The sequence below is a fragment of the Dama dama genome, chromosome 1 (genome assembly GCF_033118175.1).
Source record: "Dama dama isolate Ldn47 chromosome 1, ASM3311817v1, whole genome shotgun sequence".
In the NCBI taxonomy this organism is placed as follows: Eukaryota; Metazoa; Chordata; class Mammalia; order Artiodactyla; family Cervidae; genus Dama; species Dama dama.
Window position 1 is genome coordinate 50259925 of NC_083681.1, and position 248951 is coordinate 50508875.

The 248951-nt window shown below is 42.0% G+C and overlaps 3 protein-coding genes and 1 pseudogene across 4 annotated transcripts; 1 reads left to right on the plus strand and 3 right to left on the minus strand.

Annotated features, from left to right (window-relative positions):
- The first annotated feature begins 1302 nt into the window (after window positions 1–1302).
- On the plus strand, window positions 1303–2322 carry LOC133059774 (olfactory receptor 52E8-like). The gene has a single exon (XM_061147389.1). The coding sequence runs from the start codon at window positions 1303–1305 to the stop codon at window positions 2320–2322; it is 1020 nt and encodes a 339-aa protein (XP_061003372.1).
- A 4059-nt stretch (window positions 2323–6381) lies between these two features.
- Window positions 6382–45281, minus strand: RRM1 (ribonucleotide reductase catalytic subunit M1). Its single transcript, XM_061148930.1, has 19 exons — window positions 45034–45281; window positions 38731–38819; window positions 35255–35432; window positions 34025–34125; window positions 32229–32288; window positions 31328–31367; window positions 30919–31081; window positions 26068–26209; window positions 24216–24299; window positions 22948–23109; window positions 22505–22584; window positions 19715–19916; window positions 16968–17117; window positions 16537–16758; window positions 13417–13493; window positions 10745–10880; window positions 9785–9880; window positions 8531–8719; window positions 6382–7003 (listed from the first exon to the last, which is right to left on the minus strand). Exons 1-19 carry the CDS (start codon window positions 45050–45052, stop codon window positions 6818–6820), a joined length of 2376 nt encoding a protein of 791 aa, XP_061004913.1. The 5' UTR covers window positions 45053–45281; the 3' UTR covers window positions 6382–6817.
- Window positions 19924–22492, minus strand: LOC133060944 (transcriptional enhancer factor TEF-4-like; annotated as a pseudogene).
- Window positions 45282–47387: 2106 nt separating the features above from the next.
- Window positions 47388–238781, minus strand: STIM1 (stromal interaction molecule 1). Of its 2 annotated transcripts, XM_061148953.1 has the most exons (13): window positions 238034–238781; window positions 127845–127975; window positions 101417–101531; window positions 83534–83645; window positions 80134–80249; window positions 66787–66964; window positions 62324–62501; window positions 57989–58156; window positions 57382–57482; window positions 56833–57068; window positions 55557–55649; window positions 53696–53762; window positions 47388–49319 (listed from the first exon to the last, which is right to left on the minus strand). In XM_061148953.1, exons 1-13 carry the CDS (start codon window positions 238164–238166, stop codon window positions 48803–48805), a joined length of 2145 nt encoding a protein of 714 aa, XP_061004936.1. In that variant the 5' UTR covers window positions 238167–238781; the 3' UTR covers window positions 47388–48802. The 2 variants fall into 2 exon arrangements, with proteins under 2 accessions (XP_061004936.1, XP_061004946.1); XM_061148963.1 differs by lacking the exon at window positions 55557–55649 and having other exon boundaries at window positions 238034–238780.
- Between the last annotated feature and the right edge of the window lie 10170 nt (window positions 238782–248951).

Genomic DNA, 248951 nt, shown 5'->3' on the forward strand with positions numbered 1-248951 from the left:
AAAAACCAGGCCAAAGCTTTGAAATTGCTGCTCTTCAGAGCCCAGCTGACTAGCTTCCTACCACCTTCTCCCTTTTCCTCATTCACCTACTCAACAAGCAATTTCCTAACACCTCCTCTGTGCCTGTGGTGGTTCTGTGCTTAGAGCTCCAGAGAACACAACAGAAGTGTGTTCACTCTCCTTCTGGACTACAACCTGCTCTCCCAGGACTCACATTCTGAAAGGAAAGCAAGCATTACCCACTGGGGGCAAGCCCAGGCAAGAGGCCCCTCAGCCAGTCGAGAGGGTCTTAGGAAGAGATAAGTCTCTGTGGCCTGTGTTTTGTGTCCAAGAAGACAGAAGTTCTGCTCAGCAGCTTCCTCTATCCTTGACACAGAGTGTACCCCAGGCATAAAAGTGAGACCATCATTCCTCACTGGTTCTTCACTCCAATAAACCCCTACATGGTCATTCCCAGGTTTCTTAGACCAAACGTGGAGGCTTCCCAGGTGGTGCTGGTGGTAAAGAACCCGCTTGCCAATGCAGGAGATGTTAAGGATGTGGGTTTGATCCCTGGGTTGGGAAGGTCCCCTGGAGAAGGGCATGGCCACCCACTCCAGTATTCTTGCCTAGAGAATCCCATGGATAGATGAGCCTGGTAGTTTCCTCACTCCCAAGAACCCCTACTTGGTCCTTTCCAGATTTCTTAGACCAAAGATTCCTCATATACTTTTCTTCCTCCTAATCAAGGATCTTCTTCATCCTTTTTAGTGCCTCTGGGCCATCACTCCTTTTTCTTCTCTCCTACACCATACTTACTTTCCTCTGAACCTTTTTACTCAGCAATCGAATATCAGGAATATCACAGAAAGAATATCTTTTTTAAAAATTTATTTTCTTAAAAAAGAATAATTTATTTTCTTTGGCTGTACTAAGTCTTAGTTGTGGTATATGGGATCTAGTTTCCAGACCAGGGATCAAACATGGGCCCCCTGCATTGGAAGCTCAGAGTCTTAGCCACTGGACCACCAGGGAAGTCCTGACAAACAGTATCTTGTAAGTTTACACCTCACGTACATAAGCTAAGAGCTCCCTGAAGACAAAGAATGTCTTCATCTTTGTAGCTCCCATTACACCTGACACAATACCTGTCTATTCCCCCAGAGTGGCCATAGATATGGCCATAGATACATGAAGAGGTGGATCTTCATCACAAACCCCTCAGGCCCCAAAATAGCAATAGAAATCATTTTTCTTCCACTGACTGTTTTGTTCTAACAGTCTCTGATCCCTACTTCTGGGGCCAGCCCAGGGTCAAAGCCAATGGGTGAGGATGGAAATACCAGCACCTTTAACTCTTCCTACACCAACTTCTTCCTGGTGGGCTTTCCTGGATTGTCGGAACGGAGGCCCTTCTTGGTCCTACCTCTTACTTTCCTCTATGTGACCATCATCTCTGCCAATGCCCTGGTCATCCACACAGTGGCAGCCCAGCAGAGGCTGCATCAGCCCATGTACGTGCTCATTGCCCTGCTCCTGGCTGTTAACATCTGTGCTGCTACAGCAGTGATGCCCAAAATGCTGGAAGGCTTTGTGCATTATGCTAACCCCATATCACTGCATGGCTGCCTGGCCCAGATGTTCTTCATCTACTTCACTCTCCTTCTGGACTACAACCTCCTGCTGGCCATGGCCCTAGACCGCTATGTGGCCATCTGCCACCCACTCCGCTACAGTGACCTGATGACCTCCCGTTTGCTGGGTGTGCTGGCCTTTTTTGCCCTGACACGGAGCCTAGGAGTGGCGGTGCCCTTGGTGGTGCTAACCTCACGAGCTCGATTTTGCCGGACAGCGGTGATCCGACATTTCACCTGCGAGTACATTGCACTGCTGAGTATAGCTTGTGGAGACTTGACCTTCAACAACCATTTGGGACTGGCCATGCGGTTGGCCACTGTGAGCTTTGATCTAGCTTTGCTGGGGACCTCCTACACCCGCATCGTCTATGCTGCCTTCCGGATATCTTCTGGGGGAGCCCGAGCCAAGGCCTTGCACACGTGCGGCTCCCACTTACTGGTCATCCTCACCATCTACCTCTCTGGTCTCTCCACTTCAATTGTTTTCCGAGTAGCCAAGACTGTGTCTCAGGATGTCCAGAACCTCCTCAGTGCCATCTATTTGCTGCTCCCAGGAACCTTGAATCCAGTCATTTATGGGGTGAGGACCAGAGAGATCCGACAGCATATAGAAAAGACGTTCTGTGGAAAGGAACTAGCCCGGGAAGTTAGGGAGAAGCCAGAGAGGCAGCAGAATATGAGAGTGAAAGGGAAACTGCCAGGGTGAACTTCCTCAATATGGGAGATTGGGGCTGTGACCCCTGGGAACAAGAGATAAACAGGCAGTACTGAGGGACACGCTGAAATTTCCTGAGATTACAGGCTCAACAGCGGGTTCACTGTTGGTAAACTAATCCTTTTTGAATCCTGAGAATGCTGTTTTTCAGCCCAATAATAAAATTGTTTTTCCCTCTTTATCCCTGTTAGTTTCATTTCTCTGTCCTCTTCTCCCTGACTCCTGAGAAAGTCCCCAATAAATACCTGGATATATGGAGCTCTACTGGAATTATATAAAGTCATGCAGATGATCATTTGCCCTGAACACAGTTTGAAACAAGTAATACAGGACAGACCCTTCCCTGGTGCCCAATCTGTCCCAAATATGGCCTAAGACTAGACATGAAGCCCAGTCTGACCAAATGTCCAGGTCAGTCTTGATGCCTAGGTTCAGTCTAATGCAAGCACACAGGCTGGATTCCAGAGTTCCAGCAGTTCCAAACACAGGTGAGGCTCTGCCTGATCTCCCCATGACAGGCACACAGGTGAGGCGACCCCAGGTGTCCAGCCAGGGGGCCCAGCAGTCTGAGAGACACCCAAACCAGGTCTTCCCTTGGGACCCAATTTCATCCAAAGGCCAGACTAGGCCTTTATCTGTACTTGAGCTTGACCGAAACCCATTGGTCAGGACACTCTTCCCATAGTAGCCAGTGTGATTTATCTGTCACCCCTACTTGAAAGATCTCCATAACTGTCATCTATGGAATGGAGTGTCCTTCAGGGATGTCCTCAAAAGAGGTGTCCTGTACAGTGCAGAACCATCTGTAAACCACCCAAGTTTTCTCTTCCTCTGTCAACTGATTATATGGAATGTCCCATGAGGCCATGGGTGCAGGCTGGGAGAGAAGCAGGAGTGAGAACCATGGGCATTTGGGCCACTTCTTCAGGAGATTACTTGTGCATCCAGGGCCTGCTTGAGCCCAGGCTTGTATATACTACTTCCGTTTGATGATGCTACTATGGAATGCTACTATTCATGTCAACTTTAGGTTTAGTGGGCAGATAATACCCAGTTCATGACAGCAGTTCAGGTTGCATAGGAACTTGATGGTCTTCGGTTAAGCAGTCTCAAGGCACAGTAAGTAGCAACCAAAAGCTCTCTCTCTCATGGGATCGAAAGAGGATGGTCAGATAGTTGAGTAGGTTGCATGACAGGCTGGACATTTGCAGAGCCTCCTTTGTTCTGGGCCCCACTCAAAACTAGCAGCTTTTAGGGTCATATGGTAAATGGGTCAAAACAACACACTCAAATGAGGAGTATGTTACCATTTTGCCTCCAAAATCCAAAGAGGACCACTAGGCTTTATGACTCTCTTTTGGTTGTAAGAGGAGTCAGAACAATTTACCCCTCACCATAGAAGGAATATCTCAACATGCCTCATACCACTGACCCCTAGAAATTTCACTGATAGAAGTGCCTTAATTTTTGTCAGACTTATTTCTTACTCTCTGATACACAAACGTCATACTGGTAAGTCTACTGTAGTTGCTTCTTTTCGCTCACTAGGTCCAACCTATACCTCAATGTAATGGAGCAGTGTGATATACTGTGGAAAGGAAAAGTGATCAAGATGAACTATAAACTATGATACTGGGCTGGAGAGCAGATATATCCCCGAGGCAAAACACATACATGGTAACTCAGACCCTTGCCTCTTATATTTGATTAGGAATATCCAGTGATGGTATTCTGCATGTCTCTATTGCCACATCATCCCATGGGCTATCAGAGCTCTCTTCACTACTGAAAAGTCATGCTTAAATCTCATCAAATTAGACAACCAATTTGAGAAATTCATCCTTAGGATTCCATTCCAATAGACCCATTTTCAGTACCAAAACCTTTATTAGTAAGGGTTCTCATTCTCCAGAGAAAATAAGGTATGTGTGTATATATATACACAAATATACACACACATGCTATCTTATCTATATATCCCCTTGACTCTTGAACAATGCAAGGATTGGTTCTAGGACACACTAAGAATATGAAAATCCATGGATGTTCAAGTGCCATGATACATCCATGGTTCCACATCCAGATTCAACCAATCACAGATTGTATCGTACTGTCATATTTACTGAAGAAATCAAAATATAAGTGGGCTCATGCACTTAAAACTCATGCTGTTCAATGGTCAACCATCTCTCTCCCCCCTCTCTCTATATACACATATATAAAACTGTGGAACTGGGAAATCCAAAATAGGCAGAGTAAGCCACCAGGATGGGGACCCAGAGAAGAGCAGATATTGCAGATCAGTCCAATGGCAGTTTGGAGGCAGAAGTCTTTCTTTCTCAGGAGACCACATTCTTCTTCCTCTTAAGGACTTTAACTGATTGGATGAGACCACCCACATTTTGGAGGATGATCTGATTTACTCAATGAATTTAAATGCTAATTTCATCTAAAGAAATACCTTCATAGTTCCATTTAGTGTTTGATCAAATATCTAGATACTATGGCCTAGCCAGCTGACACATAAAATCAACCATCACATTGCTTAGGCTCAGAGCAAGCCTAGAGAAGTATGAGAGTGTCCTAGCACAGAGCCAATCTGCAAAGACCTAGGAAAGCTGTCAGAACATTAATTGAACATACTCTGAAGAGCAGACTTCACTGCAAAAACATTTTGGAAACGTCTCAGAATGTTTCAACAACAAAAATCACAAGCATTATAAAGGAACAGGAAAACATTCAAAGGAACAAGATAAACTGACAAAAACCACTCCAGAGAAAACTCAGCCATCAGACTTTCTAGACAGACATTAAAACAACTGTCTTAAACATAACCGAAGAGCTAAAGGAAAACAATGTAGTAACAAAATCAGACTATCAACAAAGACGTAGAAATAATTAAAAGGAATCAGACATTCTAGAGCTGGAAAGAGCAATAAGTGAAATGAAAATTTCACTAGAGGGGCTCAACAGCAAAGTTGAAGAAGAAGAAAGAATAAATGAACTGGAAGATAAGACAACTGAGACTAGAGGAAAAAATAGAATGAAGAAAAGTGAATAAAGCCTAGAGGACCTGTTGAGACACTAATAAAGTGGACTGATAAATGCAACATAGAAGTCCCAGAAGGAAAAGAGGGAAAGGGGCAAAATCATTATCTGAATTAATAATGGCTGAAAACTTCCCCAATTTAACAAAAGATGTGAATCGATTATACCAAGCAGCTCAATAAAACCCTAGTTAGGATAAATTCAGGGACCCAGACTAAGACAAATTATAATCAAACTGTCAAAAGTCATTAGTACAGTTAAACAGAAGATTACCATATATTCCAATCACTGAACTTCTCGTACATATCCAAAAGAACTGAAAACAGGAATTCAAACAGACACTTGTGCATCAATCTTAACAGCAGCATTATTCACAATAGCCAAAAGGTGGAAACAACCCAAATGTCCATTAAGAGATGAATGGATAAACAAAATGGGATATATATATATATATATATATATACACATACACAATGGGGTATTACTCAGCCTTAAAAAGATATGAAATTCTGATATATAAAACATAAATGAACCTTGAAAACATTATGCTAAGTGCAATAAGCCAGATAGAAAAGGACACATATTAAGATCCCTTCTACTTGAGATACCTAGAATAAGCAAATTTGGAGATAGAAAGTAGAACAGAAGTTACGAGGCAATGATAGGAGAAGGGGATCGGGAATTCACTGTTTTATATGTAAACTTTCTGTCTGGGATGATGAAAAAGTTCTGGAAATAGATAGTGGTGATGGCTGTACTTTGTATACGTACTTAATATCACTAAATTGTATACTTTAAAATGGGTAAAATGGTAACATTTATTTATGCTTATTTTACCATAGCTTTCTAAAAAGAAGAAAAAGGCACATATTAAAATCAGAATTCTATATGGTGTCTAAGTAATTTGTCTTAAAATTTCTTCCCTGAACTCCCAAAGAATAAAAAATGCTTTTACAAATTTGACCTTTGAAAGAAAATAAGTGACAAAATTAGTCGCACACAGTCATTTAGAAACGTTTATTATCTTTATTTCAGAATGACCTATTAAGACCTTACCCAGATAAAGGCCCCATCAGCACTTCTCACAGGTTATGACTCATTTTGCTTCTATGCACACACCAAAGTTTCCTTACCAAAACTGAAGTCACCAGAAAAGGGGTGCCAGATGGGTGATAAAAACCCTACTTAATCACGCCCTATTTGCAAAATGACTTCTTTTGCATTCCTAAAACATCTACTTTGATTCCCAATATATCAATTTTAAAAAATCATTACTTTCACACTTATATAGAAACAGTACTTTAAACCAATTGATCTTTTTGCCGCAAAAAGGTCCAACAAAGCCTTACCACTTCAAGCAAACCTACTGCACCTATCTATGCTCAAGAAGTAGTTTGGCTACTGAAGAAGTGCTGGTTGGTCTCTTCTAAGCCGTTCCTCAGGACCCACACATCAGACATTCATCTCTGTTCTCCAAAGAGCACACCATGGCTGCTGTGTTCCTCTCCTTCTCTTCTTCTTTTGATACCTTTTCCTTATCTTTCAGCTTTTCTTTATTTAGAGTGAACTGGATTGGATTAGCGGCTGGTCTTGTCCTTAAATAATACATCCCAGTTTTCAAACCCTAAAAGGGAAGTAAAATTAGGAGAAGCTGTGAGAACATTAAACATTCAAGACCAATGTTTAAAATACATTTCCATAGACCAGGTCAAACTGCTTTCTAAATCTGGAATTCTATCTCCTCTAGAAAGCCCCAGCTGTTTTTTTATTTGGGCTTCCCTGGTGGCTCAGATGGTAAAGAATCCGCCTGCAATGCAGGATACCTGGGTTCGATCCCTGGGTTGGGAAGATCCCCTGGAGAAGGGAAAGGCTACCCACTCCAGTGTTCTTGCCTGGAGAAGTCCATGGACAAAGGAGGCTGCTTGGCTGCAGTCTATGGGGTCACAAAGAGTCGGACACGACTGAGTGACTAGGCATAGCACACACACAGCACAGGAAGCCCTCAAAAACGCTTAAAGAGAGAGAAGGAAATAGACAGCACACGCTATCCTTTTCACCACTAAAACAAAGCCTATCTCTTTCAAAATGTCAAATATTTTTTTGTTCTCTAGTCTTTTTTTGTTTGTTTACATGTACGACTTCCAAGCGTACCTAAGAAAACATGGCTGTTTTAGATTATAACTATTTAGAGGTCTAGATCGTTTCTCTGTAATAAGAACAGATTACGACTATTTCATGGATAAGAACTGTCACCTTCTATTCAATACCCCTAGTCCTGGAACAAGTTCAATTAAAAGTTTGTTAAATAAAAGGATAAAATTATAATCCTATATAAATACCTAGAATATTGTTAGGGAATAAGAATACATTATAGGGACTTCCCTGATGGTTCAGTGGTTAAGAATCTGCCTCACAATGCAGGAAACATGGGTCTGACCCCTGGTTCAGGAACTAAGACCCTTCACACTGTGGAGCAACTAAGCCACAAGTACTGAGCCCGCACACTGCAGAGTCCGAGCACCACAACTAGGGGGTCTGCGTATCCCCACAAAAAAGATCCTGCATGCTCCAACTATGACCCGATACAAGTCAAATAAATACTCTTCTTTTAAAAAAAGAATACATTATAGACTCACAGGTCTTTACAGTTGGCAGTGACTAGCTAAATGATTGGCTTTTATCCTGTTTTAAAGCTGGGAAACAATGGATATTTTTGAATAGTGGGTTGATGTATAGTTTTATTTTAGGAATGGTATTAGGACACAAGCTGGCCTAGAGTAGAGATACCAGAAGCAAAGAGATCAGTTAAGAACTGAAGAATAAAGGTGAAGGTGGCGATGGAAGAGAAAGAGAGGCATTCAAGAAATAGTACAAAGAAACAACCAACAGCACATGGTGAATAACTATATGGGAAGTAAAGGAAGGATCACAGATAATGCCTAAGAGGTCTCAAGCTTCAAATAAAATAATCCCACCCAAAATAAGAAAATTCAAAGTGATAACTTAATCTAGTATAAGCCCATGCACTTGTTTTAACATATTGGACTTAAAGTGAAAGAACTTCCAGGTGGCAATATTTAATAGGTAGCTAGAATATAAAACTCTGTTCCAATTCTAAAATATTCCAAGTTGGTTGACTTCCTCCACCAACCTGTTTCCAGCCGTAGAAGTGCATACTAGTGAGTTTGCCATAGTTAGGCTCAGCAATATGTATATTCAAAGACTGGCTTTGATCAATGAAAGCGCCTCTCTCGGCTGCCATCTTGAGTACGGTTTTCTGAGAGATTTCCCACACAGTCTTATAAAGCTGCTTCAGGTCATCAGGAATTTCTGGTATGCTCTGAAGAAGGTAAAGCAGATGCTATTGTACTCTGGTTGAAGAAAGCAGTATGATTAATAGAACAATGACCCCCAGGTCTAGCTGTGATTCTACTTCCAGTCAGATCTGATCCTAGCCATTCCATTTAATACAGTATGACGCTTATCAAGTTTCCTAAGAATACTCCCTTCCCGCCTCTCAAGTCCAATAAAACCCCATATAACCAACAAAATATCAATCTGGTGGTAGCTATGTAAGATTCATCTTTAATTGGTTAACGGTCAAAACATTCACTGTTTTAGAGGCACTTAATAAAGGAAGGACAGAGCAAAGCTAAGCAATAAATGACCCTTGAGTTTTGCAGAAAATACAAAAACTCAGGGCTGTAACTAACAGAAACATGACCCAAAGAAGCAATGAGACAAAAACCCTTTAAATATGGTTGGACTCCACAAACTCAACTTGAAGTCAATAGAAATATGGCTTTCTTATTTCTTAGGTTGAGGGTTAGCAGGCATCAAAACACAGACTGGCTAATGCTACAGTTTCCATCAGCAAATACAGAAATGTTACAGGAATCTTTATCTATGTTGCTGAGCAGACCAATATCTAACAAATGGCCTCTATCTACAAATAAATGCTTCTGATTTTTGCAAATATTTTATTGTTAAACACTATTTGTGGCTCTGTCTTTTGACCTATCAGTCTTCAATCTCCATCAAACTTTTTAATTAAGTTTGACTCTAATTTCAGGCTTTACATCACCAGTCTCCAAACTCTGATGCACTTTGGAATTATCTAGACAGTCTTTAAAAAATACTGATGCCTGAATTCTCATTCCCAGACATTTAATTGGTATGGGTACAACCTAAGTTTCAGCTTTAATAGCTCTTTAATGTATTCTAATGTGCAGAGAAGTTGGGAACCATTGCTTTACACTGCTGCACAAACAAAAAGGTAAGGCCTAGATATATGACCAGAGTGAACAGCCATTCTTTCTCTGTATTGCCTAGGATAAGCGAGAAGGTACCAATGTTCAACTCAGCTCCTAAAGAGCACACTTTCTTTTTTTCGGTCATTCTGTACCTGGATGGAGCCATTGCATGCAATAATCTGATTTTTCATCTCTTCGTTCCACAAGCCCCGCTCAGTAAGATCTTTCAGTAAGTGGGGATTTACAATCTGAAAGGAAAAGGAGAAAAAATGTGAAGGAATAAACAACAGCAGGCCTGAAGAGGATTACAGACTTGGAGTTTAACATTAGATTGCTTGGTAAATTCTATTTTTTATGAAACTGAGAGACATATCCCATCACATGAAAGCTATATTCCTCTAAAATCCTGATACCTGTTATTCAAAACATAACATACGGTACTTGCAAAAGTGAAAGGAGCTAACTGCCTAAGCTGGGTATGTAGAATGATTCTTTTCTTGTTTGAAGTACTGACACAATAAACACTTGAGAAAATTATAAATATACCCAACCCAAACTTTACAGAAATTTACTTCAGAATATTTGTAAATTCACAAATAAATATCTTTTAAATTAGTGGTTCTCAACCTGCACATGAGAATTACTTGGGAACCTCAGAAAAAAAAAAAAAAAACACTGGTCCTTCCCATCAGAAATTCTAATTTGTAAGCAAGGCTGAGAATCACTACTTTAAAAGATACTTCTATTCATCTTGAGTATCATCAACTTGAGCATTTGAGGCTATAGTATATGTGTTACAGTTTAGCACACATAGTATAGCATAGTATATGACATACACTACATGATTAAAGAATGGTTACACATTACATGAACTCTAACATCAACAAATTGCTTTCATACTCAACCCTCAATCCTTCATTCTTTTGACAGATATTTATAAAATGTCTATTATATGCTGAAATAACATAAATAATATTAGAGATGGCAGCTCACTTTATCAAAACTTTGCCCCATTCTAAGATAGAGGAGCATCCTAAATCTGAGTAGCATTTACTCCTCTAACATCAGGCTTCTAAAAGACTTTTCAGTAGGTCTGGTTGTAATCTTCTCACCTGAAATTCTCCTGACAAGACTCTACGAGTGTAGATGTTACTGGTATAAGGTTCAATTGACTCATTATTTCCCAATATCTGAGCAGTTGAAGCAGTAGGCATCGGGGCAATAAGTAAACTGTTTCTTACACCATACCTGAAGAAAAGAAGATTATTAGGTGCTGGTCCTTATGCTACTATCTGTCAGGAAGACAGCTACTTTAATCATTGTAGTAAAGCAGTTGCTGTAATACCATACACGCACTATACTCACATGCTGACGTTTGCATTTAACCCCTACAGGGATGCAACTCTACATTATGCCCCTCTCCTAAATGAATGACTGATTCCTAAACAGAATTAGCACAATTTTTACTGCTGACAATCTTTACCATGCCATGACTTACACCACTTAAGAATCACAGCACTTGATATACCATCTTGCCCAAGGAAACACTCAAATGGCTGTTGGAGAGTCCCCACCTGTTTCAGGTACACTCATATAACCCTCACTCTTTTCTAAGAGACTATGTGATCACTGTGCTAGGCTCTTTAAGGAAACTTAATGATGTGAAAGTGGTAAGAACCAAACATCTATCACCATAATTCTTCATTATACTGAATAGAATAATGAATAGAGAAAATGACACTCAAAATATAATATTCCTGACTTCCTCTATCACCTAATTAATTCAAGTTTCCAGAAGAATGCCAACACCTTTGACTCTATTCAGTGCCAAAGAGAGTGCTTAAAAATGTAGTACCTGAGCTCTGAAAAATCTTCAAACTGTGCTAAGCACATCTTTCAAAGCTCAGCCTAGGGACTTCCCTGGTGGTCCAGTGGTCAAGAATCTGCCTTCCAATGCAGGAGATGTGGGTCTGATCTCTGGTTGAGAAACTAAGATCCTACATGCCTCGGGGCAACTAAGCCCACCTGCCTCAATGAAGAACCAGCACAGCCAAAATAAATCAAAAATAACAGTAGTAATAAAATAGTAATAATAAAAACCTCAGCTGAAGAAATACCTACGCTAAAACATCTTTCCTGACCAGGCAGACAACACTAAGAAAAACTGTCAAATACAAGTATTTGCATTGCAAATATTTTTTATGACCTGTGCTTTTACGTATATTTTACTTGTGTACATGTCTTACCTTACTCAGTTTCTGAAGCACAAAGAGCTCGCCTTTGCTACATTCCATACCTCTAGATTCATACAGTACTTAGCATAGAGCCTCATAACCTAATGGAGTGTGTACAACTGAAATTTCAACTTCTCTCTGTCACTTTCTAGTTGTGAGGCATCAAGTAAGCCACCAACTAGCTCCATGTCTTTACTTCCTCAGTAAAGTGGACAGTGGTTTCCTGTCCACAGATAGGAAAATGTTTTGAAAAGTCACATACATCCAAACTATGGAATCATCTGTAATCACTAAGAACATTAGGCAGATTTGCATGTACTAAAAGAGAAAGATCTCCAAAATAAATCACTAAATAAAAAGTCTCAGAATGTGTCAAGTTTGATCACATCTGCAAACAAACTGAAAAAGGTCTAGAAAACTATATACCATTCATGCTGGTGATCTCTGAGAAAAGAAGTAAGTTGGCTTTTTGTTTGTTTTATAGGACAAGTGGTTGGCAGAAGAGGTATAAAAAAGGGCTTTTACTTTCTATTTTATTTCCATACTTGAACTTTATTAACAATGAATGTGTATTTATGTTGAAATTTTAATTGTGAAACTTTAAAAAGTTATACATAAAAACATTTAAACTACAGTATTTGGAGAAAAAAATAAAGTAAAAAATAGAGTTCGGGACATTTTTGTAAAAATTGAATTTGCATGTAAATACACATATATATACAAACCCAGAAGAAGATCTGAGGATGACAGACAAAAAAATACAAACAGGTTTTTTAGGGGGATGTGGTACAGGGATAATTTTCATTTTACTCCCTTTTCACTTGTATGTTTTTCTAAATTGTCTAACATATATTATTTGAGCAATGAAACAATTTGAAGGTAAATGGCTATTTTTAAAGAGCATTTTAAAGCTACTGCTTCCTTCTGCAAACATTAAACACTATGTATATTCATTAACCTGGACATGTCAGACAGTCATGATAGAAAGCAAAAGCAACTTGTTTCATTATTGACTCAGCAAAACATTCTGCCTGCACTCAAATTTCTTATGTTTATTAATTGAAAAGGCCTACAAAGACTCAATTTTTACATTTTTCTTTTCAACAGTTTAACATATTAAACCCTCCAAAAGCTCTTTAAATTCTCTAATGTAGTCCTATGATAATCAATTCAGTGAAAACCATTAATGTGCCCAATGTAATTAAGCAATAAATAAAAGTGGAAAACATTTAAAAAGCAAACACACTTGGAAATATGAATGCTTAATGAGAAAAATAATTACCTGTTCTTGCTAGTTAAGCCCCTAAAACAAGATCAACTAATAATACCTACCAGGTATTAAAATGCTTTCATTGCAGGCTACTGTACATATACTGTCCTAGGAAGTATTTTCACAATAACAGTTCTATAGACAGGTCCTTTTTGTCCCATTTAAAAGAGAAAAAGATGAATTTCAGAAGCTAAAATAACATACCTAAGTTCGAAAGAGCCAGGATGAAAACCCGAGCCCTCCTCACTTCAAAGCTACTTTACTTTACATCTCTACTTACTTTGCAATCTTCTCCTTGAGAAGGTTCCAGTCCCAAAGGTCTGTAGGAGTAACATTCCACATATCATACTGAAGGATCTAAGGAACAAACAACCCAAATTGATGATAAATCATTCAATGACCATCTGAAACTATAACAAAAACCAAGCAAATGACTAACTGCCATGTCCCCACATCCCAACAAATGCTGTCTTGTAAGGAGTATAAGGCCCAGAGATTTTCCTAGACTAATTGCTATGTAGTCATATTGATTCAAAGCAGGCTGATTAAGGCTTACCTCTTCCCCATATCCCTGCTGAGTCCTCTCAGAAGACCCATATCATCTCTACAAGCCAGGAAATTTTAACAAATGAAAGCATGTTGCTGAAATGTATTCTCTTTTTATACAATGAAAGAATTACTCTACCCTCTACCTTCATCTTTCTTTACAGCTTTGATTTACCCTATCTCTAAATATTATCTACTTAGCTAATTAACAGCTATTTTCAAACAATGTAGAGTTCCTAAATATCAGCAGGAACTGTGAGAACTAAATCTAACCTCTTATTTTACAGGGAAGAGAATCATCCTACTGGGGATAAAGGCAACATGACGGCAGAATGCTAGGACAGCACTCAGATTCCCACCTCCTGCGGTATATAGGCCCTCATACTCTCCTCCTCTTCAGTATATACAAGACCTGGAAACACGATGGATGTCACTCACACAATTGTGACAAATGTGAAGGGTTTCTGTAGATGCAATTAAGGTTGAGAATCAGTTTAATTTCTTAGCAAAAAGGGAGATTATCCTGGGTGGCCCTGACCTGACAAATGAAAATGCCCAAAATGGTGACTGGACTGGGCTCTTCTTGAAATGAGGGACTCTCCCTCCTACTGGCTTTGAAGAAGCAAGATGCCATGAGCTCTAGAACTGCAAGGAAATGAACAACCAGGTGAGCTTGGAGAAGGACTGAGCCTGAGATGAGACCACAGCCTCTACTGACATTTTGACTGTAGCTTTGAGAGACCCAGAGATTAAGCTAACCCAAGTCTGCACTCCTGACCCATGGAAATTGATACTGAATTTATGTTGTTTTAATCTGCTAAGTTTAGTTATAGAAAACTAATACCCAAACTACCACACAATTGCACTCATCTCACACGCAAGTAAAGTAATGCTCAAAATTTTCCAAGCCAGACTCCAGCAATATGTGATCCGTGAACTTCCAGATGTTCAAGCTGGTTTTAGAAAAGGCAGAGGAACCAGAGATCAAATTGCCAACATCTGCTGGATCATTGAAAAAGCAAGAGAGTTCCAGAAAAACATCTATTTCTGCTTTATTGACTATGTCAAAGCCTTTGACTGTGTGGATCACAATAAACTGTGGAAAATTCTGAAAGAGATGGGAATACCAGACCACCTGACCTGCCTCTTGAGAAACCTGTATACAGGTCAGGAAGCAAGTTAGAACTGGACATGGAACAACAGACTGGTTTGTTTTCCAAATAGGAAAAGGAATAGTCAAGGCTGTATATTGTCACCATGTTTATTCAACTTGTATGCAGAGTACATCATGAGAAATGCTGGGCTGGAAGAAGCACAAGCTGGAATCAAGATTACCAGGAGAAATATCAATCACCTCAGATATGCAGATGACACCACCCTTATGGCAGAAAATGAAGAAGAACTAAAGAGCCTTTTGATGAAAGTAAAAGAGGAGAGTGAAAAAGTTGGCTTAAAGCTCAACATTCAGAAAAGTAAGATCATGGTATCTGATCCCATCACTTCATGGCAAATAGATGGGGAAACAGTGCAAACAGTGGCTGACTTTATTTTGGGGGGCTCCAAAATCCCTGCAGATGGTGATTGCAGCCATGAAATTAAAAGACGCTTACTCCTTGGAAGGAAAGTTATGACCAACCTAGACAGCATATTAAAAAGCAGAGACATTACTTTGTCAACAAAGGTCTGTCTAGTTAAGGCTATGGTTTTCCCAGTAGTCATGTATGGATGTGACAGTTGGACTATAAAGAAAGCTGAGTGCCGAAGAATTGATGCTTTTGAACTGTGGTGTTGGAGAAGACTCTTGAGAGTCCCTTGGACTGCAAGGAGATCCAACTAGTCCATCCTAAAGGAGATCAGTCCTGGGTGTTTTCACTGGAAGGACTGATGTTGAAGCTGAAACTCCAATACTTTGGCCACCTCATGTGAAGAGCTGACTGATTTGAAAAGACCCAGATGCTGGGAAAGATTGAGGGCAGGAGGAGAAGGGGACGACAGAGGATCAGATGGTTAGATGGCATCACTGACTCAATGGACATGAGTTTGGGTGGACTCTGGGAGTTGGTGATGGACAGGGAGGCCTGGCGTGCTGCAGCTCATGGGGTCGCAAAGAGTTAGACACAATCTAGCAACTGAACTGAACTGAACGAATACCTGGGAGTTCCCTGGTGATCTAGTAGTTAGCATTCAGTGTTTTTACTACTGTGGGCTCAGGATCCCTGGTCAGGGAACTAAGATCCTGCAAGCCATGCATGGCACCGCTCCCTTCCCCACCCATCCAAAAAGAAAAAAAAAAACTAACTCAGCATTTTTCCCACATCTTTTAGCAACAATTAGTTTAAAATAAAACAGAATAAAATAGAATATACTTTTTACTCCAGAAGAAAAAAGGACCATATGAGTGTCAGATGTCTGGTGTAACAAATTACAATTTTAGTGGCTTAAAATAACAAAAATTTATTCTCTTGTGGTCTTGGAGGCTGGAAGCCCAAACTCAGTATATTGGGAAGGCACCCTCCCTCCCCAGGCTCTAGAGGAGATGCTGTTCTTTGCCCCTCCCAGCTTCTAGTGGCTTCAGTTCTCCTGGGCTGTGGCTACATCTCTCCAACCTCTGCCTCTATGGTCCTGTTGCTGCTGCTTCTCTGTGTCTCTTATAAGGACAACCGTCATTGAATTTAGGGCCCGACCAGATAATCCAGGATAATCTCCTCAATTACATCTACAAAGACCCTTTTTAAACCAAATAATTTAACAGTCAGACGTTCCAGACATTAGGATATGAACATCTTTTTGAAGGCTACCATTAAGCCTACTACAGGAACTCACAGGCAAAGAGAAATTTCATCCGTATACTTACTCCTTTGCTGACTGGAGAGCCCTCATAGGTTTCATATGGGCCATACTCCTTGGCCAGGTCACAGCTGGCTTCCAAGGCTCCATAATAAATGGTTTCAAAGATCTGCTTATTCAATAACTGGGCCTCTGGACTCTCAAAAGGGTACCTCATCAGAATAAAAGCATCTGCCAGACCTTGTACCCCAATTCCAATGGGGCGATGGCGTTTATTCGATAAGCTTGCCTTTGTGCCAACAGATTTAGAAAAGAAAGAGATGATATTAATCAACAGTAAAAGCAACATTCTGTACCAAATGACACACACTCTCTCTCTATCTCAGTTTTCTCACACCATTCCAATGATAACCATTTACATGATGATTAGAAGACTATGATAAACTCGTTCCACCTTGGATTTCAATTATTACCATAAGCAGAGAAATCTATTCATACCTCTGGGACAGGGTAGTAGTTAATATCAATAATTTTATTCAAGTTTCGGACAATGACTTTGGTGACGTCAGCCAACTTTGTAAAGTCATATGTGTGTTCTGATGTGACATACATATTCAGGGCCAGGGAAGCCAAGTTACAGACTGCAACCTAGAATTTGAAGAAAAGGGGTCAAGAATCACTCAATTTTTATTTCAATGACACTACCCTGTAAACCTCTAACACTTGTTGACATTAAAGTTTTCGTTTCTATCTTTGACTGGTTTCTCTTCACCATTCACCAGTTCATTTCTAAATCCCAGGACCTATTCACATGTGTGAACTGTTACATGCACCAATGAAACAGGTTAAGATGGGGGAAGAACCATATGCTCCATAGTACAAGGCTCTATTACCAGACATATGTCACACTGTGCTATAATTTTTTATGTATGTCAGTAGATATGCACTAATACAACAGCCACTAAATAAAAACATGAAATTTAAAATTCACTTTCTTAATTGCACTAGTTATATTTCAAGTGCTCAGTAGCCACCCAATACAGAACATGTCTATCACTGTAAAAAGCTCTTCCTAAATTACATGTCTACCTCATCCTCATTGAGACTCCAAAAGCCCATAACAAAGGATCCAAGTATCAATTTTAAAAAAGCTCTTTAGGTGATTCTTACTACACTAAGTGGTGAACTTTTTCAGGTTAGGGATCATATCTTTTTTATCCTTACATTTTCAGGACTAGCACCACCACACCTGGCATATAGCAAATGCTTAATAATACTGAATGAATATACTTCCTTCGCCATTTTGATTACGACTATCCCAATCCAAACTCTCAACTCCTCTCACTTAAACTCCCTCATGCCCTTCATACCTAATCAATTCTACACATGGTGACAAAGTACCCATTTTTAAAACACAGCTTGAATCACATAAGCCTGATAAAAGCAAGGGAGAAAAATAAGGCAGGAAATTGGGGCTAAGGATGGAAGGAGTGCCATTTTTCAATAGAGTCATCAAGGGAGACACCACTGAGAATGTGACATATGAAGAAAGAACTGAAGAAGTCAGAAAGCAAGTCACATGGCTCTCTGGGGAAAAGAGCATTTCACCACTCAAAACTCCTGCAGCAGGAGTATGCTTGATATGTTTGAGAAATGGTAATGAAATTAGTAGGGTTGGAGTACAGTAAGCAAGGGGAAAAATAAGAACAGGTGAGGTGGGATACTCAGTTAAGGACAGAAATGAGGTAATGATATATACTACAGCATGGACAACGGACACAAAAGGCCCAATATTACATGATTCCATTCATATGGAATGCCCATAACAGACAAATCCAGAGACATAACATAGATTAGTGTTGCCAGGGGCTGGGTGAAGTGGGGAACAGAAAGTGAATGCTAACAAGTACAAGGTTTCTTTCTGGAGTGATGACAATGTTCTAGAATTAGTTATCAGTGATAGTTGTACAACCTTGTGAATATACTAATAAAAAATCATGAAGGGCGAAATTTATGGTATGTGACTTATATCTCAATTTTTAAAAAATGAACAAACTCTGGATGGGTGGGAAAGTCAAAGATAAGTATTGTGCAGAGAATGGTATGATCTGATTTTTTGTTTTTAAAAAAGGTCATTTTATTCTCTGTAATACAGTCTATCTTATGTAACAATATAAGTATATGTCAATTTCCTCCAACTGAATTGTAAGTTTCTAGAGGGCAGGGACTAAGCCACATTCATTTATATTTCAGAGCACCTCGTCCAGCGTCTTACACATGCTTGGTGGTCAGTAAACTTTGTTAAATCAAACTGCAAGCTCAGCAGTATGTTCAGCTCACTTACCATTTTCTTTGACTTTTCATCTGTCATGTTTTTAGGTCCTAGAATTCAGGATCTCTTCCTTCCTCCTCATTTTCATAGCTTACATGCAATATCCACACAGTCTGTCATCTGACTAATGCAACAATCTCCATAAAGTAACCTACAACTGCTTCTCACACTAAGCCATTCTATAACTAGAATGAAGAGGTATCCTTCCCATCCTAGCAATGCTATTTTCCTTTCAGAAATCTACAAGGGCTTTCATATGTCTGAGATATGCCAGCTTTCACGTACTTTCTCTCTTCCCTCAACCACAGCCATCCCTCCATACGTCAAAAACCTTAATGTATCTGCTCCATCACAATAAACTTACTTTCCACTCCCTGCACAAAACCTATCCTTGTCTGACCTGTCATACTGGTGGTTCTTCCCAAATAGAAACCCTTTTCATAAACTTCTTTTTAAAATAACCAAATCTACATCTCATTTCCTGTCTTGCCTCTTCTGTGAGTGGCCTTAAAGATTTGAGATGAGAATTTTGTCTCACATTCACTGAAAGGACTCTCATGCTTACATACTTTAAACTGAATGTGCACTCTAACACGTTACCGTGTTTGTCCTCACTCTAACCTAAATAATTATGTATTGCTATTTTTCTCAAGAAAAGATTATTACAACAATGTGTGTGTAAGAAAAAGTCGACAATCTTTTCTATATAGCTTAGACTAAAAGATTTTTAAGGGCACATATCACACCTCTTCCTTCCTTTATAATCTGTCTATTTCAGTGCCCTTCTGCTTACAGTAAGCTATGAACACTCCCTTCACTCAACTCAAGGGAAACCAAGCTAGAGATTCACAAACAATTCACAAACTCCTAAGATTCTTCTCTCAGTACCCAAGACAGAAGTTTTTCGACCTACCTCATCTTTGCTGGTATACTCCACTATTTCTGTGCACAGGTTGCTGCATTTAATGGTTCCCAAGTTCTGCTGGTTGCTCTTCCGATTACAGGAATCTTTGTAGAGCATGTATGGGGTACCTGTCTCTGTCTGAGACTCAATGATGGCATACCAAAGCTGCTGAGCTTTTATAACTTTGCGGACACGACCTTCTTTCTCATACCTGGAAGGCAAAGCTAGTATTATTTTAATATTCCCTATGAAAATCTTTATTGCAGACAACATGAAGAGAAACACCAAAATATAAAATGTTGAAAGCTCTTAAATTTTTACTAAGTTTTGCTAAGGGAAAAAAATTAGGAATATGATACACGTTTTACTATGGCTAAAGCCAGACCCACTAAATCAATAATACCTTTCATAATAAAAAGGAACAAAGACTGAAATAGTTAAATAGTGCCAGCTACAGCAGTACTCTGGTGCTATTACTTAACGAACTACTGACACCTGCATCCCAGTTGCTCTCAATTCCTGTGTACAATACAAAGGCATGACTTGCTTCATCAAATGTACTTTATAACAAAGCACATCAATAACCCTGCTAAATAACTCTGCAATAATTTTTTAGAGGATCTATTAAAAACATGATTTAACTTGAACACCTATTTACATGTCCAAAACATTTTTGTTCTGTTTTTAAATAATTATCTTTTGTTATATTAAAAAAGAAATATTTCCAGGGCCCAGCTGGTCTGCTACTGCACAGAAAGGGTTAACTTTCAACATTCGATCATCAGGGTACCAGGATGCGGGTGGTACGGGATGCGGGTGGTACGGAGGCAGCCTGGGAAGAGGAAGGGCGCTGACCAACAGAGGGACAAGCCAATGTGTAACTGGGGCCCTCCAAAACATCCAAAACAGAAAAGTGGGAGGGTGCCTGTCAGAGACAGAACCAGTGCTGTTCCCCCTGTGTCTAATGCTCTGGAGTATTCTTTCATTTCAGACACCTCTGTGAGGTTCCAACGTCAGGATCCATCCTTTCCTCACAGTCCCAGCACATTCAATTCACAACCCAGCTTTTAAGGAGCAGCCCCTCCCCAAGTAAGAGGAAAGCTGGAGGTCCTTCCTGAGAGGAGGGTATTCTGGGGAGGAGCCACTTCTGGGGTCCCCCTTCAGTCCCTAACCAGGCGGTAAATGTGGTGCTGGGCACCCCGCTCACTGGTGAAAACCTCGAAGATGTAGGTGGTGCAAAGCAGCAGTTCCTAGGTGTCTCTGGTTGTCACCACCTGGAGGATGGTGAAGTTCTCCAGGATGCTGTTCATCACATGGCGCTCCAGCAGCTGCCACAGCTAGTGCAGAAAATTCACCAGGTGCTTGCACATGGGAGAGTGCAACATGTGGTACACAAACCTCCCATCCTCCAGCAGGGCATGTTCCATCTCCACCTTCTCCACCACCTGCTTGCCAAAGGAGTAGACCTTGAAGGAACAGGCGAGAGTCATGTGCTCCAGGCTCTCATACAGGCTGCTCTCTCCACAGAAGCCACTGCTGCCGCCGGCGGCCCCACCTCCTCACCACTTGGGGCCCTAGGTCAGGTCCACTCAGAACCTGACCAGGAAGAAAGTGTGGGTGGCCCCACGGTCATACAGCTCCTATAGCCCCTCTTTTTTCAGGGAATTTGTCATAGATCTGTCAGATGTCCACACTCTCAAGGCAGGGCACTCCAGGGTTGGGGCAGAGTGCAGGCTGATGTGTACAAATAGGTGCTGTGACCGAGCAGTGCCCAGAGCCCAAGCCTACCAGGCTGGGGGTGATGTGGCAGGTGGGGGCAAAGCAAGGGGTGAGAGGGCTTGGGAAGCTCATACCCTGGCAGAGCAGTAGATGGAGGAGTCAGTGACAAGGAGAACAGTGTCTTTGAGAAAGGCTTCACATCTGGAACATTCCAGGAGGGCCCAGAAGCCCCGACCAAAACTGGAAAGGTTCTGGGGCCTGAGGACTGGTGGGACCCAGTCTAGCCTGCAGGGAAGGTGCTGAGATGAGCTGGGCAAAGGACACAGTAGTCATTGTCTGGAAAGCCTTGTCCTTGGAAACCTGGTCCACATTCAGCGCCTTGAGCATCAACTGGATTTCCCCAGATTTCCCTTGGGCCAAAGCCTGGACATGACTAGAGACTGTTTATGAGTTTAGGTCTTCCACGTTCTCAGTTTGATGTCGCAGGCAATCAGTTTATCACAACCATACAACTTGCCTCCATTGAGCAGGATTTTCCGCTAGCCACAGGGTAGGTAAGTGGCCATGGCCTCCTGGAAGCTCTGCTCGATGTCTGTACTCCAGAAACCTTCTGCGTCTGTCAGGGCCCTCATCACCCCCCACCCCCTCACTGCCCTCCTCGCTTCCTTCCGTAGTTCCTGTCCAGCCACTGCCATTGGGGGTGTTCCCCTACCTGGGCATCCTGGCCAGGGGGCTCGGGGTAGGTTTGTCATGAGTAATGTTTTTGGCCACGCCACGCAGCATGCTGGATCTTAGTTCCCCAGTCAGGGATCAAACCTGTGGCCCCTGCAGTGGTAGAGTGGAGTCTTAACCACTGGACAGCCAGGGAAGTCCCTCCAAAGTTTTAAGAAAGACAAACCAAACTTTTGGTGAAGATTCAGGAAGAAAACACACTACAACAAAATTACTAGTCACATTCTCTTCTAGATGCTTCTGAAGAATCCTAGAAACTGGCTAATGATTGACATAGTTTTGAAATTTACATCCTGTAAATAAAAGAAACAAGGTTAAAACATTATTACTTTTGTATTTTTCCCATACCTTTCATATAGCTTCTCAAATTCTTCTCCCCAGACCTCATCCAGACCAGGACACTCATTTGGACACATCAAAGACCAGTCCTGCAAAGGGAAGAAGAGTACCAACTATAAGAAACTGCAAATAACCAATCACACATGGTCCATTAGGAATACTGCAAGGGAAAGGGTGGCCTCCATAGACTGTCTTAAAATTCTGCTTCAGAAATAATATTTAGGCTCAAGTCCAAACATCTAGTTCTGCCTATTTGTTCATGACTTCTCAAGCATTTAGAGCATCTGCTTTAGAGAATAAAAATCCAAGAAGGCGAGAATGGCATTTCTTGCTCAACATGCCTTGCTGTTGCATAACATATAGGTAGATTCTTCCTAAGCATGATTTAAGATGACTGAGGAGAAAACTCATATGAATCAAGTTGTTATTACTAACAAGTACCTATCTCTCACCTGATTAGTCTCCACTCGCTTCATGAAGAGATCTGGAATCCAAAGGGCAAAGAAAAGGTCCCTGGCACGCTGCTCTTCCTTTCCTGTGTTCTTCTTTAAATCAAGGAACTCAAAGATGTCTAAATGCCAAGGTTCCAGGTAAATAGCAAATGCCCCAGGTCGCTAACGGTAAATAAATCATCATTCTTTTCAGAATCAGAATGAAATAAAGGAACTTCATATTTTCCAAAGCACTTCAATAATATCTTCTTGGATCTTCACTACAATTAATGAATTACATGATATAATACAAATAAAAGTACTATAAAAATATAAAGTAGTAGTATTTTTCTTACGATCCTAAGAAAAGGCCCTGTGTAAAAAAGAACAATTAACACAAAGAAAATGTAGAACAAGAAAGAATAAATAATTTATCCAACGTGAAACAGTAAACAAGAGATGGAGCTTCCTCTTCAGCTGTCATGCAACTCACTTTACACTCTGTGACATGTATGTAAAGCCCAAAAAATTGCTTTAACTTTGACAATAAGTTGTGCTTTTACTAAAGATCACAAAAAGGTGGTATGTCTTATCAAGGTCCTCACAGATTCCATTAGATGGGCTAGATGGCTGCAAAGTATCCTGCTGATAACATTGGAAAAATGGCCCAATACTCTCTATTTTCCCTCTAAAAAACAGGTCAAGTTTTGCTTTTTGTCTTTCTTTTTTTTTTTAAATAAAAACCTAGAAAACATATTACAACCCCTTTTCAAGGTTGGGTATCAATATGTGCTTAATCGCTCAGATATGTCCAACTCTTTACGACCCCATGGACTATAGCCTGCCAGGCTCCTATGTCTATGGGGATTCTCCAGGCAAGAATGCTGGAGTGGGTTGCCATGCCCTCCTCCAAGGTATCAATATGAGTCACTACTTTAGAGATTCTTTGCAAATAAACTGTCTTGTAAGAAAGCTAACCAGATCACTGGCTGCCTGGAGCCAAGGATAAAGTATGTATGTGTAGGAGTGATGGATGATTAATTCAAAGGAAACACATTGGTGTGGCAATGTTCTATGGCTTGACTGGTGTGATTACACAAGTATATAATCATCAAACTATACTTCAAGTGTCTATACTTTAAAATAAGTAAAAATTATACACATTATATTGATCATAAAAGTGGAAAAAAACAGTTGTTAGAAACATACACAGTGAGCTATCTTATTATAACTATGAGATTTTCAGTTCTGATCTCCAGGACTCTAGGACTTTCAATCACAAAGCATACCTTGTTTCCACCTTGATCCACATATCGAGCTGTGTTGTTATATACTCTCAGCATTGGTACAAGACCATTGGAATTGCCATTAGTCTGAAAAAGAAAACAGGATAAAGGCATCTGGAGGAGCAAGAGGGGGTCAGCAATGAAAAGAAGAAAATGGGTCAACAGCAGGAAAATTACTCTCTCCCAGTCTAGCTTCATCTGCTCCCCATCTCTACCTCTGCTTTGAAAACATAATGCCCAACATAAAATAAAACTGTGGAATAAATTACAAATGTGTACAACATTATTTCATGGCATCTCTAGCTTACGATAAGAAATAACAACTATAAGTCAAATGAATCCAAAATCAGGATAGCTGAATTTAAACCCCCATACTTTCAAAAGGTCATCATATAATGAAATACTTTGGGTAGAGTAAAAACCCTACTACAGTATATTTTTCCCAAAAGAATTCAAGGTGATATAAATCACCTTGATTTATATGCAGTGGATAAATTAAGACAATAAGGCAAATGGAGATTCTCCAATAAATAAATTCTAGAATGAAGATGAGATACCTATCAAATTTTTAAAATAATCATTCTAACCCAAGGCAAGCCTTTAAGCAGCCTAGAAAGATAATGAAAACCACATAACAGAATGGTTTTCTTTTGGACTCTCTTTCTATAGAGTGAGATATTTTCTTCACCTTATAGAGGAGACAAACTCAGAGAAGTAAAATAACTTGCACTAGGCCACACTACTAGTAATTAGTAGAGACAGGATTTAAATCCAGGTCTTACTCAAAATCATTACTTTTTTTTCTTTTGTTTTTTAAATTGAAGTATGGTTGATTTACAATATTGTTATTAGTTTCAGGTATACAGCATAATGATTCAGTATTTTATACTGAATGTGATTTCAGCATATTATAGTCCATTATACATTATTACAATATAATGGGTATAATTCCCTATTTTATACAGTATATCCTTGCTGCTTAAATATTTTATATATAGTAGTTTATATATTAGTTAATGCCATTTTATACTGAATGGGATTTCAGCATATTATAGTCTATTATACATTATTACAATATAATGGGTATAATTCCCTATTTTATACAGTATATCCTTGCTGCTTAAATATTTTATATATAGTAGTTTATATATTAGTTAATGCCATATCCCTAATTTGTCACTCCCTGCTTCCCTGACCGTTTGATAACCACAAGTTTGTCTTCTTTATCTATGAGTCTGTTTCTGTCATGCATACACATCCATTTGCATTATTTTTAAGATTCCACCCAAAACCATGATCTTGACTCTCAGTCAACAGTGAGCTAAAAGAGCTGAAATTTACTTCATAAAGTATTAATGATTAAGCTTGAATCCTGGCTCTATCACATATTAAATGACTAATCTATGGAAGAAATTTAACTTTGTAAGCTTCAGCTTCCTCACTTGTAAAATGAAGACAACAGTGACCATACTCACAAAGTTACTGTAAGGAGTAAAGTTTATTGTGTTTGTAATATCTATCTATCTCATAAGGTTGTAGTAATTCACATAAAACTTTTATAACATTTAGCATATAGTAAGCAATGAATAATAAAAGCTGTTAATATTATTGTTATTGCTAAAGTAAATCAGAATTCCAAAATCCGAGCTAAAAAAGACCGTAGAGCCCATCTAATCAACCTCTAATAAGATAGAAGTAGTGAAATCACTCATTCTAAGTTGCACAGCCAGCTAGTAATTAACAGAGATCCAGTTTTCCCACGCTCCCGCAAATGCCCTCTCAACCACAACCCTGGTTGTTTATGGACTTGAATCCCTCTAGCCCACATATTTTTAGTGACACAACAGCAGCTTACCCCAGCAATGTAGCTGCCAGTAGCTCGAATACAACTCACAGCAACACCAATTCCGCCAGCGGACTTGGAAATCAATGCACACTGCTTTAGAGTGTCATAAATGCCTTCAATGCTATCATCTTTCATACTCAGAAGGAAACAGCTACAGGGGGAAAAAGTCACAACTCAGCAAGGAAATGAAGGAGAGTCAAAAAACAACTATATAATTCAAAGAGAGTAAGTTAGGCAAATAAATGATCTCAAACTTACAATTTTTTTAGAAGAAAAAAAAATTTTTTTTAATGTTTTTAGAAGGAAAAAGAACCAAAACCTTCACTGGATATGACACAATAAAACATATCAATATACATTGTTTTAAAATCATCTTGCCGTCTACCCTAGATGCTGAGCCTACATAAAAGTCTTAGGGATAGGTAAAAATATTAGCTTACCTATTCACCAGATTACAAATGTGCCATTATAACATTTTCTGATGTAAATTCCTAAGCATACTTAACATCTTTTCAAGCCAAGAAAAGTTCAGTTCAGTTCAGTTCAGTCGCTCAGTCATGTCTGACTCTTTGCGACCCCATGAATCGCAGCACGCCAGGCCTCCCTGTCCATTACCAACTCCTGGAGATTACTCAAACTCATGTCCATCAAGTTGGTGATGCCATCCAGCCATCTCATCCTCTGTTGTCCCCTTCTCCTCCTGCCCCCAATCCCTCCCAGCATCAGGGTCTTTTCCAATGAGTCAACTCTTCGCATGAGGTGGCCAAAGTATTGGAGTTTCAGCTTCAGCATCAGTCCTTCCAATGAACACCCAGGACTGATTTCCTTTAGGATGGACTGATTGGATCTCCTTGCAGTCCAAGGGACTCTCAAGAGTCTTCTCCAACACCACAGTTCAAAAGCATCATGAAATAAATAACCACCAAACCAATAATGAGCCAAATTTGATATGTCCATCAAAATTTAGCTCCCTTACAGTCTTTTTTGAAGACAATCCATCTACCTGTGATTTGGATCTCATCCTCCAACTCCAGGACCCTTATTCTACCAATGATCCCTTTTACCAACTTTAATATTCATCCAAACAAATAGACTTTATCTTTTGACTTTTTCTATTGAATATTCAGACATTCAGAAATAATAGAGAATTTATAACATATACTTTGTACTTACCATCTGCCCCAAGAAATTTGATGCTACAAATATAACCTAATATATAATATATATATATATATAACAAATATATGCTGTTTCCATGCTTTCTACGTTCCTTTAGCATTTACATATGTTCCACATTTTAAAAAAATTTCTGGTTTCATACTATCTTTCTGCAACCCGCTTTTATTTAACTCAGTATTGTTTGAGAGTCATTCCTACTGATACATATAGGAATAGTTTGCTGTAAGGTATTCCATTGTATGAATATACCAATATCCATTTGCCTGCTGGGGGACATTTAGATTATTTCCAACTTGTTTGCTATTCTAAACAATGCTCTTGTGGAAGTTTTTAAACATATCTCCTTGTGTTTATATCTAAGGACTGTCTATAGGGTGTAAACTTAGGAAAGGAATTTGAGTCAAAAGATATGCATGTGTTCCACTTTACTAAAGATTCTCCAAGTGAATGGGTAAGTATACTCTATCAATCAATGCATGAGCATGCCCACATGCTAACCAATACTTAGTTCATCAGCCTTTTAACTTGTATCAATCTGTTGGGTATGAAATATCTCATTATGATGTTAACTTTCACTTTCTTAATTAAAAGCAAAGTTTATCATCATCTCATCTGTTTATCGACTAATCAGTTTCTTCTACAAATTAGCCCATGTTTCTACTTGGTTTTGTGTCTTTTTCTTATAATCTCTCAACAGTTAACATACATTGCAAGTTTCCTCTCACCGTCTGAAACCTTTTTCACTGTATTTGGTTTGCCGAAGTTTAAAGTTTTAATATAGTCAATTTTTCCTTTATGTTGTCTGCTTATTATATCTATTTTAAGAAACTCCTCTGAGGTCATATATATACTATCAAGATATAGGTTGATAGTTATGACATCTGAAACTCACTGTCAAATGACTTAGCCAAAAATATTTTTAATTTTCAAGACAAAAATAAAAAATACATGTATATGACAAAATATCAGTAATTTTTAAAATCTAGGCATAAATGGGTATATGAGTGAAGTTCACTCCTTTTCTTCAAATTTTTCTGAATGTTTGAAATTCATATTAAAAAGCTGGGGAGGAAAATATTTATTTTCTCTACATGTTCTTCTAAAAGATTTTACTTTCATATTTAAATTTTTCTCTTGAATTTATTTCTGTATATGACATGAAGAAAGGAAATCTAATTATACATTTCCCTATAGGATAACCAATTTTCCTAGCACTGTTTCCCCAATGAAATACAATGATATCTATTATTCATCAAATTCTCATATAATCCACAAAGTAGGGTATTTACTCTAGGATAGATAAACATAGCTTTATAGTAGTCTTGAATCTAGCAGGACTTTTTCTTCAAAACTATCTTGCTATTTATATTAATTTCTTGTGGCTGCCCTAACAAATGCCACTAACTTGGTGGCTTAAAATAGAAATTAATTTTCTCACAGCTTAGGAGGTAAGAAGCTCAGCATCAGTTTCACTGGGCCAAAATCCTTCAGAGGCTCTAGTGGAGAACATTCCTAAAGGAGCCAGCTTCTGGCCTCCTTTGCTTATAGCTACCTCACTCCAATTTGTCTCTATCTACACACTGCCTTCTTTTCTTCTGTATGTCTTGTATTTCCCTTAGCCTCTGTCTTATAAGGATATTTTTTATTAGATTCAGGACCCACCTGAATAATTTGGGATAATCTCCCTATGTCAAGATCTTTCTTGGAAGGGGAAAATGACAACCTACTCCAATATTCTTGCCTGGAAAATACCATGGACAGAGAAGCTTGGTGGGCCACAGTCCATGGATTTGCAAAAGTGTCAGAAACAACTATCTGACTAAATAACAACATGGATTTGTCAGTTTCTGTTATGTGGATACTCTAAGCTAAATAATTAAAAGCATTATTTGAAAATTAGATCTTTCTTAATCATACCTGAAAGACTGTTTTTCCTTATAAGGTAACATTTGTAAATTTCAGGGATTAGGTCTGGTGTATTTGAGCATTAGATTATTCTTAGCCATTTGCTCCTCCACATAAATTTTGGAATCTGCATGTTAAAATTCTGACTGGAATTACACTGAATCTGTAGATTAACTTGGGAAAAACTGACATTGTTATTAAATCCATTTATAAACATATGATCACTCTTGATTTGTTTTATAACATCCTTCAATTACGTTTTAGAATTTTTTCCTTAAAAGCCTTACACACCTTTCAATAGATTTATTCCTGAGTACCTTCCAGTATTATACATTTTAAAATTTAAATCTTCTTTTTTTGGTTTTGTTTTTTAGTTGCTGTGTCCAACTCTTTTGCAACCCCATGGACTGTAGCCCACCAGGCTCCTCTGTCCATGGGATTTCACAGGCAAGAACAGTAGAATGGGTTGCCATATCCTTCTTCAGATCTTCCCAACACAGGGATTGAACACACGTCCTCTGTATTGGCAGGCGAATTCTTTACCACTGAGTCACCAGAGAAGCTCCTTAAATTTTCTAGCAGCTAAAGTACAAAAATTCAATAAATTAATTTTTGTTGAATTTATATCCAGATATTCTACTGAAGGGCTTCCCTGGTGTCTCAGATGGTAAAGAATCTGCCTGCAATGCGGGAGACCCAGGTTTGATCCCTGGGTCAGGACGATCCCCTGGAAAAGGGAATGGCTACCCACTCTAGTATTTTTGCCTGGAGAATTCCATGGACAGAAGAGCCTAGCAGGCTATAGTACACGGGGCTGCAAACAGTCGGACACAACTGAACAATTCACACACACACACATTCTGCTGAAATCCTTTTACCTCTAATAACTTGTCTGTAGATGCTCTTAAGGAATCATTAGTTTCATTCCCTCATTTCCAACCATTTTTTTTCTTATCTTACAATTACAATGCTGGCTCAGGCCTCCACTACAAAGCTAAAAACAGGTCCAACAGATCTAAGTTTTTAGTGGATATCTTTTACCAAAGAAAGGAAGTTATTTTCTACATCTATTTTCCTATTTTTTTAATGAAAGTACTAAATAACATAAAATGTTAGGGCAGTGAATTTCATTAATACAGTTTTTGATGTTAGCATATCCTTGAATTCCTGAGATAACCCAACTTGCTTAGGGTGTATTAGCTTTTTTCTTTTTTAATAAACTACTGGACTCTGTTCCACTGTTTCCTTTCTCAGAAAATGACACCATAATAAATCTGTTACTTTACCCATAACTCAGGAACCACTCTTGACTCATATTCAAATCACCAATTCTATCAATTTTACCTCCCAAATCTCTTGAATCAGTCTACTTCTCTCAATCTCTACTTTCACTTCCCTAACCCAAAATACCATACTCTCTCATACAGACTACTATTAGAATCCTCTAATTATTATCAGAAAATACTTTATTGAGATATAATTCACATACCATACAATTTCCCATTTAAAGTGTACAGCTGATGGGTTTTAGTATATTTACAGAGTTGTATAACCATCACCAGAAACAAGCTTAAAATTTCACTACTGGCATTTGTCTCTCATCAATTTGTTTACACAATGCAATAAGAGTTTTCCAGAAAGTAGATCTCATTTAATGATTAAATGTTTATCAAATTAATTTTTATGTGATGAACTATCTAGTTTCTTCAGGTCAAGGTTTATTTCCCTAGTCAAAAGCGTTTTAGAATGTTAAAAGTGACTATAGATGACACATACCTAGAAAGCTGTGGGCGGTTGGTACCAGCATTGAACAGAGTGGGAGAGGCATGGGTAAACCACTTCTCAGAAAGAAGGTTGTATGTTTCAATAGCAGCATCAATATCTTCTTTGTGAATCCCCACAGATACCCTCATCAACATGTGCTGTGGTCTTTCAGCCACTAAAAACAAGAGAAATTTTTCACATGAAAACTAGGCTGAGATATGTACTTGAGCCTAAAAAAAGGAACAGCAAAAGACAATTTAAAAATTTTTATACCAATAAGCAGCAAAATTATTCATAAACTAAACCTAAAGTTTAAAGTGTTAGTTAGAGTTTAAATAGAAATGTTAAGACAAACAGCTTAAAGTTCTATTTTCAATATAATGAACAAAAAATATAACACACAAACACATTCATGTCTCACCCTTCCCATTGATCTTCAACAAATAGGATCGCTCCAGTGTCTAGAAAAAGCAAAACAACTGAAAAGCTTCCAGAGCATAGTTTTTAAAGACATAGTAGATATATCATTCACAATATGCAACTATTTAAATCTACTCAGTTTTTAAAATAATCTTAAATGACAAGAATCATATTTAGATTTACTAGTTTTAGCTTAGAACATTATCAATTGACTATTTTTTTGGAAAAGAATGCCTAAAAATTTCTGGAAAAAGCCAACTCTACATTAATATGTATAATGTTCATAGCAGAAGTTGTGGTATTCATTATATCATAATGGTTCATATCATTAACATTTATAAAATGCTTATAACAGGCTAGGTACTGACCAAAGCAACATATACACACTCACTTAAACTTCAAGAGCATTTGATATTGAAATTTTATTATTATCCCCATTCTAAAGATGAGAAAACTGAAGGACAAAGGGATTAAGTACCTTGCTAATAAGAAATGAAGCGATGATTTGAACCTAGGTGGTCTGACATCAGCATTCACATTCTCAATCACTACATAACACTGTTTATCAACACAAAAGTACCTAGAAAACCACTTGGCACATAGTAGGAATTCAATAAATAGTTGTTGCATAAACAGAATAATATTGAATCATTCTGGCAAATCACCTGCATAACTCCACAGGTATCCAGAAATACTATTTGGAAAATTTGAAAACTGCAAATGAATAAGCTATCTTTCGTTAATTCAAACAATCACCACTATCCTAACCCCACTAATCCCTCAGGACCATCCCAACTCCCAACAAATTACTACCTTTATAATTATATCACTAAAACATAAACAAAAACCTGTATTTCCTAATTGAAGAAGGAATTCCCACTTATTTGAAACCCATTATTTACCTTAAAGCCAAAGTAATTATAAGAGAAATCTCGGTCATAGATAATTGCAGAATTCAGGCGCTGATGAAGGTTTAAAAAAAAAAAAACAAAAACCCATAATTAAGATAATTACACTTATTTTCACAAAATTTGTTACCTTTCAGCCCTGATTTCAGAACTAAAATTGTTACAGGATACAAGAGATAACACTAAGTATTTTTGTTGTAGAATAGAAATCCATGCCTAATGTTAAGGAAAAAAATTATATAAATTGAGTATCCTAACTAGGTTTAAAAACACATACATTAAAAGACTAGACGAAAACATATAAGTTGTACATAAGTAAAAACATAAATGTGACTTTCCAAACTTTCCCTATTGTGTTTACAGTATCTATAAAAAGGGAAAGAATATGAGTATAAAAGGGACTATATTATCATCCTAAAACATGTTTTTAGATTAGCTATTAATCCAAAAGTATTGGAGCCATATAAATACTAATACATATCTTTATTTTCCATTTTAAACTGTACATACTTTATGATAAACAATTACATTAATTCTAAGGCTAATCAAATCCATAGTCCTTTAACAGATTTTAAACAAAATATTACTGTGACAGTGATGTTTTAAAGCAGAACTGGCCATTGCTACAGAGCTTATGTAGGCTATAAAGCCATTTAAAGGAAAACAAAGCAATTAGGTACAAAGAAGCATTTTGGATAGAAGAACATAGAGCCAATTTTTCAAAATACTATCAGTGTTTCCATATAAGGATCCATGTCCAAGGACCAGAAAAATCTATACAAAATTCCTCTCTTTCTCTTAAAACTTTTAAGGGCATCTTTGTTGCCAAGGCAGGCAGGGGCTTTGCATGACTAATGGAGAACTGAGAAACTCGATTATCAAAATTTATATTTTAGATACAGGTTTTTTATATCATTTATTTTTGTTTCTCACCTGTCTTCAAGATTATACACACAAATACACAAACAACTCACTCAGTTTTCTCTCAGTCTCTTTAATATCAGAAACATATTTAGAGATAGCCAACTAATCACTCTATTACCTACAGTTAAACTGATTTCTAATCTGTGCAGATATGCATGGTAAATAAATTCTGTGTGCAAAAGGGCTGGCTGGATCTACCCATCTTTCCCCCTGTCCTTTGGGATGTAGGAACACAAATGGATAATCTTTAAGTTGCTGAGCAAGAAGATCTTCCAAAATTTAACCTGAGCAATCTTTTTGGAAGTCAGTTTGGCAATGTCTACCAAAATTTTGAATGCACATACTTTTTAGTTCAGCAATTCCACTTAAGAGATTTACCTCACCAATATACTCATCTATGAGCAACGTACTACCATATGAGAATACTGACTGCAGCGATAAATGGAAAACAAATATTCATCACTGAAGCAATTCTTACATATATATATAATGATGATATGGCTATAGGATAGAATGCTATGCAGGTGTTAGAAAGAATAAGGTAAATTCATAAATGCTAATAAAGAACTATCTCTAAGATATACCTGTAAGTGAAAAAATATTAGAAAGAATAGTATGCACAGTACATTACCACTAAAAGGGAAAATAAATGCACACACACCATGTGTTACAGAACAATTCTGGGAAAAATACATTTTAAAATGACAAAGTGCTATTCTTTCTAGACAAGAAAACCATGATTCAGAGAAGGAGAATTACTTTTTACCTCTATCTCTTATCATAGTGTTTAAATTTTTAAAAATGTGTTCATTGCCTTAAAAAAACAACCTATAAAAAATTTTTCACCATGAAAGTATTATACATACATCTTTATTTGCCAAAACAATATCCAATGTTGACCTGGCCACCATGGGAGAGTGTTTGCCATTGTGTGGGTTTATATAGTTGAAGAGGTCTTCCATTACATCTAAAAACAAAACAACAGAAAATTAAAATACCAAAATCACTTAACAGCAAATTCAATCTTCAGGTTAACAATTTAAAACACTGGTTCTCAACTGTCTTTCATCCGAACTCACCTTAGTACCTGGCAAAGAGAGTGCTCAATGGACAAAAACATGTTATATAAATATACACAGAAACTTACATAAGTAAAATAAGGAAACCCTTAAAGAAACTTTCTAGAAACTTTCTAGAAACTTTCTAGAAACTTTCTAGAGTTGGAGTAAGCATATGCTCTTACAGTCTGAAAAAGACTGCCAGATGATTCTCACACCTTACCCCATTAAGGACTTTTTAGGTGAAAATAAAGAAAAGCATAAATTATAATCTCAAGTTTTCTTTTACCCTAACAAAACAGAAACTCAACCTAAAATTCAAAATCTATCATCTCAAGGATTTTACTTCTACAAATGCACATTGAGTAATAAGCTCTCTCTCTTTCAGACATCATAGCAGATATTTGGTCCTCTGTGTTTATATATAATACAGACACATACAAAGCTGGCATTCTGACACTGACTTGAATCCATAGATCAATTTTGGAAGATCTGATAGCTTTACTCTTACAAATCTACTGAAGAGGGAGATATAATGTTTAAAGTCCCACATAAAAGATCTGGAATTGAGAGCCAAAAGATTTCTACTCTCAGTCTACCAGCTGACTTCTTACATATCCCTTTTTATATACTTAACAAATTATTTAACCTTCTTTTGCCCACATTCTCTGAACTGTAAAATGGGAGTGATAACTAATGGTGACAAAAGACTGACTGTAACATTTTGTTTAACCTAGGAATTATCAATAAATATTATTTTTTTCCAACCACGCCACCACCAAGCATCTAAAGAGGGGCTTCAAAAAACAAAAAAATAGAGAGAGAACAAAAAGATAAAGAAAAGTTTTCATTGACCTTTCCACGCAGCAGATGAGCCGCATGAAGAAACAGGAAGTTCTAGTCTCCCTCTGCCACCAACTTGCACAGTTCCCTTTTTCAAACAAGATGTAACTTTTCTTTCGATACTCAAAGTTTCATTCTAGTTCACTTTTACATTTTCTGAAAATACTAAATTCTTTCTTTTTCTTCTAGACTCACCACTGAATACTTTCTTGGTTTCTTTGTGCAAGTTAGAGACGGCAATCCTTGCTGCCAGGATGGCATAGTCAGGGTGCTTGGTAGTCAAGGTTGCAGCTGTCTCAGCAGCCAAAGTATCCAGTTCCACAGTAGTGACCCCACTGTATAAGCCTTGGATTACTTTCATGGTGATCTGAGCCTATAAAAGTAAAGCTAAGAATTACTTGTGTTTTTCCAGGAACCAACATCTTCCTTAAAAGAGCAATGAAGAAAACAATCAAATTTATATCAAAATAAAAGACAATTTCCTTTTATGAAAAATCATCTTTCAGAATTGTACACTGTGGAAAATTTAGTAACGAGACTTCATAAGTGAATAGAGCTGCCAGAAAATGCATACTACATATACAATGAAGCGTCCAAAGAAAGAAGGAAAGAGGGAGGGAGCGGGGAGGGAGAGAAGAGAGGGGAGAAAGGCAGGGAGTGGGCAAGGGAGCAAGGAGTGAAAAAAAGAAGGAAGTTAGTTTTAAAATCTAAGTAGAGCTTCACAAAGATTAACAGACACATAGGGAAACAGCTGAAAACAGACAAATTTTTCTGTAAGTATTTTCCCATCTTTCATTCAAATTTTCTGTATGTAATCATGGTTCAGGCCATATACTTACCTATTTTCCCCCAATTATTCCTAAGGACAAGTACAGGAAAGCAAACAAATCTAATTAACTGATCTAAATAACTGATTAAAACTTTAATCAGTGTAGTGAAAGGAAATGAAACTGTAAGTTAGAATTGGGACTGAGCCGTTAGATAATTTAATGGCTACTCTTTAACACCTCCCTGGTGTGAATGGCTTCCCTGGTAGCTCAGACAGTAAAGAATCTGCCTGCAATGCAGGCTCCATCCCTGGCTCAGGAAGATCCCCTGGAGAAAGGCATGGCAACCCACTCCAGTATTCTTGCCTGGAGAATTCCGTGGACAGAGGAGCCTCGTGGGCTACAGTCTGTGGTGTCACAAAGAGTCGGACATGACTGAACGCCTTTCACTTCACTTCACTTAACACTTCACAAAATATCTCAACTTTCATAAGCTTCTCTGACATTTCACAATTACCTGTGAGATGGGTATTATAATTATCACCACTTTACATGAGGAACCAGGTTACTGGGACTTGCCCAAGGTTTTTAATGTCTAAGTCTTCTGGCTCCATATCCCATTCAACCTCACTACATTTCACTGTTTTCAAGACCATACTGTAAGAGGCACCCCTTTTTAAAATATACAATGCCCAAGTCAAGAAAGACAAATTCTAAGTTGTGTGTTACTGCTGTTCAGTCACCCAGTTGTGTCCGGCTCTTTGCAACCCCATGAACTGCAGCACACCAATCTAAGTTGTATATATGTATGTATTTACTGAGTCTTAAAAAAAAAAAAAAAAGAACAGATTAGAGAATTCCTTGAATGTCCAGTGGTTGGGACTCTGAGCTTCCACTGCAGGGGTTCAATCCCTGATGGGAACTAAGGTTGCACAAGCTGTGTGGCCGCAAAGGTAAAAAAAATTAATCCAACAGAAAATGAATGCCATTTCCCAGTTGACCAAAGCATGCCCCTCTCAAAAAAACAAAAAAAAAGTGTAATTACTAGTTTAAAATTTATCCCAATTACATGTTAGACCTAAACTCAAGTTTCTTCTGATCACTTTCTTCTCAGCAGGTAAGTCATGTTCAGTAAAAGAGTAGTGAAGTCTTCTATACACTTTCTGGTGCTACAAGGCAAGTAATCAGAACTCAGAATAAAACAACATCCGTGTGCTAATAACCACTCCAGATTTAAAGCATCCAGATTTATTCATCTACCCTAGAACGCTCATGTTGGCTCCAGCACCCTTGCACTCTGAAATGTATGCAAGTGGCAACAGAACACCTAGGAGTCAAGATACCTGTCAAGATACCAATATTCTTCTTCCTACACTCCACTCATTTGTACAATCACCCCCCCCCCTTCTCTTTGAACCTTTCTTACCTATAAAACAAGGGAGATAAAATAAGATGATCTCTCAGGTTTGTCCCAACTCTAATATTTTAGTATTCTAATTATTGTGTAGTATTCTAAATGTAAAAGGGAAATGATAATAAATATATCTTAAAGCTGTATAAAATTATTTCAACTATTTGGTCAATTCAATATTTATCAAGCATCTAATTATGTATGTGTTAAGCATTGTGGATATCACAAGAACAAGATACAGACCTCCCCAACAATTCTAGGGAGGATAGGAACATATAAATTCTATACTAGGTGATTAAAGCTATGAGGCCAGTGCAAGTGCTACAGTAATACAGATGTTGTTGTTGTTCAGTCGCTAAGTCATATCCGACTCTTTGCGACCCCATGAACTGCAGCGTGCCAGACGTCCCTGTCCTTCACCATCTCCCAGAGTTTGCTCAAACTCATGTTCATTGAGCCAGTGACACCATCCAACAATCTCATCATTTGTTACCCCCTTCTCCTCCTGCCCTCAATCTTTCCCAGAATCAGGGTCTTTTCCAATGAGTCAGCTCTTAGAATCAAGTGGTCAGAGTATTGGAGCTTCAGTGTCAGCATCACTCCTTTCAATGACTATTCAGGGTAGTAATATAGATAAAATATCTAAATAAGGATGGGGCAATATGGGTTTTAAGAAAAAAGATTATTAGAGACTCTATTTAGTAAGATCATTTTGAAAGTCATGTGGAATCCGGATTGGAAGATGGCAAGGTGAGGAAGACCTGGAGGACACTTTAGAGACCACTACGGACAGCAGTCTAGATAAGAGATGCTGAAGATCTAGAGTAGAGGAGTTACAGAAGCTGAGGAGAAAAGCAGAGCAACTTGCTTATGGCTCTCCTGAATTTAAAGGTTGGCTGTGAACTCTATATTACTTTAATGTATCCCTTCTGTATGGATAACAAAAAAGCAAATTTCAAACCAACTTCTACCCAAATGACCACAATTTCAAACAAGTTTTATGATAGATTTTTCCCTAATAAAATAAAATAAAAATAAAATAAATTTTTCCCTAACAAAGAAGCCCCTAACTGAAATGTTAATATCAAGTTTTCCTCTTTTCTCAGCTTTATAGTTCTCTAAGAAGTCAGAACTCACAGCACAGACCAAAATTTAGGGGAAAAAGTGAGTTTCTTGTTTGCTTGTTGTCTTTTTGTTTTGCTTTTTTGCCATGCCACATGGCTTGTGGGATCTTAGTTCCCTAAGTTCCCTAACTAGGAACTGAACCCAGGCCACAGCAGTGAAAGCCCAGAGTCCTAATCACTGGATCGTCAGGGAATTCCCAGAATAAAAAAAGTTTTAAACAATAAATTCACATTTTACATCCAAGGCTGTAAGAGAATACCAAACCAGAATATGTATATATAACAAGAGAGTGAAGGGGAAAAGATAAGAGACAAGTAAATGGAATCACATGAAACAAGCAACCCAAGATATAAATCCTATTTACTTACAGGATCAACAAAGTCCATATTGAGTCCATAACAAAGCTTCTGGATTCGGGATGTAATTTTGTCGAACATAACTCGCTCTTGGCGGCCATCTAAAGAATCAAACCATACAATTCGTATTAGCACTTACTAACACAGCAATGCCACAGAATCAAACATAATCAGCATGTGAACTTTTTAAACTGGCCAAAATGAAATGCTATTTTGCAGATAAAAGACTCAGACCCCAAAGAGATTCATTGAGAGATTATATTTTCATCTTCAAAAAGGAGAGACTCTATACTGAGTCTTCCCTTACATTACATATCAGATGGATTCTTGCAATAAATTTCCCAAATGATCTGTTCCCCCCCAACCCTTGTCCCAAATGACAGGCATAATTATTCTTTAAAACTTATGTCAAAACTATGTCATTACTCCCCTCCCAAGAGTGGTTTATAATCTGTTTCAGAATCAAAGTTAAAATCATTATAATAGTCCACAGAATCCTATATAACCTGCCCTGGGAGCCCCCTCCCCCACGTCACCTCCTACTCTCCCACCTGACCCTGGCAACCCTGACTGCTTACTATGTATACCTCTATTAGATCTTTGCTCAATGTCAACTTCTCAATAAGGTTTTCCCCAATCACTCTATTTTAAATTGCAATGCCCCAAACACAGCCTTGCCCCTCTTACCCTCCTTCTATGCTTTATTTTTCTCCAGAGCACTTCTGATCATCTGACATGCTCTATAGTTCACCTAGGTGTTTGTTTATTGTATGACTCTTTCACTCATTCACTAGAATATAATTTCCAAAAGGAAAAAGATTTTGTCATGATTTATTTATCAATGTATTTATTCCCCAGTGCCCAGACCAAAGCTCAAGGCCTAGCACATAGCAGGTACTCAAAAATTATTGAATGTTAAATGATTTCTAAACCTGTCTCCATCCTAACACCTTCATGATAAATACGGCTTACGTACTTTCCTAGAGTAATTAATGACTTGAATTTACTTCATACCATGTAAAGAAGTACTTCTTTCTACTTGTAACTCAAAACAATCTTCCAGGGGCAACCTCTCATTTTTTATTTTGGGGATATGGAAGCACATACATATGGACCTTATATAGTTAGTCCTTTCATGATTTGGACTTATATCCTATAGCTCTTTCTTCTTCCTAACAAAGTCCGGCTGGTCCAGGGACTTTCTCAAAAGTTTGATAAAGAATAATGAACAATAAGATACTGCTAGTAACCCATCATCAATAAAAGAAGTTAGTTTTTCTTAAATACTAATACATTAACTAAGATAGCCCTTCTCTTTCTGATTACCATTGTGATCTCCTTTTCTAACAGACTCACATATGCATTGTTTAACTCTGGAATAGAGTAAATTAGCTGGCACACACCAGGAATGAGCCCTTAATGCTCTACTAACTGGGTAGGCAGATAGGTGACCACAAGGCAGTATTAGCAAACTGAAAATCTGCAGCTGTCAAATTAATCAGGAACTGACAGAAAGTACAAAAGCAACTCTCTAAATTCACACTGGGAAGGGAAGGAACACTAAAGGGCTAAAGGATCAGTGATCCACTGTTCTCTAGCCTATCATTTCACTTTATTTTTTTTCAACACATAAACTGATTTCATCATATCACTAATCCCTGCTTACTAATCCCTCCTCTTCTATCAAACAAGGCCTTCCTTAATTTGGTTCCACATCTCTTCTACTGATCCTTGTGAAATATCCTACATCCCAATAAGGCATCCCATTCCCACATCCATATAACTGCTTATACCTTACTCTGCCCCAAAGTCCTTCTTTTGCCTTTCCATACATCTAACTCCTATTCACTCTCCAACTCTCACCACATCCATGAAACCTGCCCTAAACACTGTAACTCACATTGCCCTCTTCCTCCTGTGAAATCCTCTAGAACACTAACTGTCTGATTTCCTCCTGGGTATAAGCTGTCTTTTTAAATTCCTCTCTTCAGGGAGACTTTGCTAATACTGTAAGACCAAGTATATGCCTCTTTGCAAGATACGAACTTCCTATTCCCTCTACCTACAAAGTTCAGCTCACATATCTTCACACAGCTGGCTCTTAGTATTATTCAGAGCTCCACTGAAATGTCACCTCCTTACCTGAGGACCCAATCCAAGGTTATCTTCTCATTCATCTTTATCACATTACCCTGTTTTACCACCACCATTTCACAAACACTATCTGGAATTAACTCATTCTTGTCACTCACACCAGAATGTGAACTCCAATGAGAAAAGGAATTTAGCTTGTTTTGTTCACTGCTGAATCCATAGTACCTAACACAGCATAAGAGATGCTGAATATAGTCAGTCCTCTGAATCCACATCCATAAACAGTATATGATCTGTAGTTGGCTGAAGCCCTGGATGCTGAACTGGAATTTGCACATGAAGAATCCACAGAGACTGAGGGATGACCATGAGACTTGAGCATACATGGATTTTGGTATCCACAGCAGGTCCTGGAACCAAATGCCCCATGGATACTGAGGAACGACTGTAAATACTTTCTGAATAATTGAACGAATGGGCTGCTATAGCCTGTATTTTACATGTTAGAATTCTGATCATATTATGTTAATGTTTTCGTCTATTTTTCTCAATTGATTGTAAGATCTTTGAAAGCCAGAACTATTTCTGTCTACTCACCACTGTAACCTCAGTGCCGAGCACAGTAGCCACACAGATCGTAAAATAACACAGTGGGCTGTAAAGGGAATTAGGAAGGATGGGAAGGAAGAGGGAGAGGAAGGGTGGTGCGGGAGAGAGAGGATCTGGAATAGAGGAGATTATCAGAGTGCAAATAGGTGCTTTAGAAAGTACTATTTTGCAAAGTTTGGTTCCGTTTTACGTAAATACCTACATATACATGTGTGTACTCAGTCATAATGGAAAATAATTTTTACTGTGGGTTACAACCCAAAGTTTTGAAAACACTATACTGAATTCCGAAGCACACTTTACAGCTTGGCTACATTGCCTTTATTCCAATGGTTCTCAACTTTTAATCTTAACTTCCTTGAGCAATATGATGCTGTCCCACCAAGAAGAACAAGATAGCAGATAAGAAAAATCCATCTACTATTCCCTTCTGTTATCTAACACTTTTCATATAGATTACTCCTATATCCCTAAGAGCCCTAAGATCATGGAAGATGGAGATGCCTTCTCTCTCTGCTATTAACCTCATGGTGCTTGGCAAGACATTGGTACATTCAGTTAAGTATTTTAAGTTTACTGCAGTTGCCCTCCTGAATAATTACACTACGATTAGAAAAAACTGCATGTGTTAGTCTGCTTCTATACTATCATTCCAAAAATAAGGGGAGGAGAGAATACCCTAAACAAATTAAAGATCAAAAATAAAATAAATCTACGTACAACTTTGTATATGAACAAGACTTGCTGAATGTTACTGGCAGTCTAGCAGCAAACCATCTGGATCAAATTATGTTCTCTGAAGGAATGAGAAACAAAATAAGACCTGCCTTTTATTGTAGATAGTACTTTTTAAACCACAGTATTTGAAAGTGGACCCAAAAGGTTAAAAATGCAACACAGAGGTGCTACCCACTCCAGAGATATATGATCACAAGTTTATGATTCATCTGTTACAGATGTATCTTAAGAGCTTCTCATCTTTCCAGATCTTTTTCTAAAGGTCTAAAAAAACTGAATTGTCCCCTCTCACTTAAAGGAATCAACCAACAAAAGTGCACTATGTGTTTCGGTCTTTGGTCTCAACAGCTAAAATGGGAGACTAGAGAAATGTAGACAATGATGTTTCAAAGATACTAATGACAAGAAGGGCCATAACCCTATCTCTAGGCTGTAAACCACCTAGTTACAACCAAATCAACTACCTTCCTACTTACAACACTCATCATGTTCTATACCTTAAAGTATTAGGTTGGTACAAAAGTAACTGCAGTTTCGGACTGTACATTTTAAATCATTAAAACTAGGCTCAAACACATCTTTATTAATCAAAATAGGAACCATTACAATCAACACATTTTTGGTAATGAGAAATAAGTTCCTTTATTCCTGTAGTGGAAAAGTCTGTGCTTTGGGATTCAACGAAGTCTTGGAAAGCATTTTCTGCCTCCTCAGGTTGTGGAAGCGTTCTGCCTGAAAAAAGTTGTCAAGATGCTTTAAGAAGTGGTAGTCAGTTGGCGAGGGGTCAGGTAAAAATGGTGGATGAGGCAAAGCCTCATAGACCAATTCATTCAACTTTTGAAGTGTTGGTTGTGTGACGTGCAGTCAGGCATTATAGTGAAGAAGAATTGGGCTCACTCTGTTGACCAATGCCAGCTGCAGGTGTTGCAGTTTTGGGGGCATCTCATTCATTTGCTGAGCATACTTCTCAGATGTAATGGTTTCACCAAGATTCAGAAAGCTATAGTGCACCAGATCAGCAGCAGATCACCGAATAGTGCCCATCACCATTTTCTGGTGCAAGTTTGGCTTTGGAGCGTCTTCTCTGTTCAACCACTGAGCTGGTCATCACCAACTGCCGTAAAAAATCCACTTTTCATCACATTTCACAGTCCGATCGAGAAATGGTCATTGTTGTGTAGAATAAGAGAAGATGACACTTCAGAATGATTTTTTTTTTAATTTTCGGTCAGCTCATGAGGCATCCACTTATCAAGATTTTACACTTTTTCAATTTGCTTCAAATGCCAAACGACAACAGAATGGCCGACTTTGAGTTCTTCAGCAACTTCTTGAGTGGTTGTCTAAGAGGATCAGCTTCGATGACGGCTCTCAATTGTCATCAACTTCCAATGGCTGACCACTACACTCATCTTCAAAGTTCTCTTTGCAAAACTTCTTTAACCACCACTGCACTGTACATTCATTAGCAGTTCCTGGGCCAAATGCGTTGTTGATTTTGCAAGCTGTCTTTGCTGCTTTACAACCCATTTTGAACTAAGAAAAATCGCTCAAATTTACTTTTTGTCTAACATCATTTCTATAGTTTAAAATAAAAATAAAAAACAGCAAATAATCCTCAGCAAAAAAAGCACAAAGTGAGAAATATGCATTAAAATGATGTATAACATAACCACATTTATTTAAGAATGTATTCCAATACTAAAACAGCAAAGTTCAAAAATGTAAAACTGCAATTACCTCTGCACCAACCTAATAATTATCTCATCCACTTTTGGAGCATCTATTCACTGGCAGGTTCAGTACTAAGTTTGGGCATAGTGTCCCCATCTTTGAAACACTCACAACCTAGTCGACAAAAGAGTCAGTCAACCAGTATTTACTAAGTGCCTACAATTTTGAAATAACTTTTAATGCTGTAACAGAGGCATATTCAGTAGACTCAAAACTTGTTCCTATCTGTCCCACATGGTTCTCTGTTAAAGGTATGCTTTGCTCTTGTTTTTCCAACCTGATTATAAACTTTTTTCTTCCTGAGGCAAGTCTGTCTCCTCTTAACATTAATTTCACAGAATCAAGCAAAGGACTGACACAAAGGAAGTCCTCAGCAAGTCTAACGGAAGATGTGTCGAGGAAGAACACAAGGCTCTTCCCGGTCCCCACCCTGTCAGAAGATGTCTCGGCCACCCTACTCTAATTCCCTATCTCTTCCTATCAAAGGTAAAGCCAACTAGTCCCGATCCCAAACTCCTCTGGGACTACTCTTCCCAACAACGGAAACACGCAGCGACAACTCTGTGGAGATGTCTGTGTCTGAGACTGACTTTTTCACCCCACAAAAAGAGATCAGGAAGCTGGTAGGTGCCCGTGTAGAATGCAGAGCCCCTGATTACCTAGCTTCTCCCGGGCCTAGGCTAGGACAGGTGACCAAGCTTTTTTTATTGTTGTGACCAACAACAATAAAACTGTTGTTGGCTACGGGTTCGAAGTCCGGCATCACCAGCATCTAACTGGGTGACCGTACAGTCCCGAAGCCTCTCTCTGCGCGAAACGCAGCTAATAACCCTTACCTCAGGGGCTCGCGGAGAGGAATAAAGTGCCGCCTGCAAAGTGCTGGGCGCACACAGTTACAACTCACTAAGGGAAAGGTGTTACTACTCTTTAGAAAAGCGGCTGGATGACAGAGCCGAGCGGTGCAGATTAACGCTCGGAGGGGAGTTGAGTCAGACTGACCAAAGGGCAGGAGGACAAGCAGCTGACAGGGCGGGAAACCGCTGCAGGTAGCGCGGGAAGCGCCAGAGGCGGGCGGGCGCGGCTAACTGCTGGGCGCGGCAGCCCGCGTCCCTCACCCGCCGCCCCTCCCCGGCCTCTCACCTCGCTTGATCACATGCATCGCAGCTAGTAACTGAGGCTGTAAAAGATGCGACACGAGACTGCAGCTCTGAGGCTCCGGTGCGATCGAGAAGGTGGCCAAGCACGGAGGGTCAGGCTCGAAGGTTTGCTCGGGTGCAGGGCCTGGAATTAGGACCAGAGAGCACTTTCCTCCACAGAGCAGAGGAAGGCAATCCGAATCCCCTTCCCGCTCCCGCCAGCCGCGACGCAAAAGCAGCGCGACCAAGCTCGAGTGACGTCACGCGACGCAGCCAGCGCCGCGGCCGGTGAGCAGGGCTAGCGTAGCAGAGTCGGCCTGGCCCCACAACCGCCATGTTGAGTGTGGGCAGGGCCGGGGAAATGGCGCCTCTCCTACGGCACCGTTGGGAGTGAACGTGCCTGGCGGGAACGCAGACATCCCGCCGCCATGTTGGATGTGGGCACAGCGGAATCCGGGGCCCAGACCTCCAGGTCTTGCCCGGCCCGGTCTTGCCCCGCCCTTCTTGCCGGCAGTTCCCGCAGGGGTCGAGAAGGTTTTAGTGCATTGGAAATAGCAAAACTCTAACCATCAACTTTTTCTTGTCTTGATGGTTGTTATATTATGATAACCCAAAACTGCCGTCTGAGGTGGGCTCTAGCCAGAGATACGTAGACGGAGGCTGGGAGCTCCAGACCCTTCTTAGGTGGGCCTGAGTCCGGTTGGGAGAGAGACTTGCTATGCCAAGAAAGGGCCTTTGAATTTTATCCTGATAGAAATGGGAGCAAGCGTTCGCAGAGTTTGAGTGGGCAAGGCTATGATCCGTTTGCTTTTAGAATTATCAAGTGGGTGGTGGCAGAGATAGGGTCAGCAGTAAGGCCTTGGAGAGGTAGAATGGACAGGACTTGGTGACCAAACGTGGGGAGTAAGCATAGGTGAGACATGACACACATGTCTGATGTAGAACCTTCAGCTTTGGGCTAGGCAAACTAATTTTTATGAAATCTCATGTGGCATTCTCCACTGTAAAACCTTTCATTGGTTCCTTATTGCCATCAAGGTGATCCCAAGGTTCCCGTGAGGCATAGCAATACCTCAAAGATATTGGTGATTTGGTTCTCATAGGGACAGAGTAAAGGGACAAAATAGGTCATTAGTTAATCCCACTAGGGGATTGTAAGTAGAATAATTATGGGAGACCCCTATAAGTTAATGATTACTCAAGAAAGCAGACTTGCTTAGCAACAAAACCATGCAACACAAGCATGAGACATGTCCCCAAACAATAAAACAATGATGGCATGAGCCCCACATCCTGCCCCATGAGCTCAGTAAGTTAATGATCCGTAGGACATGCTCTCTGCACACATTAAAAAAAAAAAAAAATTATGGACCTAGCTTGACTGTGTTAGAAAACACTCCCCTGCTCAACTTGGAGGAGGAGCTAATGATGTCTACTCAAGAAAGACAAAGAAGTTCTTCTCCTCCCCGCTTTTCCTTTGATTATAACTGTAGCCCAGTAAATTCTTGGGGCATGGCACCCCCCTCACCAGCTTGTAAGCCTCACAAGCATCCTATTCTAATAAATCACCTCTTATATATCACTTTGCCTCTTGCTGAGTTCTTTCTGCACTGAGACATAAAGCACCAGGAGTTCTAAAGAGCCCCCTGAAATGACACCAAATGGTTTCAGTTCCAGACCACTGCAATATAGCAAATATCATGATAAAGCAAGTCACAAAATTTTTGGTTTCCCAGTGCATATAAAAGTTATGTTTACACTATACTGTAGTCTTTTATGTGTGCAATAGCATTGTCTAAAAAAAGTGCACAGCTTAATAAAAAAAAATACATTTCTGCTAAAAAACATTAACCACCATCTAAGCCATCAGCAGTGGTAATATTTTTGCAGGTGGAAGGTTTGAACTACTACAAGAATTACCAAATGTGACACAGAAACAGGAAGTGAGTAAATGCTGTTAGGAAAAAAATAAGACTCCCTTGCCACAAATCTTCAATTTGTAAAAAGTGCAATACTTGCAAAGTGCAATAAAATGAGATATGCCTATAATTCTAAAAGTCATAGGTGATCAGTGAAGCTATATGATAGGATCAAATAGCCTAGAGGTAGGGTTGCCAGGTTAAGCTAACAAAAATTTATCCCCAACATTTCATAGGACATAATTATATTTTTAAAAAGTTATTTGTCTAATATTCACATGTAACTGAGTATCCTGTATTTCATCTGGTAACCCCACCAGAGGGTTTTGGGTAAGGTATTAGAGTTTCATTTTCCCTTGGCAGAAGAGAAACGTCCCTTCATCCTATCTGCTATGCCACAGAGCACAGGGAACACAATGAGAGTCAAAGCCAGCAGAGGTTAAAATCTCCTACATGCTTTATTGGACTTCAGAGAGCCTTATGAAATAACACAGAAAAACCCATGTGAGGCTGTCCAGGGGGTACAAGGCAGTCTGCAGCCTAGAACCTCCTAAGACCAGCCCCAGGTGCCCCCACCCCAGGCCCAAAATAGGATCCCAGAGTAAAGATGGCAGGGAGTGGGGCAGAGGGAAAATACCTTTACAGCCATAGCAAAAACAGGTAAGGGAGAGAGTTGTCTAGAGGGTGGGAAGGGTGAGGGGGAAGCGGTCACACAGCCACCTTGACCTACACCAGCTTCCTCAGCCACCCTGTCCCTAAACCGGCTGTGTCCTTGAGCCTCTGGCCCAGGCTATGCAGTAACATAAACACGGGTCTGACAGGGGAAGTATGTGGTGCAGGCACTTGGGAAATTCAGGAGATTTCATTTTTCAATTTTAAAATGTCTTTTGGTTCAAATGTGACAACACTCTGCCCAACAGCTTCGGGGCCCCATTAGAGCCCTCTATCATAGCTGAGGCTCCTATGGTTGGGGAGCCGACTGTCCTGAGCCTTAGGAGTAATGATGCTTGGGGAGCATTTGGGCAGCATCTCTTACAGACAAACCCTCCTGCAGTGTGGGGCAGTGGGGATAAGAGAGAAGCAGGTGTGGGTGAGAGAAGAGAGAAAAGGTGACTGCCTTGTAGCCCACATCTCTGGCTCCTACTCATCCTCAGACTAGAAGCTGCTTCCAATCTATCCCTGAGCCTAGCCTCTCTTCAAAACCCTAGTGACTTGCTCTCTGGGAATTGGTTTTACTCCCCCATGGACCCCTGGAGTCCTAGTAAGCTCCAACCCGAGGTTACCTCTGGCCCACCACACTTCCAGAGAACAAACCTCAAATATTAGGTCCTAGGCCCCAGTCTGGGGCAAAGAGAACCATCGTCAGTGGCCGGGGGGGGGGGGGCGGGGTGCAGAGGGTGGAAGAGATCTGAGGCACAGGTGTCAGAAGTTACTCCCCCTTTCTCCCCTGCTAGCTGCTAGGGGAAGGTGGGGAGTGGTGGGAGGGAGAAGCCTGAAAGCAGGAGATAGAGAGTAACAAGAAACCAAACCTCAAAACTGGGACAGCAGAGGCACAGAAGCTGAACCCCAGAGGTGGAGCTGGGAGCTGAGGGGACAGCAACTAAGACATGCACTGAAGTGGAGAGGGAGTGCAGCAGCAGCCCATGGTTGGGAAGGAGGCAGGCCATGGTGGTCAGTTAATAAATAATGCTGAAGGACCCAAGGACGTGGGGGGCAGGTATGTACAGTGCCCAGGCCCCGGAGCCAGCCCCTCCCAGGCCCTGTGCTGGGAGCCAGGTATCTTGGAAGGGAGGGGAGGGGAAGCAGAAGACCAGGGAAGGACAAGTTGTCCCACCACTGCCACCCTCTTCCTGCCTATTTCTTAAGAGGCTTCTTAAAGATTTTGAGGGGAAACTTCTTCCGGCCTGGGCTGGAGTCTGTCTCCTCGCCAATGGAGCCATTATCCTCCTCAGCCGCAGCCTTCTTGCCAGCCAGGTGGGGGATACGTGTATTTCGGCTAGCCTGGAGGGCTCGGCTGTCCCCAGCTGGAGATGGCGTGTCTGGGTCTGGGGGACTTGGGCTGTGAGAACGGGAAGAATCCAAATGTGGAGAACCACTAGGTAGGGCCGGGGAACTCAGCTCCATCAGGCTGTGGGCCTTGTCCAGCCCGTGGTTCAGCGCCAGCAGTGCTTTCTTGGCCAGGGCAGGGCTGTCAGGCAGTTTGTCCACCAGAGAGCCGGGGTGTGCCCCCTCAATCAGCCGGTGGCTGCCGTTGGAGGTCATGGCACTGAGAGCCTCATCTGCAGCACGGATCATCTGAGGAGGCTTGGGGGCCAGACGCTGGCGGTCACTCATGTGGAGGGAGGACTCCGAATCGGAATGGGTCAAATCCCTGCAAGACAGGTCAGAGAGGAAGAAAGAGACACAGAGAGGGTGGGGGGCAGGGGGGAATTTGAAGAGGAGAGAGGGACCATGTAAGAAGACAAGAGCAGGGTAGGAAAATGGGGATGGAGAGAGGGGCAGGAGAGAGAAAATAGGGTGACCAGCAGGTGGGAAAGAGGGAAGAATGGGAAACAGAGGCAAGTTGACACGCACAGAGAGGAGGCAGGAATAGGGAATAGGATAGATTGGAGAAGAGATAAGGAGAAAAGAGTAATATGGGCGGGGGGGGAACATGGGGAGCAAAAGGAGAAGCAGGTAGAAATACAGAGGACCAAGGGAGAGAAAAGAGGGAAAAGTGATGGAGAGAAGAGATAAGAAGCAAAAACAAACGTCATTATACCATTAACTCTCTGGCTAAGGGCTTTCTAAGGTCTGGCTCCCACCCCTGATGAATAGCCAGGCCTTAAACCGATGCAGCCATAGGCTTCAGTGCTACAGGCATCCTCCTCAGCAAAATCTCTGCTTCCAGAGCTGGTTAGACTTCTCAGGACTCAACCCTAAGCTAACATACATAACTCCTGTCCCACCCGGGGACACATCCAGTCTGGGCCAGGCCCCGAGGAACAGGGAAACATGCAGTCAATGGGCCTGACCCAGACTGGGGAGAAAAAGACTAGAACAGCCTTGCAAACAATCCTTCACCCCCCTGAAAGGCCAAGATGCTGCCTCTTCCAACCTTCTCTCAGGATTCAAAGAAGATCACAGAGAAGTGTTTTGGAGTTCAAAGTTGGCTGGCAGTAGGAAGACTGGGGTCTTTTTCAGAGCTCTGCTGACAGGGAGAATGTATGGAGGTGCAGAAAGACAGGATGTTGGCCTTTGAGGAGCAGTGGTTCAGAAGAGCTGCCCACTGGAAGTCCTAAGGTCTATTTCAATTTCCATCTCTGCCTGAGACTTGCTGTGTGACCTTGGACAAGTCATATGACCTTGCTGGTCCTCAATTTTGGCCAAATGAAGATAACATCAATTCAGTTATTTTGCAAGACTGTTTAGAGGCCCAAGTATGTTAGCAAAGCACTTGAAAATGTAGAAACAATTGTGGGAATGAAGATGATGAGGCCAGTCAAGCAGGAAGACCCTTCCATGGGCCACTCACAAGAGGCTTCTTTGCAAGGCTGAGCTATGGGGACATGGCACTGCACACTGGACATGCACACAGAGGTGGTCCAGCATTGATGAGACCCTGTAAAGGGCTGGCTATTCCTAAGAAGACCATGAACTAATTCTGGATGCCACCCCTCCTGCCTTACAGACAAAAAGGTAGATACAGGAGTCCCCTGCCAATCCTTTAATCCTTCCACTTTCCCAGAGGCCCTAGACCCCATGGCAGAGGCAGAGGAGAGGGCAGAGGGAAATGTTTAAATATCCATGTCAGAAAACTAAAGGGAAAGGGTCATGAGTGGGAGGGGAGAGGACAGCACAGCAGGACCTAGACAGGAGAAGGCTGTGGGTAAAAAATTAGGGAGGGGACCAGGCTCCAAAAACAGGCAGAAGCAGGAGGCTGGCTAATAGTTATTATAGTTTAATTCTCAGTAGGAAACAATTAACCAAGCAGCCACTCTGTGGGCCAGTACCTTCCTGGAGACATGGAACAGCAGAGAACAATCTTAGCTCCAACTTCCATTCCAAACACTGTTCCAGCCACCTACTCTAGTATTTTATCAAGTGTCTCCCACTTGCTTTCATATTTCTGATGGTGCCTTCTCTTCTGTCTAAATATGTCCTTGTTTCTCTAAGTCCCAAGATGATCCTCTCCACACCCTGCCTTTTCCACACACATATCAACCGCTAAGCAAGGAGCCAAGGAAATTCTGGGGAGCAGTCACACTGGGACAAGGGGTCTTCTAGACTGAGGAGGTGAGGATTCTAGGAGACTGCCTTTTCAATGCCAAGGAAGGAAGAGAGGTCAAGAGGTTGGGGTCCACTCAGACTCACTCCTCCTGGCCTACTGCCCCATTTGGTCATGATTCCCAGCCCTCCATGCCTCCATCATCAACAAAAGCTGAGGCTTCCAAAGCAAGAAAAGAACCTAGGCGGAAGCCTGGGTGGACATGTGAGGGAAAGGGCCCACTGAGCAAGCTCACTTTCCCTCCCTGAATCTCTGAGACAATTCAGGGCAGGGGTGTCCCTCCCCAAAGGCTGGGCTGCCTTGGGCTCCCGTCCCAAGCTACTAACCTTACTAGAGAGCCTGTTTGCCTTTAGAGATGATCCTCTGATGCATGGTGCGAAAGAAAATTCAGTAGTGAACAGGCCAGGCGGACGCAGGTACTCCTCCCCTTCCCCCCGCCCACTTTGGGCCTTTGAGCATGAGATTCACAGCGTCCTCTAGTTCCCCCAAACCACTTTGATCCTGTCCATCTGTACTGGGAAGGGCAGTCTCCCTGCCTAGGCTTCTTGATGAAAATGAGGATGAGGATGAAAATGAGCAACTCTGCTGAGTGATAACACTAGGAAAGGCTGTCCTTTTGTGAAAGAGAAAGGAACAGACTTCAAGGATAACCATCCAGAGTCCGAGGGGCAGAGCTAGAAAGACTGGTATCCAGAGTGACGCAGAACCAAAAGGAAGCAACAGGGTAAGCTGCAGTTCAGAGGCCAGGACTAAACCGTGGTCACAACTTCAGAGATGAGAGGTGCTTTCTGAAGGTCTTTCTGAGGGTCCTCTAAGCTTGTTCAGGCAGGGTCAAGGCTACTATCTCTTACCATAACCTGTCACCTTGAGGTGTGAGCAGGGCAAGTCCCTGAAGCTGTGGGAGAAAGCCTGTCATCAGTCCTTACACAGTTCACTTACTGAGACCTTGTGGAAGCCCAAACATAACTAACAGCATCCTGGAATGGAAAGCCAAGTCCTAGTCTGTGTTCTGCTCCTCATTAGCTTTGGGACCTGGGGAAAATTACTTAACATGCACAATCTTAACTCCTTCTCTGAACAGGAGTGTTTTCATGCCTGCCTGACATAAACCTAGCTTGTCCAAAATCCTTAAATCTGTTTCCTCCTCCCTTCTGAAGAGTAATTTTACGAAAGGTACTACGTTTTCCTGTCACCCAAGCTAGAAACCTGGGCATCATCCTAGATGCCTCCTTCTCCTCCACCCCTCAAAGTCAGTTACCAAATTAATACTCTTGTTTTTACCCCCAAACCTCATTACCTCCCCCTGGTGGCCTACTACAGTGACTTCCAAGTTCCTCTAGTATCCCCATTCTTTCCTTTATACAGGCTATAAAGTTTTATTTCTAAAATGCAAATATGACCAATTCACTTCCTTCTAAAAGCCCCTTGGAAGTTCTCTGTCTCTTAAAGGGTAATAGCCAAAGCTCCTAGCCTTTCAGAGCCCTGCATCATTCTAGCCTCCTTTGCTACTCTGTCCCATCAACATATAGCCAATGTTCTAACCACACATAGATCAGATTCTCATGAACTTCCAAGCCTATATATGTGTTCCCTCTGCCTAGAATACCCAATCTCCTTTTCCTGCACACAGGTTGTTGGCACAAATGTCATCTCTTTTGTGAAGTGTTCCACCCAGGTTCACACTGTTAGTCATTCCCTCTTCAACACCCCCATAGCACTTATCAACTGTTCCAGAATCATTTATGTACCTCTCCCAGACCAGACCATAATTCTTGATGGCTGAGATTGTATCTTATCATCTACGAATCCCCATGCCTAGCAGTCTGGCAGAGAGTAGGTATCCATAAATGTTTGCTGAGGGGATAAAGAAGTGAGGACTCCACTGAGATAACGGATGTGAAAGTTTAGGCCAAAGTGCTATAGGACCGTGAGGGAGGGAGTCTGTTACTCATTTTAGAGTCAGCAAACCCCAAGGAGAGAAGGAAAGAAAGGTGTAGGGCATTAGGCTGACCTCAAGGAGGGGTCCCAGGCTGGGAAAAGACAGGACAAGGAGAAGGTATCCCATTGCACAGCCCCCACAGCCCACCAAGCAGCAGCCAGCAGGCAAAGGCCAAGGTAAAGGCAGCAGAGAGGCACGGACGGGAAGAAGGGGAGAGAAGAGAGACAGCTGATACCCCAAGCTCTCTGAGTGCCAAGGCATCACAGCGGTGCTGTCAGAAGGGGGTGGGTCAGGGTAGGGCTCCATCTGGAGGAAATAGGAAGTGCTGTGGTGGTAATAGACAGGGTGGACATGGACGGTGGTGATGGAGGTGGTGGTGGTGGTAGTGGTGGTGGCAGAGGAGCAGGAAGAAGAAGCAGAGGCAGGTGGAGCGCTGGTCCCGAGGCCTTCAGAACTGAAAGACTGTCCAGATGAAAGGCTGCGCATTCGCCGCAGAGAGACCCGGCTTGTCAAGAAGTGGCCAGCCTCGCCCTCTACCAACCTCTGAGACCCCAGGCCATGCTGCGGCTCCGTCAGGCGCTGCCGGACACTGGTCTGCAGGCTGGGAGCTGCAAGGAGAGAGAAGAGAGTGTGAGGAAGGGCCACCTGCTCTGGGTTGGCCGGGAAGCAAGTTTGCCTGTGGAGAGATGCTTGCTGGAGACCACTATGGGCCTTCGGTCCCCAGTGGGGCATCTCCTCCCAAGAACCTCCCACCAGGGATCCTAAAGGAGGGACCAGTTGAAAATGAGGTGCCCAGGTCAATTTCAATGGCAATTCCAATGGAAGAAGACCTAGGGCCAACATTGCTAGGAAGGGAGATGGTAAGGCAGTTAGTGGGAGGACACAGGCAGGATTGGGTAGGACAGGGGTTTGGGACAAGGTCCGGGAGGGCACAAAGAACCAGCCTTTTTAGAAAGCCAAAGTTGGGAAATATTCACAATTCAGAAAAGGATTTATACATAAATATGTTCATCATACCTTTTTCATAATCATATGAAAGCAAAAATAAAGGTGGAACAACAGGAAAATGATAACACATCCAGTTACTGGAAGGTTATACAGCTATTAAAAATGTTACTTATGACAATTCCCTGGTGGTCCAGTGGTTAGGACTTGACACTTTCACTGCCAGGACTCAGCTTCAACCCCTGGGAAACTAAGATCCCGTAAGACTTGCAGTGCAACCAAAAAAAAGTGCTGCTTGAGAAGACTTTTGAAACACAGAAAAAGGCCTATTAAAATGCTCAGGGGAAACAAAAGGATACAGATTTTCATGTACAAGGAATACCTTGAGCAATAGAATACAAAAGACAAGAGTTTGAAACCAGGTCTTTCTATTTCTAGCTGTGACTTTGAGTAACTTACTTCCCTATTTTAATTCCTAATTTATAAAATCCTGCAGAGATGTTGTGAGGCTTCAAGATAATATTTTTAAAGTACCTGACACAGTTCATGGCACTCAGTAAATGACAGTGGTTATCATTATCTTGACTACATAAAAAATTACTTAAAAATTCACAAACAAAAGACTGCTCAAATATGGTGGGAACTACAGGTGCCTTTTAAAGCCCATATTTACTCTTTTTACTTTCCAAACTTCCTCTAATAAGCATTTACACAACAAAGAACCAGCTCTTGGATCAATGCTGCAAATCAGGCTCTTAGAAGATGGTGGCCACCATGCCCAGAGAAGGGGTATATGGGTACCAGGTAACTTAGAGACGTGCTAGAGCATCCCTCTTGGGCTCACTGCCAGCTCCAGCTGAAAATGGAATTCACACCTTTGTTTTTTCCTCCTCTGCCCTGATAGATGGGCCTCTCTGCCTTCTCCCTAAAGATGGGAGAAAGGGCCAAGTTACACGGATGGCAGAAGCCTGGAAGGGCCACCAGGAAGACAGCACAGTTCCACGGTGATGGAGAGCTAGCGAGGTAGGGCCTCTAAATGGCTGGTGGCTTTCAAGACATGAAAGGGCAGCTTAAGGGGAAGAGGAAACGTGAAACAGGGATGGAGAAAGAGAGACAGCAGGGGAAGCAGAGAAAGAGAAAGGAGGAGGAGGCTCTCTCGTTCCTTCTTTCCATCTCAGCCCAGCCAAATGAAGGGCCACTGGGACATCAGTGGAGGTGGGCTGAAAGGAGAAGCCGAAGCCTTCCATCACCACGGCTGTTCCCTCTCCAGGCCTCAGCTGAGCAGGCTGATTCTCCTCACCCCCGAACCCTTCCCTGAAGTTAGTAGGGACTGCAGTGAGGGAAGAGAGGGAACAGGCATGGGAGTGATACAGGCAGGACAAGGGGCCCGTGGGGTGGGAGTGCTGGTTTAGTCCCCAAAGTAGGAAAAACAAAAGCCCCAAAGGGGGTCCTCAAACCCGGGTATTTCCAGAGGGACTGATCGTCTGAGCCGGCGGATGCTGAGCAGAGAGAGCGGTCACTGAACCTACGCCCCATCAGCCAGGCAGCATCTAGGGTCCAACAACCAGGCCGAAAGGAGAAGAGAATCGGATTCACCGAGGGCTTCACCCTGCCCCCGTGGGGTAAGGGAAGGGCCGGGGGCAAGGAGGGAGTGACTCAGGGCTCATGAAGGTCCCTCCCAACCCAGAGAACACAGGAGTCTTTAGAGTAATACGTCAAAATCAAGTTCTACCTGCTAGTGACCTTAACCTTGTTGGGCCTTTGATGAAAGCCTTGCAAGGCATCAGTCCACAGAAAAGAGGCTTGGCCAGAGGCAAACTATGGCTGGAGAAACTTACAAAAACATCCAGCCTGATTAATCCAGCCCGATTAAAGATCTGGCTATCTCAAAGTCAGCCCCTAACCCAGCCCAGCTTTCTGCCATCCCCCCTGCACGCATGGGATATGGGCCCAGGACAAGAGCTTTTCCATAAAAGTCTATTCTGTTTATCTAAAAGAGACTCTGATCCAGAGAAAAATTCAGCGGGTCAGTAGGGGGTGTGTCCCTTCCTTCACTGAAGAATTCCCAGAATGCTGTCTCCCTCGACTCTGCTCTACTCAGCTCTCACCACTCGTAAGAAGAACGGGGAAAGGGAAGACCCAGGACAGAGGTGGGGGGGCGGGGATGGCCGAGTTCAGGTGGAAAGCCCGACATGCTTATGCAGGAGATCCCTCCTGGACAAGAATGTCTTTCTGGCTTGGAGGATTTGGGGCTTTATCACCATAAGGGACTATTGCTTCTGGGGACCTCAGGTGAAAAAACAGAAAGAGACATCGTTTATCTACTTAGCAATTAAAAATAAGGAATATAAAATTAAAACAAGTAAAAGCAACAGTCAAAATGAATGCCATTTTTATGTTATGAATCACTAAAGGAGATTATTTTTATAAAGGTAGATAGGAACGGAAGGGAGGGAAGGAGAATAAAAGAATTAAAAAAACACAAAGAGTGAGGGAGACACACTTAACACAATAGACCCATAGGGCAGATGGAGCATATAGCAAGGGAAAACCACTAACAGGACAACTGTAAAGGAATACCTTGATGCAGGTTGTGCTTTATGAACTAAGGTAATGAGTTAAACCATCTTGGCCTCTGCCCCATATCTGGCTTAAGCACGGCAGAGACCAGCAGACTTCTCAATCTGCACATCAAAGCCCCCTTCCCTCATCCCTATCCAAGAGGTCACCTACACTGCATGGACAAGGGTGACACAATCTCCTCATCCATGTCATCCACGTCGTCGGTCATGATGAAGTGGGCAGGGTTGGGGCGCGTACTACCCATCCAGCTGGGGTCTATGTTGAGGGCAGCCACCAGGGAATGGATGCCAGGGTTATTGACAATCTGGAAGCCACAGAGGATCTCAATCTGTTGCCAGCGGTGCAGACGCTCCCTCAGTGCTGCTGTCACCTCGCTCAGAGCTTGCCTGAAGAGAGAAGAAAGAAAATGGAAGGCATGGGCTGGGCCTAAGCCCCAGGAGAAAGGAGTCATTTTCTCAGAGGAACAAGTTGCAGGGGCAGGGTCGGAGGAGGGGGGCGGTGGGGCGGTATGTGTATGTAAGAAGCACACTTAAATCATAGACTTAAGAGCAGTGTGGGAGGTAGTTAAGGGCTGAGGCAGGAGACCAGAGCTGTACCTCTTCCAGTGAAGAAACAGAATCGGGACTGGAGGCCCTGGACACCCTCCAGCTCTGAGGATGGGATGGACATCGCCAGAGCTGGGCAGCAGGTGTGACTTACTTAGCTGTTAAGATTTTGTGATCCACATCATCCAGGGAAGAGCTGTGGGCCACGTGGAAGGTGCCAAAGAGTGTGTTTCTCTTCTTTTTTATCTTCTCAGCCTGCAAAGATGAGGCCCTCAGCTTAAAAAGAGCAGGGAGTAGAGGTTGGAAAAATGAAAAACATTATTTTGTGGCTGGCTCCCCCTCCTGCTAGCACAGTTTAGGTGGCATGAGAAAAACAGAATATGGGAAAGAAAAATGGAAGCCAACGGGAGAGGAAAGAGTAGGGAAAGAAAGAAAACAGAAGCAATGAGAGGAGCCGAGGGATCCTGACTCCAGGAGCAGTCTGTCCCTGTGTCAGTCTGGGCTGGCAGAGACTTCCCTCTACCTGCCTCCACTTCATCTTTCCCAGAAGGCAGATGGGAGTAGCCCTGCACCCTAGTTCCCTTCTCCAGAAGCTTGAGGACATTATTAGAAACTGCGCATCAGGAAAAGAAACAAAACCCAACACCAGGATGTCTCTTTGTCCAACAGAGGGATATAGAGAGGCAGAGAAGAGGAAAAAGGGCAAGTGAAGGGGGTGAGGCAAGGAGGAGAGAAGAGTGCAGCAAGAGGGCACGTCTCACCCCCTCCTTGGCCACCAGCAGCTGCTTCTCGGCATTTTGCTTCTTGATGTTGTAGTACTGCACCTCCACCTCATGGGTCAGCTGCAGCCACTTCTGAAGGGCCTCTGGAGCATACCATGAGCTATGCGATTCCAGCTCCTTCTCTGCTTTCCTCAAGGCCTCCCGTACCTGTGAGCCAAGAGGATATGAGTCCTTACTATTAGCAAGGCCTTCTCCAATGCCTCCATATGATACATCAGCCTTCTTTTCTTCCATCTCATCTGAGCTTCACCACTCTCACAAGAGGGAGAAAGGGCAAGGATTATTTTCTGTATTTTATACATAAGAAACCAAGCTTGGAGAAGGAAAGTAACCTACTCAAGGTCAATATATTTAGTAGTGTCAACCAGAAGTCAAATGGAGACTTTTTTCCTTTCTTTTATTTACTTATTTATTTTTTGCTGCCAGACTAGAGGATTCTTTTCTCACATATTAGTCACTTCTCCTGCTCATACAGCCAATCTCAGCAATCTCCCCTGCTCTCATGAGGTACAGGTTATCTCAGTGAATCCTCTTCTTTCTGAGAGCTGGGGTCTATTCTTGGGCCCAAGCCCTCACAATGTGGCAAGAAAAGCACTTGGGTGGGAGTCTGGAAATCTGACCTGGTCCCTGGTCTGTCACTCAACTGGCTGTGTGACCATGTGCTTCCTAAAGCAGATCTCGCTTGGTGTAAGGCCTTGTCCCAGGCAAATCCAAACTGTAAGCAAAGTGATGATCTCAGGAGGGAGTGAGCTCCCTATCCTGAGAGGTATGGAAAGAGCTCATGTCAGAAAGATCTTCAAAATGATTGCTACTCCAGGGGGCAACTGGCCTGAATACTCTCCAAAGGCTCTTCTAGCCCAGAGACTTTGTGATTCCCTCATTGATCAGGGTGGGTAGGCTGTAATGGGCACTCTCTACAAGGCAAGAAAACAACAAGCAAGCTTACACCTAACATGGGTATTGCCGACAGAGGCCAAGAAAGGACCAATGTATAAGCAGACATCTCCTCACTGACTTCTAAGCAAGGAGCATAAAATGAAGCAGATGGCCACAAAGCACTTAAATATGAAAGGTCTGGAAAGTACTGTACATACAGAACCCATTATATATGCTAAATTCCTTCTATCTCACCCAGGCTACCAGTATAAACAATCCCCAGCTCCCCCATCTGAACACTGACTTTTCACTGCTCAGAATTCCAGAGAAAGGGGATTGAGAGCAGTCTAATGTCCAACTTTAGCCCATGGGGAAGCATCCCACAGCAAGTCTGGGGTCCTCCCCTGAGCCTAATATAGACCAGGAGGGCCTTAGCTAAGGACAAAACACCTTCATTCCTCTGAGAGCCCGTGAGAGGACCAAGCTTCACTGGATTTTTGTTCCTTGAAAAGGAAACTAGAAAACAGCCCACTCCTGGCTTTACAGATTTAAAATGAGGAACAGACACCTTAGCGACTAACACACTGAGCCTGGAAATGTAGGATCAAGTTCCACATTAAAAGCAGTTGAAGGATTGGGATCAGCTAAGGGGAGAATGGAGAGAGAAGAGAGAGCAAGCAGAAGGAAGTAAGACAGTTGTGGAGGCACATGGAAGGGCTGGTCAAACAGGCTCAAAAACTGTGTAATGAGAGAAACAATTACAAAACAGGGAACAGGGGGATCCCAGGTAAAGAGAGAGAGACAGACACATCCATTTTCTTTATTGAGCATTTACTGCACTCTGGGGCTGTGCAAGAGAATAGGCCAAAGAGTGGAATAAAATCTCCGATAATGTCACAATGCTTAGGAGACAAGGCATTGCAAGAAAGAAGGGATCTGCCTCAAGCACACAGTCAGTCTTCTCCTCAAGAGAGCTGCAAAACTTTGAAGTTATGAGGAGTAGGAGGCCAAAGAGCTAACTTAAAAATGTCCAAGGGGCAGAAATGAATCTCATAGTCATTCAGGACTAGGGAGAAATAAATTCACCAGATCTCAATAAAAAGTCAGGAAGCGGAATGCTGAGAAACAGGGACAAATGAGGCTTGGACCAACTCTTACTAAACTATAACCCAGTTCTGACACATTTCAGTCTCTCATTGGCTTGAGATGACCAGATCCTCACCCAGCATACCTAACTAAACCCTATATCTGATAGAAGATGAAAATCATCTGTGGCCTCTATTATTCTTTGTGCACACTATCCAGCATTTACTAAATTACTAGACATGAAGAAAGGCAGGCAAATAGAAGTAATAATCAAGAAGAAAAACAAGCAGTCCCACAAATGATCCAGATGTTAAGAGTTACCTGTCAAGGACTTTAAGACAACCATGACTAAAATGTTAAAGAAAAATATGGGAAAATTCTGGACAGGGAACAGAATCAATAAAAGAATAAAATGGGCATTCTAGAAAAATACATTATCTGAGAGTAGGATTCCACTGTATGAGCTAAATACCACAATGTTCTTAGCAAAATATAGGATTAGGGAAATCAAAGACAGATTAATATAAAATAACCAAACCAAAGCACAGAGGGAGGAAAAAAAGAACAGAACTAAGCATAAGAGACACGTGGAATAGAGTTAAAAGGTCCAACATAAATACTGGATACCCAGAGGGAGAGGTGAGACTGGAGCAGAAGCAACACGCAAACACCACAGTGAATGTGTCTTCTGCGGTTGTTGGGTAAATGCTCCGTATAGAGCAATGAGGTCACACTGATCAATCATGTTTAAATTTTTATATCCTTACTGATACTTTTGGCTGCTTATTTTTGGGAGAGGGGTGCTAAAAATCTCTAACTTTGATTATGAATTTGTCTATTATCCTTTTAGTTTTTTTAAACTTTTGCTTTATACACACACACACACACACACACACACACACATACACACACATATATTTTAAACTATATTATTAGGTGTATCCAAATTAAAGGTTGTTATATATTACTGTTTAATTCACACATTTATCTTATATGAAATGTTCATTTTTGTCTCTAGTAATACTTTTTTCTCTAAGTCTATTTTGTCTGACATTAACATAGCTACCCCTGCTTCATTTTCCTTAGTGTTTATCATATATTAATATCTTTTCTCATCTTTTTACTTTTAACCATTTTGTATCCTTATTTCTAAAGCATGTCTGTTGTAAACAGCATATAGTTGGGTTTTGTTTTTTTATCCAGTCTGACATTCTTTGCCTTTTAGTTGTTTTCTGTAGTCTGCTTACATCATCCAAGTTTCAACATATTTGAAAGGACTAGAACCTGTGGTCAAAGCACATGTTCTTTGAACACAGCAAAGTTAAACTGGAAATCAATGAGAAAGATAAACAGAAAAGTCCCCAAGTGTTTGACAATTAGGCAACACACTTTTAAATAACCATGGGTCAAAAAGAAATCACAGTGGAAGTTAGGAAATGTTTTTAACTGAATCCCAATTTTTTCAAATTAGAAGATTCCCAAATAAAGTCATCAATAAATTTATGAAAAGGTATTCAATATTATTGGTCAATAGGAAAATTAAAATTAAAATCACAATAAGATACCATTACATCCATATCATAATGTATAAAATGAAAATGCCTATAAAATACTGAGGCTGTAGCTCAACTAGAACTCTCACACTATCACTAGTGGCAGTACAGATTGGTACAATCATTTTGGAAAATCGCCAATTTCTTAAAACTAAATATATGAATCCCTGTTACATATCCAAAAGAAATAAGTGATGCCCACAAAGAAGTTTAAAAAAAAAACAAAACTTGCAAACAACCCAAAGGTCTATCAATAGGAGAATGGATAAATAATTTATAGTCTATCCATACAATGGATTAACACTCAGCAATAGAAATAAACTCATTATCACTACATGCAATAACATGGTTGCCTCTCACAGGCATAATGTTCAATGAAAGAAACCAAACACAAAAGAATACATACTGTATAATGCCATTTACATGATGTTAAAAACCAGGTGAAACTAATCTGGTCTAGAGGTTACGACTGTAGCTGCCTCGCAGGTGGAGTATTGATGGGGAGAAAGGGGAAGCAGAAGTGAGCCCTCTGAGTGCTTACGAGATCCTGTACCTTGATGCGGATGGCGGTTACACAGGTACCTGCATATGTACAGCATGCCAGCTGTATGCTTACGATCTGTACATGTTCATACCTCAACTAGAAAGGGACAGAATAACTGATCACCTGTTATTCACTGTGCTTTCACAACCGCGGTGATCATTTTTGCAACTTTTCCACTACTCTTAGCCAGACCTTTGGCTCCTGTCCTTTGACCCCAGCCCCTCAGGATGTCCAGGAATTTGTAGACCCTCCTACCTGCTCCAACTCCTCCTCGGCGTATTTCTGACGGCTCCGCTCATTCTCCGTTCCCTCCCGCAGCTCCTTCAGCCTCTGGGCTTCCTGCTTAGCAAGGTTGATCTCGTCGCGCAGCTTCTTCTCCAGGTGCACCTTTTCCACCTCCACCGTGCGGTGCTCCTCCTGGGCTTTGTGCAGCCTGCAGACAATGCGGGGAGCTGGAGAAGGCCAGGCAAGGCAGTGCCAGCCAACTTGCCCTGAGGCACAGCATTCAAGAGGAAGATGGAGCCTCCAGCACTCAGAATATGTTCTCCCTACTCTGCCGCCTGCCTGGCCCTGATGAGGCAGCTCAGGACCAACAGAAACCATGTCATTACCCTACTTACTTGGACCATCATTCTGCTTCCAGTAACAAAGGCTGTGAAGCCAAGGTTCCGGGGTATCTGAATCCTTCCTTCTAAGGTGTCGGGGAGACAGTGAAGGACAAGAGAGTCTGGTGTTGCTGCATTCCATGGGGTCGCAAAGAGTCAGACACGACTTACTGATTGAACAACAAGAAGATGTCTTACATACTCAGATCATAACAACTACTAGTTTACAAGGTCTTCCACATTCGTCCTCCCTGCAGATAATGATATATTGTACAATTATCAGCCTGGGACAGGTATGGACACAAAGGCTTAGGAAAGGGAACAAATGGCAGACAGAATTGAGACCAGAATTCTAATCTTTATGTGTTCAAATTGCATAGTTACTACCTTTATACCAAGGTATCTGGAAGGTGCAATCAATGTAGAATACCCTGCAACCTAGACCAAAGACCCAGGGAAAGCCTGATGGTGAAATATGCTGGGGGTGATGGTCATGGGGAGATTTAAGGCAGATGAGAAGGGAACTATTGAGCTGTACCTCTCGGACTCCTGAATACCTAAATCCCAAAAACACAGAAACACGAAATTCACGCCAAAAGGGTTGGGCAGGATTTGGGGGAGCCCCTCATGCCCAACCTTAAGTTCCCTTCCTAAGCACACTCCTTCTCAAGGGCATCACTTATAATGAAAATATGCCCTTGGACCCACCCACACATTCCCTCTGTTTACTGACAAAATCCTCCATCCACCCAGCTAAGCTTCCTTCCTTCCCTTTCTTTGCACTACATATCTATGTTTATTCATTCATTCATTTACCTATTCCTTCACCTAGTACTTTAAGGTGTCTACTAAATGCCAAGCCCTGTGTGACTCCTAGATATATGGAGATGAGTGAGAAGACTGTCCCTGCCACTGAGGTGCTCATGGCCTAGTCCAATATAGACAAGTAAACAGATAGGTGCACACAGTGTGATAAGTTCTATAATAGAGAAATAAAGTGTTGGGTAGGCCCAAAGGATGGGGGTGATCAACTCTGCCTGAAAGAAGTAGGGGAAGGTGAGGCCTGGGTTAGACCCAGAAGAAAGAATAAGCATTAGCTGATCCCTCTGGAGGAGGGAAAGGACTTAGCTACTGTCCGGTCTTCCTCCCTTAGTAGGAAGCACTATGTTATAGGATAAGAGGGGAAAGGAAGAGGAAGGAAACATGTGATATATGGCTTAGACTTGAGGTACAGAAGGGGGAGGACAGGCTGCAGAACACATAGGGACCACAGAAAAGAGCACTGACCACTGAGTTAATTAAGCAGGTAAATGAAGAGGCAGAAACAGAACTGAACCTCTAAAAAAAATCCCAAGTCCAGATTTTTCAATGACTAAAGCCTCAAAAGATGTGGTGACAAGTAAGGAGGAGAGGGAAAATGCCTAAGCTGCAAGCTTTCTGCTGACAAATTGCAGCCTTCTGTGTACTTTCTCCCTGGAGTGAAAAGGAATTGAACCTCAAGGCACTCAGCAGGTGGCGCTATGTGCACAGCTAAAATCAAGTCGGGGCGCCATTTCCAGCACAATCTCCTTGCCCTGAGTATCCTCCTTTATTGCACTCTCCCATGACTCAACTGCTTGAAATTAGGGATTCAGTTCTTCACTGAAACATTATCCTCTCTGAAAGCATCCTCTTCTGAAAAGTCTACGATATGCCTGTCTTCTTCATACAATAGAGAGTTCTTTTAAAGTAGAATCAAAACTGATACACTTTGGATGTAATAGAGATGAAGATCGATAAATACTACTGGGTGAAGAAATGAGCTAATAAATGTACAATCAAGCCTGGGCCCACCCCATCTCCTTCACAGAAGATTGAGCATCTTGAAGGCGGCAATCAGTTACCATCACAAGTAAGAAAAGCAGGCAGTCTGACCACAGCTCAGCTCTACGCAGCTGTGTGACTGTGGACAAGTCTGTTCCCTGAACCAGGCCTGTTTCTTCCTTTTTAAGTGGGACTCAAAATTCCTGCCTGCCTTAAAGAATTATCTTGAAACCCAGTGAAATCCTAACTGGAATGCACATGTAGCATTACATTTATTCACCAAAAGCATCAGGAACTCTGGAAAAAGCTCTTTGGTGACTGGCAGTGAGGTCTGCCAAAGTAAGGAGGCACAAAGAGGCACGTGGGCCCTTGTGTCAGAGCAGGATATGTGTGTGCACAGGTATGAGCCTGTCTCGGGTTGGGAGGGGTGTGCATTCGTTTCTCAAAGTGCCACAGTGGCCAGTTAGCTCTGGAGGCCTTGGGGAGCAGGGAGAGCTGGGAGTTTAGTTTTATCCCCAAACTTGGAATGCCTCCTGCGTAGATTCTTTGCCTTTGGAATGAAAACAGTACATGTTTTTCAGACAAATGAAGAATGGGGACTGCCCACATAGCAGCATTTAGCCCCCAGTTGGAAAAGGGCCCAGGAACAAGGGGCCCAGCAAAGTAGCCAGGAATCAGCTCAAAGATAAAACTCCTCTTGCCTCCTAAAAGCCCATGGAAACGAATCTGCTAGGGCTGCCTTTACTGAGGCAGCACCCTGTGGTTAAAGAAATTCCTAACTTACTACTTACTGACACTCACCCTCTCTGAGGCTTCACTTCTTCAACTCTAAAATTGGGATAATAATACCTACCTAAGAGGGTTGTGGTGATTACAAACAATAATGCTTAAATGTACTTAACAATATCGAGTTCTTAAGAAACCACTTCCCCATCCCTCCAAAGAAAATAGTATCTATCATTAAAAAAAACAGAAAAGAGACAGACTTCACTTCCTTTTACATGGATTCCTGCAAAGACTTCCCAACAGGAGTCCCTAGGCTGTCGGAATCATTTTCTGACAAACACTCTTGAAGCCGGCCTCTCCTTTTCTCAAAACCAAAACAAAGCAAAAAAGTCAAATACCCACATTGATTCTCTATTGCCTTTTGCATCCTACTAACTTTTCCATGTGAGTCCGAAGGTACCAGGGATCTGGCCTCACTCTATACACTCAACGACGACTATCAGGTTAATCTTTCCTACCCATCTTTCAAGGCCACCTCCTCAGACTCCACATCCACTCGTCTCCTGCCTCTGTGCTGTTCCAGTCCTTGGAGCTCTCTTGCCACAGGCTGGCACTGAGTTACTGCTCCTTCTTAAGTGTGTGCTCTGTGGCCCAGGAGCAGTGACTTCCTTCCAATTCCCCACACAGACCTGGTTCCTAGAAGTCAGGAAGTACTTAGATCAGCTGGCTGACTGTCACCTTCCCTTCACAGCTAGATCTTCTATAATAGTTTCTAAGCCATGCTTTATTCAAACAGAACCTCAGACTATCAGCGCTAAAATGTCCTGGTCTGCTCCTAGTTCAACTCCTTTACATTACTAATGAGGAAATATGTTCCAGAAAGGAGAGGGATTTACCCAGTCATACAACAGTGGGTGCTTCCCAGGTGGTGCTAGTGGTAAAGAATCCGCCTGCCAACACAGGAGATGCAAGAGACATGGGTTCAATCCCTGGGTTGGGAAGATCCCCTGGAGTAGAAAATGGCACCCCATTCCAGAATTCTTGCCTGGAAGATTCCATGGGCAGAGGAGTCTGGCAGGTTACAGTCCATGGGCTGCGAAGAGTCAGACTGAGCACAGCACACATACAACAAGTGAGGACTCATGAAATTCAGATGCCATACAAGACAGCATGAAAGGTATTAAGAAGACAGGTTTGTGAGGTTTCTTTGGGAAACAGGGAAGGACAGTTAATTATGTCTACTTCTATGGAAAGGGAAGTAGTCAAGAGGTGGGATGGAGGATGGAATGACCCCACACAAGCCATCCAACCAGGGAAGCTCAAGACCTTCCAGCAGCTCCACACTTCTCCCTCTGAAGCTCTGGGGAGAAAGGATAGAAATAAGCTTCTGCTCTGGGGAGGAATACTTGCCTGTGTGACTGGAATGGCAGGAACCTAGGCTCCGATGCAGGTTTGGGAGGATGACACAGCCTGGACCACCATGTCAGCAGGGTCTTGGGAGCCAGACAGCCCACCTCTCAGGTGGAAACTGGAGGCTCCCAAGAGCTAGCAGCACCAGGGTCAGGGGAAGGGACAGGGCCTTACCTTTCCTGAAGGTCATGCAGACTCTGCTCGGCTCGGTGTAAGCCCTCCAGGTCCTTCATCATCTTCTTCATGTGCTCCTTGGAGTAACGGTTCTGGATATAGGCAAACCAGCAGCCACCCACACCAATAACGATAGACACCACCAGCATGAAGTCCTTGAGGTGGTTATGGCGGGTCACTGCCAGAGAGGAAGGGCACAGTGAGTCAGGGTGCCCACTGCCTGCTCAGCATCACACACCCTGTGTGCCCCCTCCTCCATAAAGCCTTCCCACTCAGGAGGAATTGGCTTCTCTTCTTAGACACACATTCGCCACACTCTGCTTATTTCTCTGCTAAGTCAAGGCCTAGTTTGGAAAGGATGAGAGGACTTAGAGCAATACAGGAAGCTCACTGGATCACACTTCCCTAACGTGCAGTGAAGAGAACTAGTGCCTTCGCAGTACATCCCAGCCATTCTGCGCTGCGGTGGGCCCATGTGCCCAGATGCAGTGGCTTCTACTCTACAGGGTAAGAAACACTAGAATACTACAGTAGGCAGAAGGCGGGTGGCGGGTAAGGGTACAAGCAAAGTCACTAGAGCCTGAGAATTGGCTGTGGGCCTGAGGTTACTGCAGGAGCTGGGTCTCCCAGACCATGAGGCTATTCTAGGTGCAAGGTACAAAGACTAGATCATATAGAGGTCTGTAAGTCTCATCTACAGAGAGCATTTCTGTCTAGGCTGTGGTTCAACCAGAGACCAGGTAGAACAGGAGTAGCATCAGGATGTCCAGGAACAGAGAGACAGGTCTACCTCCAGAGAACACCTGGCAGCTATTGGTGAAGTGCCACGGCCCTGTCCACCAGCTGGGGTTCAAAGCAATGCTTTGCTCTGGAGAGAGCAAAACTGAAAAGCTAAACAAGGAATAACATCAGAAGATAAGAACAAACGCCATGTCCCAAGAACTGAGCTGACCAGAAGAGGGGTAGTCCTGGAGCCTGAGACTGGTCCCCAGTGTGCCAGACCTAGGCTCTGGGCCACCGCACAGAAGACTGAAAGAGATACCAGGAGGGAAAGAGTCTGCTATTGTATGCCCTGCCTGCATTGTACTCCACTAGAAATAGAGCAGCAATGGCTAAGGAAAGCCCCAGACAAGGGGAAAGAGGTAATGACCTCCTGTGCACAGTGGGTCTCCTGGTGTTGCGGAAGGGGTTGGGGGACTGACAGGATCTCACTGCCCAGTAAGGGGCTGAGGGGGACCCAAAAGGACCCAGTGGAGCCACCAAGTTGGGGCAGGGTCTAGACAGACAGCAGGAAAAGACACACATGGCTGAAATTCCACCTCATGAAGCTGACGCCCACTTTGACAAAAAGGGTTATATTCACAGCTCCTCACTGAAAGGCTGAGCAATAGGACACGGGGATGGTGTGAAATCAAGGACAGATTAGCACATGCTATTTCCATCCACGGGAGGGGAGTTACTAGGTCCAGGGTATAGCCATGTCCTTCACATATCTATGCCAGACTATACAGAGGAACTGGTGGCTTCCTTGGTGGCTCAGATGGTAAAGAATCTGCCTGCAATGCAGGAGACCAGGTTTGATCCCTGGGTCAAGAAGATTCCCTGCAGAAGGGAATGACAACCCACTCTAGGATTCTTGCCGGGAGAATCCCATGGACAGAGGAGACTGGTGGGCTACAGTCCAAGAGGTCGCGAAGAGTCGGACATGACTGAGCGACTAACACCTTCACAGAGCAACTGAGGACCCTCCAGCAGCCACCCTCCAGCTTCCTGGCAGGTCTACACTTGCAGCCATGCTCACATCTCTACTCCCCTGTCCTTAGATCACAAGAAGCAATATCTCTGCAGTATAGTGAGTTGCCTTCCTTTCTGGAACACACCTACCTCCTATCCAGCCTCCACCACAGGCTAGGGTACTCTTTGTCTCCCCTGTTTATTAAGGACTTTTCATCTTGGATTCCCAGGGTTTCTCACCTCCAACATCCCTAACATTCCTATCCAAAGTCAAAGGTACTACATTCCAACAATTCTTCATCGGACTAGCACCCTCCCCCTATTGCCTCCAACACTTCAAAGCCCTTGAGGTGGGCATACAGATCAGGCACCAATCAATTCTACTCAGTTCCTTATTCTACCTTGTCCAGACCAATTTGAAACAAGATCCTATTTTTTCCAGCTTCATAGTCTCATCCAGCTCATGAATAAAAATATTGAATTACCAGGGACAAGGATAGGATCTATCCATCACCCCCTCTTCTAAGGTAACACTGTTCCACCTATCAGTACCCTCGGGATCTCTTCAGTGAGTTTTGACTCCACTTAAAATACATAAGCATTCATCCCCTATATCCTTCTGCCTTGTCAGTTGCATAGCTGAAACTCAGACATGCTGCCTGTCAACAGCCTGTGGGCTACTAAGCTTAGTGGGAAGAAAATGAGTCTAATCTGGTTGATTTATTCTCTGGCCCCTACCGATCATCACTTCTCTGTAGGCCAGTGCCAACCACAGCACTGACCACACATAGAAGTCACTCAATAAATATTTGTGGGGTTGAATCTTCACTGAAAAAGCCTTAAGTGTGATATTTCCCTCTCTTTAATCCACATAAGAAGGAATTTTCTTTCATTTTAAAAAAGAAGGGAATCAGGTGGAGAGGGAGGTGGGAGGGGGGATCGGGATGGGGAATACATGTAAATCCATGGCTGATTCATGTCAATGTATGGCAAAAACCAATTAAAAAAAAAAAGAAGAAGGGAACTAGAGAAAACATAAAATGTATCAGGTATTTACATTAACATTTCAAATTCTCACAACTAATCTATACAGTAGAGTATTCCCATGTTGTAGACCAGAAAAGTGAGGTTCCATAGAGGCACTGACTTGTCAGAGTCCATGAAAAGTGACAGAGCTGGAATTCAAATCCAGATTTGTTTGACTGCATGGTCTTTCTACTACACCCCATTTTCTCATACTCATGCAGCAGGTATTGTTTCTGCTTTATTACATGCAAACATGTCTCACCAGGGGATGCCTATATCCCCTGATCTACCCCGAGTGCAACTATAAGAATTCCACGGCCTAAGGTTCCCCCCTCAACCCACTGGGAACTGACTGTGGCACTGCCATCAGAGAGTGAAGATCCAAAGGCTGAATGGCCAGGCCTTTGAGGTTAAACATAAGGCCTCCCTCATGTAGAGAAATTCTTATTTCAACAAAGGAAGCATCTTGCATGAAGTATTAGGAAGCTTGAGTTCTATCCTTGCCTTTGCCCCAATTTGTTATGAAATTCACTTCCCCCATCTCGGTCTCAGCTTCCTCAGCTGTAAAATGCATTGTCACAGAATTGCTAAAAGATTAAATGCCTAGTTGTAAATGAAAGTTCTTTGAGGTGTTCAGAGAAATAGATGTGAGAATTGTCAGTTCCCTTCAGTTGGGTCCACAGTCCTAGTTCAGTTCAGTTCAGTCATTCAGTCATGTCCAATTCTTTGTGACCCCATGGACTGCAGCACACCAGGCCTCCCTGTCCATCGCCAACTCCCAGAGTTTACTCAAACTCATGTCCATTGAGTCGGTGATGCCATCCAACCATCTCATCCTCAGTCGTCCCCTTCTCCTCCTGCCATCAATCTTTCCCAATATCAGGGTCTTTTCAAATGAGTCAGTTCTTCACATCAGGTAGCCAAAGTATTGGAGCTTCAGCATCAGTCCTTCCAATGAATATTCAGGACTGACTTCCTTTAGGATGGACTCGTTGGATCTCCTTGCAGTCCAAGGGACTCTCAAGAGTCTTCTCCAATACCACAGTTCAAAAGCATCAATTCTTTGGCGCTCAGCTTTCTTTACAGTCCAACTCTCACATCCATATATGACTACTGGAAAAACCACAGCTTTGACTAGATGGACCTTTGATGGCAAAGTAATATCTCTGCTTTTTAATATGCTATCTAGGTTGGTCATAACTTTTCTTCCAAGGAGCAAGCATCTTTTAATTTCATGGCTAGTCACCATCTGCAGTGACTTTGGAGCCCCCCAAAATAAAGTCTCTCACTGCTTCCACTATTTCCCCATCTATTTGCCATGAAGTGATGGGACCAGATGCCATGATCTTGGTTTTCTGAATGTTGAGTTTTAAGCCAACTTTTTCACTCTCCTCTTTCACTTTCTTCAAGAGGCTCTTTAGCTCTTCTTCACTTTCTGCCATAAGGGTGATGTCATCTGCACATCTGAGGTGATTGATATTTCTCCTGGCAAATCTTGATTCTAGCTTGTGCTTCTTCCAGCTCAGCGTTTCTCATGATGTACTCTGCATAGAAGTTAAATAAGCAGGGTGACAATATACAGCCTTGACGTACTCCTTTCCTGATTTGGAACCAGTCTGTTGTTCCATGTCCACTTCTAACTGTTGCTTCCTGATCTGCATACAGATTTCTCAAGAGGCAGGTCAGGTGGTCTGGTATTCCCATCTCTTTAAGAATTTTCCAGAGTTTGTTGTAGTCCACACAGTCAAAGGCTTTGGTATAGTCAATAAAGCAAAAGTAGATATTTTTCTGGAACTCTCTCACTTTTTTGATGATCCAACAAATGTTGGCAATTTGATCTCTGGTTCCTCTGCCTTTCCTAAATCCAGCTTGAACATCTGGAAGTTCACGGTTCACATACTGTTGAAGCCTGGTTTGGAGAATTTTGAGTTCTAATGGTTAACTCTATGTGTCACCTTGACTGGGCTAAGGGGTGTCTGGATAGATGGTAAAGAATTATTTCTGGGTGTGTCTTTGGGATTGTCTTCATATGAGATTAATATTTGAATCAGTAGACTCAGTTAAGAAGGTCATCTTCATTAATGAGACTGGGCATCAACCAATTGTCTACATGCACTAAGGGTCTGAACAGAACCAAAAGGCAGAGGAAGGACAAATATGCTCTCCAGCTTGAGTTTACATATCCCTTTTCCTCTGCCCATCTACATCAGCACTCTCAGCTCTTGGTCTTCAGACTCACAGGGATTCACACCATCAGCTTCCCTGGTCCTCAGCTTGCAGACTCAGACTGAATTACAACCCCCACCTTTCCTGGGTTCCAGCTTATATATGGAAGACTGTGGGACTTCTTGGCCTCCAAGATAGCTTGAATCTATTTTCATAATAAATCTCCTCATATATATATCTATATACATATCCTATTGGTTCTGTTTCTCTGGAGAACCCTGACTAATACAAAAGTCTATAAACTATTATGTCAGGAAAAAAGAAGAAGAAATAGGTAAACTAAGAATCTAGTATGTGCCTTATTCATGATGTTCTTCTTCCTATCATAACCCAAGGCCCATCCTTCGATTCCTACCATCTTCCCAGCCCACCACAGTTTACAGAGACCTGCCCATTCCTTCTCCTCTGGACTAGGATTCCCTGACCAACCCACTCACTGGACAGCTAAAAACATGTATTTTCTCAAGGATTGCCCTGTGTGCTTTTCAGCTTTCATGTCAGTCACTGTAGGTTCCTCAGGACCAGGGCACAAGACTTACTTACCTCTGTAGCCTCACACTTAGCATAGAGCCTGACCAGAGCAGGCACTTAGCAAAGGTGGAAAGGAGGCAAAAAGGAAGAAGAAAGGGAGGTTCTAGCAGGAAAGGGGAGGTATAATATAAAGTGCATACAGAAGGCAAATACCAGCTCCTGCGAACAAGAAGAGTCTGGCAAAGTGGGAGTTTGATGTGTGATGCAGAAAGCCCGGAGCCGGTGCTCTGTGACAACCTGGAGGGATGGGGTGGGGAAGGAGGTGGGAGGGCGTTCAGGAGGAGGGGACACTTGTATGCCTAGGGCTGATTCAGATGATGTACAGCAAAAACATCACAACATTGTAAAGTAATTATCCCCAATTAAAGTAAATTAATTAAAGAAAAGAAGAGGAGTCTGGCAAGCTGTCCTCACAGCCTCTACCGGAACTCAGTTCTCAGACTCCCCCTGTCACCAGTGAACACAGCACAGAGAAACCACAGAGGTTGCATGAGAGCAGACATGGCTGGCAAGATGAACAGAACTAACCCAGGGAAGCTGGTTAGGGCCTGGGGAGCCAGAGGGTGGCAAAATTCCCAGCCTGAGTGCTACAAATAGATTTTAGCAAAATGAGGTCAACTGTTAACACAATCAGGCTTGAGGCAAGGGAGGAGGGTGTAAACAAATGAGATGCTGACATGTGAACAGAGTGCGGAGTGATAGAATTTTCAGGGTGCCAGTTTTCAGGGTGAGAATGTGAGGCTCCAATAATTATCACTTTCTGGAATCCCCTCTCCCCATGTATTCTGTCTGCTTCTCTACTGCCCACAGTCCTCTGTGCCTGACAGATACAGATACTCACCCCTCACTGCCACAGTACGTGCTAGGAATTTCTTTCGCCATTTACACAGCCTTCTAGGCTGAGGTGTCTGTTTAACCTGTAAAAACTATTTCTGGGCCCTCCTTTCTTCTGGTTATAGCCCCCAAAAAGTACCTTAGCTGCCCCACCTGTGCACAGACACTACACAGGGAGCAGTTCTCCCCACAGTTAAACTGAGCCAGACTCTTCCCCTACCTCCTCCAAGCCTGTAGCTCTGGAGGGGCCCAGCTTCCTTCTGTGTAACTTCCAGCATTCATCTCCTGGCACCTCCTCCTTGCTAGGCCTTAACGCTGAGTCTGAGTGGCGATGACAGATGAACAAAGCTGTGTCTACCCTCAAGGAGTTTCCAGTTTAAAGAGCAACAGGAAAACAGATTGTTATACAGAAAGCAGATACAATTACTTTTCTGTGCCCCTGAAACTAACACAATATTGTACTAGTATAACCAATTATACTTTCAATAAAAGAGAGGGCAATCTGAAATAACAAACAAACAAAAAAGCAGGTACAAAGGGCTGTGGATCCCCAGAGGAAATTGGAAAGTAAGAGGGAAGGGTTAGCATGCCCAGGAAGAGGCTGGAAAGGCATCCTAGAGAAGGATCATAACAAGCAGAAAGCGGGTACCAACAGAGTAGGCTGGGCCAGACAGGCAGCCCCTCCTGCTCACTGATGACTTCCCCTATTACCTGAGCCGCTGTGGAAGGAAGACAAGGTGCAGTCTTCGTCTTTTCCTCTTCACAAGTCCCCCAAGCCCCATGATTACTATGCAGCCTCTTTCTGCACCTTTCTCAGTACTCCTAACAGCACAAAGGGCACCCAGCCCTGAGCCCAAGACAGTGACACACACTAACAGCAGCAGCTACCACTTAGGGGAAACTGGGACACAGAGAACTTAGGAATGTGCCCAAGGTCACCAAGTGACTGGGTGATAGAGCCAGTCTGCTTGATTTCAGGGCTGGGAATCTTACATCTTGTCTCCTCTAACAGAAGTGGAGGGTGGGATAATATAGTAGAAAAGAGAGCTGAAATATAAGCTAAAAACCTAGGTTTGAGTCATGGCTCTGCTGTTTAAAACTCGCCTCATTTGAGCCTCAATTTCTCCCTCAGTGATTCATTTGCTACCATAATGAGAGATCAGCTGAGACCCCAAACTGAACACTGTCTTTGGGCCTCTGTGTCTCAGAGCACACCTGACACCTGGCCACCGGCACTGTCAGGAGAGCCCCAGCTGGGCCAGCCTAGAGCCAGCTCTGCTGGCGGGAAAGACGGGAAACACCTGCGCTGCTCTGTGGCCCACGCAGGGAGGGCCGAGCTGTCTTCCACGGTCAGGCCTCCAGGCTGAGCCGGTCTGATCCTCCTTCTCTCTTCCCAAGCTCTGAGGCTGCTGCGGGCAGATGGATCCACTCACTCAGCAGACCCCCCAGCTACTGTAAACAAAATTGTGATTTGCAATTTCTCAAGCCTCAGACCGGCGGTGGGATTTCATTAAGACTGGGCAAGGTAGCCACAACTGGCAACTGAAGCCAGCCCAGGTGCTCAGGGGGTGTTCACTGCAAGCCAATGGGGAGGCCTGAGACCACAGCCTTAACAGCCCACCCTGGATGCAGAACCCAGGTCCAAGCTAGCACAGGCCATCACTCGAAATCCTGCATGCGTGCTGGTTAGGGAAGAGCACTGACTAGGGTTTTTAGTCCATGTGCAAATGGGAAAACAGAACCTAGGGGACAAAGGTCAAGGGATTCTCTGCAGGCACCCACCAGGGGCGGCCCACTCTTGCAGAAGTCTCCTGGCAAAGAGCTTCCTAGTATCTTCCTTAGGGTCCAGCTGGCAATTTTATAAGTTTTTCTTTGAGAAGCATCAGCAGGAAAGTATAAAAAACAATCTCTGCCATCAGGACACCTGCTGGATTCATCTTAGCTCCCAGGAGGACACCAATTCTATCTGAGTTCTTGAATGAGAGAGCCAGTAAGAGCCTTAATAACCAAGACCATTTCACAGATGAGGGAAGCCAAGTCTAGGCAGGAGAAGTGAACTGTCAAAGGTCACATGATAAGACAAGGGCTGAACACAGAAGTCCTAAAAGTACAGGATACAGGCAGTAGGGGGAAAGAACAGGCCTCCTATCTTTTACACAGAATCCTTATCAACCAAAGGGTTTCTCCCCAAAATCATGGAATGTCACAGCTGAAAGGAGTCATAAGGATTCTTCAGTTCAGTCGTTTCATGATACAAATCAGCAAATATATACTGAGAAAAACAACCTACACAAGGTCACACAGTGAGTGGCAATTTTGAAAAGAGACCAAGGTGCTTCCCTAGGTTTATAAGAAGTTCTCTAAATGGAAGTCTAAAGGTTATAAAAAATCAAGTTGTAATAATGATGATGATGACGATGGGAGATATAATCCACATACTCTAAAATTTTCTTTTAAATGAAACAATTCAGTGATTTTAGTGTATTCACAAGGTTGTGCAACCATCAGCACAATTAATTTTAGGACCTTAATCATTACCCCAAAAGAAATCCCATACCCATTACCAGCCACTTCCCATTTCCCACTCACTCTAGCCCCTGCCAGCCACCAATCTTAATTTGATCCCTATGGATTTATCTATTCTGAATATTGCATATAAATGGAATCATGCATGTTCTTGTAGCATGTAATCAAAACTTCACTTCTTTTTATGGTTGAGTTATATATTTCATTGCGTTTATACACTAGGACTATTTATCCATTCATCCATCAATGTATACATGGATTGCTTCCACCTTAGCTATTATGAATAGTGCTGTCATGTACATGTACTTGTTTCAGTACCTGTTTTCAATTTTGGGGTACATTCCTAGATATGGAATCACTGAGTTATATGGTAACTATGTTTAACTTTTTGAGGAATAATGAGACTATTTTCTAAAGTAGCTGAACCTTTCTCATTATCAGTAGAAATGTACAAGTGTTCTAATTTCTCCACATCTCTGCCAACACTTACTTTCTGTTCTTCCCTCTTTTCACTTTTATTGTAGCTATTTTAGTGGGTGTGAAGTATCTTCTTAACTCTAGTACCTCTGCTCTGCCTACCTCAGAAACAGTTTTCTGCTGACCTCTGACCTCCCTTAGATTAGGTCACAGGCAACCTAGAGGCTAAATGAATCTAGAAGATACTCCTGTCCTGGTATCAGCCTAACCCAATTCACTGGGGTTCCCCTTGCTGGCTCTGACCTCCAGGACCCAGTACCATGTACCTAGGATTCTGATTCTCATGCTCTCTAGACCTAGCTGATTTTTCCATTTGCAATTCTTACTTACTTTAACCTGTTTTTAACACACCCTTTCAGATATGGTAAATACTATTTCGATACAGACCATGTGTGTGCTAAGTTGCTTCAGTCGTGTCTGACTCTTTGCAACCCTATGGACTGTAGCCCCCCGGGCTCCTCTGTCCATGGGATTCTCCAGGCAAGAATACTGGAGTGGGTTGCCATTTCCTTTTCCAGGGGGTCTTCCTGACCCAGGGATCAAACCCACATCTCTTACATTTTACATCTCCTGTGCTGGCGGGTGGGTTCTTTACTGCTAGCACTAGCTGTGTTAACAGTCTATTAGTATATCTCAGGAGACTAAAGAAGATTTCAGGCTGCCAAAGGCCTCCCCTAACTGCAGGGTGACATAGGAGAGCCTCTGAAAAAATTACCTAGCTTTCACTGTTGGGTTTGATTCTTCTGGTATAAACATTTTTGCTGGTGTATATAAAGAGAGGGGGGCAGGCTGTTAATAAAGAAACTTTAATAAGGCCACTTCCCATTTTTCAAGAGTCAGCTCAAGAGTGATCCTCTCCATAAAACTTCTTGGTCTCCAACTGAAAACTCCTCCCTACTTTGTACTCCCATCTGAACTATGGAATGACTTACACGACTGTTCTACCACTATATCTGTTGACCATTTACTGAATTTGTTGACACGCCAATCTTCATTTAGATGGAACTTCTTGAGAGAAGAGACTCTGTCATTTAGTGGTGCACAGTAGGTGCTTTAAAAATGCTGGTGGATGAATAAAAAACCATTGCTCAGTACAGAGGGTGGGCCTCACATTAAGAGTAGAACCTTCATTGTGTCATTTATTCAAAACTTATAAATGAATGATGATAAGAAAAAATGTGTTCTAGGACCAAAAAGGCTTCCCTGGTGGCTTACACGGTATAGAATCTGCCTGCGATGCAGGAGAGCTGGGTTCGATCCCTGGGTCGGAAAGATTCCCTGCATGAGGGCATGGCAACCCACTCCAGTATTCTTGCCTGGAGAATCCTCATAGACAGAGAGGCCTGGCGGGCTACAGTCCATGGGGTCGCAAAGAGTTGGAGATGACTGAGTGACTAAGCACATAAAACAGGACCAAAAAAGGCAACAAAGCAGATGAAAATGGTCTTCTCCCATGTTGCTCTGTTTCACACTTACAAAAGGTATAAACCTTCTGAAGAAGACAAAACTATGGAGAGGTAGTTAACTAAACAGACATTTCTCCAAAGAAGACATACAGATGGCTAACAAACACATGAAAAGATGCTCAACATCACTCATTATCAGAGAAATGCAAATCAAAACCACAGTGAGGTCCCATTACACGCCAGTCAGGATGGCTGCTATCCAAAAGTCTACAAGCAATAAATGCTGGAGAGGGTGTGGAGAAAAGGGAACCCTCTTACACTGTTGGTGGGAATGCAAACTAGTACAGCCACTATGGAGAACAGTGTGGAGATTTCTTAAAAAACTGGAAATAGAACTGCCATATGACCCAGCAATCCCACTTCTGGGCATACACACTGAGGAAACCAGATCTGAAAGAGACACGTGCACCCCAATGTTCATCGCAGCACTGTTTATAATAGCCAGGACATGGAAGCAACCTAGATGCCCATCAGCAGACGAATGGATAAGGAAGCTGTGGTACATATACACCATGGAATATTACTCAGCCGTTAAAAAGAATTCATTTGAATCAGTTCTAATGAGATGGATAAAACTGGAGCCCATTATACAGAGTGAAGTAAGCCAGAAAGATAAAGAACATTACAGCATACTAACACATATATATGGAATTTAGAAAGATGGTAATGATAACCCTATATGCAAAACAGAAAAAGAGACACAGATGTACAGAACAGACTTTGGGACTCTGTGGGAGAAGGCGAGGGTGGGATGTTTCGAAAGAACAGCATGTATATTATCTATAGTGAAACAGATCACCAGCCCAGGTGGGATGCATGAGACAAGTGCTCGGGCCTGGTGCACTGGGAAGACCCAGAGGAATTGGGTGGAGAGGGAGGTGGGAGGGGGGATCGGGATGGGGAATACATGTAACTCCATGGCTGATTCATGTCAGTGTATGACAAAACCCACTGCAATGTTGTGAAGTAATTAGTCTCCAGCTAATAAAAATAAATGGAAAAATAAATAAATAAATATAAATAAATACATAAATGAAGCCCCCCCCAAAAAAAAAGAAAACTATGGAGAGGTAAAAAAAAAACAAAATCAGTGATTGCAGGTGGACCACCGAGGATCTTTAGGGCAGTGAAAAACCATTCTGTCTGACACCACACAGGTGGATACAAGTCATTTTACATTTGTCCAAACCCACAGACTACACAACACCAAGAGTGAATCTTAATGTAAACTATGGACTCTGGGGGATAATGCTGTGTCAGTGTAGGTTCAGCAGTTGTTACAAATGTACCACTGTGGTTTTTAATGGGGAAGGCTATGCATGTATGGGGCAAAAGTATATGGAAAATCTCTGTACCTTCCACTCAATTTTGGTGTGAACCTAAATCTACTCAAAAAAATAGTCTAGGGACTTCCCCAGCAGTCCAATGGTTAAGACTCTGTGCTTCCACTGCAGTGGCATGGGTTCAACCCCAGGTAAGGGAACTAGGATCCCACATGCCATGGCTAAAAGAGAAAAAAAATTTTTTTTTAATGTTTTAAATTAAAAAATTAAAATAAGGAATTTCTTGGTGGTTAGGACTCGGGCTTTCACTGCCGTGGGCCTGAGTTTGATCCCTGGTTGGGGAACTAAGATCCCACAAGCCCTGTGGCCAAAAACTAAAATAAATAAATCTTAAAAAATAATAAAAATAAAGTCTATTTAAGCTTTTTTAAACCAAAAAAGTATGCACCTATCCACCTCTATTGAGACATCAGCTTGGGCACTTGTCAAGCCAAATGGAGAGACAGGGAAATGTCACATTGCCGCTGACCCTGCCTGCCGGCAGCTTCTCTGGACTGGTGTTGGGCTTCACAGTATCCTGCTGCTGGCATCCTCCGCTGGGGTCAGGCTGGTGCCAACAGCTCCCAAAGGACACAGAATAGGCCCTAAGAGCCTTCTGGTCAAGGCGAATTTTCTAAGAAATCTTACTACTCTGTGTTGAGTTCACTTAGAATAAAAAAGGATGGCAAGGTTGATCATTCCCACCTCACAGATGTTCAGGAGCTGAAGCACCTAATCCCCTCAACTGACCCTGGGCTGAAGAGACCAACCTGCTCTAGTCTAAGTGTATCTCTGTTGCTTCAGTGAAAGCCTGCTTAGCCCTGTTTGGTTGTTCAAGGACATGAAATGTTCAGCAATCAGCCCATGGCCTCTGCACATCCACAGTGACAGCAGGAACAGCTAGACGGCACTCAGCCCCCTTCAGGTTGTTATCCCCGAGCATACCATTCATATTTAGTGTCTGTATTCTCACTCAGGTTGTTTTCTCCACCTAGACTGCGGTCTCCTGCCTCCTCCATGGAATAAAGCCCTACTTGTCTTTAAAGGCAGAGGTCACATGCCACCTCTTTTATAGAATGCCTTCTTTAACCTTCCAATGTACCTCTCTAGAACATTCATCTTATCCCTTTGGGGCAGACCCAGGACCTCAACCCAGCTTTGGGGTCCATGGCACATCAGCAGCCTTCCCTCTCCCCAGGACTCACAGAGAGGAGGCCCAAAGAGCACCGTGTCCAGGGCCTTCAGCTGCAGCTTCTGCCGATGGCTCCGGTCTGTCATCTTCAACACAGTCCCTGTCATGGTGGTATTGGTTACAGCGAGCCTGCAGGGGCAAAGAGTAGGGGCTCAGTTCCCTGCTGGCAAAGCAGGAACGACCCTGGTAGGATTACCCACCTCCTCCAGGAACACTTCCAAGACTTCTCGCTCCTGGTGCTTGCTCCCCTCTGCACTCTAGCATCTGGAGTCTACACCAGTGGATCTCAACAAGCAGTAAAGAGAGCACATAACATTCACCAAGAATTTGTTCACCTTTCTCCCCATGTCCATCATCTCCTGAATATCATATTTTCTAAGGATTAACTATCTGTGACCATTCCCATACTCAACTGTAAATTTCCTGTTGTGCTTCATCTCCCAGGGATTATCCACCAAACACCTGTCTCCACACTCCCACCATCTGTAAATGCATTCTCCTGTCCAGCCCAGGTCAAAATGTTACGCCACATGACCCAGTGATTCTGAGGGCCTCTGAATTTACCTGATCCTAACTGTCATTAAATACAAATCTGCTGACAAAGAGCATTGCATTAGCCTTGTCATCGTGTATTTGAGTAATAGTAATTGACTCCCAATCACATTACTGTATTTTTTATGTTCTTCAACCATACTGTTAATAATAACTGAATAAGAGAGGGCCTGTAAACAAGGAAATGGTATAGGAAAAACTGGACTTTGTTTCTCTTCTGCCCGAATTTAGTGGGTATAGAGGGGAGAGGAGTATAAGACATGAAAGGCTGAAAAACTACTGGTCTGGGCCCCACAGGTGAGCATGATCTACTATACTACGGTTTGCGCTCTTTTCTGATTCAGAGCTTTGCTTCCCTAGATAGAGAGAAGCTTCTGACATCAGTGTGTCATTCACACTCCTGCCTGGGCATGCAGGCTCAGTTACTTCTTTCTCCAGTCCTGGGAAGCAACCAAGCCCATCTATAAAACAGGCAGTGAGATACCCTGCTGTGGGTGAGGGTGGGGTAGGGGTGGGGATGGTCAGGAGATCCAGCTTCTGGCCCCAGCTCCATCAATGACTCACTTGTCTGACATATGCTGCTTAATCTCTTCCCTGGGGCCTCAGTTTCCTTCTGTGTAAACTTAAGTAAATCAGATGCTTCCTACAAACTTGGGAGTTCTTGGTGTTCTCTTTAGAGCACTTCTAACAAGTGTACTGGCTTTCATCTAACTGATCAAAGTAAGTATCACCTTTTCTACACTCTATTTGTCAAAGAAACCTATGAATTTCTAAGCAATAAGAAATGAGAAAGGAACTAACATTTATTAAGCAGCTGTATATCTCATACTATTCTGAGACTTTACATACAATACCTCATTTAGTCCCCACACTTTAGGAACCCAGTTCTTTTATTAGCTCCACTTTACAGATAAGAAAACTGAGACTTAATGATAAGTAATTTGCCCAAAGTCACAAAGCAAGTAAGTGGCAAAGACAGGATTCAACCCAGATTTGCTAGATTCATCCCATTATACCATGCTGCCTAGTGACAGGCCTAGAAAAACACCCCCACTCCACCCCACATTCCCTGCTCTGAGGGTTCTATACTTTCTACTGTCACTGAGGTACCACAGTTTGGCTGCCTCTACCCCTGTGCCCAGCCTGGCTGGGTCTGGTCTCAGATCTAATCCTAGTCACAGAATGGCCAAGTGAGCTCACTACCTGAGAAATGATTCCTCATCTATTTTTTCCAGTTTAATCCAAGCCATTGCCATTCTTCAGAATGGCATGGGTCAGGGATCCACAAGGTAATACTGCTATTTCCATGAGAAAGAACCTAAATCCTGGAGCTTCATGGTTAATCATCTGTTTAACTGTCTGTCTCTTCCACTAAACATGGAGTTCCTCAAGGCAAATGTGGGGTCTGATGTGTTTCTTTGTCCTCAGGGCCCAGGAGAGAGCATATCACAAGGTATGCTCGGTAAAATGTTGTTAAATAGAACTAAACTGAGTATTTCCAGGATGCCTATTTTCAACTACATGGGGCAAGAAGAAGATGCAGTGAAAAAAGCAGGGCATTTAGAACCAGGCAGACCTAAGTTCAAATCCCAGCTCTGCAACTTATAGGTTTTGATAAATCATAAAATATTTGAAATTCAGTTTGCTTGCCCAAAGGTTGGGATAATAATTCCTTCCTCCCAGAATAGTGGGAATCAACTGAAATAACAGGTAGGAAAGAAACTCTATAAAGGGTTGTACAAATATTAAGATTATTACTCTCTCCAGAGTAGGGAGAAGCCGTGAAGAAGAGGCTGCGGGCAGCAGAGGAGGGACCAGGCCAGCTCAGCTAAGCCTGGACAGCAGTGCCTGGTAGTTCTATGGCTGGAGGCTGCAATGTGTGGACATTCCAACAGCTTCACCTTCCCCTTTTCCCTTTGCTGAAGCTCATAACCAGATGCACCTACATAATAAGATGACAGATTATACATAATGAGCACTTACCAGACAGTAAGCCCTTTGAGGGCAAGGGCAACTTGTTGCCATCTTTATTCCCAGCACCCAGCACAAGTGCTTGGCACAGAGCAGGTACCCAATAAATATCGCTTGAATAACTAAGTAAATGGATTAATCACTGGATGACATATGGCACTAGTTGACATAACAAGAAGTCCAAGCAGTACTCTAGCCCCTCCCCACACCACCTCAAGTCCTAGTATACTTTATCTGTAAGAGAGGCAGAGTTAGGATACAACAGTTGTTGGAACAGTCATTTCAGAGAGGAGGCTGGGGCCAGTGCTAGTTGGCCCCCATCTCTGCACCATTTTTTGAGTAGATAAACTGTATATGGGTAATTCAGGGGAAGTTAAAGGAGCCCCGAGGCACAATGAAAGAGACAGCTGCTGGTGGGGGGGTGGGGGGTGGTGCCAGCAGAAGAAAAGAGAAGCAGCACAGGCTTTGAAGTCTACCCAGATCTAGGTTCAAATCACAGTTTTGCCTCTAACTAGCCATGTGACCTTGGAAAAGTTACTTAGCCAGGTTTATCACCTAGACACAATAATACCTACCTTACAGGACTGATGTAAGCATTAAATGATACTGTATATAAAGTGTTGAGTACGGTGCCTGGCATGTACTAAGTACTCAATAAATGGTAGCCATTAGTACTCTTCCCAGGATTGATAGAAATATTAAATAAGAGAATAGATGTGAAGTGCCCTTTATGCTTTATAGCAAGTGCACAGTAAAGGTGACAAGAGAAGTCTACAGATTCTGCCCTGAAAGGAGTGAAACTTCATTTAACACAAGAGAACAACCTGAAGGCAGGCCAACCCCAGCCCATTCCCTGTACCCCAAGTGAAAAAACCCACTCCCTTCCTGACCTTGGCATGGCATGGCCACTGAGCTGCAGCTTCCGGAAGGTCTCCTCATACTGAGGCAGCTCCACATATGTGATCAGCCACTGCACCACCTCATCCACGGTCCAGTTGTATACTGCAGGAAGAGATAAGTAAAGCCATGATTCCGGAATGCAAGCAATGCTTGCAACTTACTGTCATAGTCACAGTGACCTTAACAGTCACCACGTCTGTGTTTTCTCCCATAAAATCCTAACTACGAAAGGAATACATACAGTACTTTTTGTTTCCTTGGGCTTCAAAATCTCTGCTGATGGTCACTGCGGCCATGAAATTAAAAGACGCTTGCTCCTTGGAAGAAAAGCTATGACCAATGACTAATCTAGACAGTATATTAAAAAGCAGAAACATTACTTTGCCAACAAAGATCTGTCTAGTAAAAGCTATAGTTTTTCCAGTTATCATGCATGGATGTGAGAGTTGGGACTACAAAGAAAGCTGAGTGCCAAAGAATTGATGCTTTTGAACTGTGGTGTTGGAGAAGACTCTTGAGAGTCCCTTGGACTGCAAGGAGATCAAATCAGTCAATCCTAAAGGAAATCCACCCTGAATATTCACTGGAAGGACCGATGCTAAAGCTGAAGCTCCAATACTTTGGCCACCTGATGCAAAGAACTGACTCCTTGGAAAAGACCCTGATGTTGGGAAAGACTGAAGGCTGGAGGAGAAGGGGACGACAGAGGATGAGATGGTTGGATGGCATCACCAACTCAATGCACATGAGTTTGAGCAAGCTCCAGGAGTTGGTGATGGACAGGGAAGCCTGGCATGCTGCAGTCAATGGGGTCACAAAGAGTCGAACACGACTGAGCAACTGAACTGAACTGAACTGATAGGGAATGGATTTTTTTCTTGTACTATCCTGGTGTATATGGGATAAAATAATTCTGAATTACTATATCATATCATATATTTTTATAATAATAATAAAATGATACTAATAGAATCCATCATTTACATAGCACTTACTTTATAACAGGTACTGTGCTAAGCACTTCACATGTATTAGCTCACTAATCTTTTCAACAACTATGTGAAGGATATATACCACTTTATCCCTATTTTATAGATGAAGAAACTGAGGCACAAAAAGGTTACGTAACTTTCCCAAAATTATCCAGCCAGGAACTGGTAAAGCCAATATTGAACTCAAGCAGTCTGGCTTCATGACTTGCCCTGGCCATTATGTCATAAACATCATATGTATATAACATTCTTTAATGTATATAAGAATATATATGGAGGATACACACACACACACACACACACACACACACACACACACACATATATTCTCCCTGACACTGCAGGAAAGCTTCATACAAATCTGAGCCAAGAGATGGATCCATATGACACCACTTGAGCTCTAAATGAGATCGTACCTATAGATAGCCCTATTCGTATATTTTTCAGTTCTGTGCAAAAAATAAATTTCCGCTTTTGCTTATATCAGGTTGAAAAGATTTTCTGTCACAACAGGAGTCAATTCTAACTGAAACAATTACTGAGTGATCATTCATAATATGGCAAATCACATCATCACCATATGTTTATCCCACTGTACTTAATCATTTCCTCAATATTATAAGACTGTGATTTTTTTTAAATGGAAAGCCATAAAAATAATAGTTTAAAAATATTTTTAATAGTTGTGTGGTATTCAGCCACAGAGATAACAAATTTATCTCCATGTTTTGTCAAGAATCAACAATAAAGGAATAGAAGGGGACTTAATGCACAAAGAATATGTTCAAGTCAAGGTCAAATGAAATCATGATGCATTATATAAAACAAAGTTTCATAGGAGCTTGAATAGAGAAAAATAGTGGGAGGACTGAGTCACCATATAGTACCCAGTAAAACAGCCATGCTGAACTTAAAGAACCTTGGGTGGGAGCAGTTGGGTTTCGGCAAAAATGTGTCATTTTATTGGATTTGAAATGTGCTTTCATTTAAAGTATCAGTGTGTTTTTGTTTGATTATATTTGTACACAAATTTTATATAGCAACTTAAACTTTATTTTATGTTTGTACATATTTGAATGCTATTAAATAAAACCAGCTTTGCGGGCCCAAGATAAATTATTTCCCTTAAAAGGAATTTGTACATTCCTCAAGTTTGAAAACTACTGCTGTGAGCAGCAAGAAGCCAAAAAAGTTTTGAAGCAGAATGAAATGGTGAGATTTATTACCATCCTCTTTTAAGATCTGTATCTTCCCCCAAAACTGTCCTGCATGAGAATGCTTTCTAATTTCCCCTTAATGGTCAGGAGAAATTGAAGGCAGGGACCATGTCCTCTTCATTTTTGCTTACCCCCTTTGTCTCTAAAATAGTGCTTTTCATACAGTGGCATCAATGAGAATTTACTCAAAGAATAACTATCCTAAATGAGGCATTCCAGAAATGTTCTGAATGTGTGCCACCAAACAGCAACAACAATCTTCCCAGACAAATATACAGCTCAAGTGGAGGTTCACTTCTGAAACGCTTGAATGCTGATTGTTGTTCAGTCACTCAGTCATGTCCGACTCTTTGTGATCCCATGGATTGCAGCACTCCAGGCTTCCCGGTCCTTCACTGTCTCCGAGAGTTTGCTCAAACTCATGTCTACTGAGTCAGTGATGCTACTGGTATTCCTCTGGTAGGCACACCTCAGATCTTAGGTTGCTTCTGCCACTCTATATAAACAGAGAAGTTACAAGTCTGGACCCTGTCCCTTTATCCTTCTCCTCCCCTACAGTGGAGCCTAGCACATGGTATAAAGCAGACACTCAGAAAGAACAAAACAGTGGAAGACAAAAATACTCTAATCTCTCCATGTCCCCAAAAAACCGCTCGGGCTCAGGAGAAAAGTTCTAAAGCCAAGAGACTTTGGAGGTAGCTTAGACCATTCACAGAGGCACAGGAAAGGTTCTGCGAGAGGAAATGAGGCAGATCTAGTGCACTCAACTGCATCTTAGAAAACAAGGTCCTGGGGGCTCAGGTGGAGACTGCTTAGTCATTGCCTAGTTGAATTTCTGATTTCCAGACTAGAATACATTGGAGGGAAGAGAGATTAATTTCCAAGAGATATGCTCAAATCATAGGGCTTAGGAAAGGAAGGATGACAGAACAGGCACTAAAGATGTATTGAGGAAAGTACAATGGATTGGTCTTTTATTCCTGAAAATGAATATATCTCCACATACAGTGTAAACATGATCACTTGCTATCATCCAGAGTGTTAGGTAATGAAGACCTAGCAGAGTGGCACAAGATGTGAGGTGGACAGACAAGTGCCAACCTGCAAAGTGCAGGGAACACACTCCTGCCTGTATTGTCAAAGGAGCTTGGCCTCACCCAGCATGACGTATGGAGTAGAAAGGCCACGTCATGTCTTGTTGCTTGAAAGGTCCAAGGCCAGCAGCACCACAAGAGTCTTTTGTCTACAGGGAAGACACCCTGATACAGGCCTGAGCATAGACCCTTGGCAGGCAGGAACTCCTCTGCTTGTGCCCTACACTGCAGTCTGGGCCCGGGTTTCTTGGTCTCTGCAGCACTGACCTTTTGGACAGGTTAATTCTTTGTTGCAGGGGGCTGCCCTATGCACTGTACGACATTTAACAATCCTGGCATCTACCCACCAGATACCAGTAGCATGCTGCCAATCATAACAATCAAAACTGTCTCCAGATACTGCCAACTGTACCCTGGGGAACGAAACTGCCCCCAGCTGAGAACTACTGCTCTAAACACATAGCAGAAAGTCTCTAAGGAGACATCCAATGAGGATAGTCAGTCTCTACAGAGCTAAGCTTTGTGGAAAAGGACAAAGACTCCAACATGTTAGGACAAACCTCAAGGCAGTTGTTTTTTGGGCTTGGCGCCCACATATTATTGTTACCTGGCAGATGCCCTACCTAGGTAAAGCTTGGCAGTACGGTGTTGCCCACTCAGAATCACTACAGTCTGAACAAAGTAAGCCAGAGTGAGCTGTGTCCTTGTCAGACAGCAGCCCTGTGTCCCAGCATGATATCCCACCACCCAGTCAAGGCGGGGTGTCAGGACCTTGTTCCTAAGGTTCAAGTGCCTAAAAGCCAAAAATCTTGTCCTGCTTTCTCATTCCAAAAGAGAAAATGGGAAGAATCCCTGGCCCAAAGTGAGGAAGAAGGCAACACCAAGTCCAGAGAGCTGTGGCTGTCAGTAAGAGGAGACAGAATTTGGCCAGGAGGGCTTAGTACCGAGAGAGAGATGCCAAGTGATTCACATGACCAAATCCCAGGAGGACATGCAAGCGAGAGACAGTCTTCTAAAGTCATGATTCTCTCATCCCCTTAAGCCTGTCCATTTTGCTCCTAAAGACATCAAAGACTACATCTCTGGGCAAAATGACAGACAATATTACACAGAATCAGAGAAGGCCAACCCCTGGAGTTTTCAGCAACACATAGTCCTTCATAAAAGAGATGCACAAGGTGACTAACTTAGTAGTCTCCAACATTTTAAATGACATAATGTGCATGTAAAAAAATTCAAACACACATTACGATATATGAATATATATTTATAAATTAGATATATATACTGACATTAGGTATATTGTAAAAACATATAAAACTTAAAAGAATGAGATAAAAACAAATGCAATAGAAATACACACTATTATATTCTCCTGTTGACCACAGTTGATTGTCTTGTGCAGTTGGAAACCACTGGTCTTTGAGCCATGTAGATGCTTGAGGGAAGGGCATTTCAGGCAGATGGAAGAGTAAGTATTACTCCCTAGCACGTGAGCTATAGCCATACCTCCAGAGATATGCCAGAACAGATCTCTGGCCTTGGCCAATCCTTTTTCTTGTCAGAGGAAGAATAAGCAGTAAGAAATGAGCTCCTGAATCATAATGTTTTTCCCCTGATGGACCAGTGGTGTCTCCAGATAGAGCCCTCACTTACCTTTGTAGTTTCAAACTCACAATCCAGATGAACTATGTCTGGCAGAGGGGTTACCAGTACCTTCTCTGCCTCTTTTTCACACAACTGTTAGTCACTTACTTAGTTACTCAGTCAGCCTTTGGTCAATCTTTGGTCAACCTTTTGGTCACCTCGAGCATCATGGTCAAGGATTTGGACTCTGGAACCAAGTGATTTGGGTTGAATTTGAGATCTGCTACTGACTAGATGTAAGGTCATGGACAAGTTACTAAACTTTTCTCAACCTCATTCTGTCACCGATAAGATGGTGAGAATCAGAGTTCCTACATCATAAGAGTGTAGTGAAGATATGAGAAGTTCCTAGCAAACAGTAAGTGCTAAAAAAAAATATTAGCTATTATTACCACCATTCATTCATTTACTAAGCTTTCACTGGCTTCTACTCTAATAGATCCCTGGTTGGTTACAAGATACAGAGCTCAGTCTGAATGATCTCCATCATCAAGGGCTCTTCTCTAGAGAAGGAGACATATATGAAATTAAATGAATATAATACAGCATGACAAGTGCTAGGTAAGAGCAATGTATGGGATGAGGTGGGAGCACAGAGGAAGGAGTGACTGATGCCAGAGTGAGTCAGAAAAGATATCTCAAAGCCTAGATTCTTATCTGGCTACTCAGGAGACAGTATTCCAAGACACCTACAGAATCTCACCAATGGGGCCCTCCCTAAAGACAGTTTGTAGCCTAGACTTGTGATTTTTCTCTAAGTCGTTTCCTTCTGGCTCTCACTAGCAGTTTGCCATTTGAGCCTATAATGAGGCAGATACCATGTTAGTTTTCTTACATGGTATCAATATCAAGCCTTAAACCATTATTGCAAAAAGAACCTGGCCCTTTCACCTAGGACTCATGTGATACACCCACTAGGCTACCTGGCAAAAATCAGCTCTGCCAGTGTCCAAAAGAACATACAAGTGAACACCATCCAAAAAGAAGCTACTTGGCTAGCAGAGACCAGATTAGAGAAAGACTGGCAGCGTGGCTACAGAATATTAAGGGAACCTAAAGTTTGGAATGTTGAATGAGTCAAATAACTTATATAAGATCACACAAAGGCAGACTCCTGTCTTCTACATCCCTGCTCTGGGCCAGCTCCTGTGCTGTGTGTTAAGATATGGAATCATATCTTTAGGAAATGGAATCATAGAGGGACTTCCCTTGTGGTCCAATGGTTAACAATCTGCTTTGGAATGCAGGGCATTCAGGTTCCATCCCTGGTCGGGGAAGTAAGATCCCACATGCCACAGAACAACTAAGCCTGCACACCGCAACTACTGAGTCACAACTAGAGAGTCTGTTAGCCACAACTAAACACCTCGCAAGGCACAACGAACTCCCATGTGTCATGACTAAGACCCAACTAAGACCAACGCAAAAAATACATATATTTTTCTAAAAAATATGAAATCATGTAAGATAATGTCCTCAAGCATTCTGGTGGGGAAATAAAAAGGCAGGTACCAAGAACTTCCAGATGTACAAGTTGGATTTAGAAAAGGCAGAGGAACCAGAGATCAAATTGCCAACATCCATTGGATCATAGAAAAGCAAGACAATTCCAGAAAAATATCTACTTTTGTGCTTCATTGACTACACTAAAATCTTTGACTGTGTGAATCATAACAAACTGTGGGAAATTTTTAAAGAGATGGGAATACCAGACCACCTCACCTTCCTCCTGAGAAACCTGTATGCAGGTCAAGAAGCAACAGTTAGAACTAGACATGGATCAACAGATAGGTTTCAAACTGGGAAAGGAGCATGTCAAGGCTGTATATTGTCACCCTGTTTATTTAACTTATATGCAGAGTACATTATGTGAAATGCGAGGCTGGATGAAGCTCAAGCTGGAGTCAAGCCTTCCAGGAGAAATATCAATAACCTCAGATATGCAGATGACACCACTCTAATGGCAGAAAGTGAAGAGGAACTAAAGAGCTTCTTGATAAAGATGAAAGAGGAGAGTGAAAAAACTAGTTTAAAACTCAACATTCAAAAAACTAAGATTATTGCATCTGGTCCCATCACTTCATGGCAAATAGATAGGGAAAAAATAGAAACCAAGTGACAGACTTTATTTTCTTGGGCTCCAAAATCACTGTGGACAGTGACTGCAGCCATGAAATTAAAAGACTCTTGCTCCTTGGAAGAAAAGCTATGACAAACCTAGACAGTGTATTAAAAAGCAAAGACATCACTTTGCTGACAAAGGTCTGTATAGCCAAAGCTACAGTTTTTCCATTAATTGTGTACAGATATGAAAGTCAAACTATAAAGAAGCTGAGCACTATAGAATTGACGCTTTCGAACTGTGGTGCTGGAGAAGACTCTTGAGAGTCCCTTGGACTGCAAGGAGATCCAACCAGTTAGTTCTAAAGGAAATCAGTCCTGAATATCCACTGGAAGGACTGATGCTGAAGCTGAAGCTCCATCACAATACTTTGGCCACCTGATGCAAAGAGCTGACTCATTGGAAAAGACCCTGGTGCTGGGAAAGATTGAGGGCAGAAGGAGAGGGGTGCAACAGAGGATGAGAAGGATGGATGGTATCATCGAGTCAATGGACATGAGTCTGAGCAAACTCCAGAAGTTAGTGATGAACAGGGAAGCCTGATGTGCCACAGTCCATGGGACTGCAAAGAACTGGACATGACTGAGTGACTGAACAACAAATGAAAGAAATTGATACTGTAGTTTAAAGAAGAAAACAGAAAACCCCATAAGGAAAACAACAGGCTCAAACTGCTTTACTGGTGAATTCTACCAAATATTCAAGGAAAAATACACCAATTCCACATGAAGTCTTCTGAAAATTGACAAATACTTCCCAACTCATTTTATGAGGCCAGCATTATCCTGATATCAAAGATAAAACGAGAAAAGAAAATGACAAACCAATATCCCTAAACCCCTAACAAAGGTCCACAAGTTTGAAACAAAGTTTTAGCAAATATGAAATATTAGCTTTTAATGGAGACAATCTGTAACAAAAAAATACAAAATTGCTATGCTGTATGCCTGAAACTAACAAAAATACTGTAAATCAACTATATCTCAATTTAAACATTTTAATAGAAAAATAAAAATAATAAATTTTTAACAAGTAAAATCCAACCATATATTTAGACAACGACCAAGTGGGGTTTATCCCAAGAATACAACTAGTTTAACATGGAAAAATCAGTCAGTATAATTTATCATATTAGCAAACAAAAGCAGAAACACCAGGCAATCAACTCTGAAAACTCACTGGATAAAATCCAACATCCAGGACTTCCTTGGTGGCTCAGTGGTAAAGAATTTGCCTGCCAATGTAGGAGACGTGGGTTCCACCCCTGATCCAGGAAGATTTCACATGCTGCGGAGCAACTAAGTCCATGTGCCATAACTACTGAGCCTGTGCTCTAGAGCCTGGGAGCCACAACTACTGAAGCCCTTGAGCCCTAGAGCCGTGCTCCTCAGCAAGAGAATCCATCGATGAGAAGCCCACAAACCATAACTAGACAGTAGCGCCCACTCACCGCAGCTAGAGAAAAGCCTATTCAGCAACCAAGACCCAGAACAACCAAAAATAAAATAAAGAAAACTCAAAAAGAAAACCCAACATCCATTCCTGATCAAAGTTCTCAGCAAACTAGGAATAGAAGGTAGCTTCCTTGATCTGACGAAAGGTTTTTATAGAAAACAAACAAACAAAAAGAACAACAGCTAATGTTATATTTGAGAGCTTCCCTTGTAGTTCAGTTGGTAAAATATCTGCCTGCAATGCAGGAGACCCAGGTTCGATTCTTGGGTCAGGAAGATCCCCTGGAAAAGGAAATGGCAACCCACTCCAGTATTCTTGCTTGGAGAATCCCACGGACAGAGGAGCCTGGCAGACTACAGTCCATGGGGTCGCAAGAGTCAGACACAACTTAGCATTATATTTAATGGTAAAAGACTAAATGATTTCCCTTTAATATGAGAAACAAGATGAAGATGTCTGCTCTTACTGCTTCTCTTCAACACAGTACTGGAGATACTAACCAGGGCCATCAGATAAGAAAAATATTTTTAAAAGGCATCCAGGTTGGAAAAGAAAAAAATTAAACTTTCTTTACTAGCAGACACAACTGTCTAATTTGAAAATCTGATGGTATTCTACTAGTAAGTGAGTTTAGCAAGATTGCAGAGTACAAGATCAATATATAAAATCAATTATGTTTTTCTTATAAAGCAACAATCAAAAATTAAATTTTTAACATCACTTAATAGTAAAATTTGGGGTGGCCAAGTGGCACAGTGGTAAAGAATCCACCTGCCAGTGAAGGAGACACAAGAGACAGGGGTTTGATCCCTGGGTTGGGAAGATCCCCTGGAGCAGGAAATGACAACCCACTCCAGTATTCTTGCCTGGAAAATTTCATGGACAGAGAAGCCTTGGGAGGCTTATAGTCTAAGTGGTTGCAAAGAGTCAGACATGACTGAGTGACTGAGCATACACACACACAATAGTAAAATTTATGTTATGTATATTTTACCACAATTTAAAAAATACTACTCACAAAAAAGCCTGTGAAATACATAGAAATAAATCCAACAAAAGATATGAAAGATTTCTATCCTGAAAACTGATCCTGAGAGGGACTTCCCTGGTGATCTAGTGGCTAAGATTCCGAGCTCCCAATATAGGGGGCCTGGATTCAATTTTTGGTCAGGGAACTAGATCCCACATGCCACAACTAAGACCCAGCACAACCAAAGAAACTAATTAATTAATTTTAAAAAACATACTGAGAGAAAATGTACCTCCTAAACAAATGTAATGATATACTCTGTCCATAGGTCAGAAAACTAAATGTTGTTAAGATGTCAGCTCTCACAAACTAATCTACAGATAAAATCCCGTAGGGATTTTTTTTTGTAGAAATTGACAAGCTGAATTGAGGACAAACAGCCAAAACAATTTTGAAAAAGAAAAACAAAGTAGGAGAGCTAACACTATCTGACTGAAAGAATTGCTATAAGACTATTGTAATCAAAATGCCATGGTACTGACAAAGAGACAAATAGATCAGTAGACAGAACAGAGACCATAAGTAAACCCACACTTCTTTTTTCTTTTTTTTTATTAGTTGGAGGCTAATTACTTCACAACATTGCAGTGGGTTTTGTCATACATTGATATGAATCAGCCATAGAGTTACGCGTATTCCCCATCTCGATCCCCCCTCCCACCTCCCTCTCCACCTGATTCCTCTGGGTCTTCCCAGTGCACCAGGCCCGAGCACTTGTCTCATGCATCCCACCTGGGCTGGTGATCTGTTTCACCATAGATAATATACATGCTGTTCTTTCGAAACATCCCACCCTCACCTTCTCCCACAGAGTTCAAAAGTCTGTTCTGTACTTCTGTGTCTTTTTCTGTTTTGCATATAGGGTTATTGTTACCATCCTTCTAAATTCCATATATATGTGTTAGTATGCTGTAATGTTCTTTATCTTTCTGGCTTACTTCACTCTGTATAATGGGCTCCAGTTTCATCTATCTTATTAGAACTGATTCAAATGAATTCTTTTTAACGGCTGAGTAATATTCCATGATGTGTATGTACCACAGCTTCCTTATCCATTCATCTGCTGATGTAAACCCACACTTCTATGGACAACTGAGTTTTCACAAAAAGTGCAAGGCAATGCAGTGGAGAAAAGACAGAATTTTCAACAAATGGTTCTAGAACAACTGGGACATCCATAAGCACAAAAGTAACTAAAATCCATACTTGACACCATATACAAAAATTAATGCAAAACAGATCATAAGTCTAAATGTAAAACCTAAAACTATAAAACTTCTAGAAAGAAGTATAGTAGAAAATGCTTGCATAAGTGTGGATTAAGCAAAAATTTCTTACAAATGACACCAAAAGCATGATCCATAAAAGAACTAACTGATAAACTGAACTTCATAAAAAGTAAAACTTTCTGTTCTTTAAAAGATACTGTTAAGAGGATGATAAGACAAACCATAGACTGGAGAAAATCTTTACAAAGCATACATCTTATAAAGGATTTTTTTTTTCATAAAGGATTTATATCCAGAATATACAAAGGATTCTTAAAACTCAACAATAAAAAAACAAACCCACAAGCCAATTAAAATATAGACATACAGTTTGGACAGATAATCCACCAAAGAAGATATGTGAGTGGCAACTTTAGCACATGAAAAGATGCCCAATATCATTAATCATCAGGAAAATGCAAAATAAAATCACTCTGAGACAACACTACACTGTTAGAATAGCTAAAATTTAAAAGACTGACCAGGGACTTCCCTGGTGGTCCAGAGGCTAAGACTCCAAGCTCTTATGATAGGGGGCCCAGGGTTCGATCCCTGGTCAAGGAACTAGATCCCACATGCCACAACTAAGAGTTTACATGCTACAACTAAAGGTCCCATGTGCCGCAACTAAGACCCAGCACAGCCAAATAAATAAATACTTAAAAAAAAAAAAGAAAGAAAGACTGATCATACCAAGTGCTAGCAAGGATGTGGAAGAACTGCAAGTCATACACTACTGGTGGGAATGTATAATGATACAACTACTTTGAAGACAATCTGACAGTTTTTCAAAAATATATACCTACCAAATGATCTGGCCATTTCACTCCTAGATACTTACCTAAGAGAAAAGAAAATATATGTCCATAGAAAAACTTGTATGTGAATGTTCATAGAAGCTTTATTTATAAGAACCAAAAACTGGATATAACTCAAATGTCTATCAGTAGGTGAATGGATAAATAAATTGCGGTATATTTAGACAATGGATTGTTATACTATTTCGCAATAAAAATAAAATATTTACATATGCAACAACATGAATGAATCTCAAAACAACTACACTAAGTGAAAGAAGTACATATTTAAAGTACCTATTATATGCCTCCATGTATGGAAAATTCTATAAATTGCAAACAAGCCTATAGTGACTGAAAGAAGATCAGTAGTTGTCTGAGAGGTAGGAAGGGAGAGATCACAAAGGACTGTGAGAAAAATTGTAGGGGTGATGAGTATATTCACTGTCTTGATTGTGGTGATGGTTTCATCATTGTATACATGTGTCCAAACTTTTAAAACTGTACACTTTAACTATACCTTATTTTATTGTCAATTACAACTCAATAAATCTCCTTCAGAAGAAGTAGTTGAGTGAAAACAGTATCATAGGAGATGCACATAAAATATATTAAAGAGGTAGAAACCTCTGGACTTGGGAACAGAAAGAGGTGAGAGATGCTCAGTTTCCTTTATTAAATGGGGATATAAGTAGGACATTTTTACCCTCCAGTGGCTATTAATATAAATAGAAAATGACTGTGGTTTGTTCATCTTTTTTAGATAACAAAATACAACCAGCATTGATACAGTGATACTTATCACAGTCATTTTATATTTACACCTGAAAGAATGTAAGAGAAAGAAAAAGCCAAGTGTATCTTTTTTCCCCAAAAAATGCAGCAACAAACAACTAATGGTTGAGGAAATTAACTAAATGACTTGAAGATTCACTTAGCAAAGTAACTTATAAATAGCTAAAAGAACAGAATAAATAGATCTCTCTCAAGTTTATGTAAAAGCAAAAAGGGGATGTCTGCTCTTTTATATTGATCTGACTTCTGAAATGGTTTATGCTAAATTCCAAAGCCACCTGGTCCCCTGTGTTATGTCAATAGTGAGGCCAGTTCTGCTGAGTTTTCTTCCTGAAACCCTTCTGGTTCTCCAATATTGCTCTACTGCTCCTGTAAAAAATCCTGTCCTACAACAAACAGCACAGATAGAACAGGAGGACAGACAGCTTATTTTCTTATTTCCAAAAGCCTAGTAGAAAACAAACATCCTCTCAAGACAAAGTCCTGAGTGATACTAGAATACCAAGTTCTTTTGCTTTTATCCGGAATCATATTCCTTAGTTAGAATCAAACAATAGTTAAGGTGCTTTTGATTCATAAAAATGGGTAAAGAAATTATTACGAAATATGCTTTGTTCAGCAGACAACATCTTTTTAAATGTCATGTTAAGGAAAGGGGAGAAGAAACAGTAAAGCAGCACACTTTGTTTAGAAGAATGGAAGCTATGCTTTAGAAGGGAATCCTCTTGGGTCAATGCCTCCCCTTACTACAAAGGGCATAGTTACTGTTTCCACTGGCTCAAACAAACAACAATTCTATTTCTCAAAGATTCTACAAAATTTACTCAGCTTCTCTTCCAGTAAATAACTGCCACTCCCCTTTACCTCAAACATCTTAAAGGAATTCGAATTTACAGCACCCTCCAGCACCCCCCTCCCACACACACACATACTCTCTATCACTATCATACATAAGTCTGTGATCCAAACTATGCTAATCTGATTCTCCCTCTACCATATCTGACTCTTGAACAAAGACATTTAGAGATGGAAAATGAATATAGCTGAGTCATATGAGAGTTACGTTAGAAGAGGCCAATTCCCTAGTCCTGGCTGCTGGGATCCCTGGAGTTGCCCTTGTTCTGAACTCTTCCTCAGCCCTACTAGTTCAGCTGTCCCTTACTTAATGACTTACTTGTGTATAATAACGAATTTGGCTGGTTTTTATCTTAAGGTCAATTTCCTTGATGATAGGAGTACCTTTGTTATTTGTGGTGGGCTCTGGATCACACTTGAGTTCATGCTAATAAGAACTCTGAATGGGGGCTGGTCACCAGAAAGATCAACCATGTAACTAAAGCATTGAGACTTTGAGCCAAGTGATATCAGTCCAACCTTTGGGGAGGAACAGGAAGCTGGAGATTGAATTCAATCTTGTGGTCAATCAATCATGCTTATATTAAGAAAGTGAAGTCGCTCAGTTGCTCACTCGTGTCCGACTCTTTGTGACCTCATGGACTGTAGCCTACCAGGCTTCTCCATCCATGGGATTTTCCAGGCAAGAGTACTGGAGTGGGTTGCCATTTCCTTCTCCAGGGGATCTTCTTGACCCAGGGATTGAACCCAGGTCTCCCACATTGCAGGCAGACGCTTTACCGTCTGAGCCACCAGGGAAGTTCTTTATATTATAATATATTATATTATATTAATATATTATAGGAGACCCCAATAAAAAGTCTGGACAATGAAGCTCAGTTGAGCTTCATGGTTGCATTATGACTCACGTGCCAGGAGGGTAATGTGTTCTGATTCCATGGGGAGAGGGCACAGAAGCTCCACATTCAGGACCCTACAAGCCCTTGCCATACGGGTACTCTTCCTTTTGCTGGTCCTAATTTTTATCCTTTATAATAAAATTATAATCATAGGCATAGCACTTCCCTGAATCCTGACAGTCATTTAGTAAATTATTAAACCTGAGGGCACTGTTGGAACCCCTGCTTTTGTAGCCAGTTATTCAGAGCACAGGTGGTCTGGAAACACCTAAAGCTTACAGCTATTAATAGTTTGGTGTCTGAAGTGAGAGTAGTCTTGTTAGGTACTGAGCCTTTTCTTATAAAGTCTGTACTAACTCTGGATAGTGAGTGACAAAATTGCATTACATTATTTCACTTAATGACTCTCTCTGCTTCATCTTCCTCATCTGTAAATGGAGACAATTGTAATAAGTGTACTTCATAAGCTTTTTGTAAGAAATAAATGAGTTAATATACGTAAAGCACTCAGAACATTGCCTCAGTTCAGTTCAGTTCAGTCGCTCAGTCGTGTCCGACTCTTTGCGACCCCATGAATCGCAGCACGCCAGGCCTCCCTGTCCATCACCAACTCCTGGAGTTTACTCAAACTCATGTCCATCGAGTCGGTGATGCCATCCAGCCATCTCATCCTCTGTCGTCCCCTTCTCCTCCTGCCCCCAGTCCCTCCCAGCATCAGGGTCTTTTCCAATGAGTCAACTCTTCACATGATGTGGCCAAAGTATTGAAGTTTCAGCTTCAGCATGAGTCCTTCCAATGAACACCCAGGACTGATCTCCTTTAGGATGGACTGGTTGGATGTCCTTGCAGTCCAAGTGACTCTCAAGAGTCTTCTCCAACACCACAGTTTAAAAGCATCAATTTTTCAGCACTCAGCTTTCTTCACAGTCCAACTCTCACTAGCACATGTTAAATATCAGTTTTTTAGTTGTTATTGTTGTTTTTATTACTAAAGTTCAGAGCTGGCTAATGCAGAAATTATTGGGCTTTTTGGCTTAAATCTAAATAACACAGAAAAAAGACTGGCTCCAACATTAGTCAGAAAATGTTAACAACACTAATCACATAGACGGTACTGACATTAGTCAGCTAATGTTCTGAATACAAATGACCACTGCTGATAACTACATCATCTAGCAAAACCCAGGCCAGCAAGTTTGAGCCAGTGCCAGAATAGTACAGGCTTTTTGTAGCCCTGGAAATTGTAACTCCAGAGTAATTAGGAGCTTTACTTAGAATAATGAAACAAATTGTTTGGAGAAATAGTACATAAGATTCTCACTTAGTTTGTCAAACCATCAGGCATGAAATATGGTGAGCAAATCCAAAAACTGTATGTATGTATCATTTCTAGCTTAACTATGAGCAACATCACTGTGCATTGAAATGTTTTTCTCTGATCATCAGTTATGGGTACCAACTCTTAAAAACTCACTCCATCAAAAAAAAAAAAAAAAAAAAACTCACTCCATCATCTTCCATCTTCCTGTCATTTAGAACAGGTTTGGAAGTGTTTCAATTAGTTGCTAAGTCCAGAAATAAAGTCCTTACCAGAAAATTGTCTTGAGCTGTTTTCTAATATTATGATTTAGTCCCTCTGTTTCTGCATTCTCTTGGTCACTTTTCCTTCCCAGTTCTTCTCTGTGGCTTTCAGAAAAGGCCAGGAATGTTCTCCCTGCCATCTTTCATTCTAAGTTCTTACTTATGACATCCACTCTTAAAACCCTGGCGCCATGGCCTCAAGTTATTACAGAAAAAGAAGAAAACTAAAATTAAATGGTAGTGTTAGAAGATTTTTCCTGGTGGTGCTGGTATCATTCCAAATATCATGTCTGTGCTTGATCTCTCATCAGTAGACAGCCTGAGTTGCTCAGGAGCTATTAAACAAAAGCACCCCAAGAAACTCAACTTCTAATGATTTCCAGTAAGCTATGTATATAGCTAAGTTATGATTCTTCTAAACTGATTTTTAAAAAATAGAGTTAACAGGAAGTATCAGCCTGTCCATCCTACAATCAGGATTAGCATCTAGGTCTTCCTGTTTAAATCTAATGTTTTCTATCTACATTATAGATGATCCCTTCCAGAACTGAAATTCCATAATCCTAGGTAAGAAGTTAAACAAAAATAGAAACTGCCTCATTCCTACCAAAACTGATCTTCTCTACAGCCAAATTAGTGCTTTCAACCAAGGTGGTATGGAAAAACAATGGCCTAGAGAGCAGAAGGCCCAGGTCTAAGTCCTGGCTCCACTATTTACTAAATACAATAAACAAATAACTTAATAAATCTAGGCCTAAGGTTCCTCATCTGAAAAACCACGGACCCTGGTGGTCACTTATGTTTAATTCTTCTTAGCATCAAGACCTACTCTCAGAGAGCCAAGGGACAGATTGTTTCCATTCTTGTTCATATCAAAGGACACTCTAGCCACAGACACAAATGGAAAGGAGGCTAAAGCACTTTTTTTCCCGTTCCCTGTGAAGTCTCACACAGTTAGACATGCTCTTTCATTTGGAACTCTGAAGCAAATGCTCTAGGAAAAACAACCCCTCCCCAAAGAAAAGGTACTCTTAGTTTAGTGGGGTTTGCCAAGTGGCCCAGAAGTAAAGAATCCACCGACCAATAAAGGAGATGCAAGAGATGCGAGTTCAATTCCTGGGTCAGGAAGATCCCCTGGAGGAGGGCATAGCAACCTACTCTAGTATTCTTGCTTGGAAAATTTCACGGACAGAGGAGCCTGGCAAGCTACAGTCCATGGGGTCACAAAGAGTCAGACACAACTGAGAGACTGAGTGCTCAATCATAGTTTAGCAGTCTTACACAAGAAAAGAATCTGAAGACAATGTATGACAAAACCCACTGAAATGTTGTGACGTAATTAGCCTCCAACTAATAAAAAAAATTTTTTTTAAATAATTAAAAAGAAAAAAAAGAATCTGAAGAGCTAAAGCTTTAATAAGTTCAACATGAGTCTGCAGAGTGATATGACTGCTGAAGATACCAGTAGCTAATCAGACTGCATTAACAGACACACAGGGCAGTTCTGTGCTGATCAAACTACACCTACAGGTCTGCGTCCAACGCTAGGAGCCATGATCTAAGAAAGATATTAATGAAAGTGTCTACATGAAGGAGACCAAGATGAAGAGTAGGATGGGGAAAAAAAAAGCTTTCTTCTAACTAGGTCTATTTTACCTGGAAGAGAAGACTCAAGAGAGAGTCTTAACTGTACTTTGACCCAACCTTTGAATCATCCAGGACTCAGCAGAGCCAGGACCAAGTGGGAATCTTCAGAAGGGCTGCTTCAAAAACCCAGCAGGCTCCCTTTCTCTGGAGATGAAGCAGCCAAAGTTGGGGGGTGGGGGGAGCTGGTGAAGAGAGGGGTAGGAAAATAGGATGGTTTTCAACAAGAATTCTACTAAAGAACAAACCCAGCTCTCTTTGGAGCATCTTTCCCCATTCTCAGCACAGTGACTCTACTCAGTGTTATTCAGTCTCGATACAGTCTCTTTTCAGTGACTGGACGCAGAACCATTTCCGTAGTTTGCTCTTTACTAAGCATTTTTACTCATGTCCTTTTAAAGCCAAATTGCTACCCATCTTCTTCTCTCTTCTCTAAACCTTCCAGGAACTAGGACTGACAACCAAGCTATTAATTACCTTCTGAAGACTTCCATGCCTTCCACAGGTCCTCCACGCTGATGAGCTTATCCTCACCATGGAAGGTGCTGTGTTTCACTGTTGGGTCATGGTAATTGAGGTCTTCCCTCAGGAACTGCAAGGGAAAAGCACACAAGTCACAAGAGACACCTGGGCGCCACCGCACTAAGATCTCCTCACAAGTCACAGTATATCTGCCGGATATACAAGTGTATCACATCATCTATATGTCCTTCCACGGGAATATGCCCTACTTGCCAAGCAGACTGCCTTTTCTTCTTTGTTACATGTTTCACTCAAGAAAAAAATATAAAATAAGAAATTCCTTCCTCATATTTTTTAATTATGGAAAAAGGAAGAAGAATTAACAACTTTTGAGTGCTTATTTATACACTAAGCAACATTCCAAGAGCTTCTATTTTCTCATTTAATCTTCAAGACCAATAGATTATATCATACCTATCTTAAAAATGAGAACAGTAATACTCTGTAAGAACACAATTTGCCCCAAATTTTGCCTCAAAACATTAAGTTTAAAGAGATTAAATTACTTGCTGTGAAGATTTTAAAATATGTCCTTAAATCTTTGACAATCCTCCCACAAAAGTCAAACTCTCCCCTTGAACATAGACTGACATTAGTGACTCATCTAAGAAACAGAATGTGGCAGCAATGATGTTGAATGACTTCCCAGGCTAGGTTAGAAAAGGCAATATAGATTCCACCTGGCTCACTCCCCTTTGGGACACATGCCTTGGGAGCACTGAGCCAACATGTAAGAAGCCTGGCCACCCTGAATCTGTCATTCTGGAGAGGTCATTTGCGGAGACTATAGAGAGCTAGCAATGTCTGAGCCAGGTCCAGATGGCTGAGTCTTCCAGCCCAGGAGTCAGACAAGTGAGTGACTGAGACTTTAGGTTACTCTAGCCCTTAGTTTTTGAGTTACTTCACCTGATACCAAGTGGACACAGAGGAGCTGTGCAAGAAGAAGGGGTCAAGTGACAAACATAGGCTGATGGAAGCTATACCTAAAGGAAGGGCCAGATGCTGAGTGGAACCTCTTTAGAGAACAAAGAATTGGGGCTGCAACCATCGAGCCTTAAGGATAGGAAAGGAATGTACTGTAAATATAAAGAGTCAGAACCTATAGAAACAGACCATTTCCTGTGTGACTTTGGGGCAAGCGACTCAGCAACTCTGAGCCTGTTTTCCCCTCAAAATGAGGGTTAATTATCCTTCTCACTTGCGTGTGGTAAGGATTAAATAAGTCACGTTTGCAGAAGTCATAAACTGCCTTTGCACATGTCTTTTAATAGCCCACAGAGCATTTTGTAAATTGAAACTATACTTAAAAAATCAAATTTCATCCAAAAAGTCCAACTCTCTATTAAAAAAAACAACCTAAAGGTCTAGGAACACTGAACTCCAGTGACAACTCAAGAATTTTATTTAGGAGAGGCTTAAGGGCTGCAGTTTGATGGGAAGGGAGGGTGGTGGCTAAGGGACTTGTCATAATACTGTGCTTGCATAGCAAGTACATTGTGTTTATGTAGGTTGCTCATTAAAAATTAATATTATAATGCAACATTTTATAAAGATGTTTTTGCTTAAATTTTACTTAAAATTAAGAAAAAATTAACTGTCTATATCAAACAATATGATGTCACAGTTAGGGCAGCTTAGAGGAGGTGGAGTGGGTACTGAGGAAGATAATGAGGGCTTCTTGATCATAGATGATACTTCTGTGCTCCCATGGCCCCTGTGTATACCTTCATCATTCTTGTTATGGGTCTATCTCCCCTACCAAACTGTATACCCTTTGATAGACAGTCCCAGTTCCCTAGCTATAAACACAGCATTGGAAAATGTTGTATAGAACCAGAACTCTGATGTCCAATATACTTGAAGCAGGCATTATCCCATATCAGTCTGAACTGTCCCACATTCAGCTAATAGCTAAAGTCTAATTTAAGACAAAGTTTAAAAGCAATAAAAAAGCAAAAACAAAACCAAAGAGGCAACTTGCAGCTCCCACAACAAGGATTTACTATCTCGGACTCAGAACAAGTGGCTCTTCTGTCAGAAAGGTCTAAGAGGCTCCGTGAGAGTCCTGCCTCACCAGGGGGAATGCAGCACTGGCTAGAGCTGCAGCTCAGCAGCACTCTGAAGAGCCAAGGGACCAGTTGTCACTAGGTATATTTAGTTCTGTGAGCTCAGAAAAGTGATTTCCCTGGCAGTGGTACAAAGCATGCAACCCCATCCCTAGTGAAGCAGTAGTGAAGGGGTATGGGTGAGAGCAGACAGGAGGGGAGACATCTCTCCAGAATTCCCAGCAAAATAGGTCCATCCAGCTTCATTAGGGAACAGAATTCACTGAGGTAAAGCTGGAAGAGGAACAGCACATCTTTGGATGCAGGAATCAGGCAGGCCTCCTGGGTTCTTCCCTGGAAGCAATTACTCCTCCTTCCCCCTTTCACCTTGCTCCCCAATGTTCACCCTGCATGTTTCCCAAACCACACCACACCACCTACCCTCTTGCTTCTCCACACATACAATGTTAATAACCCACAACACACATACCTCAGATCTGAGAAGCTTCCCAACTCTTGTTTACCACTTGAATATCTAGCAAGGACCCACAACAAATTTTAGCTACAACAGCTCTGCACACCATTGGTACTGAATGCTGGGACATGAACATGTCGGGGTGAAGTATCTGTTTTCAGTGAGACCAGAAGCTTTTGCTCAAGGTAAGGGAGAAGACAGTCATTTCTCACTCACCTTTGTACATCTAGTCTTACTCCTGCCAGCCCATCTACCATACTACTCACCAAAATAAGATTTGTAAAGTATAAGTCTAATTATACCAACATACCTACTTAAAACCCCATGACTCCCCATAACCTCCAGGATAAAGCCCTAGCTTCTTGGGCTTACATTCAAGGCCTGTTCCAATCTGGCCCATAGAGTAACTTCTCAGTCAGTTTCCTGGCCATTCTCCCTCCCTACCAGACATCTACACTCCAGGCCAGGGGTCAGGAAACTACAGTTGTGGGCCAAATCGATCTTGCTGATTGTTTTTATAAATAAAGTTTTTTTGGAATACAGACACGTCATTCATTTATGCACTGTCCACAGTTGCTTTCATGCTTCAAAGGCAGAACTGAATTGTGACAGAGACTATATGGACAGGAAAGCCTAAAATATTGACTACTATCTGGCAGAAAAAGTTTGCCAACATTTGCTCTAGATACAAGCCACTTCAGGTTCCTTGAACAAACCATGCTCCTTTATACTTCTAAGCTTTTACACAAGGTGCTCCATTTAATATATATCTCCTCTTCCATCTGCTGAAGAAAAAGTCTCTGCTTCTGTGAAGTTTTCCAGATCTTTCCCAAGCAAGTTAATTGCCCTCTCCTATTTGTTCTCTTAGTTCTCAGGGTCATACATCTATGACAGTACTTATCCCATTATACCATAATTGCTATTTAATTGCTCCCCTTTTACTCCCCCTAAGCAACTCAAATATAGAAACTGTATTTTATTTGTCATTTATCTCTTTATCCAGCACCTTGCAAATTCTCTGAAACACCTAAATAAATAAGTAATTCAGCTCTGTAAGCCAACCTCCAGGCATACAGCCTGGTACAGTGCAGGGTATGTGGTTATTAAATAACTGAATGAGCGTCTCTCACTTGAGCTTGCCCTACAAGACCCAGAAGAATGCATAGTTTCAATTGACAGTCAATGCATATTATGTCTACTATACAGAAGAAAGAAAAGTGTCCCCAAATTGCCAGCCAATCTAAAACAAAGATATTCATCTAGAAGTCAGGGGATTATACTGGCTTGGGTTCAATATAACATGATGGTTTCAAGCTTGGTTCTGGAGTCGGTATTATAAATGGATTAATTCACATAAAGAACTTAGAATAGTACCTGGAACAAAATAAGCTCTCATATGTATGAACTGAGCTCCACTATATATTAATACATTTAATATACTATAAGAGGAATATAAGGATACTAAGAACATTCAATCCTGAAGCCCACTATTACAATGATGCTGATCTCTCATGTGTAAAGAAGACATAAAAGAGGTAGAAGACAGATAGGTCCTAAGTGCTTGTTATTCAATATATCAAGACCATGTGCCAAGCAATCAGCAACAGACGAGGCACTGTAAGCTATTGCCTTCTAAGGCCCTTTCTATTCTATTCAATGATTCTTACTTTGAAAGCTTTAACTCCATTTAAAATAGAAATTTCACAATCTTGGCAAGACCCTGCCTGCCTTATTTGCCATATCAACTGTCAATTCTTCCCATCCCCAGTGATAATGAAATACTCGAAATTCCCTGAAAGTACCAAGCTCTTGACAGGTCTCACATCTTTGCACATACTATTCCCTTAGCTAAAACACTCTCCTTCTCCTAATCATTCCAAATCATCTTTTCAGATTCAAATGACACATTACAACTCTGTACATGGGTAAAACTAACTTAACTCTTCCTCTTCTGTGACTCCATCATAATATCCACTTATCCTTTTTATATCCTTATCTGTTTACACAGCTATTTCCACAACCAGAGGAACATCTTCTAGGCAGCAACTTTACCATTCACTTCCATCCATCTAGTACCCAGCACATATGCAGGTACAGAGAATCTCTCTGAGGCCAATAATATAGTTTAGTCCTTGTCATGGAATTCTCCTTGATGTCCTCAGGCCATGACATTGGTCATATGATGCAGATCAAACCTTAGAGGTAGCATCTAAAGTTGCAACTTGCTAAGTACCTGGCCAGAATGGTAAAGACTAATAAATTTAACATCTTCAGTCTTGAAAACTATCAGGACCAAAGTATCCAAAAACAAGCCAAGGACTACTGCCTGGGGATTCTTATGAGAGGGGGATGAAGATGGATCACTAAAAATATTTCCCCAGAAAGAAAGGATTATCTTCTTAATTGGGATCAATTCTGCTATATTTGGGCTTCCCTGCTGGCTCAGTGGGTAAAAAAATCAGCCTGCAATGCAGGAGACTGCCTGCAATGCAGGATACCTGGATTTGATCCCTGGGTTAGGAAGATCCCCTAGAGAGGGAAATCGCAACTCACTCCAGTATTCTTGCTGGAGAAATCCCATGGACAGAGGAGCCTGAGGGGCTACAGTCCATGAGGTCGTGAGAGTTGGACACAACTTAGCAACTAAACCACCACTGCTATATTTACATAGGATGAAAACACAGCATGGTACAGAATGTGCTATAGGTAAGAATGTTTTTAAAAACTGATGAGTTAGAGGGGACTTAGGGGCTTCCCTGGTGGTTCAGAGGTTAAAGCGTCTGCCTGCAATGCGGGAGGCCTGGGTTCGATCCCTGGTTTGGGGAGATCCCCTGGAGAAGGAAATGGCAACCCACTCCAGTATTCTTGCCTGGAGAATCCCATGGACGGAGGAGCCTGGTGGGCTCCAGTCCACAGAGTCGCAAAGAGTCGGACACGACTGAGCGACTTCACTTTTGACTTGACAGTGTAAGGAGCTCCATAGACCCAGTAAAGTGGCAAAAATTACTTTCTAACAGCAATCATTTAAAGTTTCTAGAAATGGTCCTAGGGCATACAGCAAATGAAGAAACATCAAGATCTACTAAAACTCAGGAAGAAGAGTGACAGTCTGTAGTACTTTAATTAACACGTGCTCTCTCTCTTCCTCCCCGCTTTCAAATCAGTAAGACAGAAACTCCATTCCAGACTGGTGCAGCCAAGAACAGAAGGCTCCCTCTTTCCCAGGCTCCCAGTTGGAAGGCTATCTGCCTAAGAGAAGCAGATGACAGCATGTCTTCTCCCATCTGCAGTTATCTGTTGCTAAAGCTAAGTTCTAGAAGAATCCAGCCAAGAAGTGGGCCTCCCTACTTCCACTTAGGTCCCACTTATGGGGCAGGGACTTCACCTTGGATGCAGAGCCACGGAGGATATTGGGGCATTGATTGCCATTTTCCTAGCTTATAAGACAGCAATTATACTCTGGGAGAGGTAAGCCAAGAAGGGTACTGCCACCCTTCCATCAAATGTTCGGCTACTAAGGTAGGGGTGTCAAAGAGAAGCCATTATCAACTGAACTTCAACACCAGAACCATAGCTCAGAGATTTTGCCTGGTGGGAGAAGCAGGGTTTAAATAGAGAGTTTTTAACCTTTCCCCAAAGGAAATTATCTTTTTTTTGCAACAGAATGTGAAGAAGTTCAATATTAAGGGCTCTCTGAAAAACAGTGAAAATTGTAGTGAAAGGCAATTGAGAGGAGATGGGTGGATTCATTAGAGATATAGGTTAAACTGTAGGCTAAAGAATTTGCTGATGAGAACATGGAAAAGAAACAGTTGGGAGGAGCCCCCCTGGAATAGGAACAAATCTCAAACACTGATCTCAGGAACTATGCTTTCAAAGGAGCTCTAATATGATTGGATCATTCTGTGGAGAAAACTTCTGCCCCAGGGCATTGTTGAAAGCAATAGAGTAATAATCAGATGACAACTAACAGCGCTTAACATCTGAGTGTGGCCAGGAAAAGACAAAGTCAAAGACAGCCCTGCCAAAACCACTGCCATTCAAAGGTGACTGCGGGTATATCCAAGGCTGTACCCTCTGAGAAGCAACATCAGAGGTTTCACATTATAAGGAGTTGGTAGGAATAGACCACTGAAATAATCTTTCTAGTCACCAAACAAATAAACAAGTAAATAATAATAAGCCTCAGAGGGGTTGGGAGTTGTAGCCAGAGTTGCTACAGTATACTATCAAAAAATCCACTTTCTAAAAAAAAATCCACTTTCTAACAACATATACATTGTGCACGTATGTTTATGTGTGTGTGTGTGCAAGCTAAGTTGCTTCAATCGGGTCTGACTCTTTGCAGCCCCATGGACTAGAGCCCACCAGGCTCCTCTGTACATGGGATTCTCCAGGCAAGAATACTGGAGTGTGATGCTGTGCCCTCCTTCAAGGGATCTTATTAACCCAGGGATTGAACTCACATTTCTTATGTCTCCTACATTGGCAGGCAGGTTCTTTACCACTAGCACTACCGAAGGACCCCGTGTGTGTGTATCACACACACACATACATATATAGGTATCTCTCTCTTTCTCCCCTGCCCCATATATATATGGCATGCAAAATAACAAGGAAGTATGACCCATACACCAGAAAAAAAGCACACAACAGAAATTGTGAGAGCAACCAAATTTCAAACTTAATAGAAAAAGGCTTCACAGTAACCAGTACAAATATGTTCAAAGACAAAAGGAAACCATAAGTAAAGAAGTAAGGGAATGTTTGATGACAATGTCACATTAAATAAGGAATGTTAACAGATAGAAATTACAAAAAAGAACCAAAGGGATGCTGTGGAGTTGAAAAATACAGTAATTAAAATGAAAATTTCAGAAGAAGAGCTCAACAGCAGCTCGGAACCACCAAAAGACAGAAGTAGCAAATTTGATGATGGACTAAAAGAGACTATTACACAATCCCAAAAAAGACAGGAAAAAAGGATGAGAAAAATGAACAGTTTCAGAGGAATGTGGAATACCACTTTGCTCACATGCATAATGGAAGGATCAAAAGGTAAGAATGGGGATTTCCCTGGTGGCCTAGTGGTTAGGATTCTGAGCTTTCACTGCTGTGGCCTGGGTTCAATCCCTGGTCAGGAAAATGAGATCCTGAAAGCCACAGAACATGGCCAAAGGAAAAAGGAGAGGATGAAGAGAAAGCAGCAGGGAAAAAAATTAGGGTTTTTCCGTAGCACAGGAAAACCAAACAAACTTTTTGGCCAACCCAATACAAAAAAATAAGACCTGAGAATTTCCCAAGTTTATTGAAAAACATTAATCTAGTCATCCAGAAAGTTCAACAAACTTCGAAGAGAACAGGACAAATGCAAAGAGATTCACAAACAGACACATCACAGAAAATGTTAAGAGCCAAAGGCAAAGAGAAAATCTTAAAAGCAGCAAAAAAAAAAAAAAAATTCATTATACATCAAGGAAGTTAAATAAAATCAACAGCCTACTTCTCATCAAAAACAATGGATGCCATATATCCAGAGAAAAAACGTGGTGCAAAAGGATACATGCACCCCAATGTTCACTGCAGCACTATTTACAACAGTCAATACACGTTAACAACCTAAATGTCCATTGACAGAGAAATGGATAAAAAAGATGTGTTACATATATACAACGGAATATTACTCGGTCATTTAAAAGAATGAAATAACTCATTTGTAGCAAGATGGATGGACTTAGAGATCGTCATACTGAATGAAGTAAATCAGACAGAGAAGGAGAAATACTGTATTACATCCCTTATATGCAGAATCTAAAAAGAAATAATACAAATGAACTTCTTTATGAAACAGATTCACAGACTCAGAGAACAAATTTATGATTCCCAGGGGGGAAGGATAAGGGAAAGGGATAGTTAGGGAGTTTGGGATGGACAGGTACACTCTGCTATATTTAAAATGGATAACCAACAAGGACCTACTGTATAGCACAAGGAGTTCTGCTCAATGTTATGTGGCAGCCTGGATGAGAGGGGAGTCTGGGGGAGACTGGATACATATATATGTATGGCTGAGTCCCTTTGCTGTCCAACTGCAATGATCACAACATTGCTAATCAGTTATAGTCTGATACAAAATAAAAAGTTAAAAACAAACAAACAAAAAACAATTGATGCTAGAAGGCAGTGGGATTGCAAGTTTAAAGTGCTGAGAGAAAAAAACTGTCAACCAAGAATCCTGCATTCAGCCAAACTATCTTTTAAAAGCAAAGGCATAATAAAGAAAAACAAACACTGAAAAATTCACTGCTAGCTGACATACCTTATAAAAAACCTTAAAGAAAGATCTTAAGGTAAGGAAGGGATGCCAGATAGCAATTTGAACCCACATAAAAAAAAGATTTTTTAAATAAATTCATTCATTCACTTAATATATATCGAGTACCAGCACTGAGCCAGGCACTGTTCTAGGTGCCTGGGGAGTTAGCAGTGAACAAAACAGTTCCCTTACCCTTTTGGATTAAATGATAGAATTCAGAAGGGGATTACGTCCTTAAAAATAAAAACAAGCAAACAAAAAAAAGTCTAATGTATAACATTATATAAAAATTATGTATATATACATATAACATATATAAAAAAGCATAACAATGACTGAGGTGCCAGAAATGGGGTATACTTGCAGATTTCATATTTAAGTAGCATAGTCTGGGAAAGACCTCACTAGTAAGAAGAATGAGAAAACACAAAATATTTGGAAACATGAGGAACTTATCAAAGAGGATATCTGGGGGAAGAATATTCCAGACAGAGGTAAGAGCTAGAACCAAGGCCCTAAGATAGGGAAAAAAAAAAAAAAAAGGAATGTTTTGAGAAACAGCATGGAGTGTGACTGGTGTAAACAACTAAGGGAGCTATATAAAGAAGAGGAGATCCTAATGAAAAGTGGGAGTCAGGTCACATAGGACCTTGCTGACTCTTGTGTTAACTTTGGCTTTGACACTAAAGGAGAAATGATGCTATGACAGCGTTTTGAGCAGAGAAGTGAAATGATCTCGTTTACATTTTTTTAAAGCTCTCTGGCTGCTACACTGAGAATAGATTATAAACATGGTGATTTTTTAGGAGACTGTTGCATCTCAGTGCCTGCAGGGGAGTAGTGGTGAGAAATGAATACATTCTGAAGGTAGAACCCACTGGATTTATCAATGGATATGGTGCATGAGAGGAATTAATGGATGATTCATAGTATTTTTTGGCCAAGGCAATGGAAACAATGGAGTTACCTTCAACTGAGATGATGAAGTTGGGGAAAGAGCAGGTTTTGGATGAGGTGATATTTAGAACCTAGTTTGGGTCATGGCACGCTTCAGATGCCTTTAAAATTCTTAGAAGAAAAGATCAGGGTAAATCACCATGATCTTGGATTTGGCAATGGATTCTTAGGTATGATATCAAAAGCATACAACAATTACAAAAAAATTAAACTGGACTTCATTGAAGTTTAAAATTTTTGTGACTCAAAAGACACTATCACAAAAGTGGGAAACTGGGAAAATATTTGCAGAGGATGCATTCTCATAAGGGATGAGGGACTTGTATCTAGAATGTAAAAAGAATTTTAACAACTCAATAATAAAAAGACAAAGAGCCCAATTAAAAACTGGGAAAAGGATATGAATAAAACATGGATGGACCTGAAGATTATCATATTCAACACTGAGTGAAGGAAGTCAGACAGAGAAAGACAAATATCATATGATATCATTTATATGCACAATCTAAAAAAAATTATACAAGTGACGTTATTAACAAAACAGAAACAGACTCACAGACTTAGAGAATGAACTTATAGTTACCAGGGGAGAAGGCTTGGTGGGGGATAGATTGGGAGTTTGGGATTGACATGTACACACTGCTATATTTAAAACAGATAACCAACAAGAACCTATAGAATAGCATAAGAAATTCTGCTCAATATTAGGTAATAACCTAAATAAGAAAAGAATTTGAAAAACAACAGACACATGTATATGTTTAACTCAGTTTGCTGTATACCTGAAACTAACACGAAATTTTTAATCAACTATGCCCAATATGAAATAAATTTGTTTTAAAATTTCTCAAAGGAAGATATAGAAATGATCAATAAGCACATGATAAGATGTTTGGCAAAATTAATCACCAAGGAAATGCAAATCAAAACCATAATGAGATATTATTTCACATCCACTAGGATAGCTACAATTTTAAAAATCAGATAAAAACAAGTGTTAGTGAGGATATGGAGAAATTAGAACCCTCATGCACTGCTGACATGAATGTAACAACATTCAGTGACACTTTGGAAAAAGTCTGGTGGTTCTTCAAAGAGTAAACCTAGAATTACTACATGACCTAGACCCAGCAATTCCACTCCTAAGGATACACTCAAGAGAAATAAAAATGTCTGTCCACTGGGAATGCCCTGCTAGTCCAGTCATAAGGACTATGTGCTTCCACTGCCACGGCCTGGCTTCTATCCCTGTGTGGGGAACTAAGATCCCAGAAGTTGTAAGGCATGGCCAAAATAATAATAATACAAATTTTTTTTAAATTTTAAATAAAAACATAAAAGTAAAAATCTGTCCACAAAAAAACTGTACCATGGCAGAATTATTCATAACAGCCAAAAGGTAGAAACAACTTAAATGTCCATCAACTGATGAGTGAATAGCAAAATGTAGCATGTCCATACAATAGAATATTATTCAGCCACAAAAAGGAAGTTTTGATATATGCTATAACATGGATGAACCTAGAAAACATTATATTAAGTGAAATAAGCCAGTCACAAAGAACCACATATTACATGACTCAAATATGAAATGTCTAGAATAAGCAAATCTTCAGAGACAGAAAGTACATTAAGACTAGGGGAATAGGAGGGCAGGAGGACAATAGCCAACGTGTACTGGTTTTCTCTCTGAGGTGACAAAAATGTTCAAAATTGGACTCTGGTGATAATTGCATATACCTGTGAATATATTACTAACCATTAAATTATATATTTTAAATGAGTACAGTATGTGAATTATATCCCAATAAGGCTGATTTTTAAAAAATGGTAGGTTCAACCAGGGGCCAGGCAAACTTTTCTGCAAAGAATCAGACAGTAAATATTTCAGACTTGGCTAGTCATAGTCTCAGTTACAACTACTCAACTCTGCTCTTCTATGAAAGTAGCCAGGGACAAGAAGTAAATGAGTAAAGTGGTTCTGTGCCAATGAATCTTTACTTATGGACACCAAAATCTGAGTTTCATATAGATTTCACATGTCATAAAAGTCTTCCATGGATGTTTTCCCCCAACTATTCAAAAAATGTAAAAGCTATTCTTAGTTTGCAAATGTTATAAAAACCAGGAAGGGGGTCATAAAGATTCCCCTGGACTAAATGCACCTAATTCTCCCTCCATTATGGCTTCAAGTACTAAGGAAATTTCTCTCCCTTAACAAGCCCCATGAACAAGAGTCAATTTTTATTTCCCTTTCAGTTTTCTCCCCACAACACTACCACCCCTATGTATGGCTTTCCAAGACCCTGGGAAATACAAACCCAGCCAAGCACTCCACAGTAGGAAAACCTTCTGGACCCCATTTCCAAAACAGAACACCAACTTATACCAACTTGGTAAGAGTTTAGGGCTTACCACGTGTTCCTCATAATTGCCAGTCACCGTTGGGCACTGAGTAGGTAGAGGAAAAGACTTGGAAACAGAGAATATAAGAGAGTAAAGGCAAACTCATGTCCCCTTTTTAAGAACACTCTGGGTTCTAATCAGTTCTAAGAGGGAGAACATAAGCTTATGTGTCAATGAGTGATATAAAAAAAAAAAATCCTTAAGAACAAAATCTCATATTAGAGCATGATGGTACCACAAGAGAAGGCAGAAGGGAGGATTGAAGACAGGAAGCCTCTTTTAAGAGGCATTTGTTCATTCATTTGCCCAACCAGCATTTACTGAGCAGTGACCACGTGTCATGTCCTATGCTGGGATCTGAGGACACAGGGATTAATCATACTGAAAAGCACCTGGATGAGTCAGATATATGGCGGAAAGTCAGTCCTTGAAGGCAAGAACTACTCTCCTATGTGGAGGAAAGGGCTATGGTTCTATCCCAGAGAAACACCACTCCAATCCTCTCAACCCCACACTGCATGAGACCTCACAGTTTTCCACTGAACTAACTAGGGAGCTTGCTCACCATCCAGAGATATCAGAAGGCTTGTGAAGGGACATATGGGAAAAAAAATCTCACAGATACAGACTCGAATCCCATCTGAACCACTTACTCACCACATCACTTTAAGCCTGTAAAATGTAGACGACCTCACAGTTACAATGGGGAGACAATGAGATCATGGAAGGCACAGTCCCTCACACTTCCTACATGTAGAAGGTGCTTCATGAATGTTTGACTATTCTGAAGTTGGGCCGCTTGGCTCATACTGTGAGAAATTATGTATCCTGAGTGAACCAGCACTCAGCCTCTGAGTTCCAGCAGCTTCTAATTTCAGCCCCTCCTCCTTGAGATGCAGGACTGCTAGGTGACAAAGGGCCTGGTTCTCACCAGTCATGCCATGTTGCTGAGGCACATGCCTACCTGACCCATACCTGCAAGGGCCTGATATTGCTGGCCACTGAGGGAGAAAAAAAGGACAAGCTGGGTAATAACGACCACTATTGAAATGTTCACACTGCATTATGGTTTACAAATGCTTCTTTACATCCATTATCTTATTTGAGCCTTATGAATGTTGATATTACTAATATCACTATCTTGTAGATGAAGAGACTATTCTCTAGACACCTTCCTACTTGAAGGAAGTGTTCCTTTTTTTTTTTGCCTCCTGCCTTTACTCACAAAGTTCTTCTTTCCTGAAATGCTCCTCCTTCTTTCTTCATTGGTAAACCCTGCTCTCCTTTAAAAGACCAAGTTCCAGTTTTACCTGCTCAGCAAGGCCTGATCCTGACATACCTTCAGTCAGAATTAGAGCCATCTCTGTTTAAAATCCTTCAAGCTCATCATCTTTGGGATGAAATCCAAGTTTCTCAGTATGGCTAGAATCTGGCTGGCTCATGCCTGCATCTCCAACCACATTTCCAGCCTCTCCCTCCCTGCTCCACCATTACCTTCTAATGCTCACAGTAAAAGAACCACTGAGTCACAGATCCCTAAGGACATCATATTCATTCCTTCACTTGCTATACCCTTCTCATCCCCAGGTTAACTCCTATTCATCTCAGGCATCATCTCTTCTGAGTCATCTTTCCTGGCATCCTAGAATGGGTTAAATTCCCTATTCTGTGTTTACAGATGCAGTTCTCATCTCTCACCACAATACCTACTAGGATTGAACACACAGTCTTTCTGCCTCACTGACAATGTGAGCTCTCTGCAGGTAGAAAAGTTGTCTTCCTCATTAGTCTTTGCATACTCAGCATCCAGCACAGAGCAGACAGTAAATATGCCTAAAGAAGGAAGACAGAAAAAAAGGGTGGGGAACACAAGAACAAATAAAGGGGGTTGTGGCGATCCTGGGTCCTCAAGTGAATGAGACACTGCCCTGGAAACCAGTTGTTTCTAATGCAATTAGGTATACTGAATGTGATGCACACGTAGGTACAGACATGCACAGAGAGGCTGGCATCAACACACACACAGACAAGCAAACACCAATCAGGTATGAAGACAAGCAGGACCATGGAGGCCAATGGCCAATTCCTCCATAGACAGGAAGATCCAGAAGCTTACTTAATACCTGAAACAGAACTTTTCTCTCTCTTCTGGCTTGACCATTTTTGGCTGTAGACTACCCTTGCATTCTACCACCACGTTAAAGGACCCAGATCCTGCCTGGACTAACAGCATCTTTGGGTCTCTGATTATACTTCTGGCTCTGTGTTTACCCCCAAGTCCTGCACACTGTACTGCACCCTCACCTTTCTCTCCTAATCTTTTGCTTCATCTTTGACCTGGTTTATGTGTCTTCTCTCAGATCCTTCCTTGGCTCAATGCTCCTCCTCTCCTCCACTTCTTATGCACACCACCAGGGAAGCTTTCATATGCACACAGACACATTTAAACACAAAAAGACACATACAAATACAGAAAGGCACAAAATGATGTATACACACACACAAAGACATAAACACAATGGCACAAACAGACATATACACATATATAGACACACACAGAGAAGCCTTACAACTCACCCCTGCCATTAATAGGACTGCCATCCAGAACAGACAAAGCAGACTCACCAACAAAGAGGGAAGGAAGGAAAACAACAGTCTGCTTGGTGAGAAAGAATTTCCCTATCTATCAAAGCAAACCACCGTCTGGGTTTTCCTGGAAACATGAGTGAAGCCATCTGGGGGAGCTGCTGCTTCACCCTGTATCTGGCTAAGGCACTGGGACAGATTGCAAATGATGCCTACTCCCTCGGATGTGTAGCTCAGCTTGTCTAGCAACAGCTACCCTTCCCTGAGTGCTGGCTGACAATGTGTCTTCTGCTATACCAGCACATGTTAGATTACCTCACTCCTATTCCTCTTGAAATTCCCACAGTCTCCTGTGCACGCCACCATTACAGCCCTGAAGATGTGATGTTGTCATTGCCAGTTTACATATCTGCCTCTCTCATTAGCCTAAGGGCTTAAGAATGGCAAAGGGTATCTTATTTTCATCTCTATTCTATTCTACAGATGAGGCAAGTGAGCCTCCAAATTACTTGGTCATACAGCTAGTACACTGGCAAGCTTGCATTTGAACTCAGGTCAGACTCCAAAGTTCATGTTTAGGCTTTTTAAAAGTCAATTTCCAAATACTCTAAGAAACCCACAAAAACACCAAGAAGCCCTCATAAAAGTTAGAACAAGGCCACAGAATTTGGACTCAGTGGGGTTGCAGCCTGAAAGCTGATGGTGAGCCAGCCCTCGTAAGTGAATGCTACAGGTGTCCACTGAGTAGGTATTTACAAGGAAAATGAGGATAAGTTCTTTCCCAGCCAAAAGAACAGGTTTCACCTGACAAATGACACCATTCACTTACTCATCATCTCTGTTCTGTCCAAAGGGCCCAAGCAGACTTCAGTTTGTGCTCTGTCCGAATTAAGGGCAGGGGTCAACATGTTCCACAAGGCAGGAGATAAGATGGTGACTGCACCAGGAGATAGGCAGGGAGTTAGAAGGCAAAAAACCCACGGATGCCTCCATACTATAACAATCCTTTAGGTCAAAGAAGAATAATTGCAGCAACAAGAAGGTGTACATCAAAACTTATGCTGAGGTTATTTGAATAATTGTGTGTAGTTATTTTCTTCTGCCCTACTTTACATGTAGTAAACTTAAAAAAAAAAAAAAAAAACCCTTCAGGCTGTCAAAATTGTTCCAAGAGAAAGCAAGGAAAATCCGTGTTCAGGACTGGGTCCAGGGGAGAACTCTGCTTCTGAGGGGCAGCATGGTAGCAGCAGTAGAAATTAGAGGAAGGCCCTGAGCACAAGACAAACCCAGGAAAAATAAAACTGGAGATAATTAGCCAGCTGCCTTTGACATCTCCCCTTATGGAGTTCCATATGATAAAGGGCTAGAATTTGTTTCGGGTCCCTGGTCTGCGGGTGAGAGAGAATTATTACCAGAGTTCTCCCTTAGCTTCCCTAAAACAACTACCAAAAAAGAGAAATGAAGGGATGGAGGGCGGGAGGAAGAGGGAAAGGAATTCTCCCAAAGGCTCTTCAGTTTGGTGTCCTCAAAGCCATCTACACCTGCCTAGAAACAGAGGCAACTTAGCTGTCAGCTAGCTAACCAGGGATCTCTGCTTCCAGAAACCATGGTAATTCGGACTTGGAAGCACCTCTGCATATCTGTCAAAGGAAGGAGTGAGAGAAATAAAGATAGAAGTCAACAGGGTTTTCAATGTGTTTTTTTATAGAGCCCTAGGGATTCTTATGGGTTGGGCCACAGAAAGGCAAGTAGGAGGTGACCACTACCTCAACCAATGTAGTGACACTTTTATTTTTTTTAATCTTCACCGAGTTATAATTCACTACCAATTTAGTATACAACTCAAGTGTTTTTTTTGCAAAATCACAGAGGTGTACAATCACAAGTCTGAAATACTTTCATCAGCCTGAGGCAGATCTGAGACGCAATAATCCCAAAAAATGGATAACTATGAGCTACTTCAGTCTCAGTTTCCTTACCAGTTGTATGGAAAAGTTACTATCTACCCCACAGCAGAGGTTTCTTGTAAAGATGATGTGAGCGAAGTACCCAGCACCATCACAGGCGTGTAGGAGTAGAAAAAGAAGTAGTAATACAAGTGCTGGCAACTAAACCACAGGCTGGGGACTCTCTACACACAAGGTCATTTCATCTTTGCCATAATCTTTCAAGGTAAGGATTACTATCCCTATTTGACAGCTAGGAAACGTAAGCTTACAGAGAACTTCCCAAGGTCATACAACTATTAATCGGTGAAAGTACACCTGAAACCCTAATTCTTTCTTTCTCCAATGCCCGTGCATTTCTTTGCTCAGTCACACAGCCTTTCAGCAGTCTCAGGGTCTTCCTTTCTTAAACAATACCCCTCTTGTATGTTTTTCTCTAAGTGTTTCCTAAAGTTTTAACTATAGTGATTTTACCTCCATTCAGATTCTGTATGCGATTCACAGAACAGGGCAGAGGGGCAAGGAAGGGGTCACAAACACGTCTGGAGCCCAGACCCTAGCAACTCCTAGACACAGCCCACCATTGACTTAGCTGCTATCCTGGCCAGGAACTCACAAGTCAGAAGCACCCTGTCCCCCATATCATTGACCAGCTAACTCTATACTCTCACTCTGCCCCAGAGAAACAATTTAAGGAGCACACAGCAATAAGATAGGATCTTTGCTTTCAAATTAAAAAGCACATAACTCACCACCTTTGTGTGTAACGCCCTGCGACAAGCACTGTGGGAGAAGCAGTGATGGATGAGACCTGGTTCCTGTTATTGGAGGCACTCACAAGCTGGTAGGACAGACAGATGAACCCAACTAATTACAATATGGAGCAGAGCAATATGCCAGATGAGGGCTTCACACCCAGTACTCTGGAGCATGGGAGAGGAAGGATTACTTCCCAATGTAGGGGAACAAAGAGGATTTCTTGGAGGAAACATTTAATCTAGGGTCAGTTGTTCTCAACTGGGAGAAATTCTATCCCCCAGGGCAACTGACATGTGCTCAGCTGCTCAGTGGTGTCCGCATAGACTGCAGCCCACCAGGCTTCTCTGCCCATGGAAAATTTCCAGGCAAGAATACTGGAGCAGGTTGCCATTTCCTCCTCCAGGGGATCTTTCCAACCCAGAGACTGAACCCTCGTCTCTCTCGTCTCCTGCACTGGCAGGCAGATTCTTTATCACTGTACCACCTGAGAAGCCAACTGACAACTGGTGATAAAAAAAAGTTTTGGGTTATCACAATTTGGTGGGGTTGGGAACATCGTGGCTGCTATTAGCGGCCAGTGTGTAGGGATGATGCTAAATAACCTACAATATGGCCCAAAATGTCAATAATGCTTGCAGCTGAAAAATCCTGATCTAGGCCTTGGTGGACAAGTAGAATTCTCACAGGCAAAACTGGGAGGCAGAGTGATGCCCAGATGAGGATTTATCTGGAGCAAAGGCATAGCGATACTAGGAGCATGTCTGAGATGGCTGCAGCAATAGAGTAAGAGAGAGCAGGGTAACAAGGACTAGTCAGGTGAGCTAGTCAGACTGCAGGCACTGATAGGCAGGTCAGAACGTAGTAAGTGAAGGTAGGCCACTCTCTTCTCATTTCATCATCTCTATACAGAGTTAATAAAACCTAGCTCTTAGAGTGGTTGAGAAGTAAATGGAACTGTATATGTACTCAGCCGGCAGAGGACTTGGTACATTCTATAAGCGCTCCTTTTCCACCACACTCCCTTCAAAAGGTAGACTAAGGTTCAGAGCTGTGCTCTAGAAATTCCAGTAGTAGTGCAAAAAGGCAAACTTTTAGGCAATAATACAATCAAAATCATCAGGGTACAAAGCAAGTCAGCCTAATAAAGTGCTAAATGAGCGATGGAGACTGCACTGCAGGAGTTAATACTGAGATGAGAGAGATCAGAGGGGTAAGAAAGTCAGGGAAGGTTCACGAAAAGTGAGCTAGGGGCATTCCAGAGGACATCTAAGACTGATACAGACAGAACCAGGAAGGGATATGAGAACCTAATTCCCAGAAAGGAGAACTATCTGAGCAAAGAAAGGCACCTGGAATAAACACGGAATGACTATGACCCAAAGAAAGACTAGTGTCAGATCAGAGTGGTAGGAGATGTGTCTAAGGCTGGGAAATTCCCTGGCGGTCCAGTGGTTAGGACTCAGTGCTTGTGGCCTAGCTTCAATCACTGGTCAGGGAACTAAGATCCTGCAGGTTGGCAGTACAGCCAAAGGAAAAAAAAAAAAAAGGCCAAGGCCAGATTTGAAGGGATGGAGTGCCAGGCACAGGAAGTTGGATGGAAAAGTAAAAGGAAACTCAAATGTAACTTAGGAAGATCACTGACAGCATGGACATGTGCTGGTGGAGGAGAAACTAGAGGCAAGGGAATACTGAGAAGAGTCCACAGCTACCCAGATACAAAGAAATGAGGTCCCAAGCCTGAGGAGGGAATAACAATTATTATTAGTCATGATGATAACTTATGAGCATAATCCAGCTATTTATCTTCATCCAAATTAGCACATGCTGGCCACAGCACTGGCTCTGTGCGAGAAGCACACAGGGCCCTATGGACCACTGCCCCTCCAGTTCATTCCTACTGATCCACTGGCTATTTGCAAGTGGAACTGTCAGCTGCCCCCCTTAGGGTTTAGTTTGTCCAGGCCTGGTTCCACGTGGGGCCAGAGTTCATTCTTCCCCAACTCTCACAGCCTCCAAGGACCTAGCATGCCTCTTGATGGAACAACTTAAAACAGGTAAGAAGCAAGTTAACTTTCATCCTGCTGAAGTCAAGGAGATCTGATGACCCTACCACAACACAGCCTTGTTCAAAATCCTCTAGCCTTCCATATAGGTAGGAGGAAATTACAAGTTCTCACCTAGACCTTTTCAAAAAAATAAAGGCATAGTCAGGAGGCTAAGTGAGCTGACAGAGAAGCTGTGGCCCCTGGAAACATGTGTCCCTACTCTATCACTCCCCTTGGATGAACTACCTCCTGCAGCAGCCTGGCTCTTGGCATGTCAGCCAAGCTGCTGGGGGTGGCTCCTAGAGCTGAATGCACTGGTGCCCTGGGATGATGAGTGAACTGATTTGGAATTCTTTAGATACAGGCTAGCCCTCACTATCTGTACCATCATGCTGAGGGAGGGATAAAACATGAATTTGGAACCTATCATATGCCAGCCTTTGTGCTTGGTGCTTTGCATACATTAACTTCTTACAACAACCATGTAGAGAGTCGCCCTCCTCAAATATTAATAGCTGAATAACTGAGGCTCAAAGAGGTGAAGTGATTTGCCTATTTGTCACATAGCCAGTAAGAGGCAAAGCCAAATTTTGAACACAGGCCTATCTATATCAAAATGCATGCTCTTTCTGAAGATAACAACAAAAACTCATGGAGACTCTTCTATGCCAGGCATTGCACTGTTTTATATGCACTATTTCTTTTTTAATCTTTATTTATTTGGCTGTGCCAGGTCTTAGTTACGGCACACAGGATCTTTGATCTTTCTTGCAGCATGAGGGATCTTTGGTTACAGCATGTGGGACCCTTAGTTGCAGCATGTGGGACCTAGTTCCCTGACCAGCGATCAAACCTGGGCCCCCTGCATTGGGAGTGTGCAGTCTTAGCCACTGGATCACCAGGGAAGTCCCTATGTGCATTATTTCATTTAATCTTCCCAATAACTTCATGAGGTGCCTAACATTATCACTCCCACTTCTAATGAGGAAACTGATGCTTAAAGAGATAAGTAACTTCTCAAAGTTTCCACAGCTGGTAAAGGGAGAGCCAGGTTTAAACCTAAGTCTGTGTGACTCTGCAGCACAAGCTCTTAACTCTATGCTATATTCTACAGCAGACACAACACGCACTAATGGAAGCTTAAGAATATTTTGCAACTTCCCAGTTCAGTTCAGTTCAGTCACTCAGTCATGTCAAACTCTTTGAGACCCCACGGACTGCAGCACGGCAGGCTTCCCTGTCCTTCACCAACTCCCAGAGCTTGTTCAAACTCACACTCATCGAGTCGGCAATGCCATCCAACCATCTCATTCTCTGTCATCCCCTTCTCCCGCCTTCAATCTTTACCAGCATCAGCGTCTTTGCCAATGAGTCAGTTCTTCGAATCAGGTGGCCAAAGTATTGGAGCTTCAGTTTCATTATCAGTCCTCCCAATGAATATTCAGGACTGATTTCCTTTAGGATTGACTGGCTTGATCTCCCTGCAGTCCAAGGGATTCTCAAGAGTCTTCTCCAACACCACAGTTCAAAAGCATCAATTCTTTGGCGCTCAGCTTTCTTTATGGTCCAACTTGCACATCCATACATGACTACTGGAACAAATCATAGCTTTGACTATATGGACTTTTGTCAGCAAACCAATGTTTCTGCTTTTTAATATGCTGTCAAGGTTGGTCATAGTTTTTCTTCTAAGGAGCAATAGTCTTTTAATTTCATGACTGCAGTCATCATCTGCAGTGATTTTGGAGCCCAAGAAAAGAAAGTCTCTCACTGTTTCCATTGTTTCCCCATCTATTTGCCACGAAGTGATGGGACCAGATGCCATGATCTTACTTTTTTGAATGCTGAGTTTTAAACCAGCTTTTTTACTCTCCCCTTTCTCTTTCATCAAGAGACTCTTATTTCCTCTTCGCTTTCTGCCATAAGGGTGGTATCATCAGCGTATCTGAGGTTATTGATGTTTCTCCTGGAAATCTTGATTTCAGCTTGTATTTCATCCAGCCTGGCATTTCGCATGATGTACTCTGCATATAAGTTAAATAAGCAGAGTGACAGTATACAGCCTTGATGTACTCCTTTCCCAATTTGGAACCAGTCTGTTGTTCCATGTCTGGTTCTAACTGTTTCTTCTTGAACTGCATACAGGTTTCTCAGGAGGCAGGTAAGGTGGTCTGGTATTCCCATCCAGTTTGTCGTGATCCACACAGTCAAAGGCTTTAGCATAGTCAATGAAGCAGAAGTAGATGTGTTTCTGGAATTCTCTTGCTTTTTCTATGATCCAACAGATGTTGGCAATTTGCTCTCTGGTTCCTCTGCCTTTTCGAAATCCAGCTTGAACATCTGGAATTTCTCGGTTCATGTACTGCTGAAGCCTAGTTTGGAGAATTTTCAGCATTACTTTGCTCGTGTGTGAGATGAGTGCAATTGTGCAGTAGTTTGAACATTCTTTGGCATTGTCTTTCTTTGGGATTGGAATGAAAACTGACCTTTTCCAGTCCTGTGGCATTACAGCTTTCCAAGCTCATACTAACCTATTCATCTTCATCACCCAAAATGTGTGATCACACCCTTGTGTAAGACTCTCATCTCAGTCTAACAGCATGCTCGCTACAGTGATATTAGTCAGTCATTCCACACATGAACATTAAAATACAAGTGTCAGATGTAGGTAGCTTTCCTGGAAATATAGAGGAAACAGAAAAGTAGCAATAATAAGCATTCACTGAGCTTGAATTGTGTATCATTGCTATGCTAGAAACACTTTTCTTAATTAATGTATGATTAAATTAACTGTAGTGGAGGGGGGCAGAATATCTTCTTATGAGTTTTAGTACATATGTAAATTCTTATAACTGCCTCACAACCCAGACACAGGACAGTTCTATTATCAAAAAAATTCCTTCATGCTGTCCCTTCATAATCAAACCCACCCCATATCCCTTATCCCAGGTAACCACTGATCTGGCCTCCATTTCTATAGTTTCTCAGAAAGTCATTAGATGTTATCATATATTAATAGTATGTAACTATTTGAGATGGCTTCCTTCTCTCAGCATAATGCCTTTGAGATTCCTCTGTGCTGTGTGCATCAGCAGTTCACTTCTTCTATTGCTAAGTAGTTTTCCAAAGTTTGTTTTCTTCATTCACATATTGATGGACATCTGATTTGTGTCCAATTTTTGGTGATAATGAATAAAGCTGCTAAAACATTTGTGTACAGGTTTTAGTACAAATATAAATTTTCATTTATCTATAGGGTAAATATCTAGAAGTAGAAATGCTGAGACATGTATTAAATTATGTTGTTCAGCTCTATAAAAATCTCTGTAAGAGTTCAAGTGACTCTTCCTCGTCACATGGTACTTGGTGTTGACCACTTTTTAATTTTAGCCATCCAAAGAGGTGTGTAGTGATATCTCTCATTGTGGTTTTAATTTGTACTTTCCTTAGTGGCTAACAATATTGAGTATTTCTTCATATGCTTGTCTATCATCCATATGACAATAAGAATTGTTTAATGGCTGAACAAATGTCCTTTATTTTCTATGTAGGCGCCACAGAAGAAAATAAAACTGCCCTCAAACTGTCTGGTCCATTCAAGGGGCCAGTGTTTTTAGGAAGGCTCTTGTCTGCACACCTCAGACTGTCAGGACAGGCTGAAACGCCATACCATGGTTGCAAATCCTTTGCCCAAAGGCAGTGTCTCCACCAGAGGTCTCAGTAGAACACAGGTCATGAATTCCCACCCTGCCAGGCTGTGAGAACTGTCAGCTTTACAAGGAGGACACCAGTGTCAATAGTGCCATCTTGCTCATCTGAAGGGCCCTCAATCCTTGGCTGCCTAGGATAAAAGCAAGCAAGGATGGCACTTGAGAAGCCAAACTGGCTTCCTCCACACAAATGACTACATATTTTCTGTAAAATAGTGGCTGAATCTCAGTGTACTATAAGTCTAATTTCATAGCTCATAGCAGAGATAGAACAATTAGAAACGAGAATGAATCCAAGAAGAGACAGGAAACTATAAAAACAAATCACAACAATGCATATGGGAATGCAGGCACTACGGTAACAGTGCAAAAGGCTGTGCAGACCTGCTCCAAATGATCCAAAGAAAGTTAAGACTGTTCACAATAGTCTGTAAGGAGGAAACCTGACCTCAAGAATGGCTACAATTTTTAAATATCTAGAAATAAGGTTATAGTTCAGTTATCTGAAAAACTTACTGATGTGAGGCTGAATAAATGAAGCTTGAATATAGTATCCTTGCAGACTGCTACTAAGCTACTTGGGTAACCAGCAGTTCTGTTAAATGGGTCATAAAAATCTCAGGTCCTTGATCACCAACACAACCAGGGTTTCATCTCTGCTGTCTCGGAGTCTATAATCCAATGTTCCAAGCTCTGAGCTGTCCACCCAATGGGTCTAGTTAGATCCTGAACTCCATATATGTTGAGACTGTCTTAAACACATAGACTTTGCTACCACAACTATCTGTTTCAAAAAGAAAGGAGCTTGTAACTGATCATGAGAAACCCAGACTGGCAGGCCCCTCTGCCCACCAGAGGCCTGAGACTGCAGGGAGAGCAGATGAAGAAGCCCAGGAAGGCAGAAGCTCCGCTGAAAAAGAACAGCTCGCCACTGGCACAGGGAAGAGCAGGGTGACAGCTTTTGTGTTATTTTAGAACAGTTTGTGCTGATGAGCTTTTTGTTGTGGTACATTCCTCTAAAAAGAACATTTTCTTCCTCCCCTCATTGACAAAGTAATTCAGCAGAAAGTGAAAAAAGAAAGAGGAGCAGATGACAAAGATATCCAGGAATTTGTGGATCTTGGAACACATCACCTTCTTGACTGTGGTGCCAGTCGGGTGGCCAGGTCCTTGGAGAGACGTCAGGAAACCTCTCGGCCTCTCTCACCACCAGGAACTTGGCACTATTCCCAGCACAGACAGATAAAACTTGGGTCCTTTGAAAGCCAGTGACACTTCTAGATGTGACCAAAAGCTCAGATACCTTCATCATGGCCGTTGTCCTTAAAAACCTACAGCTGCCAGATTGTATACGTATCTCTGCCTGGTTGCCTGGGCCCCCTTTCCTTTTCAGGTTTTGTCCTGTGCTTTTCCCCCACAGTCACTCTGTCCGACCAAACCTACCAACCGTGCTTCTTCCTGCCTCCACATCTTTGCCCACACTCCTTCCTACTGCTCAGGCTGCCCCCTCCCTTTCCACTCTATCCCAATTCCACGTTTCCTCTAGGAAGTCTATTTTTCTCCTCTCATTAGACACTATCTAGTTCAACCTGATACAAGGATCCCCTCAGTAGACCAGTCAGTGGAGGTTTGTGTTCTACTTGCCAATCTTCAGTGACAGGGAGTTCACCACCTACCTACCAAGGAAGCCTCTACCATGACGAGATAGCACTGTTAGGCGATTCTTTACTCCAGAAGAACATGCCTATATTTTACTTTCCCCACAGTGGTCCTGGTTCTGCCCTCAGAATGAGAGAGACAATACAGCAGTACTTAACAGCATAGGCTTTGAAATCAGATCTGTACCCATACTCAGTGTGTCCCCGAATGAAATGCTTAACCTTTCCAAAGTTCCAGGCCTTGACGACAATACCAACTTCATGAGGCTGTTAACAAAGTTAAGAGAGTAACTATGCAAAGAGCTTAACACTGTGCCTGGCATAGAGTAAGCATTTCACTGCTAACCATTATCATCTTTTAAGCCTGATTCCTCTATTTCTATTTTATTTGAAGATAGGAATTATATTATCTGAATCTTTTCTTTTCCAGGTTAAAGTTTCTTCATTAGATTGTAAGTTATACAAGGACGGATGTATTGCTATGTAATTATATGTATTTACCGTCATATCCCCACATCTAGAACAGTGCCTGGCACATATATAATAGATACTTATAGACACTGAATTTTACTGAATGCTCTCCATTTCATGGTTTCCACACCCCTCATCAGTCATGTCACTCCGCTGTACAGGCTTTCACTGTTTCAAGATGTTTCTGACAATGTGAAATCCAAAACTGAATTCAAACTTTGAAAGTGGACTAACCAGCAGGAAGGAGAGACCAGAATTACCTCCTCCCTCAAGATATACACCATATCACTACTAGAGATTTGGCATAACTTGGCAGCTTCACCAAAGTGCTGGCTCAAGTTGAGCCCGAAAACAACTGAAATTTTTAAATCTTCTCAAACATGATGACTTTGTAGTAGGGGCTCTGTGGAACTGGAGCTGTAGTAATGCCCAAAGGTGAAACAATAACAGGGCTCTTTCATCCAGAGATTCCTCTCACTCTTGCTGTCTGGACCACTCAACTGACTTCTAGCAGTTGCAGCCTGGAATTCAGAATGAGCTTTCTAGGAACCTCTGTCCCTCCTTCACAAACAGAATATAAGTTTCCAAAGGGCAAGATCTGACTGCCTTGCCTTCTCCTCCACATGCCAGCACAGGGTTGAACACAGAGTTAGGAAAGATGGGTGCCCTCCGCCTACAGCAGGAGTACAATAAGGATGCAGGCAAACTGTACAGACCAGCCTCAAGGTTCCCTCTCCCTCTCAAACAGCACAGCTCAGCCAGTGCTGTGCTTCCAGCTGGTAGGCAGATGGGGGCCGGTCCAGACACAGACAGAGAGGTAAGGCCTGCTCTCTGACAGGCCGGCTCCTCGAGGCTGCTCTGCTGAGAATCACCTTCCCTGGTAGGGATGGGACCCTAGAGAACAAGCCAGTAGCAAGAACACCTCTTCCCAGGGAACAGCCTGTCTAGACAGCTTCAGGGACTGTTCGCACAGGAAGAGAAGAAAGCCACAAAGGGTGAGGGAGCTCACCTCATCACTTTCTTCCACATCCACGTCACCATTGGCATCATCATCCATCAGCTTGTGGATGCTGCGGACTGCATCAAAGCTGAGCTTCTCATCCTCACTGTGGCACAGGGGCTTGTCGATCCGGCAAAACTCTGTACAGGAAAAGCAAGAGACAATGTTACTGGGGGCTGCTGCCCAGCTCTATTACCCACCTGTCTCATTGTCCCTAGCTTCTAACACTTGACTCCATTTAATAGCGAGAAGAATATTTCTTATTAACTGTCTTCCCCATTTAGGGACAATGCTTTATTATCCTAATAGTTTCTTGGCAGGAAAGTCAAGTATAGGACTAGGAATACACTGGGATATACACAAAGAACATGAATAAATAACTCAATAAGAAAAAAAAATACAAGTGAGAGAAAATACAAATAGTCAATGATAAAAAATAATAATAAAATAAAAAATTAAAAAAAATAGTCAATGAACACAGGAAAAGGTCTCATTAGAAATCAAAGAAATACATATTCAAAAGAAACAACAAATAAATGTAAATTAATACAATCTCTCTAGAAATAGGAAAACAGCCCATTTGTCCCAATGCCAGAGTACTACATAGTTTTCCTCTTTGTTCACTTTGTCACTACCCACATACATAATGCCAGTCACAGGCTAACTAGGGAAACCCTTCACATCTTATGCCCTCTCAGACTGTCTACCTATTAGATATCTAAGGTCCTGAGCATACCTGACACAACTACATGGGAGATGTGGAATGAAGCTTCCTCTGCCCACCACCATACAGTCATACAGCAAGAAAACCACCCAGTCCATTTCATGACACCTAATCCTCTTATGTTTGAGTCTGAGTAAACTCCGGAAGTTGGTGATGGACAGGGAGGCCTGGCATGCTGCGATTCATGCGGTCGCAAAGAGAGTCGGACATGACTGAGCAACTGAACTGAACTGAACTAAATCCTCTTATGAACCTGGAAAATGCCTAGCAGAAAGAGCCTGGAACCTAGCTGTAGTTCTACTATGTGGCTCTAAGGAGATCACTTCCCTTCTTCAGGCTTCAAGTTCACTATTTGAAAAAGACATTTAGTTTTTGGCATTTCTTCCAATTCCTAGAGTGTAAAATTCCTCTTTTCTTTTGACCTTGAGCTTGATAACTACTTTCTAGGCAAAATACTCTTCAAATCATCCCCAAAGAAGATAGAAGAAAGATCTTGATTTCCCAAATAGAAGTAGTCACAGAAGAGGAAGTAAGGACAAGGTGAAGAAGCTATGGCTGTGAAGCCTTCTAGAAAGCCCTGATCAGAGACCTGAAATGCTCTCATCCATCTAATCATTTACTTATCCGCTGGTCAGAAACAGAGACAAGATCAGACAGGTCACCTCTCTATCACTTGCTAGTCACTCAAATCCTTTTCAAAATGAGGAGGGTTATAAATATTAAATTTTTTAAGTCTCAGATGTAACTCAATAAAAATGTGTTGAATGGTGAAGCTTACAGATGTTAATGGATGTATCCCAAGTCAAAAGCCACTATAGAGGCACAACAAGAGCCCAGGTCTACTGACTCCCAGGCCAGCACTTCACCTGCCTGCCTTTACACCAAGGTAACCAGATAGCTTTAAGTTAGTTGTATCTTCTGGAAGCCACAGATGGTAATGCTGGTAAGAACCACACTGAAAAAATGGCTTTATAAAAGAAAAAAGTAAGATAAATAGTATGCATACAAAAGAAATAATTACCTCCATAGACCCTATGTTCCTCTACCTCTGTCCTGGCAAGCTGGAGTGGGAAATGGAAGGTGGGGTAAAGGTGTGGTGGATACTGAGGGAAAGAGTAGAAAATAGCCCAAAATTAAGGCACTGTTTCTAATCTCTCACCAACAGAGCTCTTAACACAATTGCTTCATTCATGGACTCCTATCCACTACTTATCCCAAACAAACTGCAGTAAATAATGACTAATTCAGAGATGAAGCATACAGCACTGAGATTAGCATAACCAACAAAACACTTTCCTTCCCTTATTCCTGTATTTATACTACTCAAAGGCATATATAATTTCCTATAAGAGATTTTTGGATCAGCATATGATATGCCCATTCAAACAATATCTATTGAGTACTGTTTATATGTCAGGGTCTATAATCAGCACAGGGGATGAAGAGATGAAGCAGACCTCATCTTTGCTCTCAAGGAGCTCAGTTATAAAAGCAAGGGGCTCTGCCAGGACCAGCTTGGGTGAGCCTCACAGTGTTGCTGTGCATGCTTTTATTATAGCATTTATTGACTCATATTTAAATTATATGTGCTCATGCCTGTCTCTTCCATTATACTGTGAGTATGAAATGCCCAAAACATATTTGATTTGGAAAAAAAAAAAAAAGTGGGGGAAATAGGCAATTAAAATACCAAGTGCTAAGTGCCATAATAGAAAGAATTGAGGTTATGCTAGGAGTCAACAACTTCTTCTGTAAAAAGCCAGACAGTAAATGATTCAGGATTTATGGGCCATACAGTCTCTATTGCAGCTATGTAACTCTGTCATTGAACACAAAAGCAGCCAAAGACGAAACATGAGTAACAGAACTCAGCTGTGCTTCAATAAAACTTTATTTAGAAAAACAGACAGTGGGCTGGATTTGGCCCTTGCACCATACTTAGCTGACACCATTTCTAGAGCTCCCTAGGTAGTACAACTGAAGCACACTGGATCAACAGATTTTTGACCCAAAACAAACAAATCTAATCTTTTCACTAGCCTGTATCCACACACAGGATTATCTGAAGTAAAGCACTTCTATCGGGCTTTTAAAAATAATGGAAATAGTTTACCAAGCTCTAGGGACTAGGGTCTCCAGGCTAGGCCTGATTGGCCTACAACAGGTCCAACAAGTTTGGGCTTCAAACATCAGGCTCTAGTTTGTAACCTGATCAGACAGACAGGTGACTTTTGCTTCTGGCATCATTTGGCACAGAGAAAGAGTAAAGGAATTGAGGATAAGGGAATACAAAGTCTTGATGCCCTATACTGCCACAGAATCCTGTCCAGAAAAATCATGTCAGACAAAATTCACAAAAAATCCCTTCAATGGAGCATTGCCTATGTTGTCTCTCTCTCCTTCCTGAGATCTTTACTATCTTTCTTAATACATTCCAACCTGGCATGATTTCACAGACCCATCTGGAAATTACCTTAAAAAACCCACGAATTTAGCAACACATTATTACTACAGTACAAGAGCCCTGCCCTTGGAGTCAGAATACATATGTCAAAATTCTGGCTTCATCAGTTACAACCATATGATATTGGACAAGTTGTTTAACTTTTCCCAGCCTCCAGTATCTCACTTGCAAAATAAGGATAATTAATTCTGTTGCATACGGTTTTTGTGAGAATTAGGCAAGATTACAATTGTTAAAGCACTTAGCATAGAGCTTGCATGAAATTGACACTTAATACATTTGTTATCTCCTCCTTTCCTGCCAGAGCAGCAAGTGAACAGTTCCCATCTTTCGCTAACTTCAGCCACTTTCCCTCTATGGACCATAAAGAGTCAAATAAAGGAAGTACAATCCAATCAAATTGCTCAAAAAAATGTTCCTAAGTGAGCTGGCAAGTGAGTGTCTGACAACAGCCTGTCTTCCCCCAGTATTCACATGTCTATCACTGGTAATGTTTATCACACAGTGTTGTTGTTATTCAGCCGCTCAGTTGTGTCAAACTCTTTGCGACCCCATGCACTGCAGCATGCCAGGCTTCCCTGTCCTTCACCATCTCCCAGAGTTTGCTCAAACTCATGTCCATTGAGTTGGTGATGCCATCCAACCATCTCATCCTCTGTCATCCCCTTCTCCTCCTGCCTTCAATCTTTCCCAGCATCAGGGTCTTTTCCAAGGAGTCGGCTCTTTGCATCAGGTGGCCAAAGTATTGGAGTTTCAGCTTCAGCATCAGCCCTCCCAATGAATATTCAGGACTGATTTCCTTTAGGATTTACTGGTTTGATTGCCTTGCAGTCCAAGGGACTCTCAAGAGTCTTCTCCAACACCACAGTTCAAAAGCATCAATTCTTCGGCACTCAGCTTTCGTTATGGTCCAGCTCTCACATCTATACATGACTACTGGAAAAACCAGAGCTTTGACTATATGGACCTTTGTCAGCAAAGTAATGTCTCTGCTTTTTAATATGCTGTCTAGGTTGGTCAGAGCTTTTCTCCCAAGGAGCAAGCGTCTTTTAATTCCATGGCTACAGTTACCATCCACAGTGATTTTAGAGCCCAAGAAAATAAAGTCTGTCACTGTTTCCATTGTTTCTCCATCTATTTGCCATGAAGTGATGGGACCAGATGCCATGACCTTAGTTTTTTAAATGAGTTTTAAGCCAGCTTTTTCAGTCTCTTCTTTCACATACAGTGTTATAGTTGTTTAATCAATCTTCCCCATAATGGCTTGGGACCACGTACCCAGCAGCAAGAAAAAGCCAGGTTCTTGATAGATGTTCAACAAATGTTTTTTGAATGAATAACTAAATACTAGTTCTACAATCATTTAAGGGATTTTTGGAGGCAGAAAAGAGAATTTGGGGTAGAGAGAAGAGCACAGGACCAAGTTTAACTTTTTTGATCTTAGGACCCCTTTTTACACTTAAAAACTGAAAATCCCCAAACTGATTGATATTTACTACATTAGAAATTAAAACATAAACCCCATATATAATATAGAAGCATGTTTTATGAAAAAAAATAATTGTTTTCTGCAAAAAAATTCATGAGGAGAGTGGGACTGTTACACATTTTTATAAATCTCCTTAATGTCTGGCTTGATAGAAACAGCTCTTACAGCCTTATTATATCTATTTCTGCATTCAGTGTGTTGTTTTGCCTTCAAAGCATAGATATGCAGTTGGAAAAGCAGGAATATTTTAATAAACTTTCAGATAATTGTGGTCAGTCTTCTCTGATACTTCACCAAAACTTCAACAAGTAGTAGGTTTGTTAAAGGTTACAATGTGAAATCTGAAACTATACAGGTGAACTTTTTGTACTCTGTCACAGTAAAATCCATCTTCTGTCTTGCAGTCTATCTTGCACTTTGAATGGATCTTTTATCCATGAGTGATTCTGAAACAACATATACTAATCATTTGGAAACTAGTGATTCAATGAGTTAAGCAGAGTTTACAAATTTGACACAGTTCATTTATACAATACCAAAATAATCACAATCATCCAACAACAACAAAAAAAGCTGTAAATCTAGGGCAGCTGTCAAGCTTACTGTGGCAGATACAGGTTTTCCAAAACTTTTATTTTCAATTAAATAATTTTAATCATTGGCATTTTAATCACTGGAATTTTATCATTGGCAACAAATACTACCAGGTGTTCTTAAAGTAGCAGACTTACTTCATTCATTTTCAAGAAAATGTCTGCCAAAAACATAAGTCTCAGTAATTGCGATTTGTCAGTTATTCTTTCAAGTAAAAATAGTGTTCCCTGAAAAAGTAAGGTAGTTTGGCTCAATTGAACAAATGCATTTCCTTGAGATAAACATCAGGCTTTGATATGCAGCATAAGTGCTTAAAGTATACTTCCTGTTTTATCACACAGAATACTACAGAGACAATTCAATAAAATTATAAAATTTTTAATTCTCTATTAAAATCTTAAAAAATCTGACAGTGCATGGAGCAGAGGGATGCAACGGTTACCGGCACAATTTTATGACAGTCTTGATTTCTGTTAAGATGCCAGCAGTTTTACTTACTAAGTTCTTCTGCACCAACAGTGCAAATGTACACAGGATGGGAAAAGCAAATAGTATCTTAGTATTATTATTAAAATGGCTTTGACCTTCTGGATCCCCCAAAAACCTTGGTGGCCCCCAATGGTCTGCAGACCACACTTTGTGAACCACAGGCAGACAAAATGGCAAAGACCTTTCCCTCACATCCAAAGCTCCTCTCCTTTCTCTAGACAGACCTAATCATTTACTGCTCTATGCTCCAAGCACTTTGTACCTAACTCCGTTATATTAATTCTCATGCTCTGAGTTGTTCGCATGCCACAGCCAGAAAAGGGCAAGGACTAAATTTGACTCACTCTATCCCCCAGGGCCCAGTATGGCACTATCCTAATAACCACCTTGTCAAGTATGCAATCAGTAAATGCTGGCTGAATGAATGAACCCATGAATGAATGGATTCAAGCAAACCATATCTTCCCAAAAGACAAGAGAATTCTTGAGTGTAGCCTACCAATCCCACCACCAATATCCAGCATCCACCTAACGCCTCTCCCTCTCCCAGCCACTTTCATTTCTCATCATAAACACTAACTCATTCCCAGAGAACGCATATCTGAAGGCAAGCAAAGCAGAGCCACTGTAGTTGAGCTGGACAATGGACTGTCTGATGTGAGACACAAGCCCAGAGGGAAAGAAGTGAGAAACAGACATCAAGGAAGAAAGCAGAGAGAGAGAAGGACACTGATCAGACTGCTCCTTAGCGCTTGGCTGGAACCTCAGGAGAATCTGGAAATGACTAAATTTTACAAACAGGGGCTTCACCTTTGAAAATAACTTCTCCCCCTTCACTCTCCACCCCTCAGCCAGAACTGGCAGGCTCTGTAGTGACTCTGATGGGATCAGAATCCACACTTACCCTTAGAAAGGGCTCAAAAGAGTGTAAGACTGAAAGCACGAACCCTGAGAAGACGTTCCGATTTGATCAAGACCATGAGATTGCAGAGATAAAACAGCCTGGAAGCTAGAATGAGGATAGGACTGGGGACCCTCAGACTGGGGACCTACAGGACCCTCTAGACAAAAATGTAAAGGCTGAGAAGGGGAACTGGCAAGAAAGATCCCCCCTGGGATACAGCACATAGCAGGCCCAACCACAGCGGACAGAGGCATCAGATTCCTGGGCTGTGTAAAACCCAGCCTACCTGAGGGATGTTCCCGTCCTTGTTAGAACATCATGCTCCACTGCTCAGTTGTCTCTGACTCTTTGCAACCCCATGGACTGTAGCCCACCAGGCTCCTCTGTCCCTGGAATTTTCTAGGAAAGAATACTGGAGTGGATTGCCATTTCCTCCTCCAGGGGATCTTCCCGACCTGGGGATTGAACCCACGTCTCCTGTGTCTCCTGCATTGGCAGGCGGATTCTTTGCCACTGAGCCACCTGGCAAGTCCTAATTAGAACATCACATCCTCATATTCAAGAAGAGGCCCAGCTGTTCTCAGCAGGGAGCAGGAATTGAGAAGAGCTTTCCTTCTGGACAAAGCTGGCACTGGTTTCAGCTAACCAAGCAACATTAACCCAAAACGCTTCTGACCATGCTCATTTCTCCTCCAAGAGCAAACACATCAAAAGTAACCTATATAGCACCAAGAGTGAACCCTAGGGTAAACCATGAGCTTTGAGTATTATGATGTGTCAATGTGAGAGACTTTTTTTTTTTTTTGGCTCCAAAATCACTGCAAATGGTGACTGCAGCCATGAAATTAAATGACGCTTGCTCCTTGGCCAACCTAGACAGCATATTAAAGAGCAGAGACATTACTTTGCTGACAAAAGTCCGTCTAGTCAAAGCTATGGTTTTTCCAGTAATCAAGTATGGATGTGACAGCTGGACTACAAAGAAAGCTGAGCGCCAAAGAATTGATGCTTTTTTTGAACTGTGATGCTAGAGAAGACTCTTGAGAGTTCTTTGGACTGCAAGAAGATCAAACCAGTCAATCCTAAAGGAAATCAGTCCTGAATATTCATTGGAAGAACTGATACTGAAGCTGAAATTCCAGTACTTTGGCCACCTGATGAGAACTGATTCCTTAGAAAAGACCCTAATGCTGGGAATGATTGAAGGCAGGAGAAGGGGACGACAGAGGATGAGATGGTTGGATGGTATCACTGACTCTATGGACATGAGTTTGAGCAAGCTCCAGGAGTTGGTGATGGACAGGGAGGGCTGGCGTGCTGCAGTCCATGGGGTCGCAAAGAGTTGGACGCGACTGAACTGAACTGAATGTAGCACCTGCTACCACCTCACGTGATACATTTGTTCACCGATCTGCTTATTGTCTGTCTCCCTCCAATAGATGTAAGGTTCACAAGCAGGGACTTTTTTTGTACACTGTAGTATCCTCAGGGACTCATACAGTACCTGGCACATATTAGGTATTCAATATAGATTTGCTGCATGAGTGAATAAAGAAATTTATGACTCTTTGCCTTTCTTAATGTGCAGACTTCTCCTTTCTACCTGACTATTAAACGTTGGAGTTGCAAAGAATTTGGGTTTAGTTCTAGTCTCTCTTCTCATACTGCGCTCTCTTCTAAATAATCTTATCTCTCCTTATAGCTTCAACTACCATTTGAAGAAATTACTAGGTACTGCTGCTGCTACTGCTGCTAAGTCACTTCAGTCGTGTCTGACTCTGTGCGACCCCATCCCTGGGATTCTCCAGGCAAGAATACTGGAGTGGGTGGCCATTTCCTTCTCCAATGCATAAAAGTGAAAAGTGAAAGTGAAGTCGCTCAGTCATGTCCGACTCTTCGAGACCCCATGGACTGCAGCCTACCAGGCTCCTCCGTCCATGGGATTTTCCAGGCAAGAGTACTGGATTGGGGTGCCATTGCCTTCTCCGTTACTAGGTACTACCGACTCCCAAAAAACAAAATGATGTTTCTGGTTCAAATTTCACTTTTGGCCCACAGAAACCCAGACTCCAACTACCTACTAAACATCTCCACATGGATGTCCAAGAGGCACTTCAACTCATAATGTCTAAACCTCAACTCATTACCTTTCCCCCAAACTTCCTACTTCACCAGTTGTTTGTGCCGGAAACCTTAACATACTCCCTCACTCTGCACATTCATTCTATCACCAAACCCAGTTCAAGATTCCTCAACTATTTCAAACCTCATTCTCCACATAGCCTTTCACTCTCAGCAGAGATATTCTAAACGCTTAATGAGCAGTCAACAGGAATGCTGGCTATAGGCAGTGCTAGTACATACCAGCGGCACATCTGCACAAGTCCTCTCACTTCCTACAACCCTTCAAACACTTTTCATTATTCTTAAGATTAAGTTCAACTTCCCTATTGTGACCTGCCAGGCCCAGAACAATCTCACCTGCTACCTTTCTGGTCTCATGTCCAGCAACTTCTGCTTCGTGTACCCCTTCTTTGATGGGTCACGTTTCTTTTCTCCTTTCTACACAGCACAGGGATTCTCAGCTCTGGCAGCGTATTAGAATCACTTCAGGAGCTCTTAAACTGCTGACACCAAAGCCCCAGTATCTCTATGGGTGAGACCAAGGTATGGGTTTGGATGGCGGGGGGAGGGGGTCTTTTTCTTCTTTAATTGAGAAATAACACACACAGGGGACTTCCTTCATGGTCTGTTGGTTAAGAATCCATCTTGCAATGTGGAGGACTCATGTTCGATCCCTGGTCCGAGAGGATTCTGCATGCCACAGAGCAGCTAAGTCTGTATGCCACAATTAGAGAAGCTGTGCACTGCAATGAAAGATCCCACGTACTACAACTAAGACTTGACACAGCCAAATAAATAAATACTTAAAAATAAATAGAAATAACACACATAAAGTAAAGTGCATAAATAAACCTAAGGACCAGACTTCCCTGATGGTCCAGTGGTTAAGAATCCACCTGCCAATGCAAGGGACACAACTTCAGTCCCTGTTCCAGGAAGATCCCATGAGCTGCAGAGCACCTGAGTCTATGCACTACTGAGCCAGCACTCCTGAGCCCATGTTCCACAGCAAGAGAGGCCACCACAATGAGAAGCCTGGGCACTGCAACCAGAGAGCAGCCCCGGCTTGCTTCAACTAGAGAAAGTCCATGCACAGCAACAAAGACCCAACGCATCCACAAATCCATCAATCACTAAATTTTAAAAATATAAGGATCAATTAACATATATATATATTATGTGTGTGTGTGTGTGTGTGTGTGTGTGTATGTATCCTTTAAACTTCCACCAAAATCAAGATATAAAGCATTCCTAAAACTCTAGAAGACTCTCTCCCCTTGCCCCTCTCCAATCAGTACTACTACGACCCCACAGTGGTAATCACTATTCCGACTTTCAACATCATAGATAAGTTTTACCTTCTTTTTTTTTTGACATTTATTAAAATGGAGCATGGGTATTTTCAGGGTACAGTTGCACACAATAAAATGTCCCAAATTTTAAGTGTAAACTGTTCAATGTGTTTGACAAACATAAGCACTCACGTAACACTACCCTGTTTAACATCTAGAACACTTCCACTGTCACAAAATGCTCGTACTCAGTTCCTCAGTGCCAACCTTCATCCTCTGCCCCACACAACCACTGATCTGATTTCTATTGTTAGAAATGAGTTTAGCCTGCTCTGGGCCGCCCTGGTGGCTCAACCAGTAAAGAATCCGCCTGCAATGCAGGAGACCTGCGTTTGATCCCTGGGTTGGGAAGATCCCCTGGAGAAGGGAACGGCTACCCGCTCCAGTATTCTTGCTTGGAGAATTCCATGGACCGAGGAGCCTGGCTGGCTACAGTCTATGGGGTTGCAAAGAGTTGGACATGACTGAGCAACTTTCACTTGCCTGTTCTAGAACTTCAAATAAATATAATCATAACTCTGTAGTCTTTTGTGTTTGGCTTCTTTTATTCAGTGTGATTTAAGATTCAACCCTGCTATCACATGAATCAGTAGTTCACTCCAATTTATTGCTAAGTAGGATTCCATTGAATGGATATAAAACTTGTTTATCCAATTTCTAGCTGTTACAAATAAAGTGCTATTAATATTAGTGTATAAATCTTTGTGTGGACACTTGTTTTCATTTTTCTTGAGTGAAAATGAGGTGTTTTCTTTTCCTTAAGTTCCATTAGGGATGGAACTGCCGGGTTATACTACAAGGGCATGCTTAACATTTTAAGTAACTGACAAACTGTTTTCCAAAGCCGTCGTATCACTTTATACTCCCACCAGTAAGCACAAGGATGAGGTACCAGTCCAGTTGCTTCATATACTCTTTATTTGGTGATGCTAATGTCTAGTCCAGGTTAAAAACCACCTAGAATTCCTGTTACATGAAAGGCTCTTCTCTTTCTTAACCCCACTCTCCTCCCCCTTGACACATACAAGTCTGTTCTCTATGTCTGTAAGTCTGTTTCTGTTTCATAGATAAGTTCATTTGTGTCATATTTTAGATTCCACATATAAGTGATATCATGTGGTATTTGTCTTTCTCTTTTTGACTTACTTCACTTAGTATGATAACCTCTAGTCCATCCAGGTTGCTGCAAATGGCATTATTTCATTCTTTTTATGGCTGAGTAGTATTCCATTGCATATGTATTACCACATCTTCTCTATCCATTCATCTGTCAATGGACATTTAGGTTGCTCCCATATCTTGGCTATTGCTAAAAGTGCTGCTATCAACATAGAGGTGCATGTATCTTCTTGAATTATAGTTTTTTTCCTAGATATACACCCAGGAGTGGGATTGCTGCGTCACATGATAACTCTATTTTAGTTTTTTAAAGAACCACCATACTGTTCTCCACAGTGGCTGCACCAACCTACATTCCCACCCACAGTGTAGGAGGGTTTCCTTTTCTCCACACCCTCTCCAGCATTTGTTATTTGTCATCTTTTTAATAAGAGCCATTCTGACTGGTGGGAGAGCCCTCACCAACTTCCATGCCATGTCTGTGGCAAGATTATGGCTGATAGACCAAGATGAGCCTTTGCAAGAGGGCCTTTAGAACTACAAACTTACTCTCCAAGGCCAACAAAGCATAGCGGGGTGGGGGGTCGGTGCGCAGGATGGGTTCCATCGTGTTCTTTTTGTCTATTAAGGGCGATCACAGAAACCCTAACTGAGCTTGTGCCACTCCCCAAGAAGAGTAAAACAGAACTTCCCAGGTTTGCCTTAACTTCTTAGAAACAAAGTTTAAAAGACTAGGAGGGCACTCAGTCACCCCTTTGTGTCTCATTTCTACCATCTTCCTCCTTGAAGAAAAGTATTCTTTTCTTCAAATTTTGATCTAACAAAAAGCATCTTTCCAGAATAAGATGGCTAATCCTCAAAGTAAGTCCCCACCAAACAGGCCATGACCTCAATAACTCAGGCTTCCGGTGCAGGAGCCTTCTTGTTGTTCTGACTTCCAGTGTGTACTCCTGGGTCTCCTCCATTCCTACCCCGAATTATTAAGATATATACTGAATAACAGAAGTGGTAGATGTAGGTCTTTGAATCCAACTTTCTTATACTCTGACTACTCCTAAGGATTAACTTTCTTATCTGAAAAATCAGTGAAGTTCTTTAAAAACAGTAAACCCCTATAAAAATGTCAATCATTCATTTGTCAGTTCTCTAGTCTTTTCTTTACCTGTGAGTCTGATGTTCCCAACTACAGCAAGAGGAATCTGACTTTTCTGGCATCCCTTGTTTCTGGCCCAGGGCTGGACAACACAGTACCTGGCCTAGTGACAACTGAAAGCTGTGGACAGATATGGAAGATCTGCTTTTTCAGCTCTGGGGTCCTAAATACCATAGGTCTTTACACTCTTTACATTCTAAAGGTATCTGAGCCAAGAAGTATGACAGTCCCAGAGAAATTCAACACACACTTGTTCAAAAGCCACACCAAATTCTCTGACCTGGAGCCTGACCCAAACATTCCTGTGCCCTGGCCAGTACTTGTCAGGGTCTGAGATGGCCAAAAAAATAATTACAAACAACTCAAAAGAGTGTTCTGCTAGGAAGAGTTTTCTAACAATGCTGAAGTGGGTTCCAAGGACCTGCCCAGATAGGGACTCTGCACAGTGCCCAGGGCAGATGTCCAGCATATTAGTGGATCCTCTAGGATTACACCCTCGGGTACAGAAGTGGGGCTGGCTCCCAACAATCAGTGCTTATCACAGCAGCCCCAAGAGCACAGTGATAAATGCCTTGAAGACATAAACACTGAGGAGCCAGGCACACCATGGCGTGGGGTAAAAACAATGTGGAGTCCAGTTTCCATAGTAATAAGAGGTCATCCTCAAGTCTCACAGACCCATTGCTAGCTGGCTTACCAGAGAACACATTCCTAGGCTCCAAAAGAGACCAGGACTAGGAAAGAGCTTCTCACCATCTTTCTGCCCCATGTAATCCACCACTTGGACAATACAAGGAAGCTAACTGACCCCCCTTCCTATTTTCTTGAGAGAAGATAATCAAGAACACCTACTGAAAGACCTGGCAGTCTGAAGGATCATTCCAAGAACCAGGTTCACAGCCCTTCCTCAACCTACACAGTTCTCAGCTATGGTAGCAGAGCAGTTCCTCTGAACAGGGACTATGAGGAATGAAATGTGCCTGAGCCTCCTCACAGTCCAGGCTCCCTGACCCTGATCCCTCATGTGCACAAGCCTGATGCGATTTCCGAGGAAGGGCATCTCTGGCAAAGCACATTCCATCTCACAGACAACAGAGCTCAGGTCTCGCTGTGTCTTGCCTGGGTCACTACAGTAGCTTCCTGATTTCTCCACCTCTGCTGTGGTTTCCCTTAAACTCATCCTCTACCAAAGCAGTCAGTATAATTTTTCTAAAATTCAGATCTGACTAGACCACAGTCTTGAATAAAATCACTTACAGGTTACTATAAAAACCTGTACACAAACATTAACAGAAGCTTTACATGTAATAGCCAAAAAATGGAATAGGTCTGTGTGTCCTTCATTCGGTTACACTCTAGTACTTACATACTACTCAGCAATAAACAGGAATGAAGGAATTATTCACATAACTACTTGGGTGAAGTCCCAGGGAATTATGCTGAGCAAAAAGAGCCAAATCCAAAAGGTTACAAACTCATGATTCTATTTATGTAACATTTTTTAAAGGACAGAATTTTAGAAATGAAGGGTAGAGGGATTAGGGACATGGAAGGGAATGGGAGGGAAGGGTGTGACTATAGAAGGACAACATGAAGGAACTCTCTGGTGGTCTGGTGGTTAGGACTCAGTGCATTAACTGCCAAGGGCCCAGGTTCCATCCCCACTTGGGAAACTAAGATCTCACAAGCCATGTGGGCGGTTAAAAAAAAAACTAGAACAATAATATGAATGATCCTTGTGGTGTCAGACTAGAACTTGGTACACACAAACACACATACAAGTACATGTAAAACTGAGGAAATCTGAACAAGATCAGTGGGTTGTGCTTACGTCAATATTCTGGTTGTGATATTGTACTACAGTTTATCAAAATGCTACTGTGGGTGAAGCTGCACAAAATTTCCCAGTGATCTCCCTATACTATTTCTTAAAATCACAAATAAATCTATAATTATCTCAACAAAAATTTTAATTAAAAAAATTCTTTGCAGTGCTCCCAAATTCCTACAACTGTGATTCCTAGCTTTTTTTTAATTAGTAATTCAAAAAAGCTCCATAAATAATAGTTGTACTTTTAGTAACCCCCAACTAAAAAATGACTGTGGAAATAACATGGATTCACAAGACACTCCTTAAGGACCTTTACAGGGCTTCAAATCCCCAAGACTGGAAACCAATGGAAACCTATGGCTCATATAATGAATATAAAATAACAAATCATACAAAGCTCTTCAAGAGGTGGTCCCTAACCAAGTTCTCTAGCCTTATTCCTCACCACTCACTCACACACACCCCATGCTCCCACCACACTAAACCACTTTCAATTCCACAAATAAAATAAAAAAGGAGACTCACTTTGCAGCTTTGTACATGATGTACCCTCTGCCTGCAATATCCTTGCCCCATTCTTCACCTGACTAACTCCTACTCAAGTTTCAAGATTCTATTCAGGCTTTTTCCAGTTCCTCTAACAGGTCTCTGCACTGAATCTCCTAGGGTTAGATTAGAGCCCCTCTTGTATTCTTGTATCCTCTGTGCTACTCTCCATCACACTTACACCAATGACAACCTCTTGATGTCTCATTTCATTTTCATTGTTGTTTTTTTTGTTGTTGTTGTTGCACTGCACAGCTTCTGGAAATCCTACCTAGTTCCCCAACAAGGGATCAAACCCAGGACCCTGCAGTGGAAGCATAGAGTCCTAACCACTGGACCACCAGGGAAGTCTTCTCATTTCATTATCTTAAAACAAGTAGAAAATAATATGTACCTACCTCATAAAGTTTTGCAAATTAAGTGAGTTACTACATCTAAAGTATAATACTACACATGTAACTCTATGGCTGATTCATATCAATGTATGACAAAACCCACTGAAATGTTGTGAAGTAATTAAAAAAAAAAGAAAAAAAAATTATAAAAAAAAAAAATAAAGTATAATACTTCCAATAAAGCATGGCACATAGTAAGTGATTACTACGAAGTGGTTTTTGTCTAACTGTCTAATTACTACACTAAAAGATTCAAACAGAAACCAGTATTTGCATCCATCTATAGGTATATATAGTATATAGTACATGCTTGATCAATATTTGGGAAAAGAATTAAGGGTTCTAAGTTTAGGTAAGGAGGTAGAATTTAAGTCAACAGTAGAACTGGAGATCTAGAGAATTGGAAATTTCTACTAAAAGCAAGAGGTGAATATAGGGTGCAAGCCAGGAATAAGATAGCCATCTCAGAAAAATAAGCACTATTACAGATTACTGAAAACTTGGGTGAATAAACAGAACTGAGAACTGCTAAATTATACACATCTCCTAACCCAGCTTTGACTATACTCAATTATCATGAAGAACTCCTTTGACTTGTCATTGTAACTTGTTAACATTGACCTGAAAAAGTTGCTCAACCTTTTGGAGGCACTGTTTCTTCATCTGTAAAATGTGGCATAAAAAACACAATGTTCTAAGTATTTAAAATTATGCAAGCAAACTTTAACTTGCCCACTGATTAAAGTAAAACTAGTTTGGTCTAGATAAATGTTATGTCTTCTTACTGCCTTAAATTTTTTTCTTAAAAACTTAAAAATAAATCTCTTGAATAATAACTACCTAGCTGAAGGGAGAAGGAAGAGATGTATGTGAAACTGACCTATCCAAAGCGCCAGCTTGACAGAGGATGTAGGTGGGTAGCTAACCCTACTCTCCCCCCAGCTCTTCATGTTTAAGGCTTGCTGGCCCTTCAAGGCCCAGGGAAAGTCCATCTCCACCAGTAAAGCTTCTTGAACCACTCCAGATCAGAGCACTGAGCCCAGTCTGGGCCAGGCACCACCTCATAAGATTTCTTCTGCTCATAATTGAATTATATCCCAGGTGGCCTGTTAGCTCCTCTGGAGTGGGGCTTGGAGAGTCCTACCACTATTTCCGGGAGAACAGAATTAAGGACATTATAACTACCTAAGGGAGAAAGGGAGGATGAACAAGACAGGAACTATGCTGCAACTTCTACATATGGTGTCTCTTTTATTATTCTGTGAATTGGTACTTTTATTATCCCCAATATAAGATGAGGAAACTGAGGCCCAGATACACTACATGATCTACTCAAGTCACATAAATGGTGAAAGTAGGGGTGGAACTGGGATATTATCTATCTACAGAGTCTTGATAAGAATAAACACATATTGGTGCCCATTTGGTTATCCACCATACAGCTGGTTTGTTAGGCAATTCAGTCACACCAGCCTTCCACCTCAACTCCTTTTTGCTGCCAGTTTGGGCCTGAGATACCGGTTTGACTTTCTTTCTTACTCTTATTTTATCTCACATGGGAAATGTGAAGGGAGCTCCCCAGGGTCCCTTCCAGGGTGGAGTATGTGGAAAAAACAGGCTAAACAAAGAGTGCTTCAGGGGGCATTAAAGAAAGGAGGCAAGTATCCATATCCTATAATATCAGAGCCAGAAAGACTCACTAGTTAAATGCTCTGGTTTTACAGACGAAGATATTGAACCCTAAGAGGCAAGGTCATTTGCCTAAGGTCACACAGCTGAGTGGAGACTGAAATCCTGTCTCTCGATTTCCAAATTAGTACTCACTTTGGTCTACCCTGCACCAGGCCATGGAGACAGAACTGGAGTATGACCTGTCAGGCCTGTCACTAAGCGAAAAACCCAAACGCTGTAAACACAGGAAATGGGCTGGGATGAGGTTCAGAGGGAGTAGCAATCTTTGCCAAGTTAGAAGTGTTCAAGCGTTTCCTGTCCACAGCTGTTAACTGTCAGAGAAATGCTCCAGAAAGTAATACAGGCAGAAAAAAAAAAGAGAAAGAAAGAAAGACTAAGGCCTAGAATTGACTATAAATTATTCAGGCCAACCCACTTAGTTTTACAGATGAGGAAGCTAAGACTACCCCCCAAAAGAAAAATGACTTGACCAAACTCACACCCATAGAATTCAAAGATCCTTAGAAACCACTTACCTGGTTCAAAGGCTTCACTTTAACGATGAAGCGTCTGAGCCCCAGAGGGAAAGAGCCTTGCCCAAGGTCACACAGCTAGACTTGTGTCACAGTCAGCACTGGAACTTGGGTCTTCTACCTCACAGGCCAGTATGCTTCCCACTAGTAAGAGTGAGCAAGATAAACGGCTCTGCCTCAGATGATTTGGGTGCTATTTTGGCCTTGAAAGAAATATAAAGTGTCAGGAAACTGAAAATAAGCAGGATATACTAATAGCTAATGAAGAATGACAAGGGCCGAACAGAGTAAGCTTAGAGGAGCCAAAACAAAAGTGGTCTGGTTACTTGAGACTTTGGGAAACTAAGAGGTAGAAAAATATTCTGGCTATTCTAGGAACTTAGAATCCAAAGGAGAACAATCAGGGAAAACAGACAGAAAACAAACAGAAAGCACCAAGGGAAATCCCAAGGTAATGCTTCCTTCTTGTGTCCTAAGTCAAAATATCCAGAAAACACCACTGCAGGCCACTAAGGGCTACAATACCAACTGGCAGACTCCTGGGCCCGCATTCTACACAGCTCATGGGTATGGAGGAAACTATATTTACACAATTCCTATCAGTTCATATATATTCAATCTTCACATCAGCCCTGCAAGACAAGGACCATGACTGCTATTTAATAGATGTGGAAACTAGGGCTTAGAGAAGGCAAGTCTCTTGGTCACAGTCACAAAGTTAGTATTGTATATGGCAAATCAAATTGCTGTTGTTGTTTAGTTGCTCAGTTGTGTCCAACTCTTTGCAACCCCATGGACTGTAGCCCACCAGGCTTCTCTGTCCATGGGATTTCCCAGGCAGGAATTCTGGAACGGGTTGCCATTTCCCACTCAAGGGGGTCTTCCTGACCCAGGGATTGAACCCACATCTCCTGCATTGCAGATGGATTTCTTTACCGCCTAGCCACCAGGGAATCCAGTATTCATACTTAAACTCCCCTTCCAGAAATTCTTAGCAAATGTCTACTGTTCCAATCCTATGGGATACAATGAGGAAATAGAGATGCCTCTGGCCTACTGGCATTCCAATCAGAAATTGGAGAGTTAAGTAATTATTGTAACAACACATAATAATTTTGAATGCTTACTAATATGGCAAGTGCTATTCTAAGCTCTCCACGTATACTGCTGCATTTAATTTACACAGGAACTTAGTGAGGTGGTTACGGTTTTATTTTTGTTTGTTTGTTTCTTGGTCATGCTACATGGCTTCAGGATTGTCATTCCCCTACCAAGGATTAAACCTAGCCACAGTGGTCAAAGTGCTGAGTCTCAACCACTGGACCACCATGGAATTCCAACGTCATTACTATTATTCTCCTCATGTACAGATAGGAAAATAAGGCACAGAGAGACTGAGTAACTAGCTTAAGAGCACAAAGCAAGTAAGTTGTAAAAGTAAGGATTCAAACCCAGGCAGCTTGACTCTAGAGTGCGTACGCTTTTTTTTTTTTTTAATTTATCAAGTATAGTTGATTTACAATGTTGTGTTAATTTCTACTTTATAGCAATGTGATTCAGTTATATATATATTCTTTTACATATTCTTTTCAATTATGGTTTATCACAGGGTATTTATTGAATATACTAGTTCCCTGTGCTATACAGAAGAACCTGATTATTTATCCATTCTGTATATAGTAGTTTGTATCTGCTAACCCCACACTTCCAAGCCACCCCCCTCTCCCACCCCCCCTTGGCAACCACACATCATTCTCTACATCAGTGAGTCTGTTTTGTAAATAAGTTCATTTATATCCTACTTTATATTCCACATATAAGTGATATCATATGATATTTATCTTTTTCTGACTTACTTCACTTAGTATAATAACCTCTAGGTCCATCCATGTCTCTGTAAATGGCATTATTTCATTCCTTTTATGGCTGAGTAGTAGTCCATTGTATATATGTACCACATCTTCTTCATCCATTGATCTTTCGATGGACAATTAGGTTGTTTTCATGTCTTGACTATTGTGTATAGTGCTTCTATGAACATAGGGGTGCATGTATCTTTTTGAAGTATAGTTTTGTCTGGATATATTCCCAGGAGTGAGATTGCTGGATCATATGGCAACTCTATTTTTAGTTTTTTTAGGAACCTCCATATTGTTTTCCATAGTGGCTGCACCAATTTACATTCCCACCAACAGTGTAGGCGGGTTCCCTATTTAGAGCCTATACTCTTAATAGCCACTTCCAAATAGGCAACGCCAAGACACCTTGGTTAGAGCTCTGACAGAGGGAGGTCAGAGGCAATGGAGGGATTTGCTGGGACAGCTGTAATGAAGAATGACTACCAAGAGGCTGGAGAGCACAGAAAGGTCAGAGAAACCTGAACATCAAGGACTGGGCTACAATAGTTGATTCCTCCAGAGACAGGAAGACTCTGTTGAGAAAAGATGGAACGGTGACCACAGTCATGATACTTTTCTCCTGCTCTGATAAGGGCACCTCTGTTTTGCAGAGCGTCCTCATCCAACATCTCACCAATCCTCACTACAGTCAAGGGAATCAGGCAGGGCAGAGGTTCCCAATTCCCACTTGACAAATAAGAAAAATGATAACAATAGAGCAGCAGCAATTTGTCCTAGATATGAGCTGGTGGCAGAAGAAAGTAAAGTCTCTTGACTTTTGCTCTTTCTACTAACTGACTCTGACTCTAGATCAGGAAAATCCAAAACATGGTACTGAGGAAGAGTTTAAAACTCTAGATTTCTCTGAACATTCTCTTTTCATCTTACCATCACTCCTACCACTCCATTCCCTCCACCACTCACTGTACGTGCACACAGACCCATGCTCCCTCCCCTGATGCCTCAAAGTCAGTGATTCAATCAGTGAGTTAATCAACCACAAAGCTTTGACTGCTATTAGACACCATGTCCTCAGGGAAACATTCTCCTCCATCAGTTCATCCTCAGCATGCAGATGTTTACATGGCAATTGAAGAAAAGAGAGAAATGCTGAAAAAGGAAAGGCCAGGGAGAAACACCCTATTAGGGGAGAACATTTCAAATGATTCTTAAGTCTGCACAGAAGACATCAAATTTAGCCCCAGCCTGAGGCCCAACCACAAAATCAATGCAGTTGAGGTCTTGAGCTTCTAATAAGGAAAAGAACTAAAAATCCACCAAAAAATCTTAAATCATTCATTCATTCATTCATTATTGATGTTTACCTTGTATATAACTCAGGTGCTAGATACACACACACACACACACAAAAACAATAACAACAATTTTTGCCTTCAAAAACCATAAGTTTTAGTTTATGCTCCATTGTTGAAGACAAAGCCATCTTGTTACTAACTCATTTGCTTCTAATGCTTATGTGAGTTTTATATATACAAATGATAATTTGTGTTCTTCAAGTCTTAGTAATATAACTATGTGAGTTACACAGAAAGGAAGCATGAAGGAAAGGTATATTTGTTCTTCGATATATTTTTTCATCTATTTCAGAAAATTATTTTAGAACCTTGAGTTGGCCTGAGGTTCCTTTTGGAAAGAGCTATGTTCAGCAGTAAATAATCTTTTTTTATTAAAAAAAATAATCAATAGATTTACCAGAAAAACAAGGAACAAAACCTTACCTTCTAGTGGAGACAGCAGGCAATCAGGATATAAAAAAAGGGCTACAATCAAGGGATATACTAAGTTCTGTGGAAGCATGATGAGAAATTCTCCTTTAAGGGGCAGGGAAAGGCTTCCCAGAGAAGACTGATTGGCCATTGACTTGGTTTTAGAGAATATGGAACATCTGGATGATGGAATGCTGGATGCTTGAGTCCTGCACAGACAGGACTGGAGAGGTCTCTAAGGGCAAACTAAAGAGTCCTAGCTAGGTTGGGAATTCCCTGGATATCCAGTGTTTAGGACTCTGCTAAGCCGTGCAGCATGGCCTAGGTTCCTAGCAGAGGTGTTGCCTTGGGATAAAAGGAATAAGCTATAGCCCTATATTACCCATCTGGGGCATCTGCTTCTGGTAAAGCTCATCAAACGCTGTAATGGCCCAAGCTCTACCCTGGGCTCAAACAGACCCAAAGCTCTGAGCATAATCTTGAGACTCTGCAAGAGGCTTCTCTATCTTGCCTTCACACACTTCTTCCTGCCTTGCACACAGCTTCCCACAGAAACCAGAGCCACCTTATCTCACAAAGAGCTCTGCTGGTGGATACCACCATTAATGGTCTTAAGACTTAAAACTTAAAGTCAGCCAATATGAGAAACTGTTTCATAAATGCAACCTTTAGTGATTTAACCTTGAGCAAGCCAAAGATGAAAACAAAAGTCCTTTTAATGCTGCACAAACACAGAGCAAAGCAAACAACTCATACCAAACCACAGTTCATTCAAGGGAAGCTCCAAATTTGGTAGTCCTGCCATGCTACCCAAACCCATGTTCCAGCAAGGCCCAGCCTAGGCACACAGCACAGGCAGCATGGAAAAAAGCATGGGGGTGGTAGGGGTGAGGAGCAGGTCCTCAGACCCTTTCCTGAAGCACTATCTAACTGGAAAAGAGTAACTACACCTTTCCCATACCCCACCCCAGCCCCACAGAATGCCAGTTCAACCTGGCCCTTGTGGGACTTGAAAATCTGCAAAGAAGCTAGCAATGTGCTACCTAAGTACCACAGACCACACTTCTCAGAAAATGGGAGCTACTTTTGCAGTTCACATGATGAGACTGCCACACACAGTCCAGAAACAAGTGGCTAGATAAGGAGCACTGCTCTGGAATAGAGAAACTGGGTCCAAGTTTAGCTACTAACTTGATCACATTCTATAGCCATTCTCACCTCCCTGAAGTTCCCAGTAATCATACCCTAACCAACCTTCAAGCCCAATCCACCTACTGTGTCCTCTGGGGACACCTTCCAGTTTCCTACAGTCCTCAATCACTCTATTTTACTCAAACAAGATTTACTTACTCAAAAAAAAATGTGCAGTGATGTTTCTTCTATGGCAACACTGTTTACTGTGGGTACTGGGCATTTCCCTCACCAGAACTCAAGTTCTTTGACAAGGCTGCCCAAGGCCTACACCTCTACTGCCCAACTCCACCAAGAATTGCCTCCAAATGCAACAAGTCTATTATCCTAGATGATTTCATGTGGACACACCCTAAAATCCAAGCCCAAGCTCCACATTCCAGGCCCACTGCCAATTCTCCTCTCTCTCCTTCAGCGTGCACATCCCAATCAGATTTTGTTTATCACCACTTTTGCAGGTTCACCACACTGATGACTCTTTATTAACCAGAACAGAGGTCTTCAAAGTACAGATGCCAATCCCTCAGTTAGTAGATCAGCTTTTTTTTTAAATTATCAGAGTTGATCAGTAAGGGCATACACTATTTTCAAAAAGTTTTCTTTCATTTAAAGAATAGTTACAATAATTATTGGAGAAGGAAATGGAAAGCCACTCCAGTATTCTTGCCTGAGAAATCCCATGGACAAAGGAGACTGGCGGGCTACGGTTCATGGAGTTGCAAAGAGTCGGATACAACTTAGCAACTAAAACAACAACAAACAACAATAATTATAGCAGCTAACAGATATGTAGTACTATGTGACAATTACTATTCTAGCACTTTTTACTTTTTATCTCATTCATCACAACAACCTTGCAAGGTATCATTATTATCACTCCAGTTTTCAGATCAAGAAACTAAGGCACAGAGAACTAAACTAAGTGGTAGCATTTAGAGACAGGTAGTCTGGCTCCAGAAGCCAAATCCCTAGCTACTATACTACACTGCAGAGTATAAAAAGGGCTTTTCTATACATATATACACACCAGTATACAGAGCTCCCCCCTAAAAAAAACCTTCCCTTCCCATGATAACATCTTCTTTAAATAAAGCCTAAACTTCTGTTTCTTTAGCTTTTACTCCTCACTGCTTCTTTAATGTGCCCTCCACTCCCACCAGACTGATATATTCACGGGACCTGACCGTTCCCATTCCTCCTTTTCCCATCACCCTTCTTCCACTCTTTCCTGCCCCCAAATCCAAACCAGCCTTTCAGGATTAGCTCCTCTAGGATGGCTCCTGGAAAAGGAGAGGAAGGAATTACCACTGGTTATGACCACCATATATCAGACATTATGCAGGTAACTTCAGACTCATTAAACCTCATTTGATCTTCACAACCCTATAAGACTGCTATTACTATGCCCGTATCACAGAAAAAAGTATGAATAGTTCAGAAGGTTAACTTGTCAATGGCCCACAATATTAAAGCACATACTCTTTCTACACACTGTACCTTATAAGCCCCTTATGACTTAGTCTCCATGTTTAAATATTTATAGGTATACAATTTGATTTTTGTATTTTATTAAAAACTGTCTCATTATTTTCTTGTTTACAGATGTGCCTTATCTCTCCAGCTGAACTCTGAGCTTCTTACTCCAAGGACTTCCCCTACAGTACCTAACACATAGCTAAGCACACAGTGGCTACAAAATTTTAACAAACCAAAGCAATGTGTCTGGCCTTAGCTAGAAGAGAGGACTCTTGTGTTCTGAGTAAAACTGCTGAACACCTGTGCCTTAATCACACGTAACTATTAAATAATTTCTTCTAGAGCTAAGGAAAAAGTTCCCCTAACCAAGAAAATCACATAGTGAAGTCTATGAGTCATTCTTGTCAGCAATAACATGAAGATCCCAGAAAACAAGTAACAAAAAAAGACTCACAGTGGGTGGAGTGTTTTTCCCTTCCCACTTTGTATGGAACACAATTGGGATGATGCTCTCTAACGAATGCAGACAGCTTCAGCCATGCAATGAGGGAATCCCAAAGGAAAGGCCAGCAGAACCCAGCCGGTCCCAAAGCTGCTCACGGAAAGCACCCAGAGAGCTCAGAATAACACAGGAGCAAAATGCTGGCCAAGGAAACAGAATGTAGCCTCCAGTTCCGGTCCATTCATTTATTCAACAATATGTATTAAAAGTACTAAGGGTAACAGTCATCTAGCATGTAATTTAGACAAGCAAGTTGCTTAACTTCTTTGGACCTCGATTTCTTCACCTCTAAAAGAGTTTTAAAAAGAGTTTACAAAAAAGATCTTCACAACCCAGATAATCAAGATGGTGTGATCACTCACCTAGAGCCAGACAGCCTGGAATGTGAGGTCAAGTGGGCCTTAGAAAGCATCACTACGAACAAAGCTACTGGAAGTGATGGAATTCCAGTTGAGCTATTTCAAATCTTAAAAGATGATGCTATGAAAGTGATGCACTCAATGTGTCAGCAAATTTGGAAAACTCAGCAATGACCACAGGACTGGAAAAGGTCAGTTTTCATTCCAATCCCAAAGAAAGGCAATGCCAAAGAATGCTCAAACTACCACACAATTGCACTCATCTCACATGCTAGTAAAGTAATGCTCAAAATTCTCCAAGCCAGGCTTCAGCAATACATGAACTGTGAACTTCCAGATGTTCAAGCTTGTTTTAGAAAAGGCAGAGGAACCAGAGATCAAATTGCCAACATTCACTTGATCATCGAAAAAGCAAGAGAGTTCTAGAAAAACATCTATTTCTGCTTTATTGACTATGCCAAAGCCTTTGATTTTGTGGATCACAATAAACTGTGGAAAATTCTGAAAGAGATGGGAATACCAGACCATCTGACCTGCCTCTTGAGAAATCTATATGCAGGTCAGGAAGCAACAGTTAGAACTAGACATGGAACAAACAGACTGGTTCCAAATAGGGAAAGGAGTAGGTCAAGGCTGTATATTGTCACCCTGCTAATTTAACTTATATGCAGAATACATCATGAGAAACACTGGGCTGGAAGAAGCACAAGCTGGAATCAAGATTGCCGGGAGAAATATCAATAACCTCAGATATGCAGACGACACCACCCTTATGGCAGAAACTGAAAAAGAACTAAACAGCCTCTTGATGAAAGTGAAAGAGGGGAGTGAAAAAGTTGGCTTAAAGCTTAACATTCAGAAAACTCCATGGCATCTGGTCCCATCACTTCATGGGAAATAGATGAGGAAACAGTGGAAACAGTGGCTGACTTTATTTTTGGGGGCTCCAAAATCATTGCAGATGGTGACTGCAGCCATGAAATTAAAAGACGCTTACTCCTTGGAAGAAAAGTTACGACCAACCTAGACAGCATATTAAAAAGCAGAGACATTACTTTGCCAACAAAGGTCTGTCCAGTCAAGGCTATGGTTTTTCCAGTAGTCATGTATGGATGTGAGAGTTGGACTATAAAGAAAGCTGAGCACCAAAGAATTGATGCTTTTGAACTATGGTATTGGAGAAGACTTTTGAGAGTCCCTTGGACTGCAAGGAGATCCAACCAGTCCATCCTAAAGGAGATCAGTCCTGAGTGTTCATTGGAATGACTGATGTTGAAGCTGAAACTCCAATACTTTGGCCACTTGATGGTAAGAGCTGACTCATTTGAAAAAACCCTGAAGCTGGGAAAGATTGAGGGCAGGAGGAGAAGGGGACGACAGACAATGAGATAGTTGGATGGCATCACCAACTCAATGGACATGAGTTTGGGTAGACTCTGGGAGTTGGTGATGGACAGGGAGGCCTAGGCGTGCTGTGGTCCATGGCGTCGCAAAGAGTCAGACTGAACTGAACTGAATAAGAGTTTAATGAGCACTTTCTTGCCCATTTCACAAGCTGTTGAAGGGGTCAAATGAGAAAAGGACAGAGCAACATCATGGACAAAATACAAGGCTGTGGGTTTTTTTTAACTGTGTAAAGCATACATAACATGGTGGATCAGTCGCTCAACTGTGTCCAACTCTTGGCAGCCCCATGGACTGTAGCCCACCAGGCTCCTCTGCCCATGGAACTTTCCAAGCAGGAATATTGGAGTAGGTTGCCATTTCCTACTTCAAGGGGTCTCCCAATCCAGGGATCAAACCCGCGTCTCCTGTGCCTCCTGCATTGCAGGCAGATTCTTTATCGCTGAGCCACCGGGGAAGACCCATACAAAAACACAAAAGGCTCTATTTCATATCTGCATTTCTCTGGCTTAAGGGGAGAGCAGCACAGGGGAGAAACAGGGAAGTGAGGTCAGTGGTAACCTCAACTGTATCATATCACCCACTTTACTGACTCACTGTTGGGCCCGTAAGATTTCCAGGAATCATTGCACAAAGTCAGTTCTAGAATTTGCAGGATGGAAAAGCCTAGAAGACTCATAAAATCTCTGAGCTAGACGTGCTTTACAGATGAAACGCATCCTAACCTACATCCATTTCTCATCTTTCTTCCAACCCCTCACCAGATAACTGTGATGGCACTACCGATCTTCTGAGAGCCTCAGATAACAAACAGCATTTTATAAGCCAGACTCTCTAGTTTCAATAATTATATTTAGAGTCCTACCACCATGTCTGAGTCTATAAAAAATTGTTGTCTAAATTTTGTGTAGGACTCAGTTACATGATAGTGTAAAAAAAAAAAAAAAAAGTTCCTGTACTCAACTTGGACCTAAACATTAAAGGAAAGCAGTACCTTCCTGAAGCTAGTATGGTGGTATTAACAGCACATATGTTTAGTAAGAGTACCTCCATGGAGAAAAGGGTTTCAAGATCCAGGCTCAGATGAGATGGTCCAGCTGCCCCTTCTTACATCTTCTAATGCTAACCTTACTCATTCTGGATGGTGGTCTTATCATATTAAGGAATTCAGCATTTCCTCACAGTGGCCCTAGGCAGCTAGTCTCTGTTTAACAGCTGTAATGTCAAAGCACTCCTATCTCTGCGTGGTCCACTCCAATGACCAGGAGTTACAGTACTTCAAAAAAATCTTCCTTGTATATTAAGTACCGGATTAAACAACAATTCAAACTACTTTAGTTAGAGAAAAATGGCCATTTTAAAAGTTATCAGCCCCTCTCTGTCTTAGAAACATCAAGTCATCTTGGGGAACATCACTGTTCCTGAGGGGTTTTTTTAGCCCCCATTAGCTAGATAAATATAAGGCAAGTAGGCACACGTCACCTTTGAGGAAAAGGATGCAACGAAAGGATCTGTGAGTTGGCAAAGACCATTCCCAACACCCTTTGGTATGCAAAACTGGGGAAAATGAATACGAATACACACAGGGTTCAAAGTCCCGCAGGAACAAAGACTGAAACCTTGACCACCTTTCCTTTGAGGTTCCATACTATTAGAATTTCTCAGACTCGCTTCTCGCTTCTCGGCCTTTTGGCTAAGATCAAGTGTAGAATTTCTCAGACTGATTGAGATTTTAAGTCAAGTTAACGGAAGGAAGAGGCAGTAACAGCCTACAATAAGTACTCACTCCTGAGGAAAAAGAAAGTCCAAATGGGTGTTCCAAACTCAACCCCATAACCCAAATGATCATGGAAGAAGGCTGGCTATGAAACACTTCAAGACCCAGCCAACCAGAGACTGAGCGGGCTCCCTTCTCCAGTGGATGAGTATACACGGACATGACTTGCAGGGGCCAAGCACCACAGAGTCTAGGCCAAGGGACACTCAAGGAGAACTACCATCCTTCCTCAAAGAACCCCGATCACTTATGCAGAACCAAGTCCTCACGGCTACGCTAAATAAGGAAACAACATTCCGTGCAAAGTCCGTTTTTAAAAGCCACACTGTATTATCATCAGCAGAAGCTAAAATATGGGGCCCACAACCAGACCAATACAATTCTCTAGTCCTCTATCTGGAACTAAGCCTGACCCCTTAGATATCCTGAATAGTTTTACAAAGAGAAAGAGGGAGGATAAAAAGCCCCAAGAGATTGAACTCTGTGGGAGAAGGTGAGGGTGGGATGTTTCGAAAGAACAGCATGTATATTATCTATGGTGAAACAGGTCACCAGCCCAGGTGGGATGCATGAGACAAGCTCGGGCCTGGTGCACTGGGAAGACCCAGAGGAATCGGGTGGAGAGGGAGGTGGGAGGGGGGATCGGGATGGGGAATACGTGTAAATCTATTGCTGAGTCATGTCAATGTATGACAAAACCCACTGAAAAGATAAATAAATTAAATAAATTAATTAATTAATTAATTTAAAAAAGCCCCAAGAGAAACATACTAAATTTCCTGATAATTTCAGTTATTCAAGAAATTAATCTTAATATTGGAAAGACATTTGACCTTATTTGTACTTCAAGCAAATGACAAGCTGATGAGGTATTTCATATTCACTGCACTTTAATTTTTCCAAAATATGTACACTGGTCCACCCAAAAGGCTCTAGTTATGCCTTCTGGAGCCACACAGAAAAATAAGATTTTTTTTTTTTTCCTTTTCCAAAGAACAGCCTTTCAAGGACAGAAAGACAATGATTACATTTTCTCCAGGGCTTCCAAACCTGGCTCCTCAACTCCTCTTTGGAGCACAGGATTTCAAGGCCCCCGCCATCTCAACTCCTGCACATCTGCTCTGGCCTGTCCGTGCTGCCCTTAGAGTACCAGTGACTTTCACTGTAGCCTACCACAGACAGCAGTCTCAGAGTATATGAGACTACTGTGTCTTATCATCTATATTTCTATATCTTATTCTGTGAGCCTTGGAGCCAGGCCCTTTTTCAGACACTATTAGTTCAGTTCAGTTCAGTTCAGTCACTTAGTCGTGTCCAACTCTTTGTGACCCCATGAACCACAGCACGCCAGGCCTCCCTGTTCATCACCAATTCCTGGAATCCACCCAAACCCACATCCATCAAGTCAATGATGCCATCCAGCCATCTCATCCTCCGTCATCCCCTTCTCCTACTGCCTCCAATCCCTCCCAGCTTCAGGGTCTTTTCCAATGAGTCAGCTCTTCACATCAGGTGGCCAAAGTATATTATACCCTTGTTAACAGGCTCCCTAGTCTACCCCATTCTTCATAGGTCTGGAGAGGCAAAGGCTGGGCATAGTAGTTCTGCCTACTCTGGTCTTGAGATTTTAGGGGTACTTATAGCTGTTTCAGCCCTCCCCACTACCTACCTCTGGCTTCATGCTCCTCAAGACCCCTTTAAGGCTTAGACTTTAAGCCTATTACTCTTTAATGCACTTGTCCACCAGGGCAAGACAGGCAATGGCTGGACCACGAAAGAAGAGATGGAGGGCAGAATGGCAGTTAAGAACATGGGCTCTGGAGTCAGACAACCTGGGTTCAACTCCTGGTTCTATCACAAGCCATGAGACCTTGAACAAATCTTTTAAATCCTCTGTATCTCAGATTCCTCCTTGTAGAATGAAGAAAATAATAGTACCCATTGATGGAAGCGTTCTGTACCTTGATTGCAGGGGAGGTATACATATTTTTACAGTGGTGTATATATTTATCAAAACTCAAACTGAACACTTAAAATGAGCGCATTTTACTCTATGTAAATTATATCTCAATAAAGTCAATTTGAAAGGCTCAAAAAAATTGTAGTAACTACTCATGGAGGATTGTGAGGATTAAAAGAATTTTTAAATACCTAAAGTTCAGTTCAGTTCAGTTCAGTTCAGTCGCTCAGTCGTGTCCGACTCTTGCCGACCCCATGAATTGCAGCACGCCAGGCCTCCCTGTCCATCACCAGCTCCAGGAGTTTACTCAAACTCATGCCCATCGAGTTGGTGATGCCATTCAGCCATCTCATCCTCTGTCGTCCCCTTCTCCTCCTGCCCCCAATCCCTCCCAGCATCAGGGTCTTTTCCAACGAGTCAACTCTTCAAGTGAGGTGGCCAAAGTATTGGAGTTTCAGCTTCAGCATCAGTCCTTCCAATGAACACCCAGGACTTATCTCCTTCAGGATGGACTGAGTGGATCTCCTTGCAGTCCAAGGGACTCTCAAGAGTCTTTTTCAACACCACAGTTCAAAAGCATCAATTTTTCGGTGCTCAGCTTTCTTCACAGTCCAACTCTCACATCCATACATGACTACTGGAAAAACCATAGCCTTGACCAGACGGACCTTTGCTGTCAAAGTAATGTCTCTGCTTTTTAATACGCTGTCTAAGTTGGTCATAACTTCCTTCCAAGGAATAAGCATCTTTCAATTTCATGGCTGCAGTCACCATCTGCAGTGATTTTGGAGCCCCCAAAAATAAAGTCAGCCACTGTTTCCACTGTTTTCCCATCTATTTCCCATGAGGTGATGGGACCAGATGCCATGATCTTAGTTTTCTGAATGTTAAGCTTTAAGCCAACTTTTTCAGTCTCCTCTTTCACTTTCATCAAGAGGCTCTTTAGTTCCTCTTCACTCTCTGCCATAAAGGTGGTGTCATCAGCATATCTGAGGTTATTGATATTTCTCCCAGCAATCTTGATTCCAGTTTGTGCTTCCTCCAGCCCAGCGTTTCTCATGATGTATTCTGCATATAAGTTAAATAAGCAGGGTGACAATATACAGCCTTGACCTACTCCCTTTCCTATTTGGAACCAGTCTGTTGTTCCATGTCCAGTTCCAACTGTTGCTTCCTGACCTTGAGAAACCTGCATACAGGTTTCTCAAGAGGCAGGTCAGATGGTCTGGTATTCCCATCTCTTTCAGAATTTTCCATAGTTTATTGTGATTCACACAGTCAAAGGCTTTGGGGTAGTCAATAAAACAGAAATAGATGTTTTTCTGGAACTCTCTTGCTTTTTCGATGATCCAGTGGATGTTGGCAATTTGATCTCTGGTTCCTCTGCCTTTTCTAAAACAAGCTTGAACATCTGGAAGTTCACGGTTCACGTATTGCTGAAGCCTGGCTTGGAGAATTTTGAGCATTACTTTACTAGCGTGTGAGATGAGTGCAATTGTACGGCAGTTTGAGCATTCTTTCGGATTGCCTTTCTTAGGGACTGGAATGAAAACTGACCTTTTCCAGTCCTGTGGCCACTGCTGAGTTTTCCAAATTTGCTGACACATTGAGTGCATCACTTTCATAGCATCATCTTTTAAGATTTGAAATAGCTCAACTGGAATTCCATCACTTCCACTAGCTTTGTTCAAGTGATGCTTTCTAAGGCCCACTTGACTTCACATTCCAAGCTGTCTGGGTCTAGGTGAGTGATCACACCATTTTGATTATCTGGGTCATTAAGATCTTTTTTGAACAGTTCTTCTGTGTATTCTTGCCACCTCTTCTTAATATCTTCTGCTTCTGTTAGGTCCATACCATTTCCGTCCTTTATCGAACCCATCTTTGCATGAAATGTTCCCTTGATATCTCTAATTTTCTTGAAGAGATCTCTAGTCTTTCCCATTCTGTTGCTTTCCTCTATTTCTTTGCATTGATCACTGAGGAAGGCTTTCTTATCTCTCCTTGCTATTCTTTGGAAGTCTGCATTCAGATGGGAATATCTTTCCTTTTCTCCTTTGCTTTTCACTTCTCTTCTTTTCACAGCTATTTGTAAGGCCTCCTCAGACAACCATTTTGCCTTTTTGCATTTCTTTTCCATGGGGATGGTCTTGATCCCTGTCTCCTATACAATGTCCCAAACCTCCATCCATAATTCATCAGGTTCTCTGCCTATCAGATCTAGTCCCTTAAATCTATTTCTCACTTCCACTGTATAATCATAAGGGATTTGATTTAGGTCATACCTGAATGGTCTAGTGGTTTTCCCTACTTTCTTCAGTTTAAGTCTGAATTTGGCAATAAGGAGTTCATGATCTGAGCCACAGTCAGCTCCCGGTCTTGTTTTTGCTAACTGTATAGAGCTTCTCCATCTTTGGCTGCAAAGAATATAATCAATCTGATTTCAGTGTTGACCATCTGGTGATGTTCATGTGCAGAGTCTTCTCTTGTGTTGTTGGAAGAGGGTGTTTGCTATGACCAGTGCGTTCTCTTGGCAAAACTCTATTAGCCTTTGCCCTGCTTCATTCCGTATTCCAAGGCCAAATTTGCCTGTTACTCCAGGTGTTTCTTGACTTCCCACTTTTGCATTCCAGTGCCCTATAATGAAAAGGACATCTTTTTTTAGGTGTTAGTTCTAAAAGGTTTTGTAGGTCTTCATAGAACCGTTCAACTTCAGCTTCTTCAGCGTTACTGGTTGGGGCATAGACTTGGATTACTGTGATATTGAATGGTTTGCCTTGGAAACGAGCAGAGATCATTCGGTCGTTTTTGAGATTGCATCCAAGTACTGCATTTCGGACTCTTTTGTCGACCATGATGGCTACTCCATTTCTTCTGAGGGATTCCTGCCCACAATAGTATATATAATGGTCATCTGAGTAAAATACACCCATTCCAGTCCATTTTAGTTCGCTGATTCCTAGAATGTTGACATTCACTCTGGTCATCTCCTGTTTGACCACTTCCAATTTGCCTTGATTCAGGGACCTAACATCCAAGGTTCCTAGGCAATATTGCTCTTTACAGCATCGGACCTTGCTTCTATCACCAGTCACATCCACAACTAGGTGTTATTTTTGCTTTGGCGCCATCCCTTCATTCTTTCTGGAGTTATTTCTCCACTGATCTCCAGTAGCATATTGGGCACCTACCGACCTGGGGAGTTCCTCTTTCAGTATCCTATCATTTTGCCTTCTCATACTGTTCATGGGGTTCTCAAGGCAAGAATACTGAAGTGGTTGGCCATTCCCTTCTCCAGTGGACCATATTCTGTCAGAGCTCTCCACCATGACCCGTCCGTCTTGGGTGGCCCCATATATGGCATGGCTTAGTTTCATTGAGTTAGACATGACTGTGGTCCTGTGATCAGATTGGCTAGTTTTCTCCTAAAACAGTTCCCTAAATCACAGTAAGCACTCAAGCAATGTTATCTACTTGTAATGGAGCCAGCAAGGCTGCACCTCATCTCTATGTCCTATGATTGCTACTGGAGAGCAAGGGAGGGGCCTGAAAACCTGAAGGCATCCTCAGCGGGCTGAGATGTGGTATTTTCCCAGAAGTTCCATTACAGATCTGGCTTTCACCAGATAAAACACCAGGGTTACAAACCACACCTCTTCCATGCTCCAGCCAAGGTTGCGTTTAACACTAGGAAAGCCAAACCACAGGAATCATCACCAAAACCAAAGATATTCCAGTGAAACTGGGAGGGATCTTCTTTCTTTAGTCTCCCTCTGGCTTAGCCCATGAGGTCTTCCTGGCCCAACTGAGGTTTCTGTTCAGTGCTTCACCACATCTTCCCTGAATGTCTTCTCTGCCCAGCCCATGCAGGAGGAGGGAGTGACAGAAGGAAAAGATATCAAGTTTCCTGGCTCCCTCACCCTCACCAAGTTCACAATCTACAGGAATTGCAAATAGAAAGAGGAAACCAATATTAAAGGCAACGAGGCACGGGGAAGAGAACACTCTGCAGGGAGCTGGGTAACCGGTGTCTAGCCTCAACTGACACTAGTCACATGACCATGAGCTAGTCCCATGTCACTGTGAACTTCAATTTCATCCCCTACAAAATGAAGGGATAGGAATAAACAATCTCAGTCTGTGGCCTGACAATGGTAGAAAAACAAATGTAATAGGACTTGTTTCAAGCTCTCAGTCCTGTGAAAAATTGCAGGGTGAGGCAAGTGAACTAATGTAGAAGAACTCATTGTCTCAGACCCAGAAGACAGTAAGGGGAGTGAGTGCCTCATGGCTGTGGCTGCTGCAGCGACAGTGATGGTGACCAGTTCAGCTGCTATTACAGGGAACAGTTCATTTCCTATTTTCTCACCTTGCACTGCCCCACAAGACCAAACCTGCAAATTAAGGATTCAGGATGCCAAGAGTGGCTCATTTCTGGCATTTCCTCCCTATTCATTCCCTGGATCAGACCCAGGGGCCTAGAAGAACACTATAAAGTGAAAGGCAAAGCAGGCAAAGATAACATCTATAGAGCACGACACTGTTCTCTCTGGAAATCAGCTACTGCAGTGCATGTTTGAAAGACGATGGGGCCTAGAAGATAACACAATACAGTGAATTATGCAAGAGAATCCTTTTTTAGTTTATGGAGTTACACAAGATAGTTGTACAACCATCTAATTCAGGCATCAAGGTAGTTCAGTTCAAATTTCTTGATATTCTAGTCTCCCTCTGGCCCTGTGCCTGCTAGAGAGAGATGAAACCAACTCAGACTCTTGCTCTTAAGAGGCTCAAGACATGGAGAGGGAAGCAGTGAGCAACATGGTGCAACACAGGCCAGTACAGAGTGCCGTGGGGGCATAAAAGTAGGGGTGTCTACCTCCACAGAGAGAGGCACTCAAAGGCAAGTCACTGAAGAGGTAATATCTAAACTGAGTCTTGAGGGACTGCCCTGGTGGTCCAGTGATCAAGAATCTGCCTTTCAATGCAGGGGATGCTGGCTTGATCCCTGGTCAGGGCACTAAGATTCCACACGCTGCAGAGCAACTAAGCCTATACACCACAACGAGAGAGTCCAAGGGCAACAGCTGGAGAATGCCACATGCCACAACAAAGACCCAGTGTACCCAAAATTAAATATATATTTTATACATATATAAACTGAGTCTTAAAATGATGAGGAGGTAAACACGGAGCAGAGAAGACACAAAGGACATCTTCCCTCTTTTCTAGGGATGGAAAGGACAGAGGAAACAGAATTCAGGACCTGCAAGCAGTCTGGGGGAGTTGGAGCACAAGCTAGGTGAGTCCAGAGGCCTTCTGTTACTTAGATCCTACTTCTCAAACAGGACTACACAGCTGCCAAGAGAAAGGAAGGAAGGAAAGAGTACTGAAAAGCAAGTGAGGCAGTGAATACACACCCCCACTCCCCTCCCGCCTTCCCCCAAACTCTGCCTGACACAGCCCTCTCCCACACCACACACACCCCTGACAACTCCAGGAAGGAAAAGCCCTTCCCACTCTAAGGTCAGCAGCACCAGACACAGCAAGTGAAGAGGCATGTCCTCTCCTCAAAGGGAAAAAGAAGAACCGCGGGTCCCTGGCAAAGGGACATTAAATTCTAATTTACAAAGAGCCAACCAACCCTAGCAGCCATGCAACTCAGAAAGGTCGAAGGAATCTCATCCCATCACCCAAGCCCAGATGTACACAAACTCATCTTCAGTGAGCCATCCCCAGCCTCTATCCTACTGAGAAGGCTATGGGAGCTGGAGCAAGAAAGGCAGCCCAACAAATCCAGAGCTGACTTATCCTTTGAAATGACTAGCTACAGTTATATCATTGCCTCCTGCTAAACACAAAAATAAATTTTAGATTGGAAAAAAATGACTCTAGAGCATCTCTGAAGCAGGACACATTCCTGAGCCTCAGCCAGGCTGAGGATCCTTAGGTTACTGACACAGGGCGGCCAGGCAGATAAGACAAATCAGACAAGGCCAAGGAAGCCATGGAAACAAGATGACACTCAAGACCTCAAGTCTATGACCACGCTGGGAAAAGCTGGGAGTGCATGAGAAGCACAGACTTCAGTCAGACCCAAGCTCTAATCCCAAGGCACCATGCACTAGCTTCACGGAACCTTCAGTCTTCTCATCTGTAAACAAGAATAATGCATTTACCTCAGAGAATTGCTGAGATTATCAAATGAAGTAAGGCATATAAACCATTAGCCTGAGGCACACAGTCAGAGTTTAAATAACTTCTCTTCCCCTTACCTAGCCGCAACAAAGCACCATTACACAATTAGGGAGGGGTGACCCATTCACAACACAGTCTATATAAACAGTACACCCTGAAGTTAGGCAATGCACAATCCAAGGCAGCTAGCCACTGAGACCTCTGTCTACATGCGGAGCCACAACTCAGGAAATCAGAGCTAAAACACTACCAAAGATGCATTCAAGACAATGGATGAGCCTGAGACCACACAATCAAGTCAACTAATAAATACAAGGCACCAGGGCCACAGAACCCTGACAATCACTGTAACTCCATCTTAGCCAGAAAGCCTTTTCTATGCTCCTGCTGGGGTAAAAGCCAATTTCTTGACCTCCATCAACCTCGAGTCTGTAGATGAACACAGATTAACCAAGGATCTGGCAAGTGTGAAGCCAGGGATGAAAGTAAATGCTACAAGTTTGCAGCTGAAGTCTACATCCTCTTTGCTTGACAGGTGGGCCAAATGCTTGACAGGTGGGCCAAATACTCAAGGGCAGGCAGTGCCACTAAAGGTGTTAAGTCTTGTCACATGAGACCCAGGAGACTGAGTCCAAGACCTAGGACGACCTTAGCACCCTAGTTACCAAGGAGTAACGCCACCACTCCTGAGTGTCTCCAGGGCAGGTAGAGACCATGTCTGATTGTTTTGTATGTCCCCAGACACTAGCACAGTACACGACATAAGCCACCAGTTGTAAATGGCTGCTTAATGAATGAACCAACATGGATGCGGCCTTTACCCTATCACTGGCCTCTGGGTCTCTGTATATATTCTATCTGCGGCCTAGAATTTGCCTTTCTGAGCCCCATTACTTAGTATTTTTTCTCAATTTTCAGGTCTCAATTTAAATGTCAACTACTAAGATAGTGTTGAGGTCTTTTCCGACACTCTAAACAATATTAAGTTGCCCTGCAATGTGTATCTTCTCATCACATCCCTTATTTTCCACTGCATAAGTCATCAGACTTCACTGTGATTATCTGCTTCATTTTTGCCTTCTCTGCTACACTGTAAGCTCTAGGAGAACAGGACTTGTCTTGTTCATTATGCTGATTCCCAGGGCCTAGTGCAGTACCTGGCACAGAGGGAAAGCCCAATGTTAGAATGACTGAACACATGAATGAAGGAATGAGAGAGCTCCAGTACAAAATGACTCTGGAGTGACTGGGGATTCAAAACGGTCTACTCAGCCCTAAGCTGTCAACGGTTACTTTTTGACTCGAATCTTAATAGAGCCTAGAAATACATGGGAGATGACAGCAGATTTGATAAACAATAGGACAAAGAAAGAACAGTTTGTGTCACAGGAAGTAGCAAGAAGAGATAAAGTAGGAGTTATGGGACTTCCCTGGTAGCTCAGTGGTAAAGAATCCCCTTGCCAATGCAGGAGGCTCATATTTGATCCCTAATACAAGAGGATCCCACATGCCAAGCAGCAACTAAGCCCATGTGCCACAGCTACCAAGCCTGTGCTCTAGAACCCGGGAGCCACAACTACTGAGCCCACGTGCCACAACAGCTGAAGCCTGTGCGCCGTAGCGCCCGTGCTCCAAAAGAAGCCACCACAATGAGAAGCATGAACACCACAACTACAGAGTAGCTCTCAATCGCCACTAGTAGAGAAAAGCCCACGCAGCCAAACATTTTAAAAACATAAATAAATTTTTTTTTTTAATTTTAAGTAGGAGTTATAAAGCAGAAACCCCACCTTGGAGTGCCTTAAATGCCATGCTAAAAGAATATGCTTTATTAGCCTACAGGACAGCCACATCTGACTTGAGTTCACTACAGGCACACAGGCCTATGCTAGATACCATCCTGCTATAGCCAACCACTGAGTTCCCTCTGATGCCCACAGACTGACAGTGCTCTCCCCCTCTCTTCTGGTTCACCCCCATTTCTCTGAGCCAAATGGGCTCACTCAATAACACAGGTGCCCCCAAGGATAATTTACTAAAGAAAGTTGTAAACTTTACTGTCACTTAGGAAAAATAAGATCAGAAGGCCTAGATTCAAGTGTTGTTTAGCTGTGTGACAGTAGGTTACTTAGTCAATTTTATAGAGGAGTTTTAGTAATCTCTTTCTATAAAATAACAATAATAGGGACTTCTCTGGTGGTCCAGTGGTTAAGAATATGCTTTGCAATGCAAAGGATGCAGGTTTGAACCCTGACTGGGGGACCAAGATCCCACATGCCATGGAGCAACTAAGCTGGAGCCACAGCTACTAAGCACTCATGCCACAACTAGAGAGTCCATGTGGAGCAACCAGAGACCCCATGTGTCACAACTAAGACCCGATGCAGCCAAATAAACAGATAAATATTTGGAAAAAAAAATAATAATGCCTATCTCACAAGGTTGTAGAGAAGGTTGAGATAACACATTCAAAGGGCCTAGATCAGTGTATTTCATATAGTCAGGGTCCAACATAGGTTTGCTTTAAAAAAAAAAAAAAGTCCTACCTAGGGCAGAAGGCTATTATTTCCTGCTAAGTACTGAGCACTTTCACTTGACCTAATATAGCATAGAGACCCACAAGGCCAGAGGTTACTCATAAAGAGTTGGGCCTGCCTTACCTCCTAAAAGGGGATGGGCATATTGCCCTGTTTCCACTCTCTCTCGAGCTGTCTGAGCACTGAGGAAATTACAAGCAGGCAAGCTACTGGGAGTGGGGAGGTAGGGAGAGAGTTGAGACTCTCCTAGAACTTGAGCTCTATTAATAGCCTGGTCACGTGTCTACAGAGGCACAGGATTGTTGTCTATAAACTTGGTAACCTATGGACCAAGACAGCCAACTTAGTACTGGGGTGTGTTCCAGACCAAAGACTGCAGAATGGGGTCCACTCCTCAGTGAAGTGTGGTAGCAAACTAGAGCAATAAGAACTAAGGTGTTGACTTGTCATACGGTTCAGGGAAGGAAACTGCAGAGTAAATCCTTCACCCTCCCCAACCCTGTAGCTTTATGTTACAGAAGACCTAAGAAGGAGCTCAGTGTTCACAGGACTTTGGTTTGCCCTTGAGAATATATTTAGATGTTCACTTGAGCCCTGACTGTGTCACCTTGGACAAGTCACTACCCTCTAGGCTTGCTTCTTTTGAATACATACGTATTCTTTTGAATACATATGAAGCTCAAGAAGGGAAGGCCAAATGATCCTACCTTTTGATGAGCTTGCTCACAAATCTTCATCACAAAGTCCCAGCCCTGATTTGTGAGAACACAAAGTCTACAACACTGTGTTCTAGAAATGGAGAGAGAAGGATCTCTGGTATACTACCCTCTGCCACCAGCCTCAGCCACTCCACCAGGAAGAGAGGCAAGGACCCTTAGGAACTGAGAACAGGCCACCTCAACCTCTCAAGTCCCTGCCCTCCAGCATCAGAAGGGCCTCATCCTATGGCCCCCAGGGAGGGGCTCAGTGAATATAAGCAAACAACCAGAATGTGGGTGCAAACTGTCAGTTCCCTTACAGTTTCTTCAAGAGAAGACCTGGAACAGAGGAAAAAGAAGAGAGAACAGATAGGGGAGTTAAGGGACCTGTATTTTTTGTCTTTCCCAATGTAAGCTTACACTGATGGGGTGTAAGCTTACACCACCATAAGGGGAAAAGCAGGACATCTGTAGGAAACTTACCTACTTAAAGTCTTCAAGTTATTACATTTAAATACACACACATGTACAGAACTGTCTGTGGGCATATGGTCTTTTCTTTATTCCACAAAAAAACCTCATGAGGAAGACTCAAGAAATGATGGCTTCCAGAATGCCAGGAAAGGATTTAAGTCCTTGTCAGCACTGTGTGTATGCTATACACACATATATACATGCAACACACAAACATACAGTCACAGATAATCATGCAGCCCAAGGCTAAATTAAAAAGGCCACAGAGCACAGATAAGCCAAATGAGTTTAAAAGACAAAACAGCTCCCAAGCCAGTAAAATGAAACTGTTACGTAGGGTTACATATGTATTAATACAACTAAGGAAAAAATCTGTACTTCATCGGGGAGCTTTGGACAGCTGTGGAAGCTGAGAAAAAGTAGAGTCACAAATAATACATATACCAACCAACATACAAATAGGTTCACTGGCAGAATGAACCCAACACTCACTCATTCCAGTTTTACTGAGCACCTCTTACACACCAGGCACAACCGTAGACCCTGGGAATAGTGACCCTAACACTGTGAAAAAGAGAGAAAAACCAAAAATAAAAGAGAGGGAGCAAGTGAAGTTCAAACATTCTAGTTGCTTTCCATCCCTACTGTGATATGAATGCATCAGGTATGAGATGAATGCATCAGCTTGGATCAGTATCAGCCAGAGTCCTTAGTTGCAGGAACAACTTAGCTGGTAAATTCAACTAAAACTAATTCTGCATAGTCTAAGCAGAAAAAAAAAACACAAAAACATTTTAAGAACAGCTCACTCACCTGGAGAAGTGGAAAACCCAGGAATGGATGCCAAGAATAATACCTAAAATCAGGAAGCATAACTAGTCTGGTCAGGACACCTCTGCCTCCACTGCTAATGCCCACTGTCCCCGGCCACCATGACCCAGCCTGCAACATCACTCCACCACTGCTCCAGAGTCTCAATCAATAGTCTCAATCAGAGTCTCAATCAGTCTGGTCAATAGACCAGAGACTATAAAACTCCTAGAGGAGAACATAGGCAAAACACTCTCCGACATGAATCACAGCAAGATCCTCTATGACCCACCTCCCAGAATATTGGAAATAAAAGCAAAACTAAACAAATGGGACCTAATGAAACTTAAAAGCTTTTGCACAACAAAGGAAACTATAAGCAAGGTGAAAAGACAGCCCTCAGATTGAGAGAAAATAATAGCAAATGAAGCAACAAAGGATTAATCTCAAAAATACACAAGCAACTCCTGAAGCTCAATTCCAGAAAAATAAATGACCCAATCAAAAAATGGGCCAAAGAACTAAACAGACATTTCTCCAAAGAAGACATACAGATGGCTAACAAACACATGAAAAGATGCTCAACATCACTCTATCAGAGAAATGCAAATCAATACCACAATGAGGTCCCATTACACGCCAGTCAGGATGGCTGCTATCCAAAAGTCTACAAGCAATAAATGCTGGAGAGGGTGTGGAGAAAAGGGAACCCTCTTACACTGTTGGTGGGAATGCAAACTAGTACAGCCACTATGGAGAACAGTGTGGAGATTTCTTAAAAAACTGGAAATAGAACTGCCATATGACCCAGCAATCCCACTTCTGGGCATACACACTGAGGAAACCAGATCTGAAAGAGACACGTGCACCCCAATGTTCATCGCAGCACTGTTTATAATAGCCAGGACATGGAAGCAACCTAGATGCCCATCAGCAGACGAATGGATAAGGAAGCTGTGGTACATATACACCATGGAATATTACTCAGCCGTTAAAAAGAATTCATTTGAATCAGTTCTAATGAGATGGATGAAACTGGAGCCCATTATACAGAGTGAAGTAAGCCAGAAAGATAAAGAACATTACAGCATACTAACAAATATATATGGAATTTAGAAAAGATGGTAATGATAACCCTATATGCAAAACAGAAAAAGAGACACAGATGTACAGAACAGACTTTTGGACTCTGTGGGAGAAGGCGAGGGTGGGATGTTTCAAGAGAACAGCATGTATATTATCTATAGTGAAACAGATCACCAGCCCAGGTGGGATGCATGAGACAAGTGCTCGGGCCTGGTGCACTGGGAAGACCCAGAGGAATTGGGTGGAGAGGGAGGTGGGAGGGGGGATCAGGATGGGGAATACATGTAACTCCATGGCTGATTCATGTCAATGTATGACAAAACCCACTACAATATTGTAAAGTAATTAGCCTTCAACTAATAAAAATAAATGAAAAAAATAAAAATAAAAAAATTAAAATCTCTGAAAAGATGGATTTACATTTATTATTAACAATGAACTGCATCCTTAGTGTATACTGTGCCTTAATATATTACACTAAATCAGGGATCAGCAAACATTTTCTATAAAGGGCCAGACAGTAAATATGTTAGGCTCACAGGCCATATCGCCTCTGTTCTATTGTGACTAAATAATTCTGCCATTATAGTACAAAAGTAGTCATAGATAATATACAAGTGAATATGGCTTTATTTATAGAAGCAAGTGCAGTTTGCCAATCCTTGTATTAAATAAAAATGAAATAAAGTTATCGTGATTAAAAATACATTTAAAAATTAAATCTAAAGATAAACCCTTACAAATATTCTGTGATGTTTAAAGTCTAGAGATACTCAATTCAGTTAAGAAATTTCTATATAGGCTTTCCACTTAATTGTGAAAACTACAAGGCACAGATCACTGGTGAAACACTATGTCCTTCTTGCTGCAGTGAAAAATGGGATTAAATAGGACGTGAAAAGCAATCTTTTTTAAACTTCATTCATTTGCCAGCAAATGTAATTTGAACAAACATTTCTTAAGATTAAAAACAAAATTACAAAGTATGGAGCACAGGAGATTGCTATACAGTAAAATAAGAGTTTTCCTTCATATTCCAATTAAACATATCTGCTACATTCTGTTAAATGGTGAAATTCAAAAGGCACTGCCTTTAAGAGCCACTAAAGGAAAAACACACAAGAAAAAATAACCTCTATAGTATGAGAATTCTTTATAAAACAAAGTTTTATTTTAAAAATAAATAAAAATAAAGTTTTTTTGAAAATAAGTATAACCACTGATAAGACATCTGATATAACTGTTAATTTAAAGGGATTCTAGGTGAGATTAAAGAAACAACACTCCACACAAAATTTTTTCCAGAGTCATCTATAAAGAAGCTATTATAGCAAAGATACAACAAAGAGGAAAGTGCTGAGTGCTAAGAGATTTCCTTTAAATGATTTATTTCATTTTCAGAAAATACCTTTAAAATTTAGTAGTTACATTTACTATAGCATTAAAAACACATCAAATACATATACATATGTATACACATGCGTGTGTTCTCAGTCAGTCAGTCATGTCTGACTCTGTGACCCCATGGACTGTAGCCCGCCAGACTCCTAGGCCCATGGAATTTTCCAGGCAAGAATACTGTAGTGGGTCGCCACTGTCTAATCCAGGGGATCATTCTGACCCAGAGATGGAACACACGTCTCCTGCACTGGCAGGTGGATTCTTTACCACTATGCCACCTGGGAAGCACCACATATGTAGGTAGATATACATAAAAGAAGAGATGCTCTACTTCATTAATCACTGGGGAAACACAAATTAAAACCACAACATGAGAATACTAGACACTAACCAGAATGGCTAAAATGACAAAAATAGGGAAATCCTAGATGTTGAAAAGGATGTCAAACAACTAGAACTCTCACACATAGCTTGTGGGACTGTGTATTAGTGTCTCCTGTTATATAACAAATACCCTAAAATTAAGTTTCTTAAAACAATAAACATTTATTACTCACTATTTCTGAGAGTCAGGGACATAAAGAGTGGCTTAACTGGGTGGTTCTGGCTCAGATCTCACACAAGGACTCATAAAGGACTATAGCCACTGAAGATCTGATTGGGGGACTTCCCTGGTGGCTTATTGGTAAAGAATCTGCCTGCCAACGCAGGAGACAGAGGTTCATTCCCTGATCCGGGAAGATCCTACATGCTGTTGAGCAACTACTGAGCCTTTGCTCTAGAGCTCAGGAGCCACAACTACCGAGCCCATATGTTGCAGCTACTGAAGTGGTCTTGCCCTAGGGCCCATGCTCCACAACAAGAGAAACCACCACAGTTAGAAGCCCATGCACCGCAACTAAAGAGTAGTCCCTGCTTGCCGCAACTAGAGAAAAGCCTGTGCAGCAACAAAGACCCAGCACAGCCCCCAAAATAATAATAAGTAATTTAATTTAAAAAAAAAGAGTTGACTGCAGCTGGAGGATCTGCTTCCAAGATGGCTTACTCCACAAAAAAAGGAAAATTACAGGTCAATATTACTGATGAACATAGATGTAAAAATATTCAACAAAATACTAACAAACCAAATCCAACTGTACATTAAAAGGATCATCCACTGTGATCAAGTAGGATTCAGCCAGGAATGCAACAATTCTTCAATATTTGCAAATCAATCTATATGATACACCACCACATTAACAAACTGAAGAATAAAAACCATATGATCATCTCAATAGATGCAGAAAAAGCTTTTGACAAAATTCAACAGCCATTTATGATCAAAGCTTTCCAGAAAGTGGGACTAGAGGGAACTTACCTCAACATAATAAAATGCCAAATATGATAAACTCACAGCTAACACTATTCTCAGCAGTGAAAAACTCAGAGCAATCCCTCTGAGATCAGGAACAAGGCAAGGATGTCCACTGTCATCTCTTTTATTCAACATAGTTTTGGATGTCCTAACCACAGCAATCAGAGAAGAAGAGGAAATAAAAGAAATCCAAATCAATGGATTTGGTAAAGTTGCTGGATACAGAATTAATTCACAGAAATCTCTTGCATTCCAATACACTAACAATGAAAGATCAGAAACAGAAATCAAGGAAACAATCCCATTTGTCATCCCATCAAAAAGAGGAAAATATCTAAGAATAAACCTACCTAAGGAGACAAAAGACCTCTATTCTCAAAACTATAAGAAGGTAATGAAAGAAACTGGAGATGACACAAACAGATGGAAGGATATACTATGTTCTTGAGTTTGAAGAATCAATACTGTTAAAATGACTATACTACTCAAAGCAATCTACAGATTCAAGGCAATCCCTATCAAATTACCAATGGCATTTTTCATAGAACTAGAACAAAAAAATCCTAAAATTTATATGGAAGCACAAAAGACCCCCAAATAGCCAAAGAAATCCTGAGAAAGAAAAACAGAGTTGGAGGAATCAGACACCCTGACTTCAGACTATAGTACAAAGCTACAGTAATCAAAACAGTATGCTACTGGCACAAAAACAGAAATACAGATCAATGGAACAAGATAGGAAACCCAGAGATAAACCTACACACCTATGGTCAACTAATCCATTACAAATGAAGCAAGAATATACAATGGAGAAAAAGTTTCTTCAATAAGTGGTGCTGGGAAAACTGGACAGCTACATGTTAAAAAAGAAAGAAAGAAATTAGAACACTCTCTAACAACATACAAAACAACAAACTCAAAATGGATCAAAGACCTAAATGTAAGGCTGAACACTATAAAACTCTCCGAAGAAAACATAGGAAGAACACTCTTTGACGTAAATAGCAGCAATATCATTTTGGATCCACCTCCCACAGTAATGGAAATAAAAACAAAAATAAACAAATGCAACCCAGTTAAAAGCTACTGCACAGCAAAGGAAACTATAAACAAAATGAAAAGACAACCCACAGAATGGGAGAAAATATTTGCAAATGATGCAACCCACCAGGGATTAATCTCCAAAATATACAAACAGCTCATACAGCTCTATGTCAAAAAAACAACCAACCCAATCAAAAAAATGGGCAGATCAAAATTAATATTTTTCCAAAGAAGACATATAGATGGCCAAAAAGCACATGAAAAGATGCTCAACACCACTAAACATAAGAAAAATGCAACTCAAAACTATAGTGAGCTATTACCTCACAATGGTCAGAATGGTCATCATCAAAAAGTCTACAAACAAGAAAGGCTGAGGAGGGTGTGGAGCAAAAGGAATCCTCCTACACTGTTCGTGGGAATGTAAATTGGTACAACTGCTATGGAGTAAAGTATGGAGGTTCCTTAAAAAACTTAAAAATAGAACTACATATAATCCAGCAATCTCACTCCTGGGCAAATATCCAGAGAAAACCACAATCCTAAAGGATACATACACCCCAATACTCACTGCAACACTGTTTACAATAGCCAAGACATGGAAGCAACCTAAATGTTCACCAACAGAGGAATGGATAAAGAAGATACAATAAATATATATGGTGGAATATTCAGTTCAGTTCAGTTGCTCAGCTGTGTCCAGCTCTTTGCGACCCCATGAATCACAGCACGCCAGGCCTCCCTGTCCATCACCAACTCCCGGAGTTTACTCAAACTCATGTCCATCGAGTCGGTGATGCCAACCAGCCATCTCATCCTCTGTCATCCCCTTCTCCTCCTGCCCCCAATCCCTCCCAGCATCAGGGTCTTTTCCAATGAGTCAGCTCTTTGCATGAGGTGGCCAAAGTACTGGAGTTTCAGGTTCAGCATCAGTCCTTCCAATGAACACCCAGGACTGATCTCCTTTAGGATGGACTGGTTGGATCTCCTTGCAGTCCAAGGAGCTCTCAAGAGTCTTCTCCAACACCACAGTTCAAAATACTCAGTCATAAAAAAAGAATGAAATAATGCCGTTTGCAGCAATGTGGAAGGACCTAGAGATTATCATACTAAGTGAAGTGGGAGACAAATACATGATATTGTTTAAATATGGAATATTAAAAAATGGTACAAATGAACTTATTTACAAAACAGAAATAGAATCACAGATGTAGAAAACAAACTTATGCTTACCAGGGGATAAGTGGGAGTGAAGGAAATATTGGGAGATTAGCACTGACATATACACACTACTACATGTAAAATAGATAACAAATACAGAACTATGGTATACCACAGAGAACTCTACTCAGTACTCTATAATGACCTATATGGGGAAAGAATCTTAAAAGAAAGGGGGTATACATATAACTGATTCACTTTGCTATACAGCAGAAATTAATGCAACATTGCAAATCAACTATACTCCAATAAAAATTAGGAAAAAAAAAAGAAAAAGATGGCTCACTCACACTCCTAGCAAGTCAGTGCTGGGTGTGGTCAGGAAGCCTCAGTTCTTCTCCATGTGGGCAGTTCCATAGCCTGCTTCAGTGTGCTCACAATATATGAGTGGGCTTCTACCACAGTGAGTGATCCAAGAGACACTGAGACAAACAAACAGTAGTACCTATTATGACCTAGCCATTGAAGTCATACAACATCAGTTCAGTTCAGTTCAGTTGTTCAGTCATGTCCAACTCTTTACAACCCCATGGACTACAGCACGCCAGGCTTCCCTGTCCATCACCAGCTCCCAGAGCTTGCTCAAACTCACGTCCATCGAGTCAGTGATGCCATCCAACTATCTCATCCTCTGCCATCCAACCATCTCATCCTCTGTCATCCCCTTCTCCTCCTGCCTTCAATCTTTCCCAGCATCAGGGTCTTTTCCAAGGAGTCAGTTCTTCCCATCAGATGGCCAAAGTATTGGAGTTTAAGCTTCAGCATCAGTCCTTCCAGTGGATATTCAGGACTGATTTCCTTTAGGAAATCCTTTGGGATGGACTGGTTGGATCTCCTTGCAGTCCAAGGGACTCTGACAAGAGTCTTCTCCAACACCAAAGATCAAAAGCATCAATTCTTCAGCAATCAGCTTCCTTTATGGTCCAACTCTCACATCCATACATGACTACTGGAACAAACCATAGCTGTGAGTAGATGGACCTTTGTCGGCAAAGTAATATCTCTGTTTTTTAATATGTTGTCTAGGTTGGTCATAACTTTTCTTCCAAGGAGCAAGCATCTTTTAATTTCATGGCTGCAGTCACCATCTGCAGTGATTTTGGAGCCCCCCAAAAATAGAGTCTCTCACTGTTTCCACTGTTTCCCCATCTATTTGCCATGAAGTGATGGGACCAGATGCCATGATCTTCATTTTTTGAATGTTAAGTTTTAAGCCAGCTATTTCACTCTCCTCTTTCACTTTCATCAAGAGGCTCTTTAGTTCTTGCTCACTTTCTGCCACAAGTGTGGTGTCGTCTGCATATCTGAGGTTATTGATATTTTTTCTGGCAATCTTGATTCCAGCTTGTGATTCATCCAGCCTGGCATTTTGCATGATGTACTCTGCATACAAGTTAAATAAGCAGGGTGACAATATACAGCCTTAAAGTACTTCTTTCCTGATTTGGAACCAGTCTGTTGTTCCATGTCCAGTTCTAACTGTTGCTTCTTGACCTGCATACAAATTTCTCAGGAGGTAGGTCAGGTGGTCTGGTATTCCCATCTCTCAGAATTTTCCACAATTTGTTATGATCTACACAGTCAAAGGCTTTGGTGTAATCAATAAAGCAGAAGAAGATGTTTTTCTGGTATTCTCTTGCTTTCTTGATGATCCAGTGGATGCTGGCGATTTGATCTCTAGTTTCTTTACCTTTTCTAAATCCAGCTTGAACATCTGAAAGCTCATAGTTCATGTACTATTGAAGCCTGGCTTGGAGAATTTTGAGCATTACTTTGCTAGCATGTGAGATGAGTGCAACTCTGTGGTAATTTGAACATTCGCTGGCATTGCCTTTCTTAGGGATTGGAATAAAAACTGACCTTTTCCAGTCCTGTGGCCACTGCTGAGTTTTCCAAATTTGCTGACATATTAAGTGTAGCACTTTCACAGCATCATCTTTTAGAATTTGAAATAGCTCAACTGGAATTCCATCACCTCCTCTAGCTTTGTTCATAGTGATGCTTCCTAAGGCCCACTTGACTTCACATTCCAGGATGTCTGGTTCTAGGTGAGTGATCACACCATCGTGGTTATCTGGGTCATTAAAATCTTTTTTGTATAGTTCTTCTGTGTATTCTTGCCACCTCTTCTTAATATCTTCTGCTTAATATCTTAATATATTAGGCCTATACCATTTCTGTCCTTTTTTGTGCCCATCTTTGCATGAAATGTTCCCTTGGTATCTCTAATTTTCTTGAAGAGATCTCTGTAATAGTCTTCCCATTCTATTGTTTTCCTCTATTTCTTTGCATTGATCACTGAGGAAGGCTTTCTTATCCCTCCTTGCTATTCTTTGGAACTCTGCATTCAAATGGATATACCTTTCCTTTTCTCCTTTGCCTTTAGCATCTCTTCTTTTCTCAGCTACTTGTAAGGCCTCCTCAGACAACCATTTTACCTTTTTGTATTTCTTTTTCTTGGGGATGGTCTTGATCACTGCCTTCTGTACAATGTCACAAACCTCCATCCATAGTTCTTCAGGCACTCTATCAGATCTAATCCCTTGAATCTATTTGTCACATTCACTGTATAATCGTAAGGGATTTGATTTAGGTCATACCTGAATGGGCTAGTGGTTTTCCCTACTTTCTTCAACTTAAGTCTGAATTTGGCAATAAGGAGTTCATGATCTGAGCCACAGTCAGCTCCTGGTCTTATTTTTGCTGACTGTATAGAGCTTCTCCATCTTCGATTGCAAAGAACATAATCAATCTGATTTCAGTATTGATCATCCAGTGAAATTCATGTGTAGAGTCTTCTCTTGTGTTGTTGGAAGAGGGTGTTTGCTATGACCAGTGTGTTCTCTTGGCAAAACTCTGTTAGCCATTGCCCTGCTTCATTTTGTTCTCCAAGGCCAAATTTGCCTGTTACTCCAGGTATCTCTTGATTTCCTGCTTTTGCATTCCAGTCGCCTATGATGAAAAGGACCTTTTTTGGGTGCTAGTTCTGGAAGGTCTTGTAGGTCTTCATAGAACCATTCAACTTCAGCTTCTTCAGCATTACTGGTTGGGGCACAGACTTGGATTACTGTGATATTGAATGGCTTGCCTTGGGAAAGAACAGAGATGATTCTGTTGTTTTTGACACTGCACCCAAGTACTGCATTTTGGACTCTTCTTGTTGTTCTTTTGTTGTTCATACACCATCACCTTCACTTTATTCTATTTGTTAGAACTGAGTTACTTGGGTCTAGCTGAGTTAAAGGAGAAGAATTAGGTTCCACCTCTTGATGGGAGGAGTCTTAAACAATTTGTGGACATATTTAAAAACCAAATACACTGACTTTGGCAAAGAATGTGGCAGTACCCACTCACCCACTGTGGAGGACATGTATCTTACCAAGGCCTCTGTGTGCTAATCTCCTCTTATGCTTGCTGTGTGATTAACATGATGTTGCAAAGTAATAGATCAAAGTGATGTTCTATGAGATGGCCAAATGGTCCAAGTCTCTTCTGACTATATTATGAAAAAAATAGAAGTCTGGAAACGTTACATAGCCTCCAGCAAAACTATGAAGGTGTAATGATATCTGTACCACATGAATACAAATGGTTTTTTGTCTTTTTTCCAATAGAGATAGAAAAGAACACATTCACCAAATAAATACCCACATACCAAATTAATCTGCTCTAGCAAAGATACCATAGCTATCCAGCAGTCATAATTGAGGCTACTAAATGAAACTTACTAAAGTCAAGGGTCTCCAGAATCCATCCAGTTTTGCAAAGAGGGCAGACTAATTAATTAAATGTAGACATAAGAGAGACCATCACCCCTGTATTCGTAAGATCCTTAATGGTAGCACTAATCTCCATCAACCCTCACAGAATGTAATATTGCTTTTGATTCACCATCACCATCTTGGCCAGAGGAGAAAACAACAGTTTCAAAATCTTCCACTTGGCCTTCTCCACTTAGCTCTTATTTGACAGGTCAAGGATTTGATATGGGTGCTACTCCAACTGTTGAGTATGTCCATCCCAATTATACATTTGAGGATAGGTCTATGAGATAATTCTACTTCTAAAAAGTATCTAACATTACACTAAGTGAAGCCAGACATGATTCCATCTACAAGAAATGTCTAGAACAGGCAAATCCACAGAGGTGGGAAGTAGATTAGTGGTTGCCAAGGACTACAGAATAAGGAGTGACTGTTTAATTGGGATGATGAAAGTGTTCTGGAATTACATAGTGAGATGCTGCACAAAATTGTTTAAAACCACTGAATTGTATACAATGTAAAATTTTATGTTATATGAATTTTAGCACATTAAAAAAAGTCAGTTGTCGGCTGCCTGATGACCTGGCTGGTGGATGAGGGCTGCTTTCACCCTCACTCAATTTACAATACAGAATCCAGCTCACGGCGCCATACATTGTAGCACCCTGAGCCCTTGCAAAATGCTGAGGATACAAATATATTTCATCACTCACATTAACCAACACACTATGAAGCCATTTCCTCCTGTTTTCCAGGAGTCCCTATTCACATTTGAAAGGCTCATGGCTTAAAAAAACAAAAAAGCACAGTTTGGTGTCCAGGTTAAGCAAGGTCCTTGGCATCTTCAACCCCCAGCAGTGACTGGCTCTGATATTTATCTCACTCTCTCAGATTTTCTTTTTAATTTTAATTTTTTTTTTTTTTTTTGGCTGCTCTGGGCCTTCATTGCTGTATGTGGGCTTTCTCTAGTTGTGGTAAGCGGGAGCTATACTCTAGTTGCAGTGCACGGGCTTCTCTTGTTGCAGCACTCGGCTCTAGACAGTGTGGGCTCAGTAGTTCTGGCGCATGGGCTTAGTTGCCCCGCAGCATGTGGGATCTTCCTGGATCAGGGATGGAACCCATATCTCCTGCACTGGCAGGCGTATTCTTTACCATTGAACCACCAGGGAAGTCTATATTCTCCCAGATTTGAAGGAAAATACAATCTCTTCTACAAAAAGCCAGAAAGTCAGGAAGAAAGGATTCAGAAAATATCACATCTCAAACAAGTATTTGTTGGACAAACTGTCTAGCAGTTTTCAAATTATGCTCTGCAGATCCCTCCTCCCAATAAGGTATCTTGACATGATCGACTTCTTCAAGCAGAGCAGCTCTACTTTGTTGAGTTTTAAACATTAAAAGCATGCTTTAAAAAAAAAAAAAAAAAAAAACTTTAATGGCTCAATTATGAAGCAGGTATCTGTGAATTTTGCTGATTTAATTATCTCCCCACCTTCCAAACCCTCTGTAAGTACATGCACTTTGATCTTCCCTGAGGGAATCATCCCTCCCCTGCTCTCGGTCCACATGACTCCAGAGGAGCTGACGCTGATCCCTGGGTTCCATGAGTATAACATAACTGTTGGCTAATGAAAGTCCAGCAATCTTCTAGCCACAGTAATACTTTAGGGTGGGCAAATGACTCAAGCCAAAATCACACCTAGGACTGCCAGCACCATCAGGAAAGAGGTATTATCTTCCCAAAAGTGGTTGATTAGCTGGTAGATTACATACCCAAAGCTGATAAATATCTTGCCACTACATGGGTGGAGCCTGCCTAAGACCAAAACAAAGAAAAGCAAAGCCAAGAGGAGAGAGATTAGGTCCAAATGACATCATTCAAGTCCCTGGATCTTGCTGTGTCTAAAAGTAAATGGCTTTTTAGTTACTTCAGTCTTAAGTCCCTCTTATAAGTCAGCAAGAATTGTATTTCTGTCACTTGCAAAAGAGTCACAACAAATTTAAAATTATTTGCAAAAAAAATATTGAAAAACCTCCATTTGGTCAATAAACCTCAAACCTTTACTACAAATCACAATTGGGGAAAGAATTTTTTAAAAAAGAAAAACCAAAAAAATGCTCCCAGTAGACTTTGTCTTCTCCTTGATTCCACATTACATTCCCAAAATTACATGGGATTTTACAGTTTCCATTGATAACCTTACCTGATCTCCAAAAAAAAAACCACCCTGTGAGGTCAGCATTCACCTTGAAGACACTGAGGCCCAGAGAGAAGTGACTAACCTGCAGTCATCGAATTTGAAATCAAGGCTTCTTTCTCCAAATCATACCTTTTTACTCCTCATAACTGCTTTGCATAGTTCTCAGCAAGTCATGCACAAGGCTGGGAACCTGACCAGGCTCAGTACAGACTTGCCACCTGACAGCATTGTTCCCCTGACCCCTGCCAACTTTGCTTTGTTTCATTAAGGCCTCACCCTGCTGCTTTCCACATAGCCTGAGATACAGACAAGCTCATAGCACAGCATCCCACTGTCCGCACACAAGGGTGTGTCACTCAACTGACTGGCAACACAGTCAGTAGCCTTACTCTCAAAGTAGCCCTACAACTATCAAATGTACATCAGTAGATAGATCTTATCTAAGGAGAAAGAAATGATTCCTAAGTTATACCTATGATAAGAGAAGCTACAATTCAGCTAACAGCAACTAATACAACTTCTGTAACTACTGGAATCTGAAGATCCAAAAATCATTACTGACTAGAAAAACCCCAACAGCATACATTCAGAGTTTAAAAGTACATTAGGCTTATACTATATGCAAAAATTAATTCAAAGTGGATCAACAACCCAAGAGCTAAGCCAGTAAAACTCTTAGAAGAAAACAGGAAAACAGGAATAATCTTCACTGCCTTAGATTTGGCATTGGATTCTTAGATATGATATAAAAAGCATGAGCAACAAAAGAAAAATAGATAAATACGACTCCATAAAAATTTAAAACTACTGTGCATCAAAGATTATTATTAAGAAAGTGAAAAATCAATCTACAGAAGGGGAAGGAATATTTACAAACCATATATTTGATTAGGGTCTGGTATCCAGAATATATAAAAAAATTCTAACAATTCAACCACAAAAAGACAAACAACCTAATTTTAAACAAATAAAGGACCTGAACAGACACTGCTCCAAAGAAGAAATATACACAGCCAACAAGTACATGAAAAGATGCTCCACAGCATTAGCATTAGGGAAATGCAAATGAAAACCACAATAAAATGTCAATTCACACCCACTAAGATAGCTGTAATTAAAACAAACAAACCGAAAAATAGCAAGTGTTGGCAAAGATATAAAGAAATGGAACCCTTATATTTGCTGATAGGAATGTGAAATGGTGCAGTTGCTATGGAAAACAGTTTTGGCAGTCTTTCAAGAAGTTAAACATATATTACCATATAACTCCACAATTCTACTCCAAGGTATACAGCCAGAAGAGTTGAAAATTGGTACTCATACAAGTACATGTACACGCATGTCCACAGCAGCACCATTCACAGCAGCCAAAGAGTGGAAACTACCAAAGCATCCATCACCAGATGGACGGACAGACAAGTTGTGGCATTTCCCAGTCACATAAAGGAACAAATTGTTCTGGTACACCCTACAACATGGAAGAACCTCATAAACATTATTCTTAAGGAAATAAAGCCAGACACAAAAGGATATAAATTGTATGATTCCAGTTATATGAAATATCTGGAATAGACAAATTCATGGAGACAGAAAGTAGATTAGAATCTAACAATATCTAGGAGGAGGGGAAAATGGGGAGTTATTGCTTAATGGGTACAGAGTTTCTGTCTGGGATGATGAAAAAGTTTTGCAAATAGATAGTGGTGATGGTTGCACAACAGTGTGAATGTAATTATTGCCACAGAGTTATACACTTTAAAATGGTTAAAATCGCTAATTGTATGCTATATATTTTACCACAACAATAACAAAAAACTTTAAAAAGAAAAGGGAAAAAAAAGAATGATGTGCTGACCCATGCTACAAAATTTTATGCTAAGTTAAAGAAGCCAGGGGGCTTCCCAAGTGGCGCAGTGGTAAAGAATCCACCTGCCAGTGCAGGAGATGCAAGAGACGTGATTAGGTCCCTGGGTCGGGAAGATCCCCTAGAAAAGGAAATGGCAACCCACTCCAGTATTCTTGCCTGGGAAATCTCATAGACAGAGGAGCCTGGTGGGCTACAGTCCATGAGGTCACCAAGAGTCAGACATGACTGAGTGACTGATTGAGCACACATGCACACAAAGAAGCCAGAAATAAAAGGCCACATGTTGTATGACTCTATATAAAACATCCAGAATAGGTAAACCCATCAAGATAAAAATGCAGACTGATGGCTGCCAGGGGAGGGAGAAATGAAGAGAAACTGCTAACTGGTGTGGTGTTTTATTGTGGAGTGATGGAACTGGTTCAGAACTAGACAGACGTGGTGGTTGTATAGAACACTGTAAAAGCACCAAATGGCACTGAACCACTCAATTTAAAATGATTAATTTTATGTTATGCGACTTTCACCTCAATAAATGCATTGAGAGTACATGAGAGAACTCAGGCAGTCACCTGGGAAGGAGAAATTAAGGCTAAGTAGTAAGGCAAGGCGAACAATCTCTATGGTCTAGAAATAAACACTTCTTTTTTAAAAAAAAGAAAGAAAGAAAGAGTGAGAGCTGTCTCTGGGCAGTACTGCGACAGGAGTACAGAAAAAAAACCTGTAGGGCACCTGTCTTTGAAAAACTCCCAATCTTATGTGGCAATCACATACATACAAAGCAATGACAAAGCAGTGAGATAATTAACAGAGAGAAATATACAACTTAACGGAAGAATAACGTTGGAAGGGACTGTCTGTCTATGAATGGGAGAACAGAGAAGGCTTCAAAAAAAGTGGTAACACTGGAGGATAGTATAGAAGGATGAGTTTACCAGATAGAAACGGCAGGAAGATATTCAAGCAAGATGAATGAGTAAAGCATGAATAAAAACAAGACATTTACAAGAAAATATGCAGGAGTCATATCATGGAATGTCATGAAACCAGACTCCATCAAAGGTTGGATTTTATAATATGCAGAGAATGGGAAAGCAACAGAGATTTCTTATCAGAGAAAGGCAGGGGTTAGATTAACTTGTTAGAAACATGACTATGGGAACTTTTCCAGTGGTTCAGTGGCTAAGACTCTGTGCCCCCAATGCAGGGGGCCTGGGTTCAATCTCTGGTGAGGGAACTAGATCCCACAGGCTGCAACGAAGACTTCGCATGACATAACAAATACCCAGCGCAGCCAAATAGGTAAGTAAATGTGTTTTTAAAGTTAAAAAAAAAAAAAAAGACAGATGACTATGGCAGCAGTAGGAAGGATGGACAAAAAGAGAACACAGGGCTTCCTTGGAGGCTCAGCAGTAAAGAATCTGCCTGCCACTGCAGGAGACACGGGTTCAATCCCTGATCCAGGAAGATCCTACACCCTGAGGAGCAGCTAAGCCTCGTGCCACAACTATTAAGAGCCCAGGAACCAGGACTATTGAGCCCACACACTGAAACTACTGAAGCCTGTCAGCCCAGAGCCTGTGCTCCACAACAAGAGAAGCAGCTGCAATGAGAAGACCTCACACCACGAGGAAGAGCAGCCCCCAGTCGCTGCAACTAGAGAAAAGCCCGCACAGCAGCAGTGAAGACAGCCCAGCCAAAAATAAACCAAAAGAGAAAGAGAGATCATGGATTGGACTCGCATCCCTCCTGGACTCTCCAGGACCACCACCAACACGCCAAACCCTTACAGAAAAAAAAATCAGTCACAGAACATCAGGCCAAGTCCTACAAAGACTGAGGCAGGATGAGGTTCTTAGTTTTCTAACAGTAACCATTTTTAAGTGAACAGTTCAGTGGCATATAGTATATTCCAGTATATTCCCAATGTTGTGCAGCCACTGAAGTTCTTAGTTTTGGATGAGGTCCAGGAAAGCCTCTGTGATTTCACTGAGGTCAGGCTCTACCCATATCTGACTGGAGTCCCGTGGCTGCCATCCTCTCTTCTAGCCTTTCCTGACCTGACCTCCACTGGGAACACAGGGTGTATTGACCAGAAGCAAATTTTACCCTGTCTGTCTCTTACTTAAAACTTTTCAGTGGCTCTGCTTTGCCCAAGGAACAGTTTCAAATCCTGAATATGACATACAAAGCTCTCTGCAACCTGGCATCTGCTTGTTCCCTCCCCTAATCTAAACACGTTGCCTAAAATCCTTTCCTCTCATTGTTTCCCTTGCTACTTGGAACTGCTCCCACATGCTCTTTACTTTCTCTCACCCTGGTAATGGTACTCTCATCCTCGTATACTTTCCCCCCTCTGCTTATCCTACCCTGGGGAAAGTTCTCGTCCTATTTCCATTATTTCCTGGGAACAGCTCTGCTCACAGTCTCATTTTACCCTGGGGACCACTCTGAGCCACACTTTGCTCTTCACTGTTCTCTGGATACAGCACTGCTCATATCATACCACAGGATGACGTTTCTCTACTTCCTCCTCTTCTATTTCTATCATATTACTAAGAACTTTACCCTGAATAATCCACGTCTGCTCCCTCTGTCTGGGCCTCCTATAAGCCCGGAGCTTCACTAGATATCACTCCAAAGTTATTGATATGTAGGTCTCAGAGTACATTGTCAAAATCAGAGATGGGAAGCAGAATGGTGGTTGTGGGCCTGGGGAGAAACGGGAATGGGGAGTTACTGTTTAAATGGGTATAGAGTTTTTGTTTTACAAGAAGAAAAGAGCTATAGGGATGGTGATGGTGGTAATTGCACAACATTATGAATGTATTTAATACCTCGAAACTATGCACTTCATGATTAAGATGGTAAATCTTATGTGTATTTTACCACAATTTTTTTAAATTTGGGAGAAAAGTTACTGATACCTGAGACTTAGGAGAGAGATATACTATATCCCAGTTAGCTGAGGGGTTGGCTCCTGGTCCCATCCTCCTTCACCCTCCTTTCTGAAAGAACGATGTACCTCTATTAGGATGGCATGTGAACCCAGGCACATTTGACCCTGGAGACAGCTCTGACTACAGTCTCACCCTACTTTGGGAACAGCTCTGATCTAGGCCTTCTCAGTCACCACACTACAAAGAAAGTCCACATTACAGGATACCCTGAAGATGGTTTGCACTCTGACTCTGGATGACATTAATCCTCAGGAAAGAAAAGTGATATGAAGCAATAAGCCCAAAATAACCTTAATGCTATTCCAAAATAGGGAAAGAAGGTTTTTCCCAGGGAGTGGGGGAGAAAATTTTCCAAATTATCATAAAACTCTTCTGATTTTCTGCATACACAAGCCAAAGGTATGTCAAAGTGGTGCACAGGAAGACCTCACACAAAGGCCTTTTTCCAGGTGTTTTAGGCTTCTAACTGCAGCAGCATCACAAGTATCAGTGTGCTTCCACGTGAGTGAATGAACAATGCCCAATTTGGGCATTCAGTCTTTGACTTTCTTCTGGTTTCTAGGCCTATGGTTTAAACACTCCATTCAGAAGCAAAGAAATAATATTTAGACTCCATCCTCCTAAAATTTTTTTTTTTTTTTAATATTTTATTTGAGTTTGGCAATGTTTTAAGTGGAACAGATCTAGGCTTTTAACTTTCTAGCCATGCAATCCTAGGCACATAACTTTCCTCATTTGTAAAATGGGAATATTTCACAGGGTTGTTGTGAAGAAAATTAAACAAATATATATAAAGCATCTACCTGTGTACCTGGCCCAGAATATTTTATTTAACAAATATTTACTAAGCATATGTCATGTGCCAGTCACTGAGGATTCAGCAATGAACAAAAATAACTGTTCTTCAGCATTGAAACAAGTATACTATCAAGGGTGAAACAGATCACCAGCCCAGGTTGGATGCATGAGATGGGTGCTCAGGGCTGGTGCACTGGGAAGACCCAGAGGGTTGGGATGGAGAGGGAGGCGGGAGGGGGGATCGGGATGGGGAACACATGTAAATCTGTGGCTGATTCATGTCAATGTATGGCAAAAACCACTACAATATTGTAAAGTAATTAGCCTCCAACGAATAAAAATAAATGGGAAAAAAAAAACCTGAAATTAAAAAAATAAATAAATAAATAACTGTTCTTATGGAACTGACAGGCAGCAGGGGGCAAAGTAAAGGGTCTGACAAACAAATATGTTTAGAAAATGATAAATGTTATAGAGAAAAATTAATGAGAATAGAGATTAAGGAGTGCTATAGGGGAGGGTTTGCTGTTTTTTAATAGAATGACTGAAGAAAGCCTCATTGAGAATATGGCATTTGACCAAAGGATCTGAAGGAAATGAGATAATAGACAATGCAGAGGGGAAAGAGGGGAGAACAAATGCCAAGGAGGCACAAGCATGCCTGCCTTGCTCAAAATAGAGTGAGGAAGCCAATGGGGCAGGGCAAGCAGGTGGAGAGGAGGATAAGCCAGGTAACTACAGCCTGGTCACTCTAAGGGCTTTGGCTTGTTCTCCAAGAGATATGGGAAACTTCTAAAGGATGCTGGTCTATATGACTGGATTTACATTTGAAAGGATTGCTCTGGCTGCTCTGAACTGTAGGCAGGCAAGGGCAGAAGCAGGCAACCAATCTAGAGGCTATTATTTCTCCAGGCAAGAGACAATGGTATCTTGGATCAAGGTGGTAGGAGCAGAGGCACTGAAAAGTATCTAATTGTTGATGTATTTTAAAAGTAGAACCAACAGGATCTGCTGACAAGAGTGAATGTTAAGTGTGAACCCGTTAAATTAAAATGCCAGTTAGACATCCAGAATGTCAATTAAGGGATTGGATATGCAAGGCTAAAGTTCAGAGGAAACATCTGAGCTAGAGACACAAATTTGAGAATCATCAGTTAACAGATGATAATTAAAATTATTAAAGTGGTTTTTAACTGCCATTTACTTACTACTCAATAAATGAATTATCCAGTGAATAGTAACTGCCATTATAGCCCCTTTGTTTCCTTAAGGTGCTTGAAATACTTGTCAACTCTTATCATGAATACTTAAACTTCAGTGCCCAATCTCTAACCCCACCCCCAAGCCCTCAACTCCCTACCTTCCTTTCGAATTTTCAAATAAAATAGAAGATAAGTGGAGGCATTGTGGTGTTAAGTGTTACCACCAATTTTAGAGTTAGACAGAATTGGGTTTGAATCCTCCATCCTCCATCTCAGCAACCTACTAGTTCCATGACTTGTGAACCTCAATTTTCTTATCTATAAGATGGGGCTATTACCAGCTATGTTACAGGATTGTTGTAATAATGTGACATCCATTCATTCATTTGTTCAACAAATACTTGCTGAGTACTCATCACATGCTCAGGTCTGCGCTTAGCACTAGAGTTACAGTAGTAAACAGGTACAGATACTGTCCTCATGAGCTTATTGCCCAAGGATCCATAATATTTCTAAAGGACCAAACAAAAGTTTTAAATTTAAAAAATCATCTAAATAAAATAAATATATAAAGCACCTCACACAGTGCCTGGGCAAAAAGCAAATGCTAAATAAATGACTGTACTTATTAATTTATAATTAAAGCATATCAATCTTAACAGAACTATACACTTAGAATTGAATGACTTTTAGAAATTAAAATGTCCAATTCCCTCATTCAACAAAGGAGCAAATTAACTTACTTCACAATAAACTTACTCAGGACACCTCTTCAATCAGGTCATATGCCAGGTATTTGGGATACGGGGCTGAGTAAAACAGTCCCTACCTTATGTCAAATAAATAAACACGGAGGAGGCAACTTGCCCAAGGTAACCTGGGCAATCACTGAGACTGGAAATCAAGTCTTCTAATTTTCAGTGTTTTGATCCTTCCACCAATCCAAAAATATTCATTTCAAATAGAAATACTTCAGGAAGAAGACTGCCCTGTGCCAAAGAGAGTGCCATCCTATGGATCACTAATTCCTCTCAGGTAGCTTGTTGGTAGGGATAAGCCCTTTGGGCTTAGAGGTGGTATTTCTTTCTCTATAAACCATCAATAACAGGCAGCAGCTGGGACCTCAGAGGCTCTGGTAGGAAGTTACAGAAAGATGGAGAAAAAGAGAGTGAAAGCCTGCAGTCACTGAAGCCACTGGCTAAGCAGAAAGAAGGCAGGGCAAGGCCAGACCAAGATCTTTCCCCTTCATTCAGAGATTAAGTCGTGTTCCCTCCAAGTTAGGATCAACTTCTGAACCCTGCCTTCCCTGATAGCTCAGTTGGTAAAGAATCCATCTGCAATGCAGAAGATCCCGGTTCAATTCCTGGGTTGGAACTCCATAAGACTGAAGATCCCTTGGAGAAGGGAAAGGCCACCCACTCCAGTATTCTGGCCTAGAGAATTCCATGGACTGTATAGTCCATGGGGTCGCAAAGGTTGGACATGACTAAGTGACTTTCACTTTCTTTCTGAACCCTACCTTTGTCCCTCCGGCCCATCCATCCCTACTCTCCCTTCCAGCCCTCCTTAAGAGTCTCAGCATTGAGTTACTAATGGAAAAGACAGTACTGTGGAGTAGAAAGAACACATCTTGCAGTTTCACAAACCTGGGCTGAAACTTTGGTTCCACCACTAATTGTATGCTCAACTTCTCTGTTTCCATCTCTGAAAAATGGCAACAATACTTAATTTCTGGGAGTTGTGGTGAGTGTTAGAATTGCATCTATTGTTTAGATGTATCTAGAAAAATGCCTTGCATACAGAGGTTACTCAATACATGGTGCTATCATTAACTGTTATGAATGTCAAGGTCTCTCTTGTCTACCCTACACTCCTAGTGACTGCAGCCTTCAGCGAAGCGCCACATTTTAGGAATCCCACAATAATATGGAGCATTCAGAGAGCCATAGCACCTTTACTTGACCACCTTCCTCTACGTCTTGTCCTGCAACCTATACCAGCTCAGGTCCCCATTCCACTCCCCAACTCTGAAAATAACAAAATTTTTGAGCCTGTCTCCCCTGGCTCCTCTTCAAAATATTACCCTCTTTCCTTCTTTCTCTTACCACTACATTTCTCAAAAGAGAAGTCTATGCTTGCTGCCTCTAGATTCTCACCTCACATTCACTCCCTAAGCCACAGCAATCTAGCTTCTGTCCCTACTCCTTCACTGAAACTGCCCTCACCCAGTCACCAATGACCGAGCAACCCTGTTTTAGGGCTCACCCTACTTGTTCTCAGCTCCAATAAACATTCACCTCCTTTTACAAACTCTTCTCATTCCTGGCTTCCCAGACGATACTTTCTCCTACCTCTCTGCTCCTCCTCAGATGCCTTTCCCAACTTTTCTGGCTACACATATCAGAGCTCCTCTGAGGTCTACCCGCAGTCTCCATCCATTCCCCCGTTTTTTGGGTTTTACTCAAGCAATTTCATCTGTTTCTCTGGTTTCCATTCTCACTTAGAAGTCATCCTTCCTATATCTACAATCAATCCTACCCCTCTCAGGAACTCCAAAACTCCTATCTTCCCAAGTGAGTGAGTGATAGTCACTCAGTCCTGTCTGACTCTTTGTGACCCCATGGACTATAGCTTGCCAGGATCCTCTGTCCATGGAATTCTCCAGGCAAAAATACTGCAGTGGGCTGCCATTTCCTTTTCCAGGGGATCTTCCCAACCCAGGAATCAAACATGGGTCTCCTGCATTGCAGGCAGATTCTTTATCATCTGAGCCACCAGGGAATTCTCTTCAATGTCACCGATGAGCATCTCAAAATGAATATTCAGTTCAGTTCAGTTTAGTCGCTCAGTTGTGTCCAACTCTTTGTGACCCCATGGACTGCAACACGCCAGGCTTTCCTGTCCTTTACCAACTCCCGGAGCTTGCTCAAATTCATGTCCGTCAAGTCAGTGATGCCATCCAACGATCTCATCCTCTGTCATCCCCTTCTCCTCCTGCTTTCAGTCTTTCCCAGCATCAAGGTCTTTTCCAAGAAGTCAGTTCTTCACATCAGGTGGCCAAAGTATTGGAGATTCAGCTTCAGCATCAGTCCTTCCAATGAATATTCAGGGTTGATTTCCTTTAAGATTGACTGGTTTGATCTCCTTGCAGTCCAAGGGACTCTCAAGAGTCTTCTCCAACAACACAGTTCAAAAGCATCAATTCTCTGGCACTCAGCTTTCCTTATGGTCCAACTCTCACATTCATCATGACTACTGGAAAACCACAGCTTTGACTAGATGAACCTTTGTCGGCAAGTAATGTCTCCGCTTTTTAATATGCTGTCTATGTTTGTCATAGCTTTTCTTCCAAGGAAAGTGTCTTTTAATTTCATGGCTTCAGTCACCATATGCAGTGATTTTGGAGCCCAAGAAAAGAAAGTCTGTCACTATTTCCATTGTTTCCCCATCTATTTGCCATGAGGTGATGGCACTGGATGCCATGACCTTAGTTTTTTTAATGTTGAGTTTTAAGCCGTTTTTTTCATTAACTCCCCTAAACTGGCCTCTCCAGCCTGTGTTTCATGTGTTAATAGCATCACAGTGCTTCCCAGGTGGCGCTAGTGGTAAAGAACACACCTGCCAATGCAGGAGATGTAAGAGACACAGGTTCAATCCCTGGTTCAGGAAGATCCCCTGGAGGAGGGCATGGCAACCCACTCCACTATTTTTGTCTGGAGAATCCCATGTACAGAGGAGCCTGGTGGGGTACAGTCCATAGGGTCACAAAGAGCCAGACATGACTGAAGCGACTGAGTACACAATACCCAGACATCTAACATTTCTTCCCTCTTCCTTTAGACACACAATTTAAATCAACACCCATGACCGCTGCCTTGGTTCCAGCCTCATCATTTGCTACTGCAACAGTCTTCTGGCTGGTTTCCCTGCCTCTGGTTTAATCAATCCATTCTAATCCTCCTAAGCACAGGCATCAGAGATGTTCTAAAACACCACTCTGACCATGACATTCTCCATCTTAAACATCTACAGGAAAGCTCAACTCCAATAGGATTTAACGTCTTCACCATTCAGATTTCCTCCCAAGCAGTCCAGCATGATGAACAACTCCCCATTCCCTGAAGATGAATGCACTTGCACATTTGCAATGCATAGAATGCATTCCAGGGCACTCTCTGCCTAGCATAATTCTGGTCATCCTTAAAGACCCAACTTGAATCTCTCTAAAGCCTATGCTAACTCCTTCTCTGCCAAGCATTTAGACCCTCCTTCTTTTCTCTTAGTAAGTTTTTCTATTTCCCTCTATTACAGCACTTGTGATACTATATTAATTGTACTTTCTTATGCGCTTATCTTCTCCTCAGTAATTTGTGGATGGCTCAAAGACAAGGATCGTGTCACATCTCTATACCTCAGCACACTTGCCCAGTCTCTCAAGATGAGCAATCAGGGGGCTTTCCTGGTGGCTCAGTGGTAAAGAATCCACCTACCAATGCAGGAGACATGGATTTGATCCCTGGTCAGGCAAGATCCCACATGCCATGGAGCAACTAAGCCCGTGTGCCACAAGTACTGAGACTGTGCTCTAGAGCCCAAGAGCTACAACTACTGAAGCTTGTGTGCCTAGAGAAGGTGCACAAGAGAAGCCACAGCAATTAGAAGCCCATGCATCATAACTAGAGAGTAGCCCTCACTCACTGCAACTAGAGAAAGCCTGCACAGCAATGAAGACCCAGAACAGCCAAATAAACAAATCAAAATCTTAAAAAAAAAGATGAGCAATCAGGTTCACTATCAATTATAACAGGGGATTCTCCCCCCCATATCAGGAGAGCAAATTCTGATGTCAACAGGAAGTCTTAATAGATTCAACTTCCCCTCTTGCAAATGCTTCCAGATGCTGCTTGAACTCTTGGCTCCAGAAGAGGTATTTCTGATCTGATTCCTGGGGCCCCTCTGCCTGGAATAGGCAGGGGATAGGACAGATTCCTACAGATTAAAATTATTTGGAAAATGATTTTTAAAATGGGCTGAAATTAGAGGTAGCACCGGGAACTACCAGATCCATTCCAGAAAGTAATTTGTGAAATACCATCCTTCTACACCTTCAAAAGCAACTGAGATGATTATTACAACAATTGTGACAAGTTTTCCTGCCTTAAATTCCACGCTTCCTTAGGAAGTTGCCCTGCACTACACTACTTGCAAAAAGTTGCCTCACTAGCCAGAAATGTATGTTGGCTTCTCACTGTATGATGTATGACGGCCTAAAACTGTGTAACGTGGTGATTAAGAGCAAGGACTCTGGGGACTTCCTTGGTGGTCCAGTGACTATGACTGCTAGCTCCCAATGCATGGGGCCCAGGTCTGATCCCTGGTCAGGAAACTACATCCCACATACCTCAACTAAGAGTTCACATGCTGCACCTGAGAGTTCGCATGCTGCAACTAAAGATCCTGCAGACCACAACGAAGATCGGAGATCCCATGTGCCACAACTAAGACCAACAGAGCCAAATAATAATAAATAAAAATAAAAAAATTTTTTAAAGAGCAGACTGGAAAAAATATCACCCAAGCATGAATCTTAACTTCATCATTTATCAACCTTATGAGTTTGAGCAAATTATTTAAATTCTCCAGGTCTCAGTTTTCTCACCTTTAAAATAGGAAAATAACAGTACCTACCCTCTTAGAGCTGGTATTGAATATAAAGATTAAACATACTACTAAGAATTAAATAATGAAAAAAGAATGAAATAAGCTTAGGATTAAAAATGCTAACAGTGCTTGGCACATGGAAAGAAATTATATATAAACATTTTCAGGTGTCAAGTCCTCTGTCATTCACAGCCTGAGACATAAACTGTTACCCTGACCCATTTCATGTTCTTCAACTCCCTGGTTCCCTATCCTTTTAACTTCTGACTTCATCAGTTATGATCCTTTCCCCCTACCCACGATAACAATCCGCTTCTGCCCAGCCCCTCCCTCTCCTTAGCAAGTTCTCTCTGGCAGTGCTATCTTCAGCTGCGCCGGAAACAAGCCCCCTCAGCAGAGTGCCCATGGGAGATACCACGGCTAAAAGTAGTACAGGATATCACCTTCTCCTGAGCACTGGCTATTCACTCCTACCTGCACTCAGGTCACCTGCACATCCAAATGCCTCCCTGATCTTCTGCAATACAAAAACTTTACAGTTTTGGAGACCAAGTCACACCATCTCCAGGAAGCCTGCTAGACTACAGTGACTCATAGAAATGTCTGCCTTCCCTCAACTACTAAAATCTTAATCTATAACACACACTTCCGTACTCACATAATGTAATCATCTCTACTAGATTAAGTTCCTGAGACAGGGTCTGCTTTCCCATCACTACATTCCCATCACCCTAGAACAGTGACTGGATCACAGTAAATGCTTAATAAATATTTATTGAATGTAATCAATCTAACACAACTTCTGCATCTTTAAATAAGGAAACCAAGGTTGAGAAGGTAGAAGTACCTCACTTAAAGCAAAGTAAGACTGGAACCCAGAATTCCGTAAGACTGAAATATTGAATGCAACCCCTGCCTACCCAACCCACTTCTCAACCAGCTGTAATTAACAAGAGAGCAAACAGATAGTTCTCTGACTGAACTCAATATTATTCCCTCAGAGCAGAGCACTGACCTCCCCCTCTAGAAGCAGCAAGCAAGGCCAACTACAGAGGCTTTACTAGCTAAATCTCCCACCATTGAGTCAGGGACATAACCAGGGACTTGTGGATTAACCAAGATCTCTAGCTTTCTATAACAATCCCTCAGTCTCTGAAAAGAAGGGGAGTCCTGGAGGTACTCTACCAGTCAAAGGACAGTTTTCCATTCTACTTCTTCAAGCCCAACTAACAGAAAATTAGGGAGCCACTTTGTGCTCATTTTACCTCTTGTGTCTCATGGAACACTGGCATTTTATGAACTGTCAAAGATGGGTTGTTGGTTTAATTTGGGGGTGAGGGGAGCGGCAATTCTATGATCAAAACATGTAGAATTTTTAAAAATAAATTAATTAAAAAAAAAAAAAAAAACGTGTAGAATTAGGACTTCCCTGGTGGTACAGTAGATAAGAATCCACCTGCCAGTGCAGGGTACATGGGTTCAATCCCTGGTCCAGGAAGATTCCACACGCAGAAGAGCAACTAAACTACCGAAGCCTGTGTGCCTAGAGCCTATGCTCCACAACAAGAGAAGCCACCACAATGAGAAGCCCGTGCACTGCAGCTAGAGAGCAGTCCCTGCTCTCCACAACTAGAGAAAGCCTACATGCAGCAACAAAGATCCAGCACAACCAAAAAATTAAATAAATAAAGGAAATGAAATTGATTTTTTTTAAGTAGAATTATTTACACTTCAATTTTTTTTTAAATGTACAAAACTCTGCATATCTTTTCTTTTTTTTTGTATATCTTTTCTTACCATATTACATACTCCCAGCTTTTCCAAACTTGTTCTCAAACGTCTTTTAGAGACTAATACTTATTGTCTTTTCATATGACAGTCATGCTCTAAAGAACACTTATTTTAGAAGAGTACACTGTAAAATAAATAAAGGTGCTGTTACTCCACCGTTACCCAAAGTGGACAGGACCCTACAGTAGGAGAGAACCCCTAGACCACTTGGACTACTAAACTACATTACTTTCTCCATCACAAAAAATTTGTGGGAAGGTTAACCTAGTTCAGATCTAAGTCTGTTTGACTTTAAAGCCTGTGTCTTTCCATCATTACACTATATTTCTTGACAGTTGTTCATTCTAAAAAATCTTTATTGAGCTTCAGGTGAAATGTTAGGTACAAGGGATACAAGGAAGCATAAGCTTTAGCAATCTTTGCTTTCATGAAACTCATAATTTGGTGACGCTCACTACTATGATGGAGGGAATAGGAAAACAGGGATAGAGGGAAGGGTGGGGGTAATGGGAGCTCAGGGGGACCCTAATCATTGTGGCAGGGGAAGCTGTTAGGTAAGGCTTCCCAGAGAAGTTCATACCTTGGCTGGTCTAGAAATGAAGGACATCAGCTCTAGGGGGAAAGACCAGTTTCTACAGGAGGCCAGCTTCCAGACTATCCAATGAAGAGATAGCAGAGAAAAGAGAACTCTTTTTCAGGTATATAGCACTTAGAGGGGCCAACCAGAGAGGGCTTTAGGGAGTACAAACTAAGTCCGATTGTTGCCAGATGCAAAGTTACTTGCCAGCTGCCCTCCTGGAAACAAACCAGGCAGTTTTTACTTTCACAGAATTTTAGACCTGAAAGAAATTGTTGAAATCACCTAAATAAAGCCCCACTTCATTGACAGTAAGAGGTCCTAAGACAGCCTGGTTTCATTTGTTCCCACAAGTTGAAGACGGGAAAAACACACATTAGACAATGATAATTATAACGGCTGACAATTAATGACAGTTTGTGTGTCAGAAAGTGAAAGTGAAAGTTGCTCAGCCGTGTCTGACTCTTTGTGACTGTATTCTCCAGGCCAGAATACAGGAGGGGGTAGCTGTTCCCTTCTCCAGGGAATCTTCCCAACCCTGGGATAGAACCTAGGTCTCCTGCATTGCAGGCAGGCAATCTGTTAAATGTTTGACATGGATTATCGCATCTTAATCATCACAACAGCCCTATGAGGTGGATAATATGATTATCTAAAAGTGATCAGGAAGTAAGCTCAGAGAGGTTAATAAGTAACTTACCCAAAGTCTTACTACCAAGTGATGGGACCCAGGCAGACCAACCCCAGGGCTCGTGTCCTTCATCATGAGACTAACTGAGGTACCAACTTCTCCGGGAAGCCTTCCCTTACAACTTCCTCTCCCACCAAAAGTGAGGGGGCCTCCAGGGCCCACTGCCCCCACCCTTCTATCTATCCCTTTGTCCCCATCCCCTCTATCAGAGCAGTGAACATCACCAAATTGAGTTCCATGAAGGCAAAGATTATCAAAACGTAAGCTTCCTTATATCCCTCATACCCAGTACTGCATTTGTAGCTCAGTAACGCCTTTAGAATAAACAACTGTCAAGGAATATAGCTTAATGACAGACACAGACTTCAAGGTCAAACAGATCTGAATCCAGACACCCTCCTTCTTAGCTGTATGATCTTAACTGTCACTTAGCCACTCTGGGATTCAGAGTGGTAACATTTTTCACCATAAAACTTTCTGAGAAAACTAAGCCAAGCACCTTATATAGTGCCTCACACATATCTATAAAAGTCACTCAATTTCATTTACCATCCTCCTCCTTTCTCCTTGTCCTACATATATCGGTAGAAAGAACACTAGTCTGGGAATCCAGAATCTAATTAGCTATAATCTTTGTTACTTCTCCTTTCTGAGCTTCAATTTTCTCATCTGCAAAGCACAGAACTATTGGTCTGGAACAAATGAAATAAAATGTGCTTCAGTAGTTTAAAAGCCCTGCACAGATGGAAGGAATTTTTGTCATACCACCTATCCGACTTTTAATCAGCCTTGAACCACACTGCACACAAATGTCTTGAAGCTCACAGAAGAAGAGTGATCTCTCGGAGATCAAAAACTAAAAAAGGAGAGTACATTTGCACTGTCACTAGGGGAAGGAGCCAGTCCCACTGAGGAGCTGAGGTAAGACACTGCCAGATGGCTCTGCTCCAGCAGTCCCTAGCTAATTAAGGCCTTACTCCCCTGCCTCGTCTGCCGGTGACCTCTGCAAAGGCTAGAGAACACCAAGTGCTTCACAGTAGCTCTTCTCTTAGCCAGAGTGACAAGGTATTGCCAGCTAAGGGTCAGCCATAGTTTTTGCTAAGAGGTTCTTGCCCTGGGCCTTTCTTAGAACAGAGCCAAAACAGGGAGCCCTCAGGCTGTCCTGAGGTTATCAGTTTAGAATTCCTAAGAGTCAGCCCTAAACACAGTTACCAGGACTCTGGCTCTGAAACATGTCAGATGTGACACAACTGAGGCCTGGCCAACCAGGCCCTCTGGACAGATGAGGGAGTCCCCTCCTGCTATGGAATAAAGGGCTAAGGATAAAGGGTTCAGTCTTCCCATTCTCAGCTAGGAGTACTTCATCTTAGATGCATCCAAGGCTGTTTTGCAAGCTCCTCAGGCTTCACAGGCCCCAGGGACTTAACTGCTTCCTTTGCCTGGTGGCTCAGATGGTAAAGAATCTGCCTGCAATGCAGGAGCCCCAGGTTCAATCCCTGGGTCAGGCAGATCCCCTGGATAAGGAAATAGCAACCCACTCCAGTATTCCTGCCTGGAGAATCCCATAGACAGAGGAGCCTGGGGGGTTACAGTCCATGGGGTCGCAAAGAGTTGGACATGAATGAGTAACTAACACTTTCACTTTCACTTTCTGCTCATTAAGGCAGAACTCTCACTCTGCCCCTTAAGGCTTCCTACCCCAAGCCAGGGTCTAGGTTTAAACAGTCACCCCGTTTATCTCAATCTCCAATAGTTAAAATGTACGGGCCCTTTTTGTTGTTAAGGGTTTAACTGTTGGGTTGGGAAAGACTGTAGGTCAAAAACAACACACATGAGGAAGTGAAGAAGTTTTAAAAGCCTTACAATTACAGTCACTGTCCTCATTTCATAGTTCCTGGTTCCTGTCCTAACTGGTGCTTTTAGAGAACAGCTACAAACAGATAGTCTTCAAATTATTTTTAAACAAAGTTTAAACATTGTTTCAAACAATGCATTTTTCAAACGCAGTTCAAATTAAACCCAATTAGAAGTTTCAATATCTACATCTAATTAGGTCTCTAATGAAGTAATGGATCTAGGCAGTAAACATCAATGGCTCCTAAAATCACTGACAAAAACCTGATGGGAAATATTTTAATGAATAGATCAAGTGAACTCTTCCTCAATCTTAACATTACAAATAGAAAATCAGATATTTGAAAATAAACATATTTTTAAAAAAAGGAAAGAGAGAAGAAAGAAGGAAGGAAATTATTGATTCTGAATCTGATCAAGCCTTAAGATTCAAATACTAAATTTATGGACAGTATAGAGGATTTAGGGACATGTTAAATGCCATAAAGAAGGCTGAGCACCGAAGAATTAATGCTTTCAAATTGTGGTGCTGGAAAAGACTCTCAGGAGTCCCTTGAACAGCAAGGAGATCAAACCAGTCAATCCTGAAGGAAATCAACCCTGAATATTCACTGGAGGGACTAATGCTGAAGCTGAAGCTCCAATACTTTGGCCACCTGGTGCAAACAGTCAACTCACTGGAAAAGACCCTGATGCTGGGAAAGACTGAGGGCAAGAGGAGAAGGGGGCAACGGAGGATAAGATGGTTGGATGGCATCACTGACTCAATGGACACAAGTTTGAGCAAGCTCTGGAAGATGGTGAAGGACAGAGAACCCTGGAGTGCTGCAGTTCATGGGGTTGCAAAGATTCGGATACAACTTAGTGACTGAATAAAATCCAGAAATTGGGAAACTCTTCAGGACAAATGACTCAGTTTCTTTAATATAAAGTTGTAAGGAAAAGAAAACAAAGAGGGGGAAGGCTATGGATTAGATGAGACTCAAGATTTAGATCAATCAATGTGTAGAACTTCTTTGGATACTAATATGAATAAGCCAATTTTTTAAAAAAAATTTTGAGTCATGAAAAATTTAAACACTTGTTGATGATATTAGTGATTATTGTTATATTTTTAAGCATAACAATGATATTGGGCTAACCCAATATTTTGCTTATTTTTTCACTAAAATGTTTGTGAATGAAATGATATGTCTTGAATTTACTTCAAAATAATCCAAGGGGGTGGGAGGATAAAATGAAACAAGAGTGGTAAGATTAGCCATGAGTATGTAATTGTATATGGAGAGTAACAGACACATTGGGGTTCATTATGCTGCCTCTCTAGTTTTAGATATGTTCAGAATTTTCCATAATAAAAAATGGGGTTTTTTTTTTAGTTAAAAAATAAGCTGAGTGCAGGGGAGTTACAGTTGTGATATGTAAGAAAAGTCCAGAGCTCTTTCCGTGACTCACCTCTCCCTCAGGTGATTCCTGAGGCACCTCTGAGAAATCCTATGACACCTTGAAACAGTTTCAAAACCACTCCTGCATTATAAGGAACACGGATACCTGGGTAAGACAGCCTGGTTTCCAGTCTTGGTTCTGCTGCCTTAACAGCAGTGTGACACCTTAGAGAAGGTACCCTCTGTGCCTCATCTTACCCTTGTGCAAACAGGACTAGCAATGAGGATAGCAATGAGGATCAAAGAAAATAAGAGATTGAAATCCTTTATAATCTTAACATACATATGATCATTATTTCTAGGACCACTAGGGAGAGAATTTGCCTTTTTTTCTTGACAGTAAAGTTCCTCAACCCCCACCCCACCCTAATCTTCATGCCAATCCCTTCCAATCCTCAGAAAATACACATAAATTCTGTTAAGACATGAAAGGCAGTGGGAAGTAAGGGCCACTCGGTGGGCAACCTCTATGTGCCTGACCAGCTTTAGTGTGTGTGTGTGTGTTTGGGGGCTGGGGGGAAGGCAAGTAATGGGAAAGTGTCCTAGAGGTTACTGAAAATTTACCTTGAACTTTGGATCTAGGTCTTTAAACTACAAGTCCTAAATGAAAACAATAGGTAAAACCTACTGTGATGAAGGCCAACCATTAGGGGAAAAAGTTTAGTGTTAATGACAGGGTTTAGATGTCTATTCCTGACTCAGAAGTAATAGGACCCATTCTTTTTATCAACACTTCATTTTCCTTTCATAGCTCATGTTTTGAATGACTCTGTCTATATAAACAAAGCACATTCATTGAGAAATAATTCAGCATTCTCAGCTGTGTTTATTATCACTACTTTTTCTTTTCAAAATGCTGGTTCAGACTTTAACCAACCATATACAATTATCAGAACTTCAAAACAATATTGTGAAATCACACATCTCTCCATCCTGGCTTTGATGTTAAAAGAGCAAGAAAGTGAAAGTAAACATGTAGGCCTTCAAGCACGAGGCCCTGCTACCAGTTGCTTATTTTGGCTCTGTACTTGTATTCAAGGTCATTCACTCACTGGACAGGTTTATGTCCTATGACGCCATCAACTGCCACTCAAAGTACCAATCAGCATGAGGAAACTAGTGTTGCCACACAGAACTGGCACAATTGAAACAAAAAGCAGACGCTTAAATTGTATGCAAGTATACAATTTCCATTAGGCTACTGACATACTGAAAGCAAATTAAATTCATTCATTAGTTAAAAAACAAATATTTAATAAGCATCCCTGTCTAAGACCTTATGCTAGCTGGGCCCTAAGGACAAAACAAATAAGACATAGTTCACAGCTTCAAGGAACTATGAGGGATTCACACAAGTAAACCCTTTACTGTTTCATGGATCTCCAATTTCCATAGACCACAGGCCACCAAAATTGTGCTGGAAGAAATGACATTTTTAATCCCTGATGAATATGAACAACTTGAGAAAAGGCAATCTGCCTCAAGAAATACCTCTTAAAGCACAGCCCTACTCTGGAGATACAAACTGGTCCGCTACTGGAAAATCAAGAAAAGGGTTTCAGAGATCAAGGTCTTTATCCACAATTCAACAGACATTTACTGAGTTTCTATTTTATCCATTGGTACTTGTGCTAGATAAGAAATGAGCAAACTGTGGCCCTCAGGCCAAATCCAGCCAAACACCTGTTTTTGAAAATAAAATTTTACTGGAACACAGCCATGCATGATTATTTGCATATTGTCTGTGACTGCTTTCCTCCAACAACCTTGCCACTTCAACAAAAACCATATGGCCCATCAAGCCTAAAATATTTATTATCTGCTACTTTACAGACAATGTTTGCCAGCCTCTATGCTAAACTCTGAAGCTGCAGAAGTGTATCTGTATCTTGATCTGGCCGGTAGTTACATGGGTATACACATATGTAAAAATTCATAAACATTTCATTCATTTTATTGTATGTATTCAGTAACTTCATTCTTTTTAATGAAATAAATAGTATTGAAATATTCTTTCAAATTAAAGAAATAAAGAAATTGGTCCCTGCCCTCTAGCAACTCAAAATCTGATAGGACATAAAAGTAAACATCTGCAGTCCAATGGTGATTAGAATCATAATGGAGAGCTATACTAATTACAGTCATGGTACAGAAGAGAAAACAACAACCAAGACAGGAATGCAAGGCTGTCTTCATAGGGAAAATAACTGAAGTATACCTTGAAGAATGCATAGGTATACCAGGAGGGCAGTGGGAGAGCAAAAAAATTGAAAGAAATAGGTCATTCCAGATGGAGGGAATAACATATGCAAAGGCTCAGAACTGAAGAAAAGGAAAAAAAAAAAAAAAATGCCTTTCAGGAATGACAAGTAACTCACAGAAACACTTTGATAAGGTGCTAACAGAGCAATGTCAAAAGATGAGACTAGAGCAATAGGAAGGGATCAGATCATGGAAAGCCTCATATGGGGTGGCCACATAATTTATGATCTAAACAGGTTCACTTCTGAAAGAAAAGAGACCCAGAAAAAGAGCTGTAAACAAGAACTATTCCAGGAAAATATCACCATCCTATTATATACCATAGTAAGGAACTTGGACTTTGACCTACAAGGTAGGACAAGTTAATGAAGGGTTTTTTAGAAAGGAATGCCAAGATTTATGCCCTAAAAAGCATAAATGTATGTGTGCATGTGTGTGCTAAGTCGCTTCAGTCATATCCAACTCTTTGCAACCCCATGAACTGTAGTTCACCAGGCTCCTCTGTCCTTCAGATTCTCCAGGCAAGAATACTGGAGTAGGTTGTCATGCCCTCCTCCAGGGGATCATCTTAACCCAGGAATGGAACCCTCACCTTACGTCTCCTGTATTGGCAGGCAGATTTTTACCATTAGCACCACCTATGTGAAAGTCACTCAGTCGTGTCCAACTCTTTGTGACCCCATGGACTATACAGTCCATGGAATTCTCCAGGCCAGAATACTGAAGTGGGTAGATGTTCCCTTCTCCAGGGGATCCTCCCAACCCAGGGATGGAACCCAGGTCTCCCTCATTGCAGGTGGCTTCTTTACCGTCTGAGCCAGCAGGAAAGCCCATAAATGTATCTATTTAACATATATACAGAGTACTTACATGCCAGGCACTGCCATAAGCACTTTACAAATATTACTTACCAATCCTCATAACACCTTGTGAGATAGATACTATTATTTTCCTCATTATTCAGATAAAAGGCACAAGCTAATTAAGTAACTTGCCCAAAGTAGCACAGTTAATGAATGGCAGAGCCAGGATTTGAACCCAGGCAGTCAGGCCCCACAGCTTGTGCTGTTCCCCTACTCATGACTCAGAATCCTGAGTCCACAGTTGGTATTAGGCCCCTCTGTACAGGAACCCACCACACTCTACACTTCTTTGGAGTACTCAGCATATTTCTAAACATTTGTTTAAAAACCTATCTTCCTCACTAGACTACAAATTCTTTAAGGACAGGACTGAGATTATCTTGTTTACCACTGTATTTCCACAGCTTGAAACATTTATTAGCCCTCAATTTAGAAATCATATTAATAACAGCTAACATATATTGACCACTTACTCTGTGCCAGGCACTGTTTGACGAGCTTTAAGCATATTAATCCATTTAAAAGAGGTTGAATAACTTGTCCAAGGTCACAAAGCTATTAAGAAGTGAAGCCAGGATTCTGGATCTAGTTCAATGCTCTTAACTTTATGCTATACCACCTTTTTATTGAATAAAACTACGAATTAATAAAAATTAGTGCCCCTGGTATCTAAACAGTGCCTGCCACTCAGTGGGCGTTGAAAATAAATAACCCAGGTGCTAAGGAAGAGACAGCCTGTAACCACATCTCCTTCCTCCCAAAGAGGCAGCCTGGCCCACAGAATATAAGCATATATCCAGACCACTGGGGAAACAGCAACATAGACTTTGGAATTAGAACATGAAATTTCTAATTAGGTTGAGTTCCACTTCCACCAGGTTTCCCTGGTAACTCAGTGGTAAAGAATCCTCCTGCCAATGCAAGAGCTGCAGGTTCAATCCCTGGGTTGAGAAGATCCCCTGGAGAAGGAAACGGCAACCCATCCCAGTATTCTTGCCTGAGAAATCGCATGGACAGAGGAGCCTGGCGGGCTACAGTCCATGGGGTCACAAAAGAGTCAGACAGGACTTAGCAACTAAACAACAACCCAATTACACCAATTACTAGATATGTGATCTTAGATTCATCATTTATAAAATGAGAATAACAATATCTACTTCATTGACTATTGTGAGACTAAAGTAAATGCAGAATTATATCTAGCACATACATACTCAATATAATTTGTTTTTTATCATAACATTATAGTATTCTTTTTATTATCAATACTGTCATTAACTTTTGTTTAATTAGTGGCAGACTTAACTATCACTCAGAGTTCCTGTGACATCCCCCTAGGTCCCTTGAGACCCCCCTCCCCAAATCTTAACAAAATCAAGTATTTTATTATATTAATACAAGTTTAGAGCAAGTGGGTATTGTACACAGAGTATTTCATGGAGCTTTAGACTTCCAACCCAAAGCCTGGAGAGGCGAAAGTCTTAAGGGTGGGGTCCCAATCCCCATTGCCTAAGCCATGACTTTCAGAAGCAAAATAAGGAAACCATCACCTATGTGGACCAAGATGATAATGAAGGAAACTACATGACAAAACACATTTAAATACAATATCCCCTTGAGCTTAAAGTCTAAGTCAAATCTTAACTGCCAGGCTAGAAAGTCTGACTCAGTCCAAAGAGAAACCAAGAGTTTCTGTCAGTACTGCTGGGTCTAACAGGGGTGATGGAGAAAAGTCTTAGGCTTTTGAGGTGCTATAAAACACTCTCAGCAGTCTCTGTGACAAACTGAATTCAAAGCCTGCTGGATGCCCAGTCCTATATTAGGACTAGAAGGATAAGATCACAGAATTGGGAAGTAGGTGGACCTCCAAATATCACCACCTGGACTGGCCCTTGCTTTCAGACTGTAATATACCCAGCTATTATTAGTCTCACTTTACAGATATGCAAGTGAGGTCTGAAGACAATTAATTCACACAGCCCAGGTCAGATATTGAGAAGCAACAAGGTTTAAAAAAAAAAAAGCACCTGCACCTAGTCTCAAGGATTAAGTCTTGACAACAAAGTAAAACTCTCGAAATTGGTAAAACACATGGTCTTGAGAAATCTGTATACAGGTAAGGAAGCAACAATTAGAACTGGACATGGTTCCAAACAGGAAAAGGAGTACCTCAAGGCTGTATATTGTCACCCTGCTTATTTAATTTCTATGTAGAGTACATCATGAGAAACACTGGGCTGGAAGAAGCACAAGCTGGAATCAAGATTGCCAGGAGAAATATCAATAACCTCAGATATGCAGATGACACCACCGTTACGGCAGAAAGTGAAAAACTAAAGAGCCTCTTGATGAAAGTGAAAGAGGAGAGTGAAAAAGTTGGCTTAAAGCTCAACATTCAGAAAACAAAGATCATGGCATCCAGTCTCATCACTTCATGGCAAATAGATGGAGAAACAGTGGAAACAGTGTCAGACTTTATTTTTTCAGGCTCCAAACTCACTGCAGATAGTGACTGCAGCCATGAAATTAAAAGATGCTTACTCCTTGGAAGGAAAGTCATGACCAACCTAGACAGCATATTAAAAAGCTGTCTTTGTTGGCAAAGTAATGCCAACAAAGGTCCGTCTAGTCAAAGCTATGGTTTTTCCAGTAGTCATGTATGGATGTGAGAGTTGGACTATAAAGAAAGCTGAGTGCTGAAGAATTGATGCTTTTGAACTGTGGTGTTGGAAAAGACTTTTGAAAGTCCCTTAGACTGCAAGGAGATCCAACCAGTCCATCCTAAAGGAGATCAGTCCTGGGTGTTCACTGGAAGGACTGATGTTGAAGCTGAAACTCCAATACTTTGGCCACCTCATGCGAAGAACTGACTCATTTGAAAAGACCCTGATGCTGGGAAAGACTGAAGGCAGAAGGGAATGACAGAGGATGATTTGGTTGGATGGCATCACCGACTCAAAGGACATGAGTTTGTGTAAACTCTGGGAGTTGGTCATGAACAGGGAGGCCTGGCATGCTGCAGTCCATGGGGTCGCAAGGAGTTGGACACAACTGAGCGACTGAACTGAACTGAACTGAACAGGTGGTAAGGGAGATTCCTATGAGGAGCTATAGGTAAAAACAAACAAACAAATAAAAAAAACAGGTACAGAAGGCCTCAAAGTAAAAGTCCCTGCTCACAGCATCCCTCACAAAGTAAAAGGGTCCCTCTGTACTTTTATGACTCCTTTAACACCTACCACCCAATAATATCTATCTACCTATCTCTCCCACTAGATGGTCATTCCTCAAGATTATACACTTTCTATTATCTTTACCTATATCAGCAACATCCAGCCCAGGACACAGATGTTCACCTAGAAAAGGCTCAGAATAGCCCCACTCACCCACACAATACTAAAAAAAAGGCACTTGTATCCTATTAGGCATCTGCCAGGATAAGAGGCCAGATTCTCAAGAAAGAGGCTAGAAAACACCAAGAGAAAGTTAGCTTGGCCTAGTAATTTAACCTCTCAGTTGTTCATCTGTAAGATACTGACAACAATAATCATCTCGGAAGATTGTTTTTAAAAAAGTAAATGTCTTGACGTTTGACAGAAAACAACAAAATTCTGTAAAGCAATTATACTTCAATTAAAAATAAATAAATAAATAAAGTAAATTGTGCTTAGAGAACAAACATGGTTGCTGGGGAGTAGGGAGTAGGAAGGATGAGGGGAAGGGTAGTTAGGGAGTTGGGAGGGACATGTACCCAACAGCAATATTTAAAATGGACAACCAACAAGGACCTACTGTATAGCACATGGAACTCTGCTCAATGTTATATGGCAGCCTGGATGGGAGGGGAGTTTGGGGGGAAGTCGATATGTATACATATGGCTGGGTCCCTTCTCTGTTCACCTGACACTATTACAACATTGTTAATCAGCTTTACTCCATTACAAAATAAAAAGTTAAGGAAAAAAGTAAACGTCTGAAAGCACTTAACACAGTACCTGAAACACAGTAGGCACTCAACTGCTAACTCCCTTCTCATACCCCTTCTGAGTTCCTATTAAAAAAAAAAAAAAAGAAAAGAAAACCCAACAACTATTAAACCACAAGTATTTATTTAAGTGTTGAGTACTGTGTTAAGCCTCAAGAGTAAGACAATGATCTTATCTGAGGCTTCTTTGATGGAACGTCAGCATCTAGCATGGTACCCATGATAGCTGCCTGGACCCAGTAAGCACTCCCTAAATAGGGAACTCCCGAGAAGATTACTGGACACAGACCACTGATGGGTCACTTGCCAGTACAGCAAGGCCAAGCCATCTGCTCAGCTAGCCTTAGAGACATGCAGATACAGAAGAGATCAAGTCCCTGGCCAGTAGCAGGTCTACACGTGTACAGAGTCCCTCCCATAGAAGAGCCGGGCCATCGAAGTTATCAGAAAAATACAAGAAGGATCCAGAAGAGTTCCTCAAAACTGCTTGAGACACCATATGGCAACATTCCAAACTACAATACATCTCCATGTAGAGCATGGGTTGGAATATTAAACTGAACACCCACTGTCACATTTCCTATGCTCCCCATTGAGAAGGAAGGAAAGCCTCCTTCCTTTTAGCACTGCTTGTTTAGAAAAGCTGATCTCCTGGGAAATGGCTGGGCCTGTATCCTGGCAAATACAATCTAGCAAAAGCCTGAACCCCACAAAAGCATCTCAATCATTCCACCTTGCTGGGCTCCAGGGCTGAAAATAGCCCCAAATGAAAAACAAGCTGTGTGAACTACTTATCCAGTTTCATTGCAAAGGCAAGCCTTAAGTTGGCTGAAGACGACAAACCCCTTACTCCTTAACTCAACAGGGCTAGAAGCCTCACCTGTTTCCGGCCCCATAGCAACTGGCATAGCTCTGGCACCTCTCAAGCTTCATCTTTCCAAAACAGCAATGGAACAAGTGCAGGACAGACAAGGGCCTTCTGCAGTCAGCTCAGCACTGCCTGAAGGGGTGGCAGGGAGAGAGAGAGCTATTCCCGAACACAGATCCTCTATTCTTTTGTCAAATCTGAGAGCAAATGAAAGACCTCCAAAGCAGCCTACACCCAAAAAAAGAGAAGCATTCTATATCTCTGCTTCATCTTTTGGCAATGATCGTAAGAGGCTTCTCCACCAAGGCCTGTCTCAGGGCGTATTTAAGGGTAGCCTTACCTAATCCCAAATCAGAGTCAGTCAGCCTGCAGCCTTACACACCAAGTCCATCCCTGTCTATTACACACCCTGATCCATGTCGTTAGAGTCAACTGTCTCCAGGTCTGTCTCCTCCAACACATTAAGCACTTCTGGAGACAGGGCTCAGCTCTCATAATGCCAGCGTCTCCAGTTTTGCCCAGCACAGGGACACGCTTACATTAGGAGCACAAAGGCCTGTTTGTTGTAGCCCGAAAATGAGCAGGAAGTGTAACAAACAGGACAGGAAGTGTAAGGACAAGAATGTATCTGCCTTACTCTCCCTGCAGTCCCCACCCAGAACATGCTACTCTCCTGGAGCCCTAGGTTCAGACTTCCTCTCTTATCACCAACCTCACAGCCATCTCTCCCTCCTTTGGCTGTGCACGATCCTGTCTGAACCGTTCCCTGGATGCATCTTGACATCCAAGCTGTCTGTTTCATCTCCTGGGTGTGTCTGGGAACTCCTTGAGCACAAGACCCATGGACCAGCCACAGGGTAATCCACCAATAGCTGTTTACCGCGTGAAGAAAAAGAAAATCAACTTCCCTTGAGCTTTCAGCGGCTCATCTATGAAAAGGTGAAAAGTTATCTGTCACTGGCATTTCTCACCTGGTTTCACCTTTCCCACAGGCTGAGATTATCTCTCTTTCTCCATGTCCTCAGCTGGTTCCCAGGGAATTCTCCATAAAGAATTCAGGCCAAATGGTTCGGCACCTATATTTGGCCTACCACTGTGTGACACTCAGGATGTCATCAGAAAGGAGATGACAGCTCATTCTTCACATCCCACATCCCTCACGCTACAGGGGGTGACTCATCCATGCCCATCCCGGCCAAAGGCAGGAAAAGTCCCCTTGAACCAAAGCAGTAGTATGCTGCACCCTCCACCCACCCACTGGTGAGCCATGCCTAAAATCCTGTTCAGGCTCACACCTCAAACTGGGAACGGGCCCCTAAGTCCTCACCTTGGTGGGCTGAGGTCCTGGGGGGAAACTTCCAATCAGAAAAGAAAATAAATTAAAACTTTTTACAACTGTGTTAAAACCAACAGTTTTTAGCACACCCAAATTATCTTTGTTTTTATTTAGATACAATTCACGACTTAAAGTACACAATTCAGTGGTTTTCAGTATACTTACAAAAGTTGTGCAGCCATTACCACAATCTAATTTCAGAACATTTTTATCACCCCCAAAAGAAACCCCATATCCACCAGCAGTCACTCCCCATTTTGCCTACCCTCTAGCCCATGGCAACCACTCTAATCTGTTTTCTTTCTCTCTCTTCCTCTCTCTCTAAATAGATATAGATATATATACCTATTTTGGGCATTTCATTTAGATGGATCATATAATATGTGACCTTTTCACCAAGCATAATGTTTTCAGGGTTCATCCACATTGTAGCATGTATCAGTACGTCATTCCATTTTATAGCTGAATAATATTCAATTATATGGATATATCACATTTTGTTTATTCATCAGTTGATGTACACCTGGGTTGTCTCCACTTTTTAGCTATTATCAATAATACTACTATGAACATTTGTGTAAAAGTTTTTATATACACATGTTTTCAATTCTCAAGAGTATATAACTATAAGTGGAACTGCCGGTTCATATGGTAACTCTATGCTTAACTAGAGATGGGCGAAATTACCTTTTAAAACACTTTAACTCACTCCTCTGCTTTCCTCACTGTCAGGACCTTCCATGGTCAGCACACCTGCAGAAGCCCAGTGGCTACCATCTTAGCTAGTGGTTACTATATCGGACAGTAAAGATATAGAACATTCCGATCATTACAGAAAGAAAGTACTACTGAACAGTGCTAATCTAGAATAAGATAAATAGAACATTTTTAAAATTTTTATTTAAAAATTTATTTATGTATTTATTTAAAAATAATAAATAGATGCAACAATTTTAAAATTTTTATTTCAAATTTTATTTAAAAAATTTATTTATTTATTTAAAAATAAATAGAATGATTACAGCTAACATTTAATAGATGTTTATAAGGGATCAGACACTGCATCAAGACCTATACAGAGATTATCTCTTTTAATCATCAAAACAACTTCATGTAAATATCATTCCCACTTTATAGATGGGAAAATCAAGGCTTTTAAGAGTTAAATAACTTGCCTAAAGTCACAGAGCTAGTAAATAGAGCCATGATTTAAATCCACAGAATCTGACTCCAAAGTCTGTCTTTTTAACCGCTGCAATAAACCCCAATGCTTATAATAAGATGTGTTAATGGCACAAATGAAGTCCAAAAAAGAACTAAGAGATATCAAAAGAAAAGTCACATCAGGATATGAGGGTGGGGGAAGACTTCATTAAAGAAGCATGAAAAAGAACCACTAATCTAAATCTATTCATTCTATACTCAAGGCCCATTCAAGCACCATCTCCTTCAGAAAGTCTTAAATTACTCCAGTCCACACTATTCTCTCCTTTTACATTTTATATTCAGTTGCTCTCTAACTAGTTAGGAAAATTTTCTGATTTATTTGTCCATTCCCCCAAAACAATAATAGAGACCAAAACGTTTTATATTCAGTTGCTCTAACTAGTTAGGAAAATTTTCTGATTTATTTGTCCATTCCCCCAAAACAATAATAGAGACCAAAACAAAAATAACTGTTGCCCACAGTACAGAAAAAAGCAGAACTCAAAGCAAGCCATTCAATTTAAATGTTTCTGGAGGACTGCTGATCACTGTGTGTGCATGCGTGCTAAAGTCTCTGCAGTCATGTCTGACTCTTTGCGACCCTATGGATGGTAGCCCGCCAGGCTTCTCTGTCCATGGAATTCTCCAGGCAAGAATACTGGAGTGGGTTGCCGTGCCCTCCTCCAGGGGATCTTCCCGACCCAGGGATCAAACCTATCTCTCTTACATCTCCTGCATCGGCAGGTGTGTTCTTTACCACTAGTGCCACCTGGGAAGCCCATTGATCACTATAACTCCCTTTTGTTGGATTCAGACACAGCAGGAAATAAGGTCAAAATGAGAGCGAGCAAGAGCAAGTGTAAGAGAAAAAGACAGAAAGAGAACACAAGCATCGTACTGGAGAGTAATGACATTTTCCTTCCTGGGGGCTGAGCTAAACAGACTTCAAATTTTCTAGGCTATTCTCTTTTTATTAATGTTATTTTTTATTAACATTATTTATTAATGTTATTTTTTTAACGACTTTTTATTTTGTATAGGAGTATAGCCCATTAACAATGTTGTAGTTCAGGGGTACAGCAAAGGAACTCAGTCATACATATACACATATCCACTTTTCCCCACATGCCCCTCCCATCCAGGTTGCCACATAACACTGAGCAGAGTTCCATGTGCTATACAGTAGGTCCTTGTATATTACCCACTTTAAATATAGCAGTGTGTACATGTTGATCCCAAACTTCCTATCTCTTCCCCCTATACCCCCCTGCAACCATAAGTTCATTCCCTAAGTCTGTGAGTCTGTTTCTGTTTTGTAAATAAGTTCACTTATATCATTTCTTCTTGATTCCACAGGTATGGGATGTCATACAATATTTTTCCTTCTCCATCTGATTCACTTCACTTGGTATGACAATCTCTATGTCCATCCATGCTGTTGCAAATGGCATTATTTCATTCTTTTCAGTGGCTGAGTGATACACCATTGTATATATGTACCACATCTTCTTCATCCATTCATCTGCTGATGAACATTTAGGTTGTTTCTGTGTCTTGGCCATTGTAAACAGTGCTGCAATGAACACAGGGAGGCAAGTATCCTTTCAGACCATGTTTTTGTCCAGGAGTGGGATTGCAGGGTCATATGATAGCTCTATTTTTAGTTTTTTAAGGAGCCTCCATACTGTTCTCCATAGAGGCTATAAAAAGTTATATTCCCACCAACAGTGTAGAAGAGTTCCATTCTCTCCACACCCTCTCCAGCATTTTGCCAATTTATATAGAGCCCACTTGAAGTATGGGTTTCACTCTCAGTGTGGTGAGAACTATGGTGTTGGAAAATACTCTTGAGAGTCCCTTGGACTGCTAGGAGATCAAACCAGTCAATCCTAAAGGAAATAAGTCCTGAATATTCATTGGAAGGACTGATGCTGAGGCTGAAGCTCCAATACTTTGGCCAGCTGATTCGAAGAACTGACTCATTGGAAAAGATGCTGTGAAAGATTGAAGGCAGGAGGAGAAAGAGATGACAGAGAACAAGATGATTGGATGGCATCACCGCCTCAATGGACATGAGTTTGAGCAAGCTCTGGGAGATGGTGAAGGACAGGGAAGCCTGCCGTGCTGCAGTTCATGGGGGTGCAAAGAGTCAGGCAGGACTGAGTGACTGAACAACTCAGCCCCTGAATGAGGGCTTCATAAGCCCGTGTTCTGAATAAGGTGACAAAGCAGTTTCTACTGTAAGCCAGTTCCTTGGTCTTCAAGGTGCTGAAAACACCTGGCTGGCTCCCACACCACTCACTCATTCTCTTGATTCAGGAAAGGAAGAGCCAAGCAACAGGCTATCACCACTTAAAGTGTTCATTAACTTTCAACGTCCATTAGTTCACTGAATCTTTACAATACTCCCCATAATCCCAAGACAGGGATTCCTGCCCACATTTTATACACAAGGAAACGCCAACCTTGAAATGTACGTAGTTGTGCTAAGTCATAAAGGTACAGAGACAGAAGAACCCAGATCCTCTGATTTTTGGTCCAGACCCCTGTGAGTTGACTTAAAGAGCCATGCAATGAGAGGCTGTCTATGACCACTCTACCTAAAATAGTACCCTCATCACTGTAAGCCTTTGCACTGCTTTATCTTGTTTTCTAGAACTTATTACTACCTGAAATTATATTACATGTCTACTCATTTATTGCCTATCTTCCTATTTGACTATAAGACAACAGGGGCTATTACTCTTATTTCTATTATATATCATGTGCCTAGCAGAGTTCCTGACACACAGTAATGGCTTAATATTTATTTTATGAATGAATAAATTCTCATGCAGCCCCAACTGATCCCCTCTACACCATTTCTGCTAAGCCTACAGTCTACACTCAAATTCCAGTCAATGCTCATTTCATTCAGCATTTATTAACATCCACTATATGCCAGGTTTATGCTGGTGATAAGGACAGAAAGGAATCAGAATACAATCCCTGACTCTCAAAATACAATCTAGTGGTTTGAAGCAGACAATGCAAAAGTGTACATTATAGCAATTTTCACAGAAGGCATCTAACTACTGGAAGAAGAAAAAAGGGCCTGGGAGAGCTTCACAGGGGAGGTAACAGTTGACCTGAAGCTAGAAGAACAATTATCATTTCAGTCACCATAGAAGGAGGGAGGGATATTCCAGACAAAAGGAAAAACATAAGCATAGGCTGAAAAGACACGAAAGCTTTACGAATATTGAAAGATCAGTGAGTGATTTTTTTTTTTTTGAAGTTGTGGTGATTTACAATGTTTCAGATATATAGCAAATTGATATTTTTTTTCATATTCTCCATATATATAGCAAATTGATATATATTTATATCTTTTCATATTCTTCTCCATAAGTTATTACAAGATATCGAACATAGTTCCCTATACTATACAGTAAGTCCTTGTTATTTATCTATTTTATGTATAGTAGTATGTATCTGTTAACCCCAAATTCCCAATTTATCTTTCTCCCCATCTTTCCCCTTTGGTAACTATATGTTTGCTTTCTGTGTCTATTATTAGTGAGTGATTTTTACGGTCAAGGAAGGTTTGCCCCAAAATAATGTTTTTATAAAAGATCTAGTATCCAAAATACATAAAGAACACTGCAAATTTTATATTAGCGTTCTCCAGAGAAACAATCAATAGGATAAGCATATATGTAGATACATATACAAGAGACTTATTATGGGAATTGGCCCACACAATCATGGAGGTCAAAAATTCCCACGCTCTGCCACTGGTAATCCTGAGAACCAGGAAGCTGGTAGTATAATTCAGACCAAGTCAAAAGGCCTGAGAATGGGAGGGGGTTGAGGGAGTACGAGCAGTGATGGTATAAGCCCCAGTCTGAGTCCAAAAGCCAGGAGCTCCGTCATATGCGCACAGGAGAAAACGGACGTCTCAGCTCAAATAGTAAGAATAAACTCACCTTCCTCCTCTCTTTGTTCTATTCAGACCCTCCATGGACTAGATTATGCCCACCAGCACTGCTAAGGGTGATCTTTTTCTTTTTTTTAACATATATTTATTTATTTGTCTGTGCCGGGTCTTAGCTGTGGCATATGGGATCTAGTTCCCTGACCAGGGATCAAACCCATGCCCCCAACATTTGGGAGCAGTCTTAGCCACTGAATTACCAGTGACATCCCAAGGGTGATCTTCTTTAATCAGTCTACTGATTCAAATGCTCACAGATTCCAAAGAGACCCTCACAGATACACCCAGAAATAATGTTTTATCAGTTATCTAGGTATCCCTTAGCCTAATCAAGTTCACACATAAAGTGAACCATTACGCAATTCAATAACAAAAAGACAAAACCCATCTTTAAAATGGACAAAAATTTCTCCCTAAGTGGAAAAAATGTTCAAAATCATTAGTCATCAGGGAAACACAAATCAAAACCATAATGAGATACCATTTCATACCCATTAGGACAATAAAAAAAAAAAAAAAAAAAAACAGAAAACAACAAACATTGGTGAAAATGAAGAGAAATTGGAGCCCTGTATATTGCTGGTGGGAGTATAAAGTGGTTCAGCCAGAATGGAAAATAGTTTGGCAGTTCCTCAAAAACTTAAACATAGAATTACCATATGACCCAGCAATTCTACTCCTAGTGTATACCCAAAAGAATTGAAAATAGGTACTCAAACAAGGACGTGTATACACATGTTTTTAGCAGCACTACTTACAACAGTCAAAGGGTGAAAATAGCCCAAATGTCTAGCAACAGATGAGTAAATAAACTGTGGTATATACATACAATGGAATATTAGCTACCCATAGAAAGGGATGAAGCACTGCTTCATTCTGCATGCTACAACATGGATGAACTTCCAAAATACTACACTACAGTAAAAGAAGCCAAACACAAAAAGTCAGAAATATGACTTCATTTATACAAAATGTCCAGAAGAGGGATAAATCCATAGAGACAGAACACAGATTGGTGGCTGCAAGGGGAGGGGACAGGGAGAAACGGGAGCAACTACTTCATGGATGTGGGTTTCCCGTGGGGTTATGAACATGGTTTGGAACCAGATAGACACGGTGGTTATAAAACACTGTGAATGTACTAAATACCACTGAACCATTTGTATGCAAATGGTTAATTTTATGTTATGTGAATTTCACCTCAATTTTAAGAAAAAGATGAATGGCTCATGGCATCATATTCTAAAAGGAAAAACTCAGAAGCAACTGTTTCTATATCCAACTGCTTCTTCCTGCCCTTCCAGGAAGCTTGCCCCCCCATCCGACAGCCATCCAAACCTGCCATTTTAGCAATGAGTTATGTTCCCTTGTTCTCATTTTCTAGTCATTCCCCCATGTCAAGCCATCAAAAGTCCCCAGTGAGAAAGCAGATCTTCCTGATCCAGGACTCAAACCGGGGTCTCCTGCATTGCAGGCAGATTCTTTACCAACTGAGCTATCAGGGAAGCCAAGAGAAAGCAAACTTCCTTATAAATAAGGTCCGTGTGTACCTATTCTGTTTCTCCTACAGTACAAATCAGGCATGGGTGGAGCAGGGGGCAAGGGGCTGAATGACCTCTCTTGAAGCAGCAGTTTGGAGTTGTGCTATCTCTGAGAAAGGAGCTAGAAGCTGGGTGACCAGGGAGACCAAAGACACAGGCATCACACAACAATATGAATTTGGTTTCTTTCCTTTGGGGTAGGGATAGGAGTACAAGAAGAATAGAAGTATTTCACAAACAATTTTGGAACAAAATCTGGTTTCAGAAATAACAAAAATCTCTTAATAACAAGTGGGTTCTCAACTTTTCCAAAGCAACCATTCTAATGCCAAAGTCTTTCAGAAAAGCAATAAAGATTTAACTCCCAAAGTCCGACCCTGAAGCCATCCCCTAGCTATCCACAAGCTGTTTTTATTGCCCTCAGGAGGCACTGGAGACTTTGGGCTCAGCATTCAAGCTCAGCCCTGTCAGCCAAAGGCTATAGTGTAGCAGGCATATCATCACTGAAGCCTGGAACTCAAGCCATGAGGAGTAACCTGCAAGGGTCACGGGCACATCTTCCCCAGGCTCCTCATGCTTTATATTTATAGTTATATTGACAGTAAAAGCCACCAACAAATACTTCGTTTCTTAAGGGCCTCTATGTGGCCTTTAATTACATTCTCACAACAGCCCTAAGGCTCATACAGATTAATGTTTTGCCTGGGGTCATGAGGCTAATAAACAATGGCAAAGCCAGATTTTAAACTCTGGTCTGCATGCTTCCAAAGTTCATGCCATTGCAGGACACAAAACTGGCCAGCCCCATACATCCCACCCCAACTATTTCCTGGTTGTCCATGAGAAAATGCTCTGGCCACTCAAAATAAATAAATGCTTTTCAGTTTAACATTAATCCTAGTAGCTCTGGGACAGAATCTCTCTTAGGCAGTAGCAACCTAGGGTACTGACACTAGCAAGAAGTACCTGAGATTGCTATCTAGCCCATTCCACCATTCCCCAGGTTGCCAATCAAGCCTTCTAAAAACCTAAACATAGATATTCTTCCTTGGATAGCCCTTGAAGGTAGAAGGAGAAATGCCAGGGAGAAATGTGGAAGGCACAAAACACCAAGTCAGAAATCAGCAGACCAAAGACCTAGTCTCAGTTCTGCCCCTCATTAGTTACGTGACCGTGGGAAGTCATCTGCCTCATTTGCATTTGTTTTTTCTGCTATAATCTGGAAATAACAAATTCCTTTCTTCAAATTTCACAGGTTTACTATTGACATGACAATCAAAAAAAAAAAAAGAAAAAAACAAGTCTTAAATAGGAAAGTGCTTTGAAAAATGTGAAGCACCAATTAATCTGAGGGGTCATTATAATATTATTATCACAAGCTAGCTGGAGAGAGATTAATGTCCATGAAACAATTAGGTGAAACAGTATAGTTAATTAGGCACCAAATGATATGGCACAGACTAAGAAGATTATAGTTTGGATAGGGCCAGTTTCTGGGATTAGTCAGAGAAGAGAACAGACAGGATTGAAGGGGGCTGGAGAACAAATGGTGGCAGCGAAAATCAAGAGCCAGGGAAAGAGGGGTGAAGAAGCAAGAGAGCAACAGAGGTGGTTCCGACGCTGTGTGCTGGGAGGTCAGGGCGGCCACAGTGGGCAGGGAAGGTAAAGCCAGACTGGAGAGAAGACAGTCAGGCCAAGATGCTGGGGCAGGATGTAGTCAGCAACCGGGGACAGTGGGGGAGAGCAGAGCTGGATTTCATGGCAAACATTTACTCAGTGCTAATAATATGATCAGTTAATAATATGATAGACGCATTATAGATTATAAGGATGCAGAGATGGAATAAGACATGAACCATGCTCTCGTGACTGTGTATTTGAATCCTACTCTTCTAGTTGCAGTGATATGGACATCAAAGAACAAGCTTTATAATCACAGAATTCTTGGTGGTGGGGAGGGGGTTGTTTTGTTTTGTTTTTTACAGTCACACCGCTTATGGGATCTTAGTTCCCTGATCAAGGACTGAACCAGGGCCCTTGACAACTAGAGCACAGAGTCCTAACCAATGGACCACCAGGGAATTCTCCATAATCACAGAATTTTAGATTCAAGTCCCTGTGCCGCTATTGCTAGATGAGTGATCTTCATCAAGTAACCAAAGTTCTCTAATTCCCAGTTTCCTCATTGGTAATGTAGAAGTAATAATAATCTTTTATAGGATGGTGGTGAGTGCTAAATATAAAGTACTTAAAAAAAGAAACTTGGTATGTGGCATCTTGACATACAACAAATGGTAACTATTACCATTATCATTCACCAGCTCTGTGACCTTGGGAAAGCTGCTGAAATTCTAGGGACTTCACCTGTAAACTTCACCAGGTTGTTGTAAAAATTAAAGGAAATAACTGTTCTAAAGCACCTAGCATAAAGCAACAGCTCAGCAAAGTTCCTTTTCTTCCCTCCATCTCCTTTCCTCAAGCCCACATGTGAGATCTCCCTGCGGCAATGCTCAGGTCCCCAAGGAGGGCACTGAGGACACAGCCAGAGCACCCACAAACTCTGTTCTAGAAGGCAGGTCCACGTGACCCCCAAACTAGCCCTAACTTACCCAATGCCTGACTACCCCTGTCCGGAAACATGTTCTTCACCCACTTCTTGCCAAGTGGCTTCAAGTCAGTTGTCTGATGGCCAGACAATTCCTCCCTGCTTACTCATCCTCCAAGAAATTAAACCAGAAGAGAAAGCTCTGAAGTCTAAATGTTGATAAAAGAAAAGGACAGTGATATGTCCAGTGTCACAGGCTAAAAGGGAGAGGTGCTGACCACCCTGCTGAAGGGCAAATAGACCCCACTGGTCTTGTGCACGTATAAAAAGGGCAGGGAAACCTGCGGCAGCTTCCAACAGTTCCAGGAATGTCTCAGAACGAGGCCCTCAGCCTACTGGAGTCACTCAGGCATAAGGGAAAATTAGGTTTTTACTAGCAGAGGTCAACTCGTAAATACCTGATTAACTCATGCAAACACACTCTGCTCCAAGTTCTGTGAGAATTTATAACTGATCCGGAACAGAAGTCAAGCCGAGGGCACCTTTCAAAGGCTATAACTAACAATAACTGAGGGTGTGTGTGTGTGTGTGTGTGTCGTGGGGGGTGAGCCTAATCCAAATCAGGTGAGTCCAGACTCTCCAGGGTAAATTACTCTTTCTGGAAACAGTCTCGCACAAACCAGAAGTGCAAACATTACCTTGCCTTGAAAGACGAGAGCCAGCCCTCCCACCAAGACCATGGGAAACACAGAAGCAAAGCATATTCATTCCAACACTCCTGCTCAATCCCAAGGACTTCCACTTGTGGGGAAACAATACCAAAAACTCTAATCTCACACATTAGAAAGACATGGTCAGATCAATCCTGTGAAGTCATTAACCAGGCTCCCCGAGCAGTTCTGCTTCATCCTCGCTGCTTCCATTATACTTTGCAAACCAGGAAGGGAAATCAAAAGGAACTACCTTCCACTGAGCACTTACTAGGACTTGTACAAAAGTTTTAAAACTTTTACTTAAAAAAAAAAGAAAATTCCCCCAAAAATCCTCTATGAGAGCTAATCCTAGTCCCATTTTATAAACAAGGAAACAGCATCAGAGAGATTAAGCAATTTGCTCAGGGAAGAGGCTGGTGAAGGCACAGCCCACATATGAACCCAGCCTGTCTGATTCCAAAACTCAGCCTTTCTTTCCACAAATATTTATCGAGCACCTACTACGTGCCAAGCACTACTCTTGAGTAAAAACACAGCAGGTTATAAAACAGACAAAAACTCCTGTTTTTATGGTGCTTTCATTCCTCAGCCAAGAATCCTCTGTATTTAGCATACCACACATTTAATAGGGACACATCTGTATTTCTTTCTCCTCCACCAGGCAGGACTCAACAGATACAGAATGAAGGGAAGAATGTGGCCGTTTCCCTCACCTCACTGGAATTCCTCTTCAGTGCTGCCCAAACAGCATTCAATGACTTATTCAGCAACTCAGCACCCTTCTTCCCACCTATGTCATAGGTTTAAGCCATGTGCTGTGCTTAGTCGCTCAGTCATGCCAGACTCTTTGAGACCCCAGGGACTGTAGCCCACCAGGCTCCTTTGTCCGTGGGGATTCTCCACGCGAGAATACTGGAGTGGGTTGCCATGCCCTCCTCCAGGGTATCTTCCCAACTCAGGGATCGAACCCAGGTCTCTCGCACTGCGGGCAGATTCCTTATCGTCTGAGCCACCTGGGAAGCCATATCTTAAACCAAAAGCTTTCTGGTAGTGCTAGCAAATTGGCTCCAGTCACCCACTGAGTACCCGTCTTCCCAGGTGGCGCTAATGGTAAAGAATCTGCCCGCCAATGCAGGAGACATAAGAGAAGCAAGTTCCATGCCTGGGTTGGGAAGATTCCCCTGGAGAAGGGAATGGCAACCCACTCCAATATTCTGGCCCAGAGAATCCCATGGACAGAGGAGCCTGGTGGGCTACAGTCCATAGGGTTGCAAAGAATCAGACACGACTGAAATGACTTAGCACGCACCCAAGCACCCACTGAGTATGACTACAACAGTACTTGAGGGTTTACAAAACACTTTACATACATTGTCTTATTTAATCCTCATAAAATTAAACAAGGTAGGTATTGCTTTCATTTAACATGGAAACAGACACACAGGAAGTATTGACTAGTTACTTGTGTCCTTAGACACAAATGAGTAGTGGAACTAACCCTAACCCTGGAACAGTTCTCTCTAGTCCCAAAATGCATTCTTCTCCCTTTGGCCTAAGGACATCTCATATCTATTCTTAATACTGGAGCAATAAAATGGTGTCATGTCACTATCTACATCATTCTGTTTGATTATGGTATTTCAGATTTCCCATTGTATCTAAACAGAACAAAGAACACTGTGTTTCAGCCTATTTATTTTTGAATTTATTTTATCATTAATATTTTATTACTTTTTCCTATTAAAGGTGTTTATACTTTGTTATGTTCTAATCTGCCATTTATTCCCAAAAGAACAAATGTTTGATGTTAAACATTAAACATATATGCTACATGCACAGAAAAAGGCACAAAAGTACTTTTATAATGTGTTTCAAGTCAAGAGAAAGATAATTCAACTGATAAAAATGCCTTCACAGGCTTGCCTTCTTTAAGAAAGTCTTTATCCTATGAAATGAGGCAGACCGGTAAGCAAAGGCTGCAGAAACCATAAGACCCAAACACAGGGTTAATAACTTAGCCTGCTCTTTGCAAAACGAACCCAAGTACCCGCAGTCAGCAGGAATATTCCAGCAACCATGGCCAGGCCAAGGGCTCTGTCACACCACTGTACTCCAGGGAGCACTGCTCTAACTCTTATTAACCACAGGGAGACTATAAGAAAGAAACTGTAAAGCCAGATACCAAGGAAAGGGACCTGAGGTAAGAGATGCCTGCTCCTTGGGAACCCAAAAAGCATCTTGCCTAGAAGGCCCTACTGTCTCCAGAATAACATGGCACACTGGGGAAACCAAGAAGAGAGAGACCTGACTTTATGTGGGAATTAGCCAAGACTATACCCCAAGCCTCCCCTGTACCAGTCTGTCAGAATGACTGAAATTTCAACACTACAACTTCCTTTGGGTTTTTGGTGAACACATCCTGAGTACCTTACCTTGCAGGAGTGGCAGAAGTCAAGTGAGAGAAGTATACCCGTGCCTCACTGGGTATCAGCCAGAAAAGAGTGAAGAGCAGAGTGCTCTGGGAAGAAAATAATTCTGGCTGTAGGAATCAGATAAGACTTTCCAGAGGCAAGAAATTTGCTCAGTTTAGAAAGGTAGGGGAGACTTCCCTGGTGGTCTAGTGGTTAAGAATCTGCCTTGCAGTGCTGGAGACATGGGTTCGATCCCTGGTTGGGAAACTAAGATCCCACAGCCACAGAGCAACTAAGTCTGCCCACCACAACTAAGCCCCGGCACCACAAGGAAAGATCCCACGTGACACAATGAAGCTCCATCACAGCCTAATTAATTAATTAATTACTTTTTATAAGAAAGATAGGATATGAAATTGTTTGTGCTGCCTTAGGAAGGTAACTAGAGGCTTTGAGAGAGACATGGGTTTGAATTCTGGTTCAGCTGCTTACAGGCTGTAATGACCATCAAACAAATTACTTTCCTTTTATGAGTATTTTTTCCTCTATAAAATGGGCATTATGAAAAGATACGGCCATATCTCAAGAGACAACTGTGTGAAACACCAGCCCTGACCTGGCACATGGCAGGACTTAATAAATATCCATATCCCTTTTTCTGGTTAGAACAGGAATGCACGAAAGAGAAGACTACCCCAGTGCAATGGGAATTACTTGCCAGCTAACAGAGCAAAGCCCATTGGGGGCTAACAGAACAGACAGTTGACCTGAAAGAGCACTTTGGAGGTCTGGAGAGCAGCAAATCCAGGCATACCTGGATCCAGGTCTCAGCCTATATCTCTCTCCACCATGAAATGTGTGGCAGCCCATTCTGGACAAATATTAGTACATCATCATGCTTTTCATTAGATGAAGACATGGAAACCCACTCCTCAGTTCCCCAGTAAAGACAACCCCATGCCAACTTTTAGTACTCCAGGAGGCTGGAGCAGGACCTAGTGCAAGCAAAGTATTGAGTCCAGCTGCCAACATTTTAATTAGTCCAACCTGAAAAGTCTATAACCACAGGAGATTAAAAGGAGCCCCCAGGGAAAGCCTCTGCCCTTCACTCAGTTCAGCCAATTAGATCTGCTCAAGTGCCCTAATTTTTATCACTGAATTCCTGGGGGAATCAGGCCTTACCTAGCTCTGACTTCTGGCTGAAAGTACAGGCACAAGCTCAGCTCCGGAAGAGAAGCCGGGTGTGAGCTGCAAGAGAGGCAGCATCAAATATGCCTGAGGCCTTGACACCTTCCTGGCATTAGTAAACTAAGAACTGCCCTTTTGAAGGCTCTACCCTCCACCCCAGATTGTCACTTCAAGGGTACCCTCAATCCAGTAACGCTTGTATTTTAAAGGGGGATTCTCCAAAATGAAAATGACTTAAAGCTCACATGAATCAAGCTGCAGGGTACACAGGGGGCAAATGTAAAAACTGAGGCACGGAGGGATAAAGAGTCTTGTTCAAGTTAATGACAAGATGTTATACTCAAAAACCAAACAATGTCACTTTCCCTAAGGCTCAGCCCTCTGCCTTACAACTGTACCAAGTATGGCCATACTTTTTCGATCATCATTATGAGTTAAAAAGCAAGGTTATAAGGCAAAGCAAGAACCTAGGAGACATAAAGTAGTAAAAAGAGGGAAAAAACCAGAGAACTGTATAGATGATCAGATAATTCAGAGGAGGAAAACTAATAATAATAAATTACTCACATTTGTATAAGACTAAACACTTGTCACATTATCTCATAAAATCTGCATGCACTGACCTTGTGAGATCTGTTCTGTTATTCCCCCAAATACCTGGCATGGGGAAACTGAGGCCCAGAAAGGTCAACAGTATCACAGCTCAAGCAAATTCCTAGTCTAGTGTTCTTTTTTAGTAAACTAGATTTTTCATAAAGAATGCCATGAAAATTCAAGAGGACTAATCTAGAAAGAGGGAAGAAAATGAAAAAAAGGTTCAAGAAAAACAGTGGGGGAAAATTGCTTTAAGACAGAAGCTACGAAACAGTAAACAGGTATTTTATTAATCAGAAAACCTTGAGAGGGTGTGTGACAAAACATCAGACAAGATGGCCAGTTTCAGGCCTGCTCCTATGACAATAAGTGGACACAACCACAGATCAGACCTGCTACCTGATGATACCCAAGCAGCCTCCTGCCCATCTCAAGAGGACTCAGGAACATGTTTGCTAACCAAAAAGATGACCACAAGAGGACTCTAGGCACTAGCTTTGACCAACAGCTGCACCTGGGCACCTCTGTCCCAAGCCAGGGCTTACTCTAGTCTAGCAGGAGTTTCCCCTCAAAACATAGCCTAAATTCACCTAGCACTCTGCCCCCACAGACCTTAAAGGTTGGTAGAAGCTGAAGGCTGGTAGAAGAGCCTGGGGGAAAGGGATAATAATCACCTTCTCTCAAGCCAAGAACACCTGAAAGGGTATAAATCACTTAATGTTCTTTCTGCAACTTCATTTCACACTAGAAAATTAGAGATGTGTGACTGTGGAAAACTCAGCATGTTCCCTGATCTGAAAGCCCCGAATGAAGGTTAGTTGCCTAGGAAGCCTAAAATGAAAGACCTTCCACAAAAAACTGTGTTTAAAGTTTGCTCTCACTGGGCCAAAATACTCACTATACATATGGCTCCAAACCAAGTCAAAATCCTAGAATAACACCCTTACACAGCACTTGAGGGTTTTACAAAGTGCCTTATCTTCCACTGTCTCTATGAGGTAGAGATTAATACTCTCTTTACTGCAAATTTGGAAACTAAGGCTCAGAGAAAAAGCAACCTGTTCAAGGTCTCACAAATGGAAAATGGCAGAGCCTGGAGCTAAACCCAGGTTTTCCTATCTGCAAGAGTCTCTGATTTTCCTGCAGTAAAGGCCCACCTTTGTTAGAAAGCTTAACAGGTAAAAGCAAGAGACCTGGATTCTCAGACTTGGCATCCACCAAGTAGTTCCTGTGTGACCTTAGAAAAACCCCTTGACTTCTTTGGGCATCAGAAAACTCATTCAAAAATGGAGTGAAGTGAAACAAGCACAAAGAGAAGAGAATTCTTTGGTTCCTAGAATACAGTGAAGTGTAGCTCTTGCCTATCAGTTCAAATGAGGTCAACCAGCCCCCGAGTCATCACACCCTAGCATTGGCCCTCCTCCAGACTGCCATTTTCTATTACTGGCACCACCAGGGACCTCATTACCCACACTCAAAACATGGTTTTGACTCTTTTCTTCCCTCCCTACACTTAAACTCTAAGTCCTATTGAGTCTATCTCCACAATGCAGACTCTGATCCCGGCTCTTGAACAACTGCAAAGTCTCCTGTGCAGACTTCCTGCCTCCAACCTCATCCCATCAATGCCTTGGTGTAGTCCATGAGATTAATCTTCCTAAAGCAAAACTCATGTCATGTCTTTCCCCTACTCAACACCTGCAAGGACTACTTAGTGCCTACAAAGTCAAGTCTGAACTCTTTAGCCTGACACTGAGGTTCTCCATTATCATTCCTCAGTCTTTTTTTTTTTTGGCCTTATTTTATAGTACTCACCTTCATAAGTGCTACTCTCCAGCCAACCTGGACTAGCTAATGTCCTAAAAGCTCTTCACTTTGTCCCACTCCATGCCTTTATTCATGACACTTCCTCTGGGTGGAATGCATCCCAGCCAGAGGAAACCTTCTATTTCTGCCTGGAGTACCTGAAGACCTGCCGCTTCCTCCTCCATACAGCTACCCTGACCTCTCCAGGTGGAGGTGATCCCATTTTCCAACAGGACCATAAGGCTCTGAACCTAGATTGCCTTACATGATAAGCTATAAAATGGGAGACCCATTGTGAGGATTAAACAAGATCATGTATGTGAAAGTATTTAACCCAGTCCTGGTATAGAGTATGTGCTCAATAAAGAGGAGTTCTTATTAGGATAAAGAAAAACAATGGTACACATCTAACTTCCCTATTATACTCAATCCTCTTCCCAGGCAGGGTATAACACATATGTTAAATGTTAACTGAAGAGGTGAAGAACGCTATATATATATGTGTGTATATATATATATATATATATATATATATACTTATAAATATAAATATACACAGACCCTATCCCAAAGCTTATATCCACAAGAGCTCAACCATAATGCTACTTTTGGAGGCTAGAGACTGAATACATAGCACTCTGTAGATATACTCTTCATCAATGTGAGGCTCCCATGCAGAATGTATAAGTGAATACACTTTCTCACTCCCTCTCCCATCTCCTACAAATTCTAATCCCAGTTTATTACAGACCACTTAGGTGACAGAACAAACTAATGTCACTAATGGTCTGATAAGCTGTATACTTTTTAATCCAAACGCACATCTCTACTAAAATTCATATAGCTGTCTCCTTCCCTCCTACAGTTATTAAACAAAAACAGAAACAGCATTGGCCTCTGGGTCAGATAAACCTAAAATTCAACTCCTGGCTTAGTCATCTTGGGAAAATTACTTAAATTCTCAGAGTTACAGTTTCCCCATCCACACAATGAGAAAAATGCCCACCTTTAAGAGCTGTTGCACAGATGTAAAGTACCCACCCCAGTGCCTACAACAGGTGTTCAATAAATGGTAGCTATCATCACCATTCTTATCATTGAAGTTATTTGAGTTGTCTTAATTACACACTTATCTCTTTAGTGATATGCAATATGAGCTCCAGCGAACTTTGCCCTTGTCAGCAAAGGTTTCTTGAAATAAGACCTGAAGTCTGAGTACCCAGGTACACACACAGACACAAGCTGCTTTCTAACTTGTGTATGTGTTATACCTGAAGTGCACCCAGCTCCCCCAGTCCCTATATTTTAGACGCTGGTTCTGGGAACTTGGAAAACACTAGCACATTTGTTTTAACATACACAGTGGTGATGAGAGTTCTGAGAGCTTCGTGAGAGCTCTGAGATAACCCAGAGAGGCCAATCAGGAGCAGAGCTACCAAATCTCACTGGAGAAAATCAGAGGCATATGAGATTTGGAAGCCTGCCTGCCTGCCTCAGGCCTGCCAGCCAGTGAGATTTCTGGTCATTACCTCGGCCAGAACTCAATAAAAGGCAGCCAGGAGCTCTGTAAACGTGGCTCATAGAGAAAGGGACAGGTTCGTCTGGGTTGGGCCGTGCTGACAGCACAGCTGGCTCTCTTGGGCCTTTGCTCCTTTCCCAATTTTCCCTAGAGGTCCCTCCCCAGTGTCTTGAAGGAAAGTTGGTGTGATATCTGCTCAGGCTGGAGTTCTCTGAGGCCCCGGGAGTTCTCAGAATCAGAGACAACATTTAAAACACCAGCGATCTTCACCGGACTATGCTACTTCCCTACTGCACAAGCCCAGTATGAAAGAAGGCTCCCTCCTCCATCCCACAGGACAGGCTAAGGAGAGTAGTTCTGTTCATCCGGCTGCCTCATGCTTGCTCTGTGGTAAACCCACACGGCCCATGGAACTGAAGACAGAGAGCAGCAGGACCCAAGGAAGCCCAGCCTCCGGTCTCATATCAGGCCTCCAGGAACTCAGCCCTGCTCCATTTCTGCAACAGCCACTGTCTCAGGGCAGCCAGTGCTGCGGCAAATAGAAGCTGCCAGCCAGAGTCAAGGGCGGGCCCACCACCCCGCAGTGTGACTGATAACTATTTTCAAGAGCAGCTTCAGTAGGTACTCAATAAATAGGGATGAAGTACCAGGACGTAGAAAAACAGTGAATGCCTACAGAACTCAGAAAGCCCCCACGTGAACTCTACCCCTTACCTCAAAGCACTCTCATCAAAGTTTTTCCTAGGAATTGATATCAGTTTACTTGGCACTCTCCCTCCATGACTATTCGGTCCCAAGATCAACTCATTATTATTCATCCATTTATTCAACAGTTATCTACTGGGCACATACCCTCTGATCCATGTTGTGATAGATACTAAGGATGGGTGCTATGGTAAAAAAAAAAAATAGACATGGCTCTTACCTTCAAGAGAGAGGAAAATATGCAAAAAACAAACAAACAAAAAAAGGCTTTAAAAGCTATACAACCACTTCATACAAATTTTAATCCCATTTTCAAGGGAGGAGACTGAAGTTTGGGTTGTGATGTCAGTAAGGACTCAAGTCATGCCTGTTGCTCTTGATTCTACATCAGGCTACCTCTTGTTTTAAGAGTTACAAGCAGGGTGAGAAGTGCACACAGAGTGCTGTAGATAGCAAGTGCTACTGGAGTGCAGAGATGAGAGGGAACTTGTGGCTAGCGTTAATGGCAGGGAACACTTCACAGAGGACTGAGAAGTTAGGGAGGAGAGGGGAAGACATTCTGGGAGGCAGTAAAATGATATCTGTAAGTAAAGGCAAAAGAGAAGCAGGATAAGGTGTGTTCTGCAGACCAGGACAAAGGAAAAAGCCTCGCTAGGCCAAAATGTAGAGAGGGGAACAGAGGAAGATGAAGTGGGCAAAGCAGTCTGGGCCCAAAAGGAAACTACCACCCCGAGAAGGATTTTAGAGCCTGCACCATCTCCAGTCCAAACTCCCAAGCAGAAAACAAAAGTACAGTGCTGTTGACTCATTTCAGGTTTTTCCCTGCAGGCCTCTCACTGACACACATCTGCTCCACTCTGGTCAACACAACAGGACCACAGCCATCCCTATTCAAGTTTCACCTGCCTTAGGAAGTTGTGCCAAAAGAGGCATGGCTTTTGTCAAATTCTCAGTGCTCAGAAAGCACCCCCTCGGCACTTTCCAGGTGATCGTGAGCAACCCCACAGGGCTTTAGATACGTTTACCCTGCCTGTGGAGGCCCCAAATCTATATATAATGCAACCAGCTGAGCCAAACAATGGTGACAATCTTAGTACAGCACTCTGATCCACCTCCTTCAGGAAGTCTGCCATGTACATCCCAACAAACAGATCTCTGTGCTTTAAGCTGAGATTGCCAGTGGAGTGTAGAACATAGATATTAGTCACCATATGCCACAGATATTACTGAGCTGCTTTTTCTGTGCCACACATAAAAGTTCCCTAGCCGGGCAGGGAAGCTCCTCAGAAGCAGAGCTGACTTGACATACCCACAATTCCACCCAGTGCAATTTCTGTGAACACTATACAGTATTGTGAACTGCTTTCTGCTCCTCCTCTGTATGGGTCTCAGACCTCCTAACAACCCAAACCGGCTGCACTAGGGTAAAGAGGCTCACCACAGAGTGGGAACAGCATTTGAATGATAATCAGACAAAATTAGATTATAGCCCCAACTGAGATCTTGGGCAAATCTGTTTCTGTCATATGTCAATTGAGGAGTTTAGGAGCAATGGTACTTAAAAGCCCTGCCAACTCTGACATACTAGGATGTGAAGTCCTGGCGCCCAACACCAACAACCCAAAAGGTCAGAGTAAGTTTTTCAGCTGTCAGTGTGTAAGTCCCAGTTCAATGGCACTAATATGTCTAGCTCTCCGAAGCCAAATTGGGGCAGTGAAAGCTCTAAGGTCAGTGGCTATACAATGGGCTCCAGAACCAAAGGTACCAAACAAGGAGTTGGGAGACATGACTAGAACCTAGAATAAAAATCTAGTTTAGAACTGGGTTTAAAACAGGGGAGGAATACAGACAGAAGGTCCATGTCAACTCTACATGTCAAAGCAATGAAGTCATACATGAACCAAACAGACATACCACCAAAGGGAGTATAGAAAGCTCCACAAGACTCTTAAGAAGCAGGCAAAGGAAGTCAGAGAAAAGTTCAGAGGACTCAGCACCCAGAAGCCACTGTTCCCAAGATCATGGCCCTAGAATGATGTCACAGGCATCCTCTATGATGGCCCCCAGGGATCCCTACCCTCTTGGTATTCATGCCGTTATATAATCCCCTGGAAGTAGAAGGGAGCATTTAAGCTTAAGGGAGGGCTTCTTCTAGCAAGGGACTTCCCTGGTGGCTCAGATGGTAAGGTGTCTGTCTGCAATGTGGGAGACTTGGGTTCAATCCCTGGGTTGGGAAGATCCTCTGGAGAAGGAAATGGCAACCCACTCCAGTACCCTTGCCTGGAAAATCCTGTGGACAGAGGAGCCTGGTAGTCTACAATCCATGGGGTCACAAAGAGTCAGACACGACTGAGCGACTAAACTTTTACTTTCACTTTCACTTTGAGTTCATGCTAGACTTACTGACTTGCTTCTAACATATAGAATATGGCAGAAGTTGTGGCACATCAATTGCAAGATTAGGTGATGAAAAGACTACAGCTTCCACAGTGGGCACTCCCTCTTACATCACTTGTCCTAGGGGAAGCTAACTATCATGTCATGAGGCAGCCCAGTGCCAAGGCCCATGTGGCAAGGGGCCAAGGCCTACCAACAACAACATAAATGAGCTTGAAAGCAAATACTTGCCCCTCAATGAGCCTTCAGCCCCAGCCCAACAATTTGACTACAGCCTCATGAGGGACCTTTGGCAGAGGCACCCAGCTAAGCAGCACCCAGATTCCCAACCCACAGAAACTGGATATAATAAATGTTGACTATTTTAAGCCTCTACATTTGGGGATAATTTGTTATGCATCAACACAGGTAGGGACTAGGCCAATCTGGTTAGCCATTTCAGGTCTGCAGGTGGGGCTAGGGAAGTGGTTACAGCCAGGAAAAGGAAGGGGGTATAGGCCGGAAATGAAGTGAAATACTAGCGCCCAGACATTATCAACAGCACTCCTGTGGCCTAGAGTAAGCCTTGAGTTAAGGGTCTAATTTGTCCACACTCAGAGTCCATATTAGTCTGGAGGGTACACCTGAAGTAAAATATGAACTGCAGCAGGTTCAGAGAAGTAACTTCCATTAGAAAGGTGCCACCAAAAGGAACTGAAGCTCCAACAGTCTGGCCACCTAATGTGAAAAGCTGACTCATTGGAAAAGACCCTGATGCTGGAAAAGACTAAAGGCAAAAGAAGAAGGGGGTGGCAGAGGATGAGATGGTTAGATAGCATCAATGGACATGAATCTGAGCAAACTCTGGGAGTTAACGAAGGACAGGGAAGCCTGAGGTGCTGCAGTCCATGGGGTCGCAAAGAGTCAGACACGACTTAAGCGACTGAACAACAACAACCATAAAACACTCAGGTTCTAAGACTTTTCAGGCTCATAAACCTGAGGTGAGAGGACCCAACCATCCCTAATTGTGCAGTACTTTAGAAAGTACTTTAGACTTTAATACTTTAGAAAGGGTGAAAGCCCTTTCACCACATGTTATCTCAATTGATCCTCACTACAAATCTATTCCTTAAGGTTATGCCCTTCCTACAAATGAAAAAAACTAAGGCTGAGACAGGTAAAATGACTTACCTTCTACAAGACCCACAAAGCTGGAACTCTGAAGCTCCCCTAGATCCAGATATTTATGTCTGTTGACTATGGCCAACTTAGATCCTTCTGGCAACCAAAGTTAATCATCTAATCTAGGCTTCTACCCAGGCCCACCCACTCAATTTCCAACTTTCTCCTCCCCATTACACATAAGTCCTTTCTGGAATTAGACATTTCCAGCTACTTTTAACTGCATTCTCTTGGTAAGGGCTGCAACAATAAAAGTCTGGTTTCTTTAAAATCCTAGACAAACTTCTTCCAAGTGAAGTGAGGCTGTTGCACTCAAACTGATCTGGATGACTTTTTTAACAAAAGCAAAAAATGAGAAATTCTTTTTGTTTGTTTTTCCTCACAGCACAGCTTGAGGGATCTTAGCTCCCCAACCAGAGATCAGAACTAGGGATTGAACCCAGACCCCGCCAGTGAAAGTGCTGAGTCCTAACCACTGAACCATCAGGGAATTCCCAAAAAGTGAGAAATTCTAAAGCAGTGAACTTTCTAAAGAAGTAAAGTTTATTTCTTCAACTTTATCCAACCCTTTCAAAGGAAAATTTTTTCAATTTCTAAGCAAGTGCCTAGTACCCTACAATAGAAACAGAACCAGACAACAAATCCCCTTCAATTCAGTTTTACAACATCTGCAATATGTAAAGTATACCTCATGCCTAGCCTTTTGCTAGAAGTTTTTTGTCCTAACCCTCGAGGAGTTTATATCAAGGAGGCTGGGCACATACACAGAAAACTCCAACAGGGTAGCAGGATTGCTAAGATTATAGACTCCACCATCCTCGAGAACAGCACTTTGTGATAGGTGACTAGACTATTCTAACCCCTTTGTTAACATAGCTATGGCCAGACCGGGGCTTCCCTAGTGGCTCAGATGATAAAGAATCTGCCTGCAATGCAGGAGACCTGGGTTCGATCCCCTGGAGGAGGGCATGGCAACCCAAATCTAGTAGTCTTGCCTGGAGAATCCCCATGGACAGAGGAACCTGACAGGCTATAGTCTATGGGATCTCAAAGAGTCAAACATGACCGAGCAACTAAGCACAGCATGGACAGATCACTGAGGTTAAGCTCTGCAAGCCAGACTGGTTAAGGATACATTGATAGATAAAGTGTTTTGATAAAAACAACAAGGGCTTGATACACTGATCCCCAGAGTTAGGGTTCTGAGCCTCCACTTTTTAGCTATGTGAACAACAAAACAATTTTCTCAGCTATAAATTCTTCACCTTCAAAGTAGGCTTAATGGGAATTCCTTGGTGGTCCAGTTGTAGGACTCCACGCTTCCACTGCAGGGAGATGGGTTCAATTCCTGATCAGGGAACTAAGATCCTGCCTGCTGTATGGTGAAGCCAAAAAAAAAAAAAAAAAAACCAAGCATAATAATAAAAACAGCTCTACCTACTTCCAAAGTTAAGGATAACATAAAACAACACATTGAAAAGGGAAAACAGATCTGAGCTTCAATGAAAATACAGAGTGCTCTGGGTGAGCAACACCTCCAAGTGTTGAGGAAAAGCCCAGAATGGTTACCAGTTTATTTCAGTTCAGTCACTCAGTCGTGTCTGACTCTTGCCGACGCCATGAACCACAACATGCCTAGGCCTCCCTGTCCATCACCAATTCCCGGAGTCTACCCAAACCCATGTCCATCGAGTCGGTGATGCCATCCAACCTTCTCATCCTCTGTCGTCCCCTTCTTCTCCTGCCCTCAATCTTTCCCAGTATCAGGGTCTTTTCAAATGAGTCAGCTCTTCACATCAGGTGGACAAAGTGTTGGAGTTTCAGCTTCAACATCAGTCCTTCCAATGAACACCCAGGACTGATCTCCTTTAGGATGGACTGGTTGGATCTCCTTGCAGTCCAAGGGACTCTCAAGAGTCTTCTCAAACACCACAGTTTAAAAGCATCAATTTTTCAGCACTCAGCTTTCTTCACAGTCCAACTCTCACATCCATACATGGCCACTGGAAAAACCATGGCCTTGACTAGATGGACCTTTGTTGACAAAGTAATGTCTCTGCTTTTTAATATGCTGTCTAGGTTGGTCACAACTTTCCTTCCAAGGAGTAAGCGTCTTTTAATTTCATGTCTGCAATCACCATCTGCAGTGATTTTGGAGCCCAGAAAAATAAAGTCAGCCATTGTTTCCACTGTTTCCCCATCTATTTGCCATGAAGTTATGGGACCAGATGCCATGATCTTAATGGTTACCAAGATATATGAAAAGGTTTGAAAGGAAGAGAGAAAATGCAATCCATTCAAACAGGCCCTGATTCCAGCTTTTCTAACAAATTTTAATAGAGGTTTTAGGTTGAGCCCAATAAAAACAGAGATAGACAAAGTAAAACTCCTCCTCCCTTCTTCCACAAAGAGCTTACACTTGCAAGAGAGTAAACATCTGTACAATGTGCCATGTGTTACATTAGAACTTTATATGTAGTACCCAGGAGGTAATAAAGAAAGCTCTGTATTATTATTAGTTGACATCTTAAACTGTGTTGTAGCACATGGGTATTCAATGCATTAGTCTTTATATTTAGTTGTATATCTTCATAGATTGTAATTTTTTTTTTTAAATTAGCAGTAACAAAAAAAAAAAAGCTCTGTTGGAGACCCAGTTTGGTATCTTTCTGTCTCCCAAAAAGTGTGACAGCCAGAGCTACAGGGTTTCCTGGAGAATTTCTCACAAAGGGTAGTATACCACAGTATGCCCATGCAGTCACTCAGCACTGTATCTCAAAGCCACTCAGCAGGAAATGAGGGGCCCCTTGGAGCTCAAAGCTAAGTCCTTTGGAGACCTAGGAAACCCTCCCCATAAGATCTCATCCCCTCCTTGTCAGAGAACAGGAGTTCTTAGCATGAAGGCTCCACATTCCTAAGGGGCCCAGGAGAAGAATTCAGGAGGGCTTGTGAATTTGAATGGAAAGAAATTATATCTTATTTTCAGTATTCTCTTACTGAAAGTTAGCATTTCCTTCAATTATATATTAAAACCAACCACAATATTATTAGCACCACCTACGATTTTGTCACCAACAGAAATTACAGACATTCCCATGCCACATTACATTGGTGAAGACATCTTCAAATATTACACACGATCATCATTACTTCAAAATTATAGTAGCTATCAGACCTGCCACAGATCACACGTGACTGCAATCTTCCTGTCTACTGGCCTCCATGTGAGGTAGTTGGCCAACTATGAAGCAACTCTGCCCAGTTATTGTTCAGCCGCCAAAGAGACCCCGTGTACTCACACTGGTGATCCAGACTTTACAATACCTCCTTTCCTCCAACAATCCCCAAGTCAGACTACTCCCCACCAGGTTCTCTTTTGCCTCCGCCCAACCCCTCCTACCAGGAAGCCCTCCCCAGCCACCTTAGCCTAGCTCAGCCCACGCAGAGCTCTTTTAATCCTTAGCCTACACTGTCTTCCCTGCTTGCTTCATTAAACCTGTGTATTATGTTGTATTTAATATTCTCTAAATATATATCCCCACCCCTACTCCCAAACTAGACTTCTTTGTAGCCCTAGGTTCCTTCTAATTGGACTTGTGGTTTGAATAACTGATTAAGCCTGGGTCCCTGACTCAAATGTCTTTGTCTAGTTCTACTAATAACCCACTGTGGAATTTCTGTGTGATGTCTCTCCGGACATCAGTTTCCTCACATGTAAAAAATAAGTTGAACTAACTGATGTTTCCACCTCTAAACTTTTGAGTTAGGCAACCACTTTTTATCTCCCTAAGATCTGAGAAAAATTATGGAGGAAACTGAGAAGCCTCCCCCAGCTCTCCCAGGCAGGGTTAGTCACTTGCTCCTCTGGGCTTCCCACAGCCCTTTGTATGTATATATCATACCTCTACTATAGCCTTTATCACAAAGTTTTGAAAGAGTGTATAACCTAGTGGCTGGTGGTGGCTGAGGTGGAGATGGGGAGAAGAGTCAGACTGCCAGTGTTCAAATTCTGGCTCTATTCCCTACTATCGCACAACCTTGGACAAGTTACTTGACCTCTTTATGATTTCATTTCCTTACTTATAAAACAGAGATAATACCAAGCACACAGAATGGCTTTAAGAATTAAAAGAAATAAAATGTTTGGAATAGTGCCTGCCACACGGTAAGCACTAAAAAATGTCAGTTGCTATTATTGTTGATGTTAGTGATGTTATTAATGTCTTACCTGGCACTAGGTTCCTACTTTAGCTAGTTCTCTTTCTCCTCTCATTCTCTGACACAGCACTCCATGTTTTCTTCCACAGTACTTACCACAAGATACTACATTTATTTATCTTCTATCTCCCCACTAGACTGTAAACTCCATAAGGCCAGAGAACATGTCTGTTTTGTTCATCCCAACACTGGAACTTCCCTGGTGGTTCACTGGCTAAGACTCCCAATGCAGGGGACTCGGGTTCCACCCCTGGTCAGGGAACTAGATGCTACATGCCATAACTAAGAGTTTGCATACTGCAACTGAGAGCTCGAATACAGCAACTAAAGATGGCACATGCCCCAACAAAGATCAAAGATCCTGCCGCATGCCGCAACTAAGACCCAGCGCAGTCAGATAAATAAATAAGCAAACAAACAAATATTTAAATAAATAAACTCCCAACACCAAACACAGAGCCTGACCCAGAGCAGACACTCAAATGTTTGCCGAATAAAGAGCACATGAACTGGCACTGTCCAATGTTTGCTAAATAAATTAACCTAGTTAAGGATGACTGTCAAAGCTGAGGTGTGGGTGCAGATGATGTCCTAGATGCTCTAGGATTAGAGTGACCCTCTGCCCATCCCCCAATATTAGTCTCAGCCAAGCCCCACCCACCTGCTCTTGGCCCCAGTCCAGTTCCGGGAGCTACCCTCAGCTAAAATTAGCATAGCCACCAAGATGGCCAGGCCATTTATAGCCTTGGAGGCAGCAGCAGCTAGCTGGGTGGGCAGGCAGGACTCTGGCCTCCCACTCCATTAGTAGTTGATTGAGAAGCCAACCTGCACTCCGTAGACCGCCTAGATGCTTTTCCTCCAAGGCCCTGTTCTAGCCCTGCTGAGTCAAACCACAGTTCCTGAGCAGAGGCCCTCAACCAACACTGGCAGTCACAACTCCAGACTCACACACATTCTGCAGGAAACATTTTGAGTTTCTAGAGACAAGGAGTCCAGAGACTAAGGGAGGTTCCAAGCATCAATTTCAGGCCAGTTTCATAAGTGCCAGCCCCAGAGCAGCACCACCATCAAGCACAGATCTTTACAGAAAAAGTAATTTAGCACAGCTGGGTATACAGGCACCAAAGAGCCAGACGTGACAGGAATGGCCTCTCTACAGCTCAGTAAGCTCTCCTAGCAGAGCACCTGCCTTCCCTAGAGAGCCAGACCTTTACGATAGGCATATACATCCAACAAGACAAAAAATGCAATTTTATGGCCCCTGCAGAAGACCCTCCAGAGGAGAAAAATACAGCCCTTTTATTGGATCTTTCACCAGGGCCCACTAACTCACCAGGAGGAAACTAACATTCTCTTGCCCTTGCTTAGTGCTCCTTTAACAGGGCAGGGCCTGCGAAGTTGGAAGAAGGCTAGGTCTTATGAATTAGAAAACTGAGCATAGGACCCAGTTTCTTCAACGGTAAAAATGGGGATAATACCACCTGTCCCACATTCTAACTGAGCATTTGCAAGACTTTTGCGGGGAAAAATAGCTGTGTGGTTGTAACATACAAACTTTAGAAAACATACAAATTGACTAGATATGTTGACTCTGACTTAGAAAAGTGGCTGTTTTAAGGCTAAGTAAAACTCCTGTGTTCTGAGGATACAGAGGGAATCGAAAGGCTGTGTAAAAAGCTCCTCACCAAATCCAGTCCATGAGCCCAGACTACCTCTCTGCAAAAACGAGTTCCTATCTGAGTCGAAGACAAAGTCCCAGACAGGCGCAAAGGGACAACCTACCAGAACAACAGTGCTGGGGCCTCCAGTTTACCACAAACCATAGCCATTCCCAGCACCTGGGTCTCTAAGATCTCCTGCCTGGGATTCAATATTATTGTGACAACAGAAAGTAATTTCTGAACTGAGAGGAAGAAAAAACCCCAAAGAGAAGCTTTAGTATAATCAACACAACCAGGCCTCTAAAATACATTGTGTGGAGGGCTGTCTCCATAAGCTTCATCTGGGGGGTGGTTATGAGAGATAAGGAATGCCTCTTACCTATGGCATACACAAACACACAAATCTTCCTGACAGCTAGCTAGTGCCTAAATTCAAAACTTTATCCCTTTTAGCACATGTCTAAAATATAGAACTCTTCCTCGCAGACCAAAAAAAAAAAATATATATATATATATATACACACACATATTCATTTTACATTAGGCACTCATATTTTAGGGTGAAAAAGGAACATATTATTAGTTACAAACAGGGATGTCTCTGGGACAGCAGAAATGCTCCTCAGGTCTTCTTCACAGTTTGATCTACATCTGCCTACTAGTCTTCCCCTTCACAGCCCAATGAGAACCAAGCTTTCAGCTAGTTTCACGGGCCAAAGAGACAATGTGTAAAGAAACAGGATTAATATGCAAGGAGGTCCTATCTTCAAAGCTACATCCTAGGTGCCATGCTTACACATAAGGCAACTTCTGGCCTCACTTGTAAGTCAACCCTTGGGGTACCTATAATCACACCCAGCCCAGGCAAGGAACTTAAAGGGGGATTACCTAAGAAAGGGTCTACCACCAAAGCCAGCCCCGGAATCCATCCATGAAACTTCCTGGCCACCATGACCTACACTTCCTTTTCCTCCTTGTATCAACGGGTATTCACTGAGGCGACCCCTCACTTGAGCCTGCCCACCCATAGAAAGAACCCAGCTATAAACTCTCCTTACTCTGCAGCCCAAAGCTTTGCGCACATCCCAGTGACAGGGTGAGAAACATGAGGGTAAAAAACTGGATTCCTTCTAAGCCTTGTGTAAAACAACTGAATTTTAAAAGTGCTCTTTTTTTTTTTTTTCTGCAACAGAGCACCAGGGCGCCTACTTTCTTGACAAGGCTCCATGAGTACACAGGAAAAAGCAGGACAGATCAAAAATATGGTAGAACTCCTACCATCATCAGTCAGAAGAAACAGAGTAAGTCAACAAGTGGTCCCAGGAATTATATCATGCCTATGTCAAGAAAAGTCCATTTAACTCCCTAGTGGCAAACAGCATTCCATCTAAGGAACTGCTTTGATATTTCAAATGGGCACAGCTAGGAGACAGCAGATTACCTAAGGCAGGGAGGAAATAGGGTTCCCACGCTCACTGGAATAGAAAGGCACACCTCAACACTAACTTACAGAGTAATAGAGCTGGCTCAGTCCTGACTTTCCCTTCCCAGTCCAAGTAGCCTCAACCTCCCCTGTGCTGCCAAGTGCTGAAACTGGCCAAGAGCAATAGACTTATCATCTGCCCAGGCCATTATTCCAGACAAGTAGTCCTGAGACAGGGTCTTGACTTGCTGATCTGAAAGGAAAAGGTGCACCAGAAGCAAACCGCCTCTCACTGCCAACAAAAGACATCCTGAGGAGGGATGAGGAAAGTTGTTCAAGAGACAAAGACATCAACAGTAGCTCCTGAACGGAAAGAACTTCCTGGACTCCTAAGAACTGGCAGTGCCATAAGTGGGTCCTTCATCAATTGCAAGTGTAGAAACCAACTGTTCAAACTTCCCCACTTGGGCAACTCAGTTCTTGCCCGTGGCAAGGCCTTACCTGCTACAGTGGACTCCTCGGAATTGGCCCCCGAGCCGGTCGCCTTCTCGCTGTGGCTTTGGCTGAGGCTCTGGCCGTGATGCAGGAGGAGCCCCCAAAGGAGCCACAGGGCAAGACGAGCGCACACATCCATGACTCCAGGTCTCAGTCAACATGCGCCTGATGGAGACACCTCAGGATCTCAGAGGCAAAGTCGGGAGCCCCGTCCTGGAACCCCAGGCAAGATGCCCTCGAGGTGCCGCAGCTGTCCAGCCACCCGCGAGTCTGCCTCCTCCGACAGCCAAAGGTCAAGTGCTCCAAGTCTGGGAGCCGGAGGAAGGCCGGCGTCTCCGGCCCAACTGTGGGTCCGCTGGAGCTGCGACGGCCTGAGTGCCCTGTCAGCTCCGGCCGCTTCCGGAGAGTTTGGACAAGGTGGCCGCGGAGCCGCTGTCCGCTCCGCAGCCGGCTACACCCCTTGGGGAGGGGGTGGGCGGGCGGGAACTCCCGCGGCACCGGGGTGGGGGAGGGAGAGAAAGGAGGAGAAGAAGGGGGCACCTGGCTTCGCCCCGCTGGGGATCCGCGAGCAGCGCAGGTTCGGGGAGGGCGTGCGACTCCCAGGCCCCCGCGGGCGCGGGCGGCTCAGGGATCCCAGGCCTCCTAGGCAGAGGTCAGCGATGCCGCCCAGTTCCGTGCCCCAGCCGGCGATGCCCAGGTTCAGCAGGCGGACGCGCACGGGCCAGGCCCGGGATAGAGGCTCGCGGGCGAGCGGGCGGGAGGCGCGGGGCGGGCCCGGGGCGGGCGGGGGCGTGCTCTCCCGCAGGCCCGCCCCGCGCCGCCCGGCCCCCAGCGAAGCCCGGGCCCGCCCCAGCGCCTGGCTTATCCCGGAATAACCTGTTGTAGGCAGCCGCCCGGCGCCCGCAGACCCCTGAGGGCTCTCCCGGCCCGCGCTAGTCTCCGCTAGGATCCCTCTCCCTAGCCAAGGGTCGGGTCCCAAGCCTCTCTTTCGCCCACTAGAGTCCCTCCCGTGCTAACCGCCCGCAAACTGACGGGCCCTGACACGCAAGTCGCTCAGGTAACCCAGGCCTGTGGCGGCGGCGGCGATGATGACAGTAGCCCGGATCTCCGGGCCTCAGTGCTGATCCACTCGCCTCAGCTCTAGAGCCGGGCAGGGCAGAGGGCCTGGACTCTACGACTGCCGCCCGGTACTGCCCGAGGCGACAACGACCCGGCCCGGTTCAGCCGGGGGCGCGTTCCCAGCCCCCTACTCCCGGCCGGTATCCCAGGCTCCGCCCCTCTCGCCGCGCCCCGCAGCCAATCAGCTTCTGCCTCTCTGCAGCTTAGGAACCCGCGCGCTTAGTCACCCCTGTGCAGCGGCCCCTGGCGGGCAAAGCTGGGTGCTGCGGCCCGGATCCGAGCTCTTTGGGAGGCCCTGCCCCTTTGCAAAGGGTTGGGGAATTAGAGCGAGGACCCGCCCCGGGGGGAGGCCCATTGGGGCCTGCTAGTGTTTTCAGAAGGAATGATGCCAGAAAACAAAATGAAGCATCTAAACCACTATAGGTAAAATTGCCCCACACATTCCTAAATGGCCAAAGGTCCCCATATTTGCCTTCCTGACCTCCCCCGCCATCCATGCTAAGTAGGATGCCCTCCCTTAACTCTCTCAGCCCGTTTTCCTACCCGTCCCCCAACCCACTCCCCTCTGAGGTTTCTGCGGGTAGGGCCTGTGTAGGTTCCTCCCTGCATCTCACTCTCCCAGCTCTGCGTGTGGCTTGAGGGTGTTAGCGACTTGAGAACGAGTGCCCCTATGAAGAGGGAGACGCGCTGGGCCTCCCTCCACACAGCCTGCACTTCCTGTTCTCTTCTCAAGTGTGCTGTCAGCAGATCTTTACTGAAACCTGCTCTGTGCCCTGCCCTGTCCTTGGCACCGGCGGCAGGAGAAGGGATTAGGCCCCGGCCCTACCCTGACAGTGCTAAGCCAGCTACCTGTTCTGAGCAAGCCATCTGAAGATCGGGAACACGGATTTGCCCAACAGCTGCCGGGCTTAAGAGTTAGGCTGTTAATATAAAAATACACCTCCGACGTCATCTACTACCACCCTCCCCACTCTCTTATTAAACTTCAGTCACACTGGTCTTAAGTTCCTCAAGCACATGGAATCTCAGCCACCTCCCAGCCCTGGTAGCTACTGTGGCTTCTACCTAAACACTCTCTTCCTCTCCAGGGCCCCCCATCAACTCCCTCACATGGCTGACTTCTCATTCTTCCAGATACAATTCAAGGGACTTCCCTGGTGGTCCAGTGGCTGAGACTCTGCACTCCCAAGGCAGGGGCCTGGGTTTGATCCCTGGTGATGGAACTAGATTTCACATTCAGCGACTTAAAGATCCTGCGTGCTGCAACAAAGATGGAAGATCTCACATGCTGCATCCAAGATCCAGCTCAGGCACATAAATGAATACATATATATTTTTTGAAAGATACAGTTTAAGATCTTCTCCTCAGAAACTCCTACTCAGCCACCTCAAGTCCAAAATTGGACCATACACATATCTGTCTTCCACCACCCCACAGGATTATGACTTTTCAGAGGTTAGGGCCTGTGCTTTATTCATCTCTGGGAAATGGCCATCCAGTCACAGGCCCTGTACATAGTAAGTGCTCACAAAAGCTGATTGACATAAGTTAATTCCTTTGATTGTATAAATATTTATTGAGTAACAACTGTGTGTTGGAAAACTGGCCCTAACAGAAGATAAGCCCCTGATAGACTCAGAGCCTTAAACTCAAACAGCAAAGTGGGAAAACAGCTAATATTATTGAGAGAAGTAGATGAGAGTAATAGGGAGTAGTAGACACTGGGGCACCCTGGCGGCAGGCAGGAGGGTGGACTCAGTATTGCTGGATCATCTTTAAGAGAAGATGGAAGTCTGGACTTTTAAATGATATAGCCACTTTATCAACAAGGACCTACTGTTGACCTATGTGTTGATAGCACAGGGAACTCCACTCAACATTCTATAACAACCGGCTCAATGGTAGAGAATCTGCCCGTCAATGCAGGAGGTTCAAGTTCCATCCCTGGGTGGGGAAGATTCTCTGGAGTAGGAAATGGCAACTCACTCCAGTATTCTTGCCCGGAGAAACCCATGGACAGAGGAACCTGGCAGGCTACAGTCCATTGGATCACAAAGAGTCGGACACGACTGAGTCACAAATACAGATGCTCTAGAGCCCAAAATTGCAATCACTGAGCCCGCCCTAGAGCCCAGGCTCAGCAACAAGAGAAGCCACTGCAATGAGAAGCCTGCGTACTGCAACTAGAGAGTAGCCCCCACTCTCCACAACTAGAGAAAAGCCTGCGCAGTAACAAAGACCCAGCACAGTCAAAAATAAATTTCAAAAATTATTTTTAAAAATGTATTAAAAAAATATTCTGTAATAACCTTTATGGGAAAGGAATCTGAAAAAGAATGACTATATGCATATATACAACTGAACCACTTTGCTGTACACCTGAAATGAACACAACATTGTAAGTCAGTTATACACTGATATAAAATTAAAATTAAATTTAAAAAAATTTAAAAGACAAAAAAAATGATACAGCCCTTTAAAGGTATGAAAGCCTTTAGAGGCCACATCAAGCACACCTGTGGCCTACATTGATCTCAGACTATACATTTATAATTTCTCCCTGAGCCAGTCCCCCTGCCTGTGCACTCATTTGTCTAAGAAAACACAAACGAAAAAAGGAAAGTAAATCAAGCTTAATACAACTCTTTTAAATTCAGGCATCCTGTTTATAATAGCCAGGACATGGAAGCAACCTAGATGCCCATCAGCAGACGAATAAGGAAGCTGTGGTACATATACACCATGGAATATTACTCAGCCGTTAAAAAGAATTCATTTGAATCAGTTCTAATGAGATGGATGAAACTGGAGCCCATTATACAGAGTGAAGTAAGCCAGAAAGATAAAGAACATTACAGCATACTAACACATATATATGGAATTTAAAAAGATGGTAATGATAACCCTATATGCAAAACAGAAAAAGAGACACAGATGTACAGAACAGACTTTTGGACTCTGTGGGAGAAGGCGAGGGTGGGATGTTTCGAGAGAACAGCATGTATATTATCTATGGTGAAACAGATCACCAGCCCAGGTGGGATACATGAGACAAGTGCTCGGGCCTGGTGCACTGGGAAGACCCAGAGGAATTGGGTGGAGAGGGAGGTGGGAGGGGGGATCGGGATGGGGAATACATGTAACTCCATGGCTGATTCACATCAATGTATGACAAAACCCACTGCAATGTTGTGAAGTAATTAGCCTTCAACTAATAAAAATAAATGAAAAAAATAAAAATAAAAACTTCTAATGAAATAGCAGATTTTATACCTTGGAACCTCCTAAAATATTTTATATACAATAAAAGGTACTTGCTGACTTTTCCCAAAAAAAAAATAAAATAAAATAAATTCAAGTGCATCATTTCTCTTAGCTGCCATGTGATTTCTTTGGGGGTATGGGTGCAAAACCCATTTGGTAGAAAGAGCTGGGGTCTTGGAGGCAGGAAGCAAGAGTCTATTACCAATTCACACCAAGACCTTGAGACTCTTAGAGCCTGTTGCATTTCCTGTGAGGCTAAAATGGTGTCTGGGAACTAAAAATAGAATTAACCGTATGCTGCAGCAATTCCACTTCTGGGCCTATGCCAAAAGAAATTGAAAGCAGGGTCTCAAAGAGATATTTGAAAACAGTTCCCGTTTTCATAGCAGCATTATTCACAATAGCTGAAAGGTGGGAGCAACGCAAGTAAATGTCCATAAATGGATGACTATATATATACATATACATATATATATATGCAATGGACTATTATTCAGCTTTAAAAAGGAAGGAAATTCTATATGCTACAACATGAGTGAACCTTAAGGACCTTAAGGACATTATGCTAAGTGAAATAAGCTAGTCACAGAAGGACAAATACTATATGATTCCACTTATATAAGGTTCCTCGTGCCTCATGCTAAGTCACTTGAGGCGTGTCCGACTCTTTTAGACTTTATGGGCTGTAGCCCACCAGGTTCCTCTGTTCATGGGATTCTCCAGACAAGAATACTGGAGTGGGTTGCCATGCCTCCTCAATGGGATCTTTTTTCCTGACCCAGGGCTTGAACCTGCATCTCTTACAACTCCTGCATTGGCAGGCAGGTTCTTTACCACCAGCGATATAAGTTTCCTAGAGTAGTGAAACTTCATAGACACAAAGTAGGATAGTGGTCACTAGGGCTGAGGGGAAGGGATGATAGGGAATTGTTGTTTAAGATATAGTGTCCATTTAGCAGGATGAAAAGAGCTCTGGAAATTGGTTGCCAAACAATATGAATGTATTTAACACATTTAAAATGTAAATTTTATGTTATGTGTATTTTACCACAATTAAAAATAAATGGTGTCTGAAAGCAAAAACCATGGCCTGGACAACAGTAGAAGCATTCTTGTCTCATCTCTGACTCCCAGATCATGATGTGACATCAGAAAAGCTAGTTTCCCTCTGGATCTCAGTCTACCCAACTATAGGATGAATAGGTACCAGGTTATTGATCCAGTTCAGCTTTAATATTCTGTAAGGTCGGAAAGGACTTCCCTGGTAGCTCAACTGGTAAAGAATCCGCCAGCAGTGCAGGAGACCTGGGTTCAGTCCCTGGGTTGGGAAGATCTCCTAGAGGAGGGAATGGCAATCCACTCCAGTAGTCTTGCTTGGAGAATCCCCATGGACAGAGGAGCCTGGTGCGCTATAGTCCATGGGATCGTGAAGAGTTGGACACGACTGAACGACTAAGCACAGCACAGCAAGGTAGGAAAAGCCTGAGACCTCATGGATCTTTCTGGATCAGAAGCTGTGACTCTCACCTCAATTGACCTCACATTGTGTTCTCATGTAAGTGTAGCCTCCGTAAGAGCCCCTCACCACATTGTGAGTCTCAGGAGGAAACCGAGAGATTGGTTTTGCTTTGTTTTTTCATCTCAGTGTCTTTTTTTTAAATGTTGGGGTTTTTTGGCTGCACTGAGTCTTCGCTGCCACATGTGGGTTTTCTCTAGTTAAGGTGTGTGAGGGCTTCTCTAGTTGCAGCACACAGGCTTAGTTTTCCAGCCAGGGATCAAATACGAGTCCCCTGTATTGGAAGGCAGATTCTTAACCACTGGACCATCAGGGAAGTCCCCTCAGTGTTTTCTTAAAACCTATATACCAAGCCTTTACCATATGCCAAGATTATCTCCCTTGCATCACTCTACATTCGGCAGATGTTGGCTAAATCAAACTAATTAAAATTTTTGTGCCTCTATTCCACTATTTGCAAGAGCTTTCACATCTATTATCTTAACTCTCCCTCACAAGACCTCTGCTAGATAAGTCAGAGACTACACTTATTCTACAGATGAAGAAACTGAACCTAAGAAGATGAATTGTATCATGTTCTCTTTCTCCTCTGGGATTTCCTCCCTATCCTTCAATTCGCAGTACAAGTGATATAAATCAGCCATGTCTTGACCACTGATGACAGTATAGCATGAACCAAAAGCTATGATTTGTCAAAATAATAATAAAGTCAGCTCAAAAGTCACCTTCCTTCCTTTGACTCCCTCCTTGGCTTACCTTGTCTCTCCAGTCTTCTGCTATACCTTAGGGTACTTAAATAGCTAAATTATGATTATCTAGTAAGTATCAGTCTTCCCCATTAGCTTCTGAGCTCATCAAGGACTTCATTTCATTTTCCATTGTATACTCTCAAGCTAGGACCGTACTCAGTACAGAGCTGGTACTCGATAAAAGTGAATGAATGAATGATGTGTGTTCTTTAAGTAGCTTAGCTGTCCTTTCTCTACACCAGAGGGTTTCTGATTACCAATAGCTTTCATCTGGAAAGTGAGAATCTTCAGTAGAAGTGTGCTAAAGGGTCCAAAATCTGCTCAGAAAAGTTTAGGAATCCGTGAGTTTAGGCGGTATTATCTATCAGTGCTGCCCCCTGGTGTCTAAAAGTGGCAAGTACAGCCATCACTAAGAAGCTGCCCAAAGTCTGGCTGAGTAGGGAATGAAGACAGAAATCTTGGCTTCTAACAATTCTTTCCAGGCCAGCTTCACAAAGAGAATCATCTCCCTTTGCAGAATCAGTTCTAGACTCTTAATGCCAATGTTCATTCATTCATTTAACATCTACTGAGCTCCTGTTTATAACAATCCAGTTCTTACCCCCAAAGAGCTCAGTTTTTAGGGGAAATATATAGATGAAGAGTAATTAGAACTTGTTGATAACGTCTTGAGAGAAATTGATGTGGGGCAGGTGAGGGAACACAGAATTACACAAGTAACTGCCGACAGCAGTCAGAAAGGCTGTGCACAAGCCTTTCAGGGAAGAGGAGGATGTCTGGAGTCACACTGCCTAGATTCACATCCTGGCTCTGCTGCATGACTCTGGGCAAGCTGAGCCGCTCCTGGAACACACCAGGGCTGAAGAAGAAAGAATTTCCCAGAGGGGAGTATGCCAGATGACCTGGGTACCACCCGGTTTGGAGAATCTCAAAGAAGCAAAGGTGTCCTGGAGGCAAACAGGACAACCATTGTACTGCCCGTCTGGGAGGAAGGACACTCCTGAAGGATTGGGCATGTGCCTAGTTCCCCCTCCCTCATCCAGTTATTTCCTTAGAGGGAATCAAGAACAATGGATCGGAGGACACAATGGATCAGAGGATGCCACTCCAGAAATGTGTTTCATTTGCCACTTCCCGTTGTTTGTTCTTTCTGCTATCTCCTGTTCTGTCCATCATGTTCTCGTTTCATGAAATGAGACATTGTGTTTATCTTTGGGGGTAATAAGAAGAGTAATGAGGGGGAGACTCCCATTTCTACTCAGACAGGTTGAGAAAGGGAAGACCAGGGAATTAAAAGACAGTTGAGTCCCTGGAGCCACATCAGAGAAAAAGAGCTCAGATATGTTGTATCAGACTGTAAAGTATGAGCCTACAAAGCAGGAGACCTGAGTTCGATCCCTGAGTCAGGAAGATCCCCTCGAGAAGAGAATGACGACCCACTCCAGGATTCTTGCCTGAAGAATCCCATGAACAGAGGAGCCTGGTGGGCTACAGTCCACAGTGTTGCAAAGAGTAGGATACGACTAAGCGACTAAGACTTTCAGATTTAGGGTTAGCTTGAAGAGGCTGGGACTAGGACTGAGCAGAAGATCCTCTGTGCCACTGGTGGGCCATAGCAGCTGGGACTCAGTGAGGACCAGGCTGGAAAGACCCATTTGAAAAACATCAGGGCAGGAGTGAGATCAGTGAGGGCCTTTCTCCTCCTCTCTGTCTCCATCTTGAGTTTTTAGGGGAACTGAGTCAGCTTTAGCACTTGACCTTGAGAAAGAAGGAAAAATTATCAGGGAGGATAACTTGAAAACAACATGAGTGAATGGAGAAATTAAGTAATGTTTATTCATTATACTCTGGGAAATCTGCTAGACTCTTGGTTTGCTTATTTCATTGAATCCTCATAATCCCACAAAGTACACAGTATTGACATTCTGATTTTAAAATGAAACTAAATGGCTCTATCATATACTCTTACAGCACTCTGTACTTTTGAATCACTACCTGTTTAAGATTTCTCTTCCTCGCCAGTTACACCAGGATAGGGGCTTGTCTTTTTGTTTTCACCACTACATCACTGGCATGTGACACTATACCTGGCCCAGAGGCTTTCGATAAATATGTGTTTAAGGAATGAATAAGAGAGGTCATGTGACTTGTCAAAAGCCACAAGGTAAGTGGTACAACCAGGATTTGAATCCGGGACCGTTTGCCTCCAGAACCTGTCTCTGACCTCGCTATCCAACCTCACCAAGTCCTTTTATATGTTGTCTCACTTCTAAATGTCCTAGCTCAGTGACCTTTTCCCTCAGCTGCTTGTGAACACGAATGTACACTGTCTACCAAGAATTCACCTATTCAGGGAAAGCAAATGAGAGAAACAGCCCATCTGGGGTTGTGCCCTCTTCCTACCCTCTTTGTCTCATTATCTTCTTCCTCCAAGAAGCCTTTGTAGACACTCCACCTGTCTACCTGTCTCCCTCTCCTCTGGCCTTATTGGCCCTTCCTAAACCCATGCCATAAAAGTAGCCTCAACTCACCTGGCCTCTGACGCTTCCATACATACTAGTTATGCGTTATTAAGGCAATTTTGTTCCACAATATACTGAAGGCAAATGTGTGCTCAGGCCTGTCTGTGCCAGGCCCAGTGGGTGGACACTGAGATGAATCAGACACAAACTCAAAGAACGTATATTTAGTGGAGAAGGCAGACATTAGACAAAGATACAATTAACTGGAGCACAAAGCAAGATGACCTAAATGGTATTAAAGAAGTATGAGCAATATGTTACATGCATAAACCTTAAATACTTAATGATTATTTTGAAGAACATATCATAGAAGGTCACAGCTCAAAGGGGTCATCTTGGTTCAACTCCTTGCTTTCCAGTGGAGGATTCTGGGACCCAGAGTAGGGCAAGACCTCATCTGAAGTCTCACAAGCCAGTCTGACTGAGCCAAGACTAGACTTCAGTTTTTCTGAAGCCTAGCCCAAGGCCCTTTCCTTGTCTGCGATTAGCTTGATATGTAGCAGTCCCGGATCCCATGAGATCATGATATTCTCAAAGCCAAGCCAGGTTCTCCCACTTAACCAGGACCAGGCATGAACAAGACCAATGCCTTAGGAAATGCAGTCATCCCAGGCTGCCAATCCAGCCTTTTGGTCTCCTGCACCTATCTTTACCGCTACGCTTCTAAAATTGACTTTCAAATATTTTTGCAGAAAACTTTTTTTTAGTGAGCTTTTTATTCAGAACACTAGTATATAAGTTAGATAAAAGCAAACCAATTCTAGTTGAAGGGAAGGAAGGTCAGAGCCCCACTCTTTTCCTACCCTCAAGTCCTGGGAAGAGAACTTGAGAAACACAGTTCAAAAACCTTTGTTCTAGGACACAATTTTTAATGGCTTCATGAAAGCCATTTTAATAGGTGGTCCTCCACTGAACCCTGTCTTTAATGGGAACTCACAATGCTTTCTTCATCATCAGATGCCAAGCACCAGCCACGGGCTCCCATTAGAATATGGAGGGAAATCAGATTTTCCCCTTGTCCTTCCTGGTTTCTTCTCCTCCTCAGAGAGGAGTATGTCCCAAGTGTTGTGGGGAGGGAGGAGAGAGACCCAAATTCTGCCTGGAGGTTCTGAGGATGCTTGAGCAGAAAGATCATGGAGAATGAATTCATCCACTCAGTCATTTGCCAGCCTGAATCTGATGGAGGCTTTAACATCTGTTCCCATACCCACTAGCTACATGTACCATCAAGCATTTGAAATGTGTCTAGCTAAAATTCAGATGTATTCTAAGTGTAAAACATACACTAAATTTCAAAGACTTAGTACAAAAAAAGAATGTAAAATAGTTTATTCATTTTCATAATCAATAATTTTTATACTGATTACATGTTGAAGTTGAATGACAATATTTTGCATATGTTGGGCTAAGAAAAATATATTAGTAAAATTAAATTTTACCTGTTTCTTTTTAATTTAATTGGGGGAAGGACTTATAGCTGGTGGGATCTTAGTTCCCTAACCAGGGATTGAACAGGTGCCCCCTGCAATGGAAGGGTGGAGTCCTAACTACTGAACTGCCAGGGAATTCCTTCTTTTTACTTTTTAAAAAAATGTCAGCACCAGAAAATTTTAAGTTACATATGTGGGTCACATTTTCACTAGACAGCACCGGGAGAGTCTACCAAGTGCAAGGCAGAGGTGGTGTGTGTGTGTGTGTGTGTGTGTGTGTGTGTGTGTGTGTGTGTCTGTGTGTGTCTGTGTGTGTCTGTGTG

What these genes read in the sequence shown, in the direction of transcription:
- LOC133059774 (XM_061147389.1), top strand. Translation starts at nt 1,303, where the DNA reads ATGGGTGAGGATGGAAATACCAGCACCTTTAACTCTTCCTACACCAAC.
- RRM1 (XM_061148930.1), bottom strand. An exon ending in ATAATTACTTTGGCTTTAAG is followed by an intron (nt 31,368 to 32,228) that starts GTAAATAATGGG and finishes TGCTTTTTCTAG; the next exon opens with ACACTGGAGCGATCCTATTT. An exon ending in ACTACTACCCTGTCCCAGAG is followed by an intron (nt 16,759 to 16,967) that starts GTATGAATAGAT and finishes GTTGGCACAAAG; the next exon opens with GCAAGCTTATCGAATAAACG.
- STIM1 (XM_061148953.1), bottom strand. Translation starts at nt 238,166, where the DNA reads ATGGATGTGTGCGCTCGTCTTGCCCTGTGGCTCCTTTGGGGGCTCCTC. An exon ending in CGAGGAGTCCACTGTAGCAG is followed by an intron (nt 127,976 to 238,033) that starts GTAAGGCCTTGC and finishes TTTCCTGTACAG; the next exon opens with AGTTTTGCCGGATCGACAAG. An exon ending in GTCCCTCTGGAAATACCCGG is followed by an intron (nt 53,763 to 55,556) that starts GTTTGAGGACCC and finishes CTCTCCTTGCAG; the next exon opens with CTCCCAGCCTGCAGACCAGT.